Source organism: Astatotilapia calliptera, chromosome 10, assembly GCF_964374335.1.
Source record: "Astatotilapia calliptera chromosome 10, fAstCal68.1, whole genome shotgun sequence".
NCBI classification, from domain to species: Eukaryota; Metazoa; Chordata; class Actinopteri; order Cichliformes; family Cichlidae; genus Astatotilapia; species Astatotilapia calliptera.
Genome location: NC_137431.1, coordinates 7,834,587 through 8,081,030, shown reverse-complemented (window position 1 = coordinate 8,081,030; position 246,444 = coordinate 7,834,587). Strand labels below are relative to the sequence as shown.

Sequence of the window (246,444 nt, the reverse complement as noted above, 5' to 3'; positions counted from 1 at the left end):
CGGGGATAACTTTGTCGGAGATGAAATGCCAGGTTGCTAGCGAAGCTCCAAATGCTATCCAGACCACAGGTCCCGCATGCCACAGCCGCTCTATCACGTGATGCATACTGCTCCGACATGCTAACGTTCTGAGGTGAGTTACGGCGTGTTGCAAGTTTTGTGAGGTGCTTTCGTGATATTTAATGGATCGGATTACATTTTTTATTTTTCTCCGATATCCGATCCAGTCATTTAGGTCAGTATCGGACCGATACCGATACGTAATATCGGATCGGTCCATCTCTAATCAGAAACGGCCCTAACCAATCTGGCGCCCTAGGCAAGATTTTAGGTGGCGCCCCCCTACATCAGCAGTGTAGTGTAATGTTGTAACAAATAATATTTCTATTAAATAAGCTTTACTTTGCATTTTAATTAACGTGGGATTATTTTTTGTATTTAGAAATAATAGTACCAACTTTTTTTTTTTTTTCAACATTTGTGGCACTGGCGTGGCGCCCCCTGATGGACGGCGCCCTTAGCATTTGCCTATACGGCCTATGCCACGGGCCGGCCCTGCGTACGATGGTCTTTCGTTCTACACGGTGCATTTCAAGGTCCTGCACCCATCCGTCGGTAAACTGTACCTGGGCTTGTTGCAGTGACCTGAAGTTACTAAACTTCATGAGTGTATGCACTCACTCCAAGAACCATATAATTATAAATATGCCTATAAATATGCTACGATGAGATAGCTGACTTCATCTAACTAGCAAATGTTGTCCAGGCTACGTTGGTGATACAGTTTTTTTTTAATGTGTATGATATTTTTGTCATGCGATTTTAAAGCTGGTCCTACAACCGCATCCAAGAATAACATGCAGCTTATCTCAGAACTGTCGGTGAAAATTATTCTTGGAGCTATGTTTAATTGAGCTGCATTTTAAAGAGGTGCAATTTCACAATTTGTGTATATTTTCTAAGTTCACTATTTTGTCATGTGTTGAGAAAAACACAGATTTTAAAATTACATGGTCTAATATTTACATTTAGCATATAACTGCAACATTATTTTTTCGGGTTTTTTTTTTTAAAGACTCGAAAGGACTTGAAATTCAAAGTTTCAGACTTGTGACTTGACTCGGACTTTTACACCAGTGACTTGAGACTCGACTCTGACTTGCCTGACATTACTTGAGACTTGACTTGAGACTTGAGGATAAAGACTTGAGACTTACTTGAGACTTGCAAAACAATGACTTGGTCCCACCTCTGCTGGGCACGAAGAATTATCGCTGGCTGAGGACGCGGATCGTATTCTTCTGGCTACCCGCACTTTCCACGATCACGACCTAGTTCCAGCCTCGCCGGCGGCGCCTTCCACTTCCCCGCTGACCTGTACCAGATCCTTCGCTGACGGCAAAGATCGCGGCACAGCGACACCATGGACGGGACCTCTGTTTCTACCATCAGCGTTTTGGCGCCGGAGCGCGCCACTGCCTGCTGCCTTGCGCTTTTCCGACCCTGGGACATGGACCCTGCCAGCGCGCTGTAGCGGCCACGACCGCTGGCGACAAAGAAAAACTGCTCTTCATAGAAGACTCGCGCTCTTGGAGACGTTTCCTGGTCAACTCCGGCTCCCAGAAGAGCCTCCTTCCCTCGTCCGGAGCCGACAGTTTAGCAGCGGGCTGTGGACCGCAGCTTATTGTGGCTAATGGCTCTCCCATCGCAACATTCGGGGAAAGGTTCGTGACTGTTTGTTTTCATGGTCGGGATTTCCAATGGACCTTTCTTGTTGCCGCTAGCTCTGTACCTATTTTGGGCGCCGATTTTCTTTGTGCCCACGGACTGCTGGTCGATGCACTGTCTTTTTCTTCAATACCCTGAATCGGGCTAATTTAGTGACTTCAGGGAATGTTTTTCAGCATTTGCTCTTGGAGTTCCCTTCACTGACTTTTCCTAATTTCTCGAACACGGCAACGAAGCACGGGGTTGAACATTATATTCCGACGGTCGGTCCCCCGGTGTTCGCGCGCGCACCGCCTCGACCCCGCGAAACTCTCCGTCGCTCAGGAAGAGTTTTCCGCAATAGAGCGCCTCGACATAGTGCAGCGCTCGAATAGTGCCTGGGCTTCTCCGCTACACATGGTGCCCAAGTCAGACGGTCGGTGGCTGCCGTGTGGGGATTTTTGCCGTTTGAATAATGTCACGGAGAACGACCATTACCCCATTCCCCACATCCAGGATTTTTCCGCCCACCTCGCCGGCACCTCGATTTTTTCTAAAATTGACTTGGTGCGGGGGTATCACCAGGTTCCCGTGCACGCCGAAGACTTCCCCAAAACTGCCGTTATTACCCCTTTCGGCCTATTTGAATTTTTGCACATGCCGTTCGGCCTGAAAGGCGCCGCCCAGACTTTTCAGCGGTTGATGGACTCTGTTTTGCGCAGGCTGCCTTTCGTCTTCGTGTACCTTGACGATATATTGGTGGCCAGCTGCTCTGAGAGTCAGTACGCGTCCCAAATGCATCAGGTTTTCCTAGTGCTTGGCGGCACACGGCCTGATCGTCAACCCCTCCAAGTGCCAGTTCGGCTTGCCGGTGCTGGATTTCTTGGGCCACCACCTTTCCGCTGACGGTGTGGTTCCGTTGCCAGACAAGGTCCGGGCCGTTTCGGCTTTTCCGCGTCCTGCGTCCGTTAAAGCACTGCAGGAGTTCTTGGGGATGGTCAATTTCTACAACCGCTTTCTCCCCAGAGCTGCGCACCTGCTGCAGCCTCTCTATGTTGCCTTGAAGGGTAAAACAGCTAAGGACCCGATTGATTGGCTCCCTGAACGCATTCAGGCATTTTCTGGGGCCAAGACCGCGCTGGCAAACGCCGCCCTGCTGGCCCACCCGTTTCCGTCGGCGGAGATTGCGGTGACCTCCGACGCGTCGGACGTGGCAGACAGGGGCCCCCAGTTCATTTCCGAGCTTTGGTCTGCCATGGCTGACGGCCTGGGGGTCAAGGTCCACCGAACCACTGCGTACCACCCGCAGGCCAACGGGATGTGCGAACGTTTCCACCGGTCGCTTAAGGCCGCGTTCCGTGCTTCTCTCACAGATGGCAACTGGGTTGACCGCCTTCCATGGGTTTTACTGGGGTTGCGCTGCGCAGTTAAAGAAGACCTTGGGGTTTCCCCGGCTGAACTTGTCCTTGGTCAGCCCCTCCAGGTCCCCGGGAAATTCTTGCCTGAGAGCCCACCCCGTGCTTCGCTCCCTCTGTGCTGTCTCTCCGTCCCCCAAGAGACTCGTTTTCTCTTCCTGGCCCAGTGCACCATTGTGTGCCCGACACCTTTGTTCCGAGGTCGTTGGACTCTTCGCAGTTTGTTTTTGTCAGGCATGACGCTCGTAGGCCTCCGCTGTGTCCACTGTATGACGGCCCCTTTCGGGTTATTCAACCGGGCCGGAAGCATTTCCTTTTGGATTTTGGGGGTTGGCAGGAGGCTGTTTCTATTGACAGACTTAAACCAGCACATGTGCTTCTGGATGACCAGGTGGTGCCGGTTCAGGCCCCCCGCCGTGGCCGCCCGCCTTCCAGTGGACTGGACAACCCTGCTTCTTCCTCTGGGAGCACCCCCCACCTGGCGGGGCCCGAGCTATCTTCAGTTTTTCCTGACCGCCCATGCCAGCCTGGCCCTCAGGCTCGTTTCCCCTCCGCCAGCTCTCCACCTCCGCGGTTCAGCCGTTCTGGACGTTTAATTAAAGCAAGGGTTCTGGACTAGGGGATGACCCTACTGGGTGTTTGGGGGGGGCATGTGTGGTGGACCACTGGAGGGCTCCACTCACACCCAGTTCTCAGGAAGTGTTGTTGCTGTGTTTTGGAGGGAAAGTGTTCAGTTCTGTGGTGATGAGTAATAAACGAGCAGTGTTTATCGAGAGCTCTCGTGTCGTCTGTGTTTACCTCCACAATTGTTCCCTTTACCCCGAGTCCTAAAGTGTATATTTATTTTTTTACTCTTAAATATTTATTGTTCGTTTACTTGCACTGCTGTAACTGGAGCCTCGTCGTCTCGTCTCTCTATATACTGGACTGTATGTAGCGGAGATGACAATAAAGTTTAATTTGACTTCAGCAGCGAGCAGACGCACTGAGGGCTCTCGCGCTCACTTTTTGCGTATAGAATTTTGAAAGCACATCGGTGCAAATTATAAGTCTGTATCATGATGTCTGGTGTTTTCGTGTTTGTTGTTTTGTTTTTATTTTCTTTTATTTCGCGAGTTGGTTATTAGATGCTGCTCCAGCCAGTCAGAGAATCCCCCGCCGCCCCGCCCTCTCCTCTCTGCGCCGCAAGCAGCAGGCGCACTTCGCAAACGAAGGGCGCCCTTACTCCCAGCAAATGGGCGATAGAAAACCGATCGGTGCCTATGACATTCCCAGTATGCGCTGGCATGATGTCGGGGCAGCATGAGTACAAGCAATTTTTTTTTTTGCCGATGCCCGTGATGCCGCCCCGGGCAACCGCCCGTGTCGCCCGTATCGCCCGTATCTAAAACCGCTACTGCCCATGTTTTCATATTCAGTGGTTCCTCGCTAACGCGGGTCACCTTTCGCGGCCTCGGTGTTTTGCTTTTTTTTTCTCTTTTTTTTAACAGCGCATTGTGTTCTGCGTCCTGATCTGCTGTAAACCATTGTCAATCAATCACTTGCCGTGTCTCCTGTACAGTACAGAATGCGTTCAGCTTGTCAAATTTACATAAATCTTCGATAGCTAGTAGTGTGACTCTGAAGTGCTGTACTGTATGTTTGCAAGTTTTCTTCCCAACAAACACAACAATGTCGACGAAACGTTTTGCATAATTGTAAAAAATAAAGTTGGCTACTTAGCGGATTTCACCTATCGCGGGTTATTTTTAGAAGATAACTCACGCGATAAACAAGGGAACAGTATATTCTGGCAGTTATCTCAGTAATATTTTTGAATACTAAGACATTTATGTGCCTTCTGTATATCTTTCTGTGAAACTACCAGTACACATTCTGATAAGTCTGCAAGAAATGTATTTTTATATGGTAATTTTGCAAAGATTTGAGTTCTTAGCTACTTGATTCCTTCTTTCTTATCAGTAGACCTATATGCGATTCACTCTGATTCACCTTTTCGCAGTCAGTCTTTGCTGACAAAAGGTGACACTGATTCAACATTAGAGTTTTTATTCAAACAATAATTATTGGCATAAAACAACTGCAAACAGTTTTCATTTACACAAAACAACCGACTAAAGTCACATACAGAACAAGCATACACCTTTTTTTTCAAAATATTTGAGTCGCCTTTTTTGTTTTATTGTGAATCATGCCTCAGAGCGTATCATTCATGCATTGACATCATGCAGCAGTATCTCTATGAGAAATAGGGCATTTAAGGGAAAGTTGGCATTTCCTTACTATTTTTGGTTAACTTAATATCCTCAAGGTTACATAATCTCATGACAGTGTTTTGTTAACAAAATCTTTTAAACAAACATGTGATATCGAATTTGTCATTGAACCTATATGTTGTACATGGGCAGAGATTACAGTTTTATTTGATTCTAAAAGAGGGATTCACACAATTGGAGACAATAGAGGACAGCCCGCATCAAGTAATTGCCAGTAAGCTAACTAACCATGTTTTCTCCACCTCTGGGACACTGAATGCTATCAGTTTTCAAGATCCACTTGAGTGTTTTTGTATTCTAACCTCACATTTATACCCAAGGGGTTAAAAAAAATCCCTTACATAATCAATACCTTTGTGAAAACTCAACGTCATGACCCCATATTACAAAGGCATAACCCCAAAAGGTTGGATGTCATTTCTCTGTAAGCTCTTTGTATGTTATGACACCTATTGTTCCAACCTGCCGACATGAATAGACCTGATCTATATATGCCCTACTTCTAACATGAATCAGACTCAATCGGACACAAATAATATGTATAACTGCTACCCTCACCAAGTCATCAACAGGCTAAAAAGGTATGTTTTCCAGAAACTTAATTCCCAGCTGAAGGTCCATTTGCTTACATTGTGTGTTTCTGCTTGGAAATTTTCACTAGTAGCTGAAGTGACTGTGCTTCCTAGAACCTTCTCTTTTATAAGGCCTTTTGTTTGTAGTAGCTTTGTTTCCTCTTTTCATTCTTTCTCTGTAAACTGTAGCTTAGATGTGCACACAGCTCACTGTGCAACGGTTCTGAATCTGAGTCGCATATATACCGAGTTCAAAGGAATATGGCTAGATGTTCCAAAAACAGAAGATAGAGTTATATGCAGTATATGTCCTTGGCGCAGAATATCATTTAAAAAAAAAAAAGAGAGACAAAATTCATCACAAATGAACCAGTTGGAGTGCCGTTTTCACAATGATCAATCTTTTTAAATGAAGAAAGGCCAGTTGAATACAGTATGTCAACTTGAATGGCTGATTCTTTTATTTTAAATTTGTTTATCTTCCATAATGATTCACACATCATTTTAAGTGTTTTGATGTGGTTTACTTTACACATCAATTTCTTGTTCATTTTGTATGTGAATACAGAAAAGTGTAAAACTCTATGTAGCACTCTCTGTCTCATTTCTTCCAAAGAAGCTGTTGAAGGCTTTTACTGTAACTTCATTTTTAGAGAAATCTTCAACCTCATTGGCCAATTATAGTTCAATTCAATTCAATTCAATTTATATAGTGTCAAATCACAAAAACAGTTCCCTGAAGGCGCAAATGTCAGAAATTCCCTATGAGAAAGCACTTGGTGAAAGTGGAAAGGAAAAACTACATTTTAACAGGAAGAACCTCTAGCAGAATTAGGCTTAGGCAGCTATCTTTGTGGGAAGCCCCTAGCAACCTAGGACTTTTACACTCTAACTAAGGGTTCAGGATCACCTCCCATATGGAAAAGATATATATAAATCTTATAAAGTTTTTATCTGTCTTGTATGAAACTTATATGAAAAGCATACAAGAGTGAAAACACATATAAGATCCCTTGAAAAATTATAAAATGGAACTTGTATGTTTTGTATACGTACTAAAAATATATATGAAAGTAATAATATATGAAAGTGTCCACTTTCATGAGTAAATCATGTAAGCCTTATATGATTTATATATGATTTACTCATGAAAGTGGACACTTTCATGAGTAAATCATATATCGTTAGCTTCATAGCATAATTGCCTAAGTCATTTGACTAAGTCAATGACTTAGACACTTATGCTATGAAGCTAACGATATGTTTTTACTATTTCTTTTCCATATGGGCTGCTTCAGCCCTAACTATATGCTTTATCAAAAAGTAAACTTATAAGTCTAATGTTAAAAGTAGAGAGGTTGTCAGGCTCCCAAATCCGAACTGGAAACTGGTTCCACAGAAGAGGGGCCCGAAGGCTCTGCCTTTAAATACCCTAGGAAACAAAAGTAAACCAGCAGTCAGAGAGCAAAGTGCTCTATTGGCATTATATGATACTATGAAGCCTTAATGGCAAGATGGTGCCTAATTATTCAAGACTTTGTATGTGATGAGAAGGATTTTAAATTTGACTCTGGGTTTAATAAGGAGACAATAAATAGAAGCTAATATTAGAGAACTATGTTCTGTTTTTTAATCTCTGTCACTGCAGCTCCCTGCAGCATTTTGGATCAACTGAAGGCTTTTGAGGAGTTTTTTAGGACAACCGCATAATAATGAATTACATTCAGTGCAGCTCTAAAAATTATGTTTTTAATTTTAGAGATACTGCGCAAATGCAATCTGCAGTCGTACGTATTTGTTTGGTATGCACAATGAAGGACATATCCTGGTCAAAATAATTCCTGGTTAGGAATCTGGTTAGATGCTATGTTTCTAAATTTGAAGGGCAGAGTACAGTAACCTCAGTTTTATCTGAATTTAGAAGCAGAAAATTAGAGGTCATCCAAGTCATTATGTCTTTAAGACATTATTCCAGTTTAACTAACTGGTGTGTGTCATCTGGCTTCATGGATAGACAAAGCTGGGTGTCATCTGCATAGCAACAAAAACGTATACAATGCCATTGAATAATACTGCCTGAGGGAAGCATGTATAATGTAAATAGACTTGGTCCTAGCATGGAGCCCCATGGAACTCCATGCTTAACCTAGTGCATGCTGGCTCACTGTCTTACTTTAGCAGTTGAATATGATGGCAGCATTTCAACAAATTATGTATGGCTATAAAAAGCCACCTTATAGCACCTTATAGCATGCAGCAACTTGCAGCAACTGAAAGGCTTTATACGGTTATTAATATCAGTAAATCAATCATTCTTTTTGCATACTTTTCCCATCCTTCTTTGTTGGAAAGGTGAAGAGATGTAATGTTTTGAAAAACAAAAACCCCCCAAAAATTAAAGTTAGACTTACAGCAGTATCAAGTACAATTACGGTAGGAAATTAAATGAAAGTCGGCCTGTCCACACTGGAAAACAGCCCATGGAGGTACCACACAATGCCCTTCAACCAAGCTATAGAGAAAACATTGGAACCTAATTTTTAATTTCATGCTTCCGTAAATCTAATGTAAGCTGATCCCACAAAAAATCCGCCTTTCACATTAACAATATAAAAGGGAAACACCACTATAAAGGAAATAATAGTCACCTAGTTAACAAAGGGATTCTTTTTCAAAGTGCTGGTAAATCCTGGGGGATTTCTGACTTGTAGTGAAGGTCATAGATCAAACAGATTGTGCTCTTCCAACTTCCCCTTTATATTTTATGCAAATTCCCAAAAATGTGTTGAAAAACATGTCACCTGTATACTGTGTGCTGCATAAAAGCATAACGCAATGGATATGGAACATGATAATATTAAGTATTTAAAAATAATACAGTGTCATTATTTTTTTAATCCTTAACACTGACTGCAGTAATGAAAAGCTATGAGAAAAAAACGTTCTCCTACTTCTTTTAGACATTTCTCAGCATTCTGGGAGCATCAGTTACTCCCCCTTATGTTTTATGTTCTGTCTTCTAACTGGTAATGAGGCTGAAGAGGGTGTTTTCCTCCAGTAAACAGATATTGTTTAGTATAACATGTCTGCAGACTCCATCAATTGCTCCTAATATTGTTATAGTCTAACCCTTTTGGCTTTAAATAACGCATCTGTGCAGATTACAAATCGCTAAACATCAATGATTTAATGTAGATCACTGTCTTATTGTTTTATTTGGTAACTATTTTAGATCTGTGCTCAGTCAATAGTCAATCACATGGCTACTTGAGATGATGACTCATAGTTACAAAGACACAATATCTGCCCTCAACTGGAAAGGAGCATTTTACTGTCTTTCAGCAGATTCTATTTGTTTAAATCCTTCAACTTTACAGTTTTAATGCACTGTCCAACTTATTGAATGAAGTGATTAAACCTACTCCATTTGTTATTTTTTGCTACAGATATTCTAATACATAAAGACTTGGTATTTCTGCTTCTGACAAATGTATAGTATAAACAATATACAGCTGATGATGCTATGTTTTGGTTCATGAAATAGTTTTGCATTTGCATTTCGTTGCCCTGTACCTGTGCATGTGCAATGACAATAAAGTTGAATTCTATTCTATTCTATTTTAAACTTATATGTGAGTTGAGATTAATATTGTCATACTGATGATCCAGTCAGATTGATTTTATTAGTTCTTACTGGATGTTGAAATTACACTGCACAGTCACCTCAACTGTGGAAGGGTAATGATTTGGGCTTGTTTTGCAGCCACAGGTTCTGGCCACCTTGTAGTCATTGAGTTGACTATGAGCTTCTCTGCATACCAAAGTATTAAAAGAACTGTGGATAAACAAATGCCCCCAAACCTCAATGACCTGTAAAAATGCTATAAAAGAAGAGTGGGCCAAAATTTCGCTTCAAAGATTTGACAAAGAGAGACTAAGTTAAGTTCTACAAACTATAAAAATCATGGGTTGAACTTTGTTTTGCATAGGACTACATAGAGTCTTGTGTAAATTTTCTTTTCCACAACTGCATCTTTACAACTTAATAAATATACCAGCAGTTAGCCAGAAAGCATGGGGGCATTTTCTTTGTTTTAAGTTTTTTTCTTCCTCCTCCAACTGCCACTCATTCAGGTGTGCAGAGATTTTGCATCAGATGTTTGTACTGCCCACAGAAAATTGTGGCATGAATAGAAAATTGAAATAAGGTATCTTTTCTGTCCCCTAACTAATTTAAGATGATTGCATTCCATAATAAAATACAAAGGAATAAAACGTTAGCTCCATGAGTTTAGTTGCTACCGCAATTTTTAACGCATGATGATGACAACGACTAAAAATGGCATTTTAAATTATGGTTTTTCACCCATGTTAAAAACAGTTTGCACGCATGCAATTAGACTCTGAAAACCTTAATTTAACCTAACATTAATTTACAGGAAAAAAGCAAAAAAAGACCGAAAATATTAGCAAGATATGAGTGAATATTTATCTCCCCAGAAACTTGACTTCAAATGAAAGACAGTGCGCCTTTGAGCTGGATGTAAAATATTAGCTGCTTTTTGCTAGCAAATGACCCTTTCTTAACTTAAACTTAATGCATTTAAAAATGTGGTTCTGTGTGACTAACTTTTAACTCTTTAATTGTCATATTCATATTTGTTTGCTTCCCACCATATATGGGAAAGAAAAAGTTGCCAACAATAGATTTTCAAGACAAAGCAGTTGGTCACCTCAAAATATGTAGACTTGCTCTGTGTGTATGGTGATTGTTTCTTTGTCGTCTCTGAGAAGTTTGGAAAGTTAGCCTGGTGTAACTTAATCCTTATATTTTTGTTAAGCCACTGTTTTGGGTGCCACTCAAGGAAGGAGCCCTGAATTAGTCCTTGAAATCACAGACAAAGGCTATGAACAGCCAACATGTTTCTCTGCACCTCAGGAAGGAATTAGTCTTTGGCAGTAATTTGTTAACCTGCCCTATGATTCAGAGGCTCCGGGCATTTCCTTGTCAATACTCATATAACAGCAGTAGTTACAAAATATTTTCTGTATCCGAAATATAATCACAGAGTCACCTTAGCCAACTCACTTGGAGTGTTAGATATTAGATTAAGGAAGGTAGGCAGTAATTTGTGGGGGGAAAAAGAAAAAAGAAGCTTTTACATAATCTTTACCCAGAACATTCATCTAAGTTCCACACTGCACATAAGTTATGCCTTTGTAGCAAACAAACAGGCTTGTTTTTACCGTCATGCATACAAGAAGGTAAAGAGTGCTGTGCCTTATGCTTTCACTTATTTGTCAGTCATCAGCTTTCAGTGGGAATAATTGCCTCAAAATCCCGCAGCTCTCCTGTTTTAGAGCACCTCTGTGTGGGAGAGTCCTACATACACACACAGGACCTAAGCCAGAGCCTTGTCCCTCTCTGCAAGTGTGTGCAGGGATGAGTAGGACCACACCTTCTGAGAGCACTACCTGAAACTGGAGATGCGGGGGTACCAGTGAAGGGTTAGCTTTCATTGTCTTTGTCTTTTTTTTGCCCCTCCTGGTTCTTTTAAGCATAGACAGGTACAGGGCCTTTGACTATTAACATACAATGCTCTGGTATTTATTGTTTTACGTAATCTCTATCACTGAATCCAGGTACTTATAGTCAAGCAGGGTTAAGGAGATGAAAGACCTAAAACACGTAGCGCTGGATACTCTGAGCTCCCTGCCTCCATTTCTACGCAAACTTTCTGTATATTCCGTGTGACTTTTGGAATTAAGTTGCCAGCTATTTGTGCTCTGATGACATTTTTGTAGGTTTCTTTTGTCGGGAAGAAACCAATTTTATTTTTATTTAATTTTTTGTTGTGGGGCAAGATAATTTTTTACATCAGGTATGTATTTTTTTATATGAAATACTGAGTTTATATTGCTTTATTTCAAATGCTGTCTTTGATCATTATGACCATTTTTACATGAATCGAACTTGACAAGTCAGTGGATGTTAATGTCTTTAAATCTACCTTTTATCTGTCACTGAAGTGACCAATAAGTGTACATTGCTGTATCACTGTACATTGACACTGATCTCAGAACATTAAAATCATATAGTGTTAAATTTGTTGAGGTACTTTTCTCTAAGAGTTCTTTCTTCTTTCATAATTTGTCAGAAAAACTACAAAAGTATCACTTTTTAAATATCTACAGTGAGATTATATGTTGAAAAACCCACCAATTCTCTATTTCAATGGCACAAAAACGTCTCCGTTAAAGGGACTGACAGTGTTATTCTCTGCTTTTTCTCCGATATTAAGGGGTATTTTTGTGGGGCCGAGATCTTTCAGCTATTTCTGTGAGAAGGGAGGGGAAGCAGAGCTGACACAAAAGGCAACATTATTCCCCAGCGGATCTGCGCTACATCCTACCATGAATGGAGTATTGAAAAACATAACATTGGGGACTAGATTATTTTTCATCCCTCATAACTGAGCCATTTGTCCCAGAGTTTCAAGTGGTTTGTTGGTACAGTCTGCAAATGAGACAGCCGTGGTTCTCCAGTGCTGCGCTGGTGTTAAAATCCCCACCTCCCAATTGGATGTACAATGACTTCTCTGTGGGCTTCTGGCCTTTGGAACTGTACCTTTGGAGACAATGCAAATGGAACTGACCTGGATGAAAACATGTCAGTCCATAGTTTCTGCTTTTACGCTTTCTTGTCACTAAATGGCCTTGCGAAAGTGGTGTGTTAAATTTGCCTCGGCGAGCCCCCAAACGTTATATTTATACCGTAGAGCTGCTAAATATTTTAATGTCCCTCTCACATGCCTTTGTCTTTTTGCCTAACGCTCTCCAAGGAGACTAGAGGCGCCCCCACAGTGTCATCAGGTGCCTAAGCATTTTGGAGGTTTCTAGTGACAGATTGCAGGAAGCAGCGTTTTTGCCTGACGATGGGGACCACAGAAAGCAGAAATGTCTTTTTGTGCCCCCTAGGTCCGGAATGTCCACTATCTCGAGGGGCCAATATCAAATTCTCCCCTCATCATCCCCTAATACACATTCCTGTGTAAGGTCAGGGGGGATTCTGCATGAGCAAAGAGACAAACAACCACATGCTTCTAACAACACTTCTTGATTCTTTGCTTGAAAGCTCCATGAGAAATTTGGAATTGAGCAATTGCAAAATTCCTCATCACTGATGAAGAATTGAGTCTGCAAAATGAAAACAGGCTTCACACGCCAGTCCTATAACATCAAAGTGAACTGGATACTAAAAAAAAAAGTGATCAGGGTGTTTAATAAATTTATATGTTTGAATTATATAAACAGAACACAAACCTTCTGATCAGGCTGAAACTGATTTGAGCAGTTCAGGAAATTTAGGTCCAGCCTAAGCTAAATGCATCTACGACACAATTCGCTGGTGTTTCTATACTTAGCTGAAAACTGTGTTCCCTTCCAGTCCTGTTTTTAAGGAACAAATAAGTTTCACAGCACTCAGATTTTAGAAGTTTTTGCAATGCCCTTGTCTTTGTCCATAATAATTTTTCCTGTGAAATTAAAGTAAAATCCGGTGTCTCCTACTACTACTTTCTAAAAAGTAAAAGGGCACGATTTTGATTGAAACTATACTGTAACATACCATAACACAGTAATGTGCTGTTTGCATTTATTTTTCTTCAAAGACAACAGCACTGATATTAATAAAGCATACTACTATGCAAAACATTTTGTATTTTATTGTATTGTAAGTTAGAATATAAAACACCTTGAGGCGATTGGTTTTTAAAGCCTGGACTGTGAAATGAATAATGGCCAACGAATTATTTTAAAAATGGGGAGTTTATTGAACCATCTGACAACTTTGTTTTAAAAATTAATTAAATTTTAATTTCCATATATGATTTTTAATTTGTTTTTGTATTGCCACATCTGAGATTTATTTTTTTAAGTCCTTTAAAATTTTGTAAAAACAGTTTTTATTGTTAAATTTGTTTAAGTTTTTAAGGTGAAAAAATAATAACACTAATGATGAGGAAGTCTCCACTACTACTACAACTAGATGCGGAGGAGATATAAATAAACTTGAACTGGATTTTCAGTATAATGCTACTGTGCAGTTTATGTTGAAAATTTTAAACCTTTTTGCACCACTACTGTGCATCCTTATACATTTTTCTTTTAATTAATTTGCGGTACTAAATAAATGTCATTCATTTCAGTTTCTCAGTTCTGAAGAATGAAGGGTATTTAGAATCTGGTTACATTACTATCTGACGATGATTACTGAGTGATTTGTCGGTGAATCCCAATATTCTCTGCCTGATGGAAAACCCCTTGAAAAAATGACACAGGTATCCAACTGTGCTTGTAACACAAGACTTCTCCAGCTGCTGATAATGGTCACAAGCTAACCTTCCTCACTTTCAACTATGAGGGCAACAGATGTCATCCTGCTGCCAGATCTGACCACTGTGTCCATTTTGTGCTTACAAAACTGCAATGTAACACAACACTTTGTTGTCTATATTCTCCTTGTTGTTTTGGCAGTACCATTAATAGATGGTGCCATGTCCTGATATCTGTGAAACGTGGGTGGCTGTTTGAATGAAAACAGAGATTCCTCACATCCTTTTTGTGTCACTTAGGAAACAACCAGCGTCATGTGATTCCTGGGAAAGATTTTTGTCTGAGCTGTCCTCTTCTATCAGGCTTGACCTCAGACTACCATCAATACAATACCAACAGCTTCGGGCTTAATCAGTGAAAACAATCCAATACTACTAATTAGGCTTGTCTGAACCAAGATTAAAAACAGCTGGCTGCAATGTTGTAGTAGAAAAGTGTAGCCCACTGGTTACATCTCAACATTACGGGACACCAAATTAGAGGGACTGAGCGAGTGTGAATCTGTGTTTTGCAGGCGGATGGCCAGTCAGGGAGCCATGCGAGGCCAGCGCGTGGTGGAGAGTGAATGCAGGTGCTGGAACCCAGCCGTCTGGCTCCTGGTTTCTCTGCTGGGAACCCTCGTCTTGGTAGCCGTCAGCATTCTGTTGAGATTTGGTGAGTGCTTGGAAATGGGAGTACGTTCAATGAATTGCTGCACATAAGGGAAGACCGTTCACTCATGATGCTACCTGAATGTAATAATGCAGAAAGCTTTACTTCATGTCATGTGATAGTAGACAACAAATTATGTTTGTTCTGCATCATCATTGCTGTGCATTGTTGTCCATTACAATGTGACAAAAAGAAAAGCTTAAGGAGTTTATGCTTTTCTTTCAGATTCTCGGTGACCAGTTTTGGATAGAGCAGCTTATTAAATTATGTCATTTCCCATAGGGGACATATTCCCACTAACCAAAGGCTGGACTGTGGCTGTAAGAAGTCTAAAATCTTAAGTATGCTGTACACTTCCATTAGATTATTTTTTTTCAGTGAGTGCCTTCAACATACTGTCTAATCCATGAATTCACTTTGAGATTTGGGACATCTCCCAAAACAGAAAATGTTGCCATGGAGATGAATTGAGCCAGTTTGTGACACATGAGATGATTTCTTCTGTGCCACTGTTTAAGCACATTCGAGGCACTAATAATGCTCGAGAACCTGGTGTACTTGCAAGTAAACGCCCTGTAGATGAGTGCTTTTGTGTCCACAGCCACTACCTGGCCAGTGTTTCCACAGCAATAGTTGGTTAAAAGCCCTGCAGTTGATTTTGAAGTGAGACAAGATCAATTTGACTCACTGAATCAACACGTGGGCACAGCAACTTATTTAAATGTGCTGACAGCACATAACTGCTTTTGTCTCTGGACAGAGCCAACAGATGACGAAACGTGTGCCTCACTAACCTTTTAATTTTGTGCTTTAATTTCAGGGGACATCAAAATAAGCAGACGGGCTTTACCCGGTAAGTAACATCCAAGTTAATCGCCACTTACTTTTCTATTTCCTTGCGATCCGCTCTTCCAGAAAACAAATGCAAACCCTGCATGAGACCTTAGGTTTCATGTATGTTCATGTTTCAGAGTCACAAACACATGGGACCAGCCCGTGAAGTGACCCACATTGGGTGCAATGGTTATCTCTTTAGTGTCTTTGTTCGGTGCAGAAATCTGAGATATTGTATTAGTCTTCGGGCATAGACTGTCCTCCATCCATTGTGGGATGTAGCCTCACATCACAGGGTTGCACATGGACCCCTTGTGTTTTGCATAGCAATATATATACTTAAGCATGAAAATGCTTCAATGTAGTCAGCTTAATATAAAGTAAGCTGTACTTGATGAGAGTATTTGCAAAAGTTACAGCAGGATGCTAACATATTTCTGTAGCATCTGGTACAGTCTGAACAGGCCTGCTGTTGTGATTTCAGTCTGTCTCTCATGTTACAGGAAAATAGATATAGTAGATATAGTGTACAGTAACTATAGAACAACAAAAACCACCTTTCATCAAATAATTTAACCATACACTCTCACTTTCTTTCACATGTCCAATCCTCCCTTTGTTTTCAGACAGTGGCGTGCAAAGCCCAGTGAAGACGGAGTATCAAGGTAAGTTTGAAATAGACAGTGACCTCCACATCCAGTCCACACATTCACATCCATCTGGCAACAGCCTAAAACATTCGGGGTGAAAAAATTATCTGCATCCTAGTCACGTCATGAAAACCTATCAGCGTCTGGCTGTATGTCAGTGAAAGAAAGTACAGAAGGTAGCACAGCGCCTGGGGCTCTTTAAACAAGGTCACTTTCCCAGCTCTCCATTTCTCTAATCCCTACTTAATTGCTATATAACCTCCTATCCTCCTCCTGCATCCATTTCACTCACTTCCAAGGAGTCATGTGGCTTATTGATAGCCTTAATTTAGGATTAGACTTTTTTTTCCCAGAGGAATTTTTTCTTTCCTATTACCTGTCATTACATTAGAGCCTGGCCAGTCTCTTTTCTTCATATCAGAAGCACATGTTTTCAAAATGTCTCCTCTGAGAGAGAAAGCCTGACAAATATTTTCTGCTCATCTCTCTGAAGTACAACTGATGAATGGGCGGAGCAGGTGTGAGGGCAGAGTGGAGGTGCAATACAACGGCTCGTGGGGCACCGTGTGTGATGACGATTGGGACATGGTGGATGCAAATGTCGTGTGTCGTCAGCTGGGATGCGGGGTGGCTGTGGCGGTGTCCAGCAGCTCTAAGTTTGGACAGGGCACTGGGCTCATCATGTTGGATAATGTGGACTGCAGAGGAAGTGAAATGGAGCTCAGCCAGTGCCGTAGTCTGGGGTGGGGCATCCACAACTGTTACCACTATGAAGATGTGGGTGTCACCTGCAGAGGTAAAATACAAAATTCTAAGTGGATAAAACCCCAAGTGGGAGGAGGAAAAAAAGGAATAAACATAATGAAATTGCTGCTTTTCTTTTCATTCGGCCGCTAGAACCAACCTTGCTGGGGTTCAGAGGTCTTGAGGAACCCAGCACACCACCCCAGTCCATATCTGGTTTACGTAAGTGCCCTCTGCTTTTATGAAAATGAGACTGGTCTTCTGCCAGTGTATAGATAGATAGATTATTGAAACAGATACCTAACCCAGCAAAACATGAAAATTAATATAATAAATATGTCATGACTGACACTTTGTTCATATAAAAATTAAAGCTGCACTAATTTGTATACATAGGTCTATACAAAGTCATTTGTATGTGAGTGTGTTAACTCACTGTATTATAATCATTTACCTACAGAAAAATGATCCTCAAAACTGAAGTTTCTCTCTGTCTTGTAGAGACTTTCAGTTCATATTTGCTGTTTTACTGCACTTTTTGCTATTTGTCCTTCTCTCATGATGGATGTGGACCCAAATGCAGAAAACAAAAGCCATAACCTCTATTCCAGCATAGCAGGAGTCCAATAAGTGTCAAACAACAAAGTCCAAAACCAGGGAATACTCACAAGCAGCCATGCAGGAAAAAAACAGTGAACAAAAACAGCATGACACGACAGAGAACTAAGGCCAGCTGAGGCTTTAAATGCCAGGGACTAATCCTGGAAAAAACAACAGCTGGGGAAAATAAAGAACAGGTGAAACACATGAATGATAACAGCACAGGGGATATAAAACTTAATACCAAATACAGGAGAGAACTAACTTGCAAAGTAAAGCAGGACACGAGTGACAAACGGGGCACAGAGACAAAAACTCAAGTTAAACTGAAAGCAAAGAATAATATGAATAACCAATAACCATAAACTGAAAGAAAGATTATAGTAACAAGCCTAGAAAACAAACTCTAAACAAAACATAAAATATAGCACAAAGAACTAGATTAAAGCAACAACTCTAAACATATATGACACAGAAAACCCAGGTCATGGGATGACTAAAGGTTCAAATGAAACAAAAAACTGCTCAAACTTAAAGCATACTTAAACCCAAAAGAAAACTATGGACCATGACACTCCGAGCCCAAAGGGAGAACGAACTAAAACCAACAAATTGAATTCATCTGGTGGCCATAAGCATGCCTGCTTATATTACTCTGTTTTGGTTGGATGTGCAGCTGGCAGATGTGTGTGAATTTGAAATTGAATGTTTGATTACATAGCAGTGAGGGTTTTTTTGTTTTTCTCCATACCATAATGCACCCAAGCCAATCTATTGTCGTAGGTCTAAGCATCTAAACCAACAGGTGTGAAGATTAACTCCACACCTGTATGTGGAGTTAATCTTCAGGGGACAAAACTGATGAAATTGCTTTAAGCAAAAGATGCTGCACTGCCTCGCTGTTAAATAAGCAGATTAGGTTTTTCATATACTTACATCAGTGCAATACAAATTTTAAAAGTAATATATAAACAAACAAAGTATGACACAGACCACAGGGAACACCTTTAATTTATGTTGTATACTGTAAAGAATTCACCATCAGATCAGTTTTTCTTTAGATGATTTTCACGCCCTAATCAAATTGTTGCTGACAGGTGGTATGCCAGATGTTGCCACGAAATGCAAGGGCAGGTTGCATTAAAGAATGAACAATGGTTTATTTTGTCATTGTGCTCAGTCAAAAATGCGGGAAGACTTACAAAATGAACAACTTCATTAATCAAGGAACACAAATAGAACTGAAGCAATATATTATTTCAGTTCACCTTCAAAGACTTGTGGGATAATGGAAACTTTTGAACACGCCCCAAAGGCCTCATGAATTCCAGGCCATACCTATTGTTTGCTGGGTTTGCCTTTGTAGCAGTCATCCTCTTGTGTTTTCTTATAATCCCCCAAAGAATTGTGAGAGACCAAAAGAAGAAGAAGAAGAATTTAGTTAACAAGTTGACGTATCTAGCTACTTTTCCATTAACCACTATGTAACCCTGTGGGAATTGAGTAAAGGCCTCCAAATTCAGGGCTTTCTTAAATGATGGACACATAAGAATGGCTATTGTCTCCTTGTTTCTGTCCACAAAGAGGCATATGATGACAACATCTGTGCTTAGTGCAATATTAGATGTCAATTTAGCGCTTCACTTTTGGTTTTTCCTCTGCACTCTGTAGTGTGCATTGTATTGCCTTCTTTCTGTGTATCAGTGTCAAATCACAGCAGCTGCTGTTCCCTTTGATACCCCCAAAATGACATACATAGAGAATCTAATAAAAACTTACAGAGTATAAAAATATGCTCTGTAAAGAAAAAGCTTTATCAAGATTAGTGCCTACAAATCCCTCCCTCTCCTGCTTACTTTAGGAGATGGCACCATCCGTCTGATTAATGGACAGAACTCGTGCCAGGGCCGAGTCGAGATCTTCTACCAGGGAAACTGGGGGACAGTGTGCGATGATGACTGGGTACTCAACAATGCCAAGGTAGTATGCCAACAGAGTGGCTGCGGCAGTGCTGTCTCTGCACACACCAACTCCTACTTTGGCTACGGTACCGGGCTAATTCTTCTGGACAACGTCAACTGCCAGGGCACGGAGCAGGACCTGACTAAATGCAAGAGCCTGGGTTGGGGTAAACACAACTGTGGCCATCATGAGGACGCTGGGGTCACCTGCACCGGTACTCTTAGAACTGTCACATTAGCATGAGTAGCACACCTGCAACTAAGATATTAAGTTCACAATTACACTTTAGCATGATAGCCTGCCAGAGTGAAAGTTATGTTATGTAAGTGAAACTTATGGCAAAAATTTAGCAAGTATCAGAAAATCAGTCAGATTCATCTTAGCTGGACAGCAAAAATGTCTGCACAGAATTTAGTTGCATTTCATAAAGCACTGGTATAAATTTTATTTTTCACCCACTTTAGGGTCCACTACTATACCACCAGTAGCAACAGGGGCCCAGAGAGGGCCGTGGGGAACATTGAACACTGAAGGTAAAACGTACCATTCACTACACACTATATTCAACTTTGTGCAAACAAGCTCAGTCTGATTATTGCTTCTGTTCACCAGCCTGTTCCATTTGTTGTCCTGGGTTAATAATTAATAATAGGAACAAAATGTGCATTTTGATATATGACCAACAGGGTGAGCCATTCTTCCCCTGTTGATCATATACATGCTGCACCACAGTGCCACAAAACAAAGTGGTGCATGTGTTCCATAACCTAACCCTGCCATCATAAACGGGTTGTCTGGTGTATTCATGTATCAAGTAATTGTATTTTTTGTCTTCCCCTACAACTACACAAAAAGTTCCAGTCACCAAGTCACCAAGCACAACAACAACAGTTACAACAACAACAACAACCACCCAAACAAGAGGTAGCATTCTGTTTGATGTATAAAAATTAAGTGTGTGTGTGTGTGTGTGTGTGTGTGTGTGTGTGTGTGTGTGTGTGTGTGTGTGTGTGTGTGTGTGTGTGTGTGTGTGTGCGCGTGCGTGCGTGCGTGCGTTTTAGTATTGAACACTGTGCACCATCAGCAATGTAATCTACAAAGAAAAGAATTTCTAGTCTAAAATTGCAATAACGCATCCGTGTGTTTCGCCTCTTGCAGTTACGTCAGCCATTCGTGTGGTAAATGGCAACAGTAGCTGCCAGGGTCGTGTAGAGGTCCTCTACAAAAATGTTTGGGGGACAGTGTGTGATGATGACTGGGACATGCCCAATGCCAAAGTAGTGTGTAGGCAGCTTGGATGTGGCGCACCTATTGCAGCCAAGTCCAATGCCTACTTTGGCCACGGTTCAGGCCCAATCTTGCTGGACAATGTGGAATGTAGTGGATTTGAACTAGAGCTATCCCAGTGCTTCCACCTGGGGTGGGGTCAGCACAACTGTGGCCATCATGAGGATGCTGGAGTTATCTGCGCACGTAAGACCTTATTTATTTTCTCGCAGCACTAAACTAGGCTTCATTAAACATACACTTATAGCACGTGCATATACTGAACTTGGTAAATGTCTGTAATGTCTGTACTATTGTCATATGAACAATGTTGGGAAGGTTACTTTTAAAATGTATTCCACTACAGATTACAGAATACATGCCCCAAAATGTATTTCGTAACGTATTCCATTATGTTACTCAATGAGAGTAACGTATTCTGAATACTTTGGATTACCTATTATATTATCATGCTTTTTACAACTACATGAATGTACTATTGCTGTGTGAATTATTACTTTTACTGAATGTTACTCACCATACCAATACCGATTAGATTTTTTTAAAATCTTAATATAAAATGAGTAACAGTAGGGTGGACATTAGGTAAGGCTGCACTTTTTGCAGCGATCTCGTATAGAAAACTGTTTCACACGTATATAAAACAGGTCCACGGCTCTGAACCGTAGTAAAGGGACCTCTGGGTTCCGTGTCAGGCTTGTAGATGAAAACTAGCTTTACTTTGTTGTCTGGGTCAACCTTGCTAGCGAGAGACAGAGAGAGGCGTTGAAAGGCTGCTTCAATAGAATATTTTATTTTGGAGAAAAACACGAAAAAGGTGTACAGTCGAGTCTTAATAGCTTACTTACAACTGGGCTCGTCAGGCACTCTTTTTGGCTGCAGTGGTTATTATTATATTTGCATGCTTCCATCACCCGCTTCTGGTCGGTGACAGCTCATGCTTTTTGACTCTCCTTTTTCTCCCTCCCTCGCTCACAGACACATAACGGGTATGGCAGTCGATTCTCCCTGCAGCACGGACTACACTGCCCATGAGGCTACATTCTTTAGGGCGATGCCTGTAACACTCTGCCTATTGCCTTCATATTAAATCATTTTTGTGAATAATTTTTAAAAATATTTCTTCACGTCATTATGCGGGCCGCAAGTAGGTGTGACATGGGCCGCGAGATTGAGACACAGACATTAGAGCATCTTAATGCGTGTTTTGTCAAAAATAGAGAGGCTATAGTTAGGCATAGCCAAACATATGAAACAGGAAAATACCGCCGTGTAATCCCTTTATTTCAGCAAAGTAACTGTATTCTGAATACCACCTTTTTAAATGGTAACTGTAAAGGAATACAGTTACTCATATCTTGTATTTTAAATACGTAACGGCGGTACATGTATTCCGTTACTCCCCAACACTGCATATGAACATATGAATGATTTCTGGCTTTGCGGGAACTTCATGAGTTCCCCTAAAAGCCCATACCACCTATGTATCTAGTCATCTACACCCGCCCTGCTGGGCTGGCCAGTTGCAATGCATGACTATAGTACTTTGAGGACGAAACAGCCCAGAGAGCATGAAAAACAGTGGATGAGTCAAGGCACATCAGCGTCACTGAATGCCTCCATGCCAAATATGACTTCTTTCAGGCTAAATCAAAAGCACAAATATCCTCTTTTATATGTACTGTAAATCCTTGGTTCCAAATTAATCAGGAAATGTTTTAATGCAGTTTCTTTTTAACAGTAGCAGTTGCTTTGAGTAGTTTTGCCTTTAGTAAGTAATTAGAACAGATAAAGGGGTGTAATTTGTGCAAACATCTTTACAAAAACATAGTCTGTTATAAACAGACTGTTATAAACAGACTTTGCAGAGGCAATATCTTGATGAAATTGCCTCTGCAAAGTCTGTGTCTGGGTTATTGGCTTCTAGGAACAGAAGAAGCAAACAGGTTTCTTATAAGTCATTAAAATCCCTGTTAGATAAGTGTGATATTACTTTTGTGACCTAATATTCAATGACTATTCCTTGAATACATGAACATAATTCTCTCTTCTCTGTTTCCCCTTAGCTTTTGACCCCCAGTTTTTTGATCTTGCAAGTGTGCGTGAATTCAGAGTAACAGAAACAATACCAACAACCACCACCGCAACCACCACACAACCACCTGAAGGTAAGTCACATATACCCTCAGTTATTTCACAATAATGTCACCTTCCTCTGGACTGATTCTCAGAAGCAATCAATGCTCAAAGTTTAAAAGAATTGTTTTTTATGTAGGTTTGGTAAGACTGGTGGGTGGCCAGCACCGGTGTGAGGGTCGAGTGGAAATGTACTTGAATTCAGGATGGGGCACAGTGTGCGATGATGCCTGGGACCTCCCAGATGCCCAGGTGGTGTGCCGTCAAGTGGGCTGCGGTGAAGCCATAGCAGCTCGGGGAGAAGCTTACTTTGGGCCCGGCACGGGAACAATCCTGCTAGACAACCTCAAGTGCAGAGGTACTGAGAGATCCCTGCAGAGCTGCTCCCATATATCCTGGAATGTACACAACTGCGACCACTCTGAAGATGCTGGTGTCACCTGCTCGCCATCATGATTTCAGCAGAACCGCACTCCCACCAACATGTGTTAGGATGTGGGTGTACCGTCCTCGGACTTGTGTACATTATGTAAATAACAGCTGACACATTGCTGAAGTAATATTCCACCATCACCAACATAAGTAACAGTTAATATGCCATTCCATGATTATATTCTATAACTATATAAGCCTATTAAGCACTTTATAAATATATTATGTAAAACAAAATGTACACAATTGTTTGATAAATGAAGAAAAGTAAAGCTTTTAACTGTCTGTCTTTCTGTTTTTGTTAAAATATATACTGTACATGTTATTTTTCACTTAAGGAATATACTTGAGGAAGTCTGTGGATTAAAGCTATTTTTACAGAACAGCCTCTGCTCCACAATCCACAAATATGTATGATATAACATAAATGACACTGTATACTATAATCTATAACACTGAAATACACATAAATAAATGTGGTATAGCTTGTATATACATGAAATAACTGTGCTTTTATTCCATAATTATTTATATATATATATATATATATATATATATATATATTAGGGGTGCAATGATATTCATATTGATATTGAACCGTTCCAGTCGGGCTACCAAAATTTATCTCTGCCCTGCCCGTCGGCCTATTGTAGGAAGGAAAAATATATGTCAATGCTTTTGCATTGTTTCGGAAATGTAGCTGGGTAATTATGTCATTGGCATCGGTGAGCCACTGTCAATATGTGACATATTGAAATCGCGTTTGAATTTGCGCTGGGTTTTTTGCTTTCACTTTGCAATCGCGCGAACTGTGTATAGAGAGCGACAGCACTGATTGGTGAGTGATGATAATTTGCGCACCAATTCCTCTGACATAGTCTTATCAATCGTTAGCTTACTATGCAAACATGACAAGTGAACTCTCCCACAGCAAGCTTAAACATGTGAGAGGTTGATCGCGCAGAGAATCGCTGAGCGTTATGTGAGTGCGCGTGTAAAAGCAGCAGGATATATATTTTAGTTCTGCTGAGCCAAATAAGACAGGTCAGGGTGAAGAAGTGACAGCCAAAGAAAAGCTTACCACAAAACGGAAAAGTTATCAGGCCCTGATGGGTTAGGGAATGAGTTTTATAAATACTTTAAGATCAAATTAAGTCCATATCTATTTAAATTATATAACCATGCATACAAAATGAGCACCCTACCTCCAACATTGAATGAAGCAACTATTATAGTACTTCCAAAAAAAGGCAAAGCATTGGAGGAAGTGGGATCATATAGACCTATTTCTCTATTAAATTCTGATCAAAAAATTCTGGCTAAAATACTAGCGAGTAGACTTAATACAGTAATAGATAAATTGGTGCATTCAGACCAAACAGGTTTCATTCCAAACAGGAGTTCTTTTAATAATCTTCGACGTCTATTTAATATAATCTATTCCCCCAAGGTACAACAGGACCTACTTATACTTAGCTTGGATGCCGAAAAGGCATTCGATCATGTGGAGTGGTCCTACCTCTTTGCAGTCCTAGAAAAATTTCAACTGGGACAAGATTTCATCTCTTGGATAAAACTACTTTACAATAATCCCACAGCCAGAATTCTTACAAATCAGACATTATCAACTCAGTTTAAACTCAGCAGAGGTACAAGACAAGGATGCGCTCTTAGTCCATTATTATTTGCCCTGGCTTTGGAACCCTTAGCACAAACAATTCGAACCCATATGGATATACACGGTTATGATACAACATACACTTCTAATTCTATATCGCTTTATGCTGACGACATATTATTATACATAACAAAACCATTAATATCCCTCCCAGCAATTCTCTCCGTGATTGATAAATTCAGTACTTTCGCAGGCTACAAGATTAACTGGGGAAAAAGCGAAATACTGCCCATTAAATTAGAGAATAAACAATGGCTTACATCTTTCCCATTTAAAATAACCTATGAAAAAATCACTTACTTGGGCATTACAATACCAAAAAAACACAGCTCCCTAATGAAAGAGAATTTTCTTCCCTTACTGGAGAAACTTAAAAATAACATTCAGTACTGGAGGACACTTCCTATTTCTTTAATAGGGAGAGTGAATTCAATAAGAATGGTATTCCTCCCGCAGTATTTGTATCTGGTTCAAAACATCCCAATTTTCTTGCCCAAATCTTTTTTTAAAAAGATGGACGCCATCATTATGCCATTTATATGGAATTATAAAACACATAGAATAAAAAAAGACCACTTATGCAAACATAGATCCCTTGGTGGACTTACACTACCTAACTTTATGTACTACTACTGGGCATCAAATTTAAGAATAATTTCCCTTCTATTGGATGACACAGCAATACTCCCTAACGGCTTACAGATGGAGCGGGAGGATTGCCTTCCTTACTGTGTTGGTGGAATACTACTCTCTCCTATTCTTTTGACAAACTCATATTACAATTCGAATCCAGTGATTTATAATACCGTACAAATTTGGAGACAAATAATTAAGCACTTCAAATTGAAAAAACTATCAATGTGTACATCCATTACAGCTAACCCCTCTTTCCTTCCATCATGTGTAGACGGAGCTTTCAATATATGGCAGGAATTGGGAATTTGTAAATTAAAAGATTTATACCTAAATGATACTTTTATGTCATTCCAACATTTAAAAGATAGATTTGGATTGCCTCACAGTCATTTTTTTAGATATCTTCAACTAAGAGACTATATCCGTACATACCTGCCACAATTTGAAAACATATCGTCCGATCCTTTGGACAGATGTCTTAGTGATGGAAGGGGGTTTGAACAGAGAATTTCATTATTTTATAATTCAATACAGGAGATGAGTATACCTTCAACTACTTCAATCAAAGAGGAGTGGGAAAAAGATTTTGGGACTCTCCTATCAGAAGATTTCTGGCAGGAGGCCTTACACAACATAAATACGCCTTTTATTAATTCCCGTCACTGTTTAATTCAGTACAAAATTATACACAGACTACACTATTCAAGGGAAAAACTTCACAAAATGTATCCAGAGTGTTCCCCCCTCTGTGAAAAATGCAAGATACACTATGGAAATCTGTTACATTGTTTTGCACTATGTCCAAGGCTTCAGGGTTTTTGGTATGATATTTTTACTTATATGTCTAATATTTTTAAAAGTAAGATTGAACCAAATCCGACAGTAATCATCTTTGGGATTTCCAACGAAACACAAAATTTACAACACTCTCAAAAAAGGTTTATGGCATATGCTTTGATTATTGCAAAGAAATTGATCCTGCAGCTTTGGAAAGGCAATGAGACTCCTGTATTAAAAATGTGGCTTACTGAACTTATAAACACTCTTCACCTTGAAAAAATAAGATATAGTATGAATGACAATGTAAAAGATTTTGAATTAATCTGGCACCCTTTACTTATATACCTTGGGAAAATATAAAACTTTGTTTACTTGTTTCTCTTCCCTTTTGCCGACAGCCGGGGTATTGGGACCCCTTATGGGTGACTGCGGGTTTTTTTTTTATTTTTATTTTTATTATTATTTTTTTTTATTTTTATTTTTTTTGTTGGTGTTGTTTAATTATTTGCCTTGTTAGTTTAGAAAAAAAGGAGCATAAGTTATGTTATGTCAATTTGTAAAAACTACAATCATGATACTTGCTCTCAATAAAAATATTTGAAACAAAACGGAAAAGTTATGACAAATCAGACTATAAGGCAAAAAGAAAGTGCAGCTTTATGGTTTCATGGACAAAAGAATTTCTGTGGCTGCAATATGACAAGCTAAATAACCAGGGCTGCACATAAGTGGTCTGCAGGTGCGCATTCGCTGTCAAAATAAAAAAGATAAACAAGATAAGAAATTTCAACGCGTGTTTGCGTACATAAGATTTTCAGGAGGAGGACAGACATTTGTTTAGAACTCTTAAAGATGTCGAAGAAGCTCCTTTAAGCAATTACTGTGATGTTCCTCCACCTCCAAAGAAATGTCAGAAGGAGTCCGAACCACAAAAGAAGCGTGTATTCTCGGAAAAGTAGTTGCAGGAAGTGAGCTGGCTTCAAACAAATGATGAACGCACAGAGATGTGGTGCGGAATGTGCCGTGAAAATTTAATAAATGACAAATTAAAAAGGCATGAACATTTTTTTTGTATCAAAAAAATATCGAACCGTGACACCAAAGTATCGAACCGAACCGAACTGTGAATTTTGTGTATCGTTGCACCCCTAATACATATATATATATATTTTAGGGGTGCAACGGATCAAAACGGTTCAGATCGGATCACGGTTTTAAGTCACGGATAGGATCAATTTTTGGATATAGGGCAGTACAGTCTTTGTATCTACCACTCAATTCAATTCATTTGAATTTTATTTATAAAGCGCCAAATCACAACAACAGTCGCCTCAAGGCACTTTATATTGTAAGGTAGACCCTACAATAATACATTATACTCATTATATTGCACTCTGCTGTGATATAATGAGCTGTCATGGTCACGTAGCTTTCCGTTGCCCTGGAGATCCACCCATTTGTAGTAGTTATGGCAACAGAAGATGCCTGGGACAGTTCAGCCACAACTTAAATCTTTTCCTGCTCATACCTGCTTGGAACAATCTTGCCACTAAAGTAGGCGCGAACGGGATATCATAGCGTGGCTCAAGCACGTTCATCATAGTTTAAACCCCTTGTTTTGCACAACAGAATACGGACTCCCGTCTGCAGCTAAACACCCCAATAGCTTTTGTAATAGCTTTAGCACGGTCGGATTCGGCAGCAAAGGGCTGCTTAAATACGGCAAACTCCTCTGCTCCTCCACTTGGACCACTAGCACTGGCCATAACTATCGCTTGACAGACCCACCACGTGCACGATACACATACTTTTTTTCCTTCTTTTTCGAATCTTCGGATCACGTGCGTGCCGAACCGTGGAGTGGGATCGGTTCGGATTAGGGATTATGGATCAACTGTGATCCGTTGCACCACATATATATACATATATATACATATATACACACATATATACGTATATATAGCAGATGACTCGTAATCTGGAGAGGAAATGGCGTGTCACAAATTTAGAGGATCATCATTTAGCCTGGAGAAATAGTTTGCTGTTTTATAAGAAAGCCCTCTGCAAAGCCAGAACATCTTACTATTCATCACTGATTGAAGAAAATAAGAACAACCCCAGGTTTCTCTTCAGCTCTGTAGCCAGGCTGACAAAAAGTCAGAGCTCTTTTGAGGCAACCATCCCTTTAACGTTAACTAGTAATGACTTCATGAACTTCTTCACAAATAAAATTTTTATCATTAGAGAAAAAATTACCAGTAATCATCCCACAGATGTAATATTATCTACAGCTACTCTTAGTACCATTGATGTTAAGTTAGACTCTTTTTCTCCAATTGATCTTTCTGAGTTAACTTCAATAATTACTTCCTCTAAACCATCAACGTGTCTTTTCCTGCCATTAATTAATTAATGCTTCGATCTTAAATATGATCAACCTATCTCTAATAATCGGCTATGTACCACAGGCCTTCAAGCTGGCTGTAGTTAAACCTTTACTCAAAAAGCCATCTCTAGACCCAGCAGTCTTAGCTAATTATAGGCCAATCTCCAACCTTCCTTTCATATCAAAAATCCTTGAAAGAGTAGTTGTCAAACAGCTAACAGATAATCTGCAGAGGAATGGCTTATTGGAAGAGTTTCAGTCAGGTTTCAGAGCTCAGCACAGCACAGAAACAGCTTTAGTGAAGGTTACAAATGATCTTCTTATGGCCTCTGACAGTGGACTCATCTCTGTGCTTGTCCTGCTAGACCTCAGTGCAGCGTTCGATACTGTTGATCATAATATCCCATTAGAGCGATTAGAACATGCTGTAGGTATTACAAGTACTGCGCTGCAGTGGTTTGTATCATATCTATCTAATAGACTCCAATTCGTGCATGTAAATGGAGAGTCCTCTTCACACACTGAGGTTAATTATGGAGTTCCACAGGGTTCAGTGCTAGAACCAATTCTGTTTACATTATACATGCTTCCCTTAGGCAGTATCATTAGAAGACATAGCATACATTTTCACTGCTATGCAGATGACACCCAGCTCTATCTGTCCATGAAGCCAGATAACACACACCAATTAGTTAAACTGCAGGAATGTCTTAAAGACATAAAGACCTGGATGGCCGCTAACTTTCTGCTTCTTAATTCAGATAAAACTGAGGTTATTGTACTCGGCCCTGAAAAGCTTAGAAATATGGTATCTAATCAGATTCTTACTCTGGATGGCATTACCTTGGCCTCCAGTAACGCGGTGAGGAACCTTGGAGTCATTTTTGACCAGGACATGTCCTTCAACGCACATATTAAACAAATATGTAAGACTGCTTTCTTCCATTTGCGCAACATCTCTAAAATTAGAAATATCCTGTCTCAGAGTGACGCTGAAAAACTAGTTCATGCATTTATTACTTCCAGGCTGGACGACTGTAATTCATTATTATCAGGATGTCCAAAAAACTCACTGAAAAGCCTTCAGCTAATCCAAAATGCTGCAGCAAGAGTGCTGACAGGGACTAGAAAGAGAGAGCATATTTCTCCTGTTTTGGCTTCCCTTCATTGGCTTCCTGTTAAATCCAGAATTGAATTCAAAATCCTGCTCCTCACATACAAGGTCTTAAATAATCAGGCCCCATCTTATCTTAATGACCTTGTAGTACCATATCACCCTATTAGAGCGCTCCGCTCTCGCTCTGCAGGCCTACTTGTTGTTCCTAGAGTATTTAAAAGTAGAATGGGAGGGAGAGCCTTCAGTTTTCAGGCCCCTCTTCTGTGGAACCAGCTTCCAGTTTGGATTCAGGAGACAGACACTATCTCTACTTTTAAGATTAGGCTTAAAACTTTCCTTTTTTCTAAAGCATATAGTTAGGGCTGGACCAGGTGACCCTGAATCCTCCCTTTGTTATGCTGCAATAGATGTAGGCTGCCGGGGGATTCCCATGATGCATTGAGTTTTTCCTTTCCAGTCACCTTTCTCACTCACTATGTATTAATAGACCTCTCTGCATTGAATCATATCTGTTATTAACCTCTGTCTCTCTTCCACAGCATGTCTTTTATCCTGTCTTCCTTCTCTCACCCCAACCGGTCGCAGCAGATGGCCGCCCCTCCCTGAGCCTGGTTCTGCCGGAGGTTTCTTCCTGTTAAAATGGAGTTTTTCCTTCCCACTGTCGCCAAAGTGCTTGCTCATAGGGGGTCATATGATTGTTGGGTTTTTCTCTGTATCTATGAAGCGCCTTGAGGCGACTTTTGTTGTGATTTGGCGCTATATAAATAAAATTGAATTGAATTGAATTATTAGGGCGATTAGAACATGCTGTAGGTATTACAGGTACTGCACTGCAGTGGTTTGTATCATATCTATCTAATAGACTCCAATTTGTGCATGTAAATGGAGAGTCCTCTTCACACACTGAGGTTAATTATGGAGTTCCACAGGGTTCAGTGCTAGGACCAATTCTGTTTACATTATACATGCTTCCCTAGGCAGCATCATTAGTAGACATAGCATACATTTTCACTGCTATGCTGATGACACCCAGCTCTATCTGTCCATGAAGCCAGATAACACACACCAATTAGTTAAACTGCAGGAATGTCTTAAAGACATAAAGACCTGGATGGCCGCTAACTTTCTGCTTCTTAATTCAGATAAAACTGAGGTTATTGTACTTGGCCCTGAAAAGTTTAGAAATATGGTATCTAACCAGATTCTTACTCTGGATGGCATTACCTTGGCCTCCAGTAACGCTGTGAGGAACCTTGGAGCCATTTTTGACCAGGACATGTCCTTCAACGCACATATTAAACAAATATGTAAGACTGCTTTCTTCCATTTGCGCAACATCTCTAAAGTTAGAAATATCCTGTCTCAGAGTGACGCTGAAAAACTAGTTCATGCATTTATTACTTCCAGGCTGGACTACTGTAATTCATTATTATCAGGATGTCCAAAAAAACTCACTGAAAAGCCTTCAGCTAATCCAAAATGCTGCAGCAAGAGTGCTGACAGGGACTAGAAAGAGAGAGCATATTTCTCCTGTATTGGCTTCCCTTCATTGGCTTCCTGTTAAATCCAGAATTGAATTCAAAATCCTGCTCCTCACATACAAGGTCTTAAATAATCAGGCCCCATCTTATCTTAATGACCTTGTAGTACCATATCACCCTATTAGAGCACTTCGCTCTCGCACTGCAGGCCTACTTGTTGTTCCTAGAGTATTTAAAAGTAGAATGGGAGGGAGAGCCTTCAGTTTTCAGGCCCCTCTTCTGCGGAACCAGCTTCCAGTTTGGATTCAGCAGACAGACACTATCTCTACTTTTAAGATTAGGCTTAAAACTTTCCTTTTTGCTAAAGCATAATAGTTAGGGCTGGACCAGGTGACCCTGAATCCTCCCTTAGTTATGATGCAATAGACGTAGGCTGCCAGGGGATTCCCATGATGCATTGAGTTTTTCCTTTCCAGTCACCTTTCTCACTCACTATGTATTAATAGACTTCTCTGCATTGAATCATATCTGTTATTAACCTCTGTCTCTCTTCCACAGCATGTCTTTATCCTGTCTTCCTTCTCTCACCCCAACCAGTCGCAGCAGATGGCCGCCCCTCCCTGAGCCTGGTTCTGCCAGAGGTTTCTTCCTGTTAAAAGGGAGTTTTTCCTTCCCACTGTCGCCAAAGTGCTTGCTCATAGGGGGTCATATGATTGTTGGGTTTTTCTCTGTATCTATGAAGCACCTTGAGGCGACTTTTGTTGTGATTTGGCGCTATATAAATAAAATTGAATTGAATTGAATATATACATATATATACGTTTAAACACTCAACAAAAATATAAACGCAACACTTTTGTTACTGCTCCCATTCCCCATGGGATGGACGTAGAGACCTAAAATTCATTCCAGATACACAATATAACCATCCCTCCCAAACAGTGGTCACAAATCAGTCCAAATGTGTGGTAGTGGGCACATCTGCTATATTGAGATAATCCATCCCACCTCACAGGTGTGCCACATCAGGATGCTGATCTGACATCATGAGTAGTGCACAGGTGTACCTCAGACTGCCCACAACAAAAGGCCACCCTGGAATGTGCAGTTTTTTGCGCTATTGGGGGTCTGGGGACCCAGAACCGGTCAGTATCTGGTGTGACCACCATTTGCCTCATGCAGTGCAACACATCGTCGCATGGAGTCTATCAGATTGTCAATTGTGGCCTGTGGAATGTTGGTCCACTCCACTTCAATGATTGTGCGAGGTTGTTGGATATTCGTGGGAACTGGTACACGCTGTCGTATACGCCGGTCAAGCATATCCCGAACATGCTCAATGGGTGACATGTCCGGTGAGTATGCTGGCCATGCAAGAACTGGGACATTCCCAGCTGCCATCTGCCCTGAACAATGTGAACCATGATTCATCTGTGAAGCGCACACCTCTCCAACGTGCCAGACGCCATCGAATGTGAGCATTTTCCCACACAAGTCTGTTACGGCGACGAGCTGGAGTCAGGTCAAGACCCCGATGAGGACGACGGGCATGCAGTTGAGCGTCCCTGAGACGGTTTCTGACAGTTTGTGCAGAAATTGTTTGGTTGTGCAAACCAATTGTTCCAGCAGCTGTCTGGGTGGCTGGTCTCAGACGATCTTGGAGGTGAACCTGCTGGATGTGGAGGTCCTGGGCTGGTGTGGTTACACGAGGTCTGCGGTTGTGAGGCCGGTTGGATGTGCTGCCATATTCTCTGAAACGCCTGTGGAGACGGCTTATGGTTGAGAAATGAACATTCAATGCACGGGCGACAGATCTGGTTGACATTCCTGCTGTCAGCATGCCAATGCACGCTCCCTCATTGCTTGTGGCATCTGTGGCATTTTGCTGTGAGACAAAACTGCACATTCCAGGGTGGCCTTTTGTTGTGGGCAGTCTGAGGTACACCTGTGCACTACTCATGATGTCAGATCAGCATCCTGATGTGGCACACCTGTGAGGTGGGATGGATTATCTCAATATAGCAGATGTGCCCACTACCACACATTTGGACTGATTTGTGACCACTGTTTGGGAGGGATGGTTATATTGTGTATCTGGAATGAATTTTAGGTCTCTACGTCCATCCCATGGGGAATGGGAGCAGTAACAAAGGTGTTGCGTTTATATTTTTGTTGAGTGTATGTATATATATATATATATATATATATATATATATATGGGGTCACACTCTGACCACACACACACACACAACGCACAGGCAAGGTATTCTTTGTTTGTATGTAGACGTCATATGTTAATGAACCCATGTATCAACAAGAAAAGATTTTTAGAATATCAACAAATTAAATCCATAGTAAAAAAGAAATTTAAACTGGGTCAAGTTTAACTACAAACACCACCAAGTGTGGTTCAATTTCTTACTCTTAAAACCCCCAAATTACTTTCCAAAATATACAGAATGCTTTCTAAAACTGATGAATCAATATCACTTCCTATTGCAAAATGGGAAGCGGATTTATCAGTTAACTTAGACCTAAACTTCTGGTCTCAGATTTGCTTAAAAACCTTTCATCTAATTAGAAATCCCAGTCTTCAATTAATTCATACAAAATATTACATAGAGTGCACTATACAGGTCATCGGATGTTCAAGATGGGCTTTACATCTACCAACAACTGCTCACACTGCCAAACCAAACACTTATATCCACGCTCTTTGGTTCTGTCCACCAGTTCAGAAGTTTTGGCGCGAGATATGTGAAGACTTATCAAAGTGTCTGAAATGTAACATTCCAACTTCCCCCTTAGTGTGTTTGTTGGGCAGCTTAGATAATGTCACTTCAGAAAAGAATATAGCCCATATGGTTTTCACTGCCCTATGCATAGCCAAGAAAACTGTCCTCATGAACTGGAAAAATAAAAATAATCTTAATTCTAACCAATATAGAAATTATCTATTAGATTACATTAGTCTTGATACAGCCTCTGCCACCACATCAGATCAATTGCTCTGGGCTCCTGTGATCAGCTCCATCACCTAGTGGGGGTGGGGGGGTCATAGTTTGGTCCCGCCTTCACTGTTGTGATTGGTGTGGGGGTAGGGACATGCTTAGGGCGTCGGGGGGTTCCCCGGAGGCATCTTCCTTGGGGGGCTCAACCCGGGGTAGCGGTCATGGCCAATTAGGGGCTCTGTTGGCTCTTAGGTGACGGTTTCCTCGTGGCTGTGTGCAGCGGGGCTAGGGGAGGGTCTGTGCTGACGGACGTGGGTTACTGACCTGGTAGCCTGGCTGCCCCTGGGTGGGTCCGGGATGGGTGTGAGGTTCTGGGGGTGCTCCGTCTCTGGGCTGGGGAAATGGCATATCCATGGTAAATAAGGTAGTCACATAAACTGATCATAACTGTATCTTAATATTAGAAACCATATTAGATTAATTTAGTTGTGAAAAAACATGTACATAAAATAAAAAAGTTCTAATTTACTGGTGTTGGCCAGAGGGGCTGATGGCGCGTTATGGCAGCCTCGCTTCTGTCAATCTGCCCCTGGGCAGCTGTGGCTACAACTACAACTGTAGCTTGCCTCCACCAGTGTGTGAGAGTGAATGAATAGTGGCATTGTAAAGAGCTTTCGGTGCCTATATAAATCCAATCCATTATTATTATTACTTTATCAGATAGACGACTTCTGAAAATGACTCGCCAGTCAGTCCTGAAGACAGTAAATCGGACTTTTTGATTTTTCAATCTTGGTATGACTTGAATATCTATAACACGATCACCTTTATATCTTGATGCATGCTCATAAGATTGGGGAAACCTGTAGTCAGCTGAGACTGGGGAAGTCACTTGGATGAGTGACGTTTTCTCCCACTGAAATGGTATATCTAGATGAACAAAATAAACTTTTTGGGATCACCTTTATAGATACTGATGTTACACAGCCTGTAACCCTGTTACCCTGTACACGTGTATGGAGAACATTAGCTGTATATAGGAATATAACAATATATAATGAGGAAATATTGCACTGTGTCACACTCTACATTCTTATTTGACTGCAGTTTATGTAGAAGGAGGACCCTGGCGCCCTTTTAACCCGTTTTTGTGTACCATGTTCTTATCAAAGAGTCTTCAATCAGTCTTTTTAGATAATGAAACAAAGCATCTCTATTAGATAGGGAAATTAGATCAATTAGGCCCTTGTTATAGCTGCTTTTGTGTTCTACTGGTAGTTTGCACTTTCTCCTACCTGACAATCAAGCTCTACTTTTGGGATGAAAGCTCCATAACAACGATGCACTCTGCCTAATAAAAAAAAGATCACCTTCTTTTCACATTTGCAGTCTGACTAGCCCAAGTGTAGGGCAACGGGCTGCACTGTCAGTTTCTCCAGGCTGCCAGGGTCGTTACATCACTCTGCGAGGACACGCCTTTTTGGGTGGTGACACAATCGAGGAAAAGCGCTCGGAGGGGGAGGGGTGTCCCGTCGGCAGGCACACAGACAGCAGGCAGCAGCTGCAGCGACAGGATCTGGCGCTGTTACTCTGCACTGAAAACTTTCACATTACGATTTTAGCTCCGAAAAACACACACACGCAGGTTTAGAAACACTCCACACACTCACACGCACGACCTCTTTCTAAAATGGTAGACCGCGAGCAACTGGTGCAGAAAGCCAGGCTGGCCGAGCAGGCAGAGAGGTATGATGATATGGCAGCTTGCATGAAATCGGTAAGTAGGCTTCCTCTGTAATGACCTTTCTTTTCTCTTTGTCATTTTCTGTCATAAGTAACCTCAACAAGCTCTCTCTCTCTCTCTCTGTGTGTGTGTGTGTGTGTGTGTGTGTGTGTGTGTGTGTGTGTGTGTGTGTGTGTGTGAGAGAGAGATAAATGTTTCAAGGCTGTACAGACCTAACGGTGGGGCAGGGGACTGTGCCTGTGTGTCACAGCACATTTGGGCTTAAGTGGACAAGCCGAGGACAATTGGTGTATGAAACTTATGATAAAAGATCGCATTTGTGAGGAATGCACGTCTGTGAGTATGATAGGGACAGGCTGTAAAAAGATTTGGGCTACATCATTTTGAAGAGGCCCTGTGTTCACCGTTCACACAGCAGATATATCAGTGAAATTGATCACATACATCGAAGCTCAGTGAAAATCGGTGATTTACAGTAAATCGGGGGAGGGGGTATCGGATGGGTGCTGTAGTGGATTGTGGTCGTTTGAAATGCGGACTGTCTGATCTTGGGGCGGTGCCTTTTGCCAGGCTCCTTCGTAACCGGCCGGGCTGCCCGGGTGTAACAAGAACCGAGAGAGAAATGAGTCGCAGAATGGCGATAAGAAGCCACTGAGTCATCATCTGTCTGAATCAATCATGGGTTCACAGTCAAAGGGATCCTGATCGACAGATACGCATATCGTCTGGGAGCAGAGAACGAGCTGGGTTGGTACCAATGATGATGAGAGTGACATCGCAGGCTGCTCGTGTTCCGGTTTAAACCAAATAAAGAGCCCTCGACTTAATGTGAAATACCCTACCCCCTCCTTCTCGGGCACCGTCTCTTCTGCACATTTGGCGCAGTGAGAAAGGGGCAATGTTGGCTGAAGGTTGCTCGCAAATCGATTTGCGCAGAAGGGGCGCACAGAAGTGTATCCACCTTTCAGACGTGGGTGTCGGTGCACGGACGACTTTCCAGAATCATCCATTCGGTAGATGCCATATTGCAGCAAATGCACACTCGCGTGAGCGTGATGGAAGCGCCAGTGTTCAGTCGATGCTTCTGTAGCAACCGCATCCCTGCGTCCTCGACCTCTTACAGCAGGTTCCCCACACAGAGGCGTGCCGCAGCATCTGCCAGGATGCAGCACAGGTCCAACCGTAGTGCACCATTTCACTGGCAGTGCATCTCACAGCATCAGGGCAGTCTGAGCCATCTCACAGAGAAATAGAAGTCAGTGAATGCTGGGTTGACCTGAGCTACTTTATTTAAAATAACGGACATGGAGATTATGGCTAGTGTCTTTTTTTGCTCTTAAGATAAGAGATAAAGAGTTTTCTCGTGTCATATTTCTACATGATCATTTCTACATGATCATCTGTTATGGCTGTTTTCAGTTAACAGAGCTGCTTTCTATTCATGGTCGTCATCTCCAAGACTCAACTAGTAAGCTGTCAGAGTATTTTAAAGGCCGTACTGCATGCTGCTTTCCAGGACCGGCTTGTAGTGGCAGTGCCAGAGAGGGGGGCTCCACCCCTTCCCATTTGTGCCGAGTCAGAGAGTGAGAGAACAAGCTGCCCCTCACCCAGCCTGTCTCTCTGCACCACTGGGCAGTGGGGTGTGTCTGCTGCCTCGCCCATCGTTTGAGGGGAATCCCTTGCGACTGCAGGCATGGCAACCGCCCCGGTGGCAACGGAACCAAATAACCAGAAGGACGGAGCGTCCCCAGGAGGATTTGTCAGGCTTTAAGCTAAGGAGCTGGGCCCTACCAGAATGAATGATATGGTTTCTGGGCTGCTGTTGGGAGTTTTCACCACTGTCTTCAAATTTGATTACAGAACAGCATGTCCCAGCTTCAGTTCTACTTTCTACAGCATGAATAAGTTATTACTTCAATAGATCTAGCTGTTGATTTTTAAGAAATTAACCATATCCAGAGAAGCTTATTTCATTAATTAGTCCAACTAAAACATCTCCACAAAAAGTAACTATGAGGTCTCCCTAATTTGACAAAAATATGATAATCACAGATAATACAATAAATCTGTGTTAGCAATTTGACATATTTTAGGATCTCAGAAATCCTACCAAAAATGATGGAGCTAGATGTTGTCTCTGGAACTATTTTCTTAAATTTTTTAACATAAGTGCTATCCTGATCCAGAACTACCACACTATTTGGAAGCGGCCTGTCAGGTTCACATAGCCGAGACAAGAAAAAAATCTTTAAAACAAGACAAATTACAGTTCTTGAGTCATGTTGAAGTACTCATCGATAACCATATGCTACAAACACATGACACAGTACCCGGTGTTACTCTGCCTGTGTTTTGTAATAGTGACAAAACCCCTGTTCCACTGAAGTAAAGAAGTTTGTCACTGTGCCACACAGTGACTCACACAAAGAACAATATGCAGAACTGATAAAACTATTAAATCATAACACCGATAACATTGCACGATCTGATATCGTCGTGTTGGTGTTGTTCCCAGATCATCATCCTAAATGTTGCTCCAGGATCAACATTGCAAGTGACCAATCAGAATGTTGTGACGTCATACTTTTGCGACTTCGGGAAAAACTGGCGTGAAACAAAAAACTGTGCTTAAGCTGCGAGAAACCGCCTCTGTCTGCCGATCAACGGACCCTAACCCTAACCAACCCTTTAATAAACGGTAAGCAGAATTGATATTGTCCTTGCAACTTTGGAATTTCATAAATGAACGAATGGATTGGCGCGCAAAAGAATAACGTCACAACAATGTGATTGGTCACTTGCAATGTTGAACCTGGAATAACATTTTCATGATGATCTGGGAACAACACCAACACGATGATATCAGATCATCCAATAAGAATAAGACATTTAGCCAGTGGTGGCTAATCAGAAATATTAGTTATTAATTATTAATTTTTAATTGATTAATAGATTACTTAATAGAGATTACACAACTAATGCTACATTTGAGATAATTTTCTTAACCTGTTTTCATACACGGGAAATATTCATCTCTTTGATCACTTAAGCTTAATTCACACATCCACTCAAGTCTGTATGTTTTTTGCGGAGCGAGAATTCTGTAATTAGTCAGTCCAATACAGCCTCAATCAACAGACATGGCAAAATTTCTAAGTTGACCACTGTCAGTTCGGAGCATACCACATCAGCATGATGGAGGTAATTTTATGGCATGGGCACAAAGCCAGTCGCTGGTGTTGATCGATGATGGTGATAGGGGCAGAGATTGTTTTTCAGTGGTAGAGCATCTCAGGGGAGGGAAATCTGTAGTTTCTGTCTTAAAGCATTCACTGACTACAAAAGATTATTAAAGTATTAAAAATGAACCATTTTAAGTCATCTGCACAATTAATTTGAAAACCTGCAAAAATGGAGGAACCGTGTATAAAAATGGCCGTAGTTCATGTTAATGGAAGCAACTGTACTCATAAGACATGCACATCTATTAATGTGGCTGCACGAAGCCTGAGCCCTGTGTTGCTTTCTAAGTGATCAGTAAATGTTAATTGGTTTGATTGTCATCATAACTTTTAAATAGGAAAGCGTCCGCGGCGATCAGATGGACATGAAAGAGATTCAGACTCCTTGAGGTTAATGAAAACAGGGGCCATGTCTGAAAGGGGCGTCAATCGCTCTCTCTCCCTTGCTCTGTTTCTTCTGCTTTCTGTTTTTTTAATTTAGAGAGCCAGCTTCTGTCATGTTCAGTAAATGTGGGCGGTGACAATCCCGTTTGGCCCAAAAGTTTTGTAGTCATGGTTGCTCAAGTTTATGGACATATTTGGCTTTTTTTTTTCTTCATTTTATTTGCAGATTTGCAATGTTGATCTGAAAGACCTTACCATCTTTTGTTTGAGTTACATAGCAACAGCGGCTAAGAGGCCGGTTTACTGTGTATGAACATATATATATGTTTATGAGAAGGCAGGCAGCCAGAGCTGCTGCACTTTAACACACGCATTTAACTAAGTCACCATAGGTAGTTGTACATTGTGTTGACTTGACCCCATTAGTTTGAATAAGCCTCCTCCCTCCACTCCCCCCCCCCCCCCCCCCCCCCCAACATAACACACCCTGTTGGAGAGCTTATTTCTTTGTCTTAGGAAGTGCATGGCACAGAGAGCCAAGGCTTCCATCACACTTAATAAACTGAGCCCATTATTCCCCATTCAGTGCATTAGCAAAAGTATTGTGCTGCAGCTGCTCCATACACTGCACCTCAGTTTAATATGTAATGGCTATAAAAGCTTTTGCTGTTCGATAAACAAATCATGGTTAATAACAGCAGGTGCAAGACAGAGCTCTTCAAATAGGTTAGGCTGCAAAGCTGTCAAGACTTGTGGTTTATTTTATTTTTTTTCCCCCCAGAAACAATCGCTTGCTAAATTACAGATGTTTTCTATTCAGCATTTTCTGTACCTGCAGCAGTTGTAAGTAATCCTGAGGAACCAAAGATCGTGTGGGGGCAAAAATACATTCTGTTTTGCAGGTGGTGATCACTTTAGGATGAGTGCAGAAATACAGCGTAATACACAGTATGTAAAACTGACAGGCTGTTATTACGGAACTACCAATATACTGTAAATGAAAGGAGCCTGGTCCATACAGGCAGTGACGGTTCCTCCTCCTCTATTTCTTCAGAGATAATAGAGAGAACAAAATATATGAAAAAGACTAATTGGTTAACGTGACTATTACCGCATTTCAGTATCATTTATAACTTTACAATAACAATAGCAATGACTTTCAATTTAATTTCAATTATATACCACCAAATCGCAACAACATTCACCTCAAGGCACTTAAAAATTGTAAGGTAAAGACTATACAAAATAGAGAGAAAATCCTAACAATTAGGCAACCCCCTATGATCACTTGGCAACTGTGGGAAGGAAAAACTCCCTTTTAACAGGAAGAAACCTCCAGCCGAGAGGGACAGACATCTGCCATGACAGGTTGGGGTGAGGTGAGGCAGAGACCAGAGTCATGTATAATAGAGTAGCTATTTAATTCTAAAATTATGTAGCATTTTTTAAAATTATTTAACTGCCTTTTCTGACTGTGTTTCCTTTTTCCCCATTTTCTGTTAAGTGACCGTTATGTTGTTGCAGCAGCTCTGATTGACTGTTAAAGAAATGGAAAGAACAAATTTGGACCAAGGGGCTTGTCAGGGAAACTGATGGAGAGCGCTGCTTTTCTGGTATACCTTTAGGCCTCGATCTGTGGCTCGATCACAGCTGTCAAAAATTATATTCCAAAAGTCTGATCTACTTACAGAGGTCAAAAGTATATATAAGTTTTTTCCCCCTAGTTTTGCCTCTTAATTACAGTCAGTATTTGCAGTAACATAATTATCATTATTATGTACTTGGGTACTTATTACAAAGAGTCTGACTTGTCAAAACAGTGGTAACAAACCATGATATTACAACTTCCATCTTCACAAAAGGTGTTTTCCCTTAAATACACAGAGGTATCTGTCCTCCTGGGCATTTTAAAAGGCCAGTCCCTTCGAGACAAAACGTGAATTATGTTCTGGATGCTGCCTTCTAGTTAGGGCTGCCACAATTAGTCAACTAGTCACGATTACGTCGACGATTTCGACTGATTTAATAGTCGACGCGTCGTTTGAAGCTTTGTAAGATCACAAAAGACGCAGGAATAAGTAGTAGGATTTAAGAGTGTAATAACGGACTGAAACAGAAGATGGCAGCACTGCATGTACAAGGATGCCAGCTGCCATTAAACCCAGAAGAAGAAGTAGCTTTGTCCCAGAATTCATAGCGCAGCCCAGCTCAGTTTTCAACAATGGCGGCAGCTAGTTAGTTTTAATATTACTCTTATTATTCTTTCTGGGTCACAAAATAAAAGTTTAACATATTTTCAGGCGAGACTGTAACTGTGTAAACCAGTTTATCAAGACACCACATATTTTCAAAAGTGCGCCGACATTTTCGGAGACGTCTGTTACCCACTAGCTCGATAGCTAGCCGGGGGAAAGGCTCACTAGAGGCCATGAGAACACCGGACTCCCGGCAAATCATTTTCAAACCCACCGCCGTCTTTCGCTACTCAGGTTAAACATATATAAGTCACTTAGATAACTTAAAAATGTTATCGTTTGGCTTTTTTTTAGTATTTTATTTGTTCTTGAGTAAATCGGTCTGGCTGAGATTAAAGTTATAGTTTTTACACAGCTGAATAAACGTCAAGCAGACAGCTGATTATCAGAAGTGTGAGATGCTCGAGAATATACTCCGGTGTCCCGTTATATTTTAGATAGCAAGGAGTTTCTTAAACTTCACTGAAACAGTCTGCAAATTTCATTAAAATTTAATAAACCATCAACTTGTCTTTATTTTTAGTTAGCACATACCTTAAACACTTAAAGCTGTAAGCTAATGATAGTTATATAAGAGCAGACGCATGCTGGTGCAATAAGCCGTACGTTTTATGTCCAATGGATGCATGATCTGATTAGTCTACTAATTGCAAAAATAATCGGTGACTAGTCGACTATCAAAATAATCGTTTGTGGCAGCCCTACTTCTAGTGACACTTTAAATTCTTCTCCAAAGCCCTTAGTGGTAGCTTTTAATCACTGCTTAATTTTTACGTTGAATCTAAGTAGAGAGGTAACATGGCACCACTGGTGTATGGTGTATGCCACTACTTCCATCCATCCTGGGTTTATAAGCCCACAAAATGTTTGTAACTCACCATTTCCTGTTTATCATCATTTTGTAGTTTTTGCTTCAGGTCTTTGGCATAGAAAGTGTCATGTTCTTATTCTTTGTCTTTCGAGGGTAAGAACGTACTCCGAAACCTCAGTCCAATCATGAACGTACCCACAGTCATCTTGGGACACTCAGGGATGGCCTGAAATGATTTTTGACTCACTGTTGAGTCACAAAGGCACTATGAAAAACGCCCACTGGACCCACCTACATACACTATAATCAGGCTTATTTTACAGCATCTCAGAGCTGTTCTCACATTAGCACCAGTGTGTGCAGTTCAACAGCTTCTTATTATCTTGATGTCGACTTTTCCCCACAGACGTGTGACAAATGGAGAGCAGGGACATAAAATGCTAGAGCATCGTAAGGCCTCTCGCTGACACGCCTACCCCAGACCTGTAGTATAATTTTTTTTTCTTCTAAGACCCATTATTGCTCCAAGAGCATTCCAGAGTTGTAAAATTGCCTCCTTTTGGTCCGATAAGTCTCTATACACATTAACCAGTTACACAAACCAGACTTCTAGGATCACATTTCATCACCCGGTGCTTAAAGAGACATGCCACCACCAGGGCAGCACTGTGTGTTTTCCTTCAAAGTTCCTGTTCACCTGAAGGTGTTTATAGTCATCATGCCGGCGTGTTTTTGCTGTTATACTGTAGAATGAATCTTGTATGGCGACAGAGTCAGTGTCAGTCAGCAACACAGTTACCAGGCCTATATTTATAAAACTGACCAGGAAAGAGTTCTGCCTGTGTGTGTTTGTGTGTTCTGAATTCATGGAATCTAGATGTGTAACCTGTCTAGGTTACAAATGATGATCATCATCATAGTGATGGCAAATGTCATATTTTTAGAAGAATTATTGAAGTTGTGTCTTTACTGCTTCAACAACCTGATGCGGGTTATTTGTTGGGGGCCTGAATGGCCCTGAAAGGGATGAAGACTTTAGAAAGATGACAGGCCAGCCCTTTTTGCACCAATAATGCTGTCAAAGAGGAATATTATTCTCTAGTAATTCCACACCATGATCATGCGTCTTTTGTAGCTCGAATGTCACCTTTGAACATCTGAGACAACTGGCAGTTTGATCCCGTAGATACATTTTATTATTATATTTATTTAATAGGCAATTACGCTGTAATAATGGGCACGTGTATGTGTGTTAGTACCCAATTAAGCCAATGTTTTCCTTCACTTTTGGTTATGCTGTGTGTTGCCCGTTCTGTGACTATAACAAAGCCCCAAATTACATTAATTAGTGTTTGGCATCCCTCAATCCTAGTCCCTAGCCTACATATTTCTTATTCCCATCTTTCTTATTCCTTTTGCATGATCGATTCTTTTTGTGTGATATAGCTGGATACAAACATTAGCCATACTTATGGAAAAAAAATAGCATATGCAAGTAACATAGTAACAAAGAGCTACTTGACTTGTGGCTAAATTGGCTAACCCTATTCATTCTGCCAATGACGTCAGGTGGTCCATGGCGCCTTTGTGTTTGCCTGCTTGAAAGAGGGTCAGAAGGGGGGGGGGGGTTGTCACATCAGGTAGGGGGAGTAAATGAGCAAAGGAAAACACAGAAGTAAGGCATGGGGTAACAGGGAGAATGGGAATCTATGGGATTGCAAGCTATTAAAATGGAAATGGAAGGTTCGAGCTTCAAGTTCGAACCCAGATTCTACTTGGGCCCAACACCCTCACGGCCCCACAGCTCTCTCTGTGATATTAACAGCCACACGGAGAGCTGTCAAAGAGGAAGTTATCGATTGTTCTGCCTGGCCTTTGTTTGCATTAACACGCAGTTGTTTGGGACTTTGACTGCCTTGTGTAAGGACCAGTCACGAGAGCAGGCGCGATTGATGAGCTTTATGGGTAGACAGAGCTCCATTGTCATCCCCACACCCCAGCTTCCGTCAGGGCTTTCTGATCACTGTGCAGCCTCCTGAAACAAAGGCAGCCATGTTTGTACAGATGGATTGAGTAGGCCTTATTTTTCTGACTTCTCTGTTGCTCCAGCAGTGACCCACTCTTGCTGGTTGCATTCACTGTTGGTCAGATACTTGTATATGCTAATTGTAAATTAATGGGATGAGGAAGAGTGTTGAGGGTGTGTTAAGGAAGGACTGATGGGCAGAAGGCTGGGCAAGCTTTCTCCTGTTCTTCTAAGTGGGATCATTATGTACTCTGTCCTTTTATTGTTTCCCTGTCTTCATTCTTTCACAGTACAGAGGTCTCATTTATGACAATTGTAATGTTTGTCCTGTGTAGAAACACTCCTTAGTGAACAAGATTACACCTGTAAAGCTCTGCTAGTGGAACGATTGCATACTGATGTTTAGCTTTGCCATAAAAACGTAAAGCTTGATGCTATGATGGCACAATAAAACAGGATGAGAGTAGGGCTGGGCCATATTATACCGTTCACGGTAATACCGGTATAATGTTAGGCAACGATAGGAAAATGAAATATCGCGATAGAATGGGAGTAAAACGCGCATGCGCAGTGCCTTTGTTTTCATACGCACATGGCCGATTGTTGAGTGAAACAGATGAACCAGAATTGGTTTGTAAAAATGGTGCAACTTCCGTGATGTGGAACTGGTTTGGTGTTTGTCCGTCAGATACACAACAAAGCACATTTTTTGCAGAACATGCAAGCGGCCGTTGTTATTGTCGTATTTGTCGGACTAAGATGCTCTTAAATCTGGGAGTAATCTGGGTCCTAAACTCCGTATGCTTCAGGTCAAACAACACTGCAGCATCACTTAGAGTTAAAAACTGTCTAAATTCTTTCATCTTTAATAAAACGATCAGCATTGCTGCTTTACCAGGTGTAACTATAAAGTTTAACTTCCAGGCATCCATGAAAACAAAAGTTATTACATTTAACGGAGTTAGAAGTTAGCAGGAAGCTAGCGGAAGTTAGCTCGCTAGTTTCGCTAGTTACCTAAGCATGATATAGCACGTTCTGACTGAGAGATTTCTGAAAAAAATCAAACGTACAGCTCTGCTATCACTTCCAACATAAATGAAGACAGGAAACTAAACAGCAGTGACGTTTGTAGGGTTACTGAAGTTGGGCTAGCTGGTATATAATGATGTGCTACATGATCGCTAGCGACACAGCTATGTTAGCATAACATAAACAGTGAAGCTGGAGGACGAACACTAACACTTTTCCACTTATAAAAGTTAACGTGAAGGTTCTTCATGGTTAGAGACAAATGCAATCGCATGGCAGGATGCTGTAAACGGACCGAACTTCAGTCAGGAGAACAACTGAGATAATCCATCCACAATACGAGGTTAGTCATTAATATACTGCAACAACATGGGAATAGAGCAGCTGCAGAGAATTCAACATTAATGAATCAATGGTACAGAAGTGGAGGAAGCAAGAAGAATGAGTTGAATAAAGTTTGATTTATCTGACTGCTTTGTTTCGCTTAATGTGCCTTATAATCCTGTGCACCTTATGGTCCGAAAAATACGTACTGCACACTGCAGTTTAATGTTGCAAAGCACCTCTTTTTAACTTCAGTGGATATTATACATGGTTGTGCTCAGGATATGTCAGCCCATTTCTACTGGAAATGCCTTTTGGTTAAACTTTCAGCAAGGAATTTGCATTTGCACTGTTACATTTTTATAAAGCTTTAATGTACATAAAAACCAGCTTCTTAAGTGAAAATAAATGGAAGGTTGTCTTTTTGCGCTAGTAATGTTGTGGAGTTGTATTTTGTCTCGCATCAATTATATCGTCGGTTATATCGTTATTGCAAATTTTCAAATATATATCGTGATAAATATTTTTGGCCATATCGCCCTGCTCTAGATGAGAGATTATTAAAATCGCATGAAATGCCAATAGAACGCAAAGTTATTGTTATTCTGAGCAAGGCTGAGTTACATCACTTCAATTCAGACTTTTTTTTATATATTTATCCGCCCTGCTGACTGAAATTGATATTTAAAGTGCTCTGCACATTGTTTTGTTTGTTTGTTTGTAACCGTTTCATCTGATCTAATGGGAGAAAGGAAGGCTTATGGGGCTGTGTCCAGAATCCTTTGGTCAGCATTAATGTGTTCGGTAAACCAGTCGCCGTCCTCTGACCCTTCATGAAACAATTATTTAATGTTTTGTTTTAACCGTTTTTACTCGTCCCTAACATGCTGTAGCTTTCACTACATCATCAACCATGGCAGCATCCTCACCATGAGCAGCTCATGGCCAGTTTCTCTAACAGAGATATAATTTATAAACGAAAAACAAAGGCGCTCATAAATGAAGCAGATTTTGTGGTCACCATGGAAACTGGAGATTGGATCACAGATTGCTCCTTCACCCTCCCTTTTAAAATTCAACCCAGAGTTATGGCTACTTCATGGATTAACAAGGTAGAAAATTTACAGCAAAATTGGGAGTAAACGTAAAGGCGGAAACAGTTCACCGAGGCTTGGAGGTTCTGTTGTGCATATGACAGAGGTGTTATAGTGACTGATGAACCACAAAGGTCAAAGGGTTAAGCTTTCCACTCTTTCAGTGCTGCTGAGCAAGACCCCATTGTGTGTACTCTGACAAACACACTTACGCAATCTCTGAAGAACACATTTTACTATGCAGTTGACACATGCTAATTTCTTAACACTGTGGCAACAGCGTGTCACCTTACATTCACACACCGACCAAATCAGGGTGTAGACGAGATATTTTCTGTTCTTGTGTGCCTTCTACAGACAATCCTAATCCCCAGAGGATGAATCCCATAAAATTACTTTGACAGCTGGGAAGTTTGTCTTTTATTATGAGGCTGACCACTTGTATTTTTAATGAAATATTGGAAATTATTCACAACAAATGAAGAAATGCCTATGTTTGCATGGGTTGCCTTAAAAGTTGGTACAGAAAAGACACTAGTAGTCCAAAGAAATTTCTCTACAAGTATGAATGTTAAAATGCACAAAATATGTCTGAGGTTTCCCTATTTGTATGCCTGTAAGTCCTATCAGTTGTATGGTAACCGGTGTGGTGTTCAGTACAGGCATTGTGAAGGCCTGCTCACTGTGATTGGTCACTGCTTTGTCACGCTCACGAAACTGTACTGTGCTGAAAAAGAAAGTAACAACAGGCTTTATATTTAAGAAAGGTCTGTAAAGATGCCTCAGCTGCACAGTCTCTGTGGGATATAAAGGATTAAATCCTCGAGCCAGACACAGGCCTGTCAAAACCAAACAAAACCAGCTTTCAGAGCTGCTGATAGCCAATGAGCAGTTACCTCACAGGGTGATGTCACATGCTGGAGGCGTGGTTTCATTTGCTAATGCAGCGGCTGTAGTATTGGGATGTAGTTGGTGGGCATCTTGTGACTGTTTTAGTTTAACAAGTGAACAAATAATCAAGTTTTTACTGTTAAAATTATATCAGCTGTTGAGTCATCTTCATATACTTGAAAAAAATCCATCAACTCATTTTCCTTCTTGCTTTTCCAGGTCACAGAGCTGAATGAAGCACTATCCAACGAGGAGCGGAACCTCCTCTCTGTGGCCTATAAGAATGTGGTTGGGGCAAGGCGTTCATCCTGGCGCGTCATCTCCAGCATTGAGCAGAAGACATCAGCTGACGGCAATGAGAAGAAGATTGAGATGGTGCGGGCCTACCGGGAAAAGATAGAAAAGGAGCTGGAGTCCGTCTGCCAGGATGTGCTCAACCTCCTCGACAACTACCTGATCAAGAACTGCAACGAGACGCAGCACGAGAGCAAAGTGTTCTACCTGAAGATGAAGGGCGACTACTACCGCTACTTGGCCGAGGTTGCAACGGGGGAGAAGAGAGCCTCGGTGGTGGAGTCCTCTGAGAAGTCCTACAGCGAGGCCCACGAGATCAGCAAGGAGCACATGCAGCCAACCCACCCCATCCGCCTGGGCCTGGCTCTTAACTACTCTGTCTTCTACTATGAGATCCAGAACGCGCCAGAGCAGGCGTGCCACCTGGCCAAGACAGCTTTCGATGACGCCATTGCCGAGCTGGATACCCTCAACGAGGACTCCTACAAAGACTCCACTCTCATCATGCAGCTGCTACGAGACAACTTGACGCTCTGGACGAGCGACCAGCAGGACGACGAGGGAGGAGAGGGCAACAACTAAGGAGTCTAGAACCCCATTCTGCCAAAACAACACAAACACACGCGCTCACAAATGATGACAAAAATAATAATAATAGTTAAAATGTTCTTAGAAATGTAAAACAAAACAAAAAAAACAAAAAAACAAAGGAGGGTGGGTTGGGGGGGCGGTGAAACCTCGGCGGCCTATTGAAGCCGATGGTTGCTGACGCGGCTGCAGTTCTTTATTTTTCCACAGATTTAAAGTGAAAAAAAAAGGTAGGCAGATGAAGGAATTTTAGTTTCAGAAATAACCTACAGTTAAAGAAAAAAAAAAAACAATAGAAGAAAGAACCCCCCTCCTTGATAGCCTCTGCAGCATTTGCCAAACACTTGTAGATGCAAGAGGTATGCCATTGATCACAGTGTGACCATTGGGTATTGATACCTTCACACTGGCAGAGACTGGTCTCATTGTGCAAATGAAGCTGAGCTGTCTTGCTATATTCGACGAGGGAGGAGCATATAGAAAATTCAGTTTCGATGCTTGAGCAGCGGGAAAAATGGAGTAACCTTGAATGTCACAAACTTTCTTGGTGAAAGAAAGGGAGGGAGAGAAAGAGAGAGAGCAAGCAGGTGGGTTGGGAGATGAAGATGAGCTTTTCTGGGGGTGTTGAACTTCATTGCGTAAAAACGTACTGACATCTTTAGTTGCACTGCGTGGGCCCATGGTCGTTGAGTGAAAAGCAGGTTGTCTCTGTTATTGATAACAAACAACAACAACAAAAAAAATTTGTTTGCTTGTGTCAGGTATTTGTCCTGCTCAGTCACACGGTCATACTGTAACTAAAACTACAGATTCATAAAGTAAACTTAGTGCAGCTTGTCCCTCTCATGTGCTGATGTGCTTTATTAAATAAATTAACTGTTTTTGGACACCCAATTCTTATTGTCAGTATTGTCGTTACTACTTCTATCGGCTCCTTTTGTTTGTCAGGAAACTATTTGATCGAGATAGTGAAAAATACCATCAATTTTCACCTTTAAGTAATGCCGTCTTTAAAACAATTGGCAGGGTCTGATCTGAAATGTCACCTGGAACCACAGACCCGATTAGTGAACAGAGCATGATCTGTAGACAGAGAGCACATGCACTGTTAAAGTGGAAGCTGTAAAAGCAGACATGAGGTTTGTGGATTTACTTTGTCTTCAGTTTCTTCTTGGTCGAGAAAATGCACTTGCCTATTATACTGTTTCTTCAGTGTAAGATGATAACTGCTCCAATAGTCTCCATAATACAATCTTGTGCATGCTAGTGATGTATTTATACAGTAGCTTCAATTTATTAACTTATACTGTAGATGTTATGCATTCATATGAACATGGAATTACTAGACCTTAATTGGATTATTTTCTATTTATTTCTTTTTATTGCGATTGTTAGTTAGACCTTATTTTAATCTGTGTTTTCTTTACTCTATTTGCTGAAGTACGCTATACCAAAACAGTGATTGTTAACAATAAATTGATCTGTTACGGACATCGCTATGGTTGATATGCAATTCTTGGCAAGGGGGACTAAAAGCAGAAGGCAAATTAGCTTATGTTGTGCCACTGACCAGCACAACACAGGCCGATGGATTCATGTTTCAGTGAGGAGTCGCCGCATATTTGGAAGCTTAACAAAATTAGTTCACAGAGAATGGTTGGGTTTTTTTTTTGGTTTTTTTTTTTTGAGCCAAAATTTAATTCAGTTTCATTTAAATAGCGCCAAATCACGATAACTTTTGCTTCAAAACCCTACAAAAATACAGAGAAAACCCCAACAAGCGACAGTTGGGAGGAAAAACTCCCTTTTAACAGGAAGAAACCTCCATCAGAACCAGGCTCAGAGACAGGCAGCCATCTGCCGGGACTGGTTGGGATCTTAAGGGGAAGGAGACAGGATAAAAGACACACTGTGGAAGAGAGCCAGAAATTAATAATCACTAGCAGAGCGGACACCTAGCAAACGGCTACCAGCTCCAGCTGAATAACTGTTGTTAAATTGGCCATTTTAACTTGGAACTATGCTGATTGACTCTCTCCTAGAGCCAGCCTCAAGTGGCTGCAGTTTTGGCCACTCTAGCGTTACCTTCATTTTCCATTCAGCAACCCTGAATTACACAAGCAGAAGAAGAATGACAGATGAATTTACAGGGCCTGTCTCTAGAGGTCTTTTTTCATTGGTTTTTTGGTTTTCTTCCTATACAGCCAAGTGTTGACAGCACCCATGGTCCTCAGTGCACAGCACTTTCCTGCTACATTATCATTGCTTTTAATTGAAAGCAGTTCAGCTTTTGGAGCACCACTTTCCTAGCCAATGTTGCTGTCATTAGAATGTCAACACTTAAATACGGTAAAGTTGAAAAGTTGATGCTGGTTGCATCTTGTTCTAAACTCTTAAGAATATCTCTGAAAATTTCTGAGGATGCCTATATGCCTATAATATTAATGAATGACTCTTCAAACTTCAGCATCTTTACAAAATTACATAATGCAGTAGCCCACACATATCTGAGAATACAGCTCCAAGAATGTATTTGATGTACTGGTACTGATCCTGGTTGAAACACAACACAGCATAGCAGAAGTCTCCCCCCAGACACACCAACGTCTGATTTTATACAGACGTTGGTGTGTCTGCAATGAGACACCTCAATTATAGGCTGGGTTCTCAAGGTTCTCAAATTTACTTGTTTTGGATTTTAGGCTTTTTGTGATATAGTCCATGTTGCTCAGTGTTTGTCTAGTTTCACTACAGATATCTAATGTGAACTGTACCAATCAATCCAGTTATTTTACAGATAAAGACAATTCATGCTAATCAGACCTGCAAATAATCCAGAGTATAGACTCACATACACACATATCTACAGGATCTACAGCGAGGACATTGGGATTTCATTTGGACTGGATATGTGTGGTTAAATGGTTGAAAAGAGAGGGAAGGTGATCTGGACTGAAGGGGTGGAGTTGTGAGAAGGGAGAATAGCAGATGTGCAGGAGAGCCAAAAGTACTTGGCTATCCCACAGGCCACTGAGAATCATGATAAAGATGCACGAAGGTCAGTCACAGCCAGATACTTCCAGATACGGGTGCTGAAAGGCTAGCTGAACAGTAGGAAAAAGATGCAAGCCATTAAAACACAGGCCCTAATAGTCATCAGTTACCCAGCTGGAAAAATAATCCGGCCACAGAATGGCCGGCCATCCACATGGATGCCACTGATTTCAAGATACAAAACCTCCTCACAATGCACAGAGGTCTATATCCAAAGTCCAGCACCCTGAGGCTCTATGAGCAATGGAAAAAGAAAAAGTGAGGGTTAGTTTTAGAACCAAAGTCCAGGATGACAATGGAGCATTCAGAACACATCAGGAAGATAGCCCCACAAGATGAGCTACTTCAAGAATGCCTCGGGCAGGTGAAGATAGACAGTGATGAAAAAAGGGAACCAACATACACAATTAAGCTTCTGCTTAGGAGGTGCCATCAACACAGAGGAAGAGAAGATATCAAGATATGCTACCAGTGGCTAAAAAGGCCGCTTAAAGGACGAAGCAGAGGCTCTGATCATGGCACCACAAGAACAGGCCCTTCAAGCTGTGACAGCATACAATGAGAAATACTACGAAGTGGCTGGGATAGTTTACAAAAACATCCATATGGACTAGACGTCCCCAAGTCCCGATGGGAGATCTTCTGTTAGAGGTCTAGACAGACAAGCTGCTGTCCCAACCAACAAGAGATAGTGGTGGTTGATATTTCCCACATCCATAAATATAAACTACTTTATACTCTTTTTTTTTTTTTTTTTTATACTGCAGACACTTTATTCAATTTATTCACTTACAGTTACTTATTTACTTATTCAGTCACTTTAATTTTAAAACTGTATATACTGTACATTCTGTGTATTTATTATCTCATTCTTATTGCCCGTTTATGCCCTGTCCTTATCTTTAACGTCATGCTGCTCTGTTGTATCTTAATTGCCCCTTGGAGATAAATAAAGTCTCTCTGATTCTGATAAGAGCAGAAGACCACAGACATTGGTACACATAATGCCAATGTCAGTATAAGTTTCTAATCATTCAGAAAGCACTGAGTGAACAAGAAAACTGCTCATTTATGCAACATTGTTGTGTCCAGGATTTTTTTCCCCCTGCAGGTAAGTTGGCTGGAACATCACATTCTTTCTCTGTCTTCTGTCTCTGCAAAAGACTCTAATCATTAATCCAACGATGTCTGTGTGGGAAGCAGTGCTAATCAAGAATGGCAATTTGTCAAATTAACATCTTCAGTCGGGTAGGGAGGGAGAGGTAATTATTGGAAACAGCTGGTGAGTGTTAATTTGTCAGAAGGCAATCAACACTGGCAAAATCCTACACTGTTGCTATGGAGAAGAAAAAGCACCACATCTGTTCATCAGTGCACTAATATGAGGTCCACACACCTGATGACAAGATCATTCATTTAGTAGATCATCATTAACCAAGTCTGGGTTTTTTTTTCTGTTGCTGAAATGCACATTAGATTTAGAGCATGAAACGACTACTGCTGGGTGCAGAGTGAGTTTTATTGTACTCTTCATCCCAATTAAATGATTTATATACCCGTCTTGTCATGATCTACACAAAGGAGCAATGAACTGGTTTCTTTTTCAAGATTATGTCAGAGATTTTCTCAGATATTGGAGGAGCCAAAATTTTACTAGTCTAGATGCTTATTTTTTACTCTACAAAGACAAAGCTGTTACACTAATACCACTGATCTACGCTATTTAAAAGATGAAAAGTTGTTTGACATGAATATTTATGATTTATGCTGTTAATGCTGGCCTACAGTAAATCTAATATTCATGTTGTGAGTAATTTATTGCTGCCAAACCCTACAGTGATCCATGGGTGCAACTCTTGATTGTATCTTATCAATGCTGGACTTTGGTCCATATGTCTATTATAATAACATATCAGTGTGTACGCCTTAATAATGAACTCATTGTATTAGGACACATCTGTGATGATGATAACTGACTGAGTTATCGTCATCAGCCTTTTTAGTGTAGGTTGTATGAAGCTGATGTCTTATAGGTTTGGTAAGCTACAGTAAAAATTCTGCCAGTGACCTATTGGTGCTTGTCTTTTTTTTTCCTCGTCCAGTTTAAACTTTGTTTTCTCTAAATATTCTACCCACTGTATGATATCCAGCTGTATTACTACTAAAATAATATTCACACACTAACAATATTAAAATAGTAAACTCATGTGCTTAGCATTTACATTTTAGCATAGTTAGCAGCACTTCTAACAGTAACAAGTAGAGGCTTTTTGTTATAAAGGATGGCTCTAACCAGGGCTTAAAATGTACCAGAATGGACCACTAACCACATCATGTTAATGTTTTCATGCAGTCATGGTGACAATGTAGGATCAATGACTGATCACATGATTATCTAGCAACCACTGGAAAAATGAATATTCTTTAACCAGATGTGTGTGGTTCCTGGAGGCTGATGGCTACAGACAACAGCAACAGTGATGCTTGGTAACCACTGTGAGGTAGTCAGGCACGAACGTCAAGGAAGGTGGTAGAGAAGCAGACTATGCAGACATTTCAGGTTTTCAGAGGTGAGCAATTTATTTACAGTGAACTTAATTTAATGTATAACTTAACAAAACTTCCCCCAAATCAATTCAATTAACAAAACTCAACATAACATGGCTCTGGTGACACAGCTCACCTCTCCTCTCTCCTGCATCTTCTTCTTCAGTCAAGCTTAATGGCAGCTTGCATCCAAAACTGTTGCATTACTGCCATCTCCTGGCCATTAACCATCCATCACTCCTGAATCCTCAGATCCTCTTGATGAGACCAGTACTTCTCAAAAACGAAAAACCACCACTTTCTCTCCTGCATCTGGTAGAGACTGGCTTTAGGGCCATCAATTTCCCTCCAATTGCCCAGCCAGTACCACTCACTCAACTGAGGGATCTAAAACTCTACACAGATTATCTAAAAACACAAAACCTCTACACACTTCTAACATGCACATTTACACAACTAAATGGCAGTATTAACGAAAGGAAAAACCTCAATAGTCATGCATTTTACAGCAGAATCAGTTCATTTTGACTGTGTCGCAGTCTGACAGTCAGACTTCTAGTAACTGCCTGAACATACTTCCTTAGTAAAAAGAAAATGACATCCCAAACCTAAATGCTTCCCCTTTTCCTTTTCATTCCTGTGATGTGTTCATGCTACACATCTAAATAAAGTTGAGTTTCAGAAGAGAAGTGAGCATAAATGTAACATTATCTTAAGTTGTGTGAAACAGCCTGTAATCAAAGTATACTAATCTTGTGTTGTATTCAAAAGTTGCATGAAAATATAGTACAAGGCAGTTCAATGCCCTATGCTGAACTGGTACAGAGCAGGCTGTGATACTTGTGGCCAGTTAGATCAAAGGTAGCAGACAATAATTTTTTGTTTAAGTTGATGAAGCTGCTTAGATTCAATTCTACACTTTATGCTGACTTTATGCTATTGTCTACAGGGATTGCTGGATGTCACTGGGTGAAAATGGTCACAAATAGGGTGCTGCACCTCAAACATGGTCATTTCACCTCATCTCAGTTTTATTTATATAGCCCCAAATCACAAGAACAATTACTTCAAGACACTTTGTAATAGACCCTATAATACTACAAAGAAAAACCCAACAATCAGATGATCCCATATAAGCAAGTACTTGGCTACAGTGGAAAAGTAAAACTCCCTTCCAACAGGAAGAAACCTAGAACTAGAACCAGGCTTAGGGGGGAAGAGCCATCTGCTGTGACTGGGTTAGAGGTGAGGGGAAGGAGTCAGGACAAATAAGGTGAGATTAATTATCAGAGCGGAAGGCTTATAGAGAGCTAGCATCTGCATTTAACAGAAACTATGTTAGTATTCAGAAATACAGTTCTGGTAATATTTGTTGCACAGATTCTCCACTGAATATGTTTACAGTATGTGTGTCATACACATTATATAATAACATCTCTGTCCCCTCTCCAGCCTGTCAGTCCAGTCAGCGGCCCTGAAGCTAACAGCTCTTCATATCCTCGCATAGGGCACTATCCTGGTTGAAAAACTGGATAGCTCCTGGATTGATGGATAATTTCAGCCTTTTTTAAAATGGAAGGAAATGGTGAATCGGGGAAGGGGAAAGTTGCAATACTCAGTGGGTTGAAGAACATTGTGTAGCAGATACAAAGACATATGTTGCTGCATACAAAGAGGATATATGCAAATATATAGAAAACATAAATAGAAATAGTTTACAAGATTAAGACAGCTGATAAGCAGGTGTCCATAGCATAGGAAAAAGAAACATCAGTTCATGTCTGATGTCAAATCTGTGTAATTATACAGCACGCTGGAGGCTTAGTGCATAGCACAGTGTTCTATAAATAGATATCCCCTGCAGCTTTGGAGTCAAGAGTTGGGTTAGTATGTGCATTAGTGAGCTTGCATACAACATGGATGACTGGAAGGTGACAGGGAGGAAGAAAAAGAAGTGATGAAAACCGCTAGATACTCTGTACGTCACTAGTTGTAGTGCTGCAGCTTTCATTCACTCTGCATTGACTCACAGTCAAGTGGAAAGAGATGAGCATTAACACAACTGCATGTAAGACTGGTAGTGGAAGCAGCCCATCAGCGAACACTTTTCCAAACTCCTGGCTGTGTCAGTTTTCCTGTTTAGATAATGTCCGAGTCTACACCCTTAAGATGTAGTGTGATTTAAATCTTCTCTATCACATATTTGGACACTTTTCTCACTGGTTTTGCTGAAGGTGTCTCACCCCAAATCACATCATATATGGCAATGTCACGTGAAAGGAGATATAAGAACAATGGATGCAAATCAGAGACCCTAAAAATTGTGATGAAATGTGATTTATCAGTAAATTAAATTCTATATAAATTGTAAATATTTAAATTGAGATATTTAAGCTGCAAACTAACCTTAAAGTCAATTCAGTACACTTTTAATTGATGTAATATAATTAATATTTGTGGGGTTTTGCACAGCTGTTCAAAAACTATTCTGGGACCAGATATAAACTGCTTGTCTGTCAGTGTTTAAGAAGTGAATAAGCATTTCAGGAGGTTTCTGATCATAATCTTCTTGCTGTGAAGTGGCTGTACTAATCTGTTTGTAGCAGTCAAAGAAAATCTGTTTTTCAAAGTTAACTATGGCATGATCACAATCACCAAATACTATGATTTAAACACTATAAATATATTCAGGTCCATATTAATATTTACAGTTTATTCATTCATTTATTTATTTTTATTAAAGCTAGCTAAAAGTCTGCAGTTCAATCACATCTTGATTGATTTAAAACCCCACAGTGGTGATCTACAGGGGTAAAAATACAACTGTGCCAACGTCCAAATACTTACGGACTATGGGATACGTTCTGGTTTCCATTTCTGTTGGCCAAGTTTTACTTGTATGTAAGCAATTAGCCTATGAAGCTAAACAAAATGTATCTAGGGTCCCGTCTACTTCACATTACCAGTGTTTTCAATGGTATCTGGTCAGCACGTTACATGAATTTCTTCCTGTATGGATGCAGCTTCATGCCTGACTGCCTTTTTGACTTCAGGGGGCTCGGTAAATTTTCATTTCACAGCAGGATACAAGCCTGGTGCAATGGTTATAAATGACCTTGTTCAGTCAACAGAACAGAGCAAATCTCCATCAATTATATATCCATTTGGCAATAAATTATTCATTAGAGACTTTTGTATGATGGAATTATGCAATTTGGGAATTAAGACACATTTCAGTGCAGATGCACAGCTAAAAAGATGGCTACGTTTCTCTGTAAATATAACACCTAGGTCACAGCAACATCACTTTTACTCTGACTCCATACATATGGGCATATGGGTGCTGTCTGCTGAAGTTCACTTTACTGTGATTCATTAAAAAAAAAGAATTTTATATATCGTCACAGTCTGCAGATTATGAATAATATACTAAGTCCTTATCAATTTAAATCTTTCAGTGACTGACCTAATGGGGGTACTCTACAAAAAAAAGCTGAAGTAATGTTTTATTCACCTAAAATGTGTTACAATTTTAATGAAACCTGGTCCACTGTGTTACTGTGTGGAGGGATCAGACGGTCACATGGGGGCGCTATTGTTAAATATCAAATTGTTACAGTCCTTTGTAGGGCAGCTGTGGCTACAATGTAGCTTGCCATCACCAGTGTGTGAATGTGTGTGAATGTGTGTGTGACTGGGTGAATGACTGAATCCAGTGTAAAATGCTTTGGGGTCCTTAGGGACTAAGTAAAGCGCTATACAGGCCATTTATCATTTACTGGTGACCACAGGATGAACCGTTTGGCATCAGGTATCACAACAGCAACACAAACTCAAACACAAATGAACAGCAGAGACTCTATATGTTGGGTGTTTTTTATTTCCTGTTTGCATGGCTTTAATCAGTCTGTTTCAGTCCACACAACAGCAAGATCACAAACAGTCCTCTTTCTTTACTCAAAGCTTTGGTGTGTATGTGGATTAGTATGTGCATTATTGGAGGCATTCTGCCTCCAATAATTGTCACATTTGCTGCTATTCCATTCTGTTTCGATGTTTGAAGAGGCAGCATAAAGGGGTGTGGGGGGGGGGGGGGGGGGGGGAAGAAACAAGAAGCTGAGAGCTGAGCTAAGCTGCGTATTCAGATGAAGAGTGTAATTACAGCAGAAAGAGCACGCACATGGCACTGGTGCAGATACGTTTACACAGTGTGCTGTGCTGGGGTAGGCTCATTACCAGAGATGGAGTTGAGAGGGAAGAGCTAGGGCAATCCTTCGCTCTCCTCTGCTTGGCATGTGAACGAGCTCTGTTTATGAAGAGCGGTAAGCTGATGCTTTTCCTCACTACAAGCGGAATATCCCCCGTCCTTTTCCTCCTCCTCCCACACACACACATACACACATCTATTTGAATGTGTGTATGTGGAGGAGGACAGGTGGAAGGAAATGGTGCCCATTTTCTTACTACTTCTTCACCACACCGCCGTTGCTTTCGACATTGACGGGTATCGTGGTTTCTGAGTGCTCAATGGCCGGTTTGATCAAAGGAGCCTCCACGGTCAGCACGCCTTCAGGAGAAAGGGCAGAGGTCACCTTCTCAACATCAGCTGAAGGGGGGAGGCTGCGAGGGAGGAATACGACACAATTAGGTCAGAAATCAGAAGAAAACAAAACAAAACCTTGCTTCTTAGTGAGAAAAGGATCAGTGCTACAATTTAGTCAAAAACTAACAGGACCAAAGCGTTTAGTAAAACGAGTAAAGTTCAGTTGCAGCTTAGTGTGTGTTACTCTATGGCCCCTAGATGGCAGCAGAGCCCTATGAAGCTAAAGTCTACCAAGACTCAAGAAGGGATGAACCGCTTGAAGGCTGCTGCTACTTTTCAGAGCATGAAATTTAGCTATCAGCAGCCCGCCAGCCAGAACAGATCAGCCCATGAACTAAAGAGACTCACAGTATCAGAGTCACGATTTTAGAAAAATTAATCACACTTATGAATAAATCAAATCCAATTTAGAGGACGAACACCAAAGGCAATAACAGTCAGCCACAATAAAATTTGTACTTCTAAAACCTAAAGTCTTCAAGTGAGTAGTTGACATACTGCATGGGCCACATCTTCCTTAAATTAGTTTGATTAATGGCAGGAAGTGATCAAGAGTAAATCAAGATTCCTTTCTATTCTTTCTCAAGTAAAGACAAACTCACGTGTACTTCCTGGTGAAACTTCTGGACACAAAACCATGCTCATCTTTCCTCTCCTCGTGCTTACCTGTGGACACAGACAATGTACTTTAAGCTAGACTGAAAGATATTTTTGCTATAAGGAGCAGTGCAAGAAGACATCTTGTTTACCATAGTAAAATAAACCTGTTGGGCGGAACAGTGCATACAGACTTCATTCCACTAATCTAAGCCTTAATTTATGCACTCTACTTTAGCACCTAATGAAAATAATAAATTGGATTGTATAAAGTATTTCTTACTGGTGCACAGTTACTTTTATGGAGTCCAGCCATAATCTGATTTGGACTTTGTGCTTTTTCAAAGCATTTATTTATGTGATCCAGAGATTGCTCTTATGCTTAGCACAAAGACTACAGGCATCTTCCATCACCTCTGAAAGTTAATAATAAGCATTCTGTTTCTATTTTTAAAACTGGGCTGTGATAACTAAACCTGGAGATGAATGGTTGTTGAGGGTTTTTTTTCCCCCAAGTTGGTTTAGTTTATTTCTGTCTGCAGGCCTTCAAAGGTGCACACCTGTGTTGTTCTTTACTAGCATGGATGGAGGAGGTCTAAGGCAGATGAGAGTGAGTAACTGGTAGAGGGGTCCAAGGAAGAGACGTCTGTGTGTGAGGTGGAGGTGTAGTTGGAAAGGCATTCATGGCTTTTCACTTAAAGAGGCTGGACAAAGAGTACAACCGGTTTAAACAGAAACACTGTAATGTTGCTGTGCAGTAATATCTTCAGCAATATACTTCATGTAATTGTTTCCTCAAACCCATTACATGTATTCTTTATAGAACTGCCGTTCTCTGGTGGAAGAGTGACAATTGTCACTGCTGCCCTGATTTGCGTAATCAGGGCAGCAGTGATTGCAGATCAGGAACCTCAACAACGTGGGCCTGAACACCATTAACCATGTCTTAAAAAGCAACCATATGGCCATGAAGCAGCTCTACAGAGTTCCATTTCAAAGGAACTCAGAAGTTGTGAAGGAGGCCAGATGCTGTAATACCTTGTTATATCATGCAGTTAGAGTCAACTGGAGTCACTTTTCATTGTAATTTTGTTTTACTTAGAGAAGAATGTAGCTTGAAGCTGAGGGAGCACATCATGTCTTCATTTATGCTGATGAAGTCGGCTCCTGTAAAGTCAGGAGTTGTGGAAGGAACCTCACTGGATACAGGGCCACTTTCAGAGTTCCAGGACAGAGGGGTGCCAACATACCCACGTGTGCTGCCATCTCCAATGATGGTGTCCTATGCTATATCCCCACCATTCACCCATCCAACACCGAACGACTCATAACATTCCTGAATACACTTCATGAGAGGCTGATCCAGCCTGAGGAGAGAGGGCTGTTGAGGACTGTCATGCCGCTCTTCGCCATTATCTAGGATAATGTGGCGTTGCACCAATGAGTGGTTTACAATACACCCACATATAATGATGCATTTCCTCCTAGCATGTGCCCCATTTTTTTTTGTGAATCCGTTAGAGGAGTTTATTATCACCATCCCTATGAGCAGATACCCTTTCTGAATGCAATGACTGCTGCAGCCCAAGAAATAGGTGAGAAGGACTGTCAAGGTTGGATACGGCATGAAAGAAGGTTTTTTTTTTTTATGTTTGTTTTTTTTTCCTCGGTGTATTGTAAGAAAGAATTTTGAGTCTGATGTGGATGAAGCCTTGTGGCCAACTCGTCAAGACAGAAGGGACTGAGTATCAATAGTGGCTGTTTCTTATACTGTAATAGATTTTATTTTGGTTTACTGTATTCATTTTGAATATATGTATTTTCTGTAATATGTACAGTATCTCAGTTTTCAGCCAGTTTGCATCAAAGCATTTTTGATTCTTGATCCCACTAAGCACTGCATTTTGTATTTTGTTGTCCGCTGCTCAGCTGGCGGGCAATGATTGATTAGAAAAGCTCATATACTTGTTTGCAAATTGTGTTGTTTTGAAGGCAAAATTAGCTTTTGGAGGCATAAACAAAATGTGTCACTTTGACCATCAGTGCGTCTGTTAGGCTTGTGTGAGTTGTCTGCTGCATGACAGCAATCAAGAAAAGCTGTAAAGCACTAAGGATATACATACATGTATTCATAGATTTCTAAAATGTTTCATAAATGATTTTTTCAGAGTTTTAATTTGCATATACAGGGAGTGCAGAATTATTAGGCAAATGAGTATTTTGTCCACATCATCCTCTTCATGCATGTTGTCTTACTCCAAGCTGTATAGGCTCGAAAGCCTACTACCAATTAAGCATATTAGGTGATGTGCATCTTTGTAATGAGAAGGGGTGTGGTCTAATGACATCAACACCCTATATCAGGTGTGCATAATTATTAGGCAACTTCCTTTCCTTTGGCAAAATGGATCAAAAGAAGGACTTGACAGGCTCAGAAAAGTCAAAAATAGTGAGATATCTTGCAGAGGGATGCAGCAGTCTCAAAATTGCAAAGCTTCTGAAGCGTGATCATCGAACAATCAAACGTTTCATTCAAAATAGTCAACAGGGTCGCAAGAAGCGTGTGGAAAAACTAAGGCGCAAAATAACTGCCCATGAACTGAGAAAAGTCAAGCGTGCAGCTGCCAAGATGCCACTTGCCACCAGTTTGGCCATATTTCAGAGCTGCAACATCACTGGAGTGCCCAAAAGCACAAGGTGTGCAATACTCAGAGACATGGCCAAGGTAAGAAAGGCTGAAAGACGACCACCACTGAACAAGACACACAAGCTGAAACGTCAAGACTGGGCCGAGAAATATCTCAAGACTGGTTTTTCTAAGGTTTTATGGACTGATGAAATGAGAGTGAGTCTTGATGGGCCTGTGGCTGGATTGGTAAAGGGCAGAGAGCTCCAGTCCGACTCAGATGCCAGCAAGGTGGAGGTGGAGTACTGGTTTGGGCTGGTATCATCAAAGATGAGCTTGTGGGGCCTTTTCAGGTTGAGGATGGAGTCAGGCTCAACTCCCAGTCCTACTGCCAGTTTCTGGAAGACACCTTCTTCAAGCAGTGGTACAGGAAGAAGTCTGCATCCTTCAAGAAAAACATGATTTTCATGCAGGACAATGCTCCATCACACGCGTCCAAGTACTCCACAGCGTGGCTGGCAAGAAAGGGTATAAAAGAAGAAAAACTAATGACATGGCCACCTTGTTCACCTGATCTGAACCCCATTGAGAACCTGTGGTCCATCATCAAATGTGAGATTTACAAGGAGGGAAAACAGTACACCTCTCTGAACAGTGTCTGGGAGGCTGTGGTTGCTGCTGCACGCAATGTTGATGGTGAACAGATCAAAACACTGACAGAATCCATGGATGGCAGGCTTTTGAGTGTCCTTGCAAAGAAAGGTGGCTATATTGGTCGCTGATTTGTTTTTGTTTTGTTTTTGAATGTCAGAAATGTATATTTGTGAATGTGGAGATGTTATATTGGTTTCACTGGTAAAAAATAAATAATTGAAATGGGTATATATTTGTTTTTTGTTAAGTTGCCTAATAATTATGCACAGTAATAGTCACCTGCACACACAGATATCCCCCTAAAATAGCTAAAACCAAAAACAAACTAAAAACTACTTCCAAAAACATTCAGCTTTGATATTAATGAGTTTTTTGGGTTCATTGAGAACATGGTTGTTGTTCAATAATAAAATTATTCCTCAAAAATACAACTTGCCTAATAATTCTGCACTCCCTGTATGTTATGTTAACTCTAAAACTCATGCAGTTCAGTGCTACTGAACCACACCTCACCAGACTTAATCAGCCTCTTGTATCTCAGATGCCCTGCTATGAAGTTGCTGCCCTTCATTCTGCCTCTGAATACTGTAATATGTTTGTTGTTACAACGAACCGATAAAGGTTGCGGTCCAGAGAGAGCTGTCCGCTTTTCAACTGGACCAAATTGATTGTGTAACACACACTTTTTCAACAGCTAAACGAAGGGTCATTAGTTTTGACCGACAGCTGTGGAGAGGTTGCACTTTGGTGTGTTTACAAAACTCTTCATTACACTGTTGTGTTTAAAATATCATCCTGGGTCACTGGTGATACATGGGGTGGAACATGGGGTGGCAAATTCCACTTGGATTGAATTTCGTGCTTTGTTTATCTTGGTGTTTCTGATGAGGTTCAGTCTCTGAGCTGGGAGATGTTGGGTACAGTCGGGGACTGAACACTGGACCTGGACAAGATCCAGCAGTCCTTTTAAAGTAGTGGACATACTGGCTAAGCTGCAGCTAAATCCCCAGCTCTGAGAATGGGATCCTTTGTGAAATAGCAGGCAGTGAGGCTGAGATTCACTCAGAGAAAAGAGAGCCCAGGGCTTCAGAGAACTAAGCTGCTATCTGATCAGTTCCACACTTTCTTCAGGTCTGCTTTGCTCCTGCCCGTCCTGGATGGACAGTGAGGCTGTTTTAACATTGTTTTCATGCCTGAGCGTCTTTAAAAGTCAACTCCCACATTTTGAACTGTGTCTTGTTTTGCGTCCAGTGGGCTTAGAGTCAAAACCCCCTGACCCTCCCAAGTCCCTGAACACATTACTCTATTGTCTCAATATGTTATGTAACTATGTAACTACCTCATGCTTTGTTCAGTTCTATCAGTTTTTGTTTTACAGAAGAAAAAGAGGCACTTAAGAAAACTAAAGTGAGACAGTGTGCATATCAACCAGTACAGCTGTCTAAAGTGTGTCACTCAAGGAACATCATACAGGAAAATGACACCTTAGGTTTCAGGACATAAAACACTATGCCCTTTCAATCATTCAATAAGGAGAGCGACAGAAATCAAATAAGTGCTCACCCGAGATTTCCACCACGCCATCTTTTGTCTTCACCATCAAGTCCTCAGGTGAGAAGTGGTTCACATCCAGCGATACCTTCCAGCTGTCTTGGGTCTGCTTGATCTCGGAAATGCCGCTGCTCAGCTGGCGGGACAGGGCCCGAGCCTGAGCCTGCTGAGCCATCATGTGGGTTGGATACATCAAGGGAGCATGCGGTGTCATTAGTTCTGGAGCCAGGATGGATGGCCTCAGGTACCCTGGCCAGTGGGTGCTGGGAAATGCTGCGATGTCCTCGGGCAGGGCGGGCATACCGAAGGTCTGGTCAAAGATACGGCTGCTCTGGTGCCAGTCACGAAATGGGTCCCAGCTCGGAGTGCGGAGCAAGGTGAAAGGAATACGTCTCTCAGCCATGATGATCTGGGAATTTCTTCTAAGCTTCAGAGGAGTGTTGCTGTGTGCAGATCAAGAGCCCCTTGGCCTCTCTGGAAGTGTTTTCTTAATGTGCTGTCTGCCTCTCAGCTGAGAGCTTTTATACACAATGACACCACCCCTTATCAACAGAACCCTCCCTTCAGACTCAAGCCCCATACCTCATGCCTCCAGAATGTTTTACGAAAGCACTAGAATATCTATTTATAGCGGAAGTAGCACTGGAATGGAATCCAACAGGAAGACCCTCCCATGTAACAGTTGCCCTAGGCACTGAGTGCTGTGTGTAAACCCCCTTCTCCTCTCCCTGTGCATCTCAAAGAGCCAGAAGAATCTGGGAGGCTTCTGTCCGTCTACTTACAAGCTAACATGCTATTCTTAACAACGCTATGTTGCGCTATGAACCCATTCAGCCCTGAATGAAATACATAGTAGAATATCAGTTTGGTACATGAAGCCAAATGACTTGACTGGATTAAAACTGGAGGAAAATCCACCATGTTCACACCTGCCTATTCATATTTCTTTGTCACAAATGGGGAATTAACAAGCTGTAGTGTCTCAAGTCTTCTGTTAACCTGACAGTCTTTCATTGTTTACTGGATGCTAGTGCCGCGTGATACTGCAATTTTGGTATCAATCCAAAACCAAGTAAATACACGGCCAGTATTACTAATACTAGTACACATATTTTTAAACTATGAAGGCAGTTTATCTAGGGGGGGAGTAGTATGTCATGATTTATGACATTAATCGCCAGTTTCCAAATTCTGAATACATTTTAATGACCGCTAAATCATCATGACTTTTACTTTCCACATGAAGTAGTTGAAAGAATCCACAATGACCAGGTACTGTTTAGTCTCTATCTGGAACAGATCATTTCCAACCATGGCCCACGGTCTTTGTGGGAACTCTTTAGGTAGCATGGTTTCTTTGTGTTTAGTCCGCTCGCAGCAGCAAGTGTCACAGGTCCTGATCACTTTTATTAGCTCACTGCTCAGGCCTGCTCACTGCTCAGAGAGAGCTCTCTAAACAACAGCGGGTGACTTGAAACTGACTCATGACGTCACGTCTCTTTTCACGCAGCTCCTCTATGGCTGACCTTTAGCCTGGCACCGATGCCGAAACCTTGAAAAATGAGTGTCCTTTATTATTTTTCACCCCCCCCCACACACGCACACACAACAACCCAGCAGAAACGTTCCTACCTCTTAACATTTACCTGATACTAGAACATTAAAATCAGCTAATTTAGCTGAGTTGGTCTTACTGGTCGTGGTCTGGTCCATGCTGCTCATTGTCACAGTTTACTGGCAGTCTTGATGGAAGTGTGCCACTGTTAATTTAATAACTATCGACCAGTGGACTTTGCTGCTGTGACACTTAAAGTGTCTGCTGTGAAAGGTGTCCTATTGAGCTGTACACTTCTGACACAAAGTGAGCAGGTGTCACAGGGACATGCCTCTATCTCTCACAGTGTTACACAGACAGAGAAGAAGAAAAAAACTAACATAAACTGACAGTTCAGCTACAACAGTGATAGTAACTGAGAAATCTCGAGGAAGTGTTCAGACGGAAATGGAGGTTATGTTAATTTATTTGATATATATGGCAAAGTAAGTATTTCTGGAAAATATAGCTCAGGTCTCAGTGTAAGAAATCTAATCCCTCAAAGTTACAGCACAGGATGTGAGATCTGCCTCTAAAATAAGCCATATCTTCCTCTCAGCCCCAGTTGGAGAACATTCTAGCCTACTTAATAGAGAGAGGCTTCATGTTTTTGGTCAAGGTTCTCATCAGTGCCATCTGTAGGAAGATACATACACAGCACCAACAAGTTATCGCTGACTGCACCTGAAGGCAGAGAGAAGAACTCAAAAACTGGATCATTTCCCCATTTGTTTCTGTTTATTGTCAGGTATAATAACTTGTACAATACAAAGAATGATTTGTAGAATCAAAGGGGCAATGTTATACTTGGAATAAATGGTCAGGCTGCAGAGCATCACAGCTGGGATAAGTGTGGTTACACTGGAAATGCATGTCATGAGACCGGGTGAATGGTAAGGAAGACTTAGGCTGATCCCTGATTGTATCACCTGTTTGTTAACCACCCTCATGGAGGTGCAGACACAGCCTGCTGCCGTGCCTGCCAAGCCATCGCTCATTATCTTTTGTAGCCAGCAACTGGGGAGACCTCTGCTAGAATTGTATGGCCAATTATACAAGGGATTGAAATATGGAGTGACTGGAAATGTACAGTAGAGCAGAGTAATTGATTCTTCAGGCTGCTTCAGGCCGAGTCATCTTCCTCCCTCGGCACAGACAGAGCCACAGCAGCCCCGCGTTACCATGAGTCATTATATCGGCTGGGGACGCGATAATGGCAGTCATGGGAGTAACTGTGGGTGAATGCTCAGTTCAACCGACTCAAAAATCAGAGCTCCTTAAACACATAGCAGTGAATCTGTGCACTGCTTGTTGATCTGATAACAAGAAACCGATTCTGTATCATAACTTGGAGCTTTACAGTACTTTTCTCACATCTGCAGCAAACCCATCTCCAAACCATGATCCAACTGCTTCACAGCAAAATGATAAATATATTAAACAATAAATAACCTAATAAATAAATGAATAAATACAGCGAGTTTCATAAATAGCTGAGATCAACTCACAAATGTGCATGGAGACTTTTTGCAGTACGGTACCATACAGCAGCTCATGTAAATCATTACCTCATTGATCTTTGCAAAGGAGGTTCAAACTCACACACACATACACACACTCACACAGTCTCGCACATGATTAGCATAACAAACGTAATTACTTAAACAGGGAAGAGAGTAAAAGTATGTAACACATACAGCCCCCCCCCCTCCCCGTTTCATTCACCTCTGTTTGCAAAGGTCAGGGGGAAGGGGCAGGGCAGATTCACCCTGCTGGCACATCTCATTTCCATCAGGTCCCCTGATGCATCATGCTGAACATACCTATTCAAACTATATGGAATATACAGTGCATAGTTTACAAAGCCAAACTTAAGAGAGTTTACATCTGTACAGACAAATCTATGCAATACAGTTTTCTCCTAAAAAAACAAAAAAAAAGTTATTTTTATTTCTTTTCCTGATTCATCCTCTGACTTCTCTTTTGTTCTCTTTTTGTTGATCTGTGTGAACCGGAAGTCTTTGGGGCTGATGAGAGAAAAAGTGATTCTTTGAAATGTACAGTAAGCTGTGTGATTTCGATGTGTCTGCCTTCTTTTCGTCTTCTACTCAGCCCCTCTTTTCAGGATATATTTGATATATATCTATATATATATATATATATATATATATATATACTTATAACTGTTGTTAACTGTTATTGAATGTATTTTTGGTAGCTGTGTGGAAGATGAGACGGAAAGTGCTAACATACATTTGTTCTTTGGGCTCAGCCAATTCATTTTAGACACGTAAAAAAGAAAAAACCTTTCCTTGAATGTGTGAGAAGACATGAACAGTGACTGCCAATATCATGGTATTGTGCTATATCAAAATACATTTTCCTCTCTTTGATCCAGGCTCTGTGTTAGAGATAGAATGGTCCATGGTGAAGGAGTTTGGATCCCGGTCTGTACAGCTGTGCGGCTTCTGCTGAGGACTTGCTAAGGATACGTAATGAATCTACCGGAGTGCAGCAGGTTTAACAGCACTTCTCCTTCTTTTGTTCCCTTTTTTTTTTCTTTCCTTTTTTCTCCTTTTTTCATTCTCGTTCTGCTGGTTGCCATCAGAACCCCGGGCTGTCATAGCTGCTGCGGCTGTAATAACTGTGGTGGCTGCGGGAGCGGCTCCTGCTGCGACTCCAGCTCCGGCTTTGGCTGCGACTCCAGCTGTGGCTGCGGCTCCAGCTCTGGCTCCGGCTCCTGCTGTGGCTCCTGCTGTGACTTCTGCTGCGGCTGTAGCTGCTGTAGCTGCGGCTGGATCGTGACGGGCTGCTGTCGTAGCTGGAAGATGAAGGACTGGGCCGGTAATATGGGATCGGCCGCTTCCGAGCACTGGAGGAGGAAGAAAAATAAGGGTTTGAACAGTTAGTCCTATGTCCTAGTCCTATTTCCTATGGTTAGAGTGTTAAATCTGATGTTAAAGCATGATTAAGGCAATCAGTGTTAGGTCTCAGAGTGGTGACGTGTAATTAGTACAGGATCTGAAAGAGAGCAGCTATGTGGGTTAAAAAGAAGCTTCTCAGCCACACACACACACACACACACACACACACACACACACACACACACACACACACACACACACACACACACACACACACACACACACACACACAAACATAGCAGAAAAATGCAAGTGTTTAGTTGAAGTTCAAGCTTAGATTGCCTTGTTAATAGCCACCCTGGAAGTACTTCCTGTAAAGTAATTAGCCGTTAGTTCCTTAAAGAACCTCATCTTCTCAGTGGAGGGCAACACCCAGAAAATAAAAATCAAGAGTCAGTGGTGCAGGGAGAGATAAACGCTATCAAGGTATCCCTGCTGCTATGAGGTGCATTTCACAAGCAGCGCTGTAGATAACTCAACCCCAGCTTTTGTCTTCTACATTGGCTGTGGGAATCAACAGTATGAGCAATAAGGTGTGTGGGGGAAAGAGGGGGGGCTTCCACTCTAATAAACCTTGATAGCGCTTTAATCTTTGCATCCTTTGTGTTACAACATTAGTGCAGAAACACAGCAGGGTGCAGCTCTAGAGTTGGAGTGAGTTTCAGGAAAGAGATGAAGAAGCGGAAAAAGGACAGAGGAGGAAGCCTGGTTTACTCATGGGAGCTCTGATGATTTGCTGCTCAGCCAAACTTCAGAAGTCACGGTATTGGGGTCCTGCTGCACGGCAACTGTTACCGGGGTAACTAGCCGGCAGCAGTCGGGTTCAGCAGCAGCCCGTTGGCCTGGTGTCGGGACCTTTAAGGACTGAAGTGAAAGATAACAAAGTACACACATTTCACCCATGGCTATTTACACTCGAACGAGAAGGTTGCAGAGGTAACACAGGGAGAGGCTGAAACACATTTCATCTGCAGGGGGGATTTTCTTCTTCTTCCGTTTGTCTGAATAATTAACTCCACCTAAAAGCATTTCTATTGGTAACAATGAAACGATCATATGAGAATAAATTATGAAATCTAAGAAGTAAGCAGGAAACAAATATGTGGATGAGTCTAATACATGGTTTTAAAGAGACTCATCAAAATGGAATAGAACAACTGGAACAACTAACTTAACCAATGAAATCTTTTGCTCAGTTCAGTTAATTTTCATTTTACATCCTCATTCTTACATCTTATTTTATATCTCGTATTGAAGCACTTTAGTCACAAATCACTCAATATTAAAAAAAATAAGGGCAATAACTGAAACCATTTATCAATTTAAGTGACTAGCTCAGATCCTCAGATCTCATATTTACATACTTTCTGAGATGTACACTTCTATCCGTGTAATGGTATCCGTGTACCTGGGCTTCAAATAATGTGTACAGCACACAGAGTTAACTTATGGGCGACCGTGGCTCAGGGGGTTGGGAATCGCATCTGTAACTGGAAGGTTGCCGGTTTGATCCCTGGGCTCTCTGTCCTGGTCGTTGTGTCCTTGGGCAAGACACTTTACCCTACTTGCCTACTGGTGTTGGCCAGAGGGGCCGATGACGCGATATGGCAGCCTCGCTTCTGTCAGTCGGCCCCAGGGCAGCTGTGGCTACAACTGTAGCTTAGCTCCACCAGTGTGTGAATGTGAGAGTGAATGAATAGTGGTATTGTAAAGCGCTTTGGGTGCCTTGAAAAGCGCTATATAAATCCAATCCATTATTATTATGTGTAGATGATTTGCACTAAGCAAACACGTGGATTTAAGAGAGAAATTGAATAAAGGACTTTTCTTGGATCATATTTACACTGCTCACAAAAGGAAGACTTGATCATCACAGTATAACAGACAGTCAAACTTCAGCTGTCAACATGTCCAATTAGAAAGTACAAACCATGGTGAATCAATTTCACCTGCTTTGGTGTAAATAAAAGCAGCAATAAGTAGACTGGAAGGGCAACAACAAGGCAATCCCCCCCCCCAAAAAGGGGATAATTTTCCTATACACCAATGCTCTTTCCTTATCCCCCCCGACAGTTTTTTCTATATTTATGCTTTTTGCTACTGTCCTTGTCACTACTGGTAGCATGAGACAGTACCTGCACCTCATTGAGGTAGCATAACTTTTCAACTCCTCCAGGAAGGCATGATCATATGTGCAGCATCTCACAGTACAGTCTCAAGAGTGTGAAGGACATACAGGCCATTACACGAGGAAAGCTGGACAAGCCTGTAGAGCCAGCAGCATGACCAATACAAAATGACCTTCAGTGGTCTATTTATGTGCATGTTTCTGACAAAATTGTCAGAAACAGACTCTATGAGGGCGGCAAGAGGTCCTGATGTCCTTTAGTGGGACCTGTGCTCACTGTACACCATCATGCAGCTCAACTAGACTTCACCTGTAAACAGCAGAACTGGCAGGTCCTCCCACTGCTGCCCTGTTCTCGTCACAGATAAGAGCTGGTTCACACTGAATACATGTGGAAACATGAAACAGTCTGGAGTCTGTGGCAGATGTTATACATTTACAGCATCATCCAGCATGACTGGTGTGGCAGTGGGATGGTGATGGTCTGGGGATGCATATCTTTGGAGGGGTCACACAGACTTCCATGTGTTGACCCTCTACAGCCTGAACCATGAAATACTTGCCAGAAAATTCAAATTCAAGTGTTTATTGAACCTTCTAACAAATAACAAAAAATAAGATTATAATATATCATAATATAATTTATGTTTCAATTTGTGTCATTTTTGCTATATCGTGCAGTTTGTTCACAGTAACACTGTGTGTATCTGATTGTGTGTGTCAGGTTTTTAAGGTAAAAAACTAATGTATCAAATATGATCCACTTGGCGTTACAGGGTTAACCCAGTGCACCCTGACTGCTTTTAGGTACGAGGATCAAATCCTCAGATGGTGTCAGACTTTATGCTGTTCCTGGAACTTGACTTTACACAAGTTCATTGATTCAGGTGTGGGAGACACTATCCATGTCTCAGTGGGACTGTGGGCAGACATTGCCAACTGGTCATTGCAGGTTTTCATTTGTTTTCATGAACTAGACATTAACATTACTAGGCTTGATACATAAAGACTCAAACTGATATTTGGATGTTGGCAAGTCAAACCAAGGTGGAATTTACTATAAAGCAAAACAGGCAATTTCACTTGCATTTCTGCTTTTGTGTACTCACAGTTTTAGTTGTAAGTCTACACAGAGCTGTATGTATCTGGTCCCAGGTACCACCATAAGGCACATTTTTTGCAGTTTCAGTTCAATCTTTCTACTGAAATGACTCAGAAACACCATATGATTTGTAGTTTTTGTTGGTAGCATGTTTGCTTTTAATTCATACAGTATTTCAATTCTCTAGTGCTATAGTTAGGCAATAATAAAAACTTGTTTAGTGAGGGACATTGCAGTAAATGAAAGTACAAAACTATTACACATGGTATGTCATCTCTAAAGGAAATGAAACATGATGGCAGAGTAAAAACCCAAACATAAAGGACAGTGATCACTTTATGTCCCTCATGATGCCCATAGAAAGTCTGAAATAGATGTTTAAAAGCAGGAGGTAACATTTTCTGTCTACCAGAGCTCCACCCTTATAATGACTGCATCCATTTATGCCTGTGGTTTTTCATTTTTATTCCACATAAAGGATTTAATGGCTCTTAATGGGTTTCTTAAAAATTACCAGTCGTGAGTTGAAACAGAAGCAAAATCCCTTCTCTTTATTTCTTTTGCCTGCCTTTGTTGTAATTTGAAGCTATGAAAGAATGACTTTTACCCCAGCATGAGTACCGTCCTGCCAAATCATGGGACATGCTTTAAGTGTAACGCATTAAAGTGTCTCATATTTAAGAGCCACTCAGGCCTGTGAGAAAGAACAAGATACATGGCTGTGTTATTCTGGGGCTCGGTCCTTGCAGGGAAGAGCAGAAACACACACACACACAATGTGGAGGAGAAGTGTGTTTAATCATGTGGTGTTACCTGGTGATCCTGCGAGCCTCCATGAAGCTGGGTGAATCTCTTCTTCTTTTGCGGATAGGTGAGTAGCTGCGTGAACGGCGGCGAGCTCGGCTGTCGGTGTCAGAGCGGTTGGCACTCTCCCTGTCCCTGTGTGACACACAAATCAGTCACACCATCGACCAATGGGAGCATATTATAAATCTACTATACATCAGACAGCGGCTCACCTGGAGGCGTTTTGCCTATTGTGCGGGGACTTGGCCTTGCTGGGTCCTCTGTCTTTGGAAGCAGAAGGCGAGGATGAACGCCCGCTGCTCCAGGAGCTGCTGCGCTGTCGGAGGTTTGCCTTGCTCCCGACTTTGTTGGCTGACGTGTGCCCTGGAGACGCTGATGTGCTCCGGTGGCGTGCCTGACCCCGACTGGATTGGTGGTGTCTCTTGGAAGAGTGGCCACCTTTGCCCCTGGGGGAATGGGAAGTATAATCCAGCAGATGTCAAACAGTTCTCTCTCATTTGCAAAGCCAAAGCGGTGAGGTCCAGCAGTGATAAGAGCCTGAAAGTGCACAACTGCAATGGAAGGCTTACTTTCTGTGGTGACGAGAGCTCCTCCCTCTGTAAGTATGGTTGTGCTGGGAGTGGGTCGAATCACTGCTGTGAGCAGGGGAGTGGGAGCTCTTATTCTGACCTCTCTGGCCTCCTCTCTTCCCTGACGCCTTGCTCAGAGAGCTCCCTATAGCTGTGCCATCGACACTCCCAGTATCTTCTGCAACACACATCTTTCCCATCTGGTTCCTGATAGGGGCGCTGTGGATCTTGTGCTCTCTCAGCAGAGATGACTGGACGCTTGCAGAGCTGGCAGTCAGCATGTGGAACTTCTGTAGAGAAATGATGACCAACAAAAGGGAAAAAAAAGAAAAGAAAAAGGAAAAAAAAAGGATAAAAATAGCATCAGAGAGTTTTCAAGTTGGTAATTGAGAGCTATGGTGTACTTGCCAAAAGAAGGTAAACATCTAAAAGAAAAAGATCTAGGTTTTCTCCATATGGCTTATAGATAGTCCTCTATGGTGCAGCGCATGCAATACTTGGCATGCAAAACCATAATGAGTTGAAGAAATAATAATCGCAAAAACAAACAAAAATCTAGGAAAAGGGGGAAGAGAGGGTAGAAAAAAGAAACAAAACAAAACTGTGAACCAAATAATTTTAAGAGCAGAGGCAGAAATTAGAGAGATACAGATTTTGTAGAGTAGAAACAGAGGACTTCTTCAGTTTTTTCAGTAATGGTTAAAAAAAGAAACGAAACAGAAAGAGAAGACAACTTGACGGAACATCACAGAAATGGAAGGAACAAAATAAAGATCACAATTATTGTATCAATCGAATCAGAAAACAAATCTTCTGCTACTCAATTTTCTCTTTCTGGATTTTTTTTCCTGAAGACAATTGCTGAGATGTGAACAGCGACCCATTTTCTTTGTTTTTTTTAATGGTTACTCCCTTTAACTCCCTTCTGGTTAACATCCACTTACCAATAAAGTGGTATTCCCTCCTTTAGTAGGTAAGGTATGAAGAAAAGGGAAAAGTGGGGCAACATAAGTGCATCATTAGATTCACAAAATGCAAGAGAAAAAGACACAAAACCCTTCCCTGCCAGTGACTCATGAGACAATGCATGGAAATCAATAGAAAAGAACTGAAAAGCAAAGAGGAAAACCACAATGTGCAGGGAGTCCCTCACACAGAGAGTTAAATCCTCTGGGTCCAGTCACCTTCCTAAACATCACAGAGCAATGGGTCGGTGAGAGTTAAAGATACTTCCTTTACCTTTTTGCTCTTAGTGTGCTTTATATAATGAGACAGCCTGACATGTTTGCTAGTTAACTATCTCAGTGTTCGTGCTTGTGGACTCTTTAATGTCTTTCATACAGGACACTTACAGTTCTCACACTAGCAGAATTTTGCTATTACATGGAGTTCCAGGGAGTTGTTGCTACATTAGAGAGTGCTGTATTAATAGGCTTAAAAAACTAGACATTTTACCCAAATCAGTGATTTTTTTAGAGTCAGGAATGACCTTGAAGCTAACAAAAATTGGCAAAGCTTTAAAGGGTATAAAGCAGACAATATCATACACTTTTGTAAATCCCACAAAAAGACCAAAACAATTTTTGGTTGGGTTTTTCTGCTCATAGTTGCTTTGCATCTGCAAGCCACTTTGGGAATCAGAACAATGACATGCTGCCAAAAATAAATGAGTGTATAAGGAAATAACACCTGACTTTAGTGGTCCGGAATAAACTGCACTTAATTTATTTTAGCAGGGCAGCCAGTTCAATTGCTTCACTGGGCAATCTCTTATTTCATTGGCACCAAATGTGTGTTAACGCACGGTTAAAAATAGTTCCCATGTCATGCAACATTTACTCTGGAAATTATAATGGCCAGAAAGAATATTAGGAGAGCACTGTCCCCTACGCAGAGCCACTAGCATGGCAATAGCAGCTTCATTTACCACTTTGCTCGAGACAGAAAAATGTAAACTCTGAATTAGATATTTCCAGTTCCCAGATTCTCTGGCACACTATCAACCACCACCAACTAGTTTCAGTGTATTGTCATTAGCTAGATTGTCATGGAATTTGGTTGATAACTTGATGACAGCGATAAAGCCTAAATAAATTAAAATGCAATCCAATACTTCAGTGTACAACATTCCCGTCAGCCTCAGCTGTACTTTGTGTTAAATCAGCAAACTAAGAGCTAAGTACTAAACATCAGCATCATTACTGTGAACATGTCTTCACTTCACTTTTGTGTCTAGCTTCAATGGCTTCTCTTCCCTTAACCTGGTTCTGTCAGGGGTCTCTTACTGTTAAAAGGGAGTTTTTCTTCCCTACAGTTACCAAGTGCTGCCCACAGGCATCTGATTGTTGGGGATTTCTTTTACCTTACAACATAAAGGACCTTAAGACAATTCTAACTGTTAACTAGCACCATATAAATTAAACTGATTTTTGTTGTAAAGTCTTACCAAATGAAACTGTTTGTAGAAATTGAACTATTGGGCCCCATTCATAAATTATTGCACCTTCGGTAAGAATGTATAACAGACTGGGTACAGGAATTGTATTGACAGACAGCCTGTGTTGTTTGCTTTGGTCTTTTCAGGGGATTTCATGATAAAATAAAAACTAGAGTGCTGTCATCCTTAAACAGTATGTAGAGAGAACCTCTATTTTAAACATAGGACAAAAAAAAAAATAGAATTAGCATTACAGTGGGAGTTTAGGGACTAAAATTTGTGATGCACAGTAATGCACTGCTCACTGTAAGCAGGCCAGAAGGTTAATCTCCAAAAGGCGCTTTGTCTGAAAGCAAATACAGCTGGGTCTTCCGCATGCATTATCCTGTTCTGTCTGAGCTGCTATCTGAAGATACAACAAAAGCACCGTTCTCCACTAGAGAGGAGACAACTAAGCGTAATAATAGGAAAACACAACCACTTGTGCTTAAGACAGTTATTGGAAACAGTCGAGGAAATCAATATGGTGAAAATCAAAAGACGAATGTACTAATTCACCGACAAACAGAGAGATGCTGGACAAACAGGAATGCATTCTACCAGAACAGAGAGAAAAGAAAAATAAATGGACAGAAATGGACCTGGAAGATAAAGCTGGATACTGGACTTCAGGATGAAATTAAGCAGGAAAGAGAAAAACCAGAGCGCTACGTAATCCAATCTTTTAAGAGTCAAATCATAATTGATGAAGTCAAATTAATTTGGTTAAAGACCATTGGTAAACAACAGAAAGAGAGAGAGAGAAAGAGAGAGATTGAGAGAGAAACATTGACGTCACTCAGGCTAGGGTGCTTGTCACATTCTCATCTGCATAAAGATCACGTGCGTAGGCAAAGCATTACCTACCTTCCATTTCAATCAGTGACACGTATGCAATATCAACAAAAAACAGGAAAGAAAGAAAAAAAGGAAAAAAAGAGGAGAAAGGAATGTTCTCCGCAGCGAAAATGGGAAAAAGACAATGACCTCTTTTAGTATCAGCGCTACATATTTAGTCCAGAGACTGAGAATAAATTAAACCAAACAAAAAAAAGAAAAGAAAGAAAAATAGAGGGGGGAAAGTAAAAATCAAAATCAGATGGAATTCAAAATCAAATTCAAATTCAAAACAAAGGATGAATCTATAAACTACATGATTTGCTCTGTCTTTTTCGCTTGTACAAATGCAGCCATATTTGTATCAAAACAGGGGAGGGAGGACAGAGAGGGACAGAGTTAATGTTAGTGGACATCCATGTAGAGTAGAATTGCTAAATGGAGACAGAGGAGGAGGAGAAGCAGGAGGAGGAATAGGAAGGGGGGTCATGCAGAGCTGGCGGGAAGAAAAATGGCAGGACAACGAGAGTGAGATGTGAGTCACAGAGGACACAGATGATCGGGTAGGAAAGAGGAGGAGGGGTTTAAAAAGAGTGCTGGAGGGGAGCAGTCAATGCTAAGATTGACAAACTAAAGAGTCAGCACATCTGAAAGGGACCCCAGTCACATTTTGGCCTGGGTCTTCTCCAGCAGCAGCAGCAACAGTAGGAACAGCACTGGTCTACTCTGTACTTTATTTTTGGACGTCAGCCCAGCTTTCTTCCAGGCATTCCTTTGTGTTTATCACCATAAACACAGGTACAACAAGAGGGCGCCTTAAGGAGCTTTTCTGAGCTTCTGTTTAAACTGTTAGTGTGTACAGAGAGCTTTCAATCAAAATGGCTTGAGTCCCTTTAAAAAAAATCATGTTAATTAAGGTGTAAGTTGTCCGAACTATTTTCAAAAGTCCATGTAATCGTGTTTAAAGATATCCATTAATAATGCGCAGGAAGAAATTAGCCCTTTTGGGATCGTTTCATCCACTGTGGAGGAGGCAGAAATGGATGCTTCCCATAGAAAAGCCTAGGGATGCTGCAGGATGGATCAGTTAGTAGAAGCCTTACCTCTGGAAAAAAAACAGTATAGTTAGATAAATTATAAATAGTTTGTCTTTATTGTCATTTGTTGTTGTTTGATTAAATCTGATGAGCCTAGCTCAGATTGGCTCATTACCCCCCCCCCCCCCCCCCCCCCCTCGTGGCATGATAGAATTAAAGAAAGTCGCCTTTGTTGCTTTCTTTTTTCTTTATCTCCAACTTCTGCAGATTAGACTGCAAGCTGTATTAGTGTATTGCTCTCTTTTGGCATTTTGTATTTAGATTTTGTCATTTTTGAGATATGATGCTATAAACGGACCTTGAGGAGACCCACACATTGCACAGTTTTAGGGAACACATTGTGTTAATCCAATTTATCCAAACAAAATGGTGAGATCCTCACAAGTGGTTTTCAAAGGGCAGTTAGGTAAAAATCTGTTTTGCAGTTAAACTTGTAATAAATAATTATTCTATTAGCAAATAAATAAATACAGATAAACTGCTTATTTGTATTGTGTCTTCTTCCTGTTGTAGCTGGTTGCAGCAGATGGCCCGCCCCTCCCTGTGTCTGGTTCTGATGAAGGTTTCTTCCTGTTAAAACAGAGTTTTTCCTTCCCATAGTCGCCAAGTGCTTGCTCATAGTCGGTCATGCTCTGTATTATTGTAGGATCTTTACCTTACAATATAAAACACCTTGAGGTGACCGTTTCTGTGATTTGGTACTATATAAATAAAATATCTGGAATTGAGCTAAAATTAAATAGAGTTGATTTGAATTTCCATTCCCACAAACAGTTAGGAAATGCTCATCTTGAAGAACATTTAAATCAAAAAATAGCCACTGTTGTAGTGGGTGTTTTTCTCCAGTGGCAACAAGGAGCAGTAAAGAGCAAATAAAAGTAAAATTTACCTTGAATTAGAATGATTTTCAAACTGCATGCTGTGTTTTTCCAGAGAGAAGGCTTTGGACAGATGGACTGACTGGTTAGTTTGGCCCAACAGCAGCTTAACAGCACACAGCTGTTACTCTGAGCGTTCCTCTGGGACATCTGAGGGACTCCCTCCCACACAGTGAATAAGACTGCTTCAAACAGAGCTACAGGATGGCTACAGGAATACAAACTGAGATGATAGATAGTAAAACCAGAGCTGCTATGCAGAACATTTGCTTAGTCACACAATTGCTGCAGTAAAATCAGACTTCAGTTAGATCCAGGATCTGTCACTCATAACCATCCTCCCGTGCAATGTTCCACTTTGATAATTTTTAAATATTTGAGCTTTTGGTGGAGATTAAAAAGAGTGGTAGTTTATGTGCCACAGAGATGCTGCTTTAGAAAATGTGAGCCAATTACATGCTCTTCTTATACTATTTCCCAACAGAATGGCTCAAATGTACATGACCAAACAGAGTTTGCTTGGCATTGTCCAGATTAAGTATAAACAAAAAAGGCAGGAACAGAAGAGATACTGCCTCTTAGGGGCCTCATGCACATCGACATGGTGAAGTAAAGCAACAGAGAGGAGCATCTCCTTAACCCCTGGTGGTTTGCCAGGAGCTGTTAGACGCCTGGAGGAGAAGAGGATCTATCACTGAGCAGAGCATGTGCTTGAGAAGAAAGACAATTGTATTGACAAAAAGAAACTGTAACACATACCCAGTTAACCTACTTGGTCCAGTTCCAAAGCATTTGAGTGCTTTTTATATAAACGAGACAGAAAGATTTGGGCATTTATTCATTTATTCACCACTTAAATTGATAAGGAAAACAAAGTAATGAATGAAATAAGCAGAGAGAGAAAGAGAGAAAGAGATCAGATGAGACCCCGTAGAGAGACATGCAAGCTGAAGTAGGAAATAGAAGGTGTCAGTTCTCAGGAGTGAGTGTTTGCAGCCTATTTAAACTCATATTTATCAGTGCTTGCTGATTTCACAGGTGATCCCCTTTGTCTAAGTGGTGTGTTTTATTTAATTTGAGTGTAATCACTCATCAAACCACAGCTCTAATGACCCATTTACAGTATGGAGGAGCAGGGATGCTTCCATAATAGCAGTAAGTAATTTAAAGCTCATCAAAGGGTTTGTCTTTGTCTTCAGGTAATCAGGGGCTCATAAACATGGTAATGTTCGAAAATACCAAAACAAACAACGAGCAGCTTCAGCCTGAACAGACAGGGAGGACTACATTTATGATTTATACCATGCTATCCTCTGTCAGTCTACTGTGAGCTTGCAGTGGAGTTTTTCATTTGAACAACAGAGTAATTAATCCATCATTCCTTAAAGGACCTGTCGAGTGACATGTTTTTATGCAAATCCGATTTCAAAAATACTGAGTAGCTGTCTAAATGTTTTGATAAAAACAGAATGCAATGATTTTCAAATCTCATAAACCCATATTTTATTAACAGCAGAAAACACAGAAGCTATATCAAATGTTTAAACTAAGACATTTGACTCATTAGCCTCTTCTGAATTTGATGGCAGCAACACATATCAAATGTTCACCAGGCTGCAAAAACACAGCATCTATAAATTGTAAAAGAATTTCAGAATAAGGCCCATCAACATATTCCATTTAGGGGATCTCATCATCTACAGTACATAGTACCACCAAAAGAATCAGAGAATCGGAAGAAATGTCTGTGCACAGTGGAAAAGGCCAAAAATCAATACCGAATGCCTATGATCTTTGAACCCTAAGGCAGCACTGTACTAAAACAGGTATGATTCTATCCTTGTAATCACCTCATGGGTTCAGGAACATTTCCTGAACTCGCTTTCTGTGAACACAGGGTGAAGCTCCAATGAAGAAAAAAAACATTCTTCTTTTTTGGAAAACATGGGCATTGCATCTGGGCTAAAGAGAAGAAGGAGCATCCAACTTGTTGTTAGCTCTTGCTTAGAAGTCTGCATCTCTGATGGTATGGGGGGTGCATTAGTGCCTATGGAAGTGAGCTTGCACATTGTGAAAAGCACAATCAGTTTTATAATTTACATACAGGGTTTAGAGAACTCACATATCAAAGTGATGCTAAACCACATGGTGTATCTAATTTATTACAACAGTATGCCTTTATAGTAGAAGAGTTGGGGTGATGAACTGGCCTTCCTGTAGTCCAGACCTTTCACTAACTGAACACACAAGGCACATAATGAAAATAACGGTAAGAAAAAGAAGACCCAGAACTGTTGAGCAGCTGTAATCCTATAACAGACAAGAATGGGACAACATTGCTCTCCCAAAAGTCCAGCAGCTGGTCTCCTCAAGCATGGCCCTGTTCCCAGTTTTTTGAGATACGTTGCTGTCATCAAATTCAAAGTAACTTTTTTTTATGTTCTCAGTTTATACATTTGGTACATTTTTTGTTATCTATTGTGAATAAAACATGTATTTATGACATTTGCAAATAATCATCCTCTGTTATTTACATTTACACAGAATCTTAAGTTTTTTGGAACTGGGGTTATAACTCTTAATGCAGTGCAAGATTTAGACATGTATGAAAGATTTAAAGAACCTTGAGCCAAAACAAAAATGCGGTGTCATATTTACATGAAACACATGCGTTAAAAATACCGTTATTTATCGCTTGTGTTTGACTGTTATTAGCATCCACAATCAAAAATGTAAATATAAAGTCAAATGTAGCATCCCTGCAGCTGGCGAGCCTAAAGAAAAAACATGACACTGTGGCAAATTGGCTAGTTGATTTCTTTTCATTTCTGGCATATGTGATGTCTCCCAGTCTAAATAAAGGAAAGCCTCCCTCACACTGTTCATGAAAATGTAGTGCTGCCATCCACATGTAAATAAAAAGCAGTTATCGACAGCTTTTTAAAATTCAAAAGATATTGACGTGACATACATTTTCTACTCCTGTATTCCTGTGTTTAGTTGTTTATTTAAATCATGCAAAAGGGTGTCAACTTTGAAAGTGTTACTAATCACTCGTCTGTTTATTACCTCATCATTGAATCCTGTGCTTTAATACAGTCACTGTATCAAAGAAAGATGTAAAAGTCAATTTTAAATATTATCAAAATTGTCTTTAACTGTTTAGATCACCAGTCAGATCTGATTAATTAAAAAAAAATGCAATAGTCACCCCAAAATAAGTAATAATAAAATCATAAATACCCAAAGCTTTTAAATCAAAAGTCTTTGAGTGCTCATTTTTGAGAGCAAACTTTCTGATTTGTAATTACTTGGGCACTGATTTTTAATTACGTTAAAGATATCCTCACTTTAGCTTCACTGACTTTTATGTCTAAAAAAATGTTTCATCAATAAGTCATAAGGTAATTTTTCTTACCTTTTTAATTATGACACAGCAAATCCATGTTTGCATTTCTCTTTATTTCTTCTTCCTTCTTTCCTTTTTTTTTTTAAATCTTCCATATGTGCCAGGATACTCAGCTACCACTTAAAAGTTTGCTATAACTCATTCTGGCCTGCTTGGATTCAGACTTTCCAGTAAGTATTTGGATTATTTTGTTTGAGGAGAATTTGCAGATTGCTATCACTTTATAGCACTGTCAGAAATCAGATTGCGCCTCTTTCAATGCTGATTAATTAAGTCTTTATCTGGCGTAAAACTTATCACACCTGAGTTGATATTTCTTCGCAGGTTTGGGCCTTGTGACGGAGAGAAAATCACACAACTCCACAACATATTGTTTTTTGCTCCTTTGTTTGGAGACTTTGTGCACCAATGTGGCTCGGATCCCCATCCGAGGTGTGGTACGCTAATGCTGTGTGACTTAGAGAGTATATACTTGAACGGAAACACTTAAACTTTTCTTCTCTTTGCTCCCTCTCTGTATTACTGGCAAATAACAAGAAAAAAAGCAAAAAACAAACAAACAAAAGAAAAGAAAATAATTTTTTAAAAAAGAAACACAAGATGACAGGAGTCAAAGAGAGCCAGAAACAAAGCAGCAGGAGCGGCAAGTTTTGCGAAAAGGTTTGTCTTTGACATGTTGAAAATAATACCATTAATAATAATAATTATAATAATAATAACTGAGCTATGACCAAGGAAAAACTAATAAAAGAACACAAACCTCTCAGTGTCTTAGATGAGAATTCATGTGAACCAACACAAGAGAGCAAGTTAAAACTCATTTGCAGGGGGCTGCGGCAAATACCACCGGAGGGAGGCCGGGTGGGAGGGGGTGGTGTGTGTGTGCGGAAACAAAATAGAGGAGATTACATACATCGTTCCCTTTCTCGCCATCGGTGTGGTTGAGTCTGCCGGCCTTGCCGTTGCGGCTTCGCTGGGTGTGGTCCCCGTTGTGCCAAGTGGTGGGACTCTCGGGGGCCGGGGACTGCGGGGTGTCAGACATCTTTTGACCGTCTGTCTTGTGTTTGGAGTTTAATCTGGAACAGCAGGGCACACCACTTTACTCTAACTTGGGTGCAATCCGGTAGAAACAAGCTAGTACATTCTATTTCTCTGATTATTCTTGTTTATCTCATTTGCTGCTTCACGAATATTGAATTTTGTTTGCTATTACAATTCACTTTGCATTTTGCTTATTTTTACACACAAAAAGAGGCTTCGCACAAATAACGTTTATATAGAACTCTGCATAATGTTTCCCTACAGTTTAGCTTAGACAGGTAGAGAGTAAAACCTTTTTTCTGACTTGCTGATCTGTTAATGCACATTATGAGTCATGTGATCCCTCAAGAGTGACTCTTAATTTTTCAAGAGCAATTATAAGTAATGCAAAAGGCTGAACTATAATACATAACTACAGAATAAAAAGATAAATGCCCCATGAACTGAATAAACAATGAATGCTTTGTCATCTAACCGAACATGAGGGCAGAGTGAGATATCACAACCGTTTAGCAGGGTGAGTTTAAGAAATGCAGGCAAGCCCCATTTGTATCCCAATCTATCGCCCTGGGGGTAAAGAGTAAATGATGGGAAGACTTACTGTCACCAGAGCAACTGCTTGACAGTCAGGAGAGGTATTTCAGTGGGACTATACTGTCTGTGTGCGTGTGTACAATGGGGGAGGGTTACCTGGTGGGTGATCTGGAGGCACTCCTGATGGAAGACAAGGAGGGACTTCGAGAGCTGCAGCAGCTGCCTTGACGCTGTGAACTCCTGCTGGGTGTTTCATCAGGGGACCTGACAGAGGACAGCCAATGGACAAACATACCACGCACACACATGTACACACATCCATAAAGCCACGTGTATGCATGCATACATCATGGGGACACACAGGCCACAGCGAGCTCAGTAGTCAATCTCATGATATGTAAAACAGGCAATGCACTGCAAAATACTTTCAATATATATATTCTAATAGAGGGTGCAGGATATATATATATTAGGGGTGCAACGATATTCGTATCGATATTGAACCGTTCGATACAGTGCTTTCGGTTCGGTACGTATATGTATCGAACAATACAATTTTTTTCAATTTTTTTTTTTTCAATTTTTTTTCAATTTTTTTTTTTTGTGTCCCGTTTGGATCTATAGCCATCAGAATTGTTGTCTTGAGGCCAAGAAAGATGCCAAGAGGATTTATTTTAAGTGGATCATCATATTGGTCCATTTGATTGACCTTTATTATAATTATGAATTTATTTTATTTTCAGTTGCAAACGGGACAGACATGACTGTGGGATAGGACAGGGGGAAAGAATGAAAGAAAGAGGGGGAGAGAAAGAAAGAAAACCAAAGGGGAGAAAAAAAAAGAACAATACAAAATTTGTAATTTATTTTATCAACTTTCCTTCTGACGATGCTGTCTGTGTTGAGTGCTCAGTGAATCTGCATTTGACTACTCCGCCTAGGCTCGAGAGTGCAGCCTAGGCGGAGTAGTCGAACGCAGATTCACTGAGCACTCAACACAGACAGGATGGTCAGAAGGAAGAGCGCAGGGCAAGCTAGCGAGACAGAAGTGGACCTCCCCACCCTCATTCAGATCTGGCGTTTGGAATTATTTTGGTTTTCATGAGACGTATGACCCTGAAGGTAAGCGAGTCATGGACTAAAGTAAAACAGTATGTTGGATGTGCCATGCAATGCTCAATTACATGGGTGGGAGCTAGTGTGTTAGCGCAGTTAGCTCGTTAACGTGTTGGCCGTCTAGCCCCTCTGTATAGGGTAGCTCGTTAACGGAGATTTGCCGTGTTGTGGCGTTAAGGTTATTTCAACGAGATTAACCTGAAAGCACTAGTGGGAACACAACGAATATGACTGCACATTTACACCGACATCATCCTAGTGCAAAGACAAAAACAAGCATGCATGCTACAAACTTTAGCCGAGTCATTTAGACAGCTGTTAGCACAGGATTCTCCTTATGGAGACCTGATATGTTTAATATGCTGCTGAGAATATAGCCCAGAAGAAACGGATAGTATAGGTTTTATTTTGGAAAGAGACATTTCTCTGTAATAAACTCTCTTTTCCAAAGATGAGTGATTCCTCAATCAGATACAGGGCTCGCAATATCGCTAGCCCGACGTCCCGGGGCTATCTCTCCCCTGCCTGTCGGGCTATTGTAGGAAGGAAAAATATATGTCAATGCTTTTGCATTCTTTCAGAAATGTAGCTGGGCAATTATGTCATTGGGTGAGCCACTGTCAATATGTGACATATTGAAATCGTGTTTGAATTTGCGCTTGTTTTTTTGCTTTCACTTTGCAATCGCGCGAACTGTGTATAGAGAGCGACAGCACTGATCTGTGAGTGATGATAATTTGTGCACCAATTCCTCTGACATCGTCTTATTAATTGTTAGCTTACTATGCAAACATGACAAGTGAAATCTCCCGCAGCAAGCTTAAACATGTGAGAGGTTGATCGTGCAGAGAATCGCTGAGCTTATGTGAGTGCGGCAGGATATATATTTCACTACGATGACCTGGATGATTGAGAACCTTCACAGACAGATATATATTTTAGTTCTGCTGAGCCAAATAAGACAGGTCAGGGTGAAGAAGTGACAGCCAAAGAAAAGCTTACCACAAAACGGAGAAGTTATGACAAATGAGACTATAAGGCAAAAAGAAAGTGCAGCTTTATGGTTTCATGGACAAAAGAATTTCTGTGGCTGCAATATGATGAGCTAAAAAACAACACGCACAAGGGTTAGGGTTAAATTTAAAAACTGTACTTTTGTGTTAAAATATATATTTATAATTTTAATAAATGACAAATTAAAAAGGCATGAACATTTTTTTTTGTATCGAAAAAATATCGAACCGTGACACCAAAGTATCGAACCGAACCGAACCGTGAATTTTGTGTATCGTTGCACCCCTAATATATATATATATATATATATATATATATATAGATATATATATATGTGTGTGTGTGTGTGTGTGTGTGTGGCAAGAGAGAGAGAGCAGGGTACAGCCCAGAAATTGTGCTGAACTCACACGCTTTGCTTAGAAGATGCTCTCAATTCTTTTACACTTGTTCACATTCTGTGTGAGTCTAAGCCTGAGATAATGGCTGTAAAGTGCCAATATAAATTCATGAGTAGGCTCAATGGGACTTCTACCTATTGTTGAGGAGTTAAGACTGTTGTTCACTGTTTGTTTTAATGTGAACTGAGGAAATGTGCATTAAGTGTTACTGGTAATGAATGAAACTTGGCTACTCTCTTATAAGACATGCAGACTATCTGCTCTACATTTACATGGATTAAAGAATTGTTATGGGAGATTTTAACAGAGTGAATCTCAAACGGACATTTCACAATCTTCACCAGCACATCAACTGCCCCACCCGGGGCACGAGGACATTAGACCACTGCTACACCCCGTTCAAGAACTGTTACAAGGCTCAGCCCCTGCCGGCATTTGGAAAATCGGACCATTCCGCCATCTTCCTCATGCCTGCTTACAAACAAAGGCTAAAGCAGAAAGCACCAATCAGGAGGGAGGTCGCTCGCTGGACGGACCAATCGGTGGCCGCGCTGCAGGACGCACTGGATGACGCAGACTGGGACATGTTTCGGCGCAGCTCTGATGACATCAACATGTTTACGGAAGCGGTTGTCGGATTTATCGGGAAACTAGCGGACGACACAGCAGAAAGAACTATCATCCGAACGTTTCCCAACCAGAAGCCGTGGGTGGATAAAAACATCCGCGACGCTCTGAGATCACGCACTGCTGCCTACAATGAAGGGCTTGTCTCCGGTAATATGGACCTATACAAGGTTGCGTCCTACAACGTGCGCAGCGCGGTCCGAAAGGCAAAGCGGAGCTACGGGGAAAAACTAGAGTCACAGCTACGACAGTGCGACTCTAGGAGCCTGTGGAAAGGACTGCGGACTATAACGGACTATAAACGACCAGCTTCTTCAATGATGAATGCAGATGCTTCACTGGCTGATGAGCTGAACACGTTTTATGCTCGCTTCGACGCCGCAGCAATTAAAACAACAAACGGCTGCGCGCGCTCGGAGTGCACCAGTGAAGAAAATGCATTCGTCATCACAGAGCATGCCGTGAGGAACACCTTCAGGAGGGTGAACACCAGGAAGGCAGCAGGACCAGATGCAATCCCTGGCCGGGTCCTTAGAGCCTGCGCTGATCAACTAGCACCCACGTGTTCACGGAGATCTTCAACCTCTCCCTGGCCCAAGCTGTGGTTCCCACGTGCTTCAAACAGTCCATTATTGTCCCTGTTCCAAAGAAACAACAGCCCGCTTCCCACAATGACTACCGTCCAGTAGCACTGACTTCAATTGTGATGAAGTGTTTTGAAAGACTGATGAGAGATCACATCACTTCTTCACTTCCTGCCACCATCGACTCACTTCAGTTTGCTTACCGGACTAATCGTTCCACAGACGATGCCATATCTCACCTGCTCCACACATCCCTGAGTCACCTGGACACTGGCAGAGGGAATTATGTTAGGATGCTGTTCGTGGACTACAGTTCAGCATTCAACACAATAATTCCCTATAAGCTTTTCACTAGAGCTGGGCGATATATCGAGTTTTTAAAACATATCGATATATTTTTATACGAGATATAAGATGTGACAATATCCTTTATATCGATATAGTCTATGTTACGTTATAATTATAGTTGTGGAGCCGCAAGTTTGCCTCTCTTTCGTCCACTTTTGTCTCTACGCAACGTTACTCCGCCTCGCCTTCACTGAAGACAACTCCCCCTCCTCCCCCATCGCTTCACGTGCAGGCAGCGACAAGACGGACACGGCAAATCTCCGTTAACGAGTTACTGCGCATCGCCCCATGCGTGGGGCTGGACGGCGTCAACGTGCTAACGAGCTAAACATGCTAACGAGCTAACCGCGCTAACGAGCTAACAGCGCTAACCCTAAAATCCTTTCATTCTCTCAAAAGTTGATAGCGCGCCTTATGTATGAATTCTGGTTGTGCTTGATGGCCGCGAACCGATTTTATGTGTTACACGGCGCTCAGCAATCTGTCAAAAATGTTTGAGTACGACTTTGGTAAGCTACGGAGCTGCACCGCTTGATAGATTGTCGGCGCATTACGGCTACCGAAGAGCTTCGCGGAGTGATATGTACTGTGCATCAACGTAATATTACCGTATTGTGTGTGTATAAGGACCATAAATGGCACCTGTAAGAGACGTGGTTATGAAGCGGATTTCAAACTCCAGGCTATCAGTCACACAGTAAAACTTGGGAACAGAGCAGCTGTGAAATCTGTCTGTCTTTGTTATTACGCTCAGCGTCTTTTAGTTTACATTTTGACTGCACAATTGTGAGCTCTTTGTTTAGCACAAAAACAACCTTGTTTTCTTTTATTTATGGAGCATTATTATTTAATGAATGCTCATAATTTAATTTTGAGTAATTTTTCATGTACATCTGTGCTGTATGTTAATAAAAGTGCCTGTGTGACATCTGGGACACAGCTTTGACTAAGAACTCTCTTTTTGTTCTTACTTTATGGCTTAAAAAAAAAAACGAGATATATATCTTATATCGCCATCCAGCTAAAAAATATCGAGATATGAATTTTGGGTCATATCGCCCAGCCCTACTTTTCACCAAGTTGACAGATCTAGGACTCAGCTCATCACTGTGTCAGTGGATCCTCAACTTCCTCACAGACAGACCCCAATCAGTGAGGGTGGGAAAACAAGTCTCCCCCTCCATCTCACTCAGCACTGGAGTGCCTCAGGGCTGTGTTTTAAGCCCCCTGCTGTACTCACTGTACACTTATGACTGTGTAGCCACATCCGACACCACCTCCATTGTCAAGTTTGCTGACGACACTGCTGTTGTGGGCCTGATCTCCGACAACATCGAGACGGCCTACCTGGAGGAGATTAAGAACCTGGAGACCTGGTGCCAGGAGAATAACCTCCTCCTAAACATCAGCAAGACTAAGGAGCTGATCGTGGACTTCACTACAAAGCAGGCGAGGAATTACAAACCCCTCATCATCAGTGGCACGCCAGTGGAGAGAGTGGACAGTTTCCGATACCTGGGTGTCCACATCACTCAGGACCTGTCATGGTCCTGTCACATCAACACCCTGGTTAAGAAAGCCCGTCAGCGTCTCTTCTTCCTCAGAAGACTTAGAGACTTCCATCTGCCACTGAAGGTGCTCAAGAACTTCTACTCCTGCACCATCGAGAGCGTCCTGACGGCAAACATCTGCACCTGGTTTGGGAACAGCACCAAGCAGGACAGACGAGATCTGCAAAGGGTGGTGCGCTCGGCAGAACGCATCATTCAATCAGAGCTCCCTGACCTGCTGTCCATCTACACCAAGCGGTGCAAGTCCAAAGCTAGGAAGATTATGATGGACCTCTCCCATCCCAACAATGGACTCTTCTCACTGTTGAGGTCTGGGAAGCGCTTCCGCTCCCTTAAGGCCAAAACAGAGAGAATGAGGAGGAGCTTCTTCCCCCAGGCTATTCGGGGCCTGAACCAGGTGTAGGACTGGACTCTCCCAAACACGTCACTATAAGACTGGACTCTCACACACGTTGTTGTGATATTTTGATACCATGGTAGCATTTACAGGATATTGTTTTATAGTGATATTATACAGGAAAACTGTTACTCAATAAGGCCCATTTACTAGTTGTCTTTCTCTGTGACCCAAGAATTAATGTGTAAGAATCACAGGATGGTACCTCAAGGTCGAAAATACCACAGAGATCACTTCCTTATTCCCATCCTCCCTTCTTTATCTCCTAGAAAAGAGCTTGTTAAAGGCCAGGTGGTTTGTTTCAGAATTCACTAATGAAAGAACTCTGTATTCTATGTCTACGAGTGTATTTTGCTGGGATAATCATAAATTGTAGCTGAACTGATAAACTATACAAAGGATACTTCTTTGCTCAGAGGGCAGGAAGACGCTTCCTTATTTGGTCTGTACCGGTTTGAACTGAGAATCTGCTGACACACGAACCTTTTTCCTCTATATAAACTGTTGTCTGATGAATAAACCTTTGAGTTGATTTTGGGAAAGCAACCTGAAGCAGTCTGTGTTTCCTTGTTCTCCCAAGCTACTCCCGGCGCTGTAACTAACCTGCTGAACGGCATACCTGAGTGTTACTTTGAATAATTTTGAATCTTATAGGGTAAAGACAAAACTCTGCTTATAGGTGCCCACGCCTCGGAGGAAACCCGATCCACGGAGAAACCCGGGACGGAGATTTCTTTCACACGTCACCACACATTTCCTATAATCCTATAATTCCTATAATTTATAATCCTTATCTTTATAATCTCTTCTACTATTTGCACATTCTTTACTGTAAATTCCTAAGTTAATTTGTAAATTTTTGTAGTAAACTGTAAATTGTAAATATTGTAAAACTTTTCTTCTGTCATTTAATGGTCGGGCATTGTACAGCTACAAGCATTTCACCCCCATGTCATACTGTGTATGGTTGTGTGTGTGTGACAAATAAAATTTGAATTTGAAATTTGAAATTTGAATTTGAATTTACAGGCAGCGATTCTCTCACCTCTTTTTCTGTTTGTTCTTGTCTTTATGTTTGTTCTTTGGGCTTCCCGACCTGAAAAAAACCCCCCAACAACAATGAATCTGCATTCACAGAGAGTAGAGAATTCCACGCATCACTTGCCTAAATGGACTATTCTACTGTCATTTGAAAAAGTAGTCAATTGTGTAAAAGACACAAACTGAACGCAAGCACACAGGTTACATACAGGGAGTGCAGAATTATTAGGCAAGTTGTATTTTTGAGGAATAATTTTATTATTGAACAACAACCATGTTCTCAATGAACCCAAAAAACTCATTAATATCAAAGCTGAATGTTTTTGGAAGTAGTTTTTAGTTTGTTTTTAGTTTTAGCTATTTTAGGGGGATATCTGTGTGTGCAGGTGACTATTACTGTGCATAATTATTAGGCAACTTAACAAAAAACAAATATATACCCATTTCAATTATTTATTTTTACCAGTGAAACCAATATAACATCTCCACATTCACAAATATACATGTCTGACATTCAAAAACAAAACAAAAACAAATCAGCGACCAATATAGCCACCTTTCTTTGCAAGGACACTCAAAAGCCTGCCATCCATGGATTCTGTCAGTGTTTTGATCTGTTCACCATCAACATTGCGTGCAGCAGCAACCACAGCCTCCCAGACACTGTTCAGAGAGGTGTACTGTTTTCTCTCCTTGTAAATCTCACGTTTGATGATGGACCACAGGTTCTCAATGGGGTTCAGATCAGGTGAACAAGGTGGCCATGTCATTAGTTTTTCTTCTTTTATACCCTTTCTTGCCAGCCACGCTGTGGAGTACTTGGACGCGTGTGATGGAGCATTGTCCTGCATGAAAATCATGTTTTTCTTGAAGGATGCAGACTTCTTCCTGTACCACTGCTTGAAGAAGGTGTCTTCCAGAAACTGGCAGTAGGACTGGGAGTTGAGCTTGACTCCATCCTCAACCTGAAAAGGCCCCACAAGCTCATCTTTGATGATACCAGCCCAAACCAGTACTCCACCTCCACCTTGCTGGCGTCTGAGTCGGACTGGAGCTCTCTGCCCTTTACCAATCCAGCCACGGGCCCATCCATCTGGCCCATCAAGACTCACTCTCATTTCATCAGTCCATAAAACCTTAGAAAAACCAGTCTTGAGATATTTCTTGGCCCAGTCTTGACGTTTCAGCTTGTGTGTCTTGTTCAGTGGTGGTCGTCTTTCAGCCTTTCTTACCTTGGCCATGTCTCTGAGTATTGCACACCTTGTGCTTTTGGGCACTCCAGTGATGTTGCAGCTCTGAAATATGGCCAAACTGGTGGCAAGTGGCATCTTGGCAGCTGCACGCTTGACTTTTCTCAGTTCATGGGCAGTTATTTTGCGCCTTGGTTTTTCCACACGCTTCTTGCGACCCTGTTGACTATTTTGAATGAAACGCTTGATTGTTCGATGATCACGCTTCAGAAGCTTTGCAATTTTGAGACTGCTGCATCCCTCTGCAAGATATCTCACTATTTTTGACTTTTCTGAGTCTGTCAAGTCCTTCTTTTGACCCATTTTGCCAAAGGAAAGGACTTTGCCTAATAATTATGCACACCTGATATAGGGTGTTGATAAGATAAGATAAGATAAGATAACCTTTATTAGTCCCACATGTGGGAAATTTGTTTTGTCACAGCAGGAAGTGGACAGTGCAAAAGTTATGACGCAAAAATTAGAATACAATAAGAATAAATACAGTACACAGCTGTACAGAATAGAATAAAATAATATACTATATACAGTAGAATAAAATAGAATAAAAATATACAATAAGATAAAAATAGAATACGAATGCTATATACAACTGAGTAAAAATACAACGATGCCAGAAAAGATTATTGCACTTAGTGTTATTGCACATGTGTGGATGTGTGTTTGTTCAGTTAAAGTCTTTGTTGTGGAGTCTGACAGCAGTGGGGAGGAAAGACCTGCGAAATCTCTCCGTCCCACACCGTGGGTGCCGCAGTCTCCCACTGAAGGAGCTGCTCAGTGCTGTCACAGTCTGCTGCATGGGGTGGGAGACGTTGTCCAACAGGGATGACAGCTTAGCCGCCATTCTCCTGTCACTCACCACCTCCACTGGGTCCAGAGGGCATCCTAGAACAGAGCTGGCCCTTCGGATCACCCTGTTCAGTCTCTTCCTGTCCCCAGCAGAGATGCTGCCGCCCCAGCAGACCACACCATAAAAGATAGCAGAAGCCACCACAGAGTCATAGAAGGTGATGTCATTAGACCACACCCCTTCTCATTACAGTGATGCACATCACCTAATATGCTTAATTGGTAGTAGGCTTTCGAGCCTATACAGCTTGGAGTAAGACAACATGCATGAAGAGGATGATGTGGACAAAATACTCATTTGCCTAATAATTCTGCACTCCCTGTATATGGACGTTCACATACTGAAGGACATTATTATCTGCCGTACAAACCTGTGTCTTCTCTTTTTCCTGGAGCCAGATGCAGATCTACAAAAACAAAGCCATTGTAATGTCAGCGCGAGGTCAGCAACTTCACAAAATATTGACATGAATAATTCATATGCAGAACACAGTATCTTTTTTTAAAACACATTTTACATATTTATATATTTTTTACATATACATTTTGTGAGACTGTGTACCACATTTTAATTTTTTGAGAGCAATCCAGGCCTTCTTTTTCTTCTTCCTTCTAATTTTTTAAGGTATTCTTGAGCAATAATTCTCCAGGCTTGCTGAAGGGCTCTCAAAGTTTTTCTTCTTTTTTGTGTTTATTTGTTAAGCCATTTAACACAAACCTATGAATTATTCAAGTATAAAAAAAAGTGCTGTACAACTAAAAGAATAAAACAATAAAAGCAATAAAACACAATACAAAAGAGAACAATGGAAAATTGAAAAACAAATATCAAGAGGTTTAAATACCGAGGAATAAAAATACATTCTCAAAAGAGTTTAGATGTTCAGTGTTGGTGAGGTGGTGATATGAAGGGGAACACTGTTCCAAAATATAGGTGTAGCTACAGCAAAGGCCCGATATTTTGCTTGTCAGTATAATGGGAAACATCTGGTCAGCTGTTCTTGGTGATATGTTAAAAGATCAGAAGGTAAGGAGGTGCTAACGATTTAATGAATGTTTAAGTTTCCATTTAATGAAACTTAAAAGCAAGCAGTCTGTGAAGGTTCTCAGTCATCCAGGTCATCGTAGTCAAAGGAGCTTGCAAAGAAAAGCGTCTGGACTTCTTTAAGTTACTTAAAGATGTTTCACCTCTCATCCGAGAAGCTTCTTCAGTTCTAAGGTCAAATGGTGGGGAGTCCCAGATTTAAACCTAGTGGGAGTATCCCCCCACAGAGGGATAAAAGGACCCCCTGATGATAAAAGCAAGCAAAAACATTTTGAAATGTATTTGTGCGCTTGGGGGCAGCGTCTCATGTGAGTCGAGCTGCAGAATTTTGGAAGTTGCAGAACAGACAACAAATACCTGGTTAATGCTCAAATAAAGACTGTTGTTACAATCTAGCCTGGATGACACCTTTACAATGGAAACTGGCTCTAAAAACAGCATTTATTTTTTTTATCAAATGTGAAGCTGCTCTCAAAAATGACCCAGAGGTTTTTAAAAAGGCTGTTTTTGAAGGACCGACATCAAGTACTACTGCTTGTTTGGTTTTTTTTTGCTTAAGGTTCAAGAAGTTTGATGTTATCTATTTATATTAATATTTTTATGTCAGTAAGACACTAAAGTAAAGCATTCAAAAAGACTGCAGTATTTCTTTTTGAGAGGGACATGGATTTGTGAATTATCACCATGCATAATGGTGACATGAAACTCCTTATTTTTGATCTTTTGATATTAATAGGAACATATAGGAACATAACAAGGGAAAAGAGTACTGGACCAAGGATGGTTCCTTGGGGGACGGCTGCATGTGAGAGAATCAGGTGATGAGAACAAGCCACAGAAAAATTTGCCCACGTGGCTCTCCAGCCTAGAGAATATGATGCTATGATCCACTGTATCAAATGTAGCATTTATTGTAGATCTAAAAGTATTAAAATGGCAGAATCCCCTGAAGCTGCAATTAATAAAAGATCATTAAGCACCTTTAAAATTGCTGATCCCGTGCGATAATGTGCATTGAAACCAAACTATTACAGTGACAACATTTGTTTTCAGGGAGGCCTGAAGGTGATGAAAAACAACTTTTCCCAGAGTCTTTACAACAATGTCAGGGTCTAAAAATACCAGAACGACTGATGGAGACAAGGCCATTGATAGCAATGCTACATCCCCGGACACAGCCCCACTTAATGGCTGACATAACTAGCTCGCAGAAAAACGTAGTCGCTAAAATTTCTAAGCTGGAAGCAAAAGTTGAGACCAAGTGCCAAGCTCTCAATGGCCTGATCGATTCGCTTCGCAGCAATGTTTCTGACCAAACAGATGAAGTGCGGACTGAACTTTGTGCTAAGATTGATGCTCCAGCTACTATCTGCACTGACCACCATAGCCGGCTAACTAGCCTGAAAGAAGCTGCAGTATTCGGATCGGGTTGTGGACTTGGAGAAGCAAGTTCATGATCTGAAAGAAATTGTATCAGCTCTTTCAGACAAGACCGAAGACCTTGAAGGGAGACAGTGCAGATGCAACATTCGAATACTGTACTTGGCGTGAGGGAGCGCTTTGAGATTCGGACGCGCCCATGTCAATTCTGTGGCCCAGCTACTAAAGGAGGTGTTGGGCCTGAATACCGCTCCGACACTGGATTGGGTACATCGCAGCCTACAGACCATCCCTGCAAGAGACCAGAGACCCAGGCCACTTATTGTCAAATTTCACTACTTTCAAAAAAATGAGGTGCTGCTTTGCAGGCCCGCGTTAAACAGTCCCCAGTCCCATAATGGAAACAAAATCCTTTTTGTCTCCATTATTGTCTCCATTCCCAGACCTGCCATCTGCAGTCGCAAAGAGAAGGGGGGCCTTTAAAGAAGCTAAAGATCTACTGCACAGATGTCAGGGTGTGAGATTCGGGATGCTGTACCCAGCGAAGCTGAGGATTTCTTCTCCTCTTGGAGAGGAAATATTCACCAATCTAACGGCTGCTAAAGACTACGTCAAGAATTGCATCTTAGCTGTGTGTGGGAATCAAGACACGGGCTGAGTAGACTGTGCTACCTCAATTGCTCTCTGACTCTCTATTGTTCACTGACTCTGACTGCACTTTAGATAGAGGTTTGTACTTTGGCGTCTTTCATAATTTAATAGGTCTTCATATACTTGTTTATCACTGAGCAAAGTAAACAACCAAGAGAAGTCACGTGTGCCTTTCCAATCTGCCAGATGTCTAAAAATTATGTTAATAGTTGGCGTTCCCTGTTAGGGGCAACATCTGTTTTAGGGAGTGAAGAGACATGTTGGATACAAGCTCTTTTGGGGGGGAAGGTGTAGCTTGTTCCTGGTTTGTGGGCAACCTGTTCTCACTCCCAAAGCGTAACATTTTACGCTAGGTGACAAATCGTCACCATATTAAGTTTTCGGCTACCCACCACGTTCCTAAATGACGACCTCGGAAAAAAGAGGAAATATGAGAACCGTCTGGACTGAATCTACACATGTTCGCTCTTTTTCTTCAAATCGCTTAGAAACACGCTATTTAACATCATTAAAGTCCTGGTTAAGGTCAGGAATAAGGTTATGGTCAGGGCTAGGGATAAGGTTAGGTTTAGGGCTGGAATACAGGGCTGGAACGTCTATTACCGCGGGAGCGTCATTGCACTGGATCCCAGCCATAACCCGCCGCGTACCATAAGAACGCCGAAGGTCTCCTTTCACGTTCCTCAGGAACGCCGCGGGATGTGACAAAACGTCGACATGTTACGCCTCGGGAGTGAGAACGCTCTGTTGTGGGAGTTAGGTTTACAGGGAGTGCAGAATTATTAGGCAAGTTGTATTTTTGAGGAATAATTTTATTATTGAACAACAACCATGTTCTCAATGAACCCAAAAAACTCATTAATATCAAAGCTGAATGTTTTTGGAAGTAGTTTTTAGTTTGTTTTTAGTTTTAGCAATTTTGAGACTGCTGCATCCCTCTGCAAGATATCTCACTATTTCTAACTTTTTTAAACCGTCAAGTCCTTCTTTTGACCCATTTTGCCAAAGGAAAGGACATTGCTTAATAATTATGCACACCTGATATAGGGTGTTGATGTCATTAGACCACACCCCTTCTCATTACAGAGATGCACATCACCTAATATGCTTAATTGGTAGTAGGCTTTCGAGCCTATACAGCTTGGAGTAAGACAACATGCATGAAGAGGATGATGTGGACAAAATACTCATTTGCCTAATAATTCTGCACTCCCTGTATAGTTACTCTGGGTTTTTCCTTTTTCTTGTTGGCTGCAGTTTTGTGTGTATACTTACTCCAAATTATTATTCGGCTTGCTTGTCATGACTGTCTTGAAAGTATGAATATGGCTATATAACCAAACTACAACTGCAACTACACCTGATTCTGATTTATAACATGGAATGTAGAAGGTCTGAATAATTTTAAAAAGCGTAAAAGGATATTCACTCATCTGTCGACTTTCAAACCAGACATTGTCTTTCTACAGGAGACACATCTGCGCTCCACGCAAAGCAATAGGTTGACAGAAAGTTGGGTCTCCCAGGTCTACCATTCTGCATTTAACTCTAAATCGCGGTGGGTTGCCATTTTTGTTAGAAAACATTTTCCTTTCATCACTTCAAATGGTCGCTTTCTGATAGTTACTGGCAGGCTCCACAACACTCCAGTTATTTTGGTGAATACTTATGCACCAACTTGGGACAATCCACAATTTTTATTAAGACTGATTGGCCTGCTGCCAGATTTAAATACGCATCACCTGGTGGGGATTTGAATCTGGTATTCGATCCCAACCTTGACAGGTCTAAGCCACATCAGTCTACTCGGACCTCCAGATCAGTGTCCGTTCTGAATACATTTCTTCAAAACTATGGTATTTCAGATCCACTGCGTATCACTGAGCCCTTAGCAAAATACTATTCTTCTTCTCCCCTGTGCATCATTTGTATTCGAGGATTGATTATTTTCTTTTGGATAATTTCCTTATCTCAAGGGTCACCATGTGTAAATAACATGCAATTGTAATTTCACATCATGCACCAGTACAGGTTGATATCTCATTTTCAAATGTGTGCACAAGGCAGCGTTTCTGGAAATTTGACTTAGCATTAATGTCAGATGAGGAGTTTTGCAAGTTCATTGAGTACCACATTGAGTTTTTCTAGAAACGAATAACACTCCAGATGTTTCAAAATCTATAATTTGGGAGTCGCTAAAGGCATATCTGCGGGGCCAAATTATTTATTTTGCGTCTTATAAGAATAAAAAGCGAAACGAACAGCTTCGAGAACTGACAGAGCTCATAGCAAACATTGACACACAATATGTTACCTGTCCAACCGCTGATTTATATAAGCAGAAGGTACTGCTGCAGTCTGAATTTGACACCCTCTCAATTAAAGAAACTGAGAAGCTCTTTCTTAGATCAAGATATCATATATACGAGCATGGTGAAAAAGCAGGTAGATATCTTTCACATCAGCTTTGTCAATCCGCCACAGCCCAATCTATACCTGACATACAGTTATACTCCGGTCAGGAGGTAACACACCCTGACAGAATTAAGCTATTTTATCAGGATCTCTATACTTCCCGCACTGATAATTCAGAGGCTGACTCCTTCTTGGGGAACATAGATACTCCCACGAGACCAACGTGAGCTACTGGAAAGACTTCACTTCTTATCCAAGTCTACCTATTGACTGTCCACTTTGAGGACTGTCTACAATTTCGACCTATTGCTAGAGGCCATATCTCTCAAATATATAGCACATTGCAGCATACAAAGGCAGACTCTGTGTCCAAAGCCAGAAACGCATGGGAACTGGACTTAAACCTCCAGATCTCAGACGACCTATGGGACCTTAGTGTTAGCAGGATCCATGAATCCTCAATCTGTATACGGCATTGTATAATACAGTTTAAAATCCTTCACCGGGCGTACCTAACCAAAGCTAAACTAGCCAAAATATACAATACCTCTGATAATGGATGCCCGAGGTGCAAGCAATCACCTGCTACTATGAGCCATATGTTCTGGACCTGCTCTGATTTGAACCGGTTCTGGGAATTAGTTTTTAAAGCTTTTTCATGTGTGTGGGAAAACACATATGAAGCACATATTTGGTGTCCTCCTAAACCAACACGGTATAGCTTCTTATTAAATTTATGGAGTGGCTTTCTCATCTCTCCTGGCACGCAGTCTAATTCTTCTTAAGTGGAAGGATTCCGATCTACCAGTGTTTGTTCAGTGGGTAGAGAGGTAGATAGAGCATTTGAGATACAGTTTGAGAGGGTCTCAAAGTAAATACTACAAAACCTGGTCATCCTTTATTGAATATGTGGAGAAGTTGTGATTTACTGAAGTATTACTGCTTTTATCTGTGGGGTTTTTTTTCTTTGAAGCCACCTACTATCTGTAGCAAGCCAACAAGAACTGCACACAATGCAGCCCCCCCTCCCCCCTTTATTTATTTTATTTTTGTTTGTTTGTTTGCTTTTTGGTGTTTTCTGCCTTGTTCACATGGTAGTATTTCTTGTTTGTGTCCATACATTATACATTTTCCTGCGTGGCACAACCAGTTTCACAATGGCAATGTTTGTAATCGCAATTCCAGTTATATTTTTCTGTATTTTTGTCACATTGGAAAATCATAAATAAAGTTATCAAAAAATAAATAAATAAAATAAAACTGGCTGCCAGTAGACAGCTGTTAATTATGAATAGCACACTAGGCCCAAGTGTCAAAGACCTCTGAATGGTTGTTTCAGGACCACAGAGTGGGCTTCACTTCAGCCAAAGTAGAGAAAGAAAGAAATGGTCAAAAACAGCAGAAAATGTGGGACAGAGGGATCAAAGCAGGGCTCTAGAGTGCGACCAATTTGGTCGCAAATGTGACCAAAATTTTCAGTGGTGCGACTAAAAAAAAATATTTGGTTGCACCTGTGCGACCAACTGTTTGGGTAGCAAAAAAATAAAATAAAATCTGCAACCTTCCCTGTGGTCAACAACAGACACACATTTTGCCCCTATCGTGGACTAAACCAATCAGAGATAGTAAGGGGCGGGACCTCCCTGATTGGCCGTGGTCCAGTTGAAAGTGCAGGTGGAAGTGGGAGGTGAGTAGCTTGAATAAAGCGATATCAATTCATTAAATCCTGAATCGACTTTTAAACATAACTGTGTTTTGCCAGAAATGCCAGATTCTCAGATTAAAGCTCACAAAACCATTTCAACAACAACCAAACAGCAAACGAGAGCAAGTACACGGATACCACACAAAGACGTAAACACAGAACGGACCGACGCATCAGAATCAACTTTGTCTTTCTCGGCTTTCTCACCCGACGGCCCGTAGACGGACACGCTGTCGGAGCTTAGCGATTCTGATGCGTCCGGTCCGCTGTGATTGCGTCTTTTTGCGCCGATTCTGAGCTGCAGGTTTTGTCTCTCCAACCATAATTCACCGAGCCAGCAGCAAAAGAAGCAGCAAACTGCGCTTCACATTTGATCAATGTCGTCATGAATTTTGCTGTTTTGCTTCCACGACTATTAAAATCACACTTCATGCACAGCTAGCTCTCTCTCTATCTATCTCTGTACTTCAAGAACAGTTTCCCGTCTCCAATCTCTGTTTTCTGTGTTATTCATTCGCTTATTACCCACCAGTCTACCGTTGTTTACAGCGCTGTCGGCTGCTGTCTTTTTCTTTTCTTTTTCTTTTTTTCACTTAAATGACTTCGGACAAGAAAGCTTATTTTTTCTGTTGTTCAATACTGAAGAAATTTAAACTTTATATGCAGAACATTGTAGAATATTTTTAAGGTTATCTGCTATAAAAAGCCAGACCAGGAAAATCTCCTTCATGTTTTTCTGTGTTTTATTCTCAGTTACTTTCACACAAAGGCATCTGCTGTGATGTTCACAATTCTGATGAAGTCAGTACTGATAAATGATCAGAATTATAATATTTCTGACTGTCTGGGGCTAAGTTGAATCGAATCGGGACTTTGAAAACCGGAATCGAATGGATTATAGAAATCAGTGATGATACCCAGCCCTAGTGAGCAGCCTAGGCACCACAGAAGTGGATGTAGCTGTAATAGGAAAAGAACTATTGCTAACTTTTCTGTTAAGTTAAGGCCTGATCCTTCTGAAATTCATAGCCAGTGCTCTGTCACGGTGTCATCAGTCTTTGAATGCTGTAAAAGCACAGTGTATCCAGAAAAACATATATTATATAAATTATTATAAAATTTGTGTGCGCCTAACTTTTGTGCCCGTACGCCTAACTTTAAAAAGTTAGGCATACCGGTACGCCCATGGCAAAAAGTTAGTCTAGAGCCCTGCAAAGGCAGGGGAGTGATGTCAGGCCTGGTCTTATCAACTTTACCAACAAAAGACTGTAAGAAATGTTCCTGGAAGGTAAGGGGTGGGATATTTCAGCAAACAATGCACTCTGGATCACATGCATCTATATGTGCAGCAACATCTGCAGGGAGCTCTAACAGCAGTTCTGTACTTTACATGTGTTGGTCATCACACTTAGTAGAACATGCTGCTCCCTACAATAAAGCCACACTTATTGGCCAAGCCCCTTTAACATAATAAGCAGGATATGGGCTATTCCTCAGTCTTCAGCACAGGACTGACACATCACCTTCCTATCACTTTTCACCCTCATTGCAGTTTCCATGGTGATTACTCAGGCCGGCCTGTGCAAGTTATTTTCCTGAAGAGCCCTACATCTCCCATGCTGTTTTACACACCTACAGCATGCAGCACAGAGTGGGAGGGAGCACTTTGTTGATGCTCTGAAAAAGGAGGAGTAATAAAGCTGTCACAGTAATAAATGTGGCTGGTATGTGACTGAGAGCTGTGGCCCTCGTGACAACCCATGCTTCCCCACCGAAGGGCCTCAGGTAGGGACTGTTGTGTATGAGGTGTTATTCTGGAGAGGACATTCTTCTCCTCCTCTGTCACAAGCTCTGGTGACAGCTGAATCCCTCGCCACGGCACAACGTTTATCACAAGGGCATAAACAGTATAGCTATGAGACAAATATGCACCCAAATGGCCTGAGATCAACCCGCTGCTATTTTAAAGAAACAAAGACCAGCGAAATGTTAGCAGGACAGGACTGCGTATAATCTCCCCCCTCCCCTTCCTAATCTGCATCTTAAAGAAGAGCATCAGAGGAGGATGTCTCTTTGGAGGAACGTTGTATGTCGCCCTCCTGCTTCCTTGTTCTAGGCATTCTGATATCAGCAGCACCTGCAATGCAGAACATCCTTGCTGTGAGGCTGAAACGGAGGCGCGGCAATGAGTAGAGAGGACATGGGGGAAATGGGATGAGAGTGGATGGATGGAGGAGGGAAAGCAGAGCAGGGCAGCGCAGTGATGCTCAGCAATTTAGTAAGAGGCTCATTTTTCTTGAGTTGTGCGCCCCGTCATACAGACTGGGTTATTAGAGCAACACATTTAGCCCATTTCCCCTTGAGTCAGGCAGAGAATGAGGGAAACCAGAGGAGGAAGAGGCCACTCTACCACTGCTTATTGCTGTTATGATATCCCAAGGCACCTAGAGTTTTTGTTGATGAGCGCTTGCTTTTGGGGTCTCTTCCAAGCCTCATTTTCACCTTTCCCTTTTCCTTTAATATTTCGGATAAATGAACTACAGTGCTGAAAATGCTTCATCACAAGGCGAACTGTTGATCAAAGCCTTCAAAATCCAGATTCTTTACCTTTGCACACACACGCAAACACACACACACACACGTGCGCGTGCATGTGCGCACTCACCGGTCTCGCTTGTGTTTCTTCCCACTCTTTTTCTTCTTCTCTCTGTGAGTGGGTGAGAAGCTGCCAAACCTGTTGATAGAGAGAAGGATACATGACGTGACTGCTAAGTGAACCTCAGATAGATGTTAAACTGTGGCTTTTCACTCAACTGCATTACATTACCCCTCAGATAGGGTCATTATGAGCAAAGGTATCATCTTACAGTGGCTCAGCTGATTTCTCTCTCAGCTCTATTCATCCCTCTGCCTTTCTCCTTTTATTGTGGCTGCTCTCTAATGCCTCTGTGTCTCTTCATTTCAATCTTGCTCCCCCTCTTTTCCTGACCTTGTCAAAAGAAAATGGGAGATGAGGGTGTGCTTTGCTAATGGCTCCCCACCCCCATGCACAGTCGCGATATCTGATGGCTCATTTGTGATACTCACACCAAAATAATTGGAATTCCGTTTTACAAAACCACCAGTGTAATTATTCTGTCAGCGGAGCTGGCGAAAGGAAAAAAAAAAAGGAAAACAGAGCAAAATCGAACCACTTCATCAGCGATCAGTGGAAGCTGTTTCCATCAGGAAAGCTAAGGCTGCCTATAGGAGGAGGATTGAAGATCACTTTGCTGACAATGACCCCAGAAAAATGTGGCAGGGGATCAATCACATTACCAACTACAGAAGCAATAACATCTAGGACTGATGAAGCTATGTGAGAATGCTCTTCCTGGACTTTAGTTCAGCATTCAATCATATCATCCCGGAGATCCTGGTCCAGAAACTGTCTCACCTGGGTATCTCCACCCCCATCTGCCTCTGGATCAAGGACTTCCTGACAAATAGACCACAGTCTGTCAGAGGTTTCTGGGCGTGCACATCTCTGATGACCTCTCCTGGACTGCAAATACCACGGTGGTGGTTAAAAAGGCCCAGCAGGGTCTCCGCTTTCTGAGAGTGCTCAGGAGGAACAACCTGGAGGAGAGGCTGCTGGTGACATTTTACAGAGCCACCATAGAGAGCATCCTAACGTACGGCATAACATCATGGTATGCAGGGTGCTCAGCTGCGGACAGGAAAGTACTGCAGAGGATCATCAACACAGCCCAGAAGATCACTGGGTGCTCTCTGCCCAGTCTGGAGGTCACTGCAAACTCTCGGTACCTCAGCAGAGCTGGCAATTTCATCAAGGACTACTCTCACCCCAGCAATCAACTGTTTGAACTATTACCGTCAGGCCGACGGTACAGGTCACATAAAACCAGGACAAACAGATTCAGGGATAGCTCCTTTCCCAGAGCTATCACCGTAGTAAATAAGCACAAAAACAATTGAACCTATTCCATACCGTCACTGTCATTATATTATGCTGCTATTCATACTGTCATTATATTAATGCTGCTATCCTGTATATATTGTACATACTATTGTTTGAGTACTTACGATTGGGTTTTTTTGGGGGTTTTTTTGTACTTTTTATATTTTACATTTATATTTATTATTGAAACTTGCACCAAGGGAGTGGCACTCCAATTTCGTTGTACTCTGTACAATGACAATAAAGGCTATTCTTAGGGGTGGGTTTTTATAATCGATTCATCGATTAAAATCGATTCTGGCTTGGATAACGTAAAATCGATTCATTAAAATCCTGAATCAATTTTTTAATATAAATTTATTTTGTCCGAAATGCCAGAATCTCTGGTGACATCTCACAAAATTTCAAGAACCACCAAACAGTAAATGAGAGCAGGTACAGGGATTCTGCACATAGACTTAAACACACAGCGCGACCCGCGGATCAGAATCAGTTAGATGTCGCCTTTCTCACAGTCGGGGCTGAAAGCCGACAGCTCGCTGATCCGGGTCTGCGCTTTGTGTTCACGCCCTTTATGCGCTGATTCTAAAGCTGTTAGTTTGATCTCTCTCCAAACAATATTGACCGAACCAGCAGCAAAAGAAGATCCAAACGCTTCACATAAACATCGTCATGAATTCACTCTTTTACTGTTTTGCTTCCATTGCGATGCGCAGCTCTCTCTCTCTCCCTCTCTCCCCCCCCCCCCCCCCCCCCCCCCCCTCTCTCTCTCTCGAACACTTTCGCTTTCTTCATTATTCGCTTGCTTGTTACGCACAAGTCTACTGTTGTTTACAGCGCTGTCGGCCGCTGTTTTTTTCCCTTTTACATTCTTCCGAAAAGAAAACCTCATTTCTGCTGTTCAATACTGAACAAATTTAAACTTTTTAATATTATTCAAAATGCAAAATGCTTAGCCGTGTGTCTAATAAAACCGCTGTAACGTCAGAGGTAATGTTCACTAATTAATGGTTTTCTTTCGTTTTTGATGTACTGCAGAATATTTTTATAAAATCCCAGACCAGGAAAATCACCTTCATGTTTTTCTGTGTTTTATCTTCAGCTACTTTGACACAAAGGCATCTGCTGTGATGCTCACACCTTGGATAAAGTCTTGCGAGTGTCAGCTTCCTTTTTATAGATACAAAAATATGTAAATGTTCTGATCTGAATTATACTTCTGACTGTCAAAATTTCCCAGATTTAAATCGAATCGAATCGAATCGAATTAAATCAAATCGTGGATCGAATCGATTTGGGACCTTGTGAATCGGAATTGAATCGATTCTAGAAATCAGTGACGATACCCAGCCCTAGCTATTCTACTCTATTCTATTCCACTCACCGACTCCTTCGACGGCCAGATTTCTTCTTCTTCCTTTTCTTTGGACGAGGGGAATGTGAGCTGCTTGATTTCCTCTTCACCCTGAATTGGCCGCATCAAGAGAGTTAGGGGGAGCATAAATCATTTACAAGCGATTGCTATTATAATCATCTCCAGTTTTCAATTTCTGATTACAGTTATTTGCCGATGCTTTGCCGATAACAGGAATGATAAGTGTATATTTTCTCATTTTCTCATTTCATTCATAACACAATATCTATACAATACATCTTACCATCCAAACAGGAAATCAGTTTGAGGAAATGACACTTAATCTTGTCTATGAAGCGACACGCACACACACACACAGAGTACAATCTAAATGACCATCTATGTAACAGTTTTCATATATAAATAATAATTGCTGCCTACCTCACGCCACATGCACTGTGGGTGATATTTTAAGATTTTTTTTGTGTTTACATTTGGAGGAAACACCCACAAGCCATGTGACAGGGACGACAGACAGCTGATTTAACACATCCTTGAACATACCTGTTGTCACCATGGTAGTCATGCCCATAATCTCCATCTTCATAGCCAATCACTTCAGGGTCCTCTTCATACCCATCAGGGGGATAGTGCAGGTGGTTGACCCTGAAAACACATGAAGAGATTGTGGTGAACAGTGTGTCTTCATTGTCTTCAGTGAAAACATGCAGACAAACAACAGCAACATCTGTGTGGGGCTTCTTCATAATTAACTTTTTATATTTGCCATCTTAGCTGGGTGTGTGTGACCATGGCAATCACAGGAAAAAGGATGAAAAGAAGAACTGAGCAACATCATTTTCAGCATGTGGGGACATTAAACAATTAAAATAAACAAAGCCGACTTGTGTCATATTTATAAATATTTTTTTAAACATACAACCTAATCAATTTAGCCAAGTGATGGATTTATACCAGGTGGATAGTGGATAGCAGCAGCATGTGGTGTGCAGGCTGCCAGGGTTTAAGGAAGCTGAGAGAACATTGATGATGGCAGCTGCTCACTGTTTGAAAGAACCTCAGGAAAGAGGAGTAACAAGTCTGAAGACTATCATACTACCATACTATACTAATCTGATGTCAATATTTGAGAACTTTACATTTTTAATACAATTATCACATTTGTTTAGGGATTTTCTTGCAAAGAGATTTTCTTTTTACCTTTAAAGATTGTAGTCTGAGCCAAAGGGGGAAAAAAACACTGTCATTGTTATACATCAAAATGGCGATTAATATGCTGAAGTATAGCAGACATTTTATTTTTCAAATAGTAGGAATGCTTCACTGTACATGGACAGCCAAGAGAAACTTTAATTGTGACCAACAAACACAGTAAGAGGGACATTATGCTGGTAAAACAGCCACTCATCAACGCCCTCTAGAGGACAATTGGTGAAATGTGACACTTTTCCTAAATGATTTACTGTATTTAGTGGCTCTGTGTTAAGAAATTATGCAACACAAGTGTATGGAAAGACATCTGGTGTAAAATCTGTACCAAATCATAGACGTCAATCTTCCACTCTGGTAACCCAGTAGGGTTAAATAAGGTAGCAGCAGAAAGAAAATGCTAAATTATTTATTAAATTTTCTGAATGTATTAATCATATCTTGGATTTATGGGTTCAGCTCAAATTGGTAAAATGCTCTGATCACAAAGTAACACCAAGATGAATGAAAATTAGCTTTACAGGCATGGCCCGACTGATTTTTAACATAGCCTTATTGCAAGTAGAAAGTCTTAAGGGAAGCGCTTATTTTAAGCCCTTAAAGTGATAGACAGAAAGTCAGGGGGTGTTTATAGCCTAATAAATCCTGATGAAACAACAACTGTATAGGAAGTTTTATACCAATGCATTCCCTCTCAAAAAAACTATAAATGTCAGGCTACCACTAGAGAGAAGTCAACGGTGTTCATCCTCTAGAAGCTATGAACAGATGTACAAAAATGTCATTCTAATCTAATGCGCATTTATAAAAATGACCCAGATGACAGATCAGTGGTGCCGTCCTTTGGTGAGGCTAGAAACATTCCACCTACCCATATGGTAAATAGCATTAAATTTTAAAGGAACAAAAACAAAAGCAAGAAAAATAAACCGACTCTATTACACGACAAAAAAATAAAACTAAAAATCAAATGCAACTTGAGTTCTATACCGACAGTTGCAATTTTCCCTCACTGCAGCAATGAGAATATCATTAGCTCTCAATCTCTTACAGACCAGCTTGTGGGATTCATATCTTCAGACTTGTTTATCACACATTGCATTGTATGTATTGACAGATGGCTGGAGTCTCCTTTCTTCCTCTTGGCCTCACTACCCTCTTCCCTCTTAGGTGCCTCTTCTGGTCTGCCAAATGTGACCTTGCCACGTGTGATGTTAAAACAAAAAACCCCCACACCATACTGACTCTTTTTTTCCCTTCATGCTGTCACAACTCCCAGAGTTTATCAGCTCAAACTATTATAACACACTCAGCATGTCATATTCTGGGTGTTATGACGCTTTCGCCCCCTACACACCTAACACATGGGAGCACTGTCTTTAGCGAAGACAACAGAGGTTCTCAGCGCGACACCATGCCTCCTTTATTAATAGGTAAGAGATAAAAAAGGAATGTATAATCAGACAAAGGTGTGATATAAATTTGGATAAAACGGAACAGTGATGTAGAAGAAAAAAACAAATGAGTTGTGTCAAGCAGTGGCGTGTCTAGAAAATTTTTGTTGGGGGGGCCAGGTAGGGGCACAGATTTGGAGAAGGGTGGCAGATGTAATTGGCAGATAATGTTTAAAAAAAATTCTACCAACCGTTAACCATAATTCAATAATCCTATAAACCTAATAACCGAATGCGCTTTTAACTCTTATTAGAATGAGATTTTAACCACTACGGTGCAAAGTTTTTAGATACTGCGTTGATAAAGTACAAGAGATACAATCAGTGCTTTGTCAGTGTTTACTCAGCATTCAAGGACATCAATATTTGCATAGTATTTTTACTGACATGTAGTGCACATATGTTTTGGGCAAAAACACTTTTGAATATTAAAATACGAACATTTGTAACAAACAATTGACAAATTAGCCAATTCCAATGTAAAACTTTATCTGCCTGTTAAAAAAAGAAGATAATCTTCTCACAAACTGGTGTTTGATTTTGAAACAGGAAAAAAGTGGGGAAACAACTGAAAAGACTAACATTTGAATAAAACCTGAAAGCAAGTAAATACTTCCTATGCTGCCTTATGGTAAACTTTGGTAATATTGATAAAGAACAACACTGGCTGATGATGAAATACAGTCAGCTGGCATGGTGACACAGCCAGTATTAACCTGCAGGGCTGGACTGGGACAGAAAATCGGGCATTTTGACTAGAGACCGGCCCACCAGGTATTAAAGCCATAAAGACTTTGAATGAAAACAAATGCTGTTGTGACAGTGATGTACACTGTCTTGTTGGTATATGTATGATTTCTATACATTTTACGTCAGATAAAAACTTTGGTTGTAAGATTTAGATAATTATTTAATAAAAGATATTTTAAATGAGAATAAGAAAGAAAAGTATTTCTTTGTGCCCCCCCTTTCCCTGTTAATGCCCTACCTGGCCCCCTGGCAAAACTTTCCTAGACCCGCCCCTGCACAATTACCAGCTGTCAGCTACACAGAAAAGGATCCTGGTGTAAGTTGTCTCTCAGAAACAGTTCATAACTTCCCTCCAACTCATTCATGTCACCTAAAAGGTAAACCTGTTTCTCCATCACCTGTTCAGCTCTGATGATTCAGTAAGGACATCTGCTGGTTTCATCTTCATGTTTCCCTCTCACCACATATCCAAACCGACATCATGACCAGCAGCTTTACAGCTGTGGCTCCAGCAAACGTCAGCTGATACTAGAAAGTAATATTAAATAAATTCTAACAACAGCTGATCAAGCTTAAACGTGCAGCTGTTGTTTAGCGCGACATCCGCTGGTTTCCTCTTTCTGGCACAAAGTGGGCGATAAATAAACAAGAGAGAAAAGCCGATCAGCTGATCATTGATCAGTTTCATGATTGAAGTAGCAACAGGAGAGGGAGGGTGAGAGGATGAGAGAAGAAGAGGCAGCTGTGCAGCGTAATGACAGAATAACTCCAGTTTTGTGTCTTTTTTTCATTATAGCGAAAGACCAGGACAAACTACATCTCTTCTCAGCTCAATACGAAACGTGTAATATTTTCTCTGATTGAGGGACCATTCCATTTTTTTAAGGAGCCGTTGGCAACTCTACTAACTAACCTTATGAATAAAATAAAGTTCACTATAAGTTACATCATAGCACCCACCCAGCTGTATAAAAACTCCGTCAAGCTGGCTAGAACGCAGTACGAGTTATTGTAACTGACGGTAAAAAGTCAGCACAACGAAAATAAACTACACCTAAACTTGGTTTATATCTAACCCAGATAGACTGCAGGTCATAACTTCTTACCTGAAGTTCAGTTCACCTGACACTCGGACTGGCGGCTGCCTCGGGGCTCTCCTCCTGCCTCCCCTTCCCTCATCCACCTGCTGGCCTCTGTGGAAGCCCCGCCATAGCCACCACCAAACACTGAGTTATTTTTACACATCCACCTGCATCTGGCCAATCCACCACCTCTCATTGTTCACCTCACTGTGCCCCCCCAGGCCACCCTGCTGGACACGCCACTGGTGTCAAGTATCTGGAAGGAGAGAGTGGAGCCAACACGAACAGGGAATGGGGTCTGGTGGTTAGTTGAGAAGACTTTGGCCTTTAATTGGCTGAGCACCACTAGGCACAGCAGGGATGCTAAGAACCAGCAGAATTACATCTGTGATGAACATGAGTTACAAAAATCAACTTAATTGGAACTCGCGCAACAAAAATATCTGCCTCAAACAGCAGAATTAAGTGAGGAGAAGAGGGTGTCAGACGACTCAGATGTTTGCATTAGAAAGTGAAGTTGAAAGTTTGCGAGGGAATATAGACTATAGATGATATTTTAAGTAAGCACCGCATGTTGATGGCACTCACACTTTCACTGCAAAAAGGCAAAAATAACTCACATTTTAACTCTGAGCTGAGAAGACACGCATGTACACAGAAACACATCGATACCCTGCAGTATTATTTTTTGGTTAGATTCACTAAAATCTCTGTAAAGTCTATATTTTTATTATTTAGCTTTTGAAATCCAGATGGTGTGGCCTCTCAGACTAAATGCAGGCTCCAGTCCAAGCCTCTGGTAATGTAATTGGCTTGGCCTTGGAGGAAGTGTTCGGATACTAGGCTTGTGCACATTCAGAAGCAGCTGCATACTCTTCCTCCTTACCATCAATATTTTTCTAAAAAAATGCCATCACTCCACATCAGCCAAATACAAAATATTTAGCATGGCTGTATTAGGTAGAAACCTCTGGGAAAGAGAAATAAAGCCAAAAAACTAGAGTTTCTCTTAGAGCCACTTTAAGCAGCTGTAAAAGTGAGTCAATTCACACCGACGCTCTTGTTAAAATGCCCAACTGAAGTGATGAAACTGACATGTTTACAGCATAGTGGGGAGAAAAAAAAGATCTTGGCTCACCTTCATAACAGCTGTATGGGGGTGACTGTTTTTTTGGAACTGATTAATTTCACACTTTTAAGGCTTAAATGAGGTCCGCTGTAGATGATCGCTGAATGCTAAGTACTGCCTCTGCTAATTTGAGTAATTGGACTGGACTCATTGGTTATGTTAGAGCATTTTAATGGAGTTAGCTTACCAATTCAGATTGGAATGTGGTTTATTGTACTAAAAGCTTGATCAAAAACTTTGCAGTCCAGGTAAGTGAAATTCTACTTTTCTCTTTTTTCCATTTTCTTTCTTTTTTTTTTTTTGTTTGTTTTTTTTACTTATCACAAAGTAACATTTCTCTTTGCAGTGCATCCATGCAGTCAATGGAGTCATCTTGATAAGCAAGTTTGCTAACATTAGCTAATAACTAGGGGTGCAACGATATTCGTATCGATATTGAACCGTTCGATACAGTGCTTTCGGTTCGGTACGCATATGTATCGAACAATATAACATTTGTAATTTATTTTATCAACTTTCCTTCTGACGATGCTGTCTGTGTTGAGCGCTCAGTGAATCTGCGTTCGACTACTCCGCCTAGGCTGCACTGTCGAGCGCAGATCTACTGAGCGCTCAACACAGACAGCATAGTCAGAAGGAAGAGCGCAGGGCAAGCTAGCAAGACAGAAGTTAAGCTCTCCAGATCTGGCGTTTGGAATTATTTTGGTTTTCATGTGACGTATGACCCTGAAGGTCATGGACTAAAGTAAAACAGTATGTTGGATGTGCCGTGCAATGCTCAATTACATGGGTGGGAGCTAGTGTGTTAGCGCAGTTAGCTCGTTAACGTGTTGGCCGTCTAGCCCCATGCACGGGGCGATTGGCGGTAGCTCGTTAACGGAGATTTGCCGTGTTGTGGCGTTAAGGTCATTTCAACGAGATTAACCTGAAAGCACTAGTGGGAACACAACGAATATGACTGCACATTTACGCCGACATCATCCTAGTGCAAAGACAAAAACAACAAGCATGCTACTAACTTTAGCCGAGTCATTTAGACAGCTGTTAGCACATGATTCTCCTTATGCTGCTGAGAATATAGCCCAGAAGAAGCGGATAGTATAGCTTTTATTTTGGAAAGAGCCATTTCTCTGTAATAAACTCTCTTTTCCAAAGATGAGTGATTCCTCAATCAGATACAGGGCTTGCAATATCGCTAGCCCGACGTCCTGGGGCTAGCGATTTTTTTCAGTCGGGCTACCAAAATCTATCTCTGCCCTGCCCGTCGGGCTATTGTAGGAAGGAAAAATATATGTCAATGCTTTTGCATTCTTTCAGAAATGTAGCTGGGTAATTATGTCATTGGCATCGGTGAGCCACTGTCAATATGTGACATATTGAAATCGCGTTTGAATTTGCGCTTGTTTTTTTGCTTTCACTTTGCAATCACGCGAACTGTGTATAGAGAGCGACAGCACTGATCTGTGAGTGATGATAATTTGCGCACCAATTCCTCTGACATCGTCTTATTAATCGTTAGCTTACTATGCAAACATGACAAGTGAAATCTCCCGCAGCAAGCTTAAACATGTGAGAGGTTGATCGCGCAGAGAATCGCTGAGCTTATGTGAGTGCGTGTGTAAAAGCAGCAGGATATATATTTCATTTCTTCTGAGCCAAATAAGACAGGTCAGGGTGAAGAAGTGACAGCCAAAGAAAAGCTTACCACAAAATGGAGAAGTTATGACAAATCAGACTATAAGGCAAAAAGAAAGTGCAGCTTTATGGTTTCATGGACAAAAGAATTTCTGTGGCTGCAATATGACGAGCTAAATAACCAGGGCTGCACATAAGTGGTCCGCAGGTGCGCATTCGCTGTCAAAATAAAAAACACGCACGAGGGTTAAGGTTAAATTTAAATACTGTACTTTTGAGTTAAAATATATATTTATAATTTTAATAAATGACAAATTAAAAATGCATGAACATTTTTTTGTATCGAAAAAATATCGAACCATGACACCAAAGTATCGAACCGAACCGAACCGTGAATTTTGTGTATTGTTGCACCCCTGCTAATAACCTAATATGCACTAATTATCTAGATCTCGATTAACAACATCTGCACTGTGATTTAAAGTCGGATGTATTAATAGTAGGATGTGTTAATAACACAGCAGTTCTAATTGTTTGTGCTATAGGTGGCTGTAGCTCAGGTGGCAGAGCAGGTCAGCCACTAATCAGAAGGTCGGTGGTTCGATCCCAGGCTGCCTCCTGGCTGCATGTCAAATATCCTTGGGCAAGATACTAACCCCTACTGGTGGTGGTCAGAGGGCCCGGTGGCGCCAGTGTCTGGCAGCCTCGCCTCTGTCAGTGCGCCCCAGGGCAGCAGTGGCTACAATGTAGCTGCCATCACCAGTGTGTGAATGTGTGGGTGAATGACTGAATGTAGTGTGAAGCGCTTTGGGGTCCTCAAGGGACTAGAAAAGCGCTATACAAATACAGGCCATTTACCATATTCACTTGACAAATTTCTTACTTCTAAAAAAAAATTATGAAAAAAACATCTCTAATGGGATTCACAGACTTTACCCATGACCCATGAGTGTGCTGACTCAGTTAGCTGAAGTTGCTTTAGATTCTTTTAAACAGGGACATTAAAATGTAAATAATTGTGAAAGATTCATAACAGCATGCGACTTCAGAATTACTTGTTGACTTCACATTCAATGTCTTGATTTAGTTTTTTCAAAGCAAAACAAAAAGAAATTGTTGCTTTAGCTGTCGGTGTTGCCCCCACAGGGCAGGAAAAGAAACTCACTGCCAAAAAGAGCAATTAACAACAATTTAAACAATCTAGTGGTCCCCATGCTTAGTCATTAGTAACAAATCAACCAATTCCCCATCCTGTCTCTAGTTTCCTAATTTATACTATGCTCCATTATGCTGACGACATCTGTCCAGTCCAGACAGCGTTCCTATTAGGCAGATGAGTGAGTCTCTCTGCTGACCTGGTGAAGTAAGAGCCTCTCTAATTCAGCCACTGTCCCTGAGACTTGGCAGTGATGGACTATGGCCAAGGGTCTCCCTAGGGCTGTAGCACCAAGTAGTGCAACTCATTCATAGCCTCTTTCAGACAACCACTCTGCTCGTGAAGTCCTGCACATGTTTCTGTTGCTGCAGAGAGTTATAGTTTGTTATTCTGGGGAGGAGGTGGCTGTATGGATTACTCTTCATTATATGTATGGGGGCAAACTACAAAGACTTTAGAGTTGTCATATTGAGATGAAAAGTTTACTGTGCTGGGATTTCTATAAGCCGAGCTGATTGATTAGATGGTCGTCGGGGAAAAACCTTAATCTTGTGGATGCACAATGTTTAGATAAGATATAACCACTTCTATACAAAATAAGATATATTTCTGTTTCCTAATAAGGAAAGGCTGGTCTCAGGTATTACATCAGATATTGAACTGCTATCTGAAACTGAGGGGCAGCCTTGGTAAGTAAGCACGAAAGGCTCTGAGAGGTTTTACATGCTGCATTCCTTGTCTCGCTCCACATTCCCATCCATTCTTCAGGAAATCAATGTGGGACACCAGTAAACAGAGTTATGAGGTAGCCACAGCTTACTGCTGGCTGTTTATTGCTAGTGTATTAAGCTACAGCTGATTTATCACATTCTGTCATTTTCTTTCCTCAGACTTCCTGTATCTCTTATCAATTTGTAATACCTTTTCTCAATCCAACCAACATATCTAATTGAGGAGTCAGATTAATTAAGGCATGTTAATGTCTAAAGAGGCATTTCACTTCAGCTTACTTCACACAGAGGTCTGCTTGCGTGTATTTTTTTTAAATCCTGGGTGAGCGAAAAGGATAAGGAAGAGTGGGAGGATAACAACCCTGCAAATTACAAGCCTCTTCAATTTTCCACATCAAGGCCTTTGTAGAGAGGGAATGTTGCAGAATTTCAGGCGAGCACAGACATCCTAAATTGACCTGACTCACAAGTGCCCTTGAGAGTGAACTACTGTGAAAAGCAAAGCATGCAGAGTTTCCTGTGTCTTTATAGTTTGCCGTCTTTGGACCATAAAGGTTCATCTCATTCATCTTACTGTACATCACGGCTGTGGGTAACTCCTCCTCCCCAGCCTTCTTTTTCATTTCACTGTGGTTTAGTTAAACGTCAGACAACAGCTGACATGCAGAGGAGGGAGAATCATTAATCGCGACTGCGAGACAGGAAGCATGAGCGTCATTAACAGTCATTAGTTCAGAGACAGCAGGACAGGTTGCCACCACAACCATGCCTCTCTCCATCACTCACAGGTTCAGAACACTGAGTCAGGAATGCCTCCACACCCACATCCTGCTGTTGCCATTCCTCCCGTATTTCAAGGTTCCAGCCTTTGTGATTGTGTCTTTCTGTGACGTGGACAAAGTCTTTTTACACATTCATTCATTTTGATTGCTTTAATTCCGTCTTTGCTTGCCTCAGAAGAGGCACTCTCCCTCCCACCTTGCGCTTAAAGCTTGAACGAGGCTTAGCACTAAACAAATTGACAATTATCATGCCAATCTTCGCCTCATTGGCTTCCAGCAGAGTTTGGAATAGACTTTAAAATGCTACTGATTATTTTCAAAGCACCAGGGTTTTAACTATTCCCTGTGTATTCACAGAAAGGCAGTGCCAGTCAAAAGCCATTAAAATTTATTGCACTTTTGCAATTACGGTCCATGTTCTTTGGAACCAACAGCTTTCAAGGTATTATTTGAGTTGCAGGCCATTTTTCATGACCTCTTTTAAAATCAATTTCTGTTAGCATTTGCTATTTATTGCTGCCTAGTTATAGTAGTTTCATTTATTATGAAGCATCTGCATTCATTTTCTAATCAATTTATCATCAAGGATGATGCCTAATGACTTTGCTAACAATGTGTTTGCGAACAAAAAATGGAGTTGAGATAGGCTGTGAAAGAATATAAATACATTCTTTGGTTATGCATGGACAATCCTCTGAAAAAACAATGAAATATATAAATTTTATGCAGAAACATCCACCCCTCTCCTCTCTTCTTCCCTGACCCGACTGGCACAAGTAGCTGTTAAACATTATTGTACAAAGACAAAGATTTATAGCTTAAGGGCAAATTTACAATGCAAGGCAACCAGAATTGCATAAAATTGATGAGAGGAGAAAATTCTGCTTATAATTTACGGACAGTGGCCTAATTTATGAAAATGTACAAAGTCTCTCTACAGAGAGAGGAGCAAAACAGATCTATCAGAACTGGGTGGGTACTGTGTGTGTGGGGTCTTGGAGGTCGAGTTTTTCGGGTCGAGTCTCTGTAATAAACATCCCATTTAATAAACACTAGAAGAGGATTTTAGGTAGTGCCAGACATGAACAGTTAGGGCATCACTGGGCTTCATTTTTGGGATTTTGAAGACCGATACCATTTTTTTTCTATCACACATAAAGCATAAATGGGTTTAACATTTGTTAGGTGTAGTTACTGCACTTATGATTCTTTACTAAGATAATATGATAATGTTGCAAAAACTGGCACAAGTTACCCGTTTATGCTCTGTCTGACTCTGCAGGTTGCTGTGCTTGTGCCATTCCAAACAAGATGTTGCCAGCAGTGTAGTTGCAGACTGCCCTCAGGCCATTTATCTATCCACTTTCTTCCACTTATCCAGAGCCGGGTTGTGGGGGAAGCAGCCTTAACAGAAAAGCCTAATCCTCCCTCTGCCCAGCCACCGCCTCCTGCTTATCCAGGGAACACTGAAGTGCTTCTGGTCCTGGGTCTATGCGCCCCCAGACACCTCACCCAGGAGACGCCCAAGAGGCATCATTCTTGTCAGTAGAGCTGGGCGATAGAACGATAACGATATGTATCGCGATATAACTTTTTCTCGATAGAAACTATCGCGATAGACCTCGCCGCTCTTGTCCTCTTAAAAAAAAGAAAAAAAAAAAGAAAAGAACAGCCAATCCAAATTACGTAGCGCAGAGCCGAACCAATCACAGCCGCAGCGTCACGTCACGTGACTTGTTACGTGCAGCACAAGTGCCAAGCCGCACATGTGTATTTGTTTGGGAAGCAGCCAGCCACCGTACCGCCCGGATAATGGAGGAAATGAGTGTGCCGACTACAAAAATCAACCGAGCGTGACCGAAGGTTACCGAAGAGAAAACAGATGATGGTTCCAATGCCGGAGAGATTGTCGAACGGAAGAGCCATAGAAGTTCCGTAGTGTGAAGGTATTTCGGCTACTTCAAGTCTGACAAAAAACAGAGTAGCGTGCACTGTAAATTGTGCCGAAAGCAAGTCTGGAAATACAATAAACTGGTGCGTGCGCTACGTCCACATGTACCCGGGTATTTTTGAAAACGCAGATTTTTCTATGCGTTTGCACCTTTCGTCCACACGTACAGCGTTTTTGGTCACTGAAAACGAAGATTTTTGAAAACTCAGTTTTTGCCTTTACGTGTGGACTAGAAAAACGGAGAAAACGCAGCGTCAAAGGTGTGCGCATTTTTTGACGTCACACTGTGCGCCACGTTATTGTTTCGGTGAAATGAATTTCTACAATACTGTTACTGTTAATTCTACTCTCTGCAGTGTTTAAATGCTTACATATACACACAGTTACTGTCCCTCCACACATGCGACTCGGTTCTGCTTCTATGCCCCAGCTTTGTTTACTTTTTCCCACCGAGGCTTCTAGACTTCTGATTGGCCAACATTTCTGCACGGTTAGGAATCTAGCTCCACCTGCTGCTTTGGCATGTTCATAGCAGCGTTTTCCTTCATTTCTCCCTTTATGTGTGGACGGGATTATTTTTTAAAACGAAAACGGAAAATCTCCGTTTTCAAAAATAATAATAATGATGGATTGGATTTATATAGCGCTTTTCAAGGCACCTAAAGCGCTTTACAATACCACTATTCATTCACTCTCACATTCATACACTTGTGGAGCTAAGCTACAGTTGTAGCCACAGCTGCCCTGGGGCAGACTGACAGAAGCGAGGCTGCCATATCGCGCCATCGGCCCCTCTGGCCATCACCAGTAGGCAAGTAGGGTAAAGTGTCTTGCCCAAGGACACAACGACCAGGACAGAGAGCCCAGGGATCGAACCGGCGACCTTCCGGTTACAGATGCGATTCCCAACCCCCTGAGCCACGGTCGCCCCTACATACCTGTGTATGTGTGGACGTAGCCTCAGTCTCTGACTGGAAGCGCTAATTCGTCATTCGGCTTTTGTCAGACTAAAGTAACTGTTAAAACTGTTTGAAAAGCTCAGCTATACAACAAGGAGAGATTGAGAATTTCCTTTTGGTTCTCAGTTTATTTGATATTGATAAAAGTTAATCAATTTTGTCTGTTCTTCTGTAAAACAAACTAAGCTTTATTTTTAGAATTAATATTTTGTTTCTAAGTGGAATTGACAATTTAGTAGTCTGTTTCGTTTGTTCTATTTTAAAACTTAAACGCTTTAGCGACTGCCTTTTGTGTAGTTTGCAATATTTGCCTTTATTTATCTGAAAAAGTCTCATGTTCCTTAAGTACATCTTCCCTGTTGAACTTATTATGGGAAATAAATATTTAAATAAAAACAAGCTGCTGATTATTTCACATTTTACTTGTGAGCAACGGCACATTTAAATCTTACAAATATAGTTATTTGGGTTATATCGTGATAGATATCGTTATCGCCTGAAATGAAAAAAACATATCGTGATATGAAAAAATCTTATATCGCCCAGCTCTACTTGTCAGATATCTGAACCACCTGAACTGGGTCCATTAAATGTGGAGGAGTAGGGCCTCTACTCTGAGCCCCTCTTGAATGACTGAACTCACTCAATCTCTCAGAGAGAGGCCAGCTACTTTTCAGAGAAAGCTCATTTCTGTCGTTTGCATCTTAGGTATCGTCACTACTCAAAAGTGGTGACCAAATTCACGTAGTGGTCAAACTGTGTAACATCAACACTCATACCATGGCTGAAGGGCGTTTCTCCCTTCTCTTCCTTACTTTTTACATTTGCATTTATCTGTGGTTATAAATGCAGATGCAGCTGACTGATGATTTTAAACTAGTGTGCACCACTAGGAAATCTGACCTTCTAATGCACGTGTCACAGATATCAAAGCTGACGACGTAACTTACATTGGTTGTGTGTGGGAGCCTTCTCTGGTGATAACTCCTTCTTTGTCCATCAGCATTTGTCTGAATGTGCTTACTTTCTGTCGGATTTCTTCTTCTGTGTACCTGAGGATAAGAAAACACAACAGTTAACAGAGAAGCAAACACATGTTCATCAGTAATCCGCAGCTTTAAATAGCGGGTTCAGCAGTCAGCGAACAAGGATGAATCTGAATTCTTCTCAGTGTTAACCAGAGTCTATGTGAAGGTCTGTGAACAGTGACACGGCAGCCTTTAATAACAGCACCGATTGCAGCAGAGGAACTGGCAAAACTAACTGTTATCTGTCATAACTGCCAGAAGCTCGCGTAGGAGGCGTGTCGTGCCCCGCTATCACACAGAGTCAGAAAAAATGGCAAAGGCTGTCTTCTGACTGCATCCTGACCAAAAATTACACTCAGCCAAATTATGCACATTCTGATGATTCACTGTCAACCTCTCTGGTCCCAGGTGGGCCAGTACTGCATGTTTTATTCTGCAAGTGAGCACCGGGACTCGCAACTGAGCTGAGAGTAACTGCAAGCAGCTTGTGGAGCTCTCTATCAGCTGACACAGACAGAATAATGAGGATCTCTGCAGAGGCACAGAAAAATCAATTACTGTCTCGGTCATATTGTAGATTTGTATTCATATTTTTTAATCTAACATATTTGGCTTTTTTTTTTTAGATGGCTGTGGCTGTTAGTAGGGGCAAAAGAAGAGGAGCAAAATGATCAGTGCTGTAATGACGCTCTAATTTCATTGTGAATGTAACAATACAAAATGCACAGAGTAAATCAGAAAGGCAAAACTGTTTATGCATACAGCTTTAGGCTACATCCTCCCAGTCTGTAAATTTCACAAGCAGCAGCCACAGTAGCACTACAGGCTGCCTCTGTAGGAGCAGTGACAGCTCTACAGTGGAGACAGTAATAATTCAACTAGCCTATCTGAACAAGTCCCGTTTTAATCTACAGATACTCATAGATCAGCCGTGCAAGAACATGTGCTTGACAGGACATGGCTTCTTAATTTCACTGCGCGCCGAAGCCCATCTCCCGGTAAATTCACACCAACTTCTAAACCATCTCCAAGTTCAGCTTGGGCTGTGGTAATGAGCTGTAATGAGTTATAGAGCCAGAGAGAAGGTTGGAGGTGGGAGTGAAAAGGGAGAGAATTAATAAAGCTGTGAAATGGTGGCCGAGAGCCAAACATCACAGAGGAAGACTGACTGGGACCCACTTGTATTAATAAGCAACTATAATGTTTATGTCACGTTGAACAATGAAAGAGATCCAGCACTGTGCTCACACAGAAATCCACCGAGATTTACCACACAGCTAAAAACACAGATACTTGCCTTGACCGTAAAACTGCATTCATTGTGTCTTTGAATCTAAACCTACTGGTGTGTGGTGTTTTCATATTTGGTGATTGGCCAATTAGAGCAGGGCGATATTGCCAAAAAAATTTATCACGATATATATTTGAAAATTTGCGATAACGATATAACTGACGATATAATTGATGCGAGACAAAATACAACTCCACAACATTACTAGCACAAAAAGACAATCTTCCATTTATTTTCACTTAAACAAGAAGCTGGTTTTTATGTACATTAAAGCTTTATAAAAATGTAACAGTGCAAATGCAAATTCCTTGCTGAAAGTTTAACCAAAAGGCATTTCCAGTAGAAATGGGCTGACATATCCTGAGCATAACCATGTATAATATCCACTGAAGTTAAAAAGAGGTGCTTTGCAACATTAAACTGCAGTGTGCAGTACGTATTTTTCGGACCATAAGGTGCATGGGATTATAAGGCACATTAAGCGAAACAAAGCAGTCAGATAAATCAAACTTTAGCAAACTCATTCTTCTTGCTTCCTCCACTTCTGTACCATTGGTTCATTAATGTTGAATTCTCTGGCAGCTGCTCTATTCCCATGTTGTTGCAGTATATTAATGACTAACCTCGTATTGTGGATGGATTATCTCAGTTGTTTTCCTGACTGAAGTTTGGTCCGTTTACAGCATCCTGCCATGCGATTGCATTTGTCTCTAACTATCAGGAACCTTAACGTTAACTTTTATAAGTGGAAAAGTGTTAAGTGTTCGTCCTCCAGCTTCACCGTTTATGTTATGCTAACGTAGCTGTGTCGCTAGCGATCACGTAGCACATCATTATATACCAGCTAGCCCAACTTCAGTAACCCTACAAACGTCACTGCTGTTTAGTTTCCTGTCTTCATTTATGTTGGAAGTGAAAGCAGAGCTGTACGTTTGAATTTTTTCAGAAATCTCTCAGTCAGAACATGCAATATCATGCTTAGGTAACTAGCGAGCTAACTTCCGCTAGCTTCCTGTTAACTTCTAACTCCGTTAAATGTAAAAAATTTTGTTTTCATGGATGCCTGGAAGTTAAACTTCATAGTTACACCTGGTAAAGCAGCAATGCTGATCGTTTTATTAAAGATGAAAGAATTTAGACAGTTTTTAACTCTCAGTGATGCTGCAGTGTTCGTTTGACCTGAAGTATACGGAGTTTAGGACCCAGATTACTCCCAGATTTAAGAGCATCTTAGTCTGACAAATACGACAATAACGACGGCTGCTTGCATGTTCTGCAAAAAAATGTGCTTTGTCGTGTATCTGACGGACAAACACCAAACCAGTTCCACATCACTGAAGTTGCACCATTTTTACAAACCAATTCTGGTTCATCTGTTTCACTCAACAATCGGCCATGTGCGTATGAAAACAAAGGCACTGCACATGTGCGTTTTACTCATATTCTATCGCGATATTTAATTTTCCTATCGTTGTCTAACATTATACCTGTCACAGTCTGCAGTAGTGATGGTAAATTTGATTCTTTTTACTGAATCGAGTGTTAATGAGTCACTCACCAAAGTGAATCGGGAGTTTTGAGTCATTTGATTCACTGAGTCAGTTGACCAGAGAGTGCAAAAATTTTACATTTTCACTCAAACTTAATTTGTTTCCCTTTTCATGTAAATCCCACTGCTAAGATGGATGATTAAAAAAAAACAAAAAACTATTTTGTAGAGAAAAAAAGAGCAAAAACATTTCTAAAATTAAGCAATTTCCTATCAAAATTGCTTAATAAACATTTATTTTGTTTATTTGTATTTTATTAGTATTTTCCTTAAGTGTGTCAATTATATATTTTCTTATCTAAATGTCCACTGCGCTGTGAGCCAGGGGGCGGTAATACGCCTTAACATTGGTTGCCAACCAAGAAGAAGAAGAAGCTGTGAGCCAGGAGGGAGGGGGTGAATGAGTGATTCGTTCGCTCGCTCTATGATTCAGCACAGGAGGGAGGGGGTGAGTGAGTGAGTGAGTGAGTGATTCGTTCGCTCACTCCTTGATTCAGCACAGGAGGGAGGGGGTTAGTGAGTCCTGAGTGATTCGTTCGCTCTTTGATTCAGCACAGGAGGGAGGGGGTTAGTGAGTGAGTGAGTGATTCGTTCGCTCTATGATTCAGCACAGGAGGGAGGGGGTGAGCGAGTCCTGAGTGATTCGCTTATGCTTATGATTCAGCACAGGAAGGGAGGGGGTGAGTAGCTCAAATGTGTTGTTAGCATGTTAGCAGCGCGATGCTACTCTGAACCGAGGAGCTATTTTCTTGATGTGAGCTTCTACTCAGGGTTTTTTCTGCCAGTTCAGGGCAGAAATGCTTTTGTTACGAAACTGGCTGTTGTTTTCCCCCCCACAATTTTAATTATAAGCTAGATATATTTCTACTAATGGAATTAGTTTGCTAACAGCAACAGGGACGAGTCAGTGAGTCAGTTGGGCTTGTGAATCATGATTCACGAGTCAGTAAAGTGATTCTCGAGTATTGAACGATTCGTTCACGAATCGAACATCACTAGTCTGCAGAGACAGGCCGTGCGGTGGTGTGTGTAATGGACCCAGGTGCGTACACAAGTGAGTAGACGGGAGTGAACTTAACAGAAAGCAAGCCTTTATTATGGCTGAAGACAAAGTGTACAAACAAAGCAGGGATAGCGTGACTAGACTATAACTAAACTGGGAAAACTAATACTGTGACAAACTAAGAAAACTCAGAGACTATGATGGTCACTGCAAAGACTGACCGTGAAAACATGGTGGTGCAAATGAATACAGAAGATACATGGAACTCAAATACTGGGTCGCTTGACCCCAGACCATGACAATACCGGTATTACCATGAACGGTATAATATGGCCCAGCCCTACGGCCAATTAGTGCTAAGTAACAGACTAATAAAATACTAGAATTTCAATCCTGAAATCTAAAGGACAACCTTCCTGCAGATGGTCTGTACCACACTGCAAGCCATAATAATTGTAAGATAATGCTCCAAAAGGCACCAGCAGCACAAAGATAATAGATTCAAAGATTCAAGATTCAAAGTGTTTATTGTAATGTGTACAGAAGAAATAGCATTTCTCTGTGCAATGAAATTCTTCCTTTGCTGTCCATACACAAATGCCAAGTTGGGTAGAGTTGAAGCAACAAGATAAATAAGGATAAAATAAGACAAGACATTACGATAAAAAAGATAAAAAAAAAAAAAAGCATAAAAATAATGAAAGATAAATAAATAATTACAAAAATAAGTAAGTAAAGACAAGTGAGGTATGTGCAAATTGCAATTGTGGTAGGTCAGCTGTTCAAGAGTCTGATAGCAGTGGGGAAGGAGTTGTTGAGCCGGGCCGTTCTGGATTTCACACGTCTAAACCTTCATCTCGAGGGCAGAAGTGTGAACAGTCCGTGTTGAGGGTATGTGGGGTCTTTGAGGATGGAGGCAGCTCAATAGAAATCAATAGATTAATTGATTTCAATTAGAATAAGTGAAGCCTACCAGTAATCAGTTTCAACCTCCTGTGATGGCACAGGAAATCAAACCAGCCACGTCCCTAACCAGCCTTAGGAAGTCACTGTGGAGTGGAAATATGGACATTACTTTTATTTTATTGTATGAAAGGATGAGAGAGAGATGGTAGCACAGAAACTACGCCCAGTACAGAAACAATAGCATTATGCTGGCATCAGAGCTTTGGCTCTTTGCAATCATCTGCACAGGTGATCATATAGCTGTGGATGCCAAAACGAGCCTGAACTTCAACAGGTAACAGAAGCAGTGATGAGTAGTCAGGCTTCAAACCTTCATATATGTATCCTCATTAGGAAACTAAGACGACAATGTGCCTCAGGCCATTCCTAAGGTTTTTTCTCCAGTGAATAATTAAGTAACGTAGTGCATTAGTTTTAAGAAAAGTAATGGGTGATGTGTAATACAATATTTATTTTAGTAATGATGTCAAATCGAAAAGAGCCAGCTGAGGAGGTTCGGGCATCTGACAAGGATGCCTCCTGGACGCCTCCTGGGTGAGGTGTTCTGGGCATGTTCCACTGGGAGGAGGCCCCGGGGCAGACCCAGGACACGCTGGAGTGATTATATCTCTCGGCTGGCCTGGGAACGCCTTGGTGTTCCCCCGGATAGGCTAGAGGAGGTGGCTAGGGAGAGGGAGGTCTGGGCTTCTCTGGTTAGGCTGCTGCCCCCGCGAACCGGCCCCGGATAAAGCGGAAAAAGATGGATGGATGGATGGATGGATGGATGGATGGATGGATGATGCCAACATTGTTGGCCTACCTATCTTTGTATGCAACATATTGATATTTTATCATTCTTCTCATGTTTGTGTGCAAGAAAGCAAATAAGCGCATTTCAAAAACATAATACCATCCCTGCTGCAGGAGTTTACAAAAATCATAATTTGCACCAATGAAAGCTGTTAGATCAGTGTATTTAAAATCTAAAAATAAAATTTCAAAGGAGCTTTCGTAGAGTTTCAGCATGCCGATACATCAGAATTTTTTGTAAGTTTGAACACTGATATTGGCTGATACAATAAAGGGATGGTACAAACTGTGGTATGACTTACGACTTTCTGCAGTTGCATGCATTCGTTAATCCACACAGAAATCACAGAATAAAATAGGTAATATTTTTTCTTTCTGTTTGAAGCTGAATGCAATCCAGTGGTATTTGTCACTGTTTATAGACTGTTAATGTATAACTGAAGACATAAGATAACAAAGCACAATATATAAATAAAACAGGGTAAAAAAAACACCTAAAAGGTGTGAGCCGAAGTAAAAGGGTAGAGATAGCGCTTTAAGTTTGGCTTTAAAAGTATTAACATTCTCTGCTGTCCTCAGGTCTTCCATTAGAAATTTTTTTTATTTTTTACAGTGGATGGATGGATGGATGGACCTCAGTAACAGAAATAGGTTCATCTTTGCCTCAAATGCATCTTGTGGCAGAACCATTTTCCCAAACTGGATTGTAAAAGGATTCAGTGGCTCATTTCAGCGTGGAAACAGCATTAATCAGATGAGTGTTTGCGTTCTCAGATTAAATATAGCTGCCAACGCCATGTATTCTGAGCCACTTGCTATCAGTGCCCTGATGGTGCGGAGAATGAGATTAGGAAAAGTGCGATGGAGAGCTGAAATAGCTGGAAGATGGCCCAGCAGAGAAGAAGCCATTCGGTGTGACAGCGCCATCAGGTCCTGCTGTACGGCAATCTGTCAACCCAGCAGCTGTCAACACAGCACAATGGAGGCCACAAAGATACAGTTTATATTCATGGCTTTCCATTCATGGCTCCGGATCCATCACCATACATTAGCCACTACGTGACAACTCTACAGCGGTCCCAGTGTTCTCCCAGCTGTCTGCTGCAGATCGAAGAAGAGTGTATAAGCGTGGTGGGGGGAGTGAATGTGTGCTAGCCCAAAAAGAGGCCACAGCCAAAGTAAGCCATTCTCCTTCATATTGTGCTGATCATATTGGTGATGATGACTGATGCTACTCAGGTACCTTAGCTTAAGCAATAAAATAATAGTTTGAACTCATCAAGCTGAAGTGCTTAATGACATACAGTACTGTGCAAAAGTCTTGACCTACCTTACATTTCTTTATATTTTGCTACCAAGGAGCAGGTCTTTTTTTGAAATTGCCTTTGAGCCCATAAACAGGAAACAGAAAAAAGTCTGAGGATTGGACTGGATAACTTCTCACAACTGTACATACTATGTAACTCCATTTATTTTTGCATGTTTCAATAAATCGTTTTACCTATTTCCAATTTTTCTAGTAAAATATAAAGAAATGAAAAACCTGCAGACCCTCTGCTTCCCTTTCTGCCCCCCCCCCCCCCACCCCACCCCACCCCACCCAACCCCACCTTCTCTTTCCTCCTGCTGAATTGCTCTATTCTGAAGCTCAGTGCAGCTTCACAGTATGAAGCACAGCAAAGGCAATGTTTGATCGGTCTAGCTTACAAACCAAAGTCTGAGAGTGTGTACACAGCAGTGGTGATGCTTTAACAAAGAGCCTGAGATTTTAGAAGTAGGGGCTTGCAGAATCTCAGACAGCACCTGAATCACACAGCACCTGAATCCCTCCTGGAAACTAGTGAGTGGTGGGCGCTTAAAGAAAGAAGTTAAAAACTCCTTTTTAAATTACCAGACTTCTGTGCTGCATTTCAAGAGACAGACAAAAATCTATTGTGAGCTCAGATCAATCAGTGTAAACAGCTACTTACTAGATATTACTAGATGTTTGTCAAAAGCTTTTAGACTGAAACAACACATTCCTTCTCTCTACACACAATTAGCCCTTCTTGCAGCTGTGAAGGTGTAGCTAATTTCTTCCTCACACACCATCTGTTCTGACACAGTGCTGAGCAATGGCTGGTCACTCCCAGCCAGGCTGAGCAACACGGAATTCAAATGACTGTTTAACTGAGCATGTCGCTTGTGTATTTTCATCTCTCTGCATATATGAATATGAGGTGAGACCGTCCAGGAGCCAGTTAGCCAAGTTGATGCAAACGAAGGCCATCTAGTGAAGGCCCATTGCCTATGGCAGACCTTCCCAAAGTGTGGGAACTGCCCCCCTGCAGAGCCATTGCAGGGGGGGGGGCGTGGTATGAAAAGGGAAAAAAAAGGGAAAAAAAGCGCTTGGACACTGCTAGCATAATGGACAGGTTTTTGACGGGGCTCCCACAGAAACGCAAAGCAGGAGATGAAGCATCGCTGAATATGTTTCCAAACCAACTTCATTCTAAGCCAAAGACTAGAAAATATGGTGAAGCATATCTTCCCTTTGGCTTCACCTGCACAAGTGCCAAAGTAGGTCTCCCCTGCAGAATTGATTTTCCCTTCGTCGGGAGCACGGGCTGGGCTCTTCAAATCACGGACAAACAGTATCCCACATTCTTGATTTTTAGTTCACAAACACTTGTTATAATAACTAACTACTCCTGACATTTTGGAGATGTTAGCTCTTTATACTGTAAAATTAAACTGGGATAAAAATAATATCAGGCTGATCCTGCCACGATTTGTTCCCCCGGTTGTGAGAGTTGAATGTGAGTAGGGATGGGTATTGTTTAGGTTTTATCCGATACCGGTGCCAAATCGGTACTTTTGAAACGGTGCCGGTGCTTAAACGGTGCTCGAACCGGTGCTTAAAGAATGGAGAACACAAACTTTGTCCAAAAACCTCTCATGTTCAGCTGGTTTTTTTTGTAAAAAGATAACAATGTGTGCCTTTTCTGCAGCTATGTGGCATATATGGCATCACTCTTGGCTGGAAGCAGTGCTTAAACAATGGAAAAAACACAAACTTTGTCCAAAAACCTCTCATGTTTAACTGTTTCCCACTTTTTCTTTGGTCATTTTAGCCTTTTTGGCCAGGGTGAAGGGAGTATCTGCCATCAAACAAGAAGACAGCCGCATGTAGCTATGATGATGTTTGCTAGTTCACCTTACATGCATTAATGTAATAACGTGGTTAGCCTACTCAACGTAAATTACATACGAACAACATGAAGCTACTCATGCAGAGAAGAACGGCTGCTGCTGCATCATCATCCTCATCATTTCTGCTACACTGGCAGGGCTAGGGGCCAGGACTCTATTCTTCGGGTTTTTGGGGGATGTTGCTCCGGGTCCGATAACTGGCAACCCACCCGACGTGCACGGTGTGAGGTCTCGCAGCAAGCTATCAAATACGGCGCATTTCTCGGCTTTTAAAAAAAACGCTATGCGTCGCCAGCTGTTTAATCGGATTCTTGGTTTGACCTCCTTTGACAGTATCACAGTATCAGCTTAAAGCACTTGTTGCAGGCTGCTGAGTTTGCATATTTTGCTGTGAAGTACAGCCACACTTTTGACCGCTTCGCCTTGGACATTTTTAATCTGTAGCTCTGCTCTAACTGAACGTACGTACCTGGCCCCGCCTACTATCCTCGGAAACGTAAAATGATTGGCTAGAAGTGTATCACAGCTCAGGGAAAAAAAAGCACCGAAATAAAGCACCGAAATGTGCGCTGCTTTTCGGTCTGGTTACTACCGTTTATGTCAGAACCGGTGCATGACACCGGTACCCATCCCTAAATGTGAGAGTGAATGAATAGTGGCATTGTAAAGCGCTTTGGGTGCCTTGAAAAGCGCTATATAAATCCAATCCATTATTATTATTATTATTACTGTTAATCTGAATATCTGCCATTCTGCAATTCTTCTCATGTAAACAATAACGTGGCGCACAGCGTGACGTGAAAAAAGGCACATATCTTTGACGTTGACAAACTCTGTATTCCTTGTCCACACGTGCACGTAAAAAAGGAGTTTTAAAAAATCTCAGTTTTCTGTGATTCAAAACGGCATTAACATGTGGACGAAAGGTCCAAACCATAGAAACAGCTGCGTTTTCAAAAATACCCGTGGACATAGCATAAAAGAGTTAGTAGTTTATCTTCTTACTACCTGTAATTTATTGCAGATTACTTGTATTTACTTAATTGTTTACTAAATGTTTGAGGTGCGAAATAAACCGCAGTGGAGCAAAATATGGGTGTGTGTGGTTACAGGATGTGTTTGGGCGTGCATGTGTGTGTGTGTGTGTGTGTGTGTGTGTGTGTGGGGGGGGGGGGGGGGGGGGGGGGAACATTTTTCTTGTAAAACAAAGGGGGGCCTGGCAAAAAAAGTTTGGGAACCCCTGGCCTATGGCATGCAAACTTCCAGTGATTTGGGCGGAAACAGACAGGGGACATCGATCAGAGCGAGAGGCCTGCCCGCCACCCAGCAATAAAAAAATCACCACGATTAAAGATCTTGATTAGAGTGATTAAACAGCTCTGAGCACTTACAGATTTCACTCATTAACTCACGTTCCTGGAGAATGAATAGCTCTGGCCCCTAGACTGTCCTTATGTTGATAGTCATCGATTTGATGAGGAGTGCCTTTGCGTGAAGTGCCCGTGTTCTCATTCCTGACTGCTGGCAATGTCTCCGACTTTGTTATCTGAAGAGCTTTTCTCTACAAGTCGTCCCCAGGTGCTGCTATATGCCTATGAAACTTTTCAGCCATCAATTCTGATGCAAAGCTACAGAAAAAAAAGCGATGCCAGTGTAGTTAGTAAGATTGAATGGCTCTGGGAACATGGGAAACCAAACCTGAACACCCCCACATTTCTATTTCAGGGGTAGAATTAAAATGACCTACGGAGTGCCACAGTGAAATAGTTTAACTCTCAAGTGGAGAGAGGCTTTTCAATTGATGCTCTCTGCAGCCATAAATTTTCTGTTAGATAACAGATTTAACATAAACCAGAGAGAATGGGCAGCAAAGAACAAGTACACCTTTTTCCCACTTTATAAAGATGCCCTCTTCACCTCCTCCACAGTGTAAGCAGCTCAATGGCTGGAGCAGCACAATCCACCATTTCTGATTGCTCATCTTCTCCTTTCTACAACAACAGGTTTTGAAGTTGTTTTGTCTAGCACAGACCTTCTTTATCGCCTTGAGAGCCCCACTTGTTACAATTTATAAAATGGGCCATTCACCCTGAGATGTTTTCCCATCCAGTGTTTTTTTTTTTTTTGGTCTTCCAGGACACACACTTATCGTCTTGTGTCTTATGACGCAGGCTTTGGCTTGCAGGAAAAGCTCCATCAGAGCAGAGAGAGATAATTATTTGCTCTGGCCTCAAAGGCTCTGAGAGAAGCTCTCTTAATAAGATCCGGGCTGCTCACATCTCTTGCAATTAAAAAAGTGTCACTGTAGATGTTACATCACAATGGAAGCAGCCAAAACGCTCCAAGTTCGCTCTCAGCTAATATAAAGCTTCCTCTTCTTACTGTTCTGCCTTGGGTCACTTGTATGCCTGTATCAACATATAATACTCAAATTTAGCTGTGTTGTTCCTTATGTTGTTTATGTTGGACCAGACCTCTCTACTTGACTTTAAAACAGATATTCATTTTTCAATACACAAGCGCATCTATTGTTTCTGCTTGGCGAAGCGGTAAGACATATTTCTTGCACCGGCATCTTGGTGCATGCACAAGCCTAGCACACACTTTCAACGTTATCTTGGTGTCTCTCAACATTCATATGTACTGACACATATATGGAGCTTGGAGCTCCTGTGTGGGTTTTTTGGGTGTGTGTGTGTGACCATGTAGTTTGAGTGAAGCCTGTGAAGAGAGCTCATTAAAGGCTCAGACACCACAGGAGTTCAAACCATGCATGATTATTATGCCTCGGTTAGCATGGAAAAACACCCCTGAAATAGAGTCTGGACCCTTGCATACAGAGCAGCCACTGTGATCAAAATCATTCAGCCAGGCGTATTATTATGTGGCACCTAGAGCTGATTAGAAGTAGACACTACGCATTAGTTTGACATATTCAGTACATCAATATTCTTTGATGGGAGACGGATGGGATGCTGATAGAGCTTAAGTTATGTTCTATCGCCTACAGGAGCTACTCTAACAGACCGTGCCTCTTGTGCTCTTCCAGACATATGTCACATATATGATATATGTAACCTCTAGCCCATCTCATATACATGAAAAGGCGATGCACCATGCAGTGATGGAGCACTCAATGTACCAATAAATGCGAGATGCTGCCAAGCCTTGGGTAGCTAAATGAATGCACTCGCTGAGCCTGTCTAATTGGCTCCCGGGGTGAGGCCATCACTCACGACAGACCATTTATCCTGGGTTTATCTTCGGAGAGGAGCTGGGGGGCTGTGCGGAAAGGGAGGAGGGGAGTGTCTTGCCATGTGCTGGCAAAGCTAGGGAAATGGGATGGGGGGTGCTGCCATCCAACCTTCCCCTGAGCCTAATCCTTCACCCCGTCCTCAGTCAAAACCAGGATTCGAGGGTGACGTGGCTTAAATCCACTACAAATGAAAACAGACTCCAGCCACCATCTTAATTGTGTCTAATGCCTGGCATTGCTCTGCCTCTCTATCCCTGTGTTTCATCCCCTGCTCTATCCCTTAATCCTGCACACACGCTCTCTCATTTAAAGAGGCACATTAGAAATTGGAGAGGCACGGGTAGCTGTGCTGAGCCAAGCTGCCAAATGGGATTCTCCTTTGATTATAGCTTAACAAGATGAGTTGAGTCCATCCAGGGCTTGCTTTAACACTCAGCTGAGTGGTCGCCATCCTTCATGTGCGACCGTGTGCCAGCCGAGGCCGTGCAGTCAGACGAGCACAGTGGAGCCCGTCAGTGCGAATGTCTTGTCTCCTTGCGTGCTGTCATCATTTGCCAAGCTGCTGCGTGCCACTACACCACTCCAGTAGACATTGTGGCTCTTTTCTCAAACTGGGACCTATTACATCTTCTCCAGGCCAGGAGATGAGTAGACCTTGACAGATGGCAAGTGTGTAACCCCCTCTGTCTATCCTCAGTAGCTGTCCTTCAGCTTCATCAATCTGCTGTGGCTTTACTATTACCCTACAGACTTAATGAGACCTCGCAGGCTGACAAGAGCAGTTACGCTCAGGGAACGAGGGACGAGCACAAAAATGAGTGGCAGTACAATCCAGCTTCACCTTAAAAAAAATAAAAATAAAAACCACCCAGTGCATTGATTTAATTCATGTAAATACTTAGCCAGATAAAAGATTCCTCACTCTAGCATTCAAATGTGCCTGCCACCTCTCATACCAACACTAAGCCCCCCCAAAAAAACAAAAAACAAAAAATCCCTCTCTAATTCGATTGCCTTTCATTCAATTGGATCACTCACCCCTAATACATCATGGATTAGTCAGCTTTCTGTAAATGACAAATGTGATGTGAGTAAAATGTCACGAGGTATCAGTGGGAAAGTGAGTTTTCTCTGCACTGACACAGGATCACAGAGCTCATCATTAATTATGGTCTCGCCTGGAGTTTGGCTGCGAGCTGTAGTTATTCAAGCAGCAGTGTGCATGTGTGTACAGTATGTGTGTGCGTGTGTGAGCAAACACGCCAGGGAGAAGCACTGAGATTGTTGATAAGGGCTGTCTGCCATCTCTACAGTTTCCATGGTTCTTCCTAACTTTTGCTGGATGCTAATGAAATGGACTCGGCTGGGCTGTCCTGCGTTCTGAGCTAACTATCCCTATGGCTGTAACACATTTAGCTGAGTAAAATTCAACTCAGTGGCAACATTGGGAAGCAGAAATGGGTGGGTGATTGAATTGCTACATCTCTATGGCTGTATCCCAATTCAGGGTCTGCAGCCTAAAAGTACGCAGCCTTAACGGCCCACAAGGGCCGCGTACTCAAAGACCGCTAAGGCCGGAAGTGCGAGGCTTGTAAAATGGGACGGTCTAGCCTCCGTCGCGCTGCCCAGGTTGCCTAGCAACGATGATACTAACAGCTGGAAACGTTTCATACAGCTTTGTTTGACAGAAATGAAGGAGAAAATCTTTTGTTCATTTGTTTGTTTGTTTCTACATGAGCTTTGATCATTCTCTGTAAGATTAAGGTCAGCTATTGGATGGCGTATATTTTAAAGTAAAGGCTTTAAAACCAAGTTAGTACAAACGTCACTAATGTCACATAACTTTGCCGACATGTGGCCAACAGTAATGTTTTAATGGTCTTTCTTATTAAACATTTGCACATAAATAAGTGACATAATATTCAGTACTTACTCAAAGTTTACTCTTCGGGCGCCCCTCATCCGCCGTTTTTTTCCGGCAAAATTATCCACACCCAGCGCCGCGCTATGCATTCTGGGATATGTTGGGCCACGAAGTCTACACCACCACATCCTTAAAATTCAGGGAAATGAAGGACACATTTGAGGCCGCATTTCGAGCAGCCCTTGAATTGGGACAACCTTCGTCGCGTCGCTGTGACATAATCGGCCTTAAAATGCGGCCCATAAGGCTGCAGACCCTGAATTGGGATGCAGCCTATATGCATGCATGATTACCTTCCCTAACTAACTCCCACTGTTGGCTTGGGAACAGTGTACAATCCCCTGGCACCCATGACAAGGCCCTTCAACACCTCCCTGTGTCTCCACAGGCACCCAACCAGAAATCAGGAGACCTTAAAGCAAATACATGATTCTTCGCTGGGCTGCTAATTGTTAATGCTGCCAATTATGTTAACTGGGGCACCCGGCCAATCAGGAAGCACCCAGGTCCTGCACCCTGAACCCTTCTTATGCCAAGAAACAGTTATCTTTAGCTCTATCTTTAGAGGTTTCAGAGCAACCTCTTACAAGAAGGACTGCAGTTTAATTCAGTGTCTCACAATAATGCCTGTTTTAAAAATGAGAATAAAAGAATAATATGATTCAATTGTGTCACGACAGAGCACTGTGACTGATAACATTTCCAAAGCATGCTGATAAAAGTATAAAAACACATTGTTATGCACCATTTCCTCACAAAAACACAGCTCCTTAAGTTTACTCCACTCTTCCAGAGAGAATAGTTTTTTTTTTCATCCTCCCAATATTATGATGAAAATGACTTCTGGCAGGTTACGGTGTCTGAATGTAATGTTCTGGTGCAGCTTGTGAACTCAGCACCCCTACAGGTACATACCTGTCAATGTCAGGCTCTGTGCTACACAAAAGCCTTTATGGCTTGCACTCCAACCAGCATCCCAATAACTGCATTGTGAAAAACAGATAAACAACTACCGTTTCTCTGAAAAAGGTAATGTCAGTTGACATCAAAACCCAAGAGCAACTCTTTTTTTTCCATCCGACTTGCCTACGCAAGCATTTCAGATTGGACTCTAGTTTGAATACACATGCATCACATGTGGGCTTCCTTACAAAGCCAAACACAACCTTTCGCTCAGCTGAATCAAGAGCAGTTCCACTTTTATTTGTGCGTTTAGCTCACAAAATTGTCTCCCATGATTTAGAAGACATAGCTCATATTGCCAACCTGCTGCCAGCATATCGAGTCAAATTACAGGACTTGGAAAAAAATAGCAGCCAAGAACAAGAGCAGCTAAGTACTGTTGCAGAAATAATAAAGAAATGCTTCAACACGAAGGGAGATAATTTAAAAAAAGAAAACTTGGATCAATATAGATTGCTGGATTCAAGGGGTAAGGCTTCAGCCACACAGGCCTAGAGACCTCTTGGCAATCTCTGCTCTTGGTCTTAAAAAATTAATTTGTTTTAAATTTCAGCCATTAGTAAGAAAATTGTCCAAGAAAAACATGTATTGAGCTGAAAATAAAATATCAACTACATTGTAGTATTCTCCCATCTAATAGCTCTATGATATTTTTTGGCCCCAGTCACAAAGACCTAGCAACCAGGTGGTGAGTGCATAACAACCGTAACTAGGGAAAATTATATTTATATTGGTTGGCAAGTGACTGCTGCCTTTCACAAATTAGTTTGCTCATAAGGAGATTGCCGCAGTTGCCTGCAGTTTGCATTAAAGATGGCAACGTTCCGACAAACACTAACTGGCCAATGAGCACTAAGCTAACTGACCAATGAGCAGTAGTAAAACTTGAAAAAAGTGCAATGCAAGCTGGAAGTGGAAACAATTTTCCCTCAAAGTCAAAGTTGTGCCTTACCACTGAAACTGTAACTCTTCTGCAGGTAATATTTTAGTTTGACTTCAACAGATGGCTTCCTTGGGGAATTTTCTTACTAACGACTGAACCTTCTAACAAATAAGCCCAGTGCAAATCAATAGACCAAATATTAAACTTCTCTTTGATTAGGTTTAGATTGAGTTATTTCTTTATTAATGCAACTTTGTAAATGCTTAAGGCACTGTAAGCCTAGCAAATCAGCTCCCAGTCTAGTTTAATAAATCTAGTTGCCTCGACAACTCTGGTTTTATTCATGCTACACATGTGACTAACTATGAATGCAAGCACATTCTTACCCGTAACCTTATTTATTTAACCTTATTTCTATCTTCTGTTTTGTAATCTGTGTAATCTGTGCTGTCTAAAAATTACTTTAGTGTTAACCATGGCAACCTAAACTTACTCAGCTCTTCAAATAACTTAAAAAAGGTCTCCAAACAAATTAAATTATAAATAAAGGACTATAATAATATAACACTCAGGACTATCATTGTACCCTATATAATCATTCCCTCAGGGTCAATAATCAAGTTATTTTCGACCAACTTAGTACTGTTATCTTATCTGTTGTTTTTTTACTATTTGTTCTTTACTTACCCTTGCTCCTCCATCATCTCTTGGAGCTCCATACATTTGAGCTCCACCCTCCTCTTCCTCTCATGGTCCAGAATTTCTCTGTGGGGCTTCTTCACCAGGACAGGCTCTGCTTTGGGCTCCTCCTCCTCCTCCTTAACTGACTGCCCCTCTTCAGTTTTAGCTTGCAGCACTGTAGTTGCAGTTGGCCCTCCAGATCCTACAGCTGTTCCCGCTCCTGCTCCAGGGACAACCGGCTGGGCCAAACCGTTTGCACCATCTTTCGGAGACAGCACCCTTGTTGCATCATACATGATTACTGAATCTGTCGAGACAGAGATGAAGAGACCAAAGGTTAACGGAGAGAGGGGATGAGAGAAGCTGTCACTTGTGGGTCTCACTCACATTAATCATTTAATGTCAGATCTTTCCCTTGTTTTGGGAGGTTCTCACTCAGTGGGAGTAATCTTTATACATTTAGTAAAAAAAAATCCCCATCAAAGACCATTTTGTACCCATCTCTAAATGTTGTCAGTACATCACACTATCTGAACCAGCAGTAAGCCACAAACATTCTGAAACTGAAAGGTGAGCGCTTCATTTGATGTTAATATCTTTGGACAGGCTGCAGCATTTCTGCCTGAACTGAGCAGTACGATTGCACACACTCGCACCAATATACTGCACCCACGCACGTACACACACAATTTGGATCTTGGGTACATGTGGACATGCACAGCCAGAGACAGAACTGGAAGTAACTTCAGCTCTGTGAGTCAACAACTAAGTAGTGCCTAAAGGCAGGTTAGGAGACAGAGTGCTTCCTCTTCTACACTCTCGTATCTAGTGGAGCAAACTAAAGCTGTAAACTGTAAAGGTCATATAAAAACCATATGACGTGACAAGGAAAAAACAATGGGAGCAATAAGCATACTTAAAGACAGAAATGAGTGACAAAGGTTAGTGTGAGAAGAAACTCAATGCCCTGTTTGATTTTGACTTCCTTAATCTTTTCTCTTTCTGCCTCATTTACTCATGAAATGGTGAGAATGTCATTTTGTTAATAAAAAAGCATCTGGTGGAAGTGTTGTGTGGACTGGACTCTGATTAAGACAGACTGTTCTTTTAAGGCCAGTGCTGAGCGCACGGGAAGTGTGGAAGGGCTTATAGCGTGCCCGCGAACTTAAGCTCCTCTCCCTCTACAACTAATGACTTCATTTTTTCAGTGCGGAGGCACAGAAGGCCGGCTGAGGCACTTCATCACTGCCACACATTGAGGACTCAAGACAGGTTGATACTGAAGCTGGATGGACAGACTCTCAGAGCTACAGTCACAATCCATTCCCTTTTCTTTTATCTAATCACAGGGAGTGTGCGAACAAGCTAATGCTGTGCCGTCTCACGCTTTTGTGCATTTGAGCTGCTCCTGGTAGTCTTTGACTGGTTAATAGGGATGTGCTTGTGTTCTGGAGTGCCGTGTGCTGGTAAACAAGCCGTGGATGTGTGCGGCTCTCGGGTGACAGAACAGGTGGCAGGACAGCAGGAGGCATCATCTCTGAATCTATTATACAGTAAATCAGCGCTTGATATTCCATGACAGTAATCTCTCATCTACACACGCTCACCTGCAGAAGATGGTAAGGAGAAAAGCTCTCATCTTTAAAAAGGGTGTTTAAAATGACATTCAGGCAGACAGCAGCAACACACAACTGGTGAAAAGACAGGAATATGTGATATATGAATCACTCTGTGAATAACAGACAGTTCATTTAGATGTGAAATGAAATGTAGCTTAATGTGCGTGTATTTGTGTGCTTACAGAGAAATTTACATTCATGCATCCCACAGATTCAACAAAAGCACAAGCAAGAACTCACATGCACTTATGGAACATTAAATTTAAAGGACTTAATTATTAAATGACAAGAGAAAAATGAAGCAACCCGCATCTTAAGTAAAAAAATGTGCCGTTTATGTTAATTTGCATAGCTCTTTGGCTACAAAGAGAGCAGGGTTGTGGGTTTGGAGATGCACTTAGGGGAGAACTATGGATAACGCCATACGTGCTGTAGACTGTGTAAAAAAGATAGACGCTGCCACTGTGAGGTCTTGATTTGAAGCCTTGAGCTGAAGAATCACTATTTTTGTGTTTTGAAAGCAGATGTTATAAAAAAGGTGGATCAGACTGAGAAATACAGGGGTTAGGGTTAGACCACACTAAAGTATACCCTGCTTTATTGTGACCACAAATTACAAATCATATCCCATCATATGATATTTAACAGGACTTGAATGTAGTAGTTGGGATCATAACCTAAGCGGTACGATTATTTTCTTGTAGGACTGGAGTTCTTTTTGCTCCCAGAGAATCCACACCCTGTGGATCATTAAAATTCCCCATCAGCTTCTCTTCTCTCTCATATACAGTCTGTGGCTTATTCTGGAAGTCCTGTCTTGGCCTACAAGAGATCCACGAGCCCTCCCCATAAATGTCACAACATGCACACATCCCAACATTAAAGGCAGGCTCATTCACAGCAAGGTTAAATGAAATGATAACATCTGAAAATCAGAGCAAAAGGACCCTCCCATTCCAAATTAAATTCTTCACCAGATGTAGAGCCTGGCCCACATCTGTCGTTACGTTAAACTGGAGCCTCCTCATTATATTAATGCATCATTCCTTTTTTCCCGGGGAGATGGGATGGGCAGAGAATCTGTTTTCTTTCAAGTTAAAACAACTAAATTATTTAATTGTGTGATAAAAAGAAAAAGTCAGAGCAGAAAGGGAGACTTGTCATTGAGCCGATAAGGCGCACAGCTAATTGTGTGCGAGTCCTCTGCAGGGACTGAAGGTTATCTCTAGCTGCTGTATTAATGCTGGCACTGACCTCTTCTGCTATTATTGCAAAGGCGTATAAGACTGTCACATCCCGACAAACACTGTCTGTAATTAGTCATGTGCTAAGTGAAGTTGTTTAGCCGCAAGCACAAAGCGCCGCCATCAATTATTTCAAATCCCAAACAGATTAACACACACTTGGACATTCAATACTCTGCTCCAGAGCCTGTGACTCGTGCCATTTCTTTAGAAAGAGAAGAAAGAAGGCTGCACTGCTGTGTCCTTAACTTCTGTCAGTGGTTTTCCTGTGCTGTCTGCTTGATTGGACCTTGCCGCTGGGGAGGCCTCTGCTGTGTCTATACTGCAGCCTGTCTTCTGCTAACATTATGCAACATGGCATTCTCCAGTCCTCTAGTCTTATAGTATACGACAGCGTATCACTTGTAAACATCGGTGCCAAGGTTGCACATCTAGTCTTGGACACTTTTAAACCCGATCCTTCCTTGCCGCCAGAGATTCTACGCGGCGCGGAGAACAACAAAGGACGGGCCGCTCATCCGAGGCGCAGAACAAAGAAGCGCCGAGGGAAACGCGCTGGCATTAGGAATAGACTGAGACAGCAGGCACATCGCGCACCACTGCCCAGCATCCTACTGGCCAATGTACAATCCATGGAGGACAAGCTCGATGACCTAAGAGCAAGGGTCACCTTCCAACGTGACATGAGGGACTGCAACATTCTGTGCTTCACGGAGACATGGCTGACCCCCACCGTGCCGGACCAGGCTGTAACTCCGTCGGATTCATTCTTTGTGCTCCGCGCGGACAGAACGGCAGAGTCAAACAAAACCAAAGGTGGAGGAATGTGTTTCATGGTAAACACAAAGTGGTGTGATGCCAGGAGCATTTCTACTCTTTCCAGCGGCTGCTCGCCACATCTGGAGTTCCTGAGCATTAAGTGCCGCCCTTTCTATCTGCCCCGTGAGTTCACCTCAGTCATCGCCACGGTGGTCTACATCCCACCCCAAGCGGACACAGGTATGGCTTTGTCCGAATTACATGATGTGCTGAGCTCGCTTCAAAACAAGGACCCGGGCGCAGCCCTCATTGTAGCAGGAGACTTTAATAAAGCGAACCTCAGACAAGTCATGCCAAACTTTTACCAGCATGTCTCGTGTCCAACGAGAGGGGATCGTATTTTGGATCACTGCTACACGCCTACAAGCAGGGCTACAAAGCTGTCTCACACCCGGCTTTTGGGAAGTCTGACCACAACGCCATCTTCCTCATTCCCCAGTATAAACAAAACATACGGCGGGAAGACGTGACCACGAGGGAGGTAAAACGGTGGACTGCCCAATCAGAAGCTACGCTACAGGACGCACTCAACGACGGCGACTGGGACATGTTCAGAGCATGCGCAGTCGACATCATCGAGTTTACGGAAGTAGCAGTACATCGCGGAGCATGACGTCCGAGCGGCATTAAGGAGTTTCAACTCCTCACTGCAGGCATGTCATGTGCCTGCCTGCTTCAAGTCCTCTACCATAATCCCTGTCCCCAAGAAACCTAGGATCACTGGACTAAATGACTACAGACCCGTGGCTCTGACATCTGTGGTCATGAAGTCTTTTGAGCGCCTGGTTCTCTCCTATCTCAAGACCCTCACGGCCCCCCTCCTGGACCCCCTGCAGTTTGCATACAGAGCCAACAGGTCTGTAGATGACGCCATCAACATGGCCCTACACTTCATCCTGCAGCATCTGGACTCCCCAGGAACCTACGCCAGGATCCTGTTTGTGGACTTCAGCTCTGCCTTCAATACCATCCTTCCAGACCATCTCCGAGGCAAGCTTTCCCAGATGAATCAGAATCAGAATCAGAATACTTTATTGATCCCTGGGGGAAATTATTTTTTGTTACCTTTTTTGTTTACCATTTTTGTTTTGAATGTGCCTGATCCCATCTGCCGGTGGATCACTGACTTCCTGACAGACAGAAAACAGCATGTGAGGCTGGGAAAGAATGTCTCGGACTCCCGGACCATCAGCACCGGCTCCCCTCAGGGCTGTGTTCTTTCTCCCCTGCTCTTCTCCCTGTATACTAACTGCTGCACCTCCACCCACCAGTCTGTCAAGCTAATCAAGTTTGCAGATGACACCACCGTTATTGGACTCATCTCGGACGGGGATGAGTCTGCCTACAGGAGGGAGGTTGAATGTCTGGTGTCCTGGTGCAGCCACAACAACCTGGTGCTGAATGCCCAGGAGACAGTGGAGATTATTGTGGACTTCAGGAAGCACACAGCTCCACTCCCCCCCATCATCCTGACTGACACCCCCATCACTTCTGTGGACTCATTCCGCTTCCTGGGTACCACCATCACCCAGGACCTGAAGTGGGAGCCCACCATCACCTCCATCATTAAGAAAGCCCAGCAGAGGATGTACTTCCTGAGGCAGCTGAAGAAATTCAACCTGCCAACACGGACGATGATGCAATTCTACACTGCAATCATCGAGTCCATCCTCACCTCCTCCATCACCGTGTGGTACGCTGGAGCCACTATCAGGGACAAACAGAGACTGCAGCGTGTTGTGCGCTCTGCTGAGAAGGTGATTGGCTGCAGACTCCCATCTCTGCAGGACCTGTACACCTCAAGGACACTGGGACGTGCAGCTCGGATCACAGCTGACCCTTCTCACCCTGGACACAGTCTGTTTGACCTGCTCCCCTCAGGCAGGAGGCTCCGGTCCATTCGCACCAGAACCTCTCGCCATAAGAACAGTTTCTTCCCCTCTGCTGTTGAACACATGAACAATAACCGTATGACTGTTCCCACCACTAACACATGACCCTACGCTGTGTTCACTGCATCATTCCATGTTTGGCACTGATCACCACCTGCACTCATGTATATATCATGTATATATCTATCTATCTATTTAGCACTTTTAATTCTTATTCTCATTTTTATTTTCATGTCTATTCAAGCTTAATTTATAACAGTATGTTTGCACTGAAGCACCGCAGCAATTTCCTAATGTTGTAAACCCGCTCAACATTTGGCAATAAAACCCCTTCTGATTCTGATTCTGAGAGTGAACACAAGGAAAGCGGCGGGGCCAGACGGCATCACCGGCCGTCTGCTGCGCTGCTGTGCTGACCAGCTAGGGTCCAGCTAGGGTCTATCACACCCCATAGAGGCTGGGGTGTGATAGACCCCAGCCTCTATGGATCTTGTACTCAGAGCTTGTTCTTGTGCTGCCATGATTAGTGCCTCTGTGCTGTCTTTCAGTCCAGCTTTGTCCAGCCACTGGTAGGATTTCTGGATATCAGCCACCTCCTCTATCTGCCGGTGGTACATACCGTGCAGGGGCCTGTCCTTCCATGATGGTTCCTCGTCTCCCTCCTCTTTCTTGGGTTTCTGCTGCCTGAGGTATTCACTGAGCACTCGGTCAGTTGGGGCCATCTTCCCAATGTATTCTTGGATGTTCCTTGTCTCATCCTGGACTGTGGTGCTGACACTCACCAGTCCCCGGCCCCCTTCCTTCCGCTTAGCGTACAGCCTCAGGGTGCTGGACATGGGGTGAAGCCCTCCATGCATGGTCAGGAGCTTTCTTGTCTTTATGTCAGTGGCTTCTATCTCCTCCTTTGGCCAGCCTATTACCCCAGCAGGGTACCTGATCACGGGCAGGGCGTATGTGTTGATGGCCCGGATCTTGTTCTTACCATTCAGCTGACTCCTCAGGACTTGCCTGACCCTCTGCAGGTACTTGGTGGTTGCAGCTTTTCTAGCGGCCTCTTCATGGTTCCCATTCGCCTGTGGGATCCCCAAGTACTTGTAACTGTCCTCTATGTCTGCAATGTTGCCTTCTGGTAGTTCAATCCCCTCAGTTCTGACTACCTTCCCTCTCTTTGTTACCATCCGACTACACTTCTCCAGTCCGAACGACATTCCAATGTCATTGCTGTATAGCCTGGTAGTGTGGATCAGTGAATCGATGTCTCGTTCACTCTTGGCATACAGCTTGATGTCATCCATGTACAGGAGGTGGCTGACAACTGCTCCGTTCCGTAGTCGGTATCCGTAGCCAGTCTTGTTAATGATCTCACTGAGGGGGTTCAGGCCTATGCAGAACAGCAGTGGGGACAGAGCATCTCCTTGGTAGATCCCGCACTTGATGGTGACTTGTGCTATGGGCTTGGAGTTGGCCTCTAGTGTTGTACGCCACATCCCCATTGAGTTCCTGATGAAGGCTCTTAGGGTCCCATTGATCTTGTACAATTCTAGGCATTCCAGTATCCAGCTGTGGGGCATTGAGTCATAGGCCTTCTTGTAATCAATCCAGGCAGTGCACAGGTTGGTCAGTCTGGTCTTGCAGTCTCGGCTGATTGTTCTGTCTACCAGTAGCTGGTGTTTTGCACCTCTGGTATATATATATATATATATATATATATATATATATATATATATATATATATATATATATATATATATATATATATATATATATATATATATATATATATATATATATAATGTTCTTCCTCTACCCCCCCCCCCCCCTCCCATTTTTTGCACATGTTGAGGAGCGTGTCAGGTTACATTTCACTGTGTGTTATACTTGTATGACTATGCATGTGACAAATAAAGACAAATAATGAACCTTGAATGCAACAAAACAAGCCCACAGCAGAAAACGATATCCACACATGGCTGCTGTGCAAGGTACCGCTCATCACTAAATGCTGGAAGATTGCCATTATTTCCATGCAAACATTGTGATCTCTGAGTTAAATTGTCGCTGGCAACCAGAGATGGGCAGCACTGTAATCCGATTACTTTTTTCAAGTAACTTGACCAACACTGCTGGCAACCCATCCAAGGCTGACTCATCAATGCATGCAGCGGATGGATCACGCACTTAAAGCTCAATTAATAAGGATAACATTCAGAAAGTGGCCACACACTGAAAAAAAAATCTCTTTCTCATTAGGAATGTTATATTAAGCTTATGAGATATTTCAGAGGACACTGCCCAGACTGAAATAATAGTGAAGTTTTTGGGGGTTTTCCAAAGGGGAATTTTTGCCTGTCTGAAAAGCAAATAATATTTGTCCTACCCTCTGCAGCCCCTATGAGTTTCACGCTACTGGGATCTTTCATTATTTTGCCTGTCTGCCTCTTTGAATAGCTTGCAGGTGATGACAGGACATCCCAAAACTACAACGGAAAGACGATGTCTTTACACTAACACCACTGGCTTAATTTTTATAGCACACTGTAATTTTTGTGACCATATTTGCATGTGACTTAAAGGTCACTTGTTACTGGAGAGATTTGAAAAGCACAGAGCAATGAGGACACTGTAATATTCCTCAAATGAAAACATGAAATACACAAAAATGCTGTATTTCTGACCAATTTTCTGTCATCAAAAGTTTGCCCAGCAGTTTGAATTGCGTTCCAGTTGCATCATTTTTAGGTGAAAATGCGCATTCATTTGGAGATTTTTGAGAAAGGGAGTTAAAGGGAATTGATGATATCAATTCCCTTCACCATACTTTGATCCTTGACTCACAGTTCAAAATGATCCCATTCCTGTCTTATGCTTTCTGCAGATTTTTCTACTTATCCACTGGCTGTAACAAGATGTTTTAGCTAATCTCCTTTTCAGCCAGCTGTCTCCCGACTGGCTGCCCCCCCTCCAAACAGAGGCATTTTATAGCAGGTAGGTAAATCTCTTCAAATTAAAACAAGTGCACCTTTGTAACATGGCATCAACATATATGCAATCGAGAGTTGAGTACTTTCTTTTTCATGGCCTCTGTTATTTTTTTTTTCACTTATGGATTGGTTCCACCAAAGCTGGTGGGAAATGTGGAGCTCCTTCAATATGCAATATGCTTTCTATATCTGACTATAGGAATATTTTTGCAGTTTGTATGCTCCACCAGAGCTCTCTGAACACAGAACATATGTGGGGCCATCTGTATACTATCTTGACAGACCTTTTCATGCAAACATTGCTCTATATTATTAGGACAGAGAAGAATAAACTGAACCAGAACAGGGACAAGATGATAATATTTGTTTCAGTAATAAATTATTAGATATGTCACCTATAACACTGACATGAAATCAATAAGGGAGTAAAATGTATGTTTGGCACTGCTGAATTACTGGCCTCTACAGTGATCCAGCTTCATATTAGAAATCCTTTTAGATTTATCTTCTGCTACCTTCACTTCCTGAGTGTCTAATCTCTGTCTGTTGATAGGTTAATCGGGCTGGCTTTGTAGCTCCAGAGGAAAAACATGCAAACACAATAAGACAGTGGGCTTCAATTTGCATTGTGTATCAGGTACCGGTGTCCGGTGCCATGATGGCACCGGTTCTGACATAAACAGTAGTAACCAGACTGAAAAGCAGCGCACATTTCGGTGCTTTATTTCGGTGCTTTTTTTTCCTGAGCTGTGATACACTTCTAGCCAATCATTTTACGTTTCCAAGGATAGTAGGCGGGTCCAGGTACGTACGTTCTTTTAGAGCAGAGCTACAGATTAAAAATGCCCAAGGCGAAGCGGTCAAAAGTCTGGCTGTACTTCACAGCAAAATATGCAAACTCAGCAGCCTGCAACAAGTTCTTTAAGCTGATACTGTGATACTGTCAAAGGAGGTAACACCTCGAATCCGATGAAACACCTGGCGACGCATAGTTTTTTTTATAGGTTTTCATAGGTTTTTTTAAAAGCCGAGAAATGCGCTGTATTTGATAGCTTGCTGCGAGACCTCACACCGAGCGCATCTACCACACCCGCGTGTGGTGCCTGTTATCAGACCCGGAGTTAGCAACATCCCCAAAAACACGAAGAGGAGAGTCCTAGCCCCTAGCCCTGCCAGTGTAGCAGAAATGATGACGGATGATGATGGCAGCAGCAGCCGTTCTTCTCTGCGTGAGGAGCTTAATGTTGTTCGTGTGTAATTTACGTTGAGTAGGCTAACCATGTTATTACATTAATGCAGGTAAGGTGAACTAGCAAACATCATCATAGCTACATGCGGCTGTCTTCTTGTTTGATGGCAGATACTCCCTTCACCCTGGCCAAAAAGGCTAAAATGACCAAAGAAAAAGAGGGAAACGGATAAACATGAGAGGTTTTTGGATAAAGTTTGTGTTTTTTCCATTGTTTAAGCACTGCTTCCAGCCAAGAGTGATACCATATATGCCCCATAGCTGCAGAAAAGGCTAACATTGTTATCTTTTTACAAAAACCAGCTGAACATGAGAGGTTTTTGGACCAATTTTGTGTTCTCCATTCTTTAAGCACCGACCGGTTTGAGCACCGTTTGAGCACCGGCACCGTTTCAAAAGTACCGATTTGGCACCGGTATCGGATAAAACCTAAACGATACCCATCCCTAGTATCAGGGTTGTTTAAGTACTTTCCATCTCAGTGGTTACAAAAATAAAAGAAATAAAAGAAAAAAAATTCTGAGAGGTGGTACTGGTCTCCTTGGAGCCACTTCCTCTCTAAAAGCCAACACTCTCTAACCCATCACCCCTTTCTCAGAGCATGTCAGCATGTCACTGTATGTTGTACACAATGGCACCAATGATTGGATCTCACTCAGTGGATGCACCTCAGCCATGATTATAGGGTGGCAGTAACAGGGGGCCTGACCTTGACGGAGCAGAGAGTAGCTGCAAAAAAAGACAAAAACACACCCTGGGTGGCTGTCGCCTTCTGGATGCATTTTCTGTGCACATATCTAAGTAAGTGCTGTTTTCCATCATGCTTTCCCTCCTTCTAAAATAATCTGCCCCGTGGCTGGAAGCTTCTGGTTTGTTTTTAGCACTTTGGCACCCAGAGGATGTGTTTAGCTTCCCAAAGGTCAGCTGTCTTGATTCCAGACACGTTGGTTTGCTGTTGGATGCTGGGAAACAAGCGGCCTCAACGTTTTTTACCATTTTCCATTTTTTCTTTTTTAGTCAGAGTAGGATGGAAGGTGGATGCAAAATAGGAAACAGGTTATAAGGCCAGAGGCAGGTGTGTACTGTGGCCCTGTTTTGTTTTCTGAATCTTAAGTGTGGATACATGTCACTTCTTATTCACTGCCACATACCAAAGCTCATAAAACAGCCTCTCTGATTTGTTTATGTCATGGATAGATACAGCCCACTGTTCAACTGCTGTGAGTGAGAATTTCTGTGAAGTACTTCACTCACTTTTCTGCTGTCGATTTGGAAGTGAAATAAGAGTGTGGATTTTGACTGAAGACCACAGAGATTCTAGCGGGGAGAAAGAGAGGGTGAAGGCACGGGGAGCGGGGAGGGGGGGGTGACTGCAGGAGGCTGTTTGATGCAGCTGAAGAATTCCACAGACAGGATTTTGGAACTACAAACATCTCTTCTCTCAGATGCAGAACCCTGCAAAAAGAAATACATGTTTGTGTGTGGGGCTAAGAGCAAGACTTCATAAATCATGTTTAGCAAAGATTTAACACAATACAACTTGTGACAGCGGTGACAACAGCAACAAACTCTGATTTAATGAGTGGCATGCGAGGCATAGCGCGGCGAAATGAGAAGGCAGCTAAAAATCTTTGGCCTCTGGTGGAGAGACATCCTTGGCAACCTCAAAGGCGCAGTGTGACAGAAATAAACCACCGCTATCCCATTTTCAACACAGAGAAACACAGTCTCACTTCAGAGGAAGAAAGAGAAGCCGTCTGTAAGGGTTCATCCCAGGCACCCGGTTCAACTGTGGGTTGACAATGCGGAGGAATACGAGCCCGACCTCAGCTCAAGGCTTGGACTAGTTTCCCTCCTTTTTGATCCTCGGGGATCAAACCGTGCTTTTTAAAAATTCTCTCCTTGACTGTAACAGTAGGTTTAAGCTACAGCTACAAACTCCACTGTGCTGCCATGTGCAGGAAGAAATTATTCACATAGGAGTGCTTCTGATGTGATTAGCAGGGTTAGCGGCAGGTGACCACAGGCGGGCTCCGGTCTGCGTGCCTGAGTCAGTCTATGCCTGTCAGAACAGCAAACACTACAACACATCTTCAGCACGCTGGCAGAAAAGATTGTGCCATGCAAACATGAGGCTGATTATTAATTCCAGATCATCTTTAATTGCCTCTCTAATCTCTTCAGCATGACAGGGACATGACCTTGGATGCCTCATGCAGCATGTGACTGGTTTACAAAGATCCATATTTTGGCTTTGTAGTCAAAGATACTGTCTGCAACAGCAAAGATGATTTCATGTGTAAAAGTCTAGTGTTTGGGAGTGTTTAAAGCTCGTTGTACAGTGGCCCTGAGAGTTCAGCTGGAACTTTAGATGGAGTACAAGTAAAGTGAGAAAACATCTTCACTAATTTGACCACACAGGTACATCAGCTACAGATTTTTTTTTTTACAGAATATAGAAAAAAAAACAACCAGATACAGAATGTTTAAAATGTAGAGAGCATTTTGCAATGAAAATTTTCCCAGATGCATCAAACCGACATGATAGACACGCTTATCCCTCAGCGGTGTTGAAAAATGTGCTTATGAGAAAATTTTCTGTTGTATACATTTTGTACCATTTTAACTTGACTGCCTGAACTAATTCACAGGCCGCACACCAAAAATAGTCTCCAGAAGAGCATGAAGGGCATTAAGGATGCCTGGAAATTATCTGCAACCAAATCACAGCTGCACTGATATGCAGCACAGCAACGCTTCCACTAATGTGATATGGCTTAAATATGCTCAAAGCTAACAGCAGATCTAGCACAAAAGTTACATTTCAGCCAAAAGCTTCAGCCATTGACTCACTAATTTTATTTTGAAGTGCATCCATGGATGTGGGTTACAGTAAAAGCCCATGTCTGATGTCTCTGTAGCGCCTCAGCTACTGACTTCTCTAAATTTGCCACACAGCCACTTACATTGCAGAATAATAATCCTGCAGTCCCTGGAGGACAATTTACATGAACGTTAGCAGATCTCATTAAAAGTGCCAAGTGACTTATCCTCTCAGATACATGCACAGCGCTGAGGATGTAAATAAGTCACAAAACCAGAAGGCTTTTCTGTGAGATGACATTTCAGTTATTACAGCCTATGTTGAGTAATATTAACGGGTTTAGCCTCTATCATGTGTCCTTGCTCAGAAGACATGAGTCATGTTTAGTGTTTCACACTGTAAGATCTAATTGGATTTTAGGAATAAGAATAATTTACTACTTTCTCTTCTTAAGTGCAACCAAGAATCGAGTCTTAAAGGGTAAATAATGCAAACAAAACTTTTATCTCTTCTGTGTGATTCATTTTACCTAAAGGGCATTGGAGATTGAACAGTGGAATATAAAAATAATTCTTTCATCCAAGGATGGAGGTAATAGCAATTTCCTCAACTGCGCCTTCCCTTCCTCCTCTTTCTAATGCCTGGAATGTCAGAGAGCCATTGGGAGATTAGCCTGCCCCATGCACGCTCTGTCCAAACCAGCTGCCCACTATAGGAATTATTAATACTTCACTTAAATATACTCATCACTATACAAGCAAGGGCTTCTGTGTGTGCAGTCAGTTGCTCTGCCCTCATCTCCCAACATCATTATTTTAATTTTCATGTATACTCATCCTCTCTATTTCCCAATGGCTGTAGTTCACAAAACTCATCAGCCACAATTTAGTTCATCCATAAATATTTCCATGAAATTGTCTCTGTTCTGCATGCTAATGATCAAAATGAGCCACAACTTCTGGCTCACACATAACAGGAAACTTTGAATATACTATTTCTCAAAGAAGGCAAGGATCCCAGAGCATTAACTTCCATGGCATACTGAGCTTCAAAGAAAAAAAATCTTATTTAAAAAGTTGGTGGAAACTGCATTCTCTGAGTATAGGGTAGCTTAAAAGTGGCAGAAGTCCCTCCTCGTTCCTCAGGGTTCACAGAGGAGTCATCAGTGTCACATTGTGAGCACAGAAGATTACAACTCAGAGAACAGGTCTCCAAACTTCAAAAGAGACTGCTTGAAGTAAAAGGAGGCTAGGACGCTATCCATTTCTTTTAAACACTTACTGGATGATTGCTGGAATCTGCATTAAAAAAATTTTTCTTCTTCTCAGAGACAAACTTGAACTGTGTATTATCCTTTTGCATAATACAAAGCTATCCATAAGGCTCCTGGACTTCATGGATCTTCAGTGAGGAGAATTTCTACAAATGGAGAAGGCTTGGAACAATACAGAGCCTTCCCAGAGACGACTGATAATGCAAACTACATGATTTATCTAGGAAGATGCAAGAAAACTTCCATTAACTGTCACCTTCTCTTAACTCAGTAAAGCTCAGAGATCATTAATCTTCAATCTGAAAACAAAAAGCATAAGAAAAGTGGCCTTCATGTCAGAGTGGTTACCAAAAACTACTGTTCAGAAGAACATTGACGTTCACACATATTTTGTCACACAAAGCTTGATAACTCAAAAAATGTTGCATGGACTGTTGAATCCAAAGCCAGTGACTCGATAGTGTCGTCGTTTCCATATTCAGCTAACCAGTTAAAAATCCCTGGTTTGATCCCTGGAGGAGACACAAACCCCCTGTGTTCCAAAAAGCATTTGGGATAAAAATCTGCGAAATCAAACACGTGGAACTACCTGCTGTGATACCCCCTTGTGAATAAGGGAGTGGCTAAAACTAGCTTTGTGTACTTTTATATCTACTATAAATCAAATAAAGTACTTTAAAACTACAGAAATCTGTGGAGGTAGAAGTGCTAGATTTTAGCAATGCTTTGCTACTACAGGGGCAGTGCATCTAGCAATAACTGAGGAAGAAAATGCTGCTCTGTGACAGAAAAGAAGAACGTCATTCAGTCAGTCTGTGAGGTGAAGCCCAAGCACAACTGCAAGAGTCAGTCCATCTCTAAATGTCTCAAAGGAATAAAATTAACAATTTAGAGAGGCCTAGTGAACCTAGCCTGGATCTGAACCCACAGAAATGCTGTGGCAGCAGGGTCTGAAAACTTTTAGAGTTAACTTTGTTTGAAGGTCTGACACGGTTTAGTATGAGATACACAGCAAAACAGACAATATCAGTAGGGGGTCAAATAATATTTTTCATGACTCTGGATAGACAACAAAGTATAGGAGTCATCACAGTTTCAGACTTTGAAAATCTTGTTCTATAGGAATGCACACAAATAACCTTTCATTGCAGTTGGCTTTCCGGCTCAGATTTCAGGCTGTAATTAAAAACTGCTGTGACGAATTCTCAAAACAGCCCAGAGTGTCCCACCGTTTCATCACGTTTGAACGCTGTACACTTTGAAGACCACCTGGTTTTGATATGGCTGAAATCTTTCTCTTATCCACCTGCCTGCTGTGTATGGGTGATTGAACCAGTCAAAGTGAGAGTTGGCTGAATAGAGTCAGTGCCTGCAGCAATCTGAAACCAATCTCCAGACTGCTGCAGCACAGAAATTAGCCTGTCCTCCTTTCCACCTGCCTGGGCCACTGTTGTTTAATTGACACAGCACTCAGGAGCCCAGAGTGATCACCCTCCTGATATAAAACGATGCCTGTCAGTTAGCAGCAAACGTTCATTCCCTGACTGCAATCATCCCTGGACTGTGGGAACATCCCTATGAGACTTCTGCAACAAAAGTGCCTTCACTTCCTCCAAGTGCACCCACTTTTATTCCAACCACCACCTGCCATAGCAAAACAACAACACAATCCTTCAAACTTTCAGACAATGCCCCTTTTCATTTTTCACAAGATTAAAAGGTGTCAGGAGTTTACAGCAGATCTGCTCTGTGCCGCCAAAGGGTTGATTCTAAATACAGGTTTGCTGCCTACACCTTTGCAGGAGCATAATCACCAGAAGCCAGCAGGTCTCTACTGCTATCACACAGCTTTTTGCATACCAAAATTCACAGAGGCAGATGAGTCATGAGCTCAAATCTCAGTTTAATTACGATTTGGACTTAGGCTCATTTAGCTGCTGGCAAATGTACCAAAAGATCTTGTCATCAGTTCCTGACGTGATAACACCCATTTTTGTTTGTTTTAGTTAAACTAAATGCCGATCCCTCACATTTCTTGTTTACCAGTGTAAAATTAGCCATTTATCAGACTGTTCCACGCTTCAATAAAACGACTTTATTCAGTAGCCTTATTACCTTTATATAAATTTAGTCACCTGTTAAGTCTTAACAGTGCTGCTGTTTTTGTGTTTTTGAAATGTAACTTACATGATAAATATTTTTTTTAGTAGTTTCAGTTATAGACAGTAACATTACAGTTATGGTCATAGATCTGTGTTGTGCTACCCACTGTATTTAGAGAAATTTCCTGTTATTACCATTACCATGTCACCCATTCTGAAACTTCAACATTACTTTTTTGGGCAACGCCATATTGGGGGTTTTTTGGACCCAGATGTTACCTCAAGCATGAGGGGGTTGAGTTTTAAGTTATCAGCTCATACGGGGAAACATGGTTAGCAAGCAGGATACCAATTTAGTTCACTGGGTTGAGAAGGGGACCCATTCACTGTAAGGCTATTGCAGAGCGTTTTAATTCATCCTGGATAATTTACTGCATGTGTGAGGCCCATGATGTCCATTGGTTTGTTGTTGATCAGTACTGAGCCTAAAATATACACAGTGGGGAATATCAAGTGGTTGCATTGTTATTTATTCCTTCTATAGTCATACTATGAACTACATATAAAATTCATCTGGTTCTGCTTTGTAGTCATTGGGTCCATAAGGCACAAAAACAACCCACAACAGTGCTCCACAACAACAACAAAAAGAGTCAGAGTGAAAAGAAAGTAATATGGATGGTAGATTTCAGGTTAGATAGGGGCTACCACACATCATTTATCACCAGACAGTCTATGAAGGTTAAGAAAGTGCTTTTCTGGATGCTTGTACTGCCAAATTTTAAAATAGAAAGGACTATATCTCCACTTTAATATGAAAAAGACAGACTAAGTAGACAGACAGGTGGTTTGAAGAAAAGAAAAGAACAGATTTGATTAATCTTAACTGAGGAATGATGAAAGGATTCGACAAGGATCCGACAATACTTTGAAATTAAATTCTGTGCATCAGTTTCTATGGTAATAAAATAATTAGTGTCAATATAAAGCATGTGCAAAGCACTACAACTGCATGAGTGGATTTTTCTTTTCAAATATTTTCATGTTTGCTTTTGCTGTAAATACATTTTTCCCCCAAGGCCATCATGGTGTTTTGCAGAAATACAGTAAACAATGTACCATTTAGTAAGTGGTACTGAGGGAAAGACCATTTTAATCAACATTATTAACATTAATGGTCTATTCTATTACTGAAACACCATTCATTTCATTACAGGCACACACACACACCCTGGTGCTGGGTAACATCGGATGACATGACACTCATGAGCTGCTGCCTTGTTCTCTGAGTCATTGCATTCACAGCTGCTAGCCAAGGGCTCTTAGACCATGAAAATGCACACAAATCAGATGCAGTTGTCTCTCCTGTAAAGATGGCTACCATCTTTGAAACCAAAAATGCAACCAAAAAAAGCAGGAGATAAAAGTGGGTATTTCAAAGGTTAGGGTGACACTGGCTAGAAACACAAAGCTGGAAATTAAATGGTCTTCTAGGCTTTTCTAGAAACAGAAGAGACTAAATGACCGCAAGTGAGAGAGAGCGAAAAGAAAAGTTGGCTCTACCAGATTTTCCTGCATAAGATGGAACAATTTAATAGCAAAAGAAAGAAAGAAGAATTGTCAATTGAAGCAAAAGAGTGAATCAAGTAAAGGCCATTGATTTTAACTGGAATCCCTTCAGAGAGCCCAATTGCTGCTCTCTTGTATTGACAGGCGAAGTTCACACAATGCCTTTTACAATTAACCAGCAGCTGTCAGAGCTAAAGCTAACATGTCGAGCACTAGTGGTGTTGCCTTGACAGCTAGTTAATTGGGTAACAGTGAGACAAGCCAGTAAGGCAGGGACAGCTACACACAAAATGCTTAGCATGTCAAGATAAGGTTGGAAGAGCACCAGTGACATCTAGAACACCAGCTAGCTGCTATAGAAAGAACGGGACTGGTGCTTTCTTTCTTTCTTGCTGAACTCACATTTCTCCTTAATGAGAAGAAAGTTGTTGTTTTTTTTTTGGGGGGGGGGGGGTTCAGCACAAAGCTAAAGAAAAACAGTGCTGCTAAGTAAGCTCATTGGAATGAGCTATATGATTCATAAGGCAGACCTCCTTGATCAGCACATTGGACAAGGGAAGCCCAAATGAATTCATTTAGCTTCTTAAAGAACTAAATGCTTACAGATTGTTTACATTTCTAGTGTGTGGCTGTTGGCTTCTATTCCTATTATCAATGAAAAATTGTCAAAAACTTAGACAGCATTAGCATGGTTTTAGTTGTTATAAAAAACAACCAGAAAAAGCTCAACACATCAGATAGCTTAGATGGAAAGCTTCAGTTGGGGGGGGGCTTTTGAAGCAGTTGGGCGAGCTACATATATTAAGCATGTCTGTAAACAGCAGTATGACGTTTTTGATATAGAAACAGTTGCTTCTTTTTTTTTTCATAGTTTATTTGATCTTTATTAGTTATTTTTATTCTAAGTTATTGTAATCAGGCCAGACTGGACTCGGGGACGGGAAAGAAAAACAAGAAGAAAAGTTCAGAGTTTCTCTTTTTCTTTTCCTGGATCACCTGTTGAGAAAGAAAAAAGAAAACAAGCAGAAGAAGACTAGAGCAATAGAATAAACAACATCATGATGATCTATGGGAATATAACAGTAAATACTAAATGTTAAACATTATTGTGCAGCACGTAACACCGAGCCAAAAAGGGTGTAGTTTGCGTGTGTGAGCACCCGTGTGTACACCTGTGAGCATGAACGCGCTTGTTTTTAAAAGGTTCCTACATGTAATGATCTGTTAGAGGGTGTGGGGAGCCAAAGCCCCGTCCACCAGGGCATGAAGCAGGTATGGAGGAGATCAAAACTCCAGACATCCGGAGGCCCTCAGAACACAAGAGACCAAGGAAGACCAACAGAGGGGCAGCCGTGCCACTATCCCAGAAAGAGCTAAGGAGAGTCCCAGATGAAGGGTCAGTCAGCAGCCGCGGAACATAAGCCAGGGGGTTGCAGTGACGTGCCCGGGAGCTCCGCCGGCAGCCTTGGAGGGCCTGAGATGTCCCCAGAGAGGTGGTGTCTGATACCCAACCTGACATATGGACACAGACATACAGGCACACAAAGATACAAGCATCCATTCCCACCCTCATGCTCTCATATGCAATTACTCAACACTCACCCAACGTGGAGACAGACATAAAGAGACACTGTACACACAATCACACTCCCCAAGTGTACTCTAAGCCCCGGGTCTAGGTACCCCCTGGAGGGGGAAACTGCACCTAGACCCAGGTGGTGTTACCCTTTTCCCTGCGGTGGGGAGATGCAGACCGCCCCAACTCCGCAGCAGCAGGGAGGCCCCACATTCCAGACCCCAGTCGGACGGCCAACTCCTCCTCCTGGCCCCACGCTCCAGCAGGCCGCAGAGAAACGGGGTGTGAGAAGACTCCAAACCTCCCCCCGCCCGCTCATATGTAGTGTTGATGCATGTGTGTTCTAAGGTGCATTTAAAACCCAGGAGGACATGGAGCTACCTGCCAGAGAGCAGCAGGTAAGCGCATAGCCCCTCCCGATAGCCCTCAATGTCTACGTGTATTTAGAATTGAGAGGTGGGCAACGACGCCAGGGGTGAGGTGTACACCCTGATGGTAATTTGGAGTCCGTGTAGCGTGCCCATCCCCAAGATCCTATATGTATGTGTTATGAGAGTGTGAGTAATGTGAATGTGTAAGTTGTGAGATAAAATTGAGGCAAGGCCAGCTCCCCCGCTGACCCCAGTAGGCACCCCCATACTCCGCAACCCGCCAGGGAAAGGGGGCCCAGGCCCATCTGGACCCGCCGGCCGCCCCCCTGAACTTTGTGTGAACTGTTTTTCCTGGCCGCCTGTGTGTGTGTGTGTGTTCTTTTTTCTTTTCTTTTCTTTTTTTGTTTTGTTTGTTTTTTGTTTGTTTTTTGCTCCTTGTGTTTGGTTTGTTTCTGGTTTAATTTAGTTAGATCTGCAAGCTGGGGAGAAACATTAATACCTAAATATTTAGATTGCGGGCAGCACGGTTGCAAGGTGGTTAGCACTGTTGCCGCACAGCAAGAAGGTCCTGAGTTCAATTCCACCATCAGGCCGGGGTCTTTCTGTGTAGAGTTTGCATGTTCTCCCCGTGTTTGCGTGGGTTCTCTCTGGGTACTCCGGCTTCCTCCCGCTGTCCAAAGACATGCAGCTTGTGGGGATAGGTTAATTGGATAATCCAAATTGCCACTAGGTGTGAATGTGCGAGTGAATGTGAGTGCGAATGGTTGTCTGTCTCTGTGTGTTAGCCCTGCGACAGACTGGCGACCTGTCCAGGGTGTACCCCGCCTCTCGCCCCATGACAGCTGGGATAGGCTCCAGTGCCCCCCGCGACCCTGAAAAGGATAAGCGGAAGCGAATGGATGGATTTAGATTGTGTACTGTAGATTTTGACCAGTTAATTGAGTAGTCTGATCTTCTTGCAAAAGAGTTTATCAATTCAATCACCCCAGAGATATTGGTTTGAGTTTTGGAGAAAACGTATCACATCATCTGCATAAAGGCTGATTTTATGTTCCACGTTCTTGCACTGCATTTTATGCCCTTAATTACTGAATTCTGTCTAATTGCTGCTGCTCCTGGTTTTAGCAGGAGATTAATGTTTGCAGAATTCATATTTGATGGAAGTCTGCTCTTTGATTTCCAACAACGTTCTGAAAAAAAAAAAAAAAACTGGTGCTAGAATCGTCCAGAATTCTTTGTACAATTCTGCAGGAAAGCCGTCTGGACCTGGAGCATTATTATTGGGCACACTTGTCAGGGCTTCCTGGAGTTCACCTGATGTCAGTGGCGAATCCAGAGTTATGTTGTCTAAACTGATCAATTTCCTTTTTAGATGGGTTTATTTGTGGTGAATACAACGTTTTATAGAAATCCCTGAAAATGTTGTTTATTTATTTCGGGTCATATACTATGTTCCCAGATGAATCTTGAACAGCATCTATATACCTATGTTTTTTCTTTATTTATTTTTAGCTGGTTTGCTAGAAATTTACCAGATTTATTACCATGTTCATAATTTTGTAAGCGTAGTCTTTGTACTAAGAATTTATTTTTTTTTAAATTTTTTTTATCAATTATCTCATTTAATTCTAGTTTTGTTTTGCATATTTTGTTCAATGTTTCCTGATCTTGGTGGGACACGTAGGCTTCTAGGGATTTTCTAATTCCTGAATATTTTTGTTTTCTTTTTATGTGATGAGAAAGAAAGTTTACCTCTCATCACAGCTTTCCCTGCCCCATAGAACAGAAGCTGATGTTCCGGGAGTGTCATTATAGTCTAAATATGAAGTCCACTCACCACTCAAGAACAAGTGTGCCATCTAAGTGTTCAGAGAGTGCACTGAAAAAAAACGTGAAAGAATGAGGGATCATCAACGTTTGGACCATATACACTTACAATACATAGCTTTTTATCAAGTATAGATAGTTTAATGATTAAGAATCTGCCCTCTGGATCTATAACTGTATCGAGTACTGTGAAATTAATATTTTTATGTATTACAATTGCTACTCCCCTTTGTCTAGAACAGTGGTTCTTAATCTGGGTTCGATCGAACCCTAGGGGTTCGGTGACATGCACGGCTCATTTTGTGCACCAATAAAAAACATATGTCTTGAATTTGAAAAAAATCATATTTTATTTTTCACTAAAGAGGGGTTCAGTGAATGCGCATATGAAACTGGTGGGGTTCGGTACCTCCAACAAGATTAAGAACCACTGGTCTAGAATTATAACAAGCTGAGAACACATAAGGAAACAGTTGCTTCTTGCTAGGACATACCCGATTCATCCATACCTAAAGCAGATCTGTAACTTTCAGCAGTTTCTCATCAGATGTTGACCGGCCCAAACTGCAAGTACAGTGCTTAAATTCCAGAAAGATGTTAAAATTGTGATGCTGAACTAGTTAATGCCGATCTTAAGGATTCTAACTTCATCTTGTGCCAGAATGAGGAACAGGATGATATAGCACTAAGTGTCAGTTGAAACATACCAGTAATTCTAAAAGATATGCATGAAGATGCCATTTGATGACCTCTCCTGTACCCTTAATGAGGAATTTATTAATAAAGATGTGGTTTCAATATCATTAGAACAAATTCTGGGTTTTTCTGCACAGGCAGAGACCACCCTCACTAACTTCCGATGCACACCCAGTCATTGTGTTCTATAAGCAGGCCTGAAATATGACAGAAACCACTGAGTTCAGAAAAGAGCATCAGGGGTTTCTCCTCATAGGCTTTTGAGGGGTAAAACTTGATTTCAGTATTCAGCTATATTCAGCCATTAGTGTGAGTGTATGTTAGATAGAAAGCACAGGCTGCAGTGCTAATTAAAAAGAGCTCATGTGGAGTAGACAAGCAATATATAAGAACCAGTCCAGTTAGTATTCCATAGTGGAGAACAGAGCTAAATGGGCTCTGCCTCATATGGTCTATCATCGCATGGTTTGTTAAATTTCAAATAACAGCTTGGATAAAATGACACATTTAATGAGATTATCATGTACTATGAGAACCTGTAATGTTATAACTGGCAAAGAAAATAAACAACCTTTAAGGTGATTGTGACTGAAATGTTGCTAAATCCTGATTGGTGATACCTAGGGATGAGTATCGTTTAGGTTTTATCCGATACCGGTGCCAAATCGGTACTTTTGAAACGGTGCCGGTGCTCAAACGGTGCTCAAACCGGTGCTTAAAGAATGGAGAACACAAAATTGGTCCAAAAACCTCTTATGTTCAGCTGGTTTTTGTAAAAAGATAACAATGTTAGCCTTTTCTGCAGCTATGGGGCATATATGGTATCACTCTTAGCTGGAAGCAGTGCTTAAACAATGGAAAAAATACAAACTTTGTCCAAAAACCTCTCATGTTTAGCTGTTTCCCTCTTTTTCTTTGGTCATTTTAGCCTTTTTGGCCAGGGTGAAGGGAGTATCTGCCATCAAACAAGAAGACAGCCGCATGTAGCTATGATGATGTTTGCTAGTTCACCTTACATGCATTAATGTAATAACGTGGTTAGCCTACTCAACGTAAATTACACACGACCAACATTAAGCTCCTCACGCAGAGAAGAACGGCTGCTGCTGCCATCAAATACGGCGCATTTCTCGGCTTTAAAAAAAAAAAAAACGCTATGCGTCGCCAGGTGTTTCATTGGATTCGAGGTGTTACTTCCTTTGACAGTATCACAGTATCAGCTTAAAGCACTTGTTGCAGGCTGCTGAGTTTGCATATTTTGCTGTGAAGTACAGCCAGACTTTTGACCGCTTCGCCTTGGGCATTTTTAATCTGTAGCTCTGCATAAAAGAACGTACGTACCTGGACCCGCCTACTATCCTCGGAAACGTAAAATGATTGGCTAGAAGTGTATCAGAGCTCAGGAAAAAAAAGCACCGAAATAAAGCACCGAAATGTGCACTGCTTTTCGGTCTGGTTACTACCGTTTATGTCAGAACCGGTGCCATCATGGCACCGGACACCGGTACCCATCCCTAGTGATACCTGCCCTCTTCTAACCATTAAGAAGAAATCTGATGATGTAGACGTCACAGTAAAAAAAAAAGAAAATCAACTGATGGACTAAGTTTTCAAGGTCTTTAAACACAGTCTAATGATGTGTTTTGTAGGGGTGCAACGATACATCAAAATTCACGGTTCGGTTCAGTTCGATACTTTGGTGTCACGGTTCGATATTTTTTCGATACAAAAAAATGTTCATGCCTTTTTAATTTGTCATTTATTAAAATTATAAATATATATTTTAACTCAAAAGTACAGTTTTTAAATTTAACCCTAACCCTTGTGCGTGTTTTTTATTTTGACAGCGAATGCGCACCTGCGGACCACTTATGTGCAGCCCTGGTTATTTAGCTCGTCATATTGCAGCCACAGAAATTCTTTTGTCCATGAAACCATAAAGCTGCACTTTCTTTTTGCCTTATAGTCTGATTTGTCATAACTTCTCCGTTTTGTGGTAAGCTTTTCTTTGGCTGTCACTTCTTCACCCTGACCTGTCTTATTTGGCTCAGCAGAACTAAAATATATATCTGTCTGTGAAGGTTCTCAGTCATCCAGGTCATCTAGTCAAATATAAATCCTGCTGCTTTTACACACGCACTCACATAAGCTCAGCGATTCTCTGCGCGATCAACCTCTCACATGTTTAAGCTGCGGGAGATTTCACTTGTCATGTTTGCATAGTAAGCTAACAATTAATAAGACGATGTCAGAGGAATTGGTGCGCAAATTATCATCACTCACAGATCAGTGCTGTCGCTCTCTATACACAGTTCGCATGATTGCAAAGTGAAAGCAAAAAAACAAGCGCAAATTCAAACGCGATTTCAATATGTCACATATTGACAGTGGCTATAGCTATACTATCCGCTTCTTCTGGGCTATATTCTCAGCAGCATATTAAACAGCTGTCTAAATGACTCGGCTAAAGTTAGTAGCATGCTTGCTTGTTTTTTTCTGCTTCCACTTGTCTTTGCACTAGGATGATGTCGGCGTAAATGTGCAGTCATATTCGTTGTGTTCCCACTAGTGCTTTCAGGTTAATCTCGTTGAAATGACCTTAACGCCACATAGGGCTGCTCGATTATGGCAAAAATGATAATCACGATTATTTTCACTGAAATTGAGATCACGATTATTTGACGATATTTATTTAACCCTTTAAGACCTACTATAGAACCAAGTCCACCAGAGCTTATATTATTTTTATTTTTTTTTTTTTACATGCTGTAGTGCCATTTGTGGGAGCATTTCAAGTTGCTATACATCAATACAACTGTTATAGCCCATATTTTAATAATATGTACGCATTAAGTGCATAGTAATTACATAAATTGCAAAAAAGTGCAATAAACTACAAAAAAAATTGAAAATCGCTTTTGTTTTGTTTACATATATGTCTACTTGGAGAAGTTTAAGAGGTTTATCACTCAAAACTTTAAATACAATAAAGTTGCAAAAAATAGTTTCCCACCACAGGAAATTTATTTTGAGTGTCTTCATAGTTTTATTTTGGAGATACAGCAATTTTTATATACTGCAGGAAAAACAAAAAACAATCCTATGATGCAAATTTGCAAAGAAAACAGCATGTGCATCATTTCACTGTGGGAAGTGTTACGAACAGCTGATAGGAACGGCAAAGCGTGTTCAATTCATTTGGACAGTAGCACTTTTATAAATCGAGCCCACAGCACTGGCTTCATTCCATCTCAAAGGCAGTGAGAAAGACACAGGACAAAAATGTCACCCTGTTAGAGAGGGTGCTACGCTGTGTGCCTCTTGAAATCATGAGGGGCTCATCTGAATGTGGCTGCGGCTCTCATTTATTTGATTGTGGTTGTTTGATGATGATGGCAAAAAAAAAAATACTTGTGTAGTACGTGCTGCAGTTCTTTCCTCCTCTGCTGTAGTAGTATCTCGGTGTGAACAGGTACACCTTGCCTGTGTGTTGGTCATACACTGCGTAATAAACACAGAGTGACACCTATCCACTGAAATTCTCCCAAGATGACTAGCTTGACCTTATAGCAGAAAGGTTTGTATTTCACGCTTGGATGCTTATGGATATAATCGCCTATAAGAATAAACAGGGGTTTAATTTGCATTGCACACTCCAGTTAGAGATGATGGGTGGTGATATTGTGAATAAACTCCAGCTTTTATGACAACAATGGACCAGACAAGATATGAGAGAGAAACAGGTGTCACTGGGGGAGGTTTTTCAGCGGCAGTATGCCGTGTTGCCCTCTACTCATCACGACACAGAAAAACACGAATAACAGCCCTTGTGTGTTCTCTGCTGTTGTGGTGTGTACATGCATATCTGCTATGCATGTGAGGAGGTGGAGGGTGGAGCATATCCACTGGGACCGCACTTGAGATTGCCAGCATACAAATGCCGTCTCGCGCTGCACCACAGGAAAGAGATTAGGTGAAGTTCTGTCATTTTTCCTGATATTTTGGGCCTTAGTTGTTTTTTTGTTTTTATTTTTTCTACGTACAATCATTGAGAGATCCGCTGGCTGTCACAATAAGGAAGCAATCTTTTCATAGCGAGAAGAAGCACAGTGATTAACTAACGACAGAGGACAGATAGCTTCCACTAAATCAAGTTTTGACAGGAATTATCACTGATTGACCCACTTGCGCTGACAAGCTGTGGACAGTCAAGGCAAAAAAAAACAACCCCAAAACAAAAAACTAAAATAAAAACACTACACACAAAACAGCCACTGAAGGCAAGAATGGATGAGGACAAAATTTATCTGGCACTGATATTGACTGGTTGAAAGCTGGAACTGTAGAAGTCAGAAAGAGAAAGGCTTAGAGAGAATGTCAAACAGGGAGGGAGCTGCGAAAAAGAAACACACTGAGCGACGAAGGACTGAGACAACAGAGAGGTCACCCCTATCATCTCTGATCTGTGACCTCAAACCCATCCTTAAAAAGAAAAAAAGAAAGGTCATAGAGAGGTAGATAGAAATAAAACAGCACTCATGAGAGGATGATCAAGGCGGACAGTAGGACACGCTGACAGACATGTTGGTGACAGTGATGATGACCTTCTGTCATCAGCTGCTCGCACACCTAACTGCCCTGTGGACAGACATGCCGATGGGTCATACGTGCATGCACATACGCACTGTGCAGCCAGAGAGAGATAAGTAAAAAAAACATATTTCAGCAGCTTCCCTCGAACTGTCAAGGTGAGATCGGTCACCACACCCACCTACCCATGTCTGGGTTTTTCTTTTACATTTCAATCCGCAGTGTTTCTACATCGGAGACAGCGCGTGAAACGCCTGGGTCATGGCAGAAGGGAGATAACATGAGACAAACCATGATGCCATAATGGACATCCCACCGCTCTCTCTGCTTGCTCAGATTTCAAATCTCCCCTGGCCATCTGTCAGAAAGGGGTACGTGCTAGTGGGCTATGAAGCGGCATGAAGACATTCCAGTATTAATGCAGGCTCCGGTGCACCGCCCCAGAGAAGATACATGCATGTATGAGTGTGATAATTCCTTTGATATCTAAAAGGGTTGGGGGGGGGGGGGGGGGGGGGGGGGTCCAAAGCTCTGTTTGAGGCCTAATCAGTGTTAAAATGTGTTTACATGCCTGCAGAAAGAGCTGGTATTGGGCAAAATCTTCAAAAGGGAGATGCTTCTAATCTGCAAGCTGGGAGCATGATTACGGCACCTTTCAGGGGAGGCACACTGCTCTAATCCACAGCCTCAACATAAACAACAGTTTGTATATTCATACACAGGCTGAGAAGTGTGTTGTGGATGACTTCTGTGGATGACATGAACTGATGCAGAGTGAAGAAAAAAAGTGGAAGGAGCGGTGAAAGTAAATCTGTAGGAAACATTCCCTCCAAAGAATTTATCGGAATAATATTAAAGCCTTCTTTGTTATGGGTGTGATGTGGAGTAAGGTTTTTTTCTTCCAGGATAGTCAGAGAGCATTTTTAGCGGCCATTCACATCCTAATGAAGCGAATTTACTGGATCCTCCGTCATGGGTTGTTAATTGTTAAAAGTTTATTTAGTTGGCAAGCTGTGAGGCTGTTATTTATCATTATTGTGGATTTTCATCCCATCCACAGGACCCTGCGGTGTCATGCTCTGCGGGCGCAGATCGTGTTGGGGAAAGGCCCAAAAGCAGACGTGTAGACACAACTGGACTTAATGAAAAGCGAGACGTTTATTTAGGCCGGGAGAAAGAACGAAAGAAGAATACAAAGCAAAAGGCAAAAGAGACTCAGACTACACTAACTGAACTGGACAAACTGGACACTGTGCATGCTTGACACCAAAACAGGCATACGCGAACATGGAAACACACGACAGACCGGGGAAGATAAAGGATGAAACACAGGGAGAAGAACATGGAGACAGGGTACAGAGAGATAACGGGGGACAGAGCGAGAGAGGGTGAGAGACATGACCAACAGGAGGTGGCGGCAAGGAACAAAACACAGAGACCAAACCAAGGGAGCGGGAACATAAACTGATAACCCTAAATTAACTTCAAACTAGAGACCTCTAATAATACAGTAGGGAAATTACCAGGGATTACCAAACTCTATCATGGTCACACGAACTAAACAAGAAAACCCCAAAATAAGGAAATGCAGAAAATAGGTCCACTTCTCAAAATCAAAAAATGAATTTAACAAGACTCAAAAGGTCCAAAACACAGAACACTGGGTCAGCGACCCAGTACCATGACCGAAGGTCACCTTTTTTTGAGACTAATTTGACAGTTCAATTGAGTAACAACCGGTACCATCCATGCTATGATGAAGATCCTTTTTTAAAAAGAAATGTTGTCACAGTGCAAATCTAGGAATTCATAGCTTATTAAAATGATTGCTACCTCATAAAGACAAATGTTTGAGAGTAGTTTTGATGGGTTATACGCGCACAAACTCACACAGACACACAATGTGTCAGTGATATGGAGCACAGCCCATTGGAGAGGAGTCCCTGGTCTATTTGCAGTAACGCCATCTTCCCTGTCTGGAAGTCGAGTTGCACTGTCTGCTCTCCTTTACCGTCCTCGTCTGCAAAGCTATACCTAGAGACAGGCTATAGAGGCCAGCCAGATCTCTGGGGAGATGAGGACAGCAGCAGAACCCACTTGTCAGCATCAGAAAACAGGGTGTGGTGGAGCCAGCGCACTGAGAGCTAGCTAGAAAGACACAAAAAGAGGAGGGAGCACATATAAAGGTCAGTTGAGCTGGTATCTGTTCTTCCAGTGGTGCCTCAAAGGTTAGAAAGAACCCTCGGCCGCACCCAAGGTGAAGTGAGAATACAATAAATGTCACCCACACATAGCTCAAACAGCAGCAGCTACACAGAAAGAGTATTTGCTACAAAGTCATTTCGGTCAACTTGCAGGCCTTCTGTGGAGCCCCTGTTATACAAGTAATAAAGAATGGTCTTTCTTGTTTTTCTGCCAGCAATAAGCATGGCCACCTGTTTGGATTAGCTGGTGTAAAAATAACCGAAATGAGTGTCCTCAGTGGGCCAAGACAAAGCCCTCACTTATGTCTGGCTCTCTTCTCTATTATAAGCAAAGTGACTGCAACATCTGCATCAGAAAACCGGCTACAAAACCTTAGAAAACAAAATGGCTAACTAGGTACAGAATCACCCCCTCTGTGTCACATCTCCTCTGAGGCTCCCCGTATGTGCAGCAGTATGAAGGTCTTATTAATCCTCTGGGAGGCATGGGACAGAGGATGAGTGTTCCCAGGCTAGTTGTAATATCCTCTGGCCTGGCTCTCTGTTTATCTGCACACTGTCCATCCCCAGTGCCTCCACCAGCACCATCTGTCCCCTGCCAAACACTCTGGCTTAAATCCTCCCTGAGCCCCTGTCTCTCCTATTTTCATCCAATCAGCCTCTGTGACATCTAAATGTAAAATCCTCAGGTCAAAATATGAAACTCTAGGATAAGTAAAAGTTGTGCTTGGTGACTCAGTTCAATTTTCAATGTTAATTATAAAATGTTATTTAAAAAAAATGGTTTTCATGCCCCATTGAAATCAGCTTTATAACATTTACACGTTTTTGTTGTAAGTATTTCCTTAGAAATTGAGGAAAGTTTGTATGTTCGCTCCTTGAATGCAAATAATTCCCCCTCTTTCTCCCCATACTTCTTTTGGTCCACTCCATCACAACGGGCTGTGCCCTGGTCATTTCAGATTCCAGGCTTTGAAACTAGCACACTGCAGATCCTCTAATCTCAACTCATGGCTTTCCCCTCAGCTCTCCTCTGCAGTGAAGTACATATTTCAGGAAATCCTCCAGCCCATGTTACTTGTGTTTTGGGAACAGGCTTTAGTGTTTGAGAAAGCACTGACAAGCAAGATGTGGTTCTTGCAGTTAATTAAAGCAACAGAAGTGACATAAGTAGCTTTTTTTCCCATCTTTTTAACTTGGTGCACAGACTAGAATAAGTGGGAAAATAGGTAGCCTAATAACTCCTCTAAATACAACACTGTATGTCAACAAACTAAGTGGTGAATTTGTGGAGGGACATATAAATAAATTCCAATAATGTCTCTTTCCCCTAGGATAACTGCGTCGTGAGGCACAAGCTGTACACACAGAGCTATTTTTATATAATGCAACTGAAACACATCAAAATTATATGTGAGATATTAGATGCTATTTATACACAAATGATTAATGAATGTATTGGACTGCTTTGCATGGGGGACATTTATACACAATCTCTATACTTAGCATATAATACTGCAGTTACAGCGGCTGTCCACCTCATGCTCGTAGAGGTGTGAAGCTCAGCTGTGGATTTGTAGATCTCTGTCAAATTATTAATACATGTTTTCATTTGAATGTTCTCTCAGCTACAGTGCACACTTGCCAAGTGCATAATGATGTAGCATCCTTCACCAGTAGTTTGCATGTCAGAAGACAACTTCTCCGCAAACACTCACCAACTACTTGCTAAGTAGTTGTGAAAATGTGAAGAGTGTGATGCAAGCTGGAAACGGGGATCATTTGCATCAAAATAAACCTTTTTCCAGTTTAAATACAGTTGTTAGTTAAGTGTGCCTATGCCAAGAGGCACACTTATTACTATTCGTCGGATTTATTATTAAGTGTGCCTATGCCAAGAGGCACACTTATTACTATTCGTCGGATTTATTATTAAGTGTGCCTATGCCAAGAGGCACACGTATTACTATTCGTCGGATTTATTATTCTTATTCTTATTATTTTCCATTTTTCCACCTGAACTTTTGCAGCGAAACTCGCCCCACAGAAGGGTGTGCTATGACTTTTGGTGTTTATGACTTTTATAGTTTTTTAAATATTAATATTTTAGTGAAAATTTTCCCACGCTTATGTGCCGCACAATTTTGAGACAAGGGTTACATATGTTATATCATTTTGTCCGGCTTGGTCTGGACTAGTATGCTATGACTAGGGATGGGTATCGTTTAGGTTTTATCCGATACCGGTGCCAAATCGGTACTTTTGAAACGGTGCCGGTGCTCAAACGGTGCTCAAACCGGTCGGTGCTTAAAGAATGGAGAACACAAAATTGGTCCAAAAACCTCTCATGTTCAGCTGGTTTTTGTAAAAATATAACAATGTTAGCCTTTTCTGCAGCTATGGGGCATATATGGTATCACTCTTGGCTGGAAGCAGTGCTTAAACAATGGAAAAAACACAAACTTTGTCCTAAACCTCTCATGTTTAACTGTTTCCCACTTTTTCTTTGGTCATTTTAGCCTTTTTAGCCAGGGTGAAGGGAGTATCTGCCATCAAACAAGAGGACAGCCGCATGTAGCTATGATGATGTTTGCTAGTTCACCTTACATGCATTAATGTTAGCCTACTCAACGTAAATTAGCTACTCACGCAGAGAAGAACGGCTGCTGCTGCCACCATCATCCGTCATCATTTCTGCTACACTGGCAGGGCTAGGGGCCAGGACTCTCCTCTTCGTGTTTTTGGGGGATGTTGCATAACAGGCAACCCACCCCCAGTAGATGTGCTCGGTGTGAGGTCTCGCAGCAAGCTATCAAATACGGCGCATTTCTGGGCCGATCGACCAGTGGTGGCTAACGTGGAGCTCAAACAGATGGCAGCCACGGATCAGGGAAATTGAAGGCAGGAGAAGGAGGTTAACTGAATTTCAGGTAAGAAGTTATGAACTGCACTCTATTTGGGTCAGATATAAACCGAGTTTAGGTGTAGTTTATTTTCGTTGTGTTGACTTTTTACAATCAGTTCCAATAACTCGTACTGCGTGCTTGCTAGCATGACAGAGTTTCTATACAGCTGTGTGCGCGCTAAGTTACTGATGTTGAACTTTATTTTATTCATAAGGGTTAGTTCGTAGAGTTGCCAACCATTCCGTACAAACGGAATCGTCCCGCATTCAGAGAAAATATTACGCATTTCGTATTGAGCTGAAAAGGAACACAGTTTGTCCCGTACTTCAGGTAGAACGGAAGAAGACACAAAGCTGGATTTATTCTGTCGTTATACGCAGCCTCCCCTGTCATTCTCTCGCCTGTTGCAACTTCAATCATGAAACTGATCAATAATCGGCTTTTCTCTCTTGTTTGTTTATCGCGCTAAACAACAGCAGCACGTTTAAGCTTGATCAGCTGTTGTTAGAATTCATTTGATTTTAATTTCTAGTATCTGCTGATGTTTGCTGGAGCCACAGCTGTAAAGCGGCTGGTCCAAACCAGGAGATGTCCTTACTGAATCATCAGAGCTGAACTGGTGATGGAGAAACAGGTTTACCTTTTAGGTGACATGAATGAGTTGAAGGGAAGTTATGAACTGTTTCTGAGAGACAAATAACACAAATAACATAATATCCTTTTTTGTGTAGCTGACAGCTGGTAACTGTGCAGGGGCGGATCTAGCAAAGCTTTTGCCAGGGGGCCAGGTAGGGCATTAACAGGGAAAGGGGGACACAAAGATATACTTTTCTTTCTTACTCTCATATAAAATATTTAGCTTTTATTAAATAGTTATCTGAATCTTACAACCAAAGTTTGTATAATAATACACAAGATTGGCTGTAGACCATTGTTCATCATTCAGAACACTGTGGAAAAATAACAAAAAACAAAAAGTGAATACAAAAGTGCATAAATATTTATTTTACGTGTTTGATGTGTGTGGCAGGGCGTGGTTTGCAGTGCTGCTGCAGGGGAGGTGGACCCACGGGCGTAAAGTCTGTGCTCTCTCGGCTGTTTTTTGGGTGTGTGTTGGGCTGTGAGTTGAAAAGCTACAGCCGGCTGTGTGGGTACACCAACCATGTGTGAAAAGTGGTCCATAAAGTAATGCTACAAAGCGTGTTCATGCAAACATTGTCGGGTCTGCCGTGGTACAATGGGACTTCTGCTCATGAACCTCTGCGCACAGCGTCTGCAAATCGGGGCTGTACGAAGTCACCTCATCTTTACACAAAACTGTAAGCTGTCATCTGTGAGGCGCGAGCGGTGTTTGTTTTTACCATAGTTCATGGTGGAGAATTGCTGCTCTGCTGAGTTTTGCTCTCTGTAGCCGTATGAATGGCAAACTACACTGATTAGCAGCGGCATAGGCACACTTAAAATTTCTTCTGAAATTTTCGCTTTCTAGTTTTTCCATGTAAGCTATGGGCAACCACAGCAATCTGCTAGTGACCAGAGTTTGCCGAATGACTGGTTTCTGAGGCCAAACAAATCCCTCTAACTCATGCAATGAGGCACTAAGGAGACAGACTATTAGAAAAACTAATATTTAAATAAATGACTGCATGCACTTGACTGAGCTGAAAAGAAACAGTAGCACATACATGGTGTAAGCCAATGCTATGTTTGCTTTTTTTGGGGTGGAGATGGGAGGGCAGTAGTTACAGAAAAACTGGAATGTCAGCTAGAAATAGTCAGGAAAATGATCCCCTGTAAAATAGTAAACTTTCATTTTAACATCCTTAAAATGTCAATCTGGTCCATACGGTGGTGTAATATCACCAACCAATCAAGTCAATGCTCACTTTCCCTTGTTGCAGTCAACCTGCAGCATGTATTCAGTGTCCAATTCTAACACATTTACCCTGACAATAACTGGATCACACACACATTTCTTTCTTCACTTCACTCACTTTAATTTTGTCCTTCTCAAATTTCCCACTTTCTGTCGAGTAATCATATTTGCTGCCACTGAATAAATGGCTGACATCTTCGGAAACCCTACCCTTTTAACATCTAAAGGGCTCCTAGAAAGCCTTTAGTTCGTTAAAGCACCTTGGACTATATTTTCATCACTGAGCTCCAGATGTGGGGAACACAGAACCTCATGTTCCTTTCTATCTGCCTCTAGTGAGCTGCACGCCCTTGCTTGAGTTCTGATTCATAACGTGATCTTTTAAAAGAGCCTAGAGCATTCATGGTCCATAACTTTTAGATGCATGCCCCCAAGGAGGTGGATTCTCCAGTTTCTCCCTAATGGAAAAGGCTAGGGCATGAAACTTGACACCTAATTCCTTTAAACCCAGCAAAAGATCTATTCTACACTGTAGGGTTAATCAGTAAGGCTGGAGGACGGATGCTAGAATACAGATGAGAGTCAGATGTAAGGAAGAGGAAAGAGACATGAGAAGCCCAACTCCTCCACCTACTACACCATCTGACAGCTCTCTGAAAAACCTAATTTTCATTTTGTGCTTCATGCCTGTTTTTCCTGGCTGCAAGATCTGCTCATTGGCATTGTCTCTGGAATTGCAAGTTTTCTTTTTAAGGAAACAGACAAAAAGAAAAAAAAAACAGAGCAAAAGAAAAAGCATGCTGTTTGGTGGGCACTGGCATTCATTCAGCACTATGTCTGGCACCCACCAGTCACTTGCCCTCACTGAGCGAGTAAAGGTCAGACACTTCCTGCAGTGCCCCAGAGGATGGCATTGTATCAAAGAAAGAGAGAGAAACAGTATTTGCATTATAAACTATATGAAACATACTCGACTGTTTGCATTCAGTTTTTTCTGCTGGAAGAAAAGGCTACAGAAAATCATCATTTATAGAGATTCACTGATATTAGGCCTTATTTAGTGATACAAACCCCATCAGTATCGGCACTGGCTATATGCTAAATTGTTATGAGAAAATCCTAACCCTACCCATTCCCACTAAACCCTGCCATCAACGCGATAGATAGTTCTTTGAGAAATAATTAATAGCTTCTCTCAGACACACAGATTTCTTTCTGATCCCCCTCTTGAATCGATGAACTCGGTGTCTTCGGTGGTACCAGCCTCACATTCTCTCTTCTACAAAACAATTATCAGCCAATAACAGCACTACAGAGTAGCAAAGGACCATAAGGTCTACGCTGCCTGTAAGGTCCAACTGCTGAGAAAGCCAGTCTTCACAATAACATCTGCTCAAAATGTGAGTCAACAAAGGCCCTTTTATGGCTACCAGGAGCCGGAGAGATAGAAGAGCTGTCAGTGTGTCTCTTTTATCAGATTGGCTAATATAAGCAGGTCCCTTTGGTAAATAGCAGCCAAGTATTGCCAGAGTCAAATGCTCTGACTCAAACACTACTACAGTATCTCCATCTTCTTTGCTGAAGCCCCCTTCTGCTTTCATGGCCTGCATAACTTAACAAGGGTGAAGTGGCAGCCTAAGAGGCGCACAGTGTTGCTGACATCCTCCCGCCTCGTACCTCTGCGACTGCCGCTGACAAAAACATACCAATTTCTAATTCTACCAGGAAAGATCCACAGGGGAGAAATGAAGCCAAACATTCCCTCCAAAAAGAAACTGTCAGCCAGGATCCATAGACGTTCCCGGGCTCTCTGCTGCATGAATTGCTGCAGTCTGCTGTTCGTGTTTGGCCTCACTGCTCTGCTCTACTGTACAGGTGTTTTTGTCTTCATTATTTGAACTACAGTGTCTTTGTGTAAGACTCTCTAGTTGGCTAGCTCATTATGACCTCTCTTTTCTTTTTGCCTTGTACTCTCTTGGGTCTAATGTATGTAGATAAAGCTGAACTTCATTCAGCTCCATTTTAACAATACAGAAAGAATTTCTACCAGAAATGTATTTCATCAGGTGTAATACGCCTTATTAGCATAAAGCACTGGAAATGGCATAATTTCACTTATGACTGAAGTGGAAATTCCACTGATTGCATAAGTTTAAAACGCTGCCAAAAGTAAGAAACTTTGACTAGACCATGGCACAAAAATCACTACACAGGAGCATACAATTCAGGTAATGTTCATTTTATTTGGACGTAAGAATGTATTGTATAAGCAGAATCACAAGTGGAAAACTAAAGGAAATACAACCTGCTGGTCTAATTCTGAAGAAATCTTATATTGTTTAACTGTTGCATTGGCTGTTCTGAAATCTGTGCATTTGTAAAAGCGTTTATTAGTTCACTACTCAGCATTGATTAGAAATCAAAAGGTTACAAATCAATAATTTAATATGGAATGACTACTATAAATACTTTGGGCAATCGAGAAGAGAAATGAAATGTGATCCAATAGCAAAATTCAGTTGTTACATTTTGCAAATTCAGATCACATAATGGTTTTAAGGATAGATCTTTTTCATCTGCAAATATAAGAAATAGTTTTTATGTTTGATTTGTTTGTAAAGCTGTAAGCCCAGAGCTGAAACAATACAATTAAGTCCTTTGTTTATGAGGGTACACACATGGGAAAACAAAAAGAAATAAACAGAATGATCCACCGGCTAGATTCCACTTTAAGCAACACCTGCCCAGGTCTGACAACACTTCTGGCGTTGCACAGTTACTCCAATTGCACCGTCACGTCCTGAGGTAATGTAATAAAAACGCAAATTAAAAGACAGAAGAACCACATTCTGCTATCAAGTAAGGCTGCACGATTAATCGTTAGAAAATCGCGATCTCGATTCATACCCCTTGTGTGGTGTTCGTATTTTTGTTACTCAGCCAGTGTTCATGGGTCTGGTGGACCCGCTAGAGTTTTGGCTTTCCAAATTAACACTATCAAACAATTTTATGTTAAATTACTCAACAGATGTTTACTTCATCCCAATTACAAGACATATGAACAGCAAACATGGTTAATTTTTTCCCTTTACCTTTGTTAGATCACATTTATGAATTAATGTGCTTCTCGTTTTTCTTTTATATAAAATGTTATAAATAAATCAGTTATAATCAAGTGGAGTGAGTGGAAAGACACAACACATTTACACGTGAAAAAATAATTAATTGTTTAATTTTTCTTTTGAAAAAAACTGAACACGGGTCTCACAGACCCGAACACCATACAAGGGATACTTATGTGCGATCTCATTTCCAAATGACAACGATTTAAAAAAAAAGAAAAAAAAAGAAAAGACGACGACAACGATTGTACCACATTTTGATCCGGGACGTACTCTGCATAAAAACAAGCGCTCACTCTTCCTGCTCAACAAATGGCAAGGGCGGAGCCTTATACCACGTGATACAGAAGCTGTGCAGTGTGATGCTAAAATTAGCAGGGAAAAAACAACGGAGAGCACGTCAGGGATGATGAGAAAGTGACAGGAGAAAATCCGTTCCGGTCAACCACCCAAACATCAATAACGGGAACCTTATACAGCGCTTCCCTATACACGTCGAACTCCCGCAGGCACAAAGAAATTACGGAGGCTATCACTCATCACCTGACCAAAGATATGGCTCCCATCAACACTGTGCAAAACGAGGGATTTAGGAAAATGATCAACACCCTAGACAAACGCTACACAGTGCCGTCCCGCAACTATTTTTCTATTGTTGCACTACCTGCTCTATACACGCAGTGTCGAGCAACGGTGGAGACAGAATTTCAAGCAGTACAACATTTTGCGGCAACAACAAAACGTGAGACATTTGTTGTTTTTATGTTCATTCTCAACTGTTACGAAGTTGATGTGCAGTTAATAAGTGCAATAAATATTTATACTGGGAAAGAAAATCGTGAGAGAATCGTGATCTCAATTCTAAGCCAAAAAATCGTGATTCTCATTTTATGCAAAATCGTGCAGCCCTACTATCAAGTATTATAGCCAATTTAACAGGTATTTAAGGTATCAGAATCAGAATACTTTATTAATCCTGAAAGAAAATTAGGGTTACAGCAGGCAGCACGCTAATGGCGCATGCACACTTACAAAGGAACCTTCTGACCAACTTTACACAAACATCACATTGGGGAGACATGTCAGGTAAATACTCATTCTGTTAAAATCAAGAAACAGCTGGTATCATTATCATATATGAAGCATGTGCATACACTCAATATGAAGGTCTATATTCACTCATTTGCCTGGTTTCCCAAGTGTTTGGCTGGTAGTATACTCATTACATCCCTTCCACTTTCGCACACTGTAAAACTCAATGCAGAGATAATCGCTGCAAACCAATCATCTATCGCCCCACCTTCTTCAAGCCAATCAGCCTCTGCACTGCTCTTCTTTCATTCCCCTTGCAGATGCCTTTGTGCGACCTACCTCCTCCTCATCTCTGCCTCACGCAAGTCACTTCATCCAAGCCTCCAGCTTATGTTCATCACAACCACCAGCGTTTAGACTCTGGAGGGTCCTGGCCTAATTCCTATCAATGTTGGGATTTTATTTGGCTGTGATGGGCCTTCAGAGTCTAATCGCCAAATAGCATAACTGAGTTCTGTATATCAGTAAATCATGTTCAAATACTTCCATACTAAAGATATCTCCTTGTTGAAATGGAATGATTAACTTAATTATATTTATATGTTAATATTTAATTATATAATATGTGTACCCACAAAGCTGCAGCTTTTCTTGGCAAAGACACTTTTGCAATACGGTTAATGCAATACAAATGTTTTCCCCAGTTTTCACTTTTACTGTGAAATACTGATTCAGTCATCAAAGGACACTGACTTTTAGGACTGCAAAATCTGAAACAATACGACACAAGCTTAGTAACAGGGCTGCACAATATTGTGTCGTTCACAATAATACCAGTAAAAACTTGTACGTGACATAAAAATGTCGTATCATGTTATTGCCGATAGATATGTCGTGCTTTTATATTTCCTAAATGTAACTTCCCCACACTGCCATGCATTAATGCCTTTAATAAAGAAACATCAAGTACCTTCTCACAGTAAACAGGCAAAATCTTGCAATTTAATGAATACATTAGCGATAAGCAAGGCAGTGTGAGCAAATTACATTTAATTGTTTTTATGTGATAATACTGCGCAAGCTGTTACTGTTAAAGTTGGTTTTTTCTTCATCTGTTAAGAAGTTGCACTTTTACTTAAAATTTCCAGGGAAAATAAAATGTTAGTGTATATGTTTTTGTTTTAACATAAATATTGTTATTGCAAATTTCCTTGACATATCATGATTGTGCACATTTTGAGGCTCATCCATCCCTACTTATATTCTTACTTATACTAAAATGACTGTGTCAAATAAATGTAAATACATTCACAGGTACTTTCTATCCGTAAAATGTAATATGGGCATTTTTTCCCACAGTTCCTAATAAAGACGCCTCCTGTGTCACCAACATTTTCATTCTGTAAATTAATTATAATTAGTCTAAGTAATTGCTTGTGGTTGCCTGATCAAAGTGGTGACATAGGCTTGGAGACATAAATGGAGTTGACAGTGTGAGGTGTTAGGAAGATGACCATTGTTGGCAGCAGTAATGTCTTACTTCGGCATGCTAATGTACCACTTAGAAGCTCAAACATGCCTGCAGAGTACTGACAGCACATCTGATATAGCCCTCACTCAACCCGCCACACTACATGTAAATGCCCAGAGATTTTAATTCAGGGCCCGATTCCCAATGATTCCCAATCACTGCAATAAAAGACTGTAACCACGAGGTTCCATTGTGTGGAAGACTGGCTATAAATGACAGTAAACAATTTTCTTAAAAGATAACATTCTTTACAATATTTCTAATAAACAGTGCATTTTATCTCAAACTGATCCATTCTTACAACTCAGTCATAAAAATAACTTGTGGATTTTCCACTAAGGGTGTCTGCTGAACAACAGATAGAGGGCTCGGTGGGGGCTTACACCTTACATATCTCTCTCCTCACATATCAGTCCTGTATCAGGTTTGAATTCTCAGTCTGGGACTACGTCTGGCAGAACCTGTCTGATAGAGCTCTTAAATAATTTACGATCCACTATCGATGGAAATTACGTGTAAACTCTTTCTCAGAAGAGGGTAGTTACTGCAAGCAGGCTTTCTTTCTGTTTGAGCTACACTGTAAAAAAAAAAAATCCTAAAAAAACAGTAATTCTGGCAGCTGGGGCGCCAAAATAATACCAGAAAATAACTTTCCCATGAAAATACGGTTATTTTCAGTAATGACAATACTGTTTGTTGCCCTAATTTTACATGGGATTTTGCCTTTTTCAAGTGCTTTTAAACATTAAATTAGGAACAATTTAATGTGATTAAACAATGAAATTACCTATAAAAAAGGTCAATGAATGCGGCAATATGAATAATAATGCTTAAATGTACAGAAATATACAGGGAGTGCAGAATTATTAGGCAAATGAGTATTTTGTCCACACCATCCTCTTCATGCATGTTGTCCTACTCCAAGCTGTATAGGCTCGAAAGCCTACTACCAATTAAGCATATTAGGTGATGTGCATCTCTGTAATGAGAAGGGGTGTGGTCTAATGACATCAACACCCTATATCAGGTGTGCATAATTATTAGGCAACGTCCTTTCCTTTGGCAAAATGGGTCAAAAGAAGGACTTGACAGGCTCAGAAAAGTTAAAAATAGTGAGATATCTTGCAGAGGGATGCAGCAGTCTCAAAATTGCAAAGCTTCTGAAGCGTGATCATCAAACAATCAAGCGTTTCATTCAAAATAGTCAACAGGGTTGCAAGAAGCGTGTGGAAAAACCAAGGTGCAAAATAACTGCCCATGAACTGAGAAAAGTCAAGCGTGCAGCTGCCAAGATGCCACTTGCCACCAGTTTGGCCATATTTCAGAGCTGCAACATCACTGGAGTGCCCAAAAGCACAAGGTGTGCAATACTCAGAGACATGGCCAAGGTAAGAAAGGCTGAAAGACGACCACCACTGAACAAGACACACAAGCTGAAACGTCAAGACTGGGCCAAGAAATATCTCAAGACTGGTTTTTCTAAGGTTTTATGGACTGATGAAATGAGAGTGAGTCTTGATGGGCCAGATGGATGGGCCCGTGGCTGGATTGGTAAAGGGCAGAGAGCTCCAGTCCGACTCAGATGCCAGCAAGGTGGAGGTGGAGTACTGGTTTGGGCTGGTATCATCAAAGATGAGCTTGTGGGGCCTTTTCAGGTTGAGGATGGAGTCAAGCTCAACTCCCAGTCCTACTGCCAGTTTCTGGAAGACAACTTCTTCAAGCAGTGGTACAGGAAGAAGTCTGCATCCTTCAAGAAAAACATGATTTTCATGCAGGACAATGCTCCATCACACGCGTCCAAGTACTCCACAGCGTGGCTGGCAAGAAAGGGTATAAAAGAAGAAAAACTAATGACATGGCCACCTTGTTCACCTGATCTGAACCCCATTGAGAACCTGTGGTCCATCATCAAATGTGAGATTTACAAGGAGGGAAAACAGTACACCTCTCTGAACAGTGTCTGGGAGGCTGTGGTTGCTGCTGCACGCAATGTTGATGGTGAACAGATCAAAACACTGACAGAATCCATGGATGGCAGGCTTTTGGGTGTCCTTGCAAAGAAAGGTGGCTATATTGGTCGCTAATTTGTTTTTGTTTTGTTTTTGAATGTCAGAAATGTATATTTGTGAATGTGGAGATGTTATATTGGTTTCACTGGTAAAAATAAATAATTGAAATGGGTATATATTTGTTTTTTGTTAAGTTGCCTAATAATTATGCACAGTAATAGTCACCTGCACACACAGATATCCCCCTAAAATAGCTAAAACTAAAAACAAACTAAAAACTACTTCCAAAAACATTCAGCTTTGATATTAATGAGTTTTTTGGGTTCATTGAGAACATGGTTGTTGTTCAATAATAAAAATTATTCTTCAAAAATACAACTTGCCTAATAATTCTGCACTCCCTGTACAGTTGGTTTAAATAACAATGGGTTGCATTCATATAGCGCTTTACGAGACCCTCAAAGTGCTTTACAATTCCTCTTTATAATTCCCCTCTGGCCATCACCAGTAGGTGAAGTGTCTTGCCCAAAGACACAACGACCGAGAGTGTCCGAGTCGGGGCTCAAACCGGCAACCTTCTGATTATAAGGCGAACTGCCAACTCTTGAGCCACGATCGCCCTAAATAACAATAATTATTATTATTATTTGATGTAAAAAAAGTTTATACGAATCATTTTATATCTTTTTCCATAGCATTACATTTGAATTTAACAGTTCAATCTTTCAAATAACGGACAAATATTTGTGAAATTATGATGCATTTGTGAATGTATTTTAACAATCTAAATATGCATATGTTCAGACAGATACATTTAAAAAACAAGAAAATTATGTTTTATTACATTTACAGTGATTTTACGTTAATTTACATTTGAAATGTAAAATCCCAGTCTATTTATGTGAATTTAATGATATTCTAGAACAGTGGTTCCCAAACTTTTTTTGCTGGGCCCCCCTTTGTTTTACAAGAAAAATGTTCGCGCTCTATTTAATTTGTAAAATATGTGTACACACACACACACACACACACACACACACACACACACACACACACACACACACACACGTAGAAAAATATTTAGTATACACATCCAGAAATGCATATACTATTATATATTGTACATATATTTATTAGTTTCAGATGTAGCCATTCTTGTATTTTGCTTGTTTACATTATTGTATTTTGCACAACTCTGTTGCTTGTGAAGCTCGCACACAAGAATTTCACTCACATGTGCAGGTACATTGGTACAGCACATGTGAGTGAAATTCTTGTGTGCGAGCTTCGCTGTCACCGTCCGTGAGAAAGAGTTTTTTCCCCCGAAAGGTCAAGGCCCGCCGCTCGACTTTACATACTGCTGGGTGGTTTGTAAAGTTTACAATAACTAGTATTATCATTATGCTATATTTTCAAAAATATATAATAATCTCAAAAGTAATGCCTTGGAGTAGAAAATAGTAATGCTTTATTAAAATTTAAAACTAAAGTACAGTATTTGAATGTGTGTATTGTGTCTACTGTTTGTTAACTCACCATATTCATAATGTGTTTGCGGGGTTAGGGGTGTGTGTGTGTGTGTGTGTGGGGGGGGGGTTAGGGTCTTTAGGCTTTGGCCCCCACCCCTGCCACCAGTATATTTTTAAGCAAATATTTCTAACTTTTATTTGAATATTCAGTTTCCTACCATCTTCTCTTAAAGGGTAATTGCCAGGTAACCCGCCCTCCCCCTTCGCACACACATACACACAAAGAAAACACACAGTATAATTCACAGCCTCGTTATAGTGAGTAAATATTTATGCCATTTACACCATTAAACTTAAATTGCTAAGGATGAAGAACCTTTTGTACTTTAAAGAACCATTTGTAATAGCCGAAGAACCAGCCACAAAATAAAAAGGTTCTTTGACGTATGATGGTTCTTTAAAGAACCATGAAGCCATCTGAAGAACCATTTAAGAACCATAATTTTTCTGAGTGTAGCGCTACGCGTTCAGCGGGAGGCGTGGATGATGAGCGGCGATAAACTTGCAAAAAGCAAGTTATGCCCAACTCCACTGGTGGATTCTGACAGTGTGGAAAAGTGTGAAAACATCCACGATCACCAACGGATTTTGAAGGGCTGGACTGCTGCATGATGGAGAGGAGGACACCGCCACGGCCCTTCTGAGGGTGTTCGACTCTGACACTGACAACGAGGATTTCTTTGGTTTTGAAAGTGACAACGAAGGAGAGAAGCGGAGAGTGGATGACGAAGCCATCCTGAGCCTGTTCGTTTCCGACACTGGAGAGGAGGACTTTGGTGGTTTTAGTGCGCAGGAAGAAGAGAAAGAAGGTGGTGAATGACTGACTTTTCTTCTTGTTAAAGCTGTGTCACTGCACCTGAGCCCAAAAGGTAGTCCGAATCTATTTTTCTGGTGTGCTATAGGTTACTGTTATGTACTACATGTGCAAATATGTACCCATAACTTGTTTTTCAAAATATTAATAAAAGGGGTGTGTCTCCAAACAGCCATCTCTTTCCTGACAATTCCCTTTGTGCATATTCTCTTACATATGATAAGTCAACATTGAAACACCTGCGGCTTTTAGTCAGGTGTGGCTAATGTATGTACAAAACAGGATTTTCCCCTGATTTTAGCTTGTGCGGCTAATATTCAGGTGCGCTTTGTAGTCCGGGAAATACGGTAATTTTGGAGTTACTACAAAGATTGAAGATATAGGATGATCTGTCTGCTGTCACTGGGTGGTGCTGAGGTCTGAATCTGAGGACAGCTCCTGTAATCACAAACAGAACAGAATCATCACAAACTGAAATATAAAGTTTATCTCTCAAATCTGAAATAGAGCTGATCCTTCTCTGTCCTCACACACTCGGGATCTGAAGTTGTTCAGTCTACGGTTCTGCCGACAGCTGTTTATTTTTTTTATTTGTTTTAAAGGCCTTACTAACACATTTTCTAATATGTTTACCTTTGAGTTGTTGATGCTTTATAAATGGACATCTGCAAAGATGAGATGATGGAGCAGGTTTCAGTCGAGGTTCAGTCTGCTGCTGCATCCTGGTCACAACATCTGTATGTTGTGACCAGGATGCAGCAGCAGACTGAATGTTATCAGTTATCAGCTCAGTATTGAACAAGAAATATTAATGTTTCAAATTATTTGTCCTAAAGGATACAAACTGTACAGAGTACTGCACATGTGACTTTGTGAACATAATTCATTAAAAACAATTTGGACAGTTTTTTAACCTGAATATTTGTAACAAACTCAGTAAAAAAAAAAAAAAAAAAGCTAAAAAAATAATCAGGGGAAAAATGTAAAATTTTAACTTAAGCTGACAAGTGGAAGTAGTTGGTTTCAGTACATAAGTATCGGGCTTTGCTATTTAATCAGTAGCTATTGACTAATGAGGGGAAATTAAAAGTTGGCGTTAATATCCTTCCACATGTGGAAAGCGATAGAAAACAACCTGATGTTTGCACATATTTAATAATCAGCTCTACACAGGAGCAGAAGCAGAGTCCAGCCTGTTGCTCTTACAGTATAATACTCATAATAAAAGTACAGTAACCGTGGTTAGTCACTGAGCAGCCCGGTGCGTTTCTCTTGATTTCTTTAGTCAGGGTAAATTCATTCACCTGCACGGGTTAGCTAAACGAACTTTACAAAACAAGTTTCCCCGACAGCCGAGTGCTCATTTTAGCTAGCTAGGTCCTTAGGTAGCTACCTAAGGACCTAAATTACGGATTATCTTACAAACACATTTAACTTACCAAAAATAATGCAGTGGGGCCTCAGGTCCTCCTGTCCGGTAGTCCAATTTACTGAAGAACACCTCAGGCTGTCACTTTGAAATAGTCGGTAATGTAAACGCTGGACTTCTCAGCATCTGCCATTCCCGAACAGACACGTGCGAGTTTGTCCGTGACCGCAGCCGCATCATCAGTGTTTTCTCCAGTCATTGGTCAGCATTATAATATATGCAAATACATGCAGGTCGGAATCCCCGCTCCCCAGCGCGCCCCCGTACGCCAAAACAGTGCCAGCAGAGTGAAACTGAAAAATGGTTTGAAACCGAAAAGTGGATTGAAACCGAAAAATGGGTTGAAACCGAAAAAAATGGATTGAAACCGGAAAAAAATGGATTGAAACTGAAAAAAAAAATTGTAAGCGAAAAAAAAAAATTACAGTTTCAATTAATTGTTTTTCACTATCAATTTTTTTTTCAGTTTCAATACAAGATTTGTCAGTACATTTATTTCAGTTACAATATTTTTTTTCGGTTTCAATATTTTGTTCGGTTTTGTTTCAAGGTGGCATCGTTCTGATTCCATAATTAACAGGGAGAGGGGGGCACAAAGAAATACTTTTCTTTCTTATTCTCATTTAAAATATCTCGCTTTTATTAAATAATTATCTGAATCTTGCGAACAAAGTTTTTATCTGACGTAAAATGTATAGAAATCATACATATACCAAAAAGACAGTGTACATCACTGTCACAACAGCGTTTGTTTTCATTCAAAGGCTTTATGGCTTTAATACCCGGTGGGCTGGTCTGTAGTGAAAATGCCCAATTTTTTGTCCCAGTCCAGCCCTGCAGGTTAATACTGGCAGTGTCACCATGCCAGCTGACTGTATTTCATCATCAGCCAGTGTTGTTCTTTATACATCAATATTACCAAAGTTTACCATAAGGCAGCATATAAAGTATTTGCTTACTTTCAGGTGTTATTCAAATGTTAGTCTTTTTATTTGTTTCCACACTTTTTTCCTGTTTCAAAATCAAACCCCAGTTTGTGAGAAGATATCTTCTTTTTTTAATAGGCATTGGTTTTGCATTGGCATTAGCTAAATTGCCAATTGTATGTTAAAATGTTCATATTTTAATATTAAAAAATGTTTTTGCCCAAAACATATGTGCACTACATGTCAGTAAAAATACTATGCAAATATTGATGTCCTTGACTGCTGAATAAACACTGACTGATTGTATCTCTTGTACTTTATCAACGCAGTATCTAAAAACTTTGCACCGTAGTGGTTAAAATCTCATTCTAATAAGAGTTAAAAGCGCATTCGGTTATTAGGTTTATAGGGTTATTGAATTATGGTTAACGGTTGGTAGAATTGTTTTTAACATTATCTGACAATTACATCTGCCACCCTTCTCCAAATCTGTGCCCCTACCTGGCCCCCCCAACAAAAATTTTCTAGACACGCCACTGCAAATACAGGCCATTTACCATTTACATATCTCTCTAAGTGTTGAACATTAACAAATAAAACAACTGTAAAGATGGAGACACATGTTGTGACAAACTGCATAGAAAGAGTCTGTATGCTTACTGATATTTGTTAAACTTCTCTAAAAGCTGCATTTTAAATTACCTCCCACTTAAAAAAAAACTGTTACTGCTTATGCCTGCTGCTCTTCTGTAGCACTAGCTAGATGCTGAAACACCGACAGCAATTTTACATCTTCACCATGAATGCATCGCAAGGATGAGAGGAAAAAAGGATGCGCTGAGGGTCTAAGTGTAAGGATAGACCCTCAATGCCATCACAAAATATGAACTCATTCGGCACTAAGCATTAATTTGTCTATCAAATTTTATTATTGAGTAACTGAACGTGCTCAAACATGGTTTACCACTTTAACCCCTGTGTGTAGATAAAAAATAAATAAATAGTGACCAGGTTTCATTAAGTAGCCTGTAATCCGAGTTATGAAAGCAATCAAAAAGAAAAGCTGCTGGGAAGTAGCTCTGAATAATACACACACTCCCATGCAGACCTTTCTGTTAAACAGGCTATTTATTATTTACAAGAGCCATTTGCTTATAAGTCTGACTACAGATGATCATTCAGTCTCACACACACACAACTATGTATTTTCCACTGCATGCACACACATTTTAAAAAAATTATTAGTCCTTTATTTAGCCAGGTAAAAAAATCTTATTGAGATTAAAAATCTAATTTCCAAGAGAGACCTGGCATCATGGCAACAAAAGTCAAAATACATGTACCACATAAGTACATAACATTTAAAACAAATACAATATCCCGTACAAACATGTGGAAATTATACAATAACAGATCAATTGAGAGCGACATTGAAAACAATCACACTGAGTAAAAGAGTTATTCTCTCGTTCCTTTAAGATGGACTTAAACTCCCCCATGGTAACCAATTCTGATCATTTCAGTTCTGCAGGAAGTAGGGGCAGCATATTTAAAAGCCTTTTTCCCTAATTCTGTTCTGATTTTTGGGACAATCATTTGTATGATATTGTGAGAATGTATTGGTTGTGGTTTTTACACATATAAACACATAAATAAGAGGGAACCAGCCCAAGGAGAGATTTATAGATAAAGACCAACCAATGGGAAAGTCGCCCGGCAGACTCCCCCGGCACAACATCGCCTGCCGGTGTTCCAGATCTACTGGCGTTTAGATCTACTGGCGTTTAGATCTACTGGCGTTTAGATCTACTGGCATTTAGATCAACTGGCGTTGGTCGAACAGATGTGTGGTAGTCTTGCGTTTCAGGAGCTGCTACTGACAAACCAGCAAAAAAAATGGCAAATGTGTCACCTGTGACACTTGTGAGGTTATCGCAGACACACTCCGTCAGTCTTGATGCTGTTGAACAACAAAATTTATAAAAATGTGGCGAGTTTACCTGGTGATATCCTCATGCGCGACGCGATCGCGAAAACAGCAAACAATTAACACCACGCCAATGTTGTTCACCGGACAGCAAGAGTAAACGATCGGGAGACTCTAGTCGTCATTATCGTTCCCCTCGCACGGTTTATTTCTCCAATTTCAGCGTTTTTGCTTCACAACTAAAGCGAGCAGTTTACTTTGTGTGCACTAACATGGACTCGAGTCAACCAGCGCCACCTCTGGCCAAGTGCCACAGCCTACAGCCAGATCAACTTGTGACACACATCTGCACCACATTTGAATTCGTTTCATGCACAATACATTTGTATCTTTCAATTTTGTCTGTTTGTGCGTCATGCAAATAAACCTTTGAAATGAATGAAATGACACTAATATTTCACTAGTTTTGTAACATCACATGTCGTTAGCGTAGTCTGTCTGTGTCTTTTCTCTGCGAACAAACATTTTAGAGTTGGTTGTTATATACAGTCTGTATAAGTGTGGTTAATCTAATAAACATTTGTAAGGAGATGGCAGTTACTGTGAATGTACAGCAGTTACACAGTGATTAGTAATAAACAGTCAGACAATGACCCTGACAATCTCATTCAGTCTTGCAGATTGAATGCACCTTCTGTGGAAAGTGGTACCACACGGTGTGTGTGGACTTCCCCTGTGCAGAAGGCGACTACAAATGTTGTGCATGCTAAATAAACAGAAAAAAGTGATCCCTGTTGTCTTTGCTTACTGATTGTTTTCAGTGTTGACAATCCACATTGCTGCCATTGCATCTTTCAACATGTTTGTGGGTAGATTTGGATGTACCAGGGGTAAGTGCAGCCACTCAGCCTCTACTCAATGTGATCATAGCAGCAGGTGTAGATGTGTCACAAGTTAATCTAGTAGTAGGCTATGGTACTTGGCCACAGGTGGCAGCAGTGGACTGACCTCCATTTGAAACTGCTCCAGCTGCTGTGTGATAGTGGATCTGCTACAAATTGCCTATATTGGCTGGAAATATTAATTTCCGGAGAAAAGACACAGGCAGACTCTGCTTACAGGATGTGATGTGACAACACTAATGAAACATTGATGTGTCATATTTGTCCAAGGTGTATTTCATTGTTATGGGAAAAGAGAATATTAAAATCATGATGACCAATTGGAGTGGTGATTTCTATGACTTTAATAATTTAATAATTTGGAATTTTGTACAAATGTAGGCCAATAAGGAATATATGATATCATTTCATTCTTTTCAAAGGTTTATTTGCATGACGCACAAACAGACACAATTGAAAGGTACAAATGTGTTGTGCATGACACGAGTTCAAACGTGCTGCAGATGTGTGTCACAAGTTGATCTGGCTGTAGGCTGTGGCACTTGGCCAGAGGTGGCGCTGGTTGACTCGACTCCATGTTAGTGCACAAAGTAAACTGCTCGCTTTAGTTGTGGAGCAAAAACGCTGAAACTGGAGAAATAAAACGTGCGAGGGGAACGATAACGACGACAACAGTCTCCCGATCGTTTACTCTTGCTGTCCGGTGAACAACATCGGCGTGGTGTTAATTGTTTGCTGTTTTCGCGATCGCGTCAGGATATCACCAGGTTAACTTGCCACATTTTTAAACATTTTGTTGTTCAACAGCATCAAGACTGACGGAGTGTGTTTGCGATAACCTCACAAGTGTCACAGATGACACATTTGGCGTTTTTTACTGGTTTGTCAGTAGCAGCTACTGAAACGCAAGACTACCACACATCTGTTCGACCAACGCCAGTTGATCTAAACGTCAGTAGATCTGGAACACCGGCCCCACGTGGACGAACAGCTTTACCGCGACCCTGGCACCACTCCATGGCTGTATTGACCGCACACCAGATAAGAATCTGCTACACTATTCTCTTCACTCACACTCTCTTGTATTAACTTTTGCTTAACTATGTAATTTCAGTTTGCTAATTTAGTATAATGTCACCGTCACTCTCCGCCAATGCTTTAATTGGAATGTTTCCGTTTTTATTTCTTTTTCCCTCTCTCTCTCTTGTCGCGCACCTTGCTCTTTGGTTTATTTGCTTCTCTTTTCTATCACTATGTCGATCACTGTTTACCTATCCATCCACAAGCGACACTGTCTATTTCTACATGCTTACTCTGCACGATCACGCACACACATGCGTTTAAAGGGAACACATTTACAACAGCCACACAGTGCACACAGATATAGGACACTCACACACGTTTGCTCATATTAGTTATTATGCACACACATAGTCAGACCTATGGAGCTTCTCGCCGCGCATTTTCTTCTCTTTACTTACAAAAAAAAATAAAAAAATGATGTGTTTCCATTTTCCTCACCAGTCTAAGCGAGACACACAGCGTACATCATTAGCCACAAACACACAACTATGGGCATGCTAAGATTTGTCACATGGAATGTGCATGGAGCTGGCTCTAGGGAAAAAAGGTTAGAAATACTTAACCAACTTAAAAAAATTACAGGCAGACGTTGTTTTATTACAAGAAACCCACATGCCTGTCACAGGTTTGAATAACTTAAAACACCTGAGTTTCCTAATGTGTTCTCAGCCTGTTATAATTCTAGACAAAGGAGTAGCAATTCTAATACATAAAAATATTAATTTCACAGTACTCGATACAGTTATAGATCATGGTTTTTTTAGTACACTCTCCAAACACCTAGATTGCACAATTGTTCTTGGGGGAGACCTCAAACTGGGACTAAATGAAGAAATGGATAGGCTCAATACAGCAGGAACTCAGTGTAACATGCAGTCCACAAATATAATCAAACAGTATATGAGCGACTTTGGTCTTTGCAATGCATGGCGCTCCCTTCACCCCAACAGTAAGGAATATTCTTTCTTCTCACATGTCAATCACTCCTACTCTCGTCTGGATTATTTTCTGGTCAGCAGCTCATTGCTGAGTAACATTACAGACGCTGAGATTCATCCTATAGCTGTCAGCGATCATGCTCCTGTATCTTTAACACTAACACAGATGAATAATACTACACCAAGAAAAAACTGGAGATTTAATACATCACTGCTCAAAGACGAAGAGTTTATCAAATACTTTAAAAAAGAATGGACTCTATATTTAGGCTTCAATGACATTCCTGGAACATCAGCATCTGTCCTCTGGGAAGCAGGGAAAGCCGTGATGAGAGGTAAAATAATCTCTTTCTCATCACATAAGAAGAAAGAAGAAAACAAAAAAATTCAGGAACTAGAGAAAAACATCAGATCCTTAGAAAAAGCCTATGTGTCACACCAAGATCAAGAAATATTAAACAAAATACGCAAGACAAAACTAGAATTAAATGAAATTCTTGATAAAAAGACTAAATTCTTAGTACAAAGACTTCGCCTGCAAAATTATGAACACGGTAACAAATCCGGACAACTTCTTGCTAACCAGTTAAAAATCAATAAAGAAAAATGTGCTGTTAAAGATTTATCTGGGAATACAATATATGATCCTAAAAAAATAAACAAAATTTTTAGGGATTTCTATGAAACTTTATATACACCACAAATAAACCCATCTAAAAAAGAAATTGATCAATTTCTCGACAACATAACTCTTCCAAAATTCGCCACTGACGCCAGGTGAACTCCAGGAAGCTCTGATAAGTATACCCAATAATAAGGCTCCAGGTCCAGACGGTTTTCCAACAGATTTTTACAAAGAATTCTGGACAATTCTGGCACCAGTTTTTCACAGGATGTTGCAGGAAATCAAAGAAAATGGTAGACTACCACCAAATATGAACTCTGCAAATATCAGTCTCTTACAAAAACCAGGCAAAGACCCTGTATTTCCTTCAAGCTATCGTCCAATATCCCTTATTAATGTAGCCTTTAAAATAATCTGCAAAGCTCTCCGAAAGAGATTAGAGAAACTAACCCCCCTTTTAATTCATCCTGACCAAACTGGTTTTATAAAAGGTAGGCACTCATCAACAAATACACGTAGATTACTTAATTTAATAGACTACTCATGCAGTAAAAACATTGAAACCATAATATTTTCTTTAGATGCAGAAAAAGCATTTGACAGAGTTAACTGGAAATCTCTATTTGCAACTTTACACAAATTTGGTTTTGGACCCTCTTTCATAAACTGGTTAAAAATATTATATAACTCCCCAACAGCTTGTGTCAGAACAAATGACCAAACATCCTCCAGCTTCTCTCTTCTGAGGGGCACGAGACAGGGATGCCCACTCTCCCCTTCACTGTTTGCAATTTTTATTGAGCCACTAGCAGCAGCAATTAGACAGGCTACAACAATTAAGGGCATAAAATGTAAGAATATAGAACATAAAATCAGCCTTTATGCAGATGATGTGTTACTTTTTCTCCAAAACTCAAAAACATATATCTCTGGGGTAATTGCATTGATAAATTCTTTCTCAAGTGTCTCAGATTATTCAATTAACTCATTCACTGCCATTGACGTCTATAGCCGTCAATTGCAGTGAATGAGTCAATGGGTTTAACTCATTCACTGCCAATGGCTGGCAGTGAATGAGTTAACTGGTTAACAGTTCTTCCGATTAATTGCTCCTTCCATAATTCTTCTCCTTCCCCACTGCAATGTGGAAATATAAAATATTTAGGTATTAATTTCTCTCCTAAACTTTCAGAATTAACTAAATTAAACCACATCCCGCTTTTAAAGACAGTAGAAGGCGACCTGGCTAGATGGAAATCTTTACCCATATCACTCATGGGAAGGGTCGCTGCTATAAAAATGATGGTCTTGCCAAAAATAAACTATTTATTTTCAATGATCCCAAATAAGCCATCACAAGATTGGTTCAGATCTCTAGACTCGTATATTTCTAAATTCCTTTGGAAAGATAAACCCCCACTGATCTGCCTAACTTTAATCACTATTTTTTAGCCAACAGGCTTCAGTTCATCTCTAGATGGTTTAAACACACCCTCTTAGATGAACCTTGGATAGATGTAGAACAGGCACTATGTAATAACCTAGAAATTTCAGACCTACCATTTATAAGCTCAAACATCAAACGACATGAATGCTTTAAAAGCATCAATATTAGCTCTTCTCTTACAGCATGGTGGGAGTTTCTAAAAAATGACAGAGTCTTCATTAATCCCATGTAAACGTACACCTATCTGGAACAATCCGGACATATTACAAAACAATAACATGATAAACTTTCCACATTGGAGTTGCAAAGGAATTAAATACTTGGAACATATATTGGAAGGAACAGACTTTATTTCGTTTGACAGACTAGTTACACAATATGGGATCAACAAGAAACGATTTTTGGAATATCAACAAATTAAATCCATAGTAAAAAGGAAATTTAATCCCAGTGAAGCTGAATTACAAACACGACCAAGTGTGGTACAATTTTTTTAGTCTAAACCCCCCCCCCCCCCCCCAAATTATTGTCTAAAATATACAGAACACTTTCTAAAATAGATGAATGAATATCCCTTCCTATCCGGTTGTTCAGTCTGACGTCACTAGCCGTGTCTGGACCTAAACTCCGCTGCAGGTCCATATATCAAACGATCACTATGGCATTACTGAGAGTTGAAAAACTGTCTAAAGTCTTTCATCTTTAATAAAATGATCAGCGTTCTGCTCTACCAGGTTCAACAATTGAGTTTAACATCCAGGCATCCATGAAAACGGAATTTATGACATTTAACGGAGTTAGAAGTTAGCAGGGAGTTAGCTCGCTAGCTTCTATCTAAATACAATATAGCATGTCCTGACTGCGGGGTTTTGGAAACAAATTAAAACGTACAGCTCTGTTATCACTTCCAGCATAAATGAAGACAGAAAACTAAAACGCAGTGACGTTTGTAGGGTTACTGAAGTTGGGCTAGCTGGTATATAATGATGTGCTACGTGACCGCTAGCGACACAGCTATGTTAGCATAATATAAACAAGCTAAGTTTTTTCCACTCGATAAAAGTTAACGTGAGTGTTCTCGGTGGTCAGGAACAAATGTAATCGCATGGCAGGATGCTGTAAAAGGACCAAACTTCAGCCAGGAGAACAACTGAGATAATCCATCCATAATACGAGGTTAGTCATCCCATGCTGCATGGGATGGGCTGTAGTTACATCCTAAGGTTTTAAAAACTGATCTTAAATAAATGATTAGCAGTAATAAAAGCCGAGGGAGGTCAACAGTGATCACTGACTGTTTTAGGAGCTTTTTGAGATCAAATAGAAGAAAATACATAACATTAAACATGTTAACAACACAAAAGCCATATTAAACGCAGACTACTTTAGGCCCGGAAGTAGGATTCGTCGTGTCATCACTGAACAACCGGATTGCAAAATGGGAAGCAGATTTATCAATCAACTTAGACCCAAACCTTTGGTCTCAGATGTGCTTAAAAACCTTTCAATGGATCAGAAATCCCAGTTTGCAATTAATACAATACAAAATATTACACAGAGTGCACTATACTGGTCATAGGATGTTCACGATGGGCTACATGCCTTCCAACAACTGCTCACACTGCACAGCAAATACACCGGACAATTACATCCATGCTCTTTGGTTCTGTCCACCAGTTCAGAAATTTTGGCGTGAGATATGTGAAGACTTATCAAAGTGTCTGAAATGTAACATTCCAGCCTCCCCTTTAGTATGCTTGCTGGGCAACTTGGATGAGGTCACTGCAGAAATAAACACAGCCCATGTTGTTTTTACGGCCCTATGCATTGCCAAGAAAATGGTCCTCATTAACTGGAAAAATAAAAATAATCTTAATTCTAACCAATATAGAAACCATTTAATTGATACAACATCTGCCATCACATTTGATCAATCCCTTTGGGCTCCTTTCATCGGCTTCATCACCTAGTGGGGGTGGGGGGTCATGGTTTGGTCCTGCCTTCGCTATTGTGGTTGATTTGGGGGTAGGGACGGCCTTAGGGTGTCTGGGGAGTCCCTAGGGACGTTTCCCTAGAGGGCCTAACCTGGGGGATGTGGCCATGACCTGGTTAGGAACTCTGGGGGCTCTTAGATGGTGTTTTCCTTGTGGCTGCGTACAGCGGAGATGGGGGAGGGTCTGTGCTGGCGGACGTTGGTTACTGGCCTGGTAGCCTGGCTGCCCCTGGGAGGGTCCGGGACGGGCGTGGCGGCTTGGGGGTGTGGGGGTGCTCCGCCCCCCGGTCTGGGGTGCTGGCTGGACCTTGGGGGCTCTGGTCCTGGCTGTTGTGTCGCCGGAGCAGTGGGCGGGTGGGTGCAGGGGGGCTCAGCCCCAGTGCAGGGGACCTCTGGTGCATCGGCCCAACTAGGGGGCTCTCTAACTGGTGGGGAGGTTGTTATATCTTTGCAGGTGGTCTCCTCAATACAGGAGCTCACTCTGCAGGTGGGGGGAGAGATATAGGAGCGGTGGAGAGTGAACTCAAACTGGGTGTCTATTGTCTTGTGTAGTTTGGGAGATGATTGGATGATGGGGTGGGTGCAGTTTTCTCTGGGGTGGAGTCGGGTGGGCTGCCCCGGACTCTGTGGGGCTGGGCGGTGCTGCTGCTGCGGGCCCCGGTCCGGATGGGCCTGGGCCCCCTTGCCCTGGTGGGTTCCGGAGTGTGGGGGTGCCTACTGGGGTCAGTGGGGGAGCTGGCCCCAGGGAGGGGCCGCTTGCCCCTCCCTTTCTTCCCTCCCCATCCTCAGCTGCCTCCCTATTCCCGCTCTACCACACCCAACCACACACGCAGGGCTTGGGGTGCAGGTATGTCACCAGAGTGCAGGAGAGGCACTCCCCCTCTGTCCCCTTCTGGCCGCCTGTGCCTCAATTTTATTCTGCAACCTAGACATCCACATTACTCACACTCTCACATAACACATACATATAGGGCCTTGGGGGTGGGCACGTTTTACAGCATCCAGAGGATGGTCGGTGTACTCCAACCCACCTCTGGCGCTGGTGCCCTACCCTCAATTTTAAATGCATTTAGGCACTAAGGGTTTTCGGGAGGAGCCGTGCTGCTCTCTGAGAGGAAGCAAGTACCATGCTGTCCTGAGTTTTAAATGCACTTTAGAACAGCACACAGTAACACTACATATGAGCGGGCGTAGGGAGGTTTGAGGTCTTCACTCACCCAGGTTCTGTTAGCCGTCAGGGCTGGGGGGCTGGGAGGAGGTGCTGGCCGTCAGACTGGGGTCTGGGATGCGGGGCCTCCCTGCTACTGCAGATAAGGAGGTGATCCGCTTGCCTCCACCCCAGAGAGAAGGGTTACATCTCCTGGGTCTAGGTGCGGTTTGCCCCTCTGAGGGCGGGGGTACCTGGACCTGGGATATAGAGTATGTTTGGGGAGTGCGACTGTCTGTGCAGTGTCTATTTGTGTCTGTCTACACTAGGGCTGCCACAAACGATTATTTTGATAGTCGACTAGTCACCGATTATTTTTGTGATTAGTCGACTAATCAGATCATCATCCATTGGAGTAAAACGTACAGCTTATTGCACCAGCAGCATCTGCTCTTATATAACTATCATTAGCTTACAGCTTTAAGTGTTTAAGGTATGTGCTAACTAAAAATAAAGACAAGATGATAGTTTATTAAATTTGAATGAAATTTGCAGATTGTCTCGGTGAAGTTTAATAAACTCCTTGCTATCTAAAATATAACAGGACACCGGAGTAAATTCTCGAGCATCTCACACTTCTGATAATCAGCTGTCTGCTTGACATTTATTCAGCTGTGTAAAAACTATAACATTAATCTCAGCCAAACCGATTTACTCAGGAACAAATAAAATACTAAAAAAAAAAGCCAAACAATAAAATTTTAAGTTATCTAAGTGACTTATATATCATGTTTAACCTGAGTAGCAAAAGACGGCGGTGGGTTTGAAAACGATTTGCCGGAGTCCGGTGTTCTCACGGCTCTAGTGAGCCTAGCCCCCGGCTAGCTATCGAGCTAGTGGGTAACAGACGTCTCCGAAAACATTGGAGCACTTTTGAAAGTATGTGGTGTCTTGATAAACTGAGCAGATATTTGAGGTTTACACAGCTACATTCTCGCCTGAAAATATGTTAAACTTTTATTTTGTGACCCAGAAAGAATAATAAGAGTAATATTAAAACTAACTAGCTGCCGCCATTGTTGGAATCTGAGCTGGGCTGCGCTATGAATTCTGGGACACAGCTTCTTCTTCTTCGGGGTTTAACGGCAGCTGGTATCCTTGTACATGCAGTGCTGCCATCTTCTGTTTCAGTCCGTTATTACACTCTTAAATCCTACTACTTATTCCTGCGTCTTTTGTGATCTTACAAAGCTTCAAACGACGCGTCGACTATTAAATCAGTCGTCGACGATTTTGATAGTCGACGTAATCGTGACTATTCGACTAATCGTGGCAGCCCTAGTCTACACGTTGGGTGAGTGCCGAGTATTTGGTTGTGCATATGGATTGGGAATGCACGTTTGTGTCCGCGTGTGCCTGTTCGTCTGTGTCTATATGTCAGGTTGGGTCTTAGACTCAACCTCTCAGGCCCTCTAAAGTACGGAGGCCTATCTCCCCTCACCACACTCCCTGCCGGTGGCTGATGCCCTCAGACGTTGGTGTGTTGGTGGTCCTTGTCGTCTGGGGCTGGGCGCTCATGTATGTACCGGCTCACTCCTGGTGGCCGATTGGCGGGGCTGGGCGCCTGTGGCCCGGCTGGGCTCCTTCCGGGGGGGTGGGATGCCCTCTGGCCTCTGGGCCTGAAGCTCGGTCCTCTCTGGCACAGCTGGCTGCCGGCAGAGCCCGCGGGCACGCCACTGCAACCCCCTCTGGCCTCTGCTCCGTAACTGCGGGGTGACCTCTGTTTGGGGCTCTACTCAGCTCTTCCCAGGAGGGTGGCACGGTCCCCCCCCCCCCCCCCCCCCTTTGGTGGTCCTCCTTGGGTCCTTGTACTCTGGGGCCTCTGGATATCTGGGGCCTGGATCTCCTCCATACCTGCTTCATACCCTGGTGGACGGGGCTATGGCTCCCCACACTCCCTAGCAGATCGTTACATGGAGAAACCTTTGGAATACAAGCATGCTGATCAACACAGGTATGCACACAGGTGTTCACAGACGCGGACTACACCTTCTTGGCTGCTGCCTCAAAGCACATTGTGCGCTGTCTATCTTGCGTGCTGCACAATATCGTTTAATATTTAGTATCTACTGTTATCTACTGCTAGCTAGTTTATTGTGATGGTGCTGTTTTTTTATTATGTTGCTCTTTGTTGTTTGCTTTCTCTTCTGTTTTTTTTTCTCCATACAGGTGATTCAGGTGTTTTGTTTGTTTTTTTTTCTTTCTTCCCCCCTTTCTCACCGTCTCTTCTCCCCTTTGGTTTTCTTTCTCTCCCTCTTTCTTTCATTCTTTCTCCCTGTCCTATCCCCCAGTCATGTCTGTCCCGTTTGTAGCAACCGAAAATAAAATAAATTCATAATTATAATAAAGGTCAATCAAATGGACCAATATGGCAAGGCCATGATGATCCACTTGGTAAAATAAATCCGCTTGGCATCTTTCTTGGCCTTAAGACAACAATTCTGATGGCTAAAGATCCAAAAGGGACACAAAAAAAAATAAAATCTAATTCCCAAGAGAGACCTGGCATCATGGCAACAAAAGTCAAAATACATGTACCACATAAGTACATAACATTTAAAACAAATACAATATCCCGTACAAACATGTGAAAACTATACAATAACAGATCAATTGAGAGCGACATTGAAAACAATCACACTGAGTAAAAGAGTTATTCTCTTGTTCCTTTAAGATGGACTTAAACTCCCCCATGGTAACCAATTCTGATCATTTCAGTTCTGCAGGAAGCAGGGACAGCATATTTAAAAGCCTTTTTCCCTAATTCTGTTCTGATTTTTGGGACAATCATTTGTATGATATTGTGAGAATGTATTGGTTGTGGTTTTTACACATATAAACACATAAATAAGAGGGAACCAGCCCAAGGAGAGATTTATAGATAAAGACCAACCAATGGGAAAGTCTGCATATATACAAAGATGGACATTTACCAGCAGCATACAAAGAACAATGATGTTCATGATTTCCATAGCTAGTAATAAAATGTAAAGCACAATGGTAGACAGTATCCAACCTCTTTAGGTAGTGCGCAGGTGCGGGTGCAGGTGCAAGTGTTTTCTCACTTGGAGGGAGAAACAGGATTGATTTCTAAAAAAAGTTACTTAGTTTTAGTCTTACCTTAGACACATACACACAGTTTCACATAATCAAAGAGTGATTCACCCCTCCCCCATTACAGCTATATAGACGAGTATTCTTATGAGCTGCAGTGAATATGCAGTGAACACACACCACTATGACCAGCTCTAAACTGAGCTGGGGCTCATTTTACACTGAGGTCAATCTACTATTCACTTCTAACAGTGTACACCAGCTATAAGCCAAGGATAAAGGAAACACAGTTTTTTTAGGTGTGACCTGCTCTAAATAGCGAAAGCAGCACGGTGACTGCAGCAAGCAGCATCAATATGAATTCCCAGTATGCTCTGAACGAAAAGATAGGAAAGGTCAGAGCCTGCATTCATCTTTTCAGTACAGTTTTTGCTCGCAGCATCACCTTTTCCTGCTTTTATTCCTCCATGTCCTTGGCCTTTTTCTTGTCTCTCTGGGGTAAATAAATGGAAGTCTGCCACGCTGTGCAGCTCAGTGCTGATGACATTTTGTTATCCGCTGCGGTCTGCTGCTTTCACTCACAGTAAACCACTGTCACTCATTGCACACGCTCATAATGCTGTTTCTCCAGAGCAATTAAACTCGTGTTTATTAAAAAGGCCTGTACACGATGCAAATAATTATTACCAGGATACAATATTATGTAAATAAACTATATGAACCACAAGCTGGGTCTAGTGGGGGGTTTATTAGTTTACCCTTGTAAATACTGATTTTTAATGGGTGAGACACAGAGGTTAGCAATTTGCCAAACGAGCCATTATTGAGGCTCTGTCTCATTTCCTCAAGTGATGGCTTCTCCCTGAGTCATCATCTTATCTTTGCCCGATCCTCTCCACCGATTTACCCACTCAGGATTATGACAGCACTGGATGGGCTGCTGAGAGGATAATTTCTCCCACTCGCACTTATGTGTTATCTACATTATCTATCACAGAGGTTGGGTTTAGTGAGCCTGCTAAGGAACACTAAGAAATACAAACAATTACATGCTGTCACTGCATGGGCTGTGTGCAGTAAAGCATCATCATCAACAGCATATTTACAGTATGTGTGTGTGTTTTGAATTGGGTGACATGTAGCAGAGCTAAATAGCTGAGGTGTAGCTTTGGTGTGCTAATTTACATGTTCAAAGTTCAGTCAATATTTTTCACGCATCGGAGGATAACTAGGAAATCTTTCTTTGTCATCTACACTATGCATACGCTGTGCAAGAAATAGTGAGTTTGTAAAATAGTAATAGTAAAAAAAATCATAATAAAAAGAATCTGAAATGAATCTGATCTACAATAATAAAATAATAGAGTGTACTTTTCTTTGTATGTGTAGTTTGTGTTTAGTGAAGACAATAAGAAGGTTTGGTGTATGTGTGTGTGTGTGTGTGTGTGTGTGTGCGTGTGTGCGTGTGTGTGTGTGTGTGTTCTCTGGAGTCAGCATGGCAGATGGTTTTGTGTGGAGGGTGTGCTGGGAGAGCAGCAGCTGCTCTCACTGCGCCTCTTTCCATTCTTCTCACCATCACCCCCACCCACACACACAAACACACACATAAACACATACAGTGCTCCTGAAAAATACACCAGGATCACCTGACGGAACTAGACACTGATCCCCTCCATTATTCATCGGCTGACTGAGTGCAGCTACATGACCACCCTAATATGCTGTAAATTCCTAACACAGTGCTCCCCTGGCTTTACTCGCTTTCTAACTGAGTTCTGGTTTTGCACTCGCCTCTGCAACACAGTTCTAGTTTGTCATACAAAGAGCGCCATGTGGACAATGACATCATTCTCAAATTACGAAAGGAATAAAGGGCTCAGCGACGAGCAGAGCGAGTGCAGAAATAAAAATTAAGCATTTTTAACTACTCTCCCATCCCAGTGCCCATCTTTTGTGTCAGGCTCTCCCCCCTCACTTCTCTCCCCTTCACCTCTCCTCTGAGAAGGAACTTCAAAGCAGCTCTGAAGTCAGTGGAATAGAGGAAGGGGATCCCTAGGGGACACACACACACACACACACACACACACACACACACACACACACACACACACACACACACAGAGTTCACACACAGAGAGCCCAAAGATGGCTAACAAGCAGTCACATAGTGCCCTTTGAACAGTAAGCGTGTGACAGCCTCAAACGGGCCCGAATCGAAAAGAGTGTGGCAATTTTTCACAACCGTATTGACTTCAATAATCCAGTTTCATGTGCCTGTTTTATCACATCTCTCTGTGTCTCTCACACAAATGCTGACATGTACATGCCAGCTCTCAAAATCTGGTGCAAAAGAATCCACTGATTCTTATGGATAATAATCCTGCTAATTTCTAAATTCTAAATTTATTAGTAATACTTCAGATGGAAACTAATAAATAAAACATTCTCTTATTCAGCAGTTATCACTCCGCAAGGGACCAAGTTCATTAGAAATACCCCCCCCCCCCCCCCCCCCCCCTCAATTTTCACAGAAAAAAAGAAGCCTGGATTGAATTATTCAGATTCAGATTTTACTCCTTGATCTAAATTTTATCCAGTGTTTTTTTGCTTCTTGATGAGGATGAATCTGGGGCTAAGTTCTCTTTGATCAGGAAGATGAAGCAGGTGTTCTCTTGATCTTCCAAGTGGGAGGCTGACCTCAAACCCGGAGTTACATTGCAGACATACTGATTTTGAATCCAAACCACTGTAAGGAAAACTTAATCACGTCTCAATGTCAATTGTGATTTTAAGAGAACATTACAAGAGAAAGAACTGCAAACTGATGCCGTAAGCCTAACCTCGGCATCTTCAGCAATACACAAGAGATTCCCATTCTGATTTTGTTGTCAGTGTGAGTCACACTCTATATCTGCACAAGCCTTCTCCAATATTTGTTGTGGATGCAGTGTGAGCTACCTTAGAGGAAGCAGAATGGAACAAAAATAATACAATCTCCCATAGAGAGTAGCATTGGAAATATACAAAACAAACTGCACATGATCGTACATGGGCTCTGCTGCAACATTGTAAAGAGAAAGAGACAAAATATCAAACGCAAACTCCTGGAAGAATCAGTCACACAGACAGGGAGATAATGTATCTGTTTGGGTGTGTGTGTACTCAGAGGGGGAGGATTAAAAATGGATGTGCTTTTAACGTGGGAAGAGCGGCATGCTATTTTGTCAACCTGAGCGCCGTGGCATAGGCCCTGCTGCGAGGCCAGAGGGCGGGAGAGGGGATTTGCTTACGAGGGAGAATTAATCTCAGGTAACCTTAACAGAAGTGAGGAAGGCATTGCATTCTGCTTACCAGTGGGCTACTGCAGGCTTTCATGATGGCAACAACACACCGCATCAAGTCGATGATAGCCTTTCAAGGACTGCAGCCAGAGTAGCGTATACTGGCTATCGTATCAGATTCTTCTTCAAACATAAGAAGAAGTCAAATGTATAATTTATTTTTCATACAAACTGTTTTGTCTGTATCAACCTGTAAGATTGTGAGTTGCCTGAAAACCCACGCTATCGACTTACCCCATTTCAAGCAGGCACCTATCTACCTGGTGACACCTATCATACTGTAGCTAATACTTGTGCCCTGTGTGGGTATAAACACTATGGAGCTGTGGTAACGTCACTTTTTGGGTATAACAAGACTGATACAATGAGTACAATGGACCAATTTAGGATGTAATGTGAAACTTTGGGTTAAGAGGTTTGGGAATCCTTGTGTGTGTGTGTGTGTGTGTGTGTGTGTGTGTGTGTGTGTGTGTGTGTGTGTGTGTCTGTGCTCCACACCTTTACACACACAAACAGCAGTCAGTTAAGGGGAGCCACTGATAGCAAATGTAAAGTGGACTGGATTAATCACTATGGAGCACAGTTGGACAGACAGGCTGATGGACACACATATAGAGTTTCTGTAATCATTACACAAATAAAAGGTTTCAGCTTTTCAAGCCTGTCTTCAAACAGTATCCATGCGGCCACGTGAGCATTGTTGCTTGATGTAAGGATTCCGCTTGTGTATGCTGGTCACCATACGAAACCTCCCCTCTTTGCAAGTAGTAATTTACCAACTAGCCTCGTTCTAAGTAAAAGTGGTAAATGGACTGGTTCTTATATAGCGCTTTTCTACTCATCTGAGCACTCAAAGCGCTTTACACACTGCGCTGTGCACTGTGCTGCTCTACTTTAATTAAGTAATCAGAATAAAATTAAACCATTCAAAATTCACGTGCAGATTTTCTGTGTGGCAAAAACTTCTTCCTTCCAGTTTTACATCTCAAATTATGCAGCGTTTACTTCAAGCCATGGCTGTCTGGTACTTTTGTTAGATTTGTGCATTGTCTTAGTTACTCTAAAGAGGGATAATAGCAGGGATTCAATTTGTTACCAGCACTTTATTTGCTTTGTTCACACATCTGTTGCATCTTTACAGCTTGTCATTATGAACACACTAAGGGGAAAATGGAAAGCTCCAGAATAGTGAGAAGGGTCAATACACAGTGAATGAAGATAGTGATGGAATGAAAACCAATGCGGTGTCATGTAATTACACCATTTAAGCCTCTTCTGAGTAATGAGCTGCCTATGATATCTTTGTGATAAGTGGTGATATGGTGGGGGGGTCTAATTTTTCCACCATTTGATCTCCCGCTCATTTCATCACAACTTTACAGATTATGTAAGCTAGCTTCACGTGCTCAGAAGAAAACAGAAGTTTTTTTTAAAGAGGTGTCTTAGCATTCACCATGCCCACATAGTGAGGCAGTGAAAGTGAACTCTTTAGCTACAAATAAGTGGATTCAGATTTAAGACAGTAACTAAGCCTGACAAGGCTTTTAAATAAAACATTAAGCGTTACCACCTGCAGTCACACCGCCAGGCCCTTATCGGCCAACTGAAGTAGGATAAGCAGATTCAAGGAGAATCGGAGAGTGATGTATCGGGCTGATTTTTCCTGCTTCTTCTGACTAAAAATTATTTGCCATGCCTCCAGTTGTGCTTTAAGTCTCTTTATAAATATCATCAGATGACTGCGTGAGACAAAGTCTGGTTGTTTTGCTTCAATGCTACTTACCCTACCCTGTTTCTACTCTCAGAGTTTTGGCTCTTTGGGAGATTGATTGATTGATTGATTGATTGATTGATTGATTGATTGATTGATTGATTGATTGATTGATTGATTGATTGATTGATTGGTAATTTCTTTCAAACATGTAAACCAGGGGTGCTCAATACGTCGATCGCGATCGACCAGTCGATCGCAAAGGTAGTATTGGTAGATCGCATGGCATTAAAAAAATAGATGCCAGCCTATCATCCATCCCGTCACTTGATTGATACAGGGAAGCCAGTCAGATGACATCAGATTTTTTTCTGACGCTTAGGTCGCTGCGCATGCGCAAACAGCGGCGCGAAGTGTAGTAAAACTGACAAGCTAGTCAGCGAGTTAACTCCAATTTTTAGCTCTCGGTTTTTTCTCTTAAACCTGGCCGTCAGCAGCTACTGTCCGGACTATGCATCCCTGGCTGATTCAATTCAGTGCAAGTCATCAGAGTAAACTCAGGTAATGACAAAAAATTTACATAGTTAATTGTGTTGTGAAATATTGGATATTGCGGTTATGCATGTAGATATAAAGAATCCTCAATATATTTATAAATAAGTATATGTTTTGGATTTTTGTAGTGGGTAGATCATTTTGACTTGGTCATTTTATAAGTAGCTCACATGCGGAAAAAGTGTGAGCACCCCTGATGTAAACAATATACAGGTACATTTAGAAAAGAAAATAAGAGAGAGAAAAAAAATACTACACAAAAAAATGAATACATTTCAATATAGCTGCCGTTCTGATTAATTTGCATGTTGAAACCCATATGGAAAAGATATATATAAATCTTATAAGGTTTTTATCTGTCTTATATGAAACTTGTATGAAAAGCATACAAGAGTGAAAACACATATAAGATCCCTTGAAAAATTATACAATGAAACTTGTATGTTTTGTATACTTACTAAAAAAAAAATATGAAAGTAATGAGAAAGTGGCCACTTTCATGAGTAAATCATGTGAGCCTTATATGATTTATATATGATTTACAATAACAAAATAACGCTGAAAACCGATAAAAACCCTGAAAACTATACATTTCACACCTGAGCCTCAACTCTCGCGGCCTGGTACCAAACGACTCACGGACCGGTACCGGTCCGAGGCCCGGGGGTTGGGGACCGCTGCCTTAAATTATAGCTTCCTTCTTTCAAAAAAAAAACATACTCTGAATATTACCTGGCAGTTCTTTATTTTTTGCTTTGAATAGAATTTGTGCTGTTTGGAATTTCACTAGATCGTCAATTTTCAATATTTCAGACTGCAAAAATAGTGAGTTTGTATATTCCCTATAACCTGCATTGTGGATGATTCGAATTGCTTTTTTTTTGAAGAGTAAAAAGTGAATGTAATGTGGTTTTATAGTTATTGCCCCAGACCTCTGCATAATAGCTTAAGTATGGTGAAACCAGTGAACAGTAGAGAATATGAAGTGATGTCCTGTCTAATACCTGTTTTGCCTTGTTTAGTACTGCAATGCTTCATGATACTTTGGAATGAATATATCTTACGTGAGCTCTCCAGTTAAGTTTTTCATCTATTATTACCCCCAAAAATTTATTTTCACTGACTGAATTATTCAAATTTAATGATAATTTGTTTTTATCAAGCCAGAACTTCACTTTACTTATTTCATTAGTCATATCCTCCCAAAAACTCTGCAGATCATCACCAGAGCAAAAAATGTTTGTATCATCCACAAAGAGAACCATTTTTAATACTTTGGACATTTTACAGATGTCGTTAATGTACAAGTTGAAGAATTTTGGACCCAAAACTGACCCTTGGGGTACACCACAAGCAATGTCCATACATAAGGAGCAACCACCATTTAATTTCACAAACTGCTTCCTATCACTTAAATAACTCCGGACCCAATCTAAAACTACCGCTCTGACACCATAACGTTACAGTTTTCTTATTAATATATCATGATCTATTGTGTCAAATACCTTTGTCAAGTCTATGAATAACCCAGCCACATATTGCTTTTTGTCTATGGAATTTGTGATGTATTCTATTGAATCTAATAGTGCCAATGATGTTGATCTGCTTGATCTGAATCCGTACTGACTCTCGGTGAGTAGTTTATGCTTATCTATAAATTTTTCCAGTCGGTTTTTAAACAGTTTTTCAAGAATTTTTGAGAATTGAGGTAGTAAAGAGACAGGCCTGTAGTTTGTGAAATAGTGTTTGTTGCCAGATTTGTAGAGAGGTATAACTTTTGCTATTTTCATTCTATCTGGAAATTGACCAGTTTGAAATGATAAATTACAGATGTATGTAAACGGTTTTATAATAGCCTCAATGACTCTTTTAACCACTATCATATCAATATCATTACAATCCAAAGATTTCTGATTTTTACATTTTTTGACAATTTCAAAAACTTCATTTTCATCAACGGCTGTGAGAAACATAGAATATGGATTTCTATCAATCAGTGTGTCCGATTTTTCCTGTGCTTTCCCAGGATAAGTGATTGTTCTGGCTAAATTTGGTCCAGCAGTTACAAAGAATTCATTGAGACTATTTGCCACAACATCCATATTGTATTCTTCATGGTCATTACAAATGAAATACTTGGGATAGTTCAGTATTTCCCATAATCTTTTAATATTATTTCTGTTTGCTTCACATAGTATTCCTTTTTACTCAATCTAAGTATATTAGGAGAGCAGAAAGAGGAGGAGGAATCAGGACAGCAGCAGGCATGTGTGTGTGTGTGTGTGTGTGTGTCTCCATGAGAGGAGAGTGCAGGGAGGCATGAAGCGGCATGTGGCGATGAGGGACAGTGAGGAGAACCACTGAGATGCTGCAGAGTGGTTGTGGTGCTGGCGGAGAGAGGGTAGGTGGGGACGATGGCGGTGGGGTATCACTGCTCATCTAGGATCAATGTGAATGCAGAGCAAGCAGGAGACAGATGCTTTGTGGAGCCAGAGGAGCCAGAGAGAGAGACGGCAGGGGAAGATAGAGTGGGAGTGAGTGACATTTCTCTCACACCACTATGAGCATCCACATCCTAATACTAGCTAATCCCTCTATCAGCCTCTTACCTCACCTGGGCCTATCTCACCGATGGCAGCGCTGTGGCAAAATGGAAGCCTCCTGCTTTCAGAGATTCAGTCAGTATTTTCGTTTGGCCAGGCCAGCAAAGCGCCGCTCCAAGTCCTATGTAACAGAGTATCAGGTCAGCACCGCCAATGTCCTGTCACTCACTCGACTCCTGCTGGCTTTTTCTTATTGCCCGATCACGAAGAGAGCACTGATTACTGATTCATGGGGTTTTCATAAGGACTGAGGCAAACAGTGATTTGCTATGTGGGCACGGAGAGCAGAGGGATTTGTGAGTTTTGCCCAGGAGCTGCATATCGCAATATAATTAAGCAGCAGTATGATGGATTGTAGGTTTTTGCCATTAGATCATATTCCTTAATTATTTAATTGTTTGGTTTAGCAAGCACAGAAAGATGTCTGTGACATTTTTCCAAAGCCCAAGGGGACATCTTCAGAGAGATGCTTTTGTCTGACAAGCAGTTGTAAAATATAGAATTTACAACCATTTAAAGCTGGAACCACCAAGTCTTTGGCTCATTTCCAGTGTCACATTATAACATTTCAATTTCATGGATTAAAGAAGCAGGAGGGGGAAATTCCACAACAGTAACCAGACTATCACAGAAGGGATTTCAGTGAGCGTATATTATGCTGTATTCACTCTGTAATATTTAAACATATATCACTATTATGAAGAAGAACCGTTATGACATTTGCTCCATTACACAGGGGGATTTGACATCACCTGGAAAAGGTGATGAAGCCATCATACATTAAAATGTATGATGATATTCACAATACCGACTTTTATATTATATAAATGCTTTAAAAACATGTTTGTTTTTTTTAATAAAAAAAACAAAAAAAAAACAAACACTAATCCCTATGGGATCTGCTTCAACTCTGATTCTTCTCTAGGTCTTTCCTACCACACAGTTCATTTGCACACATATAGCACAGCAATACACGTTAGTTTTACAGTGCTATAGATAGATAGATAGATAGATAGATAGATAGATAGATAGATAGATAGATAGATAGATAGATAGATAGATAGATAGATAGATATCTTTCATAAAGTATTCACAATCACTGATAAGGTGTCCCATAGGAAAGCTTTAAGTATTCACTAGTAAACTATACACGCTTACACATATTTCCTTTAACCCAAATGCACATATGCAACCAGAGCTTGACAGATGAATTTGCTGCTGTGTCAGTCTTGGCTAATTCCGCAAATGAATAGCGGTACACCGGAGGCGGTTTAGCCACATAACACGCCACTTGGTTCACAAAACGGTAGCGGAGATATTAAATGTCCCGCAGCCAGGACAGAGGGGAATAAAAAGGAAACAGCAGCTGGTCACAGGGTAGCAAGCGGGCGGAAATCGACGAGTTATAAAACAGCACCATCTGCAAAGCGAGGAGAGGCTGCCCATACGGTCACCCTACAGCTTTATACCACTGAAGTGTCCCTCTTTGTGTCTAATAAACTCGCAATAAGGCGAATACATGCTGTGCAAACAGGACTGGAAGCTAACGTAAACACAGCCTTAATAAGGTCATGCAGTATTTATGAAGCAGGAAGGGAAGGGGAGCGCGTTTTTCTTCTGGGATGCCCGTTATTATCCACCAACTTGATCTTATTTGAGCTTCTTCGAAAACTCTTACCTTTTTTGTAGTCGCTTGACTCGTTGCTGTCGGTGTTTCTGTCGAATATCGCTGGCTAATTTTCAGTATTTTCTGTATCTGGGACTCGGGTTGGCGCTGGTGCTGATGTTAAGCCGTATCTTCAGTCCCACCCGTGTTAGCTAGCCCGCTGCCTCCGCTCGGCTTTGTGGTGCTGAAGTGGACAGCGCACCAAGGAGCTCTGGGAACAAAACCCCTACACTGCGCTTGTCAGACCCTGCCTGCAGCACAGTGCCCTCTATGGATCCGGAGGAGCCACTGCAGCATGGAGCCAAGCACACTGAGTAAGTGAGAGAGACACATAGAGGCAGTGGCGGTCCTAGCCTGTTTGGCGCCCCGGGCGAACACTCCCTCTGGCGGCCCCCCCTCCCCCCCCCCCCCAACACACATACACACACATACATATAAAACATATTAAGCATTGTACATTAACATAAAACTGTCAGAACCATACTGAATTTCACCAGAGAAACACACACACACACACATATGAAGAGAGAGAGAGTATGTGTTGTATGCAAACGGCAAACAGTCATCATAATTCGTCATACAATGAGAACAGGGCAAATCAACAATTGACATTGACTAATTAATATTTAAATCTGTAACATAATGTATTGTTTGGAGTTTAGTCTGTTACTGTTACTATTTTTACCATTTCGTTTTGGAGCAACTGTAATCCACATAATTTCCTTAGTAATAAAGTATTCTGATTGTTTCAGGATGACCTGCCATTATCCAATGATACATCTGCTTACCTGTATCTTTTGCTCGTTTCTCCTCCTCTTCTTTTCTATTTTTTCTAAACTGAGCACCTGATGGCTTTAAAACCAATGGAAGATGGACAAGAAAAGTTCAATTTTGCACTCCAGTATGAACACAAATCCCCCAACCCGAGGATTGCCACAACATAACCTAATAGACCAACACCTTAGTTCACAGATTCACTTTGTCTAGGGTTTATTTCTGGGACTTCACACAACCCAGGATTCAAATCATGAATACGTAATGGGCTTGGATTTACAGCATTATGAATGAAATGTGCTCTATTTGGAAGCAGCCGGCCCCCCTCCCCTTTCGACGGGTTGTGTGTGAGACTTTAAATCAAATCAAACTGTAAATTATAAAATTTAAATTGTTATTGATCCCTTCACCCCTGGTCCTAAAGTGTATATTTATTTTCTTACTCTTCTTATATTTATTGTTTGTTTACTTGCACTGCTGTAACTGGAGCCTCGTCGTCTCGTCTCTCTCTATATATATATACTGGACTGTATAGCGGATATGACAATAAAGTTTACTTTGACTTCAGCAGCGAGCAGGCGCACCGAGGGCTCTTGCGCTCACTTTTCGCGCATAGAATTTAGAAAAAACATTGGTGCAAATTAAAAGTCTGTATCATGATGTCTGGTGTTTTCGTGTTTGTTGTTTTGTTTTTATTTTTGTTTTATTTTGCGAGTTGGTTATTAGATGCTGTTCCAGCCAGTCAGAGAATCCCCCGCCGCCCCGACCTCTCCTCCCTGTGCCGCAAGCAGCAGGCACACCTCGCAAACGAAGGGCGTCCTTACTCCCAGCAAATGGGCAATAGAAAACCGATCGGTGCCTATGCCATTCCCAATATGCGCTGGCTGATGTTGGGGCAGCATGAGTACGAGCATTTTTTGGGCGACACGTATCAAAAACCGCTACTGCATAGAGGGATGATTCCACAGTATTTCTGCTTGAAGGATTTAATACTAAGCCTTGTATGCCACAGCGGACCAGTTCACTTTCTAATTTTGAAGTCATATCTCCCAAAAGAAAAACTTCACAGCAGACTCATCTGCTGCTTGACACTTCACAGTGTGAAAGCTGTAATGGTGATGGGAGAATTCCCTTTGAATGTTTTAATTTCAAGGTCTTGATCTTCCTTAGGTAATTTGAATGGGGCACAATTTTCCCAATGTGACAAACCAGAAGGATAAAGAAAAGCTTAATACCAGTGCAGAAAATAAACTACAGGCCATGTTTCAATGTGCACAGTGTAGAAACTGTTACATGACATTAGTTGCAAGGGCTCTCCAATGACAATTTTATTGATATTAAAGCTACTGCTCCATCATTCACAAGGGGTCACCACAGTGCATAGGCTCCACATGATTGAGCTTGTCGATTTTTTACCTTGTAACCCCAAAGGGATTTCTGTACCATCCCGGGTCCAAAATAGGTTTCTTTTGCTTATTAGGAGAATGATTTATAATTGACCTGCATAATTGAAAGAGCCAATGCTTATCACACTTACATGTGTGGCAAGCAGGTCAGAGAATAATTTATTATTCAGCATTTTAACAGGTCAGTGTTTTTAAGAGCTCTGGCAGTCAGTATACTCTGCTATAGCTATATATATATATATATATATATATATATATATATATATATATATATATATGTATATATATACACACACATGGATAACATTTCTATGACTGTTGGGTATACTGGAGTACTTTTTTTTTTTTTGCAGATAGTGAGTTTTTATTGAGAATCTGATGCATTTTTAAAAGTCTCTGAGCCGAGTGTTTTTTTAATCATTCCACAGGCTGCTCTCTAATATGTGGTCTCCTCTGCCTTCTGAAGGGTTTCCGTTCACGCTGTTCTTCAAAGGTAACATGGGGTGTATATTACTGCCGAGGGGCAGGCTGTAAGGAGTGGTCCAGGGCAGCAGCAGGGTCACCCTGGGTGACAGCGAGTGTGGCTTGCTCGGGCAGTAGGCTGGGATCTGTCAGGATGGCCGTGGTGGTACTCAAGAGACGGAGTGAACTCAGAACCACTGAAGAGAACATGTGAGGAAAGTACAAAAACAAGTTAACTATTCTTGCTATCATGCTGGCTGTAAGTGTGGGCAGTTGAGATTTGCAGGTATATGTGACTCACTGGGTCTTAGAGCAGGCAGTGAACAGTGCTGATCCATCCAGGTCAGAGTGGATCGACAAAGGTCCTCCACACTGGCAGTTGACACCATTCCATTATATGACTCAAACAGCGGCTCCATGATGATACTGAACTGACACCAAGTTGAGGAAAGATGTAGTGATAAAAGGATAAACTTGGCTTTATTTTATATCTTGCTTAATATATGCATTTTTTTTTTTGCTTCAACTGGCTTCCACAGTTTAAATATGTCAGACATTCTTTAAAAATCTCATAACACATGTCAACAATAAGTGGACATGCGAGTGTATGAAACACAAAATAAACCACAGTGCCCACCTTTACTGTGCTAAAGGGACATGTCACTGAGAACAGCACTGCATTAATAAAGTGTTTTTAATGGTTTAATTAATACTACTACTATCAAAAGACCATTCATTTTCATCTGCAGCATATGAAGCAAAAGTGGGCAGACTTCATCAGCTAAGAGACACCCAAATTGAAAATAACTTTGCTTTTTCTAAACTATATACCACACTAAACTAAACTACAAGTTAAACTACAGCTATATTGTTAAATATGAAATGTGTAACAAGCCCAGGCCTGGAAATGTACTGTACCAAAGTGTATTTATTGAACATTATTTGGATTCTCACCAATGGTGTTTTGAAACAATGTGAAATATAGGAATTTCCCACAGGAATAGAGTGGAACATTTACTCAGCCTCCAATTATACTGCTGTCATTTGTTTTGTCTAACCTTTTTTAAGTTTGTGGCATTTTTTTGTTCCAATGAACATTTCACACATTTACATGCATAAGGATACGATCCAGAACTTCCAGTTTTGCAGAGTCTGTGTGCGGACATACTCCCTGAACTTCTCCCTCATGTGGTCAAAGCGCTGGCGTGTGATGGGGACACCGGTGGCTGGTAGCTGCTGCTGGCACGTACTGCACCAAGAAATAAACCAAGTCAACAAAGCAGTCCAGAGCATCTTCATGTCAGCAGGGTAAGATTGGATTGTTGAAAACTGCAATGTCATGGCAATTTGTTTTGTTTTTTTTAATAATTTCTTTGAGTTTTTTCCAGGGATTAATGATTTACAGAATACATCCTTAATGACTTTCAAAAAATACCAAACAAACAAAAAAACCAACCAAAAAAAAAAAAAAAAAAGTTTTTCTGAACCACAAATAGGCAAATTATACATTCAGACTGAAATATATACACACAACCTAAACAATTTGATTAAATGTCCCTTAGCAAGCTGCACCTTGACCAGATGTCTTTGGTAACCCTTAACAACCATCTAGCATAACTGTGGCTATATATTTGACCACTCTTCTTGGCAGACTCGGTAGCATGCATTTAAACTGGTTTCCTCACACTCACCGGGTTTTAAAGCATAGTCCACAAATTAGAACAGTGGTGACACACCTGAATACTGAAACTTGTGAATTACATACAGTTGTCTGAAGTGCTGATCTTGGAATCTGCAAATGTTTGTTAATGACTCCAAGAGCTTTTCCCAACTTGTGTAAACCTGCAGTTCACCTTTGATTTTGAGTTGCTTTGACTTTAGATACACCCATTGTTCTGAGTATTGGTTAATCCAATGAGTTCTGTAAAATAAGTTTTTTTATATGCTGGCAAGGACAGGAAGGAGGAAACTACCAGTTGTAGTCCATCATGATCACTAATGAGAAGTTAATATACCTTGGCCTTGACCTTTTAAAAGATACAAGTGAGTGTATGTATATATTTGAGCCTGAATGTATAATTTGACTATTTGTGGATCAGCGAAAATCCTGAACAAATTCAAACTTTTTGAAATTATTAAACATGCATGCTGGGAAATCTTTCTACCCTGGCAAAGGAACAGCTCAAAGAAATCATTAAAAGTATACGCAAACAGTGTTGGGAATACAAGGAATACAACGGAATACATGTACCAGCGTAACATATTTAAAATACAAAATATGAGTAACTGTATTCCGTTAAAGTTACCGTTTAAAAAGGTGGTATTTAGAATACAGTTTCTTTGTTGAAATAAATGGATTACATGGTGGTCTTTTCCTGTTTTATATGTAAGGCTATGCCCTCTCTACTTTTGGTAATTCCAGGCCAGTGGAAACCCAAACAAAACACAGATTAAGAGGCTCTAATGCCTGTGTCTCATTCTCACGGCCCATGTCATCCTTACTTGTGGCCCCTAAATATTTACAGGCATAGCCCTAAAGAATGTAGGCTCATGGGCAGTGTAGTCCGTGCTGCAGTGAGAATGGACTGCCATACACGTTATGTGTCTGGCGAGGGAGGAAAAAAAAAGGAGAGTCGAAAAGTACGAGGTGTTACTGACCAGAAACAGGAGATGGAAGCATGTAAATATAATAAGAACCACTACAACCAAAAGAGTGCCTGACCAGCCCACTTGTAAGTAAGCTATTAAGACTCGACAGTACACTGTGTTCGTGTTTTACTCCGAAACAGTAAGTTCCATTGGAGCAGCCTTTCAACGCCTCTCTCTGTCTCTCGCTAGCAAAGTTGACCCAGACAACAAAGTAAAGCTAGTTTTCAGTTACGAGCCCGACACGGAACCCGACGTATTAGCTAGAGGTCCCTTTACTGGTGGTGGTCAGAGGGCCCGGTGGCGCCTGTGTCCGGCAGCCTCGCCTCTGTCAGTGCGCCCCAGGGCAGCTGTGGCTACAATGTAGCTTGCTATCGCCAGTGTGTGAATGTGTGTGTGAATGGGTGGATGACTGAATGTAGTGTAAAGCGCTTTGGGGTCCTATGGACTAGAAAAGCGCTATACAAATGCAGGCCATTTACCATTTACCATTTTACTATGTTTCGGAGCCGCGGACCTGTTTTATATATGCGCGGAATAGTTTTCTACACATATGTGAGCATATGCCTGCTCACATATGCAAAAAGTGCAGCCTTACCTAATGTCCGCCCTACTGTTACTCGTTTTATATTAAGATTTAAAAATCTAATTGGAATTGGTATGGCGAGTAACCTTCAGTAATAGTAATCAGTGTTGGGAAGGTTACTTTTAAAATGTATTCCATTACAGAATACAGAATACATGCCCCAAAATGTATTCTGTAACGTATTCCGTTACGTTACTCAATGACAGTAACGTATTCGGAATACTTTGGATTACTTAATATATTATCATGCTTTTTACAACAACGTGAATGTACTATTGCTGTGTGTCTGTGAAGGTTCTCAGAAAGGGTGATGGGAGTCAAAGAGGAGGTACTGGTCCGTGTGTGTGAGTACCTCCTCTTTGACTCCCATCTCCCTTTGGAACACAAACTTGGGGTAATTAGGACCCTACACCACCGGGCAGAACATGTTCCCTCTAAGCCTGAAGGAAAAAAGAAGGAACACACACATGTAAAGGAAGCACTCAAAACGTGCGGCTATCCTAAATGGGCGTTCTTAAAGTCAGCAAAGAGGCACAGAAAAGAAGACCAGACACCAGCGAGGGAGGATAAGAAGGACAGACGCAACAACATTGTTATCCCCTATGTAGCCGGTGTATCAGAAAAACACAGGAGAGTTTTCTCCAAGCATGACATCCCGGTGCATTTCAGACCCAGCAACACGCTCAGACAAAAACTGGTTAACAATGTGGTGTATGCTGTACAGTGCAGCGAGGAATGCCCAGACCTCTACATTGGAGAGACCAAACAGCCACTTCACAAGCGCATGGCACAACACAGAAGAGCCACCTCCACAGGACAAGACTCAGCAGTCCATCTGCATCTTAAGGATAAAGGACACTCTTTCGAGGATGCCAATGTTCACATTTTGGACAGAGAGGACAGATGGTTTGAAAGAGGAGTGAAAGAAGCCATCTATGTCCACTGTGAGCGACCATCTTTGAACAGAGGCGGGGGTTTACGACACCAACTCTCTGCCATCTATAATCCAGTTTTGAGATCCCTTCCCAGACGCCTTAACGCCCACTCACATCCTGGGCCATCTGACCTCAGGAATTCACGTGATAAGGTGGGGCCAGGTTTCACAATGAACACACCCAAAACTCTGGCTGATTGGGACCCACACCCAGTTTCACACCTTGGCTCAGGCGATTAGAGGATCATCACGGGGTCCTTTTGTCCCTCTGTGGGGGGATACTCCCACTAGGTTTATATCTGGGACTCTCCACCATTTGACCTTAGAACTGAAGAAGCTTCTCGGATGAGAGGTGAAACGTCTTCAAGCAACTTAAAGAAGTCCAGACGCTTTTCTTTGCAAGCTCCTTTGACTACTATTGCTGTGTTATTTATTACTATTACTGAAGGTCCGCGACTCCGAACTGTAGTAAAGGGACCTCTGACTAATACGGCGGGGTCCCTGTCGGCTCGTAGCCGAAAAATAGCTTTACTTTGTTGTGTGGGTCAACTTTTCTTGCAAGAGACAGAGAGAGGCGTTGAAAGACTGCTCCAACGGAACTTATTGTTTTCGGAGGAAAACACGAACACGGTGTACAGTCGAGTCTTAATAGCTTACTTACAACTGGGCTCGTCAGGCACTCTTCTTGACTGAAGTGGTTCTTATTATATTTACATGCTTCCAGCTCCCGTTTTTCCTCGATGACAACTCGTACCTTTCCACTCCCCTTTTTCTCCCTCCTCGCGCTCACAGACCCATAACGTGTATGGCAGTCCATTCTCCCTGCAACACGGACTACACTCCCCATGATGCTACATTCTTTAGAGCTATGCTTGTAGCATTCTGCCTGTTAGCTTAGCACAACAACAACAACAACGAAAAGGTGCTCTCTCACCCAGGAAACACACAGCCGCAGAGAGAGAGAGAGAGAGCGTCGCCCTGTAACCATGGCAACCGTAACGCTGCCGCCTGGAACAACAGAACGTAGCTGTCAAACAAAACCCAAACAGTCCTGACCCGCTACAATATGAAACAGGAAAGTAACGCAGTGTAATCCATTTATTTGAATAAATTAACTGTATTCTGAATACCACCCTTTTAAACGGTAACTGTAACGGAATACAGTTACTCATATTTTGTATTTTAAATACGTAACAGCGGTACATATATTCCATTACTCCCCAACACTGATAGTAATAAATCACACAGCAATATTCATGTAGTTGTAAAAAGCATGATAATATATTAAGTACTCCTAAGTACTCAGAATACGTTACTCTCGTTGAGTAACATAACGGAATACATGCCCCAAAATACATTTTGGGGCATGTATTTTGTAATCTGTAGTGGAATACATTTTAAAAGTAACCTTCCCAACACTGCATACACCTACATGCCTGCTCACATATGCACAGGCAGAGGTTGAGCTTAGCTAAACGTCTCACTTGATGGCAGTGTTCAGGAGCTGAATCTCCTCTTTCAGTTTCTGAGCTTCCTCATGCAGCTGAGCTCTCTCCTGCTGCATCTTAGTGATGTACTCGGCGGTCTTCTGCAGTGTGGTGGCTTTGCTGATCTGCACACAGCAGAGAGAGGGATTACCATACATTAATCATATACAAAAATTATTCACCATTATAAATAATTATTTAAATCGACAAGCTCAAATCTGGTTGCACTGTTAATGCTAAGACTTAGCATTTGCATGTTACATATTACAATCTGCCTCCAACTTTCAGCATATCCATCTAAAATGCAGCAGCACACGTTTTCACAGTACCTTTATGCTTGGCTGAGAGCTGAGTGTTGTCACGAGGTTATGTAAAGTGTCAAATCCCAGTTTGATGTTGAAACGCCTCTTCTGCTCTGCTGAGATGTGAGTTATCCTCCTGGTGTCTGTTTGCTGCGCACAGCAGAGCTCAGAAATATATTTGTCACACTTCACACACATTCTCATACTGAGATAACAATAAGACTCCTATGTTCTCACTCATCACTTAACAAGGACTTGATTATATTTATATGTATAAAAAAGAATATATCCAGGACGTCCTACCTTACTTGATTCTAGCTTTCCATATCCTGAGAACCCTGAGTGTGGAGACTCTGGGTTGGAGGCTTTGTCTAGAGGGTTTGGTGGTGATGTTTGTCCTTGATGTGTTGGAAAATTAACTAGAGAAAAAATAAATAACATACATGACATTTATGTATTATATTTGTTGGAAATCAGATGCACCTATGTGCGTCAAACCCTGCAGTAATGAGTTTTTAATCCATTAAATCAGCTAGACATGTTGTGGCTGTGGATGCTGGCATTTAATTAAGGCTTCAGCAGTACAGTTTTAGTCAGGACCAGTACGCTCAAAAGAAGATTGATATTTTTATCTGCAGTTATTATCTTTGGTATAATGGCTCTCCTCTGGGGCTTTGCATTCAATGTGCCACTCAATATTCATAACAGGAAAGGTGAAGGTGAGGAGAGCGGTAAAGGAGGAGCTTGGGTTGGGGGTGGGTTGCTAAGTGGCTTGTAGCAGCCCAGCCCCCAACTGTGCAGAGGCCAAAAACTATTAAACTGATACACTGTTACACTATATGATACTTTTTATCATGATAGGTTTTTGAATAGGCTGTGTAATAAATTTGGGTCACCAAAACTGACAAAATGTCCATCAACCATAAATAGATATAATTGTTAAATAGTGAGGGTGCACTGTAAACGGACTTGGGATGGCTGAAAATAACATTCTTTATTGAATGATGAGTTTAGATTTGAGACTCCACAGAAGTCTGATTGTCACGGTCCTGGGTCTTATGACCCAGTGTTTTGAGTTTTAGTTCATTTTGATGTTTATAGTTTATGTTAAGCCCTTCAGGTTTTCTAAGTTCATTTGTTACCATGCCTAGGTGATTTTAGTTCTTATTAATTCCCCCTCGTGTTTCCAATCCATGTTAAGTCTCCCCTGCTCTTCATGTGTTTCATGTCTGTGTCTTACCTTGTCAAGTTCTGGTTGTCATGTCTGCGTTTCATTATGTTTCCTGTTTTATTTTGGAAGGAGTCGTGTGTTCTTGGTTCTTTGTATTTAGCTTCACTGCTCCTGTCATTAGGTTCATGTTAGTCAGCTGTTTCCTCATGTGTCTCCACTTCCCCTGATCACCTCATGTGTGTATTTAAGTCCTCTGTTTTTGCATGTCATTTGTCAGGTCGTCTGCTCATCCATACCCTCACGTCAGCATTCTATGTCAGTTCACCACGTTTAAGGTTTTTCATGTTTAGCTTTAGTTCACCCAGTTTAGGCTATGGTTTAGTGTTCACCTGTGTCCTGCTGTTTGTACTCCCCTTTTGCTGGCCTCAATAAACGGCTTATTTTCTGTTAAATCTACGCCACGTTCAGTTTATGGAGTTGCGTTTGGGTCCTTTTGCCAACACCTACAGTCTGCCCTCGCCAGACTGTGACACTGATAACAAAGCAACACTTTGCAAATTAAGATTGACCATTTAGATTTAGTTTCTCTTTTTGGTCATGAGCTGCAGATTAATAAATAATTAAAATAACATTTACTCTGCAGTGCTCAAGCAGGAAAACTGATTTTCAAAATAACTTTGGTTCTAAAAGAATAAACTCATTTATCAGCTGCTCATTAGTTTCTGCAAGTGAATCTCTTATTAGTTAGTTGTCAGCTCCTGTCACAGCACAACAAATATTTATATTTTGAAGCAGTCAGATTGTGCTCTGTGACTTTTAATGTTTACAGTAACATTCTTTAACAGCTGCTTGTGTATTCAATGTTAAAATGACACCACTTTCTTGTTCACATACCGCTTCTTCTTTGCACATCAGAGCTTTAAGGTTTCAGGAAGTGTTCCTGACTACATTCACGTTTCTAATGCAGTGCCGCCTGAGCCTGAAGATCACAGGCATCCAGTATTTATTATCAGTGCTGCCCCTTAAACACAGAGATTTCTCCATTCTCAGACTCTTTTGATGATATTATGTAATGTACCAGTAGTCAAGAGACAGTCAAGGTCTTCATACTTCTTTTATGCTGATGAACATTACTTTAATATTGGCCCATAATTTAATTCAATTCAATTCAATTTTATTTATATAGCGCCAAATCACAACAAAAGTCGCCTCAAGGAGCTTCATAGATACAGAGAAAAACCCAACAATCATATGACCCCCTATGAGCAAGCACTTTGGCGACAGTGGGAAGGAAAAACTCCCTTTTAACAGGAAGAAACCTCCGGCAAAACCAGGCTCAGGGAGGGGCGGCCATCTGCTGCGACCGGTTGGGGTGAGAGAAGGAAGACAGGATAAAAGACATGCTGTGGAAGAGAGGCAGAAATTAATAACAGATATGATTCAATGCAGAGATGTCTATTAACACATAGTGAGTGAGAAAGGTGACTAAAAAGGAAAAACTCAATGCATCATGGGAATCCCCGGCAGCCTACGTCTATTGCAGAATAACTAGTTATTAGTTAACTAATCCTTAGTTAACTAATAACTAAGGATTCAGGGTCACCTGGTCCAGCCCTAACTATATGCTTTAGCAAAAAGGAAAGTTTTAAGCCTAATCTTAAAAGTAGAGATAGTGTCTGTCTCCCGAATCCAAACTGGAAGCTGGTTCCACAGAAGAGGGGCCTGAAAACTGAAGGCTCTCCCTCCCATTCTACTTTTAAATACTCTAGGAACAACAAGTAGGCCTGCAGAGCGAGAGCGAAGTACTCTAATAGGATGATATGGTACTACAAGGTCATTAAGATAAGATGGGGCCTGATTATTTAAGACCTTGTATGTGAGGAGCCCGATTTTGAATTCAATTCTGGATTTAACAGGAAGCCAATAAAGGGAAGCCAAAACAGGAGAAATATGCTCTCTCTTTCTAGTCCCTGTCAGTACTCTTGCTGCAGCATTTTGGATTAACTGAAGGCTTTTCAGCAAGTTTTTTGGACATCCTGATAATAATGAATTGCAGTAGTCCAGCCTGGAAGTAATAAATGCATGAACTAGTTTTTCAGCGTCACTCTGAGACAGGATATTTCTAATTTTAGAGATGTTGCGCAAATGGAAGAACACAGTCTTACATATTTGTTTAATATGTGCGTTGAAGGACATATCCTGGTCAAAAATCACACCAACGTTCCTCACAGCGTTGCTGGAGGCCAAGGTAATGCCATCCAGAGTAAGAATCTGGTTAAATACCATATTTCTAAGATTTCCAGGGCCGAGTACAATAACCTCAGTTTTATCTGAATTAAGAAGCAGAACGTTAGCGGCCATCCAGGTCTTTATGTCTTTAAGACATTCCTGCAGTTTAACTAATTGGTGTGTGTTATCTGGCTTCATGGATAGATAGAGTTAGGTGTCATCAGCATAGCAGTGAAAATGTAAAAATACTATGTCTTCTAATGATGCTGCCTAAGGGAAGCATGTATAATGTAAACAGAATTGGTCCTAGCACTGAACCCTGTGGAACTCCATAATTAACCTTAGTGTGTGAAGAGGACTCTCCATTTACATGTACAAATTGGAGTCTATTAGATAGATATGATACAAACCACTGCAGTGCAGTACCTGTAATACCTACAGCATGTTCTAATCGCGCTAATAGGATATTATGGTCAACAGTATCGAATGCTGCACTAACGTCTAGCAGGACAAGCACAGAGATGAGTCCACTGTCAGAGGCCATAAGATCATTTGTAACCTTCACTAAAGCTGTTTCTGTGCTGTGATGAGCTCTGAAACCTGACTGAAACTCTTCAAATAAACCATTCCTCTGCAGATGACCTGTTAGCTGTTTGACAACTACTCTTTCAAGGATTTTTGACATGAAAGGAAGGTTGGAGATTGGCCTATAATTAGCTGCTGGGTCTAGAGATGGCTTTTTGAGTAAAGGTTTAACTACAGCCACCTTGAAGGCCTGTGGTACATAGCCGATTATTAGAGATAGGTTGATCATATTTAAGATCGAAGAATTAATTAATGGCAGGACTTTGAGCAGTTTTGTACGAATGGGATCTAAAAGACACATTGATGGTTTGGAGGAAGTAATTATTGAAGTTAACTCAGAAAGATCAATTGGAGAAAAAGAGTCTAACTTAACATCAATGTTACTAAGAGTAGCTGTAGATAACATTACATCTGTGGGATGATTATTGGTAATTTTTTCTCTAATGATAAAAATATTTTTTGTGAAGAAGTTCATGAAGTCATTACTAGTTAATGTTAAAGGGATGGTTGGCTCAAAAGAGCTCTGACTTTTTGTCAGTAACCTATTTCTCCAGGCTAAATGATGATCCTCTAAATTTTTGACACGGCATTCCCTCTCCAGCTTACGAGACATCTGCTTTAGGCTACGTGTTTGAGAATTATGCCACGGAGTCAGGTACTTCTGATTAGAGACCTTAGTTTTCACCGGAGCTACAGTATCCAGAGTCGTACGTAGTGAGGAGGTAAAATTATTAACAAGATAATCGACCTCTGTTGGAGTAGTATTCAGATAGCTGCTCTGCTCTATGTTGGTACAGGGCATTGAAGATGATAACAGTGGGTGGATTATATTCTTAAACTTAGTTACAGCGCTTTCAGAAAGACATCTACTTTGATAAAGTCTACTCTCCACTGCTGTGTAATTTAAAGAGAGTTTTTTTGTTGATTGGTGAATCGCTGCCTTTCTCTTTAAAACAAAACAAAAAAATGTAGGAATCTTAAATTTGTGCTTAGTTGATTATTTCTTTGTTGTAATAATGCTTGCTGGCAATAAATTTTATACTGCTGGAAAGCCACATTTCCAAGGAAAATGCATTTGTGGGTTGAGTGGGTTGCACCGATGTAAAACTTTACTTCTCTAAAAATGCCATGTTGTTCATTGTATTGGATGATTAAAGTCTGAAGGAACAAGTCATAGACAGCCAACATAACCACTAGGGATGGGTATTGATAAGATTTTCACGATTCCGATTCCATTTTCGATTCTGTTTAACGATTCGATTCTTTATCGATTCTCTTATCGATTCTTTTTTTTTTTTTTTTTTTAAAGGAGAACACTAAGGTCAATCGACCTTAGTGTTCTCCTTTTTATAAAACAAAGTTCTAAGCTAATCAGCTTAGAACTTTGTTTTATATCTTCTCTTTGAACAAGGTAGACATTTAGGAGTAACATGGCCTTACAAACCCAACAGTGAGATCTTAAGAGATCCAGCCTACGGCTCTTCAATGGGGTGTCACAGGGTCCCCAGGAAAAAAAAATTGTAAATGTAAAATAATAAAATAAATATTCGTCTGTAGCAATAACAAAGTATAACATAAATTGTTCTGTGGCAATTACACAAGAATATCCAGTAATGTCCCTGCCTACAATTAAACACATTCACTTACCGAAAATCGGGGGCATCTGCTGTGGCAAATGGGTTCAAGCCTTTTACCACAAACTTAGTCACTGCTCGGTGACATTTGTCTATCCTGGCCTGAAAGGAGATGCTACCGGTAGACTGCAGCAAGAACTGGCAGCATCTGAGCCAGACTCTGTCTGTCTCTCTCATCACGATCACCTAAATGCACAGTAATGGCAGGTTTTGTAATAAGGCAGATCGCGCTAACATAATATGCACTGTTAGTTGATTATTTACCTGCCGCATTAACGGGAGAGGACGTGCAAACGTTACCGCTGCTGCTGGGTTGAGATTCACGAGTCCGGAGCGGAATTAAAAACACGACATTCATTTAAGGTCATCGCGTGTTTTGTGAGGAAATGCTTTTGCATATTCGTAGTGTTTCCTCCCTTAAATGAAGTATCTACTTTGCAAGTATTGCAAGTTGCCCTGTTGTCATCCGTTCTCGTAAAGTATAATCAAACTTTTGAGCGTCTGAGCCGCTTAGGTGCTGTGTTTCCTGCCAGGTAAATGACGCTCCGCAACGTGGTGACGTCATTCGGGGCGACTGGAATCGATAAGGGAATCGTTTGCAAAAATGGCAAACAATTCCAAGGAATTGAAACAGTGGGAACCGGTTCTCAACAAGAACCGGTTTTCGATACCCATCCCTAATAACCACACAGGCTGACTTACAACAAATGCTGGCTGAAGAATGTGATGCCATCCCACAGCACTGTGTGTCCAAGCTGGTGACCAGAATGAGGAAGTGGTGCCAGGCTGTTGTGGCTGTGTATGGTTCTTCCACATGTTACTAAGGTCCCTGTTTGTTAAATGGATAAACTGTTAAATTGCTGATATGGTTTGTTTCTTCAGAATTCAATTATCCACTCTAATGAATGACACTACACAAGAGTCAGTAGCAGAACAAGCTGTTTGACATTTGCAGAGAAGATGGCACATTTTTCATGGGCACAACCCACATTTGATTTAAAAAAACAAAAAAAAAAACAAAAAAAACAACAACTATCAAATCGTGCTGACCTGTTGACAGTTAAGCATCTATGTTTTTCACATTCTACTGTAAATCAAATAAGGATTTTTAAGATTTGCAAATCATTGCTTTCTGTACCACTTTTTTATAAATGGGGTTGTATCACTCCCTGAAGCAGTGAGGTCCTACCAGTTAAGCTGCTCCTGTCAGTGCTGTAGAGCTGAACAGGTGACAGCTTCTCAGTCTTGGGAACGAGGAGGGTTGTGCCAGTGTCTGAGGTACCGTGGGTAAGCCGGGTAGACACAGCAGAGCCTCTGGAGGTGCTAGTTTGAGGTCCACTGTGGCCCAGGGTGGCACTCTGGCTTTGCAGAGGTGTCAACACGGGGATCCCTACCGACCAACCGGCCCCGTGCTGCAGCTGTGATGACGGTCCACCTACATGCGATCCTCTGCTTGTCTGCTGAGCAACACATGGTATCCAATTAGAAGACCTGTCTCACAAAAATGAAATCACTTTCCCCTGAAAGGATGTGGCACAGAGTATTTAGAGCAGAGGTTTGAACCAACACATGCGCATATATATATATATATATATATACATATATATATATATATATATATATATATATATACATATACATATACATACATATACATATATATATATATATATATACATATATATATATATATATATATATATATATATATATATACATATACATACATATACACATATATATATATATATATACATATATATATATATATATATATATATATATATATACATATACATACATATACACATATATATATATATATATATATATATATATATATATACATACATATATATATATATATATATATATATATATATATATATATATACATATACATACATATACACACATATATATATATATATATACATATATATATATATATATATATATATATATACATATATATATATATATATATATATATATATGTATATATATATGTATATATATATATATATATATGTATATATATATATATATATGTATGTATATATATATATATATATATATATGTATGTATATATATATATATATATATATATATATATATATATATATATATATATATATATATATATATATATATATATATGTGTGTATATGTATGTATATGTATATATATATATATATATATATATATGTATATATATATATATATATGTGTGTATATGTATGTATATGTATATATATATATATATTAGGGGTGCAACGATATTCGTATCGGTATTGAACCGTTCGATACAGTGCTTTCGGTTCGGTACGCAGATGTATCAAACAATACAACATTTGTAATTTATTTTATCAATTTTCCTTCTGACGATGCTGTCTGTGTTGAGCGCTCAGTGAATCTGTGTTCGACTACTCCGCCTAGGCTGCACTGTCGAGCGCAGATCCACTGAGCGCTCAACACAGACAGCATAGTCAGAAGGAAGAGCGCAGGGCAAGCTAGCGAGACAGAAGTTAAGCTCTCCTTGCAACAGGCAAATTGAACCTCATTCAGATCTGGCGTTTGGAATTATTTTGGTTTTCATGTGACGTATGACCCTGAAGGTAAGCGAGTCATGGACTAAAGTAAAATAGTATGTTGGATGTGCCATGCAATGCTCAATTACATTGGTGTGAACTAGTGTGTTAGCGCAGTTAGCTCGTTAACGTGTTGACCGTCTATCCCCATGCACGGAGCGATCGGCGGTAGCTCGTTAACAGAGATTTGCCGTGTTGTGGCGTTAAGGTCATTTCAACGAGATTAATCTGAAAGCACTAGTGGGAACACAACGAATATGACTGCACATTTACGCCGACATCATCCTAGTGCAAAGACAAGTGGAAGCAGACAAAAAAAAGCAAGCATGCTACTAACTTTAGCCGAGTCATTTAGACAGCTGTTAGCACATGATTCTCCTTATGCTGCTGAGAATATAGCCCAGAAGAAGCGGATAGTATAGCTTTTATTTTGGAAAGAGCCATTTCTTATGTGCAGCCCTGGTTATATAGCTCGTCATATTGCAGCCACAGAAATTATTTTGTCCATGAAACCATAAAGCTGCACTTTCTTTTTGCCTTATAGTCTGATTTGTCATAACTTCTCCGTTTTGTGGTAAGCTTTTATTTGGCTGTCACTTCTTCACCCTGACCTGTCTTATTTGGCTCAGCAGAACTCACATAAGCTCAGCGATTCTCTGCGCGATCAACCTCTCACATGTTTAAGCTTGCTGCGGGAGATTTCACTTGTCATGTTTGCATAGTAAGCTAACGATTAATAAGACGATGTCAGAGGAATTGGTGCACAAATTATCATCACTCACAGATCAGTACTGTCGCTCTCTATACACAGTTCGCACGATTGCAAAGTGAAAGCAAAAAAACGAGCGCAAATTCAAACGCGACTTCAATATGTCACATATTGACAGTGGCTCACCGATGCCAATGACATAATTACCCAGCTACATTTCTGAAAGAATGCAAAAGCATTGACATATATTTTTCCTACAATAGCCCGACGGGCAGGGAAGAGATAGATTTTGGTAGCCTGACTGAAAAAATCGCTAGCTCCGGGACGTCGGGCTAGCGATATTGCAAGCCCTGTATCTGATTGAGGAATCACTCATCTTTGGAAAAGAGAGTTTATTACAGAGAAATGGCTCTTTCCAAAATAAAAGCTATACTATCCGCTTCTTCTGGGCTATATTCTCAGCAGCATAAGGAGAATCATGTGCTAACAGCTGTCTAAATGACTCGGCTAAAGTTAGTAGCATGCTTGCTTTTTTTTGTCTGCTTCCACTTGTCTTTGCACTAGGATGATGTCGGCGTAAATGTGCAGTCATATTCGTTGTGTTCCCACTAGTGCTTTCAGGTTAATCTCGTTGAAATGACCTTAACGCCACAACACGGCAAATCTCTGTTAACGAGCTACCGCCGATCGCTCCGTGCATGGGGATAGACGGTCAACACGTTAACGAGCTAACTGCGCTAACACACTAGTTCACACCAATTGAGCATTGCATGGCACATCCAACATACTATTTTACTTTAGTCCATGACTCGCTTACCTTCAGGGTCATACGTCACATGAAAACCAAAATAATTCCAAACGCCAGATCTGAATGAGGTTCAATTTGCCTGTTGCAAGGAGAGCTTAACTTCTGTCTCGCTAGCTAGCCCTGTGCTCTTCCTTCTGACTATGCTGTCTGTGTGGAGCGCTCAGTGGATCTGCGCTCGACAGTGCAGCCTAGGCGGAGTAGTCGAACACAGATTCACTGAGCGCTCCACACAGACAGCATCGTCAGAAGGAAAATTGATAAAATAAATTACAAATGTTGTATTGTTCGATACATATGCGTACCGAACCGAAAGCACTGTATCGAACGGTTCAATATCGATACGAATATCGTTGCACCCCTAATATATATATATATATATATATATATATATATATATATATGAGATTAGGAACTTATAATGGACATAAATCTGCTTGCTGAATGAAAAGAGACCGCTTGCTATGTCCTCTTTTGTTTAGGTTAGATGAGTAAACTTTTAGATGTAACCTATTTATCAGGTAAGCTTTTGAAAATTTCTGCAGTCTTCTACAAAAACATTAACACTAAGGTGCGGCTTACTAAGGACACCTGTGTCTATTGCCAGCACACAGCACTCCTTTAGTTGCTCATACTTACATACATATATCAGTAATACAATGCTGAGTGGCCTTGATGATATGAATATCCATTCTCTAGTAGCACTTGGTAAAAGTCACTAAAGTTCATTAGTTATTTCTTGTTGACATGCTGTGCTAAGCCAGTTTTCCACACTCACTGAGGAGCTAGAGGATGATGACCTCTGAGCTTTGGCTGTCACTGGAGCAGTATCAAATCCCAGGGTTGGCTTTCCTGATAACACAAATCCAAAATTAAACATTAGCCCACTGCATTTTTTATTTTTGTTTTACTTAAAAAACTGTTAGTTGAGGAAGAACATGTCAGAATTCACTCACGTTCATGAGCCCCAGTGGAGAGCAGTTTAGCCAGACAGCTAGTGGGTGGGGGAGTGGATGGAAGTACAGGGGGGGCAGCTGTCCTCGCTCCTCCTGTCTTTTGCTTATGCTTCCCTTTGGCCCCCGTAAATGTCACCTGTTCTGGCACTGAGAAGCAGTGAGCTGCTGTGACAGAGGGCAGCGCTGCATGGACCGGGTCAGATACAACAGCTAGGTAAGAGAGAGAGTGGCAGGGAGTCTGGGAGTACGTTTCCCCTGTGTGAGGGTATCCGTGAGCCTGCTGCGCAGCACCCTGAGCCCCCATGGTGGAGGCTGTGTGAGTGATGACAGTGGAGGTTCCACTGCTTGTCGTATAGTAACCAAACTTGTGGCATGGCAGTGGGTACAAAAAGGGAATACTTGCAGAGGCCGTCTGTTCAGTGCTGCTGCTAAATGCTATAGAAACTGGTGCATCATGGTATGACTGATGTCCATAAGGCATGGCTTCTGTTATGATGTTGGATGTGTGGTATTCTCCACAATCCTGGCCAGAGCTGGTCTGGTTTGGCCGGGTATTAGATATAGAGGGGTGGGACAGATTGTCAGATAGTAGATTGGGCTGGGAAAAAAATTAATCTGTTTTACTGATTAAACAAGAATAACATTAGATGCTGGAATAATTGAATAATTCTGCACAAGCAGACAATAAACACAAACAGAAGAAGCTGATAACAGCAGCAGTACCTGAGCCAGCTGCGTGTCGATGAGAAGCCGGGGCGCTGTTGCCACAGGGGAGGGAACTGGAGCAAACGCTGCACCAGAAGAACTCCCAAAATAGCTACAGTCCGCAAAACCAGTGTGCTCGGTGGGTTGGCCACGGTTGTTCATAAAGATATCTGAGAAAGAGTACAGTATATATAGTATGTTATTCAGAATATCAACTGGAAAAGGCTCTGATACAGCAGGAAGATAAAACATTTAAAAGAATAATCTAATTAAATAAAGTACACGTGACATATATAGACATTCAACAAAAACTAACCAATATATCAATCAACTGTTTATAAGTAACTCAAATTTTATGCTGAAAAGGAAGTAGAAAGTAGAAAATTAAATGATCCTACCCCGCCTTCCTGTCTAATGAATGATAGAAATATTCTTCTTACTTTTAAAGGCCTGCCAGCGGCACACACGCACACACACACACACACACACACACACACACACACACACACACACACACACACACACACACACACACACACACCTTAGATATTTTACTTCATGGTAAAATAATACATGGAAAGTAGGATAGTGCTCTCTGGTGGACAACTGAAGAAACAGAGGTTATACCAAATAAGGATTTTGTATTTTGTGTACTGCAGTTTCTGTTACATTGTATATACAGTGACCAGTGTAGCATTCCGATAAAAACCAGTTTTTGCAGATTTTCTAGACATGGTACAGTGGGGCAAAAAAGTATTTAGTCAGCCACCGATTGTGCAAGTTCCCCCACCTAAAATGATGACAGAGGTCAGTAATTTGCACCAGAGGTACACTTCAACTGTGACAGACAGAATGTGAAAAAAAAAAAAAAAAAATCCATGAATCCACATGGTAGGATTTGTAAAGAATTTATTCGTAAATCAGGGTGGAAAATAAGTATTTGGTCAATAACAAAAATACAACTCAATACTTTGTAACATAACCTTTGTTGGCAATAACAGAGGTCAAACGTTTACTATAGGTCTTTACCAGGTTTGCACACACAGTAGCTGGTATTTTGGCCCATTCCTCCATGCAGATCTTCTCGAGAGCAGTGATGTTTTGGGGCTGTCGCCGAGCAACACGGACTTTCAACTCCCGCCACAGATTTTCTATGGGGTTGAGGTCTGGAGACTGGCTAGGCCACTCCAGGACTTTCAAATGCTTCTTACGGAGCCACTCCTTTGTTGCCCAGGCGGTGTGTTTTGGATCATTGTCATGTTGGAAGACCCAGCCTCGTTTCATCTTCAAAGTTCTCACTGATGGAAGGAGGTTTTGGCTCAAAATCTCACGATACATGGCCCCATTCATTCTGTCCTTAACACAGATCAGTCGTCCTGTCCCCTTGGCAGAAAAACAGCCCCATAGCATGATGTTCCCACCCCCATGCTTCACAGTAGGTATGGTGTTCTTGGGATGCAACTCAGTATTCTTCTTCCTCCAAACACGACGAGTTGAGTTTATACCAAAAAGTTCTACTTTGGTTTCATCTGACCACATGACATTCTCCCAATCCTCTGCTGTATCATCCATGTGCTCTCTGGCAAACTTCAGATGGGCCTGGACATGCACTGGCTTCAGCAGCGGAACACGTCTGGCACCGCGGGATTTGATTCCCTGCCGTTGTAGTGTGTTACTGATGGTGACCTTTGTTACTTTGGTCCCAGCTCTCTGCAGGTCATTCACCAGGTCCCCCCGTGTGGTTCTGGGATCTTTGCTCACCGTTCTCATGATCATTTTGACCCCACGGGATGAGATCTTGCGTGGAGCCCCAGATCGAGGGAGATTATCAAAATCAAATCAAATCACATCAGATCACTTTTATTGTCACATCACATGTGCAGGTACATTGGTACAGCACATGTGAGTGAAATTTTTGTGTGCGAGCTTCACAAGCAACAGAGTTGTGCAAAATACAATAATGTAAACAAGCAAAATACAAGAATGGCTACATCTGAAACTAATAAATATATGTACAATATATAATAGTATATGCATTTCTGGATGTGTATACTAAATATTTTTCTACGTGTGTGTGTGTGTGTGTGTGTGTGTGTGTGTGTGTGTGTGTGTGTGTGTACACATATTTTACAAATTAAATAGAGTAAACAATAAATAAAATATATAAAATAAAATATACAGAGTGAGACATGTGCAAAACAGTGGCGTTACTGTACAGTATGGAGTGCATAATGTTAAAGTTCCAGTAGTGAAGCTGAGGTGTCTATGAAGTGTTCAGCAGTCTGATGGCCTGATGGAAAAAGCTGTCTCTCAGTCTGCTGGTACGGGACCGGATGCTGCAGAACCTCCTTCCTGATGGAAGTAGTCTGAACAGTTTATGGCTGGGGTGACTGGAGTCCTTGATGATCCTCCCCACTTTCCTCAGGCACCGCTTCCTGTAGATGTCTTGGAGGGAGGGAAGCTCACCTCCAATTATCCGTTCAGAGCACCGCACTACTCGCTGGAGAGCTTTGCAGTTGTAGGCGGTGCTGTTGCCATACCAGGTGGTGATGCATCCAGTGAGGATGCTCTCAATGGCACAGTGATAGAAGGTCCTGAGGATGCGGGGGCTCATGCCGAATCTTTTCAGCCTCCTGAGAAAGAAGAGGCGCTGCTGCGCCTTCTTCACTGTTTTGTTTGTGTGTACTGACCACGTAATGGTCTTGTATGTCTTCCATTTTCTGATAATTGCTCCCACAGTTGATTTTTTCACACCAAGCTGCTTGCCTATTGTAGATTCACTCTTCCCAGTCTGGTGCAGGTCTACAATACTTTTCCTGGTGTCCTTCGAAAGCTCTTTGGTCTTGGCCATGGCGGAGTTTGGAGTCTGACTGTTTGAGGCTGTGGACAGGTGTCTTTTATACAGATGATGAGTTCAAACAGGTGCCATTCATACAGGTAACGAGTGGGGGACAGAAAAGCTTCTTACAGAAGACGTTACAGCTCTGTGAGAGCCAGAGATTTTCCTTGTTTGAGGTGACCAAATACTTATTTTCCACCCTAATTTACGAATAAATTCTTTACAAATCCTACCATGTGGATTCATGGATTTTTTTTTTTACATTCTGTCTCTCACAGTTGAAGTGTACCTCTGGTGCAAATTACTGACCTCTGTCATCATTTTAAGTGGGGGAACTTGCACAATCGGTGGCTGACTAAATACTTTTTTGCCCCACTGTATAACACTAGTACTTACACCGTACAGCCATGAGTATTCACACAACCATTCAAATCACTGAATTCAGGTGTTCCAGTCACTTTCATGGCCACAGGTGTATATAAGAAAAAAAAGTAAAAAAAAAAGAAAAATCACACACCTAGTCATGCAGAGTGCTTCTACAAACATTTGTGAATGAATGGGTCGCTCTCAGGAGCTCAGTGAATTCTAGTGACAGGATGCTGCCTGTGCAGTGAGTTTTAAAGTTTCCTCACTGCTAAATATTCCAAAATCAACTGTTAGTGGTCTTATAACAAAGTGGAAGCAATTGGGAACGACAGCAACTCAGCTACAAAGTGGTAGGCGACGTAAACTCACAGAGCAGTGTCAGTGGATGCCGAGGCACATAGTTAACAGAGGTCACTAACTTTCCGCAGAGTCAGGAGAACCCTACTTGTCTAACTGCATTGTGTAAAGTATGATGGAGAGGGGATTATAGTGTGGCATTGCTCTTCAGGAGTAGGGCTCGGCCTTTTAGTTCCAGTGATAGGAACTTAACTGGCCTACACAGAGTGCTGATCTCACAGAACACCTTTGAAATTAATAAGAGCGGAGTCTGAAAGCTGGGTCTTCTCATCAGTCATCGGTTTCTGACCTCATAAATGCAGTTTTGGAAGAATGGTCAAAAATTCCCATAAACACTCCTAAACCTTGTGGAAAGCCTTCCCAGTAGAGCTGAAGCTGTTATATTTTCAAAGGGTGTGCCAACTTCATATTAAATCCTGTGGATTAAAAATGGGATGTCACTCAAGTTCATTTGCGTGTGAAGGCAGACAACTGAATACTTTTTGCAGTATAGTGTCTCTTCCGTCTTTATTTTAAGATAAAAGAGACAAAGAACAGAAATGGAAAATTAAACCCTCACACAATGTGAAGCTCTCTGATTGAGATATTCAGTCAGGGTATTTACATTTTATTTGCCAGGTCACATAGTTTTAAATCTATGCTGGCAGGTTGCCAGTTTTTTCACATGTTATTTAAGGTTTGAGCAGTCAATATTAACTGTCTTCACTCAAACTGGCAGTAACCCTAAGTTTTCCTGAACTGAGCGTCTTTCATCAAGACACATTGTTCAGAATGCCTCATGATCTCACAGTAGGTAATGCATACCAAAAGCTCTTTTTTTATCTCAGTAAAAAGAAAACTCAGTATTTTCATGTAAGAGAAATACAGAGAAATCATGAATTAATTAAGAGCGCTGACAGATACTAGCTGCCTGGTCACTGTGACAAAAAAAGCAAAGACACCACACAGCTGATACTTCAGGAGCCTGTCAGGGCAGTAAGAACAAACACACACACACAAACACAGCAGTGGGCAACAGGTTGTCTGTTGGTTACAAAGACTTACTTGTAGCCATGGGGCTGCAGGATTGCATCACTGAAAGTAATACAAATGCCAGAAAAATCACAGCCATTGTTGCCCTGAGCAAGAAACTAAACTCTAACCTGGTTCCTTCCTCTTGCTTGAAGCTTTGCTCCTCTTTTGCTGCAGGCTGACTCGATTCAGTATAAAGACTAAAGCAGACACCCCAGGCATACTGCCATATTGGCTTCTTGTCCAGTAAGTGTCAGCTTGGTAAGTTAGGTTCTCTACATTTAGTCATGCTTTACAAAGACATTTACTTTACCTTGCATCAATTAACTTTCAGCCATTTGTAAAAGCTATGCTATCACTTTTAAAGCCGGCAAGCTTGCTAACAGTTGCATATTTATACCTCTAAATGATACAAAGCAGGAGTGAAACTTGTGTGAAGCCATGTGTTGGTCCATCTAATCAATATTAGTGCAACTTTCATTCATTTCAGCTCAATTTATGTTATATTAGCTCCCTATGCCATGAATTTATAAAATCCAATCAAAATTAAATGAAATCACAGACCTGAAAGCTACAGCTCAATAGGAATTGTGGTAACAACATAATTTTACTTTATAAAAAAAATAGAAAATCATCATAATCATCTTCCAGCCCATCAATATTTATTTCCCTAGTTTCTAGGTGGTGCCAAAAGTAGCAATAGTGGTTAAATACATCCTCTTCCACTTCCCCATTTTCCCCAGTTCAACCCTGCCTTTGACAATCCTTTAACTCATGAATGCCAAAGAATATACTGCTGACATAGCACAAATCAGAGGAGTGTCCCTCAAGGTTTTTTCACTCATCAACATCTGGAATAGAAACTTAATTTATGGTAAATAAAATGGTAAATGGCCTGTATTTGTATAGCGCTTTTCTAGTCCCTAAGGACCCCAAAGCGCTTTACACAACCTGTCATCCACCCATTCACACACACATTCACACAATTCAATTTATGTACTACAAAAATATGATTAAGATAATCATCAGCCAAATATGGCTGATAAGAATCTAATCTTAAAAACTCAAGTACTCTTCACACTATATCATGCACTGTCAGCAAGCATCTAACTGTAATCAACCTGTGATTGGATGCATTAATCAGTTCTTCACATGTTCACATTTACAGATAAACAGATGGACATATGAAAGGGTAGAAAGTACCTGGTATATCCATGAAATCATCCAGGTTGGGCTGCAGTGGAGTCAAGCCTGGTTGAATCATGTCAGCATTGCTGGTGTATGCTGAAGTGGAAGAGAACATAATAATAGATGCATGCGTGAGAAAGAAATGCTCTAGTGCTATTGTGTTTTTTGTTTTTTGTTTTTTTTTGACAAGTCATCTTTCATCATAGGGAATTTCCTTATTTGTAATGTGGGTTTCATTGGCTGAATTGCTAACCCATGTGACCAGCAGACAGAGTCACCAAACTGAGGTAGGAACTTAGAAAGTGAAATACTTCTACATTATATTAAAGCATAGTTTGGATTTGTTTGCCCTCTTGCTGAGAGTTAGAAGAGGGATCTTTCATCAAAGGCTGTTTTTAACATAGATTAGCAAAAAGTGGACACTGGTAAATGGCCTGCATTTGTATAGCACTTTACTCAGTCCCTAAGGACCCCAAAGCGCTTTACACTACATTCAGTCATTCACACACTGGCAATGGCAAGCTACGTTGTAGCCAGAGCTGCCCTGGGGCGCACTGTCAGAGGCGAGGCTGCCGTACACTGGTGCCACTGGGCCCTCTGACCACCACCAGTAGGCAAACATGGGGTTAGTATCTTGCCCAAGGATATTTGGCATGCAGCCAAGAGGCAGCCTGGGATCGAACCACCGACCTTCTGATTAGAGGCTGACCTGCTCTGCTACCTGAGCTACAGTCACCCCAGACACTGGCAGAAACAGCCAGCTGGCTGTGTTTAAAGGCAACCTGTCCACCTGCCAGCTGAAGAAATCACATATCTTATTTGTTTAGGTTGCACAAGAAACAAAGTGTTGATGGGGACTTCCTGCTTTGCCTTGTTGTTCCCTTGTCACCGTGAGATGGCTTGGAAAACAGCACAGACTCCAAAATGTATTGTGTCTGATAGTCCCCAGCTCTGACTGAGCTTTAGGCGTGCTGATCCACATTGCCTTTTTACCCATGTTTTCATCTTTTTAAGCTAGGACAACCATCTGCTGGGTAAAGGCATACTTTGAACAGACAGATAATGAGAGCGTTGGGAAGTGCGAATGGATGACAGGCTACTGTTAAAAACCCCCAAACCCCCCCCCCCCCCCCCCCCCCACACACACACACACACAAACAAACAAACAAAAAAACAGGTGATGTAGCACTGCAGTAAACAGGCCCCATCCCTACTTTTATATGTTGCTGGTATCAAATTTTAAAGAGAAAAAAATATATATATATGTGTATTTCTCAATTTCTCTGCATTTTATATGATGCCCATGTATTATTTTCCATCAAATTTAACTTTTAATTATTTGAAAATTAATGCATTCTGCTGTTATTTACCTTTTTTTTGGAAAAGGGCATTCATTTCTGAAAACAAGACCACATTTAAAATGAGAGAAATAAAAGTCCAACCATATCTCTATGATTATGTTCCTTTTTTGCTGAAAATCTGTCCCTAAAGCTCCTGTCTATGACAGACTTGAGTTAGAAATATTATTTTGGGCAATTTATTTGATTCTAAAAGTAAAATGAACCAGGATATAATTTTCAGCCCAGTAACAACTAATTGGAATCAATTATTTAATCCATGCACTATGCAGCCTACGATCAGCCTTGCTTTTAAATGCTTCCGATCAAATTCTGCAGGATTTGAGACACAAGTCCCTGCTGAAAGTCATTCCACAAACTTGTCTACTACTCACTGTTGTGTCGCTCGCTGGTCCAGGGACATGGCTTCTGTGTCATGGTGAATAGGGTGTCAGAGATGTCGGACAGAAGGCAGTCCAGGTCAAACATGTGGACCTCCGCGGGGACAGCTTCAGGTTCCTGGTATGTCTGATAGGGCCATTTGTCCTGCCTGGCTTGGCAGATCTGACCCTGCCAAACATCAACAAGGAATCAGAACACTTACAGGATCTGACATGCCAAGTTAATCCCAGATCTATCCATTAGGGGCTCAACATAAATAGAGCTGGAAAGTCCTAATTCATCAATGACTTCTAGTTCTCCCAATCTGTGCCTGCAATTAGTGCTCTATGAAAACTTTGTGTCACGTTTGTTCCGCTGATAAATGACAAAATGCCTCTCAAAACTAATATTAAAACAGCAAGAAAAAAAAACATCTATCTCCAGTTACACACAAAACAAAACTGCACACCTACAGCATTCACAACTTCAACATGAAACATGTGCTAAGCTGTCATCTCTCCCCCCCCATCCCTTTCTGCCCCTTCTCCTTTGGAAACCCAGTGAACAACTCACAGAAATGAAGTGCCAAAGCCAGCCTGTTTGAGATGCTTTGTTTCACCCCGATCTTCTACTCCGCCTTTACCTTCCACTTCTAAGCCCAGGGCCACATTTATAGGGAAGCCCACCAGATTGAGCCGGAAACTATTTCTGATTACGTCTGAACACACGACATCCCCTCTTAGAATACAAGCACGCACGAGCAGAAATGAGGTAAGATTGTTGTGCGCACATGTATGTGTGTATGTGTGCGCGTGTGCATGTGGGGTGCATCATGAAAAAGCTGTTTTGACACATTGTTCAGAAACAGTGGGCCCTCACAGGTTTTCATTATGTTGGCTTTGTTCATTTCTTTATTTTGATGTCTCACCATTTCAATAAGAGCGGCAGCCTTTTGTCCCTGACCTAATTCTGGGAGTCGCACACACACACGTGCATGCAAACTGTAAAAGGCCCCTGCTAAACACAAACTGATGCTGCTTGGAGAAAATATACACATGCATATGAGCGGCTGAAAGACTGCAGCATCGACAGGGTGCGTTCACATCGTTTGGCGAGAAGTTTCATTTCAAAAGAGATTCTCCTAGATCTAAATCTAACTAAACTTTGGTATCCAGAAGGACGCAATTTTTTTTTTTAATCAAAGCTATTAGTGAACCTTACCCTACCCTACAGATTACCCCACTTTTAAAACATTTGCATCTCCCACCTATCAAGTTTTAATTTCATTCAACGACGTTGGTCCTTCCTTCCTGGTGGAGAGGGGGCCCACCTAAATTATTGAACTGTTTCATCCCTGCACTACAAGTTGACTTCTCTGGTCCTCAGAGAGGGGTCTTCTTACGGTTCCGTGTGCCAGTCCAAGAAATGAGGTTGATCGTGCCTTCCACACCTTAGCTCCAAAACTGCAGAACAGCTCAATTCTCTTTGTGCCCGTTTAAAAAGGCAGCTTAACCCTGTAACACCAAGTGCTTCGTATTTAATGGGTGAGGTTTTGAGACTGCTACATTGTCAGTGTGATTGTTTTTCATTGTTGTTCATTAAATAATGTATTCAAAAACATTTGATTTTTCTGTAAATTATTTGATGGCTCAGAGTGTACAGTGCTTGTAGTGTGTGTTCATTTTGTTTACTTATGTGTGTGTCTCCCTCTTGCAGAGTGAGATTTTTTTTTTCCTTACTCGTTTACACAGCATTATCACCTAATAGGATATTATTTCACTCTCAGACTGAATATAAGGGCTAAGTCTAGTGATCTTAATTTTCAGCCTTTTTCGTGTTATTATTAGAGCAGCTTTCCAGCTGCCTTCTTCACTCTAAACCACACACTACATCCTTCAGGTCCCTGCAACCTACTGAAATAGGGAAGGTGTGACCAGGTTTTGAAGAACAGCTCAGGGTCAGCTTCCCCTGAACCCACTGCTCCACCTCTCCCATGCAGCTGAGCCACAAACCACACCCTGCTACAGTCTGTAAATGAACTGTGTAAAAATCTATTGAAATACATTGTCACTGTAGATAATAATCTGAACGTTATTTTACAATTCTACTTTATTAGAAAGTGGTTGATGCTAAAAATGTAAAGCCAATTAAATTTTAGACTAGGGCTGTCACAGGTTAAAAGTGCACAACTGTAACTGTGTAACTGCATATATGACATACGACATTCACACTTTTGACTAGTGTTTTTCTAAGCACTAAATGTAATCTGTTAAGAGAATGGTGTGATAAGGATATGAGTGCAGAGAGCATAAAAACACAGTGAAGTGATCTTTGACCTGTCAGCTACTTGCTGATATTGGCCTTGCCGCGTAATCCATCAAAAGACGGGTCAGACACAGCATTATTATTGAAGTTTTCCTAATGTTGAACTCAAGTAAAGCTTGGACTTCCAGTGCCACAGCACATCTACAGAAAAATGAAAAATTAGAGCCCATGAAAGATGAAATATGAGGAATACTATCATGAATGAGGCACCTCCCTCTCTCTGCCCCCCCGCTGTTTCTCCTCTCTGCCACTAAATATTTTGTCTCTGCCACCTTAGCGTCTCTGTCGAAAGCAGATGCCCCTCTGCTGCCCGGTTTTTGCCAAGTGCTGCTGGAAGTAGGTCATATTTGATTAGGTTACATTCATTTTTTTCACCATTTTTCTTGAATAAAGATTAAGAGTTATGGGTATTGTTGCAGCAGGCAGTTAGCTGGGTCAGTTGCCTTCATATGTCAGGTTGTGACGCACAGCCCAAGTTGTTTTGCCCATTTCTATTTTCTTTTTTAAATCTCTTTTTTTCTCCCCTCCTCCCTTGTTCAGCCAGGGAGGCTAAATTCAAATGCTAAAAATAGTCGCTTGGTGGTCTTTAGTGATCCTATGTCACTACAAGGACATTCAAAAGTAAACAATGCCAGCAGGTCACCCAAAAATTACAATATATGTTGGGTCAGTTGGCCAGCTTCAGCCTCCACTCTTCAAAATCAATACTTTTCAACTTTAATTTCCTTGCAATATTGCAATAATGTAGCAATAATGAAGTAATGTGTGACTTCTGACTTACCTCTTGAAGCATTAATAGGATGTCATCCTTCTTTTTCTGAAGCTGCAGCAGAAAAAGACAGAGCGAGTGTGGAAATGAACCATGTTTTTGTTTTTATGCACATCACCTTATGTTAACTAATTACAGTTTTGATCAGGTAAAAGTGTTGGAAAGTGGGGCCATTGGGGTTCATCCTTTGGGGACTATGAAAACGTGACAAACTGTCCAACCAATAGGTACTGGTACTGACTTAGAGACAGTTTAAAGATGTACTGTGAATAAGGTGAGCGCTCACCCTCTTCTTGTAGTAAATCCTCCACTTATGGTACTCCTTGATCACTACCTCAATCCTTCTCTTCCAGTAGCTGCCCTCTAATATGATCGCCTGTTGACAGGATGCCAGTGAAACACTAAGTATGTTTTTTTTCCAAGGATGAGCTTAAATATGCAACACCTACATCATTCATTCACTCACTTCGGGCTTTCGATGCGCATCTGCCTCCAAGCCATCCAGCGGGGTCACAAAGCCACATACTGGGTTTTTCCTCTTCTCCACATCTGAGCCAAGCAGAAAGAGGGAAAAAAGGACAAGAAAAATCAGCTGCGGCGTAGACATTCATTCTGGTGAAATGTGGATTCTCTCAACCCATGTTAGGTCACCCGGTTCTTCTAGTCTCACAATTTAAAAAAAAAAAAAAAAAAAAGCACCAGCACTCACACTGAATGAACCATGCTCTCCAGATTGCATTGTTCAGACGGATCTTATCCCTCCACAGCAACCGCAGACCCTTAAAAGATTTCCATTTAGGAGAGACTATCTTACCACTGTGGAGAAAAGAAAGGTGGAATATGTATTTGTTTCGGGGAAAATGTGAAAGCCCTTTCATTTATAGTCTTTGAGGCAAAAAGGCATAAACGTGCATAAATGACGTTTATGCCTCTTTTAGAAAAAAACAATAGGAACACTGCCTCAAACCTGCCCTGATTTTGACTAATAGTAGCCAATCAACTTATTCCCCGGTATACAACCCGGCTTTATGTGCTTTCCCCCCCCCCCTCCCTCACTGTTTCTCTGCCTGCTGAGAATAGAGCTCCTAATGTGAGGTGCTCAAGAAGTTGCTAGGAAGCCTGGGGAAATCATTCTCAACATGCTTTTAATGGACTGACATGGCTGCGTATTATTCAGCCCGAACAGCAGAGACAGCCTATTGCGAAAAAACAAAGAGCAATCAGCAGAGGAACCACTTTACATCAGTCTGGTTAATGATAAATAGCGGAAAGCAGAGCAGCAATCTGTGCGGAATAAGAGGCCATGTCATAGTCTTGGAAAATATATATAAATATATAATAAAAGTACTTGTTTTAAATCTATTTTTTTTGTGTTTGATAATAGTTGCACAATGAATCCTGAAACAGTGCCACAATTTGTGAAACTAGATCTATAAACAAATGCAATTTTCCACCCAGTGACAGCAGATTTTAAAAAAAAAGAAAGAAAAAAAAAGTCTTCTTTGGGCCAAGGGTTGATGAAAGCTCTTATAAACACGGTTTCAAAGAAAGTGGTCCTCATTTTTTAAGTAAATGAAAAATCAATGTGTAGTCTGATGTTACTGAAACGTAAGCATGTTTAGAGAGTATAGGGAGGTTTCTTTGGTATTTGGTTTGTTTTAAGTGCAGCGGCTTCCTCTGCTATAGTTGCAAATAGCTCCTGCTATATGCAGGAGCTATTTGTGACATCTTGTAACAAATGGCTGCTCTCAAACAGAAAAACAAATTTCTAGGGCATCGTGTCAGGAGTTTCTTTCCTTTGCATCAGTCACACTGTCCTTTGTCCAGTCCTGCCAACTAGAATCAAAGTCCACTTTTTTTTGGTGAAAATTTCCAAACTGGTTATGCAACAGACTGACAACACATATACACAAACAACCACAGCATTAACTATCAGCTTTGAAGTGAATTCTATTAAGACAAATATAAATATATATATTAAAAAATATATTTTAAAATATGGTTTAGTTTAGTTCGTTTAGTGAGCTTCGGTTAATTTACAATACTCTTATTTTAAAACAGAGACTGATCCTGTGCATATCGCTGCTTTAAATGTCAGCTCAGAATGAGACACTTTCACATTCTTTGGAGATATTTTCTTCCACATGGTTTAGCTGAACTGAACAAGCAGAAAGCTGAAAATAAAAATGCTGATTAAAACCCCGACTTCATTCTTTCCCCCTACTGCACGCAGCAGGGACCCACCTGTAGGCCAGTGACATGCACTCGAACAGGCGGGTCAGAGTGGGGTCGATGCTTAGGCTCCCGGAGCTGAGTGGACCGTAGCGGTACGTTTGACACCCCGTTCTGTTCACCGTGTCAAAGTCGTACCTCAGAGACCCTCCACTCTTCCTCCTCCGCGCCGCAGAGTCGCTGTGGGGCGAGGATACCATGAAGTGTCCGCTGTGGATCACCTGAGTGCGGGGGAAAGCTTCGGGCGACGGCCCGGTGCCGGCCACCCGAGCGGGTTCCCCCTCCGGGTCAGAGTCCGATTCTAAGAAGTCCTGAAGCTGGCTCTCTCCGGCCGAGCAAACACTCCCTTTGCCCGCCATTGCGCACTTTCATTCAGCGGTGAGGATCGGACAGAAAGTGAACTTTCTCCTCAGCTGTCTTCCCCCGCTTCCTGTCCTGTTTTCTTCAGATATTTGAATATTTCCTCAAGGAAGAGCCGTTTGCTATCAAGCAATGATTATCCTCATCTGTCAGTGGAGGGCTCAGCCAACCAGCTGCAGGACCTACACCTCTGGAGCACGGTGTGTGTGTGGACTGTTGTGTAACAGCATACTATCATTATGTCAACTTCTCGAACTGGTAAAGTCCCGAAGAAAATAGACAGAAAGTGGTAATTATTAATAAACCAAAAAAAAAAAAAGTATTAGAAAGTAGGAGTAAACCGGCTTCAAGTGGATGTGTCACAGATTCATATTATCATCACTATATACACAAACAACCACAACCTTAACTATCAGCTTTGAAGGGAACTGTATATATATTTTAATTTGCTTCTAAACTTTAACATTTTAGATGTGTTTCAGCAAGCAACAATTCTGTGCATGTAAAAGGATTTCTGCACATTTAAAACATATCACATATATCTGTGTTTAGGAATGATTATTAACAAGTTCTGATCCTTCATAATTGATATTATGGAGCTTTTTTAACCCATAAAGCAAAAAATACCGGCCTCTATTGGCGGTATTCTTTGTTGCATGTTTTCTAATTATTTCTGTGTGTGTGTGTGTGTGTGTGTGTGTGTGTGTGTGTGTGTGTGTGTGTGTGTGTGCGTTAAGCCTGAAAATATTTTCTTGAAATATTTCCGGATAAAATAATTTAAAAAGCCTCCACAGCAAGCAGACACGAAGGAGTGGGGCTTCCCTTCACCTCACCTCCAATTGGTTGTAGTAGATGGCTGTCCCTCCCCGAACCTGGGTCTGCTAGAAGCTTCTTCCTGTTGAAAAGGGTTTTTCCCTCCCACATTTGCCAAGTGCTTGCTCAACAGGATTGTCTGATTGTTGGGGATTGTTCACCGTTCACAGTTCACTGTACTCAAATGGCCTCCAGTCACCAGATCTAAATTTAAAAAAGCACTTTTGGGATGTGGTAGAACAGCAAATTCACATCATGGATTTGGAGCCGACAAATCTTCTATAACTCTATGACACTCTGTAATACTTTGTTGAATCTGTGCCACAAGCACAGATCTGAAGGCAAAAAGGGGTCCAACATGGTACAACCAAGATGTAACTAATGAAGTGTCCAATGAGTGTATATTAGTTCATTCTTAGTCATGACAAAGGAAAAATAACTACAAAGTGCAGCTCTTCAAGTTGAATATACCTTTCATAGTCTCTTAGCCTGTTAGCCCAGTCAGCCTTCTGGTCACTTCTCTAAGCTTTAATGAGTCTCTGGCTGTTCATGGAGGACCCTAAAAATGCCCATATTGTGAGGGGTACACCCGCTTCGGATGTTATCAGTCCATACAGTGGACGTTATTAGCAGAAATCAGTCCCATAGATATGGGCCAGGATTGACCTTCTCTACCTCCTAAACTGTTCAGAAGGTTGTTATCATCCATCCAGATGGATGATAATAAACTGTTCAGAAGGTTGTTATCATCCATCCAGATGGATGATCACTAACAGGAGCATGGGAAGTACTCCAGAATCCACTCTCGCTGGAATCTGGTGAATACCGCAGAGTTTACAGGTAAGACCATTTAAACGGACAGCATTCGTAGAATGACTATTAAAAGTAAGCGATGTTAGTAATACAACGAGTGCCGGAGTCAACCAGAAAACGTCTCCCAGAGTGTGTCCTCTATGAAGAGCAGCCTTTCCTTATTGTCAGCGGTCGCAGCCGCTATAAAATGCTGGCGGGCTCGTTTCCCTTAAAACTGCAAAGGCGGCACGGTGCTGTCACGCGCGATTCCAGCCACCATCAATGAGTTGGAGGAGCCCGGGAGAATAGGCGGGGGCACGGGAGATGCCATCAGTGAGTCGGGAACTATCGCCTGGATCCTGAAGCTCCTGGTAGCCAGGAGAATGCGATACGCTTCTTCTGTGAGTGAGCGGTAGTCCTTCGCGGCCAGCAGTGGGGAGTTGGCGAGGCCAGCTCGCACTGGAGCTGGCAACTGTTGAAAGAAAACATCAGTGAAGAGGAATCCCCCGTCATCCGTTCCTAGCAAGAACAGCATGCTCTCCATGAGCTCGAGAGCATCACTCAGGGCTGAGAGAGAGAGGATTCTAGGCCCGCTCTGCATCGGAGAGGAAGTAGCCTTGAGAGAGGTGTATTTCACTAGCTCTGCTATCACTTCCGACATAAACGAAGACAGAAAACTAAACAGCAGTGACTTTTGTAGGGTTACTGAAGTTGGGCTAGCTTGTATATAATGATGTCCTACATGGTTGGCTAGCTACACAGCTATGCCAGCATAACATAAACAGTGAATTTGGAGGATGAATGCTAACTTTTTTCCACTTGATGAGGGTTCCTGATGGTTAGAGACAAACCCCTAGCATGGCAGGATGCTGTAAACGGACCAAACTTCAGTCAGGAGAACAACTGAGATAATCCATCTGTAACACTTCCAGCTCTTCAAAAATCACAGACGCTCAGAAAGGTTGGCTTTTCACAGTTTATTCCTGCAGAAGACATAAAACACACTCAACAGGTGTCTTCTGATGGTACCAGCAATTGTAGCTCCTACAATGTAAAACAACATCACAAAAAGCACAGAAAAACAGTAAATCCAAACACATTTCCTGAAATGCGCAGCAACCACTAGGGAGCTGACAAAAGCTTACTGCCAAAGAGCATAAATACGGCAGAAACACTGTTTAACAGCAACCAGCCTTTGTTTCGGTTACACAGAAACTTTCTAACATCAGTATGAACCTATATACATCGACATGTACAACTTATGTAACAACATTCACACCAGAAACCATAAAAATGCCAGAGCCTTTCATTACAGAACTTACCCTCACAGTGAAAACGCGCGCTGTGAGGAGCAGAAGCCTTAGCAGCTTCTAAATGCTAGGGTGAGATCCGGTTTCTGGGTTTTCAAAATAAAATACAATAAAAAAATGATAAAATTCACACTTAAAATAATAATTAAGAACAGGTAAGTGCATGTTTTTCAGAGGTATTTTTAACTCCGTTACACATCCACAATAGAAGGTTAGTCATTCATATACTGCTGCATGGGCTGGGCTGTAGTTACATCGTAAGGTTTTAAAAACTGAGCTTTAAATTGAACAGTGGTAATAAAAACCAAGAGAGGCTGACAGTGATCATTAACTGAACAAGCCTTTAAGTTATGGAACACCAGGACTGCCATAATGAATTAATTAAATACACCATTAAATACTTAATTAAATGTGGCAATAATTATTTTTCAAGATGGCGCCGCGGATGACAGCGTCGGTACTGCGCTCTCTCGCACTTTTCTTCCCCGGACCAGACGGCGTCTCACCCTCCTGCCTCAAAACCTGTGCTGAACAGCTGGCTCCCATCTTTACTCGCATCTTCAACAGATCCCTGGAGCTGTGTGAAGTTCCCTCCTGCTTCAAACGCTCCACCATCATCCCTGTTCCCAAGAAACCCACCATCACAGGACTGAATGACTACAGACCTGTCGCCTTGACGTCTGTGGTCATGAAATCCTTCGAACGACTGGTGTTAGCCCATCTGAAAGACATTACAGGCCACCAGCTGGACCCTCTGCAGTTTGCCTACCGGGCAAACAGGTCGGTGGATGATGCAGTGAACATGGGGCTGCATTACATTCTGCAACACCTTGACCACCCGGGAACTTACAGTATGCCAGGGTCCTGTTTGTGGACTTTAGTTCGGCTTTTAACACCATTGTGCCTGAACTTCTTTCCTCCAAACTCTCCCAGCTCAGCGTGTCACCAGCTACCTGTCAGTGGATCACCAGCTTCCTGACAGACAGAAAGCAACAAGTGAGGCTGGGGGAGATCACCTCTGAAACCCGGTCCCTCAGTATTGGTGCCCCTCAAGGATGTGTCCTCTCACCACTACTGTTCTCCCTCTACACTAACGACTGCACCTCCAAGAACTCGGCTGTCAAACTCCTAAAGTTTGCAGATGACACCACTGTCATTGGCCTCATTCAAGATGGTGATGAGTCTGCATACCGGCAGGAAGTTGAGCGGCTGGTACTCTGGTGCAGTCAGCACAATCTGGAGCTGAACACTCTTAAGACTGTAGAGATGACAGTGGACTTCAGGAGACATCCCTCAACTCTGCTCCTCCTCACCATATCAGACAGCCCTGTGTCAACTGTGAAGATCTTCGAGTTCCTGGGTACAACCATCTCCCAGGACCTGAAGTGGGAGACCAACATCAACTCCATCCTCAAAAAGACCCAGCAGAGGATGTACTTCCTGAGACAACTGGGGAAGTACAGTCTTCCACAGGAGCTGCTGATCCAGTTCTACACTGCGGTCATTGAGTCTGTCCTGTGCTCCTCCATCACAGTCTGGTATGGAGCAGCCACTAAACAGGACAGGAGCAGACTGGAGCGGACTGTACGGGCAGCAGAAAGGATCATCGGCCTGCCCTCCATCCAGGATCTGTACCTCTCAAGAACCAGGAAACGGGCAGGGAAAATCATCACAGACCCCTCACACCCTGGACACAGACTTTTTGATCTGCTGCCCTCTGGCAGACGGTACAGAAGCCCGCAGACCAGGACCACCCGACACAGGAACAGTTTCTTTCCCCTCGCCATCTCCCTTCTTAACAGTTGACCTGTCACACTGCTCCCACTGCCAGACTGCAGCTGCACCTTATGTACATTTTGTAGTATTCATTTCACCTCATTCATTTCTGTATTTTATGTATATAAGTTTAGATTCGTTATTTATAGTTGGTTTACACAGCTTTGTGTACGTATGTGTAATGTGTATATAGACACGTATGTGTGTGTGTGTGATTTACATTACTGTGCTTGAGAGCCACCATCTACCGGAACCAAATTCCCTGTATGTGTCTGCACATATACTTGGCCAATAAACACGATTCTGATTCTGATTCAGATTAATTAAAATTGGAATTAATTAATTAAATAAATAGTTATGACACATGTAATTAATTAATTATTGACACATTTAATTAATTATTTATGTATTTCACATTTTAACTCATTCACTGCCATTGACGTCTATAGCCGTCAATGGCAGTGAATGAGTCAATGGGTTTAACTCATTCAGTGCCAATGGCTGGCAGTGAATGAGTTAATTAATTATTGCCACATTTAATTAATTATTTAATGGTGTATTTAATTAATTCATTATGGCAGTCCTGGCGTTCCATATTATGTGACCTTAAAGGCTTGTTCAGATTAAACAAGCCCTGAGAAACATCTACCACGAGTCAAGCTGCTGCGTCCGTACAAATAATGGGATTTCGGACTCGCTCAACATCAACAGGAAGGTCCTTCAGCGCACCACCTCATGACCACTAGCCGATGTGGTATCCGGTTGTTCAGTCTGACGTCACTAGCCACGTCTGGACCTAAACTCCGCTGCAGGTCCATATATCAAACGATCACTATGGCATTACTGAGAGTTGAAAAACTGTCTAAAGTCTTTCATCTTTAATAAAATGATCAGCGTTCTGCTCTACCAGGTGTGACAATTGAGTTTAACATCCAGGCATCCATGAAAAAGGAATTTATGACATTTAACGGAGTTAGAAGTTAGCAGGGAGTTAGCTCGCTAGCTTCTATCTAAATACAATATAGCATGTCCTGACTGCTGGGTTTTGGAAACAAATTAAAACGTACAGCTCTGTTATCACTTCCAGCATAAATGAAGACAGAAAACTAAACAGCAGTGACGTTTGTAGGGTTACTGAAGTTGGGCTAGCTGGTATATAATGATGTGCTACGTGACCGCTAGCGACACAGCTATGTTAGCATAATATAAACAAGCTAACTTTTTTTCTACTCGATAAAAGTTAACGTGAGTGTTCTCGGTGGTCAGGAACAAATGTAATCGCATGGCAGGATGCTGTAAAAGGACCAAACTTCAGCCAGGAGAACAACTGAGATAATCCATCTACAATACGAGGTTAGTCATTCATATACTGCTGCATGGGATGGGCTGTAGTTACATTCTAAGGTTTTAAAAACTGAGCTTAAATAAATGATTAGCGGTAATAAAAGCCGAGGGAGGTCAACAGTGATCACTGACTGTTTTAGGAGCTTTTTGAGATTAAATAGAAGAAAATACATAACATTAAGCATGTTAATAACACAAAAGCCATATTAAACGCAGACTACTTTAGGCCCGGAAGTAGGATTTCTCACGTCATCACTTAACAATCACATTAGAGCTACGATTTTGTTTCGCCGGTCACGTTCTTTGCCAACATCCGGAACAATTACCGAAGATAGCCATGTCGTGGAGACCCGCCCAGGGGTCACTGAGCTGGTTCCTAGGTTATTCAGTTAGTTTATGTGCTTTCTCCTCGTGTATTTACCCCGTGTCCCTCTCCATATATCTGAGAGTTTCCATGTCTCATTTCTCCTGTGTTTTCTCTCTCCCTCCTGTCTGCGTCTCTGTGTACTTCCTGTTTAACTGTGATAGTCTCCCGTCAGTGTACATCACGTTTTTTTGATCCTGCCCTGTCTTGTTATAATTATTAGTATCAGCTGTGTTCCCTGTGTGCTCCCACGTCCCTCGTTATCCTTCTGTGTATTTATGTCCGTGTCTCCCTTAGTTCTGTGTCGCTGCTGTGTGGTGTTGGCTCAGCAGGCATTACACACACACACACACGCAGGTAGGAACAGAGGATCACTGGAGATAACTCCTTTTTTATTATTTTTTCTTCTTCCCAAATACCACAACAACAACATACTCATTCCTGTCCTCTATAGAGTTTCTGGTAAATGCATCTACAGAACAAATGCAACAGTATGTGGACACAAGAGTCTCGTCCTCCCTCTTAGCTGTATGACCTTCCCCATGTCTTCCCAGTGAGTTTAGCTTTCCTAGTTTAGCTTCATACTGTTTGTATTTGTATTTGCCTTTCCCCCCATTCTGTTAATAAAGCTAGATTTTGAGTTAAGTCCCTGTTCTGGTGAGTTTGCGTTTGGGTCTCTCTCCTGCCTGCATTCAGCGTTTCATGACAGGTAATTCAAAACCCAGATATTTCATGAGGTGGCACTCACTGTGAAAAGTTTGAGAACCACTGGTTTAAACGATGTTATAATGGATTGGATTTATATAGCGCTTTTCAAGGCACCCAAAGCGCTTTACAATTCCATTATTCATTCACTCTCACATTCACACACTGGTGGAGGCAGCTACAGTTGTAGCCACAGCTGCCCTGGGGCAGAGTGACAGAAGCGAGGCTGTTATGACAGAAATATTAGCTTCTGTCATGACCAGAGATGGGCAGTAACGCGTTACAGTAATCCGATTATTTTTTTCAAGTCACAAGTAAAGTAAGGGATTACTATTGCAAAAAAAGGTAATTAGATTACTGTTACTGCGCTACTAAAACCGTGATTTTGCGAGAGTGTCTCATGACAATGACGTAAGCGAGTGCGACGTTCGTGGCAACAGCTGTGTGCAGATCAACAATGGATAATATATCGACTGTGGGAGAGAGGATGATCATGCAGCGTTTAAAGCATGGAAGTACTGACCTTACTTTGAGTTTGATTCCGTAAAACGTGACAAAAACATTAGCGTCCGCTGTTCGAAGAAAACGTCTTTTTACAGCGAAAAAAACCCCCCTAACCTTCCGCACAGCACCGAGTAGGC

At 41.4% G+C, this 246,444-nt stretch overlaps 5 protein-coding genes across 16 annotated transcripts; 2 read left to right on the top strand and 3 right to left on the bottom strand.

The window, feature by feature from the left end:
* The first annotated feature begins 14,777 nt into the window (after nt 1–14,777).
* LOC113030610 (scavenger receptor cysteine-rich domain-containing group B protein) lies at nt 14,778–24,151 on the top strand. The gene is made up of 11 exons (XM_026182207.2): nt 14,778–15,018; nt 15,836–15,868; nt 16,476–16,514; nt 16,993–17,295; nt 17,397–17,465; nt 19,705–20,019; nt 20,270–20,338; nt 20,661–20,729; nt 20,964–21,278; nt 23,159–23,260; nt 23,368–24,151. Exons 1-11 carry the CDS (start codon nt 14,883–14,885, stop codon nt 23,682–23,684), a joined length of 1,767 nt encoding a protein of 588 aa, XP_026037992.1. The 5' UTR covers nt 14,778–14,882; the 3' UTR covers nt 23,685–24,151.
* Nucleotides 24,152–35,961: 11,810 nt separating this feature from the next.
* On the top strand, nt 35,962–50,864 carry ywhag1 (3-monooxygenase/tryptophan 5-monooxygenase activation protein, gamma polypeptide 1). 2 transcript variants are annotated; one of them, XM_026182184.2, is made up of 2 exons: nt 35,962–36,466; nt 48,709–50,864. In XM_026182184.2, exons 1-2 carry the CDS (start codon nt 36,380–36,382, stop codon nt 49,363–49,365), a joined length of 744 nt encoding a protein of 247 aa, XP_026037969.1. In that variant the 5' UTR covers nt 35,962–36,379; the 3' UTR covers nt 49,366–50,864. The 2 variants fall into 2 exon arrangements, with proteins under 2 accessions (XP_026037969.1, XP_080163596.1); XM_080307470.1 differs by lacking the exon at nt 35,962–36,466 and adding an exon at nt 36,656–36,769.
* Nucleotides 50,865–58,834: 7,970 nt separating this feature from the next.
* Nucleotides 58,835–65,636, bottom strand: hspb1 (heat shock protein, alpha-crystallin-related, 1). Its single transcript, XM_026182728.2, has 3 exons — nt 65,016–65,636; nt 60,178–60,241; nt 58,835–59,592 (listed from the first exon to the last, which is right to left on the bottom strand). Exons 1-3 carry the CDS (start codon nt 65,404–65,406, stop codon nt 59,436–59,438), a joined length of 612 nt encoding a protein of 203 aa, XP_026038513.1. The 5' UTR covers nt 65,407–65,636; the 3' UTR covers nt 58,835–59,435.
* A 1,677-nt stretch (nt 65,637–67,313) lies between these two features.
* srrm3 (serine/arginine repetitive matrix 3) lies at nt 67,314–205,762 on the bottom strand. Of its 7 annotated transcripts, none has more exons than XM_080307469.1 (16): nt 205,564–205,762; nt 203,892–204,006; nt 136,496–136,796; nt 119,915–120,016; nt 106,670–106,771; nt 106,136–106,216; nt 104,227–104,268; nt 103,456–103,524; nt 93,966–94,001; nt 91,500–91,550; nt 84,556–84,663; nt 83,738–83,900; nt 74,128–74,414; nt 73,771–74,004; nt 73,565–73,690; nt 67,314–69,469 (listed from the first exon to the last, which is right to left on the bottom strand). In XM_080307469.1, exons 3-16 carry the CDS (start codon nt 136,783–136,785, stop codon nt 69,202–69,204), a joined length of 1,959 nt encoding a protein of 652 aa, XP_080163595.1. In that variant the 5' UTR covers nt 136,786–136,796; nt 203,892–204,006; nt 205,564–205,762; the 3' UTR covers nt 67,314–69,201. The 7 variants fall into 7 exon arrangements, with proteins under 7 accessions (XP_080163595.1, XP_080163592.1, XP_080163593.1 ...); XM_080307466.1 differs by having other exon boundaries at nt 74,128–74,417; nt 205,564–205,761; XM_080307467.1 differs by having other exon boundaries at nt 74,128–74,417; nt 203,897–204,006; nt 205,564–205,761.
* A 2,305-nt stretch (nt 205,763–208,067) lies between these two features.
* On the bottom strand, nt 208,068–239,033 carry mlxipl (MLX interacting protein like). 5 transcript variants are annotated; one of them, XR_013911672.1, is made up of 17 exons: nt 238,352–239,033; nt 236,817–236,923; nt 236,574–236,656; nt 236,394–236,483; nt 236,120–236,161; nt 233,028–233,202; nt 231,311–231,391; nt 225,553–225,704; nt 224,830–225,427; nt 224,652–224,725; nt 220,957–221,227; nt 214,452–214,567; nt 214,176–214,298; nt 213,844–213,971; nt 209,319–209,442; nt 208,495–208,619; nt 208,068–208,390 (listed from the first exon to the last, which is right to left on the bottom strand). XR_013911672.1 is itself a non-coding variant. In XM_026182015.2 (17 exons), the coding sequence occupies exons 1-17, from the start codon at nt 238,696–238,698 to the stop codon at nt 208,242–208,244; spliced, it is 2,790 nt and encodes a 929-aa protein (XP_026037800.1). In that variant the 5' UTR covers nt 238,699–239,033; the 3' UTR covers nt 208,068–208,241. The 5 variants fall into 5 exon arrangements, 3 of the variants coding, with proteins under 3 accessions (XP_026037800.1, XP_026037801.1, XP_080163118.1); XR_013911673.1 differs by having other exon boundaries at nt 220,957–221,224; XM_026182015.2 differs by having other exon boundaries at nt 208,495–208,624.
* Nucleotides 239,034–246,444: the final 7,411 nt, after the last annotated feature.

Bases quoted from the DNA above. Each gene is read 5' to 3' on its own strand.
- LOC113030610 (XM_026182207.2), top strand. From the start codon at position 14,883: ATGGCCAGTCAGGGAGCCATGCGAGGCCAGCGCGTGGTGGAGAGTGAA. The intron at 15,869-16,475 runs GTAAGTAACATC...CTTTGTTTTCAG, and splicing joins AAGCAGACGGGCTTTACCCG to ACAGTGGCGTGCAAAGCCCA. The intron at 20,020-20,269 runs GTACTCTTAGAA...CACCCACTTTAG, and splicing joins CGCTGGGGTCACCTGCACCG to GGTCCACTACTATACCACCA.
- ywhag1 (XM_026182184.2), top strand. From the start codon at position 36,380: ATGGTAGACCGCGAGCAACTGGTGCAGAAAGCCAGGCTGGCCGAGCAG. The intron at 36,467-48,708 runs GTAAGTAGGCTT...TTGCTTTTCCAG, and splicing joins TGGCAGCTTGCATGAAATCG to GTCACAGAGCTGAATGAAGC.
- hspb1 (XM_026182728.2), bottom strand. From the start codon at position 65,406: ATGGCTGAGAGACGTATTCCTTTCACCTTGCTCCGCACTCCGAGCTGG. The intron at 60,242-65,015 runs GTGAGCACTTAT...CTGTGTCCACAG, and splicing joins TGGCGTGGTGGAAATCTCGG to GTAAGCACGAGGAGAGGAAA. The intron at 59,593-60,177 runs GTGAGTTTGTCT...CCTCCCTCGCAG, and splicing joins AGTTTCACCAGGAAGTACAC to CCTCCCCCCTTCAGCTGATG.
- srrm3 (XM_080307466.1), bottom strand. From the start codon at position 136,785: ATGTATGATGCAACAAGGGTGCTGTCTCCGAAAGATGGTGCAAACGGT. The intron at 106,217-106,669 runs GTATGTTCAAGG...CGGCCAATTCAG, and splicing joins GACTACCATGGTGACAACAG to GGTGAAGAGGAAATCAAGCA. The intron at 73,691-73,770 runs GTGAGCCGCTGT...TGTGTCACACAG, and splicing joins AATAGGCAAAACGCCTCCAG to GGACAGGGAGAGTGCCAACC.
- mlxipl (XM_026182015.2), bottom strand. From the start codon at position 238,698: ATGGCGGGCAAAGGGAGTGTTTGCTCGGCCGGAGAGAGCCAGCTTCAG. The intron at 225,705-231,310 runs GTACTTTCTACC...ACTCTTTCTCAG, and splicing joins TGATTTCATGGATATACCAG to ATATCTTTATGAACAACCGT. The intron at 214,299-214,451 runs GTAGGACGTCCT...TGCTGTGCGCAG, and splicing joins GAAAGCTAGAATCAAGTAAG to CAAACAGACACCAGGAGGAT.